The 288,358-nt window shown below is 40.7% G+C and overlaps 8 protein-coding genes across 14 annotated transcripts; 6 read left to right on the top strand and 2 right to left on the bottom strand.

Moving 5' to 3' along the window:
• The first annotated feature begins 61,858 nt into the window (after positions 1-61,858).
• On the top strand, positions 61,859-82,477 carry ZNF507 (zinc finger protein 507). 3 transcript variants are annotated; one of them, XM_066557600.1, is made up of 7 exons: positions 61,859-61,874; positions 64,512-66,643; positions 68,285-68,384; positions 72,816-72,930; positions 75,098-75,202; positions 78,189-78,323; positions 78,452-82,477. In XM_066557600.1, exons 2-7 carry the CDS (start codon positions 64,517-64,519, stop codon positions 78,813-78,815), a joined length of 2,946 nt encoding a protein of 981 aa, XP_066413697.1. In that variant the 5' UTR covers positions 61,859-61,874; positions 64,512-64,516; the 3' UTR covers positions 78,816-82,477. The 3 variants fall into 3 exon arrangements, with proteins under 3 accessions (XP_066413697.1, XP_066413699.1, XP_066413698.1); XM_066557602.1 differs by lacking the exon at positions 75,098-75,202; XM_066557601.1 differs by lacking the exon at positions 75,098-75,202 and having other exon boundaries at positions 72,813-72,930.
• Positions 82,478-85,692: 3,215 nt separating this feature from the next.
• On the top strand, positions 85,693-120,446 carry DPY19L3 (dpy-19 like C-mannosyltransferase 3). Of its 3 annotated transcripts, XM_066557204.1 has the most exons (19): positions 85,693-85,789; positions 86,912-87,054; positions 88,509-88,642; positions 94,958-95,048; positions 95,912-96,033; positions 96,235-96,380; positions 98,088-98,211; positions 98,672-98,806; positions 100,459-100,590; positions 101,577-101,678; positions 102,134-102,207; positions 102,450-102,608; positions 104,109-104,231; positions 104,581-104,692; positions 105,206-105,262; positions 109,467-109,549; positions 116,045-116,177; positions 116,820-116,978; positions 117,570-120,446. In XM_066557204.1, exons 2-19 carry the CDS (start codon positions 86,952-86,954, stop codon positions 117,729-117,731), a joined length of 2,151 nt encoding a protein of 716 aa, XP_066413301.1. In that variant the 5' UTR covers positions 85,693-85,789; positions 86,912-86,951; the 3' UTR covers positions 117,732-120,446. The 3 variants fall into 3 exon arrangements, 1 of the variants encoding a protein (XP_066413301.1); XR_010784296.1 differs by lacking the exons at positions 116,820-116,978; positions 117,570-120,446 and adding an exon at positions 111,653-111,746 and having other exon boundaries at positions 116,045-116,141; XR_010784297.1 differs by lacking the exons at positions 116,045-116,177; positions 116,820-116,978; positions 117,570-120,446 and adding exons at positions 111,653-111,746; positions 112,416-114,253.
• A 1,893-nt stretch (positions 120,447-122,339) lies between these two features.
• Positions 122,340-184,662, bottom strand: LOC136561154 (neural-cadherin-like). The gene is made up of 33 exons (XM_066557319.1): positions 183,654-184,662; positions 169,499-169,696; positions 168,194-168,419; positions 165,586-165,790; positions 163,784-163,895; positions 162,343-162,592; positions 159,430-159,572; positions 156,916-157,088; positions 155,756-155,924; positions 154,807-154,977; positions 154,104-154,276; positions 152,929-153,096; positions 152,485-152,734; positions 152,260-152,387; positions 151,192-151,378; positions 150,319-150,462; positions 148,929-149,212; positions 146,808-148,422; positions 145,666-145,759; positions 144,309-144,493; positions 143,870-144,099; positions 140,719-140,990; positions 139,719-139,933; positions 138,584-138,711; positions 137,116-137,243; positions 135,710-135,833; positions 134,968-135,148; positions 133,925-134,091; positions 132,951-133,215; positions 130,493-130,673; positions 129,308-129,552; positions 127,654-127,808; positions 122,340-124,745 (listed from the first exon to the last, which is right to left on the bottom strand). Exons 1-33 carry the CDS (start codon positions 184,660-184,662, stop codon positions 124,368-124,370), a joined length of 8,553 nt encoding a protein of 2,850 aa, XP_066413416.1. The 3' UTR covers positions 122,340-124,367.
• An 11,500-nt stretch (positions 184,663-196,162) lies between these two features.
• Positions 196,163-201,171, top strand: PDCD5 (programmed cell death 5). Its single transcript, XM_066557146.1, has 6 exons — positions 196,163-196,259; positions 197,847-197,887; positions 199,009-199,070; positions 199,506-199,597; positions 199,831-199,902; positions 200,212-201,171. The coding sequence occupies exons 1-6, from the start codon at positions 196,194-196,196 to the stop codon at positions 200,257-200,259; spliced, it is 381 nt and encodes a 126-aa protein (XP_066413243.1). The 5' UTR covers positions 196,163-196,193; the 3' UTR covers positions 200,260-201,171.
• A 702-nt stretch (positions 201,172-201,873) lies between these two features.
• On the bottom strand, positions 201,874-257,027 carry ANKRD27 (ankyrin repeat domain 27). 3 transcript variants are annotated; one of them, XM_066557144.1, is made up of 29 exons: positions 256,945-257,027; positions 235,368-235,498; positions 234,306-234,416; positions 233,497-233,653; positions 231,824-231,978; positions 231,456-231,515; positions 231,309-231,362; positions 231,156-231,221; positions 231,001-231,077; positions 230,524-230,645; positions 229,247-229,325; positions 228,297-228,429; positions 223,631-223,723; positions 222,686-222,813; positions 222,158-222,240; positions 221,298-221,413; positions 220,470-220,562; positions 219,899-220,096; positions 219,529-219,588; positions 219,287-219,406; positions 215,619-215,663; positions 212,556-212,678; positions 210,569-210,766; positions 209,399-209,518; positions 208,724-208,885; positions 207,754-207,859; positions 206,242-206,323; positions 205,648-205,720; positions 201,874-203,921 (listed from the first exon to the last, which is right to left on the bottom strand). In XM_066557144.1, exons 2-29 carry the CDS (start codon positions 235,467-235,469, stop codon positions 203,289-203,291), a joined length of 3,549 nt encoding a protein of 1,182 aa, XP_066413241.1. In that variant the 5' UTR covers positions 235,470-235,498; positions 256,945-257,027; the 3' UTR covers positions 201,874-203,288. The 3 variants fall into 3 exon arrangements, with proteins under 3 accessions (XP_066413241.1, XP_066413239.1, XP_066413242.1); XM_066557142.1 differs by lacking the exon at positions 256,945-257,027 and having other exon boundaries at positions 235,368-235,591; XM_066557145.1 differs by lacking the exons at positions 208,724-208,885; positions 256,945-257,027 and having other exon boundaries at positions 235,368-235,592.
• On the top strand, positions 245,083-249,425 carry RGS9BP (regulator of G protein signaling 9 binding protein). Its single transcript, XM_066557669.1, has one exon. It carries the CDS (start codon positions 245,496-245,498, stop codon positions 246,207-246,209), a length of 714 nt encoding a protein of 237 aa, XP_066413766.1. The 5' UTR covers positions 245,083-245,495; the 3' UTR covers positions 246,210-249,425.
• Positions 257,028-257,117: 90 nt separating the features above from the next.
• NUDT19 (nudix hydrolase 19) lies at positions 257,118-261,990 on the top strand. Its single transcript, XM_066557452.1, has 3 exons — positions 257,118-257,801; positions 259,560-259,767; positions 260,842-261,990. The coding sequence occupies exons 1-3, from the start codon at positions 257,118-257,120 to the stop codon at positions 261,066-261,068; spliced, it is 1,119 nt and encodes a 372-aa protein (XP_066413549.1). The 3' UTR covers positions 261,069-261,990.
• A 3,694-nt stretch (positions 261,991-265,684) lies between these two features.
• On the top strand, positions 265,685-285,925 carry TDRD12 (tudor domain containing 12). The gene is made up of 31 exons (XM_066557453.1): positions 265,685-265,705; positions 266,584-266,742; positions 267,040-267,176; positions 268,301-268,420; positions 269,058-269,113; positions 269,896-269,981; positions 270,867-271,068; positions 271,233-271,309; positions 271,583-271,641; positions 272,352-272,412; positions 273,062-273,166; positions 273,554-273,736; positions 274,174-274,327; positions 275,255-275,382; positions 275,911-276,099; positions 276,827-276,955; positions 277,784-277,901; positions 278,658-278,791; positions 278,878-279,098; positions 279,298-279,397; positions 280,547-280,734; positions 281,048-281,255; positions 281,778-281,870; positions 282,739-282,908; positions 283,409-283,471; positions 283,561-283,670; positions 284,655-284,709; positions 284,880-284,993; positions 285,074-285,227; positions 285,321-285,387; positions 285,723-285,925. The coding sequence occupies exons 1-31, from the start codon at positions 265,685-265,687 to the stop codon at positions 285,806-285,808; spliced, it is 3,747 nt and encodes a 1,248-aa protein (XP_066413550.1). The 3' UTR covers positions 285,809-285,925.
• Positions 285,926-288,358: the final 2,433 nt, after the last annotated feature.

Here is a 288,358-nt window from a genome sequence, read left to right as displayed (position 1 = left end):
ATTGCTGATTGGCTACTTTGAGTGCACATTCTGATGGGTCAGTCCTGACCTCCACAAACTTTTCCTCCAGAGCAGATAAAGAGCATGCAGGGAGTTTAGGCAGACTCTGAACTGCTTTGCCATATTGAAAATTTAACTGTTCCACAACCACCACAGTTTGTGCCACAGATTCCAACTCCCACTGCTGCACTGAGAGCAGCCACACCAAGCTTGTGACTGCAGCTTTGGACAGCACAGGTGGTTCAGAATGCCCTGCTGTGCTCAGCCTGCTCCTAAAGCAGCTCCCTGAAGCACACACCAGCACAGCAGAGGCCCAGGGGATCAGCTCAGAAAGCACAGAGAGAACAAATTCATTCCTGGACTAGGAGATGCCTTTGGAATGGCAGCACTAAACCCAAGATCCTTCCAGGGCACGCTGAGCTTAACCTTGCTGCCTCTCAGCTCCCACTGGCCTGGAACTTCCCTAAGTGTAATTAACTCCCAGTATCTGCTCCTTAATCACCAAAACCCTTTCTGATGCCAGCCTTGCTCCTCTCACACTTGTTTGTTACTTCCAGCTGTGATGACTGAGCCATTATGTGGGTGCTGTGCCATGGAATTGTCAACCACTCCCATCCTTCACTTGGCTGCTCTCGTGCAGTACCTGCTCCTTTACAGCCAGACAGGATTTGCTCTGCATAGCAAAGCTTTTCATGTTTAGAATGATCAGGACCTGACCTATGACAGAAGGCATAATTCCACATGCTGCAGTTAGTGATTTGTTCCTGTAGAATAGTCTGTACCTTAAAAGTGCTACAGAATTTAAGCTGGAAGCTGCATCCACCTCCTATTCCACCAGGAATCTCAAATCACTTCACAGCCTAACTAATCCAGGTTGCCACTGAAAGCAGATTATTGCTTTTGAAATTCACTTTGCCATTTGATAAAGCCTCATTTTGCAAGCTTTAGGAGAATATCACAAAACTCTTTCATATCTGATGGATAATCAAAAAGTGTATTTGACCAAACAGGCCAATTTTGCCTTCCATAAACTCAGCGAGACCCTGTTACCCCAAGGGAAAGAAAACAATTCCTCTATGCTTCTGTTCTCTATTTTGGAGTCAATATAACTTTGAAAATGTCTTCATTTTTTTAAATGCATTAACAAATTACTTAAATAAAAAACTGACTGAAAATATCACTGATCTAAATTCTAACCAGAAAGATTTCTCAAAATTAGCAAAATATATATCAGTATTCTTTCCCAGTACTCATAGGTCTTGTAAAAATGTATATTTCCACATTTAGGGTCAAGTCTGTTACATAAAATCAGTTTTAAAAGATGGGATATTTCCCTATGTAGCATAGATTCCAAAGGAAAGAATGAATCCATTAACAAGAATTGCACACCATTTGTTTCTCCAGAAACTACACAGGAACTTAGTGACAGTTTTTGCATGTAAGAACACATCTCAGGTATGAAGACAATTACCTGGGGATGTGGAAAGCAGGGAAGGGAGGGGAAATCAGCATTTGTTTCTCAACCAATGAGGAGCCAGCTCTGTGTACCTTAATTATTTGTTCCAAAACTGTATTTTAAAAAGGTTTTCCTGGTAGCAGTGGCAATAGCAAAGGATGGGATGACCTGCAGGGAACCTGTTGATTTTATTGGGTTCAGCAGAGGAGCTGGAGCAGAGCCATGCAGAAGTGAGCCCTAGCACAACCAGGCTGCTTGGCAGGGCAGTGCTGGCCTTTGAGACAAGAGCTGGATGCAGGAGCATTGCCCACAGGCCTGGAACTGGCTCCAAAAGCCTTGGGGACAAATAGGTGTGTCATGGCAAACTCCTCAGCAGCCTCCAGAGCCCAGGCTCTCCACTGCAGGTTCCATTTGCAAATAAACTCACAGTACTCTCTGCCCAGGGTCACCCTCACTGCCCTCATTTGTGTGCACAGAAGTGAAGAGCCTGTCCTCTGGATTCAGCAGAAGTCATGCATTTTATGGGCAATAAAAGGAATCCTTGTAAGTAAAATAGCAGGTTAGAGGGAGACAAAGCTCTCAATCACAGAACACGAGGGTTCCTTGACCAGTTATTCTCAATTTGTGCAGATTTAGCTGGGCCTGCATCAGGTGATCAGCACAGGACTTGAATCCAAATCCCTGATCTGGGGAGGGATCAAGCGAGGGCTGGTTGCTGGGGCCAGCATTATGCTGTGCACTCTGTGGCATGGCTGTATCTTCCAGCTGTGCACCAGCCCCAAGTCCCTGCTCAAGGCCACTGTCCTGTCACAAATTGTCACCCTCTCTTGCTTGTGTCCCTGAGAGCTTTCACTTACAAGTTAGGTAGTGTCTGTCCTGTAGGACTTTGCAAAGTGGCAAACTTAAACAGGCAACTCACTGGATAAAAAGTTGACCACCAATATATGAAGCAACATAAGTTACTACCAAAATCCCCAAATATCAAAGTATTTCACCATTACTTGAGTCAGAATTATTTACAACTTAACTACATCAGGATTAAAATAATAGACACATGTACCTGTGAAGGGGGAAGAAGAGAGAAACCATGCCATGGTTTTTAGCTTTGCTTTAGAATTAGAAACCAAGATCTTTGGCTATAAAAACTAAATGGGTAAATACAAGCTGCTTGATTTCCATATATGCCAAATACAACTTTGGTTCCTCTCAAAACCAAAAATCAGATTTAAAACCTCTGAAGAGTAACAAGCTTGGCAAAATCTTTATATCAGAAGCAGAAATAACTAAATTCTCTTCCCTTAAAGCATACAAAAGTACAATACTGTGGGGTGAGGAGATAGCAAAAAAACTGTATTCTATTCTAGTCTGTATATAAAAACTGTATTCTATTATCAAAAGACTGTATTGGTAAAAAAAAAGAAATCAACCTAGTGAGGGTCTGGGTTTCTGACTTCCTGTCCTAAGACACTCTCTCATAATGAACACAAGATAATATGTTTTGTTCCCCACTTGCTTTGCAAAGAATCTGGAATCTGAAAGTAGGCTGGGCTCCTTTTCCTGTGCCCATTGTCCACTCCTAGAGGTTTTCCAGTCCAACTTCAGCCTCCACAGCACCTACACAATGCCAAAATCTCCAGAATGTGCCCTGGCCTGTCTGCAGTCCCAGATGTGCCACTGAACTGGCCCAATCCTGATTTGTTGGAGCTGCACTCAAGGTCCTGTACACTTCACCTGCCTGTGCATTAGGGGGTTTCCAGGACAAAAGGAGACACATTTTTGGTCTGGAACACATACCACTTCTTTGAATGAAGTTTTAGTTCACTCTTAAAAGTAAAAACTTGGTTTGCGATTTTCTCTACCTGCATTTTTAGAATTTTTCCCATCTCAAAAAAAAATTTGTTAGCTGTAGCAGATACTTATCAAGGACTGATCTAATAAGACATTTGTTCAATTAAGTATAATAAAATAATTCTTACAGTCCAAAAAACCCCGACAAACCTCAAGGTGTCTGTTGCTCACCTTGTCTCAGCCAGCTCCTACCCCCAGTAGAGAAATGACACTTCCTCCTCCATAAACAATGGAAATAAACCCTGAGGTTAACCTTGACAGCTTCCAGATCACAGAAGTCAGGAAGTTCAATGACTGTTGCTCTTAATTCTGCACTGTCTCACCCAGGAAGGTGCATTGCAATTGTTTCCCTCTATTCTAAAAGGATAAAAAAAGCTGACCTGCTGTAGTTTTAGTTTAAATATACAGAACAGAGTTCTGTCACAGAACTATGAGGAAAGATATCTGAGGACTTTGGAATTCTGAGACATCATCTGTCTCTCCAAATCACTCTTTGGGTTAGCCACATCCTACCAAATAGAGCTACCATTTTTATATCTATTGTACAGTTCCTTTCCTATCACATTTCATTCTTCCAAACTCTATTGTCAGCCACTTCATTATCTTCATTAGAATCACTGTCAAGAGTGAAAAGCATGAAAGGCTTCAACTAACATCTTCCTAAAGCAACCCCCTTTGTGCTGTGCAAGTCGTTGTGATCTCACACACCAGATCCAGGCTCAAGCAGTGAAATATCAAGAGCATAATTCTTGCAAATTTCTGAGTATCATAAAGTCTTACTGTGCATATCATCCAGGCTGTTATGATGTTACTTCTGCCTTTTGATATGGCAATCAACAAACATTTATATCCACATGTATAAGACACATGAATAAAAGATGAAAGACAAATACAACAACACAGATATAAAAGTAGATCTGATACATATAAGCATTTAGGGTATAAAGTATATTTTTTTTCTCTGTATCATTCTGCCTAGTCCATCCAATCAAAGACAAAACCCAGTTGAAGGAGTGACTTCATCAATTTTCCCCCAGAAAAGAGCTTATCATTGGAACTGAATTAAAGACGTATTTATAATCAGAACTGATTTAAAGTGGGTCCCTTTTTTAATCTCAAAGTGATTTATGACAATATTTCATGATCCTAACCAAAAAACCATCCCAACCTTTTGGGGAGACAAGACCTTTTCAGTGGGAAGGTACCAATGCTGTCACAAGCAAAGCTCTACAAGGACATCAGAGTCACAGCGAGGTTCTCCTGTGCCTCCAGCCCTACCCTTCCCCTTCAGCTCTGGGAAATACCAACCAGGGAAGCAGCAAAGAGCTGAGAGCAAGATCTGCACACACACACACAGACCCTGCTCTGCAACCCTGCCCAACAGACAGACCACAGCCCACTGCAAAGGCATCTCGGGGTTTCCTGAACGAGGAACAAAAGCCAAAGGACCACACCGTCCCACAAGTCTTACCTAACAAAGTTAAACATATAAACTAAATAAATTTTTAAGCTGTCTGCATAACTGAAATAAAAACACATTTTAGCAAGAGGATGTCATATGCAAAAACTCCAAAAAATTGACTTTAAGGGATGTTGTTTCTAATGAAGAACAACAGAGTAAACAACCAGAAAAGTGATGTTTATTCCTACCACTACCAAGTCTTTTTCTGAATAAACTAGTAAAATTTATGAATCTCAGCAGGACAGAAAAAAAATGTATTTCATTACTGAAAGAAGCCCCACTCTTTGGCTGGAAAAAAGAAACAACCAAACAAAAAACAGAATTATGAGATATCCATTTGTTACACTCTCATGCCAGGCAGATCTGTCTTCAGACAGTTCTTGCACAATCTGAGTTGCTGAACAAAGATAAAATGGCATGAAAACTCCTCCTACAGGCATCACAACTAAAGTTCACCTTCACACTGATGACACTTTTTGTTTTCTTTTTTCAAAACCATATAAAGATAATGTCATCTCTTCTGATACTGCCGATTCAAAATAGGACTTGCTGGAGAATTGCAGAGCAGAGACCTGCCAGATAACACTGATAGTGCTGATTTTTCTCTCAGAAATTCTTCACATGAATAAAGATTTTTTTTTTAATGGAGACTAGGTATAAATACTGGAAGAGTTCTGAGAGGGGAAAAAAACCCCAAAGAATAAGCTTATATTTGTCCCGTAAACAGAACCATTCTGTCAAGATCTTCCTTTTCACTCTTTGCCCATCATGAAAAACAAACAGAAATCCCCAGAAGTCCAGGAGATGGTGACCTCTGACAGTCATAGGTGGAAGCTGTGACTCCCAGCTTGAAAAAATATTTCAAGTTACTTTTGACTATTCACATTCAAAACATTGATAAAGAGCAATCCTGTCTAGGTGCATACTTTCAGACACTGTGCATTGCACAACTGAAATTCAAGATGAGTATCTCCAAACTTCCATGAGCTCCTTCATTCCCCTTTCACCTCCCTGTGAGCACCTGGCCCAGGCTGGCCCCAATTTCCACACTTTGAGGGAACGTGGCTCACACCAGGGTGGGGACAACCCCAGGGCACAGACAGCAGTGCCCAGAGCAGCTGCTGCCATCTCATGTGCCCTTCACAAGAATAAAAGGCTGAAAACAACACAGGTATAAGAGATACATTGCTCCAAATCCATTTGCCCCACTCTGACAATTAAAATGATCAAATAAAACTCACTTTCTCAAGCTCCTTAAGCAAGGATTTTTTGGTATTTGGATATCTGCCTAACACACTGGGTCTTGCCTCAGGCACTGTGGCACAAAATTATGTAAGTATTTATTACTTAAATAACACAGATAATAGAAATACACAATAGAATTACTTTGGCATACTTGGTAAAAAAATATGTATATTAATCAACAGCTTTAAACAGATTCTGCCATTCCCAGAATCAAGAGATCTTCAAGTAACCTGCAGACCAGCAGTGAAAAACATGAAACATTCTGCTTCAACAACAAGAACAAGGTGAATAAGACAATTAAAATGAGCTCTTGCTTCACTCTGACTGCTGGGAGAACCTTAGAAGCAATGAACAGATGTGGCACTTTTAAACCTACACATGGAAAAACAAATTCATGTGAAAGTCCCCCTGTAAGAGAAATAAACTTTTTGATATAATCATTTCCTACATTACTTAGCCCAATAGACAAAATCTCTTTAAAATGTCAGGTTTGCAAATCCTCCTGGATTGGTGCTGACAGGAGTAAGTTTTTAGTTTGCCTCTGAACTAAGGTGCAATGGCAGAATTTGTCCTTTTGTGACTGCATTCTCCAGGTTTCTCAAACTGGAAATCCTTAGAGCACCTAAATTCATTTCTGACAGGAGCATTCACTTCCTTCCTAACTCTCATCTGAGCAGGGCAGCTCAGCTTGGCACCAACACCACTCACCTTGACTGGGTTTGCATTCACCTGGGTCAGAGTTATGTAAAGTCCCTGTGCTTGGTGTAGGGCCCTGTTGTTACTGGGGGAAGGGAAGATGCTTTACACAGTCTAAAAGTGTCACAAAAACACCAACCAAACCAACCCACACAAGAGCATTTCCTTACTTGAAAATAATGACTCAGATTTTAAAAAGTTTTTTTTTACTGGGAAAAGCATGAATATTATTTTTCAATTATTTTTCCATATTTAGGCATCTCTTTCCTAATTTATTTCCCACACTTCATTCTGTCAAAGACACATCAAAATCTTGTTTTGAGGTGAAACATATTGCTGGTTATTTCCAATTAATGGTTTCATCTGGAATAAAATGAACTTTCAGGGCTCAAATGTGGCAACTACTTGACAAAAACACATTTTCCTTCAGCCCTGGGCAATTTTTTTCTCAAGAATCAGTCAAACATTTACTAAAAGCTGTATAAGGACAGAGTGAAAAGGGGGTGAGCCAATGCATGCTCAGGCTGAGATACAGAATTAAGGTTTGACTTCAGGACCTATAGAAAGAAAAGCAACCAGGAGGAAAAGGCCAGCCCAAGTCAGTGACATTTATCACTCCATGTTTCATCACTGACTCTGGCAGTTTTTCACTGGCCTCTTTAGGAATAGGCTAATTGTTGTTATTATTTCCAGCCCTTTTTACTATAGTTTCATTAAAGAAACCAGGTTTTCAGCAACTTTTTCCAGCTTTCTCTATCACTGCAATGATTATAACCACAGATAATCTGAGAGAACAGACTGAAAGAAATTTTAAGCAACCTCGTTTTTCCTAAGAACCCTTTGCCCACCTCAAAGGCACCTTCTAATTTGCAGTAAGAGTCTCTTTAGTTTCAGCTGACCCTTTAGACCTGGGGCTATGTAAAACTCAACCTCTGTTTGGTATTACACTGCCATGGTAACCTTCAAAAAGGGCTTTACACAAAGTACCACACTGTAGTAATAAACCACAGCTCATGTTTATGGCATGTTCAAACAGAAGAATTTCCTTAAAACCCTTTTGGAAAGGGCAAAGGGGAAACAGGTGTAGCCATGGGATTACATTAATAACTGCTATTGAAGCCCCTTGTACTGTAGAGAAGATTAATATATTATTATCCCACTGATATTAATCTATTAAAACAGTTTGAAGATTCAAAAATTCCTATTTTAAGTCCACTATTGATGTATGTGCAAGCTATCTCTGTTTTGCTATTTTACTTTTGTCTGCTGGTCTACACTCTCAACATTGCAGATTCTGGCTCAAATGATATAGATTTGACCAGAAGAGCAGAAATTTCCCAACACTCCTGCCTTTAGAAACTTATCTTAACAAAAACAATACATAAATTAAATTTTAAAAAAAGTTGAGTAGGAATACTTGCACAAACCTGGCTATTCTCAAATTAATAGCATGATCTTAAAACCATGGTGCATGTATTTCCTGCTTTGATCTGAATGTTTTTTCCAAGGATAGGACTCAACACTACAAATTCTAATCTAGAGGGGAAATAAGGCAAATTCATATGCCCTTAGAACCATGTAAAGCACTGTTTGTACTCTACATAACTCACAATTTAAACTGCACACGTGCACAGAGTCAAAATCCATCTTCCATTTAAATTGTCAATACTTGAAGCTGCTCACTTCAGGAATGTAAAACTTCTCAGTAATTTCACTGGGTAAAAGGGTCTGGCAGTGGCAGAGACCACCATGAGACTTTCAGTTCAAGTTTTGTTTGGTTGTGGGGTTTTTAATGTCTGTGCTGCCAGGACTACATCAGAAAAGATCCACCAGACAACCTTATTTCCATCCTGTTAAATATTTTTCCCATTGAGGTAAAGTTTTTCTGAATGGATTTCTTCTCAATCCACCAAGTCCAAGCTACATTTAAATAAATGCTCATGATGGAACTTCTCTCCCAAGTCACAGGAGTTGCAGATCTTTCTCACCAAGCTTTTTCCAGCCTCTCAGCAATGTTGTGTTCACTATTTGGCAGCCTCAAGCACTCTAAGCTGAGAAACACAACCTAGGAAGCAAATTGTGTCCCAGGCAGTGACAATGACAGCACAAGAAGGGTTTTCTGCATCGTGTATATGCACAAAGAGTTCTCAAATCTGTCTGCTATTGCTACAAGCTCACCAATGCAGCTGGAAATGCTGCATTTGAAAGCAGAGAAGCCTTTTCTCTGCTAAAAGATATCCAGAAGTAGTAACACAGTATTTTGTGCAGTATTTGCACATTCAGAATACAAGGGAGAAGTGCCAGCCTTGCTGCTCTACTCAAAATTTATTGGCATGCCCAGGACCCAACTGTGTTGATCCTATTTGCTTTTGGAGAGAAAGAGAAGGAATAATAATGGAAATAGCAGTAATAATAATTAAGATTCAAGCAATCAAATGAGGAATGCTACATTTAATGAAATTTCACCTCATCCAAATGGATGAGCTCATTGCACAAAAGAAGTTCTCTTTCAGGTCAGCATACATTTATTTACACAATCTTTTAATGTATATGTTTAAACCTGAAACCATTTTCAGGGCAAATATAATAGAAAATACAATTCTTTGGTTCAGTGATTCTGATGTTTATTCTCTTGCTTAAATAACCATGACTTACAGTCCACTTTTTTTTTTAGAGATGGATATATAGTATAAATATAGAAGAATAACTGTGGTACAGCAATCCAAAATTGTACCTACTGGCAAATGTAACAAAAGTTTAGGTGTGTTTGGTTTCATTTCCACCAAAAATAAGTATTAAAAGTCAGAAATATATATTCAAAGGCCATACAAAAGTATCAGATTCCTATTGATGAGTCAGAAATTAAACATTTCTCTATTTTTATGCAGGAAGATTTAAAATTTTTGGTGCTTATTTGGGTTTTTTTAGATCTTTTGGCATTATCTCCTTACCAGCTAGGTAGTGGAATACCTTACTGGTATCAGAGGACCTTTACTAGTATAAATTACTTCCCTTTGGCAACCAGAAGTAATACTAGAAATGAGTATTACTGTATACTTCTGTGCAAGTGTCCATGCTGAAAAATTTACTCTCTATTCCAGCTATAATTCCTAATATAAACTGCTCACATTTACTCAGACTCCTTAAACTGACGTAAAAAGAAAATGACCCTTTTTACCAAAAAGCATCAGAAAAATCAAAACTTACTAATATTTCTGCACATAGGTCCCTAGCACCTAACCATAATCTTTTAATGGACATGTAACACAGCTGTATTTCTTCCACAACAACTCAAATTACTACTAATAATGTCTTTTCAATTAGATAAATGGCTGTTATATTTTAAATATAAGATAGATCTCCTCCTATTTCTATTCATTTTCCCCAACAGCTTTAGTTCTTGTAAATTTTTTAACACTGTAACCTCTGTTAAATAAGAATAAAGTGATCCTTATCTCTGATGTAAATCAGTGTAAATCATTGTCTGTTAATAACAAAATTCAGCTCTTACATGTAAATGCATAAAAGGAGCCCTATTTAGCACCACTGCTGTGGTTTCAGCTGCAGGTTTCACATTTCTTTCTGACTGTCACCAGAAGAAACAGAATGCAAACATCTCAGAGCTTGAGCTCTGGTTCAAAGTGTTCGAGCAGATGATCACACACACAAATAATCCCCCACTATTCATTACCTTTAGGTATGCAAGTTTCCCCAAAAGCACATTTAGGTAATTTACTCAATCATGGCCTATAAGTTTATTTGCAAGAGGATTTCAAGAAAGTTCAGGAAAATTTTACTGGCATTACTAAGGCATACATTTTTAGACTCATGTGCCTAAAATTAGTTTCTAACTCCATAATTAGACATCAAAATAGAGCTGTAAAACCTTCATATGTTTAAGATACACTCAAATTATACATCACAGCTTCAGAAGAACTTAAGCTTCTCTTTAAATTGTTGCAAGCTTGTATTTAAATTATTGCAGTGTCCAGCTGGGCACTTGCTGGCTGCCCTCTCTCTCTAAGCCCATTGTGCCAGGAAAGCTGAAGGCAGCAGCTCACCACAGCAATTCCATGGGAAATCCTGGTGAAGGACCTCACCACCCACTCCACTCCCAGGTTTCCAGCTCCTGAATCTCACACCACATGCATTTGTGCCTGAGCAACAGAATTCTTTTTCTAATCTCACCATTACTTGTCTCTTCACAACTTGTCAAATGGAAAAAGCACAAAGCACTCAAGCAATAAAAACAACCCCACAAATTCTCTGAAGAGTTTTATGTTAAATGTGAAGAGCAGCTAAAATTCAGCAGTAATGCAACTACCCATGGCTATTCAAACCACAAAGCAGCTGAACTCCCCTGATGGCAGTGACAGGCCAGCAGCAGCAAAAAGGGAGTTTTCAGTCATCATTAAAAAGCCACATCATGCAATGCTAAAACCACCCTCCTCCCCTCCTGCTGACCATGTCAACAGGGCCCTTAGGCATCCAGTGGGGCTCTGTTAACAGAGCAATGAGCTGGAGCTGCCAGGTATGGCAAACAACCAGTCCTTTGTGATGCCATGAGGATGGCATTAATCACCAGCAGGAACCACCACAGCTCGCTCTGACTTCCCTGATCTAGACACAAGACCCAAAAATAATACTTCAGATATGAAGGACAGGATTAATCTAATTGAAATTTCAGTTGTTTTAGGGAGCCACATCCAAGCTTCAGCTGACAGAACTCCACACAGGTCCATGGGGAGCAGTGGGTGTCAGGAAAAGTCACCTGTTCAGACATTTGGTACAGGCAGGGCTCGTGGCCTCCTAGTTCTCCAACAAATTAATGTTTCCTGGAAGCCAAAACCCAGTAGAAAAGGCAATATGTAAGTATCTATACCCTGCTCTGGGTCTGAGCTGTAAACCAAGCTATACTTTAATGTTAAAATATTACACTTTTACTTATACTATTTTATTAATGCTCACCCAAATAGGTTCTGAACTCAACTCCACTGTGATAAATTCTCATTATTCCATGTTTACACCATTTATGGCCCACTGTGCCTACAGAATGGAGTAACTCAGAGCCCTTTCAGGTACTCCTCCTAAGACACCTCTTTTTTATATAGTTCAGGTGGAATATCTGCTTAGTTTGCATTATATGCAGTGTATTTTACCCAAAGACATACTGTACAGAGTCATTAAGTGAAATGCCACAAATGCTAATACCTAGACTACAATATATAGGGAGACAAAAACATGCTAAACTAAAGGAAAAATATTCCAGGCTGTGAAGTGTAACAAAAAAGGCCCATGATGACAGTTTCATCTGAAAATAGCAGACTGAGACATATTGAAATTGGTTTATTGTCTCCCTAATGAGGCAATGTATGTAAAGCCCCAAATACTCTATTACCAAAGTTACCAGCTAGTGTAAGCTTTGAAAAATGAGAAGCAAATCTATAGCTGATAATTAACAACTTCCTTCATTGTTGACTACACAGGAAGGAGAAGGGTGTTTTTACTGCTGCTCTTCTCTGCTTTAGTGCACGATGCTGCTGCTGTGGTCCAGCTCAGAACACAGGAACTGCTTTATTTTTTTCCCCAAAACTCTTGAGAGCTGCAGTCAGGAATGCCTACTTTTTGTGCCCTAAAATGCTAATGTCATTTCTTTAGTTAGAGAGAATTAGAATGATCTGCATAATTAGAACAGATCATAAGGTTCCAAGGTTATCTGTGGTGTTGTGAAGACATCAAGTTTTTTCTTATCAGAGTCTGTTTTCCTAGGGCAAGTATAACTCATCCTCATGCAAACACAAATCCTTAAATACACATCAAAGTCCTCAAATACATGCAAAAAGCCCCACACCACCAAACACCTGTAATCTACCAAGATAATCTATTCAACCATGAGAGAGTGAATCTGAGCTAAACACCTCCACTACCTTATTCTAATTCTTCCAAAACCCAACAGAAATTTATAGCCACATTTTTCTGGCCACACTGGAAAAATTAGTAAGTTGACTTTTCCAACAAAAGCTGTGGAAGCTACAATACTCAGGTGTATGGTAAGACCACCTAGAGGACAGAATTTGCAGAGATTTTATCTGAACCCAGCTGCTTCCTACTGAAGGACACCACAATACAATCATTTGGATTCCAATCTCCTACCAGGCTGCTACATCGAAAGCACCTCTTCCTTCAAATCAACTACTAATACTTCAAGGTTTATCAATGTTCTTTGAATGTTTCACAGCCTCAAAATCATACATGAACCTACCAAATTAGCTAAAACACAGGGAACAGGATGGGAGCCACTGATTAAATTAACTATGTGGAAATTTTTCCCCCTAAGATACAAGGGTTTTCAAAAATCCAGAATTATCTCTGGCTGCATATTCCTAGCTGGATAGATTCACTGCTGTGAGGGGGTTTATATTTTGCCTTAAAACACCTCACATTTAGACTAGGTTTACGAAAGTGCCTACATGCAAATCAAAATACTACTTACTCATTTGCCCAGGGCAATAATTATATTTTATAAACTTGTCTAATATCCTTTGTTTCTTAATCTTCAGGGCCTGTGGCAGACAAGCAGGTTTTGTGACTTCTAAAAGTAAAATTTCAGGACTATTTTTAAACATTTATATTAAACAATGTGCATGGTTGCACCCACTGAGTATTTCAAGGCTCCAATGAAAACTCTAAAACACTAAAAGATAGCACAGAAAACTTAAATACAAATCCACCAAATCAAACCTGAAAATCATTGGGTAAACCCCAAAATATTTCAATATCTACTGATATTGAAATATTTACTTGATATATTTCAATATCTACTTGAATCCCTTTTATTGCTGATGAGAAATAATAAATTAAATTCCAATACAAAAGTCTATCCTTGAGACCTAGTGCTCACTGAAGAAATAATAGCACTCCCATGCTTTGACACTGAAACTTGCATGATTTTGAGCTTTGGAAAGCACTAAAAAGAAGCCACATAATCAAAAAGAACCTGCACATCTCTGTTAAAATACATATATACACATATTTTTTTTTTTTCATTCAGTGCTTGATCTGGCCATTATTAACATTAGAGAAAAAAATGCCTCTCAGACTGTAAAACTGCAGAAGATCAGTGGCTATTAATCCAGAGTTATGACAAAGGATACCACACCTAAAACTGTCATCATGTCAGGTATCTTCATATTCTGGACACCATCTAAATGGAAATTTTCCTTCATGGGTCTCATCACCTGCACTTTCACAGACCAAGCTCCCTCTTGTTCATAATCCTGACTCATATCCATCACCATTTGGGAGCAAGTGTGTATCTTTGCAGGGCTTCAGAATTCCATCTGTCCTGCCTGAGATTTCCTGAAGTACAGATAAATTCCACTGAATAACACTGCAATATGGGGAATATATACATTTAGAGCAGCATATGGAAAAGCAATATTTAAAAGTACTTCTCATATATTAAAAATATACATGTGATTTAGAAATGAAAAAAAATAAACTAAGGAGGAGGAAAACATCATCATTAGACTACAAAAATCTATGGCAAAAGTTTAAGATTCAGATATAGGCTCAGTTGGGTAGAATATTCTGCAACAGTTTATTCCTTCAAGAGTATGTCCAAAGAACAAGAGACCATCTGTACAAGAAAATATGTATGGAACACCCTCAGAAAACAAACAGAGCACCCCATCCCCTCCAGCTGCCCACTCTGGTTTCGTGTCCACAAGGGGTGAAGTGCTGGCTGGCAGCACAGAGTTCTCAGGGTGGTATTGGGCAGTGATGCACAAACAATCAGCAGAATGAGCAGAACCTTTTCTTTACTGCTCCCTGCACTACACCCAAATCCAGCACTGAAGTCCTGATGTGACAAACAGCTTCACTGCACAGTCCATTCTTGGCTGCTCTGGGATGTTTGCAGAGCCACCATCACAACCCAAGTTCATGCCATCCTTGGTTAATATTTGTCCTCTGTAAAAGAACTTGGTTTTGCACACCCATCCTTTTGAAAGAGTCACAGAGTAACTGAGGCTGGAAAAGACCACAAAGATCCGAGTCCCACCTTGTGCCCAGCCCTGAGTGCCACCTCCAGCCCTTCCTGGGACACCTGCAGGGATGGGCACTGCAAAGCTCCCTGGGCAGCCCCTGCCAAGGCCTGAGCAGCCTTTCCATGGGGAAATTCCTGCTGGTGCCCACCCTGAGCCCAGCCTGAGGCCGTTCCCTCTGCTCCTGTCCCTGTCCCTGGGAGCACAGCCCGACCCCCCGGCTGTCCCCTCCTGGCAGGGAGTTGTGCAGAGCCACAAGGGCCCCCCTGAGCCTCCTTTGCTCCAGGCTCAGCCCCTGCCCAGCTCCCTCAGCCCCTGCTGGGGCTCCAGCCCCTTCCTGGACACTTTCCAGCCCTTCAATGTGTCTCAAGCCATGAAAGGCCCAGAACTGGACAAAGTCTCACGAGTGTCAAGTATTTTTTGACAGAAGATACGGATACATCCTTTACCCTGCTCAAATAAAGCATCTTTTCTAAATTTTTTCCATCAACACACAATTTCCCAGTTTTCCAGTCCCACATCTATGGAATACTGAAGAGGACTCTCTCCCAAAGAGTTTTAAATCAAGTGCAATTTGTTTGGAGATTTCTTTTAAAACAATTTCTGGTTTTAAAGAAGCCAAACACTTCTGAGCCATACTTTTTGCCTGGATTTTCTAAACAATACAATGAGAAATCCTGATCAATAAACATTATCTCACGAGAACTTGTAAACATTTTCCAAATTCATCCCCTGTTGTCATAAACTCAGCTCTGAAAGAACATTGTACTTAGCAGGGAAAAGAGATGCTGAGAAAAAAAAAAATGAAAATCAAAAACACACAAACAAATTAAAAGCACACAACCAAAACCATACCCATTTTTATGTTAGAAATAAATCCCTGGGGACTATTGCAATAAACATTCAAACATCTGAAAATAAAACTGCATCTTCCAGGAAAACACCCTCAAATTCTATTTTGTCTGTTCTGATGTCACAAAAAATTCAAGCTTTATATGAACTGCAAGTTTCATTCATTGAACTTAATACTATTTTAAGCAGCCAGGTTTTTTCTGCTGTTGTGTTTTTGGGGTGATCCAGTCACAGTTAACATTGCAGGTAGCACTGTCTCCAAAGCTGTAAAAACCTTTACTAGCACAAAGAAATTGCAAAGCAGGAAAAAGTTTAAATTATTGCAGAAATAAACCTAGAATATAAATGGTGCTATAAAACCCTACTTGTTTCAGCACTTTTTTTTTGTACTGCACTGTCACTATCATGTGGCAATCACAGGAAATCTATTCTTCAAGAACGAGCTCTTAGCCACTCTTGAAGAGCTAAAAATGCCTTTTTTCCAGATGGCCTAATGATAATGGCTTTTCACAGATCAGCTGCAAAAGTTGGTTGTTTTGTTCTCACTTCAGTTAAGTAAAATTCCAGAAATGCCACAGTCAAGTTAATCTCAAAGAAAACAGATATAATGAATACAGAATCAGGGGACTTGTGGAAACTGTGACTTCAGTGGAAATGCTTTATTCAGCTCTGCAACCACCAAACCTCACGCTGTGAGATTTTGTGGAGCTCTTAGGACCAGGACCAAGCCTGGACACACACCCAGAGACCCCCACTGGGAGCATCTTTCTTGTTAACTGACCATAAGCTCAGCACCTCTACCAAACCCAAGCTCTGACAAGGGGAACACAAGGAAAGGGGCATCGTGGTTTAATTTAGCTCAGTAATTGTGGCCCCAGCCTCTGAGCAGCCAGGGTGCTTCCCCACAGAACACCAGGCAGAGGGCAGCTGTGACATTTCCACCAGGACAGACCTGAGCTCTGTGATGCTCTCGAGCCTTTTGCCCTCCCTGAGCAGAGATTCCCAACACCGGCGCCTTTAGACCCGACTGCATTTCTCCAAGGAGAGGAGCAGAACTAAAAAGGGCACTGGAGACAAGAAACCAGGATCATCAGAAGCATAAAAGCACAGGTCATAAATTGCCAGCTTCCAGAAACAGGGAGCACAAATTTGGGAAAATATAACCCTACTTGTGCTCTGCAGCTTCTGCTTCTTCCCTGTAAATCCTTCAGTGGCCAATGTCACAAAAAGGACAGTGTCCTGGAAGGCTTTCACTCCGCTGTGCAATAGTTGGTCTAATGATCATAAATCTGAAGGTGTGAGGGAGCACTGCAGAACTGGTTCCCACTTCAGGAAATTTCAGCTGGCCACACACCAAAATTAGCAAACTGAGGTCACTGGGTTTGATCTGAAGCACCAGACTAAGCACATAAACCTCTAAAATACCCTCAGAGTACCTTACACGTCTTGATAGGCATTTCCAGACTCACCTTTGTCTATTACAAATAAGGAATTTTTTAAAATTCTCAGAGAGCCTTTGACTTCAACAGAATCAGTTCATCCTACTAGCAGTTGGTTGGAAAGTCTTATAGATTCTATAATAAGTTGCATTTAGATAAAAACTGACTGAATTCCTTTAAGCAGAGTAACACCCACAGCAATAAGGAGAACTCAGTACATTGGTGGTTTAATGCATTTAAAACAAAGCTCAAAATCTGTTTTGTAAGCAACAAGTAACATTTTTTTTATGTTGCAGAAAGCTTAACAAATCCCCCCTACACCTTATTTTCAGTTCAAAGTTTCCACTACTCGCAACAAAAATAATTTTACTTGATGCTCATTCCATCAAATCAGTAGTTATCATAACGAAACTTAAATACATTTTCACCTGACTTAAAACTTATTTTTTTAACTCACAGAGCTCAAAATTTCAACATAGACACTCTAAAGTTGTATAAACCCAGTATAGAAAGCTACAACAAACACTCAGAATAAGTGCTTAGAATTCCTAAAAAAAGAAAAATTCAAAAACACAGCTTGCCGTTCCTATTAATCCTTCTCTTTATATTGTGATGTTTTTGGAAGGCTTTTTAACCAAAAAAATCTAATACAGATTGTGTTCAAGATATTTTAAAATACTCTGTCTACAGTCTTTAATGAGAATCAATCCTAGTCATGCAAAATTTTAAAAACATGTAATGTGTTTTTTTTCCATCCAATTTGTTCACATACATATTTGCTTGTTTAAGTATAAAATCCTGATAAAATCACATGACTTGTTTCTGATAATTCCATCATTAAGCACACTTTAAATGCCTGATACTAAGCATAGTCACACGCAGGAAAATGCAGAAGTAGAAATAAATTTCAGCTGGAAGATTCCTTCCCCAAAAAACAATTTCTTTCCCAAAAAATAACCACTATATAAATGAAACTCATATCTGAATGTATTTGTAATACATCAGTATTTTCAACAACAAAATGCAAAGGCAATATATTACACCAGACCCTGATCTAGGACAGGCTGAAGCAGTAAAAAATCCCTGGCAAAACAAAGAAAGCATAAAAGATGCTGAAAAATATCAGAATTCTACAAAGGGAAAAGTCAGTTTGGGAGGACTTGGAGCAAGGCAGCCTCGTGAGGAGGAGAGAGCTGGAGCCCACCAGTGCAGCCCGGAGCAGCAGCAGCAGCTCCTCTCCCTGCACAGAGCAGAGCCTCTGCCTGGAACTCAGCTTTTCCTCGCAGCACTGCACACGTTGGCTCTGCCTCTGCTCGCCCTCTCCTCTCTGGAATGGTGCTTTAACTCCTCGTCATAAAAAGATATGATTCCAATGTTTATACTATGAGCTACATTTATCTTTAAGAGCAAGATGTTGAGTTTAGCTCTAATGATGAAAAAAGCCTTTAAAAAGGAAAACTCATCGCAACTCATTATGGACGATAAAGGCCACAATTTAAGGATTCTGTAACTCCAATGATGATCATTTTAAAGTAGATTTATAGCAGAAAATAGTTAGATACTTTTACTTCAGTTATAATTTTCCATTTTGTAATTTAACACTCCTTTAGTTCATATTTGCACGTTAAAAATATAGCTTGAGAAGTCCATCATTAAATACTTTTAATAAGTGCAATAAATAAATTTTACAGTGTGCATAAATCTAAGAACAAAACACAGCTTAAATTGTTAATCTTACACTTTTTCTCATTAATTGCAATACATAAACATATGTTTTATACAAAGATATTTGCTACAAAATAAGTATAATAAATACAGTTTACCACATGTATTAATCTTAATAGTTACAAGCTGTTAATCTTATATATTAGGTAATAATTTGCAATAAATAATTGTTTATTATCTTGATGTCTGCTTGTCTTGGGTTTTAGCAATATGCAATAAAGAAATGCAATTTTGAATAATTTGATTGTAAGACTGCTGGGAAAATACTGTAAGTTATAATTAGCTGAGGGAGGATTCTGTTCACTAGATGAACCATAGAGATATAGTTCAATAACAGAAACATGCATTATTGCTAACATAAATAATTTAAAAAGTTAACTTCAGTTTCAAGCAATAAGATTTTTTAAAAGTTAAATGCAAATAAAATTAGCAAAATATTTCACGTTCTTTACTTTTATCATTTTGTGTTCACTGAAAACAGCAACAAAAAAACAGAGAAGCATTTCAGCCTCCAATGATTTTTGGCACAACCCACAAATATCTATCTCCCACTATCAATACTCACCTGCTCAAAAGCAAATCAGATTTCAGTATCAAACCATCTTATGTCCACTTCTAGTAGAGGACATTCTCTCATATTTACTAATCTTAATATGTTTCTCTTATACAGAACTGGTAATAATTTGTCACAAATATTTGTTCATTATCTTAGTATTTTCTCACTTTGGAATTTGGTAACTTGCAATAAAGAAATGCAATTTTGAAGAATTCAATTGCAAGACTGCTGGGAAAAAGGGTAAATTCTAATTAGCTGAGCAAGAACCCAGTGGCTTTAAAAGGAGACTGGTGTTTCTTTTCGGTAACTTTAAAAGTTTGCTTTTCATCAAGTAAATGTCCTCTCAAATTAGGCAAAGAACTACAGTAAAGGCATTTCAAACACATCCCTTCTACAGAAACAAAAGGACAGGCACAGAAACAAATTCAATATATATAGCCCCTCAAACCCCAAGGTGCTTGTGTTGGGCATTAACAACAGGATATGTTTTCTATGTTTTGCATTTTTATGCAACAGGATTTTGCACACTTTTTTTCCCCTTACCTATCCTAATACAGATAAATAGAGAAATCAAATCCACCTGTAAAATATAGACAAAAATATAAAGGTGAAGCTTCTTGTGAACTCTAATCTGGCTCTGTTTCCAATCTGTAAAGCATTACAAATGCAATCAGTACAGAACAAAATAAAATCCGTCAGAGATCACAGTACTTCAGAATGTTTATTATCAAAGTTACTATGCACATACTTATACTATCTCTGAAAATTATCTACTAATAAATATTGCTTCAAACACCAGTATTTGTAAAGAAATGCCATTTACTATTACGAGGAGTCATGCATCTCTGAATTTTATGACACACAAATTCCAAACACTCTAATACTGTAATACTTGTCCCACCTCTTCACCTCGGTCAGTTATGTAAACAAGCTGCTTGTATTTTGTTTAAACATCATCTAAAAATTATCAGCAAGCCACCAAACTGGCTGAGATAAGGACAGAAACTTCTCATTGAATTATCAGAATCTGGTGTGTGAATATATCCCCACTGTAAACTGCAAAGATGAAGCAAATAATTTACCTTTCTAGAAATTTTAACTGAAATAAATGGTAAGGCAATTTATAATGCAGTTATAGAAACCTTGGAATGCAGTTTTATCAAACTGCCAATGCTAAGATCCTGCAAAACAGCGGTGAAAGAAGAATTTATTTGTAGGTAGATTTGCACAAGTGTACTGATATGTAAAGATTTTTAAGCTAAAAAAACTCAGAAACACGTTGTTAAAATCAGAAAATATTACAGTGTTAATCATTACAGAAGTTGAAACATGACAAAATACAAAATCACAGTGAGAAAAACAAAAATCGCTTGAATTAAAACCTTACTCCCACTTGCCTTGCACAAATAATCCCATTGATTTTAATGAGACTATATGAATAAATACAGCATGGAAGAGAACAGGATGAACAGTGTCAGACCTATGACAGAATAAATTCAGAAACCCTTTGCATAACATGCAGAGAACATTTCCATCTAGAACTCAACTGGATACCACTACTTCAGGTACTTAAATGAATTTGTACCCAGCACATAACAGGAGAAAAGCAATCGGAATCCTCTGTTCACCAAGGATAAAAGGAAAATATCCTCAAAACAAAAGTGGGGTTTTTACATCAGATGAAAGGCATTTGTTAAACAAAGAGCTGAAGAAGTCTGCTATTCAAATGAAACACTGTACTAAAAAAAACCACAGCGAGACAGGCATTATTAGAGGCTTCACAGCAGATGGAAAAGCTACTTCGTTGTAGCCTAAAGATGTAAAACGCAATCCCAGTCCCTAAGTGGCACTGGTACAACTGTGGAAATCATAGAGCCAGATGAAGCACATAAATTTCCCCCATGAACAATTGTTTTCATTTCCCTCCCGCGCCACCGGGCACCGCGGCCGCTGCGCGCTCCCGCGGCCGGGCACGCGCGCGGGGCTGCGCGGGGCTCTGCTGCCACCGCCCGGCCGCGCCTGGTACTGCACCCCGCGGGCCCCGCGCCGGCGCCGGGCGGGACAATTCCCAATTTCCCGGCGTTAACCACGGGAATCGGAGCTAAAAACCGGCTCGTGGGCACCTCAGCAGCCTGAAAGGTCCTTTACCCCAGGTACTGGCACCGCCACCTGCTCTCCTGAAGTTGCCTTCACCAACAGCTACAGGTGCTGCTCGCCAGAAACCCGTACAGCAACTCTCTAAAATAACATTCTTAAAACTAGTAAAGGTATTAAATAACTCTATACAATTCTCACCCAGTATTGCCATATCAACAGAAAAGTCTTTGGTGACTGCAAACCCGTACAGCAACTCTCTAAAGTAATGTTCTTAAAATAAATGCATTGAATAACTCTACACAATCCTCATCCAGTATTGCCATTTAAACAGAAAAGGTTTTGGTAAAGGCTTATCTCAGCAAGGTTTTGGTAAAGGCTTATCTCAGCAAGGTTTTGGTAAAGGCTTATCTCAGCAAGGTTTTGGTAAAGGCTTATCTCAGCAAGGTTTTGGACACCTGCCCAAAATTCCTACTCCTATAACCAATTGCTCAATAGTATTGTTAACTATATTAGCAAAAGTGGTATTTGAACAAAAAAAAAACCCACGTGTTTTTACATCAGATATAAGAGATTTCATAAAAACAAAGAGTAAAATTCTAATTGTCCGAAAGATGACATTGCCCTTCACTGGAATAGCAATTTCATGTTATAAATCTAATATTTTCATTTTACAGTAATGTAGTTATTAGTGCGAAACTCCATGAACACAAATTTTTTTAATATAAAAAGTTACACATTATAATTGTGGTTTTTAAGAGGAAAATGCTGTAATAAATTAAAAACCATGTTGGATGAAAACCAAAATATGAGCAGAATTTCAGAAATCTGAATATGTCTCCTGGAATGGTTTCATCCTTCCATTTTCTTGTTTAATAAAATACCTTACAATTCTCAGTCATATCCAAACAAGACGTACACCCTGGAAGTGGTCAAGGGCAGAAATGGTGGTGAGGTCCCCCCAGGTAATTGAACAGGTCGCAGATGTCTACTTCTCATTTATGCTCTTCACAAGAGCCCATTTGCAGCTCTTTGTGACTAACAGGGCAATGCACTCATTTTTAGTTCATACAGATGACACAAACTCCTCAGCTTTGAATAACTCTTCTTGAGGCAGCAACAGCAATTGCCCTCTATCTCCAAAATTGCACAGGAAGATCATCCTAGATAGGTACAGGAACATAATGGAGCACAAACCCATAGTGCCATTGATGTAGTATTGGACATTTTTATCTCTTCAGGCAGCTCATGGCACCATCTCTAGGACCTCCTCAAAATTTGAGAACTATGTCCCAAAAACACAAAAAAAGCAGATCATGTGTATTTCAAAAGTTCCCAGACCTGCTTCTATGCCACTTTTTTAAACCTCAAGCTCACAGGATACATTGGATATTTCTGGCAAGGTAGCCAACAAAAGATGGGAGCAGTCTTATGCACTCAAATTTCAAACAGAAACGAGTAGAAGAGCAAGAGTACACAGATCCTTCAAAAGTGAAAGAGATCTTCAATTAAGGTCACATTGCCTGGAGAGCGAATGCCAGCACCTAAACTAAGTTGTACCACAAAAACCTCACTGCCCATAACAGGACTGACTGCCTGTGTCCAAATTACTGCTCCTCCTGGGTTTGATGGACAAAAACCAGAGAAGCTGTCAGAGCTCTGCTCCCCTCCTCAGGAAGGGCCAAAGCAGAGGCAGGAGTGACCCTGCCCTGGCTCTGGGAGCTCTGTTCAAGCCAGACAGTCCCTGCAGGCCAAGGCTCTGCTCTGGCCTTGCTCCCACCTTCCTTCCACAGAGGCTGGAGCAGGGCTGGGAATGGACTGCAGAGAAGGAGGGCAGTCACCAGCAGTCCTTGCAGGACTGGGTAGAACTGGGACATTTTGGAGCATCCTCCCAGCCTGCTCAGGTGCTGACTTGCAGTGCACACACTACAGGGGATTCCTCTGGGCTCCTTCACTTCTGTCCTGTTTCCAGTTAAAGCAGAGACAAATTCTAGATGTAAACTCCCATGAGTTTAATTTTAGACAATTTACCTAAAAATTACCTAGTTTAGCTAAGAAGTAATTCATGTCAGGTCTCATGTTGCATGTTATATTGAGTGAAGCTGCTCCTTGGTCACAAGTTTTCATTTTGGAATGTGCTTCATCACCTGCACCTCCTTCTCCTCCTCATGACCCAACCTCCTTCCTGTTCATCCCAGTCTCCTCATCCCCCATCCTTCACTCCTCCTGGCCCCACTGCCCAAGCTGGCAGTGCCAGCACAGAGCCCAGCCTAAAAATCCCAAAGCATTTTATTAATTTAGGCTTCAGGCTATGCCTCTACACCCCTGGTGTAGCTGGCAACCAGCACCTACAGTCAAACTCCAAACTACAGTATCAAACTCAAACAATTCAGAATTAGACAATGGATTGACAATTTCAAAGATATTTGTTCTGGAGGCAGGCAAAATTTGAGTGCCAATCTCTGTCCACATTGCTCTAAGACATCTGAAGTTACAGAAGCTCCTATTCCCCCAGATCAGAGTAACCAAAATGCTTTATTATCCTGCCCATGTTCAGGATGTTTCATCTTCCCACTGTGTGGGTTTCACACAGTTTAGTTCACCTACTCCCCAGCTATTTCAGGTCTACCTACAAAAGGATCTCTATACATGTGAAAAGCATCACAATTTCACTGCACAGAACAGCTCCCAGGGAAGCCTTGCTATTACATAAAGAAAGGAAATTTTTTTGAAAGATTTTTTCTTTTAGTGCTGTATGGACACAAATTTTTTTTTCTAGACCATATGATAAAAATGGACACCCTGAATAACCAGATATTAAGCAGCATATTATAGATCAGTTTGTACTGGCAAACTTGATACTTATTTTTCCAACATCATTTGCTGTTCATTAACACGTCTTTATTAATTCTTAATATCATTTTGATATCATAAAAAAATCATCCCTACTGACTCTGCCTAAAAGAAATACTAAATACAATGCAAATATGATACAATGGAAAATTGCTAAACAATAACATGGATCTCTAAGAAAATTTGATATAGATTTCCTGTAGTTTCCCTGCACTATTTTCAACCCTTTTCACAAGGGATACAGCAAAATGGCAATGAAAAGTGAATTTCCTGCTGTTACAGCTACTTTGGATGCTCATGCTTGTGTTCCTGTGGAGCCAGCTTGGATCAATTTCAAGAAAATAGCCTTTATCTACACTTTTGCACAGAAAACACATTTCTGTTTTCAGGAGATGCAATATTTGTCTATGGCCAGTATTTCAATCTGCAGCATAACATTGTTGTAACTTGCATATAATTAAAGCATCCCATACTATCAGAGAAAGATTTACAAAGCAATTGAGGAAAATTATTTTTGCATCATATAAAACAGGTAGAGAATGATCTAGTTCAGAAAATTTAATAAGATTTATGCACTGTACATAGACCTGTACATACACATAGTATAGTTTTATCTGCTGAAGGAGAAACTGAAATTTATCTGGAAATTAGTATTGTCACTATATTGGGCCTGAAGATGCTTGCACTGATTTTTAGATCAGCCAAATCTTCTGAGCTGGTTTAAGGATTTTGGAGTTCTTGCAGTTATTCCTAACCCAGCTACCAGGTGTGACAATAGGAGGTTACAGCCCACCCTTGTCAGCAAGAAGACAATCAAAGAAATAACTTCATTTGTTTTGGGACACAGACACTCAAGCAAATTAATGCACAAAGCAACAGCACACAAATCTGCTTACTCCTCCTTCACTGGAGAGTTGGTAATAACTGAGGGGCTGAAATCCCACAGCAAGAGTGTAAAGGCACATGTACAATGTACATTCACAACAGAGTAAGTCTCATCACAGCTAGCATTTAAATATCTATAAATATCTATCTTTATTTTTATCTATAAAAAAATAAATAAAATCCCATAGGCTTCAAGGGTGCAAGAGCAGAACAATTACAGTCTGAAAAAACACCAGACAAGAGACCAATGGAATTTGAATCAGCCACCTTTCATCCTGTTCACAGGCAGTCAAATCAAGCACCTTTTACTATTTCAGCTTTGTTGGATAAATATGGACAGGCATTATATGAACTGCACACGCTAAATAGACATATCTGTTCTCTAGCTAAACAAATCACTGCATCTCTGCAAGAAGAAATGCTGTACAAGAATCATTAAATCAGAATTTGAGCTCAGACTCTCACATGGCTGCAGCAGACCTGAGAGTTGATGACAATAGCCTGGCCAGGTCCTTGCTCAGTGCAAACAGAAATCTGAGGTGCACCAGCACAGACAGAAAAATCCCTAAATTTGAAGCCAGCATTTCCTATCTCTTGTACTAGGATTCACTCTACCAGAAGCCTTGTTCCCATTTTGGATGCCAACTCTCTGGAGCAGCAAAAGTGACTGCACATCGTGAGCACCACGCTCAGCTCTAGAGCTCAGAGTTGTAACACAGATACAGCAAAAAAACAACTGCTGCAGCTCATTTTGTACAATTTCACACCAATCTCCAGATATTTAAAAGGAAAAATGGTAGAAAATATTTGCTTTTATCATTTTTAGAAGGTAGATGTGCCTCTTAATAAGGACTTCAAGTATCAGGTATAGCAGGTACAGCTTCCTCTCTATACACTCCATAAATCTGCTTCTTCAATATACAATTCAAAAAAGCCCCAAATTGCTATTGCTATCATGATAAACATTGGAAAGTTCTGCTTGACCTTTTATTAACATTTTTCTATACCAATATGGTTCTTGTGCTACAAGCACCCTAAGGAATTATGAAAAATACTTTTTTCTCTAGTTTAGCCCATGTGCACTTAATAGGCTCACAAATATAATACCATTATAAAAAAGAAAAACTGCCAACACTGCTAAAAAAATTGTCATAACACTAAATTATTATATAAATATAAAAGGAGTATGTCTGTAAAATATTCACTCAATGAACATCCCAAGGTGATGATTTTGCTATGTTGTTTTTATTCCTGGGAGATCCATAACACATTTGGATATGCCACATGTCACCACATGAATCAGGCAGTTAATGCATGTGCTTTTTAGAAGCAGAGATGTCTTCCCAATAGAATGTGCTATAAAAAAATGTTGAGATTCTGCTGCTTTGTCTGATAGGCATAATTTAATGTCTTGCTTATAATGCTGCATCTTAAGGAAAAATGTGCACTGTCCCATGTAGTTATTTACAATATATTACTAAATCTATGCAAATATATTTCCCTGAGCTTGGTATTATATAAGAAAGGTCAACAATGTTTGAAATATTTTTAAACACATTCCCAATATATTTTGTATATAGCACTAACATCCAATATAAAAATATATATCTTTATATATTTTCAGATATTTCTATTCATTTTATCTTGCTGTAGATTATTACAATAAATATGTGGGGGGTTTTGCCTTAAGACTATAGAAATTGGCCTATCAAGCTATGGCTTTTCATTAACAGTGATAATTTATACATTTGTTAAAAATGCAGCATTTAAATTGTCATATGACAGCATTATTTCACAAAATAAATTTTAATAGTCGCTATTCAATAATAAACAGATACTCATTTAAGAAAAATTAAGGGGAAAAGGTTTAGGGTCTGTTTCCCATGCAATTTTTTTCACTGTTTCTTCCATTTACCTGTTTTTCCACTCACATTTAAACCCAAGATCCTCAAATACTGTTTATCTGTCCCATTTGGGGATAAATATTTGTCCCAGGGGACAGGTGTCTTTTGTGAAAACTCTGGGCATTTGATCCCATTTACATATCCTCTTGTCATTTCTACCTTTACATCCAGATTAACATATACAGTTTCACTTGTAGGAAAAAACCTGTTAAAGTGATGAGCAGGTTATAAAAACTTTTGCATCTCAGAAAGCAGGAGTAGGAAGTCAAAGGGAATATGAAGATTTTCTTGTTTTTTCTACCCAGCGCACATTAGGGACAGCATGCATTCTATCTGCAGAAGAATGGGGGGTTTTAAAATTCAGGACTTAAAAGTTGAAATATGAAGTATTGCTAATGTTCATGCAATATCACTGAAATACTGCACTATTCCCATTTGCCCTAGCAAGTAACTGACATATTTCCAAATTTTACACACCTGTGATTTCAAAATAAACGTTCTGAAAATTAAGCATAGTCAAGTTGTATATAGTAATGAATTTTTTTACATCTTTAAGTGAATTCTGTATCATGTCATTTTAACAGAGAGCCAAATGAGTTCTGACATTCATTAGTGGTCTTGCAGACCACATACCTAAAGAAGATCCATAGGTTTTCAAGGCCAAAAGGAATCTCCCCTTCTACTTATTTCAAATTACAAGTGCCACAACACTTGACCAAGCCATTCCCAGGTCACATCCAGCTGGCTGAATCACTTCAAGCAGTGAAAAAAACAGTTAAAATCAGCCATGAAATGCCAAACCCAGCACTTGGCTCCAGAAGTGCCAAACAAATGCAGCCACAGTCAGGAAAAGCCAAGGAGGGACCCAGAAGGACCCTCCAGCTGCTTGTACACTCATATCCCATGGGCACATCCCAATTCCAGCCCTGAAAGATGGGCCAGGACAAGGGTCAGACCTATTGGTGATTTAACTTTGTGTCCTGGGGCCAACCCTGGGGGTAACCCACAGGTAAGGACAGGGCCAGGATGAGATCTTTGCCTCCCATCTTCTCCCAGGTCAGAATTTCCTGTACACCTACATTTCTACTGAAGCCCTCTACTGCCACTCTGTATCTTTTCCAAGAATTGCTAGGCATCTTATGAAATATTTAAGGCATGTAATGTCATTACTCTGTTGATGTTTTCATTCTCTGTGTGCAGTGTTGGTTATTATTAGAATTAATATTTTAATTTCTAACATTTTTGTCATCTCTCATGGGTTTTTACTCAACTGGTTCACATCAGTTTTTACCTACTTCATTTATTTTAATATTAACCACATTAATATTTCTCCTTTTTGTATTTCAACTAGTGATAAATTAATTTCAAAAATTCATTATATACTTGATTTTTAATTCTAATTCCACCAAAGTGTTAGAAATCTTATTCTGAAAGTCTATTCAGGGCCATATTTTCTACAGAAATGTCCCAGACTTTTGTGATTGTGATACAGTTTACATTTGCAAATCAAATATTACAGTGTGCACGCAATTACTTAATCAAAACTACATACACAGCCACTGGGCCTGGTAATATAATGGAGCTTAATCCTGTTTTCAGCACAGGTATTTCTCACATTGCCTTCCTGTTTTCCCCTTAACATGCTCATGAGTACTTTGTTTTTCCTTTTCCATCCTTAGCATGGGCTACACTGCCTGTGGATCTCCTACACTTTCATTCATCTGAATTAGACACTAACACAATCCTTTGAATTGATAATACACACATGAGGCCGTGCTTAGATCTAGGATAGTTCTGGTCAGAAACTGCGATTAAGTCCCTGAATGTTTAAGCAGACCAAAACTGTACAGAACACTGATAGACAAAGTTGATATTTAATACCACGACAAGCACTATAAATTCAGCAGACTGACAAAAGAAGGCTCTCAAAAGTTAAAACATAATCAAAAAAACAACCAAACACTTCAGCAGGAACAAACTATGAATAATGCCTACAACTGGCAGATTTTTTTAAGAAATCATTTCTAGGAAAATATTTTGAATTGTTCCCATAATGTTTGCAAGTAAGAACAAGATCTTAATTCAAGACTGGAGTTACTTTCTCAGCATTATCCTTCTCTTACATGTGCAGCTACAGCACCTCAGAGCTCAATAAGGCTCACTGTCTGCATTTATCAAAGGCTGGAATTCTCTCTCGATGTCAGGGAGATCCTCTACCAACGCTGGATCTCTCCACACTGCTCACCCAGTTCCAACCAACGCTCCTCTGGAACTCACCATCCATCCCCTGTGAATGCACGCACAACACACAGGAGGGATGTTTGGTGCATGGAGATCACCTTCAGGAAACACCTGGACCTCAGCTCCTGTACCCCCAATAAAGCTCTTTTTTCTTGCTTCTCTCTGATATATCCTATTTCAGAAGGGGTGCAAAGGCACCCTGTTCCTGCCTCCTTCAGTACCAAACCTACCCCACCTATTCTGGCACTTGCACTTTGCTTTCTGTCTGCAAAGGATGCACAATATCTGCAAAGGTTCCAGGAGTCCCTTCAAAGATATTCACCAAACCTAAATTTAGGAATTTCTGCAGAGGGCTTTAACCAACACCATCAAAAGCAACACATTGCCCTCACATAGGAAAGTATGATTTTCATAATCTCAGAGTACACCTGCCAAATATGAACTTTATGTTGCACCATTTCTTGGTGAAGGTATGGTGACCAGAATCTATTGGTGTATTTAAATAGCAAGTTCAAAAGTAAACTAATTTAGTCAACTAATCTTGTTTATTTCCTAAATATTGTTAGTTTCTATCAGTCCGATGATTTTTCCAGACACTTACATAACAAGCATTAAAAAGATACATTTAGCAGCTACAGCTGTTAACATAACAAAGGCTACAGAATCCAGAGGTTATTGCATTCTCCCAAAAGTACTTAAATAATAGCCTAAAATCTGAAGAATTACTTTAATACTTCAATAAAAATAACCCAATTCAAAACATTTTCAAGGAAACATAGCTCCTTGCTCTAGGCTACCGAATAATGGCTGAAAGAAAGTATATAGCTTGTCACTTCTGATTAGAGAACTGTGCCTCTGTGCTTTGAATGAGAGGCATGTCTGGTAATAGGAAGTGCAGATATTAAATTTAATAAAATAACGTGGAATACGATATATATGAAACTTGACCAAGTATAGCACAAAATGTAACATACATTACCCTGCTCAGTCAACTACTGTGGCCTAGCATCTAATGACAGACTTAATTTCTATTTTCCAAGGAGAGTACTACAAAAATATAATTTTCAGATTATACAAATATTTTATCAGACTACACAAAAAATGTAACAAAAAATTGCCTTACACAGCTACATGAATACAGAACAGCAGCAGAAATTTGTTAGACTATGAAACATTCAGCCTTAAAATTCCACAGAAAGGAATTCCATATTAGGTCTTGTAAATAATTAGTTACAAAGACCCTGATGATAATACATTACAGCATCATATGGCCCACAGCATATTTCTTTCTTTCCAGGTTTAAGGATTCACTCGGTTTTGGGGTTATTTTTGGGTCATCTTTGGTTGCTTTTTTAACACACAATCAGGATACAGCATTAACATACTGCTTAGGGAAAAGGAAATGCCTTATCTCTGGTTTTGTCTTAATTCTGGCATTCCAATGCAAATCCTAACAGCTTTGTCTTTCAATACATTAACCCTCACCTTGTTTTTTCACAATTAAATAAGCTCTACACAGTATTTTCCATTTCCTTTCTAAAGCAGAACTATGCTACCTGTAATATGACACATAAGGGATTTTAAAACAATTCCAAGAGCTAATCCCAGTAAACCTAGAATTAAAGTTCTTGTTTTCATATTTCACTTTCAAAATATTTAGAACTTTGACAGATATGACATTATGTTTTCATTAAAACAGTTGATTTCAAAATGCTGCACTGTGCAAAAACACCATAAACAGTTTATGATGAACTGCCACACTCTTAATTAAAACAATAAATCCAGTGCACAATATTTGTGCAGCCTCTGGTTTGACCTTTGCCTCTTGCTATCCACTACCAAAGCTGCTGCCTCATTCTGTGCACCAGATGTAGAAGGTTTTAAACCATGATCTGAAAGGCAGTAAAGATAAAATAAGAGAAAATGTGCCATTACTCTTTGCAGTTATGATTAATTCAGTTCATATTTTACAATCTGGTTATGGAGTAAAACTGCAGACTTTACATCAAGCATTTGCCATTCAATATACCAAATGTATAAAAATGTCTGATACTTTAGAAAATGGCACAAAGCTAATTCACAACCACCACATGAAGGACAGAAATAGGAATAATAAAAAAAGGACAGTAATTAGCTATCCATCTAAAATAATGAAGCTATTTCAGCCACTTGGTCAGTCTTGGCAAGAAACACATCTGTTACAACAAAACAAACTAATGCTCCCTTATCTCTCTACTGCTTGATTTTAGATTAAAATATCCTTTAAAACAATCAGGTCTGCTCCACAAAGAGAAACCAAAGGTTATTAATTACTATGACATGCTGTAATGATCACAGATTTGTTGTGTTTTCCTGGAAACAAAGTCAAATACAGAAACAACTCCAAAACCCAAGGACAGGAAATGAGCTGGGATCCTAGAGTACAAGCTGGTGTAGGCAGAAACCTTGCAGACAAGAAGATAAATTGAAAAGTCCTCATTCTGAAAACACTTAGAGATTTATCAGTTTGTTACTTTAATCCTCTAGCTTTGTGTACAGTAAAGCCTCCAGGAGCAAACATCTGGTTGGCAGAGTCAAACATGACTATTCATTGCATCCTTAATATTTCCCTTTTATGTCAAAAGAAATCAATTGACCAACTGAAGCCAATATAGCTCATTCTTCCATTAATGGGAAATTGGCACAAAACATATTTCTGCCTTAGGATGAAAGGGAAAAACACTGCATGCTGCCAAATTAAGAAATTCAGGATTCAAATGCAAGCCCATTCACAGCCTAAATAATGAAGATTTCCTGTCATAGAATAATTGCCCAGATATCATTCCAGAGAAGGAGAACCTTTTCTTTGCTAGTTCTTTGGTTTGCCCACAGTCAGAAAGAAATCTCTCTGCCCATGGTTCTCTCCCAGAGACAGTCATGCTGCAGTTAACAAGGCACCAGGTGTTTGAGGGGTTAGGGCACTGCGCAGGAGTGGATTTTGAGTATTTCTTTTACTCCCCAATGTCATTTACAAATCAAGGGGAAAAAATAGGAACAGACACAGAACTTTCTCCAGCTTTGTTTTCTTTCACAACAGCCATTATGCATTCAAAATCCAAGTGCCTTGCTGTAGAAAGCCACATAACACTTTTCTGCATCATTCAAAAACAACACAAAAGCTCACATTCGATGCAGGAGTTCTGCCAGGACACAAGAGGAAGCACATGTATCTACTTTCCTGCCCACTGAGAAATTAGAAAATAAAATTTAAAAGGCCAGACATTATTAAAAAAATCCACTGCCTTAAAATCTCCAGTATCTTCGTTAGTATTGGTAACTCTTGCTTGGATTAATTTTTTTTAATGAGACACACAAAACAATTGCATTATAATCACTCTGAACAAAAAAAACAAACAAGCCCAACCTATAAACAATTTTAACTCCACAAAAATAGCTTCTAAGCACTTTAGGAAAAAAACAACAACAAAAAAAACCCAAGCAATTAACACAGATTTCAAAGTTTATGAAGAAGTATTTTAGTGTGAGAGATTCACTTGTTTTATTTGTATTATCAAAAGTCAATCTAAAACATTTGTAGAACCTTAATAACGTGAAGAAAAGAGTTTAAACATTTAAAAGATTCTATCTTAAACAAATTTTTCTTCCAGCAGCTCTTGAACAATATTTTCCTATTTTCTCTATTTCTAAAAGGGATGTTGGGGGAGAGGATGATGCTTCTGTAACATTTGAAATTGTTAGCTAATTTCTGCAAAACATAAAACATTCTTACAGGCTAAGTATACAACAGAAAAAGTTTTAAAGACATCCCTGAAACACACACTGATATACTTAAAAATAGCAACCAGAAGGGAAGTGTTTGCACACTTTTACATTTACCTGAATTCTCCTGCTTAAAGTACGCAATCTATTTTAAAGGGCTACAAATTTCTCTCCATTTTCTTTTGGTTTCTTCATCCAAATATATAACATGTTCTAACAAGGCCTTTCTAGCTAAAGGGCAGAAATTTTTGCCAGCCTTTTGCTTTAAAAGTACTGCATTCTGAAAACAGCAGCTCCCCCTGCCATGGCTTTCATAGAAGTTTTCAAAGACAAGCAAAACAAATAAACATCACCAAAAAACCAGCATTGTATCAAACACTCCTCTGTAAATCTGTCGCACAAAGAGAATAATTTTTATATTACCACACATATTCATAAACTCCATGCACATACCTGTTCTGTCAGGCAGAACTGGCTGTTCTCCACAGGCAGGCAGAAGGACAGGAGCACAAAGAGCTGCCCACACCCTTATATAGCCCATCCCACCCAGGTGGGCTGGGGATGGGCACCAGGTGCACCCACTTATCCTAACAAGGCTCTGCAGCAGCTGTGGGAGAAATGGACAGGGGAGAGGAGTTGGGAAGGGGGATTTGAAGATTGGGACTTTTGTCTTAGTGTTAAGGTTGTGTGAGGTTGCACCTGGGTTAATTGAGTTCACCTGAAACCTTTTTGCTGTGCCTCTGACCCAGCTGGGTCCCATCAGCCAGATTGGCCCTGCAGGTGAAACCCATGGCAGAGCCCCAGAGCTCCTGCAGCCCCTCAGCCAAAAAGGGCCCTGGAGACAAATACTGCACACATGCTGGGACAACTTCCAAATCACTAATGAGTCCTTAATGCTTTCACAATACTGAACTTGTTCCTATCAGCTACAATGCTTCATGAACAAATATTAAAGTTGCAGGAGAGCACTGTCAAGATGTAATTTCAATTTAATGTAGCATTTTCCAAAGCAGAAATCTTGACCCTGACAAACTCACCCCTTGATTTAGAACTTTCTAATGAACACCTGTAAACATATCCAAGGGATGATTGGGGTGTTTTAATGTGGTCACCAAAATGCAAAACAAACAAATGTACCCCCCTGCTATAGAGCTATAGCAAAGAAAGTCAAAGCTTCCAAAAAACAGCTGCAAGAATATTGAACATTAGCCAATAGCACATTTCCTGTAATCTAGTTCTCAAAAACACTTCAGCTAAAAACTCAAACATGTTAGTTGAAACAGTAATTTCATGAACTTGCAAGTTTTTGCCTATAAAAATAGGTGATATTTGACAAATTTTCAAGACACTGAAAACAATTTTTTTTAATTGGAAAGGTTGGGCAAACTTAAATTAAGGGTGATGCATATGTTGCTCTAATAATAGTTGCATGCCTACAGCTCAAGAGTCCATCCTTCTAGAAGAAAACATTGCTCCACAGAGTACACTGCACAGGGCATACAATTTAAATCAGCTTTAAATAGTAATTTTGCCTCAAGATCTACTCCACTCCAGCTTCTGGTAGATGTTTTTTCTGAAGAATATATTTTCTATTTTGTGCAACAATTAACTTGCCTTCCTTTTCCCTCCTGGAAGAAGGAATTGGTCAATTGTGGTAAGATTTCTGGTGTGGGCACCTTCACATGAAATGTCTTTACCTTGCCAAGTAAAGTTGTGGAGCTCTGATTTGGAGAGAGCACTGAATACACAACAGAAATTAACACTGGCACATCCATATAAAGCATCCCCATGGACACAGGGAAGTAAAAAACAGCAGCAAAACCCTCTCCATCCTTTTCAACCATGAAATATCTGCATTAGTTATCTCCTGCTGGATCCCATTAACATCTGCAAAGAGAAGTAATGCCCAGAAGGAGAAAAGAGCCAAGCCCAGGCATGAGCAGCCTGGTTTCATGGCAAATACAGAACCAACCATGATTAGTCCAAACTTCCAGCCCAACCACCTGAGGAGCTGAATGAAGTCAGACAAAGGGAATGAAGTCACTACAGGGAATTTCCATCAGGTCAGCTGCCAGTCAACCAGCTGGAAAGGATAATTCTACATTCAGCATGAGGCAAGGCCACATTCTTGCAACTCTTTCAATGATCCTATAAAAAGAATGATGAGAGAATGGAATGAAAAATACAAATTTGCCTTCTTGTTCAAAATACTCACTTTTCTCCTCAGTATTATCCTTCCTATAGCACATCACTAACACTTCAATTAAGAGAAATTAAATTTCATTCTTAAAAAAATTGTAAGGAATTCACATCCAGCAAAGGAATCAGTGAACTGCCCAAAATATTTAAAGCTTCAAGTTTTCATAACTGCCCATCTCTTTGGGATTTTACTTCAGTGGAGCCTACAGATGCTCAGAACCTTAAAACAAACAGGCTCCTTTCTCCATGTTATATTGGAATTAGAGATGGAGTCTGGATTACACAGTGCCTGACTTAGCTGCTAAATCAAGAGACCTAAAAAGTAATCACACACAGATTTCTAAATTTAGAATAGTGATGATCCCAACTGGCTGAATAAAAGAGTTCACAAATGTTACTTCAGTCCATAGAGTCTGAAAGATGGCATCTGCTGGTCTTCAGCAGAGAAACATTCTGTGCTTTAAAAGGCCAATATATAGAGTGCACTAATAACACTGACAGAAACTAATCTGTAACAGTAGGTGTAGGTTTTCAATTTCTCATGGAACTAAAAAGATTAGGAATTTTTCTTTAAAATAAAAATTAATTTTTGGGGTTGAGGAACAGACATATTACCATTCATGTAAAATTAATATACAAATATTAAATGTGCTCACTAGCACAACATTTCTTTGTTATGTATTTCCAAAGTTCTTCTATGAGCTGAACTTTCCTATTATCTTCTTTATCCTGACTTGAATAGCAAAGATTTAAAGAACTGGAGAGAAGTAGATTAAGAAAAATAAAATACATGCTTGAGTCACAATATTCTTTAACCTTCAATCAGACACCTTGCAAGAAAACTGGGCATGTGAAGATCAGCATGTGAAAGATAGCATCCATTAAGGTTTATGCTGCAATGGCTTTAGGGTTCATGAATAACAAAAAATGAGCTCAGTCAGGAAAACTGGTTGAATAAAACTGAGACTAAATACAGTATCCACACAAGGCCTATGAAATCCACCTTCCTGTGAACTCAGTTAATGCTGTTTTCCTATTACAAAAGTAAGGAATTACTATTTGTTCAATTTTAGAGCAGATAAGTGAGGAAAATCTACATTTTCCAGACTATTATAGTCAGGTAACAAGTCTGTCCTTACTGGGAAATGTATTTCAGGCATGGAATGGGAAGAAATAGCAATTAAGCAGTACCTTTAGTGAATTCTAGCTCAGTACACACACAAGGATCTGTAGAGCCAAGAAATTCATATTGCAACAAAGGGGTAGGAGGGAAAAACCTGGAAATTTTTACAGCTTATGTAACCAAGTATTTCTTTTACATTCAGCAGGTGAACCCCAACATTCAATGAATGTAAACAGGATAAATATTCTCCAAAGGCTTGGTAATCCAAAATAGCAGGTAGTAAATGAGCAGCAGAACCCTCCCTGCCTCCCTGCTCAATTGTCAGCTCTAGGAATACTCTGGCATCAACTAAAGGTGCTTGCTGAGCACATCTGCATGGCCAGGAAATGTCTTCAGTGGTCCCAAACATCAACTCATGGCACTTTGTCCATGATTACTTGGTAGATGTAGGTGACTGATTTAAAAACACAGCTCTGTGGAAAGTATCTGAATGAAAAATAACCTTGAATTACATCAGGTAACAGCCAAGAGTCTTTGTAAAAGAAAAAGATATGCTTTTCTGATAATGTCAGAATATAATCTCCCTTTTTAAGACTGCAGGAAAGGAGTCCTGTTTGCTAAGATGACTAAACAAATAATGAATGATTTTCCAGTGCTTTCATAACTTTTGTTTGAAAATACACATCAGACATTGAAGCTCCAGCAGTTATAAATATGAAGACAAGAATCTTGCAACAGCCTTGTGACTAAAACTCTCCCTGAATAACAATCTATATCTTTACAATGCTGACCCAGGAAATCCCAAATACAACACCTGGAACTACAGAAACCCTTCAATAATATATTATCTTTGTAGGTAAAAGGAAACATTTTATATAGCTCACATGAAAAGGGTGGATCCCACTCAAAATTTATATGAGAAACAAATAAGTCATCATAGAGAATCACAATTCAGTAAATAAACTTCGCTCTGAATCTTTGTGTTTTCTTTTTTAACAGCTCAATTTTTTCATTCTGATTTGATTTTTTTGTGCCAATGTGGAAATGCAGAGCTGCCACCCAAAAGAGCTGTAGAGAAACTGTTTAAAACAAATGGGCCTAAGCACTGAATCTCTGAGACACTGAATTGTTTGGATTGTGAACCTTAATTTGTACAGCACCACACATAAACAGTGCCAAATGTGAACAATTCAATACAAGTCACACTCAGTTTCTGAAAATCTTGAATTCTAGTTTGAATTCTGCAAGCATTATTTAAGAAAACATATCCATATTTAATGAGGAATTCTTCTTGATTTATCCCTGAAAAAAAATCTCATCTTGAAAAACCTAACAGAGGCTTTAAGACACTTATCCTAAAGTAAGTTACCTGAAAAATCCGTGCTACTACACATGAATAAACATTGTTTTTAAAAATCATACACAATTCTCTGTATTTCATCTTTATAAGTGTGTCTTACTAAGTTCTACCACTGGGACAGTAGAAAAAAATAATAGTGATACGTCTCCATCTAATTTTTTATGTCTTTCTCAGTGTTGTTATAGGGCTAACATATTCTCCCTCTCAACTTTTTTTTTTAATTGTGGTAGCACCACTGGGAGCAGGTGCCTTGAAGTGGGGGCACATACCAAGCCTGACCTCCCTATGAACAGCTCTAAATTCCCTGATCTTGTTATGAATATTTTTTCTTCAAATGCAAAGCTGCAAAATGCATGAAGGCTAAAGTAATTCAATTAAGTATCTATTCTGAGCTGGAAAGGACCATTTTGTTAGAAGCAGTGGAGCACTAGTTTAACCCTTGTGCTCAGAATTCCCAAGCAAGTCAGCACATTAAGCCAGCTCTTCAACTTAAGAACAATTACTGTCATTTATCAGCCTGAATAGCAATAATGCACAAATCGACAGCTTTCAAGAGGCAAAGACCCAGCTAGGTGTAATGATATGCAAAGCCACAGCACTCTGCATTTTGAACTGTCTTCAGCCCATCAATACATCTCCAAGTACCTACAATTTATCAATACAAATGTGGTACCCAATGAAGGCAGGACCAAAAAGATAAATATGAACAGGGTGGAATAAAAGGTTCAAGAATGTTTGAATTTTATAATGATGAAGTGCAGATCACATTCTTACAGCATTTTACATGCAGTGTCCTGATCACATCACATTTCCTTCAGTAAGAGGAAACTTGGATAAGAGATAATCTTTCCTTCAGGTAGTTGTAAGCAGCTGCTTTGCTATTTTGCCTTTTTATGTTGTTTTTGTTGTTGTTGATGTCGCCTTTCTTTTCTGTTCTTTCTTTTTTTTTCCCCTGCCATTTCTATTTCAAATGTGCATCTATGCAGTAGTTACACAAGCATGGTTACTTCTACTGAAATATATAATTAACATATCATTATTTTATCTCAACAAAGCATAGCTCATGCAGAAAGCATCATTTGTGTCTCATTACCTTATAAACTGATTTTAGTAGCAATTGAAGGACTAAAGGAATGGTTGAAATTATTTAATAGCATAGATAGCAAATAGCATTCAGCTCATGAAAGTCTCAAGCCTATAAAACTGATTTCCTCTGTACCTGATCTAATTGTATGGGGGGTTTGTTGTTGACTTTTTTGGCTTTTTTAGCATTACAGCTTTTTTGTGAACAGACCTTTCAGCAACCAAAGTTATTGCAGTGCTCAGGTATTCAGATTCCCTTTCTCATACAGGCAGGTATGGGCATTTGGATTACCACGTGTACAGGGAATAAAAGGATTTCTATGTTTTACCATGACAAAGAAAAAAAATCAAGATTATAATTATTTCACATGCAAGTCTGCAATTCCACCTGAAACATTTTGTTTTATAATATCTTTTTATTTTCTAGTCCTTACTTTCTATTACTATACCATGTAAACTGTTACACGTAGTCCTACCTCTATTCAAGATTTCAAGGTGTTTCCTTGAATTAAACATCTACTTTGAAATGTATTTTGCACAGGGGATATCACCATGCAAGCTATTTTTTCTACATCATTTTCCTCTTCCAAAACTTAATAATTTTATAGAAAGTACTAAGATGTCCAGATGGATAAAGTGAGGGATGAGCAGAACCAAAAGAGCTTTTGCCAAAGAGAAAAGAGTCTTTTAGGTAAAGAACAGAGAGCAGGAGCTCTGAGCTTATTCTGAGCTCTGCTACAAACTTCTCATAGATGAACACATCACAAAAACCTGTTCTTCCCCAGTTTCCCTACAGACAGCTCCTTTCTAACCACAGGGTAAAGCCTCTTCAGGGGACAGTTATAGATCCATGGAAAATACAACACCCTGACCTATGGACATCTGTGTGCTATCCCTGAGCAGAGGACTGCAACAGCATTGTCTTCATCAGACAGAATTCACTATATCATAGGGGGATATATAGCTCAAACTTGAGAGGACTTAACAGGAGTCTTCACATTATTTAAACTACTATTTTAAAAATAGATATCATTTCCTTATTATTTCATCTTCTTCTGACATTTGGGAGGAAGGTGTATGTTCAAATGCTTTGACTTTATTTTTCAAAACCTGTTTGTGCTCCTGGCAGCTTTTTTCACAAACTTTTACCTTCTTACCAAGGGAGCTCATTCCATGTTCCTGAGCATATTTGTCTTTCAGGCAGCAGCTGCTGGAAGTGTGCAGAGGTGCAGAGATCCAACACACAAAGTGTGAGATGAACTGAGCTTAAGAGATCTTTCCACTGCGACCTTCATTCTACTGCTGATTACAACTGTTCTCCAGTTTGGCAGACTTACCAGTAAATTATATCAGTATTCCTTCAGAAGTAATTCACTGTCAAGAAGAAATAATATGTAGGACCTTCCCATTTCAAGGCAAAACAAAGAGAAACCTGCCACTGATACAGACAGCACAGTTCAGAGAACTTCAGAACTGCTGTGTTTGCTCCAGCATTCTGCTTTCAGCTCACTTAGCAATGCATATGGAAGAATCCACCATAATGGAAACATAATAGCATTATTTTCCAAGAAGGTGAATGGGAAACTAAGCAGAACACAATGAATGCTTATTTTGATTTATATCTCTCTTACTTGTTACTGCTTTGGCAACACTTATGATTTTTCACAAGTCTCCTGTTACTTGGTATTTCTTCTCATCTAACCACTCCTGCAGCTCTATTATTATATTTTAAAAATCTCATTTTCTCTTTTTAAATTATGTTTCTAACATTCAGTAATTATGAGAACACACTGGAAGTTTCAAGCCAAAAGTTTCAGAATACAAAGGGAAACAAAAAAGAACATAAAATGCATTGTTTTAAAAAATTGCTTTAAACCAATATAATTAGGTTTTTTATCAGAAATGCAGTGGTCATTGTTCTGGAATATTCCTGTAAGTAATGGCTGTAAAGCTACAGCCCCAACAGAACTTTCATCCCTTCTCTTTCTGACATGTTTGTGCCCAAACTCTCTGCTGTTATCAAGCTCTATTACTCCTGTCTAATAGCAGCATCAGAAATGCAAATTTGCTATAAAAATCCAAGGCAAAAACAATTACATTGATAAAAAATAAATAAATTATTCAGAAGAAGAGGAGAATACACTCAAATAAAAATGTAAGCTGAACAACCTAAATGACATGTTATTGTGTCAAGTCCCTTTGTTCATTTCTTATGTCTAAACTGACTGAGAGTTTGATCTTGCTGCCTCTAAATTCAAAACAAACTTCCATTTTTTCTTTGAGAAAGCACAGAAATATCTTCTGGAGCACAATGATATCTTCTGCTGAAAAAAAAATCAGATTTATCTCTTCCTTGGCCCCTGTAATAAGCAGAGACAAAATGGTAAGAAAAAAATAAAATAGAGTTTCAACGACCAATTAACTTATAAACTGTGGTGTACAAACTATAAAATGTGAGTCAAACCCTCTCAAACTGAAGAAAAACTTCTTGATTCTTGTTACTCTTCAAAGTATCCATGCAGTAATTTAGAAGACAGTGCAAACTCACAGACTGAAAAGAATAGAGGGCAAATCAGGGCTAATTCAGGGATTCAGATCCAATGTTGATATATTTGCACATGCTACAACCCAAATAGGAGGGTTTTCTTCAATGTCATCTTATTACTCTGCAAGGGAGGAAAACAGACAGTTCAATCACAAAATCATAATGCTTAAGCAGCATGAAATCATAAAGCTAGCAACAAAACAGGTGAAGCATGCTACATTTATGATTCATATGCTTCCTTTCACCCCAGCACAGCATTGGTTTGCTCACAGCCCTAAATGGCCAGTCCCTGCTGCTCTCCCCAGCACAAGAGGAGTGAGCAGTATTGTCCTTTTGGGTGTACTTACTGCACTGCACTCCATCAGGCAAAAATAATGCACATGAATACTTGAACTGTTTAGCCAATTGTACACATAGGTTACAAGACACTCGAAATAGGATTGTTGTTTAGACATGTACATAAAGCTGAATGCATACAAATAATCTTTACTGTCACATTTTAGATCCATTGAAATTGGTATACAGTTACAAGGTAGTTGGGTGGGTTCAATTTGCTACAGACATCCAAATCCCCTTAAAAATTGATGTGAACCAATATAAAAAATTAATTGCAAAATCATATCTGTAAAAGAAAGTCTAAAAGAAAGTCTAAAGAAAGTTTTTCTTGCTCATTTACTTTTCTCATAGTTTCCTCAACTATTTTGTGATTTTGAGATGATCAGTGTTGATATTCTTAAGCACATGAAGGGAAAGTACAGCTTGAAAGATGTGTCTCCTCCTCAAGACGTGTAAAAATCCACAGTAGAAACAATTCTGAGAAAACTCTTTATCTCATGCCTCCACATGATGAAATAGGCATTTCCAGCTAAGATATTAAAATTAGAACATCACAAAATAAGATGGGGCATTTCCTCTCTGTGATAAGGCTGGACTGAACACAGAGATGAGGAGGAAATGAAAGGACAGCTCAGAGCACCTCAGGTGGGCTGGAGACTTCTTCCCTCCCTGCAGCAGCTCATCTGTGTGAGTAAGGAACTGACCTGCAGAATTCAATCCGCCTTTATTATCCCACATCTTCCTGACACAAGTCAATTCCTAACAAAGGAATAGTATTTCCTGGAGTGACTTAATAATCTAAAAGAAGTGAACTCGGCTCCCAACTGCCTTTTTATAAATTTCAGCCATGTCTCATACACTGGCATTTGTTCATTACAAGGTAAATACACCTGCTATACTGCCATCTGTTGTCAATCAATAATCCACAGCATCAACAAAATTTCTGCGTTGTTTTCAAGATAACATCGTTGCTCTCAAAAGTTATTTGAACCAGCTTGTCGTGTGTAACGTGAATGTAATAAAGATGTCTTTTTTAAGATGTACTTACAATATTCTTTAGCATATGAAACTTGTTGCAGTCAAAAAGAAAAAGTTAATGATACAGGAACTAATGGAGTATTTATTTGCTACTGGCACCTGCATATCATTTTCTGAATGTTAATTCCAAGATATCTTTTAGTATTTTCTGCCTCAATCAAAAATTCTTCCATTCTCATTTCAGCCAGAAGACAGAGTCACTGTTTCCTTATGAAGATCCTTCCCACACACACTATCCTGCCTAGTTCCCAGAGCTATGGTAGTTCCAACCAGCTAAATGTTAATAACTACAATAGAAATTGCAAGCTACTCAAAATTTTGAGGCCCTGATTCTGCACAGGACCTCACCATTATCTTAGGTGAAACTCCACTTCAGCAGCTTATGATAAATATCCCTAGAATACATCAGGGTGGAGTGTTCATGAATTACTTCTGTCATCTTAGTCAGTGTCTTTCCAGTCACAGCCTTCACCTCAGTGAAATTTCCACAAAAGTAGAGGCAGTCTTCACAAACAGAGTTTAATGATCACTTGTCCTGAGAGGAGATTTCCCCTCTGTTCATCAGGGAACTGGCAACTCTGGAATTAGAGCTTGCTTACTAATGCTAGATCTATTGCCAATTAATATCCAAGAGTACAGCACAAGGAAGCAGTGCTAAGAAAAGCAGGTAACTCATGGTCACAGGTTCTTCACAGACAGTCACCTGGAAATGAACAGGTTCCTGTCACACAGGTTCAAAACACAACTCGAGATCAACAGGAGCTGGAATTAACTCATCAATTAACAACATACCACTGTACTTACTGAAATGGCTGCACAGGAGTAAAATCTTGGCTCACAAACTACAGCAAGCACAAAAAGACAAGCAGAAGGCAAATGAAATACAGATTACATGAGAATGAAATACAGATTACAAGTAGCTGACACTCTTGGAGTTCTGTGTGTACTCACCACAGTGAGCAAAACCTTCTCTTTTAAAATGCTTCACATGAAAAGCAATTTATCAACCATCCCACTAAATCTGAGTTCCACCACACTGTGAGGAGATTACAGGTTCTTCTAAAATTAGTTTTAGTTACATATTTAACTTGCAGTCACAGGCAAGTGTTTCAGCAGTCACACATTATGTGATTACACCTGTAGTGACATAACAGAATTCCCTGGCTATCCACTGCTGATTTGGGCCCCTGCCTGGCTCTGACAAAATAGAGAAATCTAAAATATCAGGGTTATCCTAAACTTCTGGATTAGCTGCAAAGTGGTATTCCAGGGGTTTTTTCTTGCTTTAAAGCAAAGAAAGCAAACCACCACCCAGAATTCAAACAAACGTGTCAGTGAGCACTCAGGAATTCATCAACACAGACACCCAAGCTGTCTGTAAAAGGAAAACTTTTTGCAGGTATTCTGTGAATTAGCCTGATCACTGGCAAATTCCAAAAGGTAAATGCAAGAGGAAAATTATTATATTTCATTTCCACAAAATTTTAATTTAGACAGGTTTGCAGAGCATTTTTGCATAAGACACAAATTCCTATAACTGAATACATTCTGCTCTTTCCATTTTTTCTTAAAAAACAATACAATCTTATTTGTGTAAATACATACAAAACAAAATGTATTTTCTCAGTGATCAGATATTTCTTTATAAAGTTTTCACTGCTACTAACAGGTACAAGTTTCATGCACAAAACATCAATAGTTTAGCTTCTGAAACTTTGTGTTTCTTCCCATGAAAGACATCCCCCCACATCTAGGGTTCAAAAGGTTTAAAATGTTTCTGCAGCATTACCAAGGGTCATGATGGTAACAGCAGACAAGGTAGGGAGACTGCACTGCAATTAATTATTACTTACAGTACATAGTATTAAATTAATTGAGCAATAAAAGGTATTGCTATGATTTATCAGAGTATTAAAATCTCATTCACTGGATTTTTTTTTCCTACTGAACTACTGAATTCAGTATTATAAAGCAAGGATTTTACCTGTTCAGTTTAATTAGGTGATCCAGTTTTGGAGCAAATTAAATGGAATTCTTCTGTATATTAGTAAGAAGAAAATAGAAGTCGTGTTATCATTAGGAAAACAAAAATCTAGGGTATTTTTAAAATACATCCTTCATCTTAAATTTATACAACTGCAGAAGTGCAAAAAAAAAGAACAAAAAGATTGTTTAGGAAGTCCAGCATTTGGGAAACTCAAAAAACCCCTGGACAAATGACAAAAAAATGTGAAGTCCAACTTTAACAAAAGGAAAACAACTGGTAACCAGATAGGGTTTTGTCATCATTATTTTTTATAGTTTATGAAGAAGTATTAACTGACAATGATATTGCATTTCTGTGTCAAAAACCAAGTTTATTTCTGCTCCATCACCACTCTTTTAGAGATTTTTCTCTGAAATAAGCCATCTCTATTAAAAAGGGAAAATGTAACTAATATCTGGCAAACATTTAGATAGCAATATTCTCAATACTTTTCCAGAAAAAGAAAATTCCTGAACTATTTTCAATTTCCTATCATTAATACTGGTTTTGGGATTACTACTTTTGTGCTAAAACTGCAGAAGCAGCCAGTATGGTACTGAGATGTAAAGACCTGAATTACTGAGCTCAGCACTTTTGCCTGCATGTAGAATGCTCACAAATACATTATGTGTAAGAAAAGCAATGTATTATTGCATAACATTCTTAATTGCATCTCTCCCTGCAGGACTCCATCCAAACACGGCGTGTTGCGTCTCTATAAAAAATATTTTGTAGAGGGACTTTGGAAAAGCAGAGAGCTGGTAAACAGATAACCATTGCACCTATAGTTACAATGCATTATGTATTTAATAACCTAAATTTTTCAGTTGACAGTGCAGATTTTTAGTGAACCTGAATGGACAGAAACTCCACATGTTTATATGTAGTGCTATCTTTACCTGCTCTTAAAAAGATAAGCTATTAGCCCAAATGGCAGATACTATTTCCATGCTCACAAATACTGCCTAAGTATTTCTTCACTTAAAAACATATTTAGAGTTCATTGCTTTCCAGATTTGAACTTATATAAACGTTGGAGAAGAGGAAAGTTTTCTGAACTACATTTCCAGGGGAAGTGGGTGAGTTTGCTCTCCAAAAGCACATTATCAGCCTGGAGGAGAGAGACAAAGGAACATGGTAGGTGAATGGCTTCCCAAGACTGCTGTGGGACATCACCTCTCATTCTGATAATTTGCTGACAGTCTTTGCTATCCAGGTCTATTTATGCATGTGAAGAAAGAGAAAAAAAATCTGATTTTTACAGGTAAAGTAGATTCTTAGGACTTGTGTGCAAAATCAGAGAGACAGATTTTTCTATGCCCTAATGTCTACCAGAAAAACTGTGAAGTTTTTCTTTAATTTCCATGACAGCAACTGGGAAATAGGCCTTGTTCAACACTACAGGGGGATCCCCTCTGTTTTCCAGTCATTGCTTTCTTCATCACTACAACAAGGCAAGGACAAGCCCAGCAGCACATCTGCTGTGAGTCTCTGACTGGTGTGAACACTTCCTTCAAATGCCACATTATCAAATCCTCTTTAAGTTGGTTTTCCTTTGAAAACTCCAGCTTGGGCAGAAGGGAAAGCAAAAGAGGTGGTGAAGAGGAGGCCAGGGAGATGCTGGTGGCTGGATTTGTATTGGTCCTCCCAACCTTCCTACTCAGTGGAAGCCTTTCCATGGTACTGTCTAATTATTCATCTGCTGTCTTAAATACAAGATATTATTGCAGCATTGCAGCTGGAAAGAGAGGCTGGAAAAGCATCTGATGTTATGTCAGTCACTGCAGGAAAATTCCTCACTCTCACAGTGCTGATCTAGAAAAAGGAATGTCAGTCTTGTTAAGAACCTTATAGAATCCTAAAAAAAAGCCACTGCATCCTTGTAGACAAAGCCCAAGCTCATTCATGTCAGCAGCAGTCCTACAGGAATAAAGAAATTAAGAGCTGATTAGTGTAAAGCTGATCAGTGCTCTGTGCCCAGGGGCTGGCACTGTCACCTCCACAGCTGCCCCAGCACAGGGCACAGCTGAGCCCTCAGCACCCCTGGGGAACACATCTGGGAAAGGAAAAACTGCCTGGCACTGAGGGGAGGGGTGAGGAAAAGCAGGATGGAAAGCAGGAGTGAAAACACAAGAGCAGCCCTGAGAGCATTGAGCCTGGAGGAGCCCCTGGCTGGGGCTGGGGTGGGCAGAGGAGTTTGAGAGGAGTGAAGCTGAGCACAGGAAGGAGAGGAGGGGAGCAGAGGCAGGGGTTGGTTTTATTTTGTCTCTGTTTCTCACCATTCAAATCTGTTTCATTTGGCAATATATTAAATTAATTTTCCCCAAGTCAGGTCTGATATGTCCAGGACAGTTACTGGTAAGAGACCCCCCAGTCCTTGCTGTGACCCCCAAGGCTGGCTGCAGGACAAGGTCAGCCCCAGGTGAGGAACACCACCCCTGACTGCCAGCTGAGGGGGGAATACAACAAAAAAAGTGGGAAACATAAAGAAGAGGGAATACTAGATTTATTTGAAACCTTATCCCTACCTGGGCTATTCTTGACTCTAAGTTCTGCAGTCACTCTCTGATATATTTGGATATTTTGATCACACATCCATTCTGCCAATATTTTTTCAGTGACACTTTTGGGCCTCTGTACTCACTTAGTTCTATTCTCAGCACACGACCAGATCCCTAAATATAATCCCAGTCTGTCTGTGGGTATCATGCTGTGCAGCTACAACAAGCATGCTGTAGTGCAGTAACCCTTTCTTCTACCCTTGAATTGAGTAAGCACCTGGAAGGATCTGGATCTAAAAATGCTCAATTTCTTTTATTGTGCCAAATCCTCTGTATATCTATTTGTAGGGAAAGATGTGAAACTGTATGGCTATAAATAAGGAAACATGCTTTCTAATAAACATTGTATTAATCTGACAGGGTTTATACAAAAACAACTAAAAAAAGAAACTAATAAAATACTTCAAAACCATATTTTCAGGAGCTATATGCTAAATAACCTTATGACACCTCTTGTCTGCTACACAATTAGCCTCCATTTCCACTAAATTTTTTCCAGAATCACACAGCTGGATACAAACTCTGTAAAGGCTACCTGTAATGCCAGGCCCACCATCCTGCCCAACATATGGAAAAGTGATGGGGTTTTTTCTAGTTTTCCCCCTTCCCCATTTAGTTCACACTTTCACATCTTCTTTCCTTAGGTAACCATAAAATTCTACCAAGAATGTACAGTAGATTTTTGTCCATTAGTAAAGACACTGGAGGCTCCTGAGGAGCACCAGTGTGATTCTTACACCCTCAGTTTGGGTAGCAGTTGTGATATTGATCTAACAGTCCACAAAACACAGCTCTCAATGGTTACCATAATTGAGCAAAACACGTCCATTCTGAAATTATTAGTACTATCACAGGGAGATTAATTTCCTTTTGATGTTCTTCTATCAGGAACTCTACTTTGATTCATTGATGTCACAGAACAAATTAGTGCAGTACATAGCCAAGAGTCTGATATTAAAATCGGACATTATTCCGTTGCTGATATCAAACAATAAAGTAGCAGATGGCTGGGGTTTTTTCAGAAATGGCTTTCATGTCAGAGTAAAGGGCTGCACAAACCAAAATTATTTCTTTTTCTGAAAGTTGTTTCTGTTGGTTGCATACCTGGATCAAAATCTTCAATGTCTGAAAGGACTACATTGTATTATCAAAGGTCAAACATTAAATGGTACAGAGCAGACAAGAGGTTTCATAAACTTCTCTGGTTTTGCTCTTTAGCTTCAAAGTGGCAACAAACCATAATATCTGCTGAAGAAACAAACACTGACCAAACTGTGTTTCCTTTTGGCCAAAATATTTGCCAAACATTTTAATAACATTGTCTTTTATTTACAAAATTTACTTATGTCACATGCTAAACTTGCCTGGAATAAATTATTCCTTCATAATTAATTGAAAGCAAAGGTGTTTACTCTGGCATCAAAACTGGATTTGTAAGTGCAAGCACAACTATTCCAATGCTCTTCCTGTCTACACTCAACCTGAACTTGCTTCTCCAGTGGATTAAAGACAAATGTTAGGACTCACCATTTGTTTCAAAGGTGGTAAATATGATTCAGGGTCCTTCCTCGAGCACATCTTTCCACGATGCTCCCAGTGTTGGAAGGACATCTGGACCTCTTTATTCAGCACAGCTGCTCTTCAGAACTGAAGGATTTGCACACCAGGCCTGGGGACAATCCCTGTGCTGAGGCACAGCCCAGCTGTGGCTGACACATCTCCTCCTGCTGACTGCCAGAACACATAGGCAGTGCAAGGTACTAACTGTCTGTTAGTTCCCTCAAATGAATGAACGAAACAAAACACAAAGCACAAAAGTTTGTTTCACCTTGTGTTCAACCCTGAAAATGACAGGTAACAATGCAGGGTTTGTGCATCTGTTCCTGCTCACTAGCACAAGGAAAGAACATCAGATAGAGCAGATTCCTGGAGTTTGAACTGCACAGACAGGGTCAGAATATGTACCACATTCACTGTGTGTCAAGTGGTTACTTCAATAGCTTTGTACAGTACAGTTTCCAGGAGCTTAGGAGAATGAACAAAATAGAGCCACTTACTTTGAGCTCAGCCCATGGGTCTGGCAAAGAAAGAGCAGGGAAACATACTTACATATTTAGTAAAAACAGAAGAGCCAAAATACAGACTCTAAATAAATCTATAGAATGTCTAAAATAGGAATAATACTTCAAAACTTTCATTTAAAAACACCTCAACAGAGGAACATGTGTGCTGCTAAGTGGATTAGCAGTAATACAAGTCCTATGGAACAAAACAGGCCTTCTAACAACTTGCAATTTGCATTTCCCCGTGGAAGACTGGTGATTAGTTTTACACTAATTGCAGCATCCTCTTAATACTATCCCAGCCAGGTTTCACTGGCAACCAGAACCACTTTTTTCATTACCAATTCTTATTAGCTGTTATATGTATCTAATGCAAACATATGAGTTCAGTTGCGTTTTTCCATTATCCTCATTCATATGGGATCTTTTGGAAGTTTGGACTACTCATGAAAGAGATTGGGGGTGGGGGCTGGAGAGGATTAGCCATGGTTTATATTATCTGTCCCGGAGAAAGTATCTGTGCTTGGCTTTTTAAAGTCATGTAAACTCTGGGCCATGATGTCAGCCTTTAATACTCCCACTTGTTAAGAGGTAGACACTTAAATTCATTTAGAAGACCAAATAAATTTCAAGTAAGTTAATAACACTAATCCAGGTAATTTTAGAAAGTTCCATACAGCCAAGGATTTTCTTTCCTAAGCAAAATATTTAACAAGTTCATAGCACTTTTCATATATCCATCTCCAATTTTAATGAAATCCTTTGAAAAAATAAGTATCCAAACAGGTACAAACACAGGATAAGTGTTCAACTTATTTTTTCTGAGTTATTGTGTCTCTTTCTCTTCCATAGCACAAAATACCTCAAAAGCTGTAATCACCATCATTCACCATGTTTAGAAAATATCATGTTCTAAATGTTCAATATAGTGAAAGCTTCTAATAAAGCTAAATTAACAAATTCTCCAGCTTTCAGGGTTATCAAATTAAATCAAGGACAGTAAGATGGTGGGCAGTGAAAATGCATTTTGTACTCACTGCAACAAACACCTGGCTCTGCAGCAGCAGACCAAGTTCTGTGTTTTATGCAGAACACAATGTGGTTTGCTCAGCTTGGAAACTGTGAGAAAGAGCAGAAGCTTTCAAAACACAGAGAAGTAGAACTTAGTGCTCTTTCCCCATAAAGCTGCAGAATGCAGGTCCCTCTCAGCTGTTAAGATTGAAGAATGACTTGGAGTAGAACAATAATGTCAGAAGAACAGTGAAGTGCACACTAGACAGCCATAAGAACTTCATTTGACTTGTATTGGCAATTGATTTAAATGGAATTGCAACCACCCATCAAGGTCAAGAGTGCTTTCTTGACATTAGGGACCTCTGTGTCAACTGTAAATGTCCAGTGGTCATCTATTTTTTACAAACATGTTCAAATCATTATAGATCATGTTTTAGAATGATTGTTTTAATGTTCTAGGTAATGGGATTTTGCTGAATGGTAGTATTGCTTGCTGAACAGTTTGCAATTTATTCTTTGCTATACAAATTACTCCACAAAATAATAAAATACCCTTTATCAGATATTGCACAGCTTAACCAAAGAGATGGATCACACCAGGTACATTCCATTTTAGTTTAACAGTGGTACCATTAAGATAATGGTAAAATCACAACAATGTTGTGATTTCAGGACAACAAGATCTTGCTTAACATTAGTGGAGAGCATTAGGCAAATGTTACACTAACATTTGAATAAAACCTAAAATATTGGTTCCAGGTCAAAATCTCTGGAATATCCCACCACATCTAGAGTAGATTGTTCTCCAACTGAATTTGAGGGCAATCTGTTTATTTGGACTTTGTATACTTACAAAGAGACCCCACTGTCACAACTATTTTTATATTTCTCCAAGAAAATATGTTTATGTTGCTCTAAAGAAAAAGTACATCTGCCTTTTGGGATACTGATAATCAAGGCCCCTGCCAAACAGAGATAAGGGTTACCCTCTAAGCATCCTTTCTATATGGTTCTGTGAAATTACTCATTTAGTTTATGGTTAACTATGTTAACTATGTTCAGCTCATACATATTTTCTGCCTTACTTTTATTTCTGAGGTAAATATATTTTGATGATAAAGAGCCATAAGGTTAAAATCAGGAAGAAAGAAGAAATAGGCTCACAGTGAATTACATTCCTCCCAGGAGTACTGCTGTTATCTCAGTTATTTTGCTTTTTTGGCACTCACTGCAGTCACGTCTTTGGAAATTTTGAAAAACCACAATCCCAGAATGGTTTGTGCTGGAAGGGACCTTAAAGCTCATCTCATTCCACCCCAGCCATGGCAGGGACACCTTCCACTGTCCCAGGCTGCTCCAGCCCCAGTGTCCAACCTGGCCTTGGGCACTGCCAGGGATGCAGGGGCAGCCCCAGCTGCTCTGGGCACCTGTGCCAGGGCCTGCCCACCCTGCCAGGGAACAATTCCTCATTGCCAAGATCCCACCCAGCCCTGCCCTCTGGCAGCTTAAATCCACTCCCCCTTGTCCCATCACTATGTGGCCTTGTAAAAAGTCTCTCTGCATCTTCTTCAGGCACTGGAATTGCAGAAGTTTGTTCAAGGAATGGTGAAGTGTGACAAAGAGAAGTTGACAGCACAGACCAGATCTGTGTCTTAGAGAAGTAACAGTATTTGTCTTGGCTCCAGCAACCCTGGCACAGCCCAAACAGCATTTGTGTGTTGAAATCTCTGTTGCCTTGTGGTTTGTGATTCTCTGTTTGTTAAACTTAGTAAAATCTTATTGTGGAACTATAATTCAACTTACATTTTTGTTTACATACTTCTATACTAGTTTATATTTAATACTTTTATTTGCTTAGTTGAAGAAGTTGTCAGCAAACAAAACAAATGGAAAAAAATGAACATAAGTTTAAATAGGTCTAAATAGGTCATATCTTAAAACTTCAAAATAAAGACTGAATAAATTTAAAACTTAAATGAACAAGCTAATCTTCTTTTTCATTGAATTACATGGCATTATTTTATGTATTACATAAGCTATCTTTAAGCAATTATTGGGACTCCTTTAGCATCTGCTACATAAAGGATTCCTTCACACCAGATTTTAATTGATATAAATACACCACTATCGTTATTTTTCTGCATTTGTTAGGGAAAAGACTTTTGAGTGTTGCTGCATCCCCATCATTCCACAGGATAACAGAAATCTAATTTGGGTTCTAGTCCAGGCTTGGGCTGGTCCTGCAGAGCAGCAGCTCCTGAGCAGAAACACCCCCACAGCATCCCAACACCCAATATGGCAACATCCCAGCATCCCAACACCCCAACACCCCAGCATCCCAACATGCCAACACCCCAGCATCCCAACATGCCAACACCCCAGCATCCCAACACCCCAGCATCCCAACACCCAATATGGCAACATCCCAACACCCCAGCATCCCAACATCCCAACACCCCAGCATCCCAACACCCAATATGGCAACATCCCAGCATCCCAACATGCCAACACCCCAGCATCCCAACATGCCAACACCCCAGCATCCCAACATCCCAACACCCCAGCATCCCAACACCCCAGCATCCCAACACCCAATATGGCAACATCCCAACATGCCAACACCCCAGCATCCCAACATGCCAACATGCCAACACCCCAGTATCCCAACACCCCAGCATCCCAACACCCCAGCATCCCAACATCCCAACACCCCAGCATCCCAACACCCAATATGGCAACATCCCAGCATCCCAACACCCCAGCATCCCAACACCCCAGCTGCCTTCCCAGCCCAAAGCTGGCTTACAAGTTTGTCAATTCCTTTTCTTCCAGTGCCTCTATTTGACTAATTACCTAATCATAATTTGGTAACCTAGCAGTAATTGACAGCACAGAAATGCAAAATAACCATGGCCTGAAAGCTGCCATGAGCAGAGTTATATCACCCAGCATCCTGGCTTTCACACAACTATTTCATTACCTGTAAGCTTCTCAGTAATGAATATGCTATTAAAAGGGTTTTTTAATTTTCATGTTTCTCATGTTGTAATTCTCCAATAAATTTCCCTGACTTCCAACATAAATAAGTTTCATTATTCCTCATTATTAAAAGAAACAAACACATTCTCCTTCACTGAAAGGGTGTCATATAATTAGATGACCTTCCTACATAAACTCATGAATGAAAAAAGACCTGACAAGTTGCATAAAAATATTAAATCAGACATTAGGACATTAAATATAGTTAGTCAAAACACAAGACATTATTGTACTAACAAATGCTTTCAGAAACAGTCTTTTACAATACAAGAGATCAAAACAGACTTTAGTTTTACTACATCATTAGACAAGTCCCAGATTTTCAACAATTTATCACCAATTTCTTCATTTGGTTGCTTTAAACATGCTTTTAAAATATACTTGATAACTAGTAAAAATTGTATACAATGCAAATGACATTTCAGATAAGTTTTATTGACTTAATGCTCTGGTAATAAAATTATAACAATCAGTATTATTTTGATTTATTGCAAATTTTACTTTCACCTTTAATGGACTTGGTGCATGGCAGAATTGAATGTAATGCTGCTGCCACCTCAAGGTCACTACAGAAAACTGTGATGGTTCATTTTGGTCTCCTCCTATCTAATAAACAGTGGGAAGATTGAATAACTAAGAATGAACAGGCTCCTTTGTTTTCATAAAGTTATTTGATGCTCACTATGTGCAGATCCCACGTGCATATTTGCAATGAAAAACTGATTTTCTGCCTCTGTGTACATGGAAGTACAGACACAGACACACAGACAGGACCTGCAGACCTGCAGGCAGGCACAGTGCTGAGGCTTAGAGAAAAATACAAACTTTGGATGCCAAGGATTGTTCAAAAAGTGACCCAAACCATACAGTCCTAATTTTACACCTGAATGAGAAATTAAACTTAGTAAAATTTCAAAGGAATTTCAGTCCATTGCCTTTTCAGGGTTAATCTTTCTTTCTTTCTTTCTTTCTAAGCTTTCAGATAAAAATAAAAATAAAAACAACTCCAGTTTGCCACATTTATGTCAATATCTTGACAGAGATTTTGAAGGGACAAGTGCATAGTAAGTTCTGTAGCCCAAATAGGAAAATTGTGCAAATTTTCCTATTTAAGATTCTGTAAAGCAAATGAATATTTCAATGAAGAACCATGTCTTTACTATAAAATATCTGCAGTACTCTGTGTTTCTATGGATGCTCAGAAATAATACAAGTTTGTACTCCTAAAAGTTCTATGGAAGCATAGCAAAAGCCTCACACCATCATCCACATGACAAATATGTGGTCAGTTATAGAAATTTTGTAAAATTTATCGTGGTTAGGTTAATGTGACTGCTACCCTGAAGTTATCTGAAAAATGTCACACTCCAAAATTACAATCTACTGCTTAAAACCCACCTCAAGCAGCTCTGTGCTTGATTCAAAAACTCTATCTAATCCCATTTGGCAAAACACAGACTGCAATTCAAGTTAAAAAGTCTGCAGGAGATCAACTTATGGAATTTAGGAAAGCTGCCAGGACCACTCACTGATGGACAGAGGACTGGTCCATGATTCCCTTTGATGATATGAGAAGTACCCAAAGGCACTTCTTATTTCTTGATTTAAACTATCTGGTTTCCATACTGAACAGGAAGTTTTAATATTTTTATTCTGTCCAACATTGATAATTAATACTGAAATTAAGTCATGGATATACCAGAGTTTTACACTTGACTGGATTTCCAAAGTTTTGGTGCTATTTTGTCTTTTGGAAGCTAGCATGCAGTACATACTCTAGAGGTTCTTGCTTGCACCAGAAATTAGGGTATTGTAGTCCACACTGAGCAATTTAACAAGGAGGGAAAAGTAATGCCTTTTAACTACAACTGTAAAAAAATCACCAATTGAATCAATTATGGGACTATAAGCTATATCAGAACTCCAGGGAGTCCAATTCTTTTTAGGGGATCTCCTTTTACAGGTGAAATATTAATTTATGCAATGCATGATCTGATTCCAGGCTTACTGCAGCTTATCACTCACAAATGAATCTCCTGGATGTGTAAATACACACTGAGGACAGCCACTGGGGCATTTCTGAATGGCAAATGTAACAACTGGGATCACTCTGTACCTGCTCTAATGCAACACTTCACATTCTGAGAATTTCTCTTAAGAATGCAAAAGGCACTTCTGTATTTTCTCTGACTGTAACAAGACAAAAAGAGTGGTTCTTTGCTGTCACTGCTCTTGGAGTCTTTAGTGCATATGACTCCCCCTGCTCCAAGTGACAGTAATAAATCCCATTCTGCACTCCCTGAGCTGGATTACAGATGTAAAGCACTGTTTGGAGTAAGAGCTGGCAAAAATATCAGTATCTATGCAAAGTGATAAAAAGGGGAAAAAAAAATAATGGACATTACAATATAGTACATCATGTGGCAAGTCTCTGTGGACTGCCTTGATATTTTCTCTATAGATAAATAATATTTGTCCCTATTCCAAGTGGAGTTTCCCCATGGCCAATTCAGCATTAAAATCCCACACAAAATCTATTATTTTACTAATTTCAAACAGATCTCAGTACACAGGTACACAGACCACACTTGATATGAACCCAGGTGTAAGGGAGCTGCCTGTTCTGAGGGCTGTGAGAAGCCCTGAGAGGTGCAGACACCTCTTTGGAATCTGCAAGTTTATCATTTCCCCCTCCATGAAGAAGGCAAAGGCGGCAGTCAGGTCCTTGCTCCCTCACACTCAGCTGCAGCCCTGGTTTATCCTGCTCTCCACTCACTGCACACCTTCCAACCAGAGACAGATGTGCTGCAGCAGTACTGTGACCAAGTCCACCACAACCATCTCCCAGCAAACTCAGAGCAGTTAGGGGTATGATTTTGGGTGACGTTTTTATGTAAGATTGAACCTAGAATGCAGTTCTAATTATGTTTTGCCAGCATCACTGGCAGAAATAAGTTTTCACTTCCTTCGTGGATGAAACCAACAGATAGAGCAACTGTGAAAAGCATTGCTGTGCTAGTGTAACTTCTATATAAATGATAAGTTATATAAGTTGCTTTTGGCATAGCTGTATTTAAAAAAACTCCTTATTTACTGCAGAGAACATTTTAGCACCTTGCCTTGAGCAATGTGAAGCTTTCCACAATGCCTCACTCTTTTCAGCTCATCTGGTTGCCTCTTCTGCTCAAGACCAATGAGAAGGGAGTATGTTGAAGATAATAATATTCCACAGAATAGCATGAGGAGAATTTTGGGAAAAAAATTTACATTTTCTTATTCCTGAGAAAAAGTTGTAAATATAAGTAAAGAAGCAGATGAGAAAGAAATATAGAAAATTTTTTCTGTAAAAAGCAATTCCAAATAAGTGACTTATGGTCAAATAACTAAGATTCAAGGGAATGAGAGTAAGTTTGCAAATAACAGGACAGATGCTGTTAAATCATCTCTAAATTGCAATTACGTATTTTACATATACACTTACTTGCACACATAAAATTAGATTTACATAGAGCTTAGAGGTGGCCCTGAATCACAGGGTTTAAATCTGGACTCAATCCTATGTCTACACTCCCATAAAACTGGGGGAAGGAGGGGATTGAATACAGGGAGTTTTAGTCTCATTTCCTGTACAAAATCAAGTAGATGTGATTCTAGGAGACAGAATAAGTCATATAGGAAAGCAGAGGCAAAGTGTTTTCCCTTTAATTCACAGAAAAGTATACCTAAAGTACAGAGTGAAAAAAATCTCATCATTTGATAACATGTCATGGAAAAATACAAGGTCTAAAGTAATGAGAGATTCACTGATTTGCAGTGGTAACAGTACTAAAATAATTAAAAGACAGATCAAGGGGAAACAAAAGACAAAAAGATAAGAAGTTAAAAATGTCATGGTTATTCTCTGAATATATGACATATATATCAGATTCACAGCTTTTTAGCAAATACTAATAATTTAGATTTAGTAAACATATTAGTAACCATCTTCTCAAAACTAGGAGATACGAATCTAAATTAAATTAATATAAATCAGCCCCTAGATGTCATTGTTGCAGCTGAAATATCACTTAATACAGAACTTTCCTAATTCACAGCAGAAAAGGCTGTGTAAAACAAAAGAAACCAACTAAGTAATATAAATTCTGCTCAGCTTTAATGCCTCACTGCCAAAGCACAAAGAGCTCTGAGGCTGTAACAAAAAGATAACTAAGGCTAACTACACAAAAGGGTTGTGTGAGAGGGTTGGGGTCTGGCAGCAGAGAAGCCCAAAGGAAATTGCACTCTAAACCTTGGAGCACAAAACATCACACACCTGTGCCAAGGGAAGATCCTTCCTAACTCCCATCAATGCTGGCCTCAATGCTAAAAACGTTATTTCACATAACAATCTAAATATATTGAATAATATTGAAATGTTATTTCAATATTTACATCTCTGATTCTATCTGGAACAGTTGTACATGTTCTCTCATTATATACAAAAACTTGGGTTTAAAATACTCATTTTAATTCTTGCAAAGTTTTGTTTTCTACCATCTATTGTAGCAATGAGTTCCAGAGGTTGATTACAGTTATATAAAAAAAAAAGAAATCTATCTAAAACTAATCTAAAAGAAATCTAAAACTCCCTGTACCTGTTTTAAAAGTACAACCATTATTTAGCTTCCCTGAATAACTAATTAATCTAATGATAGAAGAAGTGTATTTCAAGTGCAATTTATTTCCTTTATACCATTTATTATCCATATATGTCTATCATGTTCTATGGTATTGTCTAAATGCAGAGATACAGTGTTCATTCTTCCCTCCATAATTTCTCAGTATGCTAACAATTCTCAATCCACCTGCAGGATTTTCTCTCAGAATACAATGTAGTCCCATTTCATAAACAAATAACACAATATCATTTTTCCTAATTCATGTTCTTACCACTCTTCTCTCATTCTCTGCATTTCCTAGATTATGCATCACCTTTACAAACTTCTGTATTTAGAGGGTCAAAATGTCCCTAAGGCTCCATTTCACAATTAGGGTTGCCACAATGCTGGTCTGATAAATCAAAGTATCTGTACAATACTTGTACTCCTATGTGAAAATGTGCAAATTCTTCCAAATTTTCTGAGGAACCAAACATTTCATTTTTCATGTGATACTGAGCTCTATTTAATGCACTCTAAACTCTTTTCTTACCCAGAAACAAGACAGCTATGAGCAGATACAGACTATATGAAACACATTCTGTCTGCCAAAAAGAATTTTAAGAACTAAATCCAGGCTTCTGTGATGTAGTTAGTCTATAAAGATAGCAGAACATTCCCTACTTGCCAATCATATTGTAATGCAATAGCAAATTCCATGTTTTTATGGTGGATCTACCTCACAATAAAGGCCAACTCCAGGCTACCAAGAACTGAAACTTAGGTGAAATATAAATTAGAATTCTCCTTCTCCTCATGCCACTCCAAGTGCTCCCACAGCACTCCTGGCAATGTTCACCCAGGAAGGGATGCACCAGCCAAAGCCTCCCTTCCCACCAGGGCTCCATGCAAGGTTCACTTCTCTTCTACACAGAGCTACAAATCAGTTTATTTAATGCCCACTCAATGCAGTCAGGGACTCCAGTTATATAATACATTATAATAATGTGAAAATTATAAAGCTTTTGGAATGGTTTGGGAACTGCCAGGCATGAAAATGTAGAAAACTCATGGGCTAAATTGGATTTTTCATTGACAATTGTATAACTCATTGCTGGTACAAATCATTAATGAAAACAAGCCTAATTGTTCATTTGATGACTGAAAAGAGTTTCAAGACTGAGGCCACAAAGAATAAACAAGCACATTATAGGAAAGCTCCAACCTGTAGATTTCTGTTCTTTCAAAAGTGTACACAAAAACCTGTGCACATTTTGCATGTTTTCACTTCACGATTGCATCTTTGCTGATGTAGCTTGAAATTCACCTGGTGTTTGTAGACTATGTGTTACTCTTTTAAATTAAGCTTATAATGTTTACCATAAAACTCATGCCACCGACATTCTGTACATATTTACAGTACTTAGGAAGCAATTTGGTATAAACTTTTACAAAAACATCAACATTCTGAACATATTATCCTCAAAGCAAGAGCTTCATCTCTACTGCTCAGGGAGAGGCGCCTCATCCAGATTTCATTTGGTTTCATGTCTCCTTCAACTTGAAAGCAATGAAAATGAAAAATAGGAAAATAGCTTTGTGAGTTAAGAAGCCTTTCAAATTAATGTAAAAGTGTAAAATCTAAATCTGTCTTTCTGTACAATCATATCTGCACAGAGAAGGAAATCTTTAACTTAGTCCAGGTTTAATTACAACAAAGAAGAATAACAGAGTCTATGGAGATGATTACTCATTATCAACCCAGTATTTTTAATTCAGATCTATCAGATCCTAGCATATTTTGATTAGAAAAAGGAGGGTGAGAGTCCTGTATGTACAAGAGTGATTCAATTCAGTGACTGATTAATTAACCTATGACATATACACAAGTGGAAACAAAGCTTTTAAAGGAACAGGGTACATGAAAAATAATCATTTTCTATAAAAAGGCTCTACTTAATATGGCAGAAAAAGCTGAACCAAGTTGTCATGATTATTATTACTATCTTTGACACTGTGAATTCTATACAGCTTAAAGTTTTACTTTAATTTTTTCAATTAAATGCATTTAATAGGTGTTAAGAAGATAGGTTGTACCCTTGCATTTTCCTGACAGCAATTTATCTTTTATAAAAAGTCTTATCAAAGGCTTACCATTTTTTTTTACCAAGTAAGAGATTGTAGGATATTACTTGAATTGTCTTAAACTTTATATAATTAAACAGAGCTTCATAATTCAAGGAGTCAAAGAGAAAAAGTAAAATTAGAGATGCCTATTGAAAGGATGGTCAAATCCACCTCTTGAATAATACCTGATTTGACAACATTTTAGAAAGAGCATATACTTCAATAAGATCATATGTCCATGAAACAATATACAATCATTAACAAAAAGTTCAATCATTGCAAAAAGTTCCTACAATTTTACCAGATCCCTCCAAATCCAATCTCCACATCAATACGCTTCACTCTCCATTCTGGAAATGAAGATTGGATTTTACTTTCCATCACCCAGCCACTTCTGAAATCACTTTTGAAGCTCACCATTCCCCTGACTTTTCAGTCTACACGAAATATCTCACAAATTCACCACATGTACCACTCCTGCTACCTAGCTGCCAAGGTAGCCCCTGACACGCAGTGTAAATGTAAAACTCTTTAAATTTCTGCCCACTTCAAACTGCTAAACCTTCTTGACAGCTTTACACCCAAAACGTGGAGGTTGGGGAGTTTTTAACCACAGGTGTTTACCGTCGAAAATCGTGCTGGGAAAAAAAAAAAAAAACCTTTTGGGAGACTCTGCGCGTTTTGCAGCGCGTGGCGCTGCCAGCGTGGCCCTGGCTGTGGCGATGTGGAGGGCGCTGGGCTGGAGCGGCCGGAGCCGTCCCCAGAGAGCTGCGGGGAGCGCCCGGAGCCCTCAGGAGCCCTCAGGAGCCCTCGGGGAGCGCCCGGAGCCCGAGCGAGTCTCAGGGAGCGCCCGGAGCCCCACTGAGCCCTCGGGGAGCTCCCGGAGCCCGAGCGAGCCTCAGGGAGCGCCCGGAGCCCCGCTGAGCCCTCGGGGAGAGCCCGGAGCCCCGCTGAGCCCTCGGGGAGCGCCCGGAGCCCCGCTGAGCCCTCGGGGAGCGCCCGGAGCCCCGCTGAGCCCTCGGGGAGCGCCCGGAGCCCGAGCGAGCCTTGGCGGCACCGGCCAGCCCGGGCTCGGGGACAGCAGGGCTGCGACACTGCCCCGCCGGGACGGGGCACACCGACCTGGCTCACACTGCTGCCCGTGCCACCGGGCACGGTGATACTGTCTCACACACACACACACACACACCCTCCTGTCCCCTGTCCCGTGTCCCCCGGCAATGTGTCACACACACATTCCCGCCGTGTCAGCCGGCACGGTGACACTCACACACTTTCCTGTCCCGCGTCCCCCAGCCCTGTGTTACACACACACATAAACACACACACTCTCACTCACTCACACGCCTGTGTCCTGTTCCGTGTCCCCCCGGCCCTGTGTCACTGTCACACACAAACACACACACACCCTCCTGTGCCGTGTCCCCCGGCTCTGTGTCACTGTCACACACAGACACTCACACACACCCTCCTGTCCCCCGGCCCTGTGTCACACACACGCACCCTCCTGGCCCCTGTCCCGCGTCCCCTGTCCCTCCCCGTCTCCATGGTAACGGGAGGCGGTGCTGACGCGGCGGCAGCGCCCCCCGCCGGTCACCTGACACGGGCCCGCGGGTCACGTGACAGGGGCTCCATCGTCGCCATCTTGAAGCGGCGGCCGGAGGTGAGGCTCCCCGGGCTTTCTCCGTTAGTGCCGGCGAGCGGCGGCGCGGCCCGGCCCGGGGCCCGCGGGCGGCAGCGGCAGCGGCGGGCGGGCAGCAGCGGGCGACCGGGCGCAAGGCAGGGCGCCAGGCGCGGTGGCGGCGGCGGGCCGGCCGCGGGGCGCCGCGCCGCAGCCCATGTGCGGAGCCGCGGGCGGCAGCGGCTCCCGGCGGAGCCTTCCCGGGCCCGGGGCTTCCTCCGTTCGCTCTTCTCCCCTCCCCTCCTTTCCTCAGCCCTCCTGGCCGCCCCGGCGGGCCGGCTCCTCGCTGCTCTCGGCCGCAGCGGCGCCGCTGCCCCGCGCCCGGAGCGCTGCCGGAGCCGCGCCTGCGGGCACGGAGCGGGGCGGGCAGCGCGGCTCGGCCGTCCCGGTGAGGGTGGCCGGCCGGCCGGCCGGGGAATTTCCCTGCCCTCGGGGGCCGCGATACCATCGCACCGCGCTCTGCGAGACAGGTTGGGCAAAGCGTGCTCGGCTCTTCCTGCCCTGGAGGCGCTCGGCCCGCGGGGTTGGGCTGCGCTGGAAGCGGCAGCTCCGAGGCGTTTTGCTCGGGGCTGCATCTTCCTTTCGCGTCCTTCTGGCACCTCAGACATTGCTCTTTAATTACTGTGTGGGTGGTTTGGACAGCGCCCTCAGGCACGTGTGGCTCTTGGGGCTGCTCCTGCGCAGGGACAGGAGCTGGACTCGATGGTCCTTTGTGGGTCCCTTCCAACTTACTCTGTGATAATTTGTGTACAGTTCTTACCATCCCTCTAAAAACCTAAGTCTGCAACAGTAAGAATTAAACTCTAAGCAAAGAGTGACATAACACATATGTATCTGGTAACAGGGATCAACTCCAAGCATCCCAAATAATCCAGGTGAAGGTCCTCTCTCTGTTTGCCTTTTTGATATAGCAATAGTACATGGCAGCATATTTCCTTTATGATCTTCTGTCAAGGATTTTTTATCTTAGTTGTTATGCTGCTTCCAGGTAGAGAAAATATTTGCCTATTTAGCATTACTTAAAAGTTTTTAAAGTATCATGGGTAATTTAAGGTAGCATCAATTTTCCTTAACTCATTTTCAAATTGAAAATATTTCAAGTAGACATTACTGCTTTGAGCATTCATTAAATCTGAGTTCAGGGGGAAAAGCAGGTTCAATCACTTTTCACAATGGTTTTGAAATATGTTACAGACAGTTTGAAACAAACACCGAAGTGTTTTTATATAACTGAATTAGGGTTTTCAAATAATAGTTTTCAACTTGAAGTACTTAACATGAGGTGCAGATGATACTAAAAGATTAACATTGCTTATATTGATAGCTCTGATGATAACCTGAATTGTAAGTTGAATGGCAGATGAAGTTAATATATGAAGTTCTACCCAGAATTTTTCTGTAGTGGGAAAGGGGCATCACAGACCCTGCTCTCAATGTGTCTGTGCATTATAATGCTCTACACTAAATCCACAAGTAGAAATTAGTGGATTCCATGGGTTTTTAGGACCAGTTCTGGAAATTCTTTTTTTGGTCTCTGTATCTTTCTTGCAAGAAAAAAAAAAAACACATGAATTTACTTGGCATAATTTTTCAAGGATGACTGATAAATATCCCTTATCTCTTTATGTTTTCAGTTTTATATGTAGTATATAAAAACTTTGTATAAAATATATGTGTGTGTATATGCAGTGGCACTTGAATAGGTTATTTCTAGACATTTTTAGAGAAGGAAATTCGAATGTAAAACCTTTTGTCCAGCTCCTTCACCCCCCACCCCACAGCTCTGCCCACATCACAAAGTATGTTTTCATGTACATTTTTGTTTATTGGCTTCTAATTTGACCTCAAACACTGTACATTATTGCCTGTAGTTTATGGTTTGATATTTTTAAAGGAGGGGTAATTGGAAATAGTAACTGCCTGTAGCTTTCCCTCAAAACAGAAAAGAATTGCTCTTTATAACTTTAGTACCGTTTGATTTGCCCTACAATTAAAAAATTGTAGCTGCAATTAGTAAGTTTTCTAGAAAATGACATTTATAATGAGAAGTATGATTTGACATTTGAATGGTCTTTAAAATAGTCATAGTGAAATGACTAATGCAAGTAAATGACAGAATTACTTTCTTTTAACATTTCAAGGAAAAAACTGCTTATTTTTGTAAATTATATTGCTGCAAATTGTCATTTGCTTTAGGAGCATTGATGCATCCAAGTACATTAGGAATATATTTTCATATTCTACTGTGCTTTTAAACATCTATATACCAGTTGCTGTCAATTGATATTTTAATGTTTCGCATTCAAATGTGTAGTGCTTGTAAGGAAAAAGAGAATAGCTGTAACCCTGTTCTTCAGCTTATATTTGAAAATACTTGTCTTACCCTTGTACAACTTGGAGGCAGCCTGTTGGAGGCTCTCTTGGAATTATTCTGTGCAGCTGTATTGAAAAGCATCACTAAATGTCCCCAATTTCTTTGGTTATTTCTGTAGCCATTCTGAAAATTTTTATTAGTTTAGTGGATTTGTAGCGTCCCTGTTTGGTAGAGAGAGCAATGTAAATAGTACTGGGCTGTGTTTTCATTATTGTGCTTTCTTTTTGTAACCCCCATTCTCCTAGGTATTATGGAAGAAGGAAGCAGCATTGCAGTATTGATGCCAAATATTGGGGAGCAAGAGGCTGTGCTGATTTCTGAAACAGTCATTGGCCCAACACTGCAGAGCAGTGAAGACCAGAGAAAATGTAAAACTGACCCCCTGATCCACGTTATCCAGAAGCTGAGCAAAATAGTTGAAAGTGAGAAGTCACAAAGGTGCCTTTTAATAGGGAAGAAACGTTCCCATGCTGACGCTTCTGTGCAGTCCTTGGACGCAGCTGAGCTCTCTGAAATCCCAGCTAAAGCCATCGAGCTCTCTGTGATTGCTACTAAAAAGACTGAAGAGTTACAAGCAGATTATATTGTGACTGAATGTCTTCCACCAAGCAAAAAAAAGGTGACGTGCTATCAGTGTGGTCTCTGTAATTTTCTATCACCTTCGCTTTTAACTCTGCAAGAACATATAAAACAACATGGGCAGAAAAATGAAGTGATATTAATGTGCTCAGAATGTCATTTTGCCTCCAAAAGCCAAGAAGAACTTGAATCCCACTTCCAAAATCACCACGAGAACAGTGGTAAAAACAGCATCCAGACAAAAGTGCAGCAGTGTGTCAATGTCACCAGTTCATTTCTGCAAGGGCCAGTGGAAGGAAAAGTCAAATCAGGGACTGATCAGACAGGAAATGTGGAATGTAAAGATCCAGCTCAGTCTGCTCCTGTGCCTGAAATGGGTAGGAGGAAGTGGTACACCTACGAGCAGTATGGCATGTACAGGTGTTTAATTTGCAGGTACACCTGCGGGCAGCAGAGGATGTTGAAAACACACGCTTGGAAACATGCGGGGGAGGTTGATTGCTCCTACCCCATCTTTGAGGAAGAAAATGAAAACACCAGCTTGTCAGAGACAGTTGTAACTCACACACCTCAGAGTGTGGATACAGTTGTCCTCTCTCTGGAAAACAGTGAACTTGATATCCATAGTGAGCCTTCTCTTCAGCTTCAGATTTGCAATTCTGAGCAGCTGTCGTGTAAATCGCCCGTAGGAACAAATGTAAGAGAGGAAGAGATATTAAGTGAGTCCGTGGTGCATTCTCCTACTACAGAGGTTGTAGAGGGGACTGTATCAGATACAGAACCAGACAATATGATAACTGACAGCCTGCTTTCATCAGCACAGAAAATCATCAGTTGTAGTCCAAATAAAAAGGGTCACGTTAATGTCATAGTAGAGCGTTTGCCAGGTGCTGAAGAAAGTGTTTTACAAAAGCCATTCTTAATGAACACTGACATTGAAACAGAAAAAAAATTGATCTCAGAGGAGTCGTCTGTTACCTGTGAAGAACCTGCTGAAGTTTATCATTCAGATGCAATTCAAGAAGTAATAATAGAATGGAATAACACTGAGAAGAAAGATAACGAATTAACCGCTAATAAAAATGTAACAGCTGATGAAAATGTGCCTCCTGCACGAAGGAGGACAAATTCAGAGTCATTAAGACTGCACTCCTTAGCAGCAGAAGCTCTTGTTACAATGCCAATCAGAGCTGCAGAACTGACACGGTCCAGCCTCAGGGCTCTGACTGGAGAAGATGCTGTGGATGCAGGTGCAGGACAGGGAGGAGCTGATGGCCCGTGCATGGCTCATTCCAAAGTGGTGTCCTCACTTAAGGATCCTTCAGAGGAGTTCGGTGGCTTAAACCAAAGTGAATGTGCAATAGTTGAGATAAAGAAAGACAGACCGGAGTTATCAGAAGCACCAATTAAAATGGGCATCAGTATGTCACTGCTCACTGTCATTGAAAAACTGAAGGAGAGGACAGACCAGAACGCCTCTGACGATGACATCCTGAAGGAGCTCCAGGACAACGCGCAGTGCCAGGGCGGGGGGGACGCGGCGGTGGCGGGGAGCAGCCTGGTGGAGTTCATCCCCAGCGCCGAGCGGCCGTACCGCTGCCGCCTGTGCCACTACAGCAGCGGCAACAAGGGCTACATCAAGCAGCACCTGCGCGTGCACCGCCAGCGCCAGCCCTACCAGTGCCCCATCTGCGAGCACATCGCCGGCGACAGCAAGGGCCTGGAGAGCCACATGATCAACCACTGCAAAGCTCGCATGTACCAGTGCAAGCAGTGCGAGGAGTCCTTCCACTACAAGGTAAAGCTCTTCCCCATGCCTCTCTGGAATCCCTAAATAACCTCTTTCACTGCTTTCTTAATTACTGGTGATCCCTTATTGCAACCTTTCTGGGGTTCGGGGTGTCCCCAGCAGGCTGCACGGGATCTGGATAGCGCCATCCTGTTCAGGACAGACCAAGCTCCCAAGCAGTTCTTAGCTGCAGGCAACCTTAGCAAGCTTAAGTGATATCAGCTCTTTAGTGATTATCAGCTCATTGTGATTTCAGCTCTTCAGCTTGCTTGGTGCCCAGGCAGGCAGACACAGGGAGAGAGAGAAGTCTGTGTGGGGTTCCACAGGAGAGTCTTTGTTGATTCTTCTGTGAAGGTTCCCAGTGACAGCTATTCTGCCTCAGCTGGGCAAAAGCAGCTCTTTATCTAGGGTACAGAAATTGTCCAATAGCAAGGGTTAAAGGAAAGTGACCTATAGTCTTACAGAGAGATAAGCAGGGGTCCAAAGGCAGAAGAGGGGCTTCTAGCCCATTCACCATGACTTGGCATTTCCCATCTTAGGCTTCTGACCGCCAGGGAGCCCTTGCAGGCTCAGGGCCTGCTACAGTCCCTCTTTTTCTAACTTATTTCAGTCTGACATCCTGGCTTCCTTGTAATTACCATTAGGGATTATTGCCAGCAGCACCTGCTGAATATACAGTTCAACTGTAATTATTCTGCTTTACCCACTGAAATAACCTTGCTTCCTCACATAACTTTTTTCCTGAGAATTGTCTTACAGACATAATAATACTGTGTTGTTTTTCTGCCCACACATAGCAACTGCAGAAAGAAATGGAAACATCAAAGAACTTAATAGCTGAAATTTTAAAAGAATGCTCAAACATGCCTTCCTCTTGTGAGTGTGGCACTTGGGGGTAACATTGAAGCAGAATTTTTTTTATTTTTTCTGTGGTTTTGTTGCTCTAGATGTTCTGTAGAACTTAGATTTGAAAGATTACATACCAGAGCAGAATAATACATTTCTGTCATTTTCCTAATTGCTATTTTAAGCATTCGTGAGTGAGTTCCTATGCCCTCAGCTCACTAGTCAGGAATACAGAACAGATTGCATCTGTACCCAGCTGTACAGCTGAACCTCTTGGAAGCACTGGTCATGCAAATTTTCCCATATTTATTGTCATTTAATCCTACTTTGAAAAAATACACAGGTAGGGTAGCAAAATCTCTCTCTTTTCTTTCTCCTCCCAAAGCAAGTGGAAACAGGACTGGTGTATTCTTAAGTCAGTAGGTAATATGAAAATTGAGGTAATTTTCACACAAGCCTCTAGTCTCATACTGCTTTTGGAGTACAGTAATTTTGGAGGAAGAACTGTGGCCACTTGTCTGTGGCAATGTGGACAGAAGGAAATCTATTTTCTAAATAAACACAAATCATAGAATCCTCTCAGTCACTCTCACCAGTCCTTTATGTTACTAATCCATGTTATTTACTTTTCTTTGTAGTAAAATTACCTAAAGGATAATCTATAGATACGTTAACATACATTTCACATCAGTTGTCATTAAAGCTTGAGTAACAATGTCACAGATGATTGCAATATCCCAAGTCTGTGTGTTTGTCGCTGTATGTTTGTAATGTATTTTTTAACATTAGGAACTGTTTTTTCAGAGCCAGCTGCGAAATCATGAAAGAGAACAACACAGTCTTCATGAGCTCTTCTCCACAGCCAACAAACTAATAGTTTCCAACGAAGCAGATGATAGAGAAGGTACTGTTTATATTTACACTTGAAATTACAAAAACTCACTCATAACATTACTGGTTTGCTGTATTTGTGTAACTGGTTTTAAGATCTCTTGTGCTGAAATGCTTTCATGCCTGTTCATTACCTTAAATGTATGTTCTTTCCAGAGGGCAGAATTTACCATAGTCAGTCTTGAGGTGGCATTTATTGTTAGCTGATATATTTTTAGGCCCAGTAATTAAACCCTTCTTGTGACAAACAACTTATATGCAATATTATTCTGGATTTTTAAGAAGAAAATCTTTTTTCCTTCCTTTCCTCAGCACCTATAGCGTTTTCTAAATGACCTAAACAAAAGAAAGGCTTTTTTTTTTAAACTCACCATGGTAATGTAGTTTACTGTCAGCATATGCATACAATGCCATCCCTTCTGAGTTTAGAAATTTCTGTTTAAATATGGTAATGTCCAAAATGAGTCATTTATTTTAGCCCTAGCAAGGCAAATGAAAAACATTCTAAATATGCAACCTGTATCTGTAAGAGTTGCCTGGGTAACAGTAGGTATGCATTTTCATAGAGACATAGAATGGTTTGGGCTGGAAGGGACTTAAAAGCTCCTCTCTTTCCAAGCCCTGCCATGGGCAGGGACAGCTCCCACTAGACCTGGTTGCTTAGAGCCTCATGTTTGTTTAATTGTGTATCTGCTTCTAATTTAATAGGATTTATTTGCAAAACATAAACAAGTAACAAAAGAACAAAACAAAAACAAGCCAAAAAACCCTTGATGCATTAAGGTAATCAAATAGGGGGAAAATAACCAAATCGTGAAGTTTAGGAGAAAATGTGGCCTTAAAATCCCATGTGTGTCCTGGAAAGCCACTATGTATCATTGCAGTGTGAATGCATCCTCTTCTCTGGTGAGTTACAGCTACTGAAAATATTTACAGCATTTTTATTTTGAAGGCAAGACTGTAATTATTAGCATTTTGCAATTTTAGAGCATTATGGATAAATACTACTAATTAGATAGTCTCTGAACAACTGTGAGCTGAAGTATTCCCATTTTGTGCACAAAGCTCTTTTCTGTCCTATCTGTGCTCTCTCAGTTGTTTAGACAGCAAAATGTGCACTCTAATAGTACTTAGGTTGCTGGGGTAATTTCTGGGTTCTACTCTTTCCTCTACAGCTGCTCAGTGAGTGCAAAAGTTGTTGAAATGGATGCAATTTCTTGTGAAAAAAGGCACTGACCAGCAGGAGCCAGGGTGGATGGGCAATGGTTTGCCCAAAACAACTTGGTACATGTCAGACCAGAATGAGTTCCCAGCTTTGCCTTCTCAGCTCACATTGCCTCCTTTTCTGGCCTTCAGTATATGAGTTTAAAGTTAATTACCTCATCAACCTCAGGTAGAATGACCCTTCCCAGCTCCTTTTTTGCTCTTATCAATGCAGAAGGCATTTAAATTTAGGAAATTGATCTGTAGTGCTCAGCCCATCCCAGGAGCTAAGCCTGAGAGAGCCGTTCAAAGCCAGGGGGAGACAGGGAAATGGCCAGGGAGGCTCTGCTGGGAGTGGGAACATTTCCTGTTACATACTGGGGGCTTTCTGCAGGAGCAGCAGCAGAAATGTTTAATGGCAGTGATAGGAAATAAAACATTGTTACTTTAGTGAGTTACAAATATCTAGGAGCACAGCTTGGACTGTTACTTCTGGCAGTGTTTTGTGTGCTGTAAACCAGTGTTCCTAAAGATATCCTGATACAGGAATAACTGCCTTGCCTGAAACGTGTCAGGTTTGGAGAAATGCTGTACTTTTTGAGCTCAACTCCTGGTAATGTGAAAATCAATAGTCCTATCTGCTTTTGAAATTAGTATGTTTAATGAGGTTGTTTTACAGTTTATATCCTGATTTTGTACTTTAGCTTCCATGAAAGGGAAGCCCCTGTTCAAGAAATTTGCCTGCTTTCAATTAATTTAGAAATGTTTTATAAATATTCTTTTCTTATTATTACCTTATAGAAGTGTTCCAGCCATGTACTTTAATTGTTTACCCCACATGAAATTTAGTAATGTGGCTTGAATGAAAACAGTTCTCCTTTTAAACTTTTATTAACTCATACTGTGGAATGCTTAAATTATTTCAGAACCAATTTATAATCAAATTGCAGCACCACTGCAGTACAGCAATCTCTTGTCAAACAGATGTCATCCCTATAAAGCGACACAAAACAAAGAAGTTTATGGCACAGCATCTGTTTATGTGAAAGATGCCTGAGCTGGAACAGTTTCATTTCTTGTTTATGAAATGGTTAGTCCTAAAAGTCTCTTTATTCATCATGGTTGTACAATAAATTAAAAGGAGCATTATGACACTGGGTATGATCAGACTGTAAATGTCTAATAATGAAGGAATAGGGTAATAAGCAGCATTAGAGGAGCACCTGTTACTGCTGCTGCAGCAAAGATCTGTCATTTCCATATTCACTTGTAGGAGACCTGATATTCTCCATCCAGAAAGCAAAACAGGCCCCAAACCCACAAGAAATAAGCTAGTTGAGGGGATGAGGGACACAAATGCTATTTTGTAACAGCAAGAGAGTATGTGATGTATTATAATTTATGTGCATTTTCTGGAAGGAATAAATATAAAGTAGTGATTGGTATAAATAATTGCTCCTAAGTGTGTGCTGCTGGGTGTGAGCATCTTAGAACTATGCTGTAGCAAATATGTTTGCATAATGCCTTAAAAATCTCATTAGATACTGTTGGTTTTAAACTGCCTGCCCACTGAAATACCAAATTTGTAACGGAAAATACATTTGGAAGCAGTTCATTCTAAAGCTGCAGAATTTAAGATGGAAAACCCCTTCAAGCAGAGCACAGCCCCTGCTCTCTCATGGATCTGCAGCCCAGTGAGTGTCCTTGATCCATTTGAGGTCTCCTACATGAATGTGTTTTCAAAAAGAATAATGCAGAAATATAAATTCCAAAGTCTTCAAGTAAATAATTAGGATTGTTCTGATAATTTTTACATTAAATGAAAAACAAATTAATAAATTTTGAGCATTTTGTAGGAAAAATTCCAATATATTTGCTTTAAGGTTGACTTGCAAAGAGTGCCTGCTGTGTATTACTTCCATATTTTTTCTTATAAGAGCGCTAAAGAGTGAGAACTGTGTCATGCTTTAAAATGAAATATAGGAAATATATTTGTGGTTATCTTGGTACACACAGAAATATTCCAATTTTATTTCCCTATCTTTGCATTCAGACTGCTATTTTATTTTATATGATATACTATATATTCTTCACAATAACCCTCTAGGGTTATCAGCCTTACCTAATTACTTTGCATCTTGAACCAAAAGTGCTAAATTTTGAAGTGAAAGTTTAATTAGTTGTAATTTTTCCTTATATTGAAGCTGTGTGACTGTATTCATCAGAATAATATGTCTAGAACCCTTTTTGGCATAATTCAGTGCCTGCCTGTGGGAAAAGAAATGTCTCTCTTAAAGAGTTTTACCATCATGACTCTTAATTGTTTTGATAATGAGAAAATTCAGCCTAAAAAAAAAAAGTACGTGAGGTACAGCATGATAGGCTGGAATGGGAAAATTACCTGCATAAAAAATGCTATCCTTCTTCCCAAATGTTAATATCTTAACCCAAATCAGTCCCATTATTCAGTGAGGGAACAGGGCTGTTAAAGTGTACACACTTATGTCTCAAAAATATTCCAGCTGTGCACTGGTGGGCACACATTTCCCTGTGTAAGGAGTCATTAGCCTTTGTGTCTGAAACCATTAATTTTTCAAGAGTCTTTTTCATTCTGGAAGGAAAAAAATTACTTTTGTTACAATTGCTTTTTAGTAATTTGGATAAGTTCCAAATTATTTATTAAGACATCTGGTCAATATCTATTTTTTTATCATCTCATATCTTTCAGAAACTGTGAGTGTATGTTGGATGATAAAAAGGATTTAGAAGCTTCGGGAGGTCTTTTGCTTTTCTTTTCTGTGTTTGCCAGTTTGAAACTCATCCATTCTCAGTCCCAGTCTTTTCCTTTGATTTGATGCATCCTGCAAAGCACTGAAACTGCTGGGTTCAGCAGTCCCACATATTATCACCTTTTGCTGTAACACAGGACTTCACCCAGCTGCAGGGAGAAGGAAAATGTCCACATGGAGAAAAAGAATGTGTTTTCTTAAAATTTCAATAACTCCTGTAAATGGCAGGGGCAAATGCAGAACAGTATGGTCAAATAAACCATACCTTCATTACCTCTGTGTCTGTTGCCTGATCAAATACTTGAAAAGTATTAAATATTTATCAACATTCAGAACTATTACTTTAAAATGTAAATTCGCGTTTCATAATTCAGTTGTGATGAAATAATAATCTGAGAATTCCTTACAACGCTGAGTGCAGCTCTCTAAAGTATTGGCTTTTGTTCCAGTAGGCAGCAAGTGCTCATCCCAGAAGCTGTTCAGGTGTGATGTGTGTGACTACACGAGCACAACGTACGTGGGGGTGCGCAACCACCGCCGCATCCACAGCTCGGACAAGCCATACAGGTGAGTGCCTGCCTCAGCCTGCCAGAGCCACTGGCTGTCATGGCCTGGGCAGAGGGGCTGGAAGAGAGCTGCACCTACACCACTGTACTGCAAATGACTGAAGGAGGCACACTTGCTGCCTGACTCAAACCATGTCATTAAGATTTACTAATGCATCTTTTGCTGTGGCAGTCTTCTGCCTGTTTTCAGTTTGAAGCATTCACATGTGGAGAGGGAGATAATTCTGTTATAATGCTGGACTTTGGCCAACAGTAATAATATATTTCTCAAAGCCCTTGCACACCTAACTTCATTTTGGATTTGCTTTATTGCAAAATTCTGCCCTTGTCACCAAGTGCCTCTTCTTTTTCAGTGATTCCTAACAATAGTAACATACTCAGGATCATATTTTATAGGTTTTCTACAAGGGTATTATATGGATTTATATAGGAACTTGGGTACCTAAAATCACGTGTAATACTACTGCTGAGGTGCCCAGCAAAAAAATAAATCCTGCATTTTCCTATTGGTTGCTGCATAAATTCCCCCAAATTCAATCTGTGCTTTTACAGTGTGGATCTCTGTCCCTCTCTAGTGGCTACAAAATAGATCTGAGTCAATAGATTTTTGAACTGATCTTTAATGTAAATTCCTGTCTTTAGTGTAAATTCTGGGAACTCAACACCTTGAAGGGCTGAGCCAAGCCAGGGACTTTCTCTTTTGGATAAACAAACCCTGAAGATGTGTTGTATTTTGATTTGTGCATTATAATGATATCCCATAACACCAGCAAAAATTCACAAGATGTTTACTCAGAGAGCAAGTGTGGAATACAAATAGATTGTTTTCTCCTCAGAACCTTCACTATTACCATTATTTATTACTTAGTAAGGTTGGAGCAGCAGATACTGTAGAGTGTCTTGTATGTGGTAGTTTTCAAATTGGTGTTAGCAGCCTGTTTTGATTTAGGAACCCTTGGAAATTTTCCATTGGTGACACAGACTGCTGCATACTAAATACAAATCAACCCATCTGCCTTGCTTCTCTTATTATTTTTTCATAAACTCCTTAGACAAATCTGAAAACCTGGCAGGATACTTGAGCCACATCTGAACACCATAAGGATCCAGTATTTATGGTATTTCTCCTTCTGAAACATGAATTCCTCAAGCCTTCCATAGTGTCAAACAGCAGCCTACTACATTGCTGCCTTTTTGAGAGCTGTAAACATACTTTATATTTGTTTGACAAAACTTGCTGGAAACAAAACCTTAAAGGATATGTTTTTGTAGATTTGATATGTTCTGGATTTTAATACTGCACAATTAAATCTTTTCAAAAACATAGTGAGTATTCTCAGGCTAAGTATGCTGCAGTCTCAAACTGTTTCACACTATAGAACAGACTTTCTAACTGGACTTTTACCATTTGATAAAAAAAGGGAACACCTAAAGTTCAAACAAATACATAAGAATTTTAGCTGAGCTTGATGATTTCTGTTTTAATGTGGTAGATACAGGAAGGTTGTGTTGTAGTATATTGATATTTATGAATAATAAGGAATTTGTGTAATACTTTGGGATCTAAATCAATGGATCTGAGTTTAGATCCAGACTGTTCTATGTATTGGTTTTATACAAAGATATTGTGACAGAAATGAAAAAAAGAAAAATTTGAATGGCATGATGTGACATGCTTAGGGCACTTAAATCTGAATATGTTGATCTTATCACTCACTTTTTTTTTCAGCAATAAAGCCCTGAAACTTGGTGGTTTATTACTGGTTTGGCTTTTACAATGTCATGACAACATTGCTGGTGCATTAAGTAGAGCACACACTCTCCTCTGCAGCTCTGAGGGTCACATTGTGCCTTTGGAAGGGCTGCATCCTCACTCCCTTGCACTTAGTGATGCTTACCCACATCAGGAGAGGGGCACAAGAGAGATTTCAGGAAGAAGCAGAATCTGTAAGCCCAGTGATGCCTGCTGAAAGGTGGAGGCTTTTTTGGGCTGCAAAAGATTCTCACTGCCCAACAGCAGGTTCATGTCACAACTTGGAGTTCTGCAAATATGATTAGTCCTCAGCTGCAGCCTTCCTGAGGCACCTTTGCAGCCTGGGAGCTGGCTGGGGCTTGGAGCAGGGCCAGCAGTGAATGCTCAGATCAGTCACTTGTTGTTGTCTCTTCAGATGTCGCGTGTGTGACTTCGCCACCACAAATATGAATAGCTTGAAGTGCCACATGAGGCAGCACCCCCAGGAGCATCAGGCAGTGCAGCTCTTGGAACAGTTCAAGTATGTAATGGGGCTCTTAAAGCAGTGTTCAGATCCTGTTCCCTTCCCTCCTAGAGTCATTCTTTGGTCCACAGAGTTGTTTGGGGTTTTTTGATGGATTTGCCATGGCATTCCCAGGCTGATTAAGCGTGTCCATGACTTCCCTCTGTGACCTGTTGAGCTTTTGCTTTCCTGAATGTGGTGGTTGCACACACACTGCCTATTGCAAGTAGTTTCTGGGCTGTGTTAATTACCTAAGCATGCCTGGAGTTGCTTAGGAGATTGTATGAGCCAAAACCATGCCATGGCACTTCTAACATTTAGCATTATAGACAGGTAAATTCCAGTATCCAGAAGTGTTCCCTAACTTTCCCTGGCTTTCTTTAGTATCTCAGTCTAGGCACAGCCTTTGCATGTTCATGTCAGTTGGAATCCAGGTTGGCATCACCTAGTTAAGATTTAGTATGAACAGCCATGAAGGGATGAGTGTCCCTTATAATCTGTCCATAGATATGGGTGGTTTATAGATATATGAGAAAGTTGGTACAGATGTGTGTAATTGCCTACTACTAATTTGTAACAAAAAATAGAAGTTGGGAAGGGAAAGGAAAGAAAATTGGGAATATTCTGAATACTTCTTAGTGGAAGATTTTAAAGGCAATATGAAAAGTCTAAATAAAGCACGCTCATATAGAGATTCCTTCTCAAGAAAAGCTGCTTCTACAATTATAAAGTACTTCCACTGCATTTTCCCCAAATGTTCCTAGAAGCATTAAGTTGTATTTGCTCAGCTGTCATGCTTCCCATGGTATTGCTCCTGGTATTACCACGGATTACTGGAAACCTCCACACTTTGGTCCCTGATCCCCAAGGAATTAAATTAGTCTATCCAAAACTGCAAGAGAATTGTTTCCTCAGTGTATCAATGTAGAATGCACCTGAACAGTGAAGTTTAATAATTCAGCACAAATCAAGCAGTAGGGCAGGTCATGCCATGGAATTGAAAGGCTTCTACTACTAAACTCAGTGGTAAATAATTTTGTTTCTCTGAGAAAGTTGCATATACTGTAAGTATATGATCATTAACTGTAGTGCAGCATACTAAAAGCTGTTGGAGTTTCTGTGTCTGATTTGAACTATATGTTTAAATAGTCAACAGTATTTGGCTCAAAAGATGCTGTTCTCAGCAATGTAAATTTTATTAGTAAATCACCTGAGTAAATTAATGAACTTCAAAAAATTAGAGTACTTAAAAGGGACTAAAAATGGACGTTGGGCTGTGGCTTCATTGATTGTGTTCCCAAATCACTGACCAAGCAGTGTTAGTGACACAGAAAATCATATGTATGGTGAGACTAGTAGGCACATTAAATGAAATTATTTGTTGATCTTTGTGTTTTACAAAAAAAATATTTTGACTTAATTTTTTCTATAAATTAAATATAAGGTCTGCCTTTTATCTAATGACGTATTTTGTAACAGCCTCATTAGAGATATTAGGATTCCCAGTCTGAGAATAGACTCACCTATCTTTGAAAGCATCCATTTTCTTTGTAAGGCTCCAGATTAGAAGGAAAAGAGACAAATAGGATCCTAGAGAAGAGTGAGCTAGAAGGACACACCCGTTGTTCCCCAGCAGGACAGAATAACCTTGCTCCATAAGCAAGGTAATGTGCTGTGCTTTCACCTCATTTGGGAGAATTTTGCTGTTCTCTGCAATCTTCTGCTGAGCAGAGTTTGTTTTCTGTGTATGATTATTTGCAGGGCATTTAAGGACTATACCCTACTGTCATTAAGAAAAGTCATAAAGCCTTACTGAATTGTAGTGTATAATGTGGTTTTATGTTGGCCTTCTTGTGTTTCCAGGTTACATTTCTGAAAGGTCTTAAAAACTTACAAAAACTGACTTGCATTGTGGTAATTTTAACAGACTCATCATAATAACACACTGGGATCACATTGCTTGAGCAAAGCTGCATTCCTGGTTATAATTTATTTGCACAAGGTCACCTTCAATGGATTCTGATCTTGTCCATGGGATTTGGGGAACTGAAGCCTTCCCAAGTAGCAGGCAGCTGAGCAAAAGGGCTTTTTTATCCAAAAGACAAAAAGACAGATCCTGCTCTGAAGTGATGTCATGCAGTATCACTCATCTCCTTCATGCTGAGGTGACTAATTTATCATCTCAAAAACACATAAAGAACCTCCTCTGATGTATATTCGTGCATGAAAAGGGTTATACAGGATTTGATCAGTCTTGGGTTATTTCTGTCCATAAATATACACTGCATCTCCCTGTCAATAGGATTTATTCTTCAGGGTTTTGTTTTTTACTGCATAAGATGATGTTTTACAGGGAAATAGAAAATTTAGTCTTGTGGTACCAGAGCTGATGGAAAACTCTATGGAGAAACTGATCACCTGTGTGAATCCTGATCTGTGAATCTCTTCAGAATCTGACACTACCCTCACAGCCTGCTGATCCTGCTTGAGGGGCTGGACTGGAATGTGCAACCTCAAGAGGTCCCTTCCAGCTTCAGTAACTGTGATCCATAATAAACTAATACCTGCTATATCAGGAAAGACTTCTTTAGTTCAATTAACGTAATTAGTGCTAATTACACAGTTCCTGCTTGGTTCAGAGCAGGGGCAGAGAGAGCTCACCACCTCTCTGCCAGATGCCCTGTTTCTACACTCAGCAGAAGTACTGTATTTCTGCAGTCTTAACACAGTTTTATCAGGCCAAACAGATAAAATTTCAATTCAATTGTTTAGGAAATTTAAAAAAAAAAAATAGAACGTTCTCAGATCCTAAAAATAGTCTTATATTTTAGGATGAAACTTTGCAAACTAATGTGACCCAGTTATGAAACTGAAAATGGAACCAAGAAGAAGGTTCACTTGGATCTCTCTGCTTACTCATCCTTTTGGAAGAACTAAACCATTACTAAACAAATAAAATTTGACTTTGAAATATTTCTATTTTTCCTTCTCCATTTTCCCCCAGATGTTCTCTCTGTGGATATGTATGTAGCCATCCTCCATCCCTGAAGTCCCACATGTGGAAACATGCAAGTGACCAAAATTATAACTATGAACAAGTGAACAAGGCTATTAATGATGCAATTTCACAAAGCAGTAGGTATGTCTGATTTACTGTCACACCCTATTATCTTTCAAAAGACCCAACCCTTACCCAAAATAAAGTTCCTATGTAAAAGGAACAGCTGTATATTTTAATATTTGTTTTGGTTTTTATTATTATTTCAGGTTTCAAGGACAACTCACTGATAAAACCCTATTAGAAGGCACAGATGAAAGTACAGTACCTATACTAGGAAGTTCAGACAACCTGGTGTCTTTTACAGAGTCCATTAACCAGACTACAAATGAAATTTCAGGTTCTGATGAAAATGAAAAACCTACCTTGATGAATACCTCATGCAGTTTAGAAAAGAACTCCACTCTACCCCATCTTGGCACAGAATACTGTGTTCTTCTCTTCTGCTGCTGCATTTGTGGTTTTGAGTCTACCAACAAAGAAAATCTGCTGGATCATATGAAAGAACACGAGGGTGAAATCATAAACATCATTCTAAACAAGGACCACAGCATGACTCAGAATACAAACTAGCTGAAGCAGTAAGTTAAGAGAGGATTTCCTAGAGTGAATATTTTCTTTTTTTGCTATTTTTTGCCTGAGAAACTTGCTAAAGAGAAGAATTGCGAGCAAAACTTGATTTCCCATCCTGAGTTCTTGTTTCAGTAGGAATACAGTGTTTGAACCAGGGACTGATGAATCATTTAAGAGATAAATACAAGGTGTGGAGAATAGAAGGATCCATTTTAACCTGTTACTTCTTTATATGGTGCCAAGAATGTAGGATTGTTGGTTTTTTTCATTTCCTGTCGGGTACTAGTCAGTAATAGTGCATTAGCACAGTACTTTAAAACCCAACGGTGTGAAAGCTTTGAATCACTTGAAAAGCTTTTTTCTTCCTCCCTCTGTTGTTTTCCAAGTAATTCAGCAAAGAAGGTTTTTACCCTCTTTTTTGAGAGATGATCTGGCAGCAGATCAGGTAGAACTGTTACAGTGTGATCTGGCAAACCCCCCCTGCCTGGAAGGTGGGGAGAGGGGAGGTGGCCAGGGCATGTGTGTGCTGTATTCACACACAGGAGTTCCATTGTTCCCAGTCTATTTTTAAGGCTTTACAAACTCCCAAGTCATTTTCCAGCAAAGACTGCCATCCTTTCCATTGATTTACAGCAGCAGGAGGTGAAGGGCCTAGAAGCATTCTGTTAATAACTATTTGTTTGATTGGATCCTAACTACACAACTGCTATCTTTTCAACTCATAGTGTGTAACAGATTATTTTTATACAATAACCTGTTGTTTCTTCATGGTTTTCTTGACACCGTGAAGTGTATAAAAAAAGAAAAGCTTATAATGTCACTTTCCATTTTTGGTGATTATTTTGCAGTATGGATGAGCAATGTTTTTAATGAGAACAAGATGTTAACAATAATTGCCACAAAGTAATGTAGATGAAATCTATGTAGATTCCAAAAGATGTAGGTGAGCACAAATTGGGATTTTCAGAAACGCCTGCCTGCTTTGGCATTCTTAGAAATGCCACTGGCTGGCCAGATTTCCCACTTGTCTGTCAGAGCTGTAACTGTAGAAATAATGAGCTGAAAGATAATCTTCCTGTAGAAAATCAATCATATTTAAAAAAAGAAATGGCAAACAATGTCTTAAGCCAAAACTGTATCCAGTTACTTACTGAATAAATTTTACTAGTGCCTCTAGTATGGATTGATAAAGGGAATTAGAGATTACTTTGTTGTCTAAGAAACACATAGAAATCTCACCCTTTTAAAACCTTCAGCTTCTAAAATTACAGTGTGGGTTTTTTTGCTTTGTTGTTTTTATAGTTACAGCAGTTGGCAGTAGAAGATACTCATCTGTATATCAATGTGGAATATTATTACACTGGCTAGTTTCCTGGAAACTTTGTTGAGGTTATTTATTAAGCTGGCTACTTAATTTCTTTGAAAGATTCATTAAGTGTAGTATCACTTCTAAAGAAGCCCTTTGGCAGCCAGATTTACACTTCCTAGTTCAGGCATGTATTCCTGCTTCTAATGAATGGCAGATGCACAGCAGCTTGCCTAGTGCTGACACGGGCATGCAGTGACCTGATCTTTAGTAGCTCAGTATTTATAAAGTTCCTTACTCTTAGGAAAACAGTGGTTTCTGGTTCCTTTATTTCCACCCTTCTGGCAGCAGAAATCAGCTGCAGCTGTAAATGTGAGAGGCTGGCACATGGAGTGTCTGTATTGTGCTAGCACTGCCTGGAAGTGGCAACCAGGAAAAGAAAACAGTACCAGAAGTCACAGCTTCATGAAGCAGCACAAAAGGCAGAGGCCAGGGTAAAAGCACTAAGACTTCAAGTGTATTTGATACTTGTTTTCAAGAAATTTCCTCAATTTGACTTCTTCTTTTGGGTTAAATAGGTATTATTTTGTTTATAAATTAGATAGCAGAAAGTACACATTTGACTTGAAGAATTAGTCAGGATATAAGGTCAAAGCATTTTTGTGTTGAATTTTTGAGATACTTTAAATATGTATTTGAAGTTAATTATACATTATTTTCAGTTGATACTTATTTTTCATATTCCTACAGTTGGATTTTACATTTGAAAAACACATTATTTATTTACATGATCCCAAATTCCAGAGGAGATAATGAAGTTTAAATGGGATATTCATATTGTCTTACTGACACTGCTATTATACCTTCAGTATAGAATAAATGTTAAAATACTACATCATCTGGAATATATCTCAACTTTCTCACTCAGAAGTCCCATTTGTTTGAAAAATTAAAGGACAGTGAGATCCCTCGTAATGCTAAACTACCAGTCAGTATTCACAGAAACAATATTTACCACACTGTTATTTTTGTGTAATTCTGTTAAAGTTGCTCAGCTAGTGAAAGATAAAAAAGGAAAAACTTGCATTCATAAGCTAAAAAGGAGATGGCAGTGAACCAAAATTTCAGAAGCCAACAACCCTGAATGCAGAAGAGCAGCTCTGGTGTGTGTGGAGGGCACACGAGCAGCGTTCTGTGCAGTGCCCCAGGAATCAGTGTCACAGATTCCTCAGCAGGATGTGGCTGTTCACTGTTGTTCTTTGCCATCTTGTTGCTCTGTTCTTTTTGACCACGTGTTCCTGTAAAACAGAAAGCTACTTGCCTCTAAAAACCATTATCAGTCCTGACAAATGCCAACAAAGAATTCTTTCCCATATGCACAGAGATTTACTTTTTTAGCTGTCTCCATGCTGCTTGCAATTAGTTACCCACTCACGATTCCCAGGGACTTTGTCAGCAGTCCTGCATGTGAAATAATTATAGGCTTGGTTTTTCTGAAAGCAAATTGTTTCTCAGGTTATCTGCTTTTGAAAGTGTATGGCTGGCCTGGTTGCATGTTTTGTAAGGGGTTTTAAGCACATTTCAGAGTCACTGACACTGCAAATTTCCATTTCTTTAAGCTTTTAAACTATTTTTGTCTCTTCGGTCCCAGCACTAGCAGGTGATCAGCTATTCACGTGCTGTTTGTTCAAATTAGATTTTATTCTGTGATACAAACTGTACCTTGCAGCTTTGTTTGCAATGCCTGTACTTCCACTGAAGAGCAAACTTCATTCATACTTGGCTGTACTGAAAAATGGGTGCATATTTCATCTTCCTGATTTATGCTTGACCTGGAAAAATAGAGTGGGATTCAGTCAGAGTTATTGTATTTTCCTCTTTCATAAGCACTTATTTAATCATTTGAAGAAATGTACAGTTGGTGCTCAAAGTAACATTTGTTAAGATATATTTAATAGAAATTTACATTTGCATTTGATATTCATGGACATGGGTACATGTATTTTTTTAAGAAAAGGTATTGTAACACTATGGCACTGCTTTTATAGCCAAAGTATAAAAAAATTTAGAAAACTGACATGTAAAGACTGCAGTTAATTCTGATACTGTATCTTATGAAATAGGATGAGTTTTGTTTTATAAAGTTATCCAGCACATTAAGCTGCATGCCTTAAGCTCTCTCTAGGATTGTGTTCCTGATAGGCAACTCTTTGGAAGGATGAAGCAAAGTCTGTAGTACTACTTTAACTACCTTCTGGAATACTGTACAATGGTAGAATAATTTATTTTGCTTTACAGGAGTTTGTCACGTATTGACTTTAATATTGTATTTTGGTAATAAACTTTTTTTGTTAAACTCTTTAGTCACTTTTATTTGGCCTCTATGAAATATGAATATAGAAAATTCAAACACTGAACCAGTGTTTAAAGAGAGGGAAATCTGTTAAGTCAAAAAGTATTTGAAATACTTTACTGCCATTTCTTACTGTCATATGAAATTATTAGTATTAGTTGTTATTACTAGTTTAAATACTGCTAATACAAGTTTTATCAAAGTAACTGTGATGAAGAAATATGAAACTATTAAGTCAAAATATTTGTAAGCCTGCATGCAGTTATGGTGGCACCATGCTGAAGAACTGCAAATTTGAAATTCGTAATGAAACTAGTAGGAATTTTTTCCCTAATTTAAATAAGAGTGAAAGCCTTAATCAGCTTTTTTCAGGTGACTGGCTTTTGCTTTTCCATCACATAAGCTAAAACATATCTTGAAACCTATTTTTAAATATACAGCATATTTCTTGGCCTTGCTGGAGCTTTTCTTCCCATCTTTCTCAGGAAAAAATAAAGTCAGTTGGTGTTGCTGGGGAGAAAAGAGAGAGTATGGCCAGGATACCCACTGCTGGTATCAGCATGGTTTACAGTTACATAAACAAGTAATCTTTTGCCATTTTCTTGTTGTTATTATTGGGGCCCTGGGCCAAATATGTTGAAATAAAGGCTGGAACTACAAATGGGTTTAGATGCAACACTACAGAATGCTGTGTCATGCACTTTTTTCACATTTTCTCTAATGCAAAACCTGGGGAAAAAAGCTCTTTGTAGCAGGATGTGGCATCCAGGTATTATCCTGTTCACTGGGCTAAAACACCTTCCCTACCTCAGCTGAACAGAGCCCAGGAGCCTCCTCAGAAGTTTCTCCCCCATAAATAACGTGGCCATGTGTGACCACAGCTGGGCACCGAGGGTCCTGTGAGGGTTGGAACAGCCCTGGGAACTGGAAGGAAAGGATGCAGAGCCCTGGCACACAGCAAGGGGATTCAATCCCTCTGCCCCAGATCTCTGGCAAGTGCTTAGGGCTGGAATTGCTGCAGAAAGCTGATGCACCACAGGGAGCCTGTGTTCTGCATCCCTTCCAGGCAGGTTTGGAGAAGAGCTGTCACACAAAGGAAGGGACACACCGTTAGAACTGACCTAAGATTAGCTAGCTAATGAAATCCACAATTGGTCCAGCTAAGATTTTTTTTGCCCAAAAGTTTTAAAAGTTGAGAAAAGTGATAACCCAGAAATGGGGCATGTTTGCCACAAACCACAAGGCAGCTGAACAGCAGCTCAAAACACTGCAGGTTTAGACTTAAAATTTACTGGGGCAGAACTTGAGTCCTCCTGCTTTTCTAGTTCATGGTAGCTCTTTCTACAGTACAATCCAAGAGAAAACACAAATAAACAGAATTTAAAGTTTCTTCCAACCATTTCCTGTCTGTAGATGTTTGGCATTTGTTGGAATTATGGCTAATTTGGTGCCAACACAAACACTCCACTACTTTGATCTAGTTGGGAGAGAAGGAGCAAACAGAATATTGTTAAATATCTTTTTGCTATTTTGGGAAGTAAGAAGCCAGCATTGCAACAGTATTATAACAATACAGTTATGATATAATCATCAGTATTACTGATTGCAAGCTACAGTTTGGTGACTTTTAATTTACATTTTATAACACAACTTTTAGATATTAATATCCATCTGGAAGCTCTTTAGTTCTGTATACTCGAAACATTACAAATCCATTACATCCATGCATGGGGTCATAAAACACGGGAGAATTAAGACAACTCCCCCTTCTCTGGGATTTCTAAAACTCTTCACTGATTATGTTTTCTAAACCATTTCTGTAACTGCTTGTTCTTGTAGAATTTACTTTTCATTTGCTTCTTTACAAGTAGTGGAGAAGTAGAACTGTTATTCCAGGAAATGTCTTCCACAGCATGCCCTTCTTAGAAATGTAAGTACATTATCTGCTTTACACAAAAACCTGCAGGCACTCAAGGTGTTTATCTACACTGTAAAATTTCTTGTATGTATACAATGTGTTCATTTCAACAAACACATGACATCTAGGATGTGGCAGTGACAAAAGGAAGGTAAATCTATTGCCCATGGTAAGGCACATATTTATTTAGTTTTCATTCTTATTTTAAGCATTCCCACAAATGTATGACATGCCTTATTGCTCAAAAAAACCAAACCCAAAAGAAGTATGGCTGTAAATTGAGTTACAGTAGAAATGCTTAAATATTTGGAGGACTTGATCAGAGGAAGATAATTCTGTGGGTTCTTAAAAATACTTACAAAACAAAATAAGCACGCAGAGTAGATACTGAAAAATTTCCTGATTTCTAGTGTCAATGGCTTCAAAGTTCAGAATGACCAGGATGATTACTACATCATTTTCTTGCTGCCTCTGAGCATGCTTTCTGTGAATTTCATGGCTCTTCCTGCTCGAAATACTAAATTTTTCAATGAACAAAGGTTGTGGAATGAGAGAGAAAAAAAAAAAAGTAGAAGTACTGCTGTACTATAAAATTGTGATGGAAAATCAGCTAAATACTGTCCTGAAGAAGTGAGCTCTCCCTGACAATTCCACAGAATTTGTATGGATTATTGGGAAATCAGCCTCCTGTGATAGGACCTGGAGTTGGTTTGCGGGTTATGGCTTCATGGGGCATGGTTTTTTCTACAATTACTAAAGACAGTGCAAATAAAACTTACAATCAAGACTTACTGCAGGGGTAGGTTGTGCCCATTAAGTAGAACAAAGTCTGGCATTGCCGTTATCTTCCAGCTACAAAAGGTCTTTTCCCCCTCTAAACGTTTATGGTGCAGTTAAGCAAGAAATACAGTGGAGCTTACAACGTGTTGAACAGAACACGCAGCTGTAACTTCAATTGTAAAATCACACATAAATGGAACTAGATCGGGGGGCAGAGGGGCGGTGGGAAATACATTTTAAAAACACTACAAATAAATTCTAGGGCACTATTAGAGCAGAGCACCCCCCGACAGCCGGACCCTCGGGGAGCGGCCCCGCAGCCGCTTTCCCATGGGGATGCGAGGCTCGGAGCGCTGGCCGTGCCTGCCTGTGCCGGATTTCCGCCGCAGCCCGCCCTGGCCCGTTCGAACGGCGATGGAGCGGCAGCCGGGCCGGGGGCCGGGCCTGTGACGGGCGCCTGTGCCCGCCCCGGCTCTCGGTCTCCGCCCGGCAGGGCCGAGCGCCCGGCGCCGCGCCCGCCCCTTCCCCTTTCCCTTCCCCTTTCCCTTCGCTTTCCCGTCCGTGCCCGCGGCGGGCCCGGGCGGCTCCCGGAGCAGCGCCGGCAGCAGCGGCCGCAGGTACCGGGGCCGGGGAGCGGGCGGGGGGAGCCGCGCGGGGCCGCGCAGGCCGCGGGAGCCCCGGGCCCGGCCCTGCCCCGGCCCTGCCCCGGGCCCGGCTCTCCGCGGCGGCGGGGCCGGGTGCGAGCTGCCCGCCCCGGCCGAGCCGAGCCCTGCGGCAGCGGCGTGCGAGGAGCACTGGCACCGCGGGCGGGGTGGGGATGAGCATCTTGCCTTTGTTAATTAATTAATTAATGAATTAATTGTCAGGTGTGCCACAGACCCGCTCTCCCAGAGCATGAGCTCGTGCAGCTCCCCGCGTGTTTCGCCAGGTGTGTGAGGGGCAGGCGGAGCTCATCCGCTGCCAAAGCTTCGCACAAAGTTGCGCGGCTGAGGCGCGGGTTCCCCGCGGCGCTGCCCGCAGCAGCCGGGCCGGATCCGGCACCGGGGGCAGCTGTTGCTGCCGGGATGGAGCGGGCGGTGCCTCCGGCAGGGACCCGAGGAGCGATGGCACTGCCCCGGTGCCCGCTGCCAGCAGCTCTGTGCCGGCACCGAGAGCACCCGGCCACTCACGGGGCAGGGGCTGCACGAGCTTTGGGGCTTGTGGCGGTCTCAGTTCCACGGCGTGGAAAACATCGAGTGTTCTTTGAATGCTGTTTCTAGTTTTTTATAACACAGGTGTTCTCTGGCATCATTTTTGCATCTTTTACCCCTTTTTTGGGTGTTTCCTGAAAGTCAGGATTTAAATACTGGCTTGATATTTTAGGCTGAAAAAACTAATTTTTCTTTGAAGGGCTTAGACTTTTTAAAAAAGGAGAGCCTGGAGTGTGTTTTGAGTCAAGGGCTAAAAAACTGAGGGCAGTTAAAATAACAAATGATTCTGAAAACCTGTTCAGGAGTATGTGAAATGGTGAACATTAGTCTTTATAATTCTAAGGTAACGTTTTCTGTACTTTAATTTGCTGAGTGCTACAGATTTAAAGAAAAACCTTGCATTTTGATAAGACAGCCTTTATGTACAGTAGAGTTCTAGAAGTCAAAGTGTGTGATGTCAGTGAGATGTGGTTTTATTTTCACATATTTCATACAGTATCAAGTGAATGCTTGGGTAGGAAGATGCATTGCTTGTGTGTGTCCATTCAGGAGTCAGGCTGAAGAATAATGAATTAAAGTGACTGACACCATGACAACCATAAGACAGAGAAGGGTTGGAAAAGGCACAGAAGCAGCTGAAGATCAGCCTTCAGAGGAGACAAATGTGAAGCCTGATGGGAAAATTCTGCCTGGTGGGTAATGAAAAACAAAGTGACATTATGGCTTTTCAGTAGTGTTTTGGTTTTGATCTGTCCTAAGCACAGCTCAGAGCTAGGCATGTGCCAAATGCATTTCCATACTTGAATATCACAAAAATTAATTGGATGAGACAGAGAGTCTCATGCAGATTGCTGCCTGTCAATCTTACCTATCTCTGTTTTAAAATCCTAATTTAAATTGGCGAGAGCAATTGTTTCAATTTATTATTGATGACACACTATCAGCTTGTGTGTAGCCATCCAAAGTTCTTCAAAGAATCCCAGTCCAAATCATTGGTAACATAAAAGGATTTGAAGACAACTGATAAAATGTACTTAAAATAGGAAGGTTGCATATAAAATCTGAATTTAACTGCAAACATTTGCTTTTTAATTTATAGGACACTGGCTAGGTAAATTTAAAAGAGCCTCATTAAGTGTCCAAATTCCAGGATCTGTTTAAGTAAGGAAATTCTGACAGCATTTTTGTATGGAATTATAACTTTAGAGCTGACAAAGTTCCTTGTTTCTTGGGGGGATTTTTAGATTAACTTATTTTAAGGGATATTTTGTTCTAAATTCTAAATGTTTCCCTGCATTTGGGCAGATGAAAGGAAAGTTCTGTGGTTGTTTCTGCACAAACTCATGTAGGCTATGTACAAAAAGAGTAAGAGGTCATAGCTCTCCTGCAGCCCAGCCCTCTGCTCCATGGAATTGCAGTTGGAGCCCTTTAGCAGATGTCACACACAGTATGAAACAGCCATTTCAAAGATACAATTCCAGATCACAAATCCATATTAAACCTTACCTTAACATTGAAAATACAAAAGCCCCAGGATTGTAAGTGCACAGTGAAGGCCTGGAGGCCAGAACACATCCTTTCTTTGCCATCACCCCATCCCTGCCCTTGCTCCTGTGGCAGCAGGAGCCCAGCTGCAATTCAGAGCATGGCACCATCATCAAAGGCTGCTTTGGCTGCTCTTCAGTCTCTTTGTGGGTATTTAGTGAGGCTTCTGAACCTTCACTGTTGTTTTTTACAAAAACTGGCCAACCCCCCCAAAAAGGCAGCTGTTTTTAGACCTTTCTTGTGAATTTCTTGCTTTGTCATCAGTCATGCTGTATTGCTTGAATTTAAAAAGTTCTGGAAGATATTTCAATTCAGATTTACAAATTAGTTATGGCATTGAGCTAAACTTGTATAAGATCATGGTGTTCTTAAATTTAAAGTAGGCCAATTAAGGCACACTTTATTTCACTTTGTATGTAAATAAAATACTCTGATTTTCCTATATGAGAAAATAAAAACAAAAGATGTGTTAAAGCCAGGTGTCTGTTACCTGCAGAATGTAAAGTGTACTAGCATAGGCAATGGATCAATGGCTTTCCAAAATCTCCATAGGTTCAGTAATATGTTTCACAGTTACAGACTGAAATATTTTTCTTCCAAGGTCCTCCAGGTGGAAAGCTGTGGAGCATACTCTCAGTAACTGTTGGTGGAATTGTTGCCATTTCTCTTGGACTTCTTACTTCTGTTTATGTAGCTACACTGCATGAAAATGACCTGTGGTTTTCCAATATCAAGGTAACAATAATTTTCCTTGTTTCTTCAGTAGTTTTGTGCAGCATTAATATGAGCATTATGAAATTTCATTTTTTTGGGTACTTGTATTGCAACATGCTCAAGACCAGAATATTTAATATTCTAAAATTCCATTTAAAAAAAGCTGTGCTTCCCTTCCCACCATACTTCATCAGTTCTATAAATACCTGTCCCCAATTTTTTCTCTAAAAATATTGCTAGAGAGTTCCTGTTTGAGTTGTAGCTATGGTTCTTCTAAAATTTGATCTTTATCTGCAATAGAACTTCAACATTTTGCTATATCTTTTTCTATAATCATCTTACTTTTTTCCAAAGCAATCTAAAATTAAAATAAAAACCAGCTGTTAAAAGTATGCAAAATCCTGGCACACAGTTCCCGAATTGTATTTCCACCATTGTAATATTATTTAATATTATTTTGTAATACAGTTTAGGGACAGTCTCTTGCTATTCAAAACTAATTTTATGTAATGTCATCCTAAATGTGCAACCCTCAAAACATATTTCTGCCATTCAGTAATGTCAACCCAACCATTCCCAAGACCCAGGACTGACTAGTTTTTTCATAGAATCACTGCAGAGAAAATAATGCAGCTGTACCCACAGCTAAATTTAACCAGAGAAAAGAACAGGTGAGTCATTTCCCTTTCAAATGCCTAAAATCCATTCTGCTAGGTCTGTGTAGTGTATTGTTCAAAGAGTACATTTATTTAACTGGAATACTTGCCTTGCAATATGTCTTTTCTATGCTACCCTTTTTGTGGCCCAGAAACATTTATATTCCCCCTAATACAAATAATTTGCATTTCCTGCAACAATTGCTGTTGTATTATACCTATAATTGTGTTGTGCCCACCCTTATCTTCCCTTGATTATATAGAGAGGTTGTACTCAATATATGGAAGGTACACCTTGGGTTTGCCTTTTCCTTCCACAAGCAAATAGTGAATAATTTCAAGGTGTTGAATATTTCCAAGTACAAGCAGCATGGGCTTGTGGCAATGTATGAACATCATGGATGCATCTTTTTTATTCTGTCAGACTGACCCAGAGAAGCACAGAGTTCACTGAAATAAGCTGCTCTGTAGTTATAATTAAGTTGTCCCCTCAATGTGTGAAACAGTTGTTTTATTTGATAATTATTGTTTTCATTTTAAGTACACTGGAATGCCCCTAGATATCCAAAACTGAAATAAACCCCTCTAGTTTTTTGTAGTCTGGATTCTGTTGTCTTTGTAGCTGTTATTTCATCCCATGGAAGTGATGGATAGCTGGTAACACTGCAACAAGAGCAATTTCAGCCAATTTGAGGGAAAGATTCTAAAAGCATTAAGTTCATCTGGCAGCAGGGTAGAGGAGAAAGAGCTGCAGACACTCCCTGGTCTCACAGTGTCCCTTCTTCAGAGGGATGTGATCTCCACCAGAGCATGCATGTGGAGATTGCACAGTGCTCACTTGAAACAAAGTACTGCTTTAGGAGGGGCAGGGGAAGAGAAGAGTGCATATGAAGAGTCTGAACTTTCCTGCAAAGCTGAGGCAGGGAGGCTCATCCCAATATCTGTAAAACAAACCACAGCTGTCTCTGTGCCTGTGTGTAGGAGTGTGGTCTCTCCAGGGATATGTGCATGTTTTCCAGCACTTCTCAACTGGCTAATCTTTTCATTACAGCACATACTTTATACTAAGAAAGATAAGACCCTCAAAAATCACATGGAAAATAAGTGGAAAAGGTGCTTTCTTCTCTAACATTTTATAGTTTGGCCAAAGCATCTATTTTTGCAGATATTAACTGAACTTTCCAAAAGTTTGAAAAGTGTAAATTTTATTTTAGTCCTTACCTCTGCCCAGATTCTCAGAAGGGAGAGCTGCAGTCTAATCCTTGCCCCACAATTATTGCCTGCCTTGGTTAGTGAAATACAGAGGTGATCTCATTTCATTATATTTTCATTAAACATAACATGGAATAAATGGATGCATTACAAATGCACATCCAGTGTTTTATTAATCCCCATGATTGTGAAATACAGTAGAGCAACATCACTGCTCTTCAACATAGGAAAAAAATTCTAAATCACTTCTATTTCCATCTATTTTAAACTACTACCTTCAGTTGTAAATGGAGCAAATTTGATGATTTATGTTGTTGAAATCTGATACAAAAAATATGTAACAGTTACTATTCCCCTGAACTTTGTTTCTTTCATCCAATAAGCTACAATTAGTCAGATGCTAAGAATTCATGCCCAAAAAGATCTGTGTAGCAACTTAATTTACAGAGATGTAATGGAGACCTGTTTTGTCATCTTTCCTTCTGTATGAAAGTACTTTTCTATTTGAAGATCTGCAGTGTTTTCCTGACACTTCTGCACCAGGCAGATATTTGTACCTGCACCTTTTAGGTGCAAAAGGTGGAATTTTGGTTCTGAAGACCCCACTGATACATGAACACCACAACTGCATGTTTAAAAAGTAGGCAGTTGTATTCAACCCTCAAAATGGGAAGTAAAAAGAGTTGATTATGCAAAGTCATGATTCCTAACTCCTAAATAATTGGAGTCAGGACTTGCACACACACTTGCAGTGATTGCCTTTCTGTAATTTCAGTTGCAATTCATCGAAAGCCAGTTCAGATTTGGGTGTCTTCCAGCAATGGTTCACCCAAGTAGAAAAACTGTCTGGTCGTTGTTCAACTGTTGTGCTGTATTTTGAATATTGCTTTCAACAGTGCATTGATATCAGCTGCTGCTCTGTGTGTGAGCCTTGTTCTTGTTTGCTGGTGATTGTGCCTGCTATTATCCATTAGCCATGGTCACAGGAGAAAGATGTACCATTGTTTTCTTACCAGAAAAACTGAAAAAGCACATCTTGAAGCGTGGTTTATGCAATGGAGGAATATGCAATGAAGGAAGTACACAGTTGTTCCTTGATTTTTTTTATTTCAAGACTTCCTGAAAGAGTGACCAAAAAAAAAAAAAAGAAACAGAAAAGATTCAGCATATCATGATACCTAGTCAGGAGCTGTGTTTGTGTCCCCTTCCAGCAGGGATCACAGGTTACAATCACTTAAATTGATCAACTAATTATTTTTTAAAAATTTTGAATCTCTTCTCATATACATTAAACCAACAAACATTTCTGTTTGTGATGGTGGAAGTCAAAACAGATTTCTTGTCCAAAAATTCTTTTCTCAGTTTTCTGTAAATGTTCTGGCATAACACATCTGAAATGGCTTGTCTATTTTCAGTGATTTGCAGTAGCAGTTTAGTGGCTGCCCCTCCAGTGTAGCATCTTTTGGGAACAGAATCTGCTATGCAAATAGCAAAATGAGGGGCCATTTCTCCTGTCAGCCACTGCTTCTTCAACTGCAAATTCTGAAGACACTTTGAACAGGAATAAGCTAAGGCCATGTAGCAAATTCATACTGTAAGAAAAACAGATAAACTTCAGAGCATTCATTTCTTCTTCATCCCTTCTAAGAGTTTAGATACTGATATTGATTTTTCCTTTAATAAAATTGCTGCTTGCAGGAAGTCAGGAATGAAAATATAAGATTGCAAGTCTTTCAGCATAGGAATGCCAGGATTTAGTCTGTGAAGTGCTCCTATTTTCCCTTTCAACATTGTGAATGCAAACCAAAGATCATTGCCCAGAGAATCTGTGGCTGCCCCTGGATCCCTGGAAATGTCCAAGGCCAGGCTGGACATTGGGGCTTGGAGCAGCCTGGGATGGTGCAGGGGGTGGCACTGGATGGGCTTTTAGGTCCCTTCCAGCCCCAGACAAAATGACTGTAGAAAGAAAAGCAGGGAAACAGTTGATGAGAACTGCACAAAGGGAATGCTCAGGTATGAAGGGAAGGAGGGCATGCAGGACTTGGGCAGCTCTTCTGCACAGAAGTGCCTGTCGAGGTGCTGGGGGTGCTTTACTCTGGATCAGATCTGATCTGGAGCACACCAGAGAAGAGATGGACTTTAGGTTACCATCCTTTCAAAGGATTAAATACATTTGCTGAAGGCTTGTTCTCAACTAGGAACATTGACAGCAGCTGTGTGTTGAGAAAATGTTCAAATCTTCCTGGTCTTAACTTGAAAAACTAATAAATAGTTTCAATTACACAAATTTTGTTTTAGCAATCTCAAAAAAAGAAAAGTAATCTGAGCTTTATTTATGCTCATTATTTATAGAAAAACTCAACTCAGACTTTGGCTGCTTGCTCAGCATTCTGAAGGCCTTGCTTAAGGAGTTTGAGGAATCATAAGCTCTAAAATTTTGCACTGCCCTTGAGAGAAAGTCCTTTGTATTTGGTTATGAATGCTTAATATTATGAGGATGCAATTGCATAAATTGAAATAATAAGCAGCTCTCTGTGTGTCCCAGAGGAATGTGTTCTTTATTTTTCCCTTGGAACAGTGATAACTTCTTTGTTACCACCTCACAAAGTGAAGATACAGACAGATAAGCATGTGCTCTCACAATGTTTACCCATAAGTCTTCATGTTTTTATTGACATGGAAGGCTAGGAAAAGTATAAATTGCTGTAGAACTGGAAAAGTATTTTCAGTGAATATAACAGATGTTATCTTAGCATGAAACAGATGTAAAACTCACTAGTGTTTGTCTCATAAAGTATAGCATTTGGTTGAATACAGCTGGTGCCAGGATTACAAATTAATCATGTTTGAATGCATTTTTGCTAATTAGATCCCCCTCTGTGACTCCTCTCTCCCCCTTAATAAATTCCAAATGTTAGCATTCCCTTTTTTTTTTTCCTTTATGAGCATTTAAGAGTCAGCCACTTTTTGGTATTAGAAAACTTTCCAGTAGTGATGAATTTGAAAGTAGAGCTTGTTTAAAATCCAGCACTCTCAATTTGCTAAGTATGTGGCTTTTGGTATGATGATGATTTATATGTCACAGGGCACCTGGAGGGTTTAATTGTGAACTTAGATTAAATCACCTGTGGTTTTATCTATTGACTTTTCTCTGACCAGAACTAATATTGGTTTGTCAACAAGTGACTTCAATAAAATGTATGCTTTGAGATAAGAACCTGCACTGGGCAGCAGAGGAGAGAAGAACATGTGGGTTTTTTTCAAGCTTTATGTTAGCTCTGAAATAGAATTGATTCTTCTCCAGCATAAGAGTTGGGATTTTGTGAGAAAGTTGAAAGTCTTGGGGTTCTGTGCAAGGTTGCATTAACAAGATTGACATTCATAAAGTTATTTTTATAAATCACACAAGTTTTTTAGTGACTTGCATATACCACATACAGGGATTTCACTGGAGTTTCAAACCTCAGTATGAAATTTTTCTAACTAGCTAGAGACCTTTTCTAACTTACTGCTTAGGAGATGCATTTGCTGGGATGTTATTATACAAACTACTAAAAAGATCACTCATAATAGAACAATTCTGTATAAGACAATTGTTAGTTCTCATCAGATTGGTTGTTCATGCCATCTTTGTTTTAATGTGGTTGCCCAAAGCTGTGGATTTGTTAAATTTCATTAGGTCTTCACAACTAATGAGGAAACAAAAGGGAATGCATTTCAAAGCAAAGAGCTTTCAGATCTTACTAGACCTCATCTGCTGCAATATCAGCTAAGAAAAAGGCATAGTTTGAAATGTACCTGCATTGGAGTGTACCTAATAATAATTTAAATGATTTGAACATTTTTAATTAGAAATAAGAAGTTCACCTAGCCCTAAAGCCAAGTAGAGAGTCCCTTTTCCTTTCAGCTGTAGGTTAAGAATGAGAGTGGTGCCAGCTGGCTTCCTGCAAGAAGCAGTGTTGAACAAGTGGGCAGCAGCATCCCCTGCCAGCTGAAATATCCCTGACATCATGGTGCAGCCCCCTCATAGCACACTGAATTAATGGAGCCTTGAGCTGGCAAAGCCATGGAGCACAGTGGGATAACCACATCTGGGAGAAAAGGTTAAATGCACAAAGCAGGGATATGCAGCTTTACAGCCCAGCTGTGGGCCACTGTGCCAATCTTAGTTTGTCATATTACCAAAAAATAGTGAAATGCCCAAAGTATTTCCAAGCAGCATATCAGAATCACAAAGAGCTTGTACAATTCAAAGAGTCATTGACACCCCAGCTGTTTGCCTCTCACCCTAATTTGTCCATGTATCTTCACCTTTGGTTGAACTAAGTTGCTTAGGATGTGAAACCCGAGGACTGAAGCCTCTCTGGAGGCCAGTTTCTCTGGTGCTGCAGGAATTGGAGTTGAAGCAGCTTTGGATGATGGTGAAAAGCAAATGGAAAGTGAATTTCCTGTTGAACTTCACTTGCAGGAGGTCGAAAGAGAAATTTCATTCAGAACCGAGTGTGGACTTTATTATTCCTACTACAAACAGATGATTCAGGCTGCTTCCATTCAGCAAGGTATTGTAAACTGTAAAGTAAGTTTTGCAGCTGACTATTTGTAGGTTTGGTTGGGGTTTTTTTCCAAATATAATTGAGAACAAGGCACACCATAACTATGAAAGATAGTGTAACAATTGTACTGGAGACAGATTTATTCTGTTCCTATGCCAGGGAGCCACTAAGTTATGGACATAATAAATTTCCCAATGATGCATTGATTTCTGTGCCACACCTTCACATGCTGATGAAGGCAATCACTTTGAGGGACAGCTTTCATATCTGTTCAGGTTTCAGCTTGCTGGTTTATTCGGTTTATACAGTTTCTTACTTTCATTTTTATTCTTCTCTTGTTTAATTTGAGGTATGAACTATTTCTGGGAAGGGGCAATGTTTTTTGCTGTACTCCTGGACAGTAAATGACACAAGGAGCAGCTTCCAAGGAAATCATACACAGTGATGGGGCTTTCTCAGACAGTCTCATGTTTTCTAGATATTTAGCTGTTTCTCCTTAGCAATTTTGCTTATACTACACATTTTTCAATAATAACTTCACCTGTGGTTAAAGTAGTGCCAAGAACAATTCTCAGGATCCAGAATGTACCACAGATTCTATGCTGGGGATGGAAGTATAAAAAGAAATGTTTTATACACTACTAAATATAGTACTTGAATTAGGACTGTGAGTCACATTTGAAGCAGGGAAGCTGAAGACCTCAGAAGGTCATGTTGATTCAGAGGTAATATGTTCTGAATCGTTGACTCAAAGTTTGCAGTGTCTGATGAGAGATCCTAAAATACCTTTGAAAAAGTTATTCACTGTTCAAATGAAGATGGAGGGGGAAAATGACAATCTCCTATTTCAATTTCTCTTTATCATTAAGGTTTACATGGTTTAGTATATGACAATAAAACTGAATCTGTGAGGACAATTAACATACTTGAAAGAATGAATGTTTACCAGGAGGTGTTTCTCAGCATTCTGTATAGGATTCTTCCAATTCAGGTAGGCATTTATTTTGGCTTTAGATTGTAAGTGCATTATGAAGATTGCGCAGTGAATCATAGCTCCCCTTTGTAGATATTTTCTAATTAGAAATATTCCTGATACCTTTTTAATTTGTAAAAGCAAAACCTAATTCATACTAAGTATAATCCCCCCCTGTGAGTGTTTTAATGTCAACATCAGTATTCTTGTGTTTTACAGCAATACCTAGAGCCTGTTTATTTTTATATCTACACTTTGTTTGGACTTCAGGCAGTTTATGTCATTGCTCTGTATGTAACAAGCTGGCTTCTTAGTGGAACATGGCTTTCAGGGTTGTTGGCAGCTTGCTGGTATATTACAAACAGGTAAGTGAGATGAAACATTTAATCTTTCTAAAATTTTACCTAGTTTCAAAGGTAAGGCATTAAAGCTTTAACTGCATGATTCATTGGACAAAACATGAAACTATAAAACCTCTCTCCAGTTAGCCAGAAAATGGAAAGAATATTTAAAAAACAAAAAATAATTAGAAAATAATCAGAAATGAGCTGATGTATCAGACTGGGTTTTTAAAGGTTCTGGAAGTTTGAGTAGAAAATTTTGTCTTAAAGTGATCTCTGAAAGTGGACTACATCTTTCAGATGTGTCTGGAGCTCCAGGTGATGTACCCTGTCTTCTCCAGCCTAGGATCTGTCAGGTGTTAAAGACATCTGCATGAAAGCCCTTCAGGTGTCTCCTCACTGCCCCACACCTGCCTCCAGGCGTTCCTTTCACACCCTCAGCTCATCTGAAGTTCAGCTTCTCTCTCCCCTTATTCCCATAGCCACCTCCTGCACTAAGCCTCAGAGAAAAAACATGGTAATTGAGCTGTTCTAGTGCTTTATCACTTGAAGAGTTACCAGTTTGGAGATAAAAACCTAAGAACTGGCTTTATGCCAGAATTAAACTGCTGGCATGAAGCTAAGACTGGTGACATTGGCTGTTACCTGTAAATTACTCAAGAAATTAAAAGTACAGTCTTGGTTCTATCAGAAATGTTTGATATGTTAATGAGCAGCTCGAAAGGAATTCATCTGCAAGCACATTCACTACAGAATAATTACAGGTGTATGGAGGCAGGGTGTTTCTTTCTCCAAATATAAAAGGAATTAAAAGCCACATGCAATGTACAGTATTTCACACATTTCTTTCATAAGGTCATCTCTTCCATTTACAGAATATCTGGAGCAAATTTGTCCATCTTTCTAATAATTGGTGAGCAGTGAGAGCTTGTTTACTTTATGCAATATAATAAGTGCATAGAATGGATTTGGATAAAGACTTTCTGTCCAGATTAATTACATCTGAGGCTACTGAGTAATTCCATTCAGACACATTCTTCCTCCAGCTAAGCATGTTTCAGATTTGTTGCTTACTTGCTGCTTTAGCAAATATTTTCTCTACACTGGGAGAAAGAGAATTATTGTTTTAGCAAATATTTTCTCTACACCGGGAGAAAGAGAATTATTCTTTGTTTTTAACTTTTAAATCAGGTTTTGCAAATGACCGTTCTTTGGGGAATTCTTCCATCACATACTTCTTATGTTCAAAAGCTTCAAAAAATGACCCAAAGCTCATAAGCAATTAAACTGCCTTCATGCTAAAGTCATTGGGATCACAGTGAAAATTCTGTTTATATTTTTGTATGTGCATTTCCAAACCAAAAAATGAAGTAACATGACCTGTGGTGTGGAAATCCACAAGCTGGATTTTGTGAGTGCTTTTAGTTTGGGGTGTATTTGTCATTTCTGAATTACCCAAGCTGGGCTTCATAAGTAAGATGTAATCCATAGTATATGTTTTTAGTTAGTGAAGCTGAAGTACATCATTTGAGATGCAGAAACAATGGATAACTTGCAGAACCTTCGTAGTGATTTATTTTCAGAGCCAGGTGTGTTGAAGGAACTGGAGTGTAGAGCCTCCATTTTTATAAATAAGGAGTTAAAATAGCACAAAGATGCCTGTCATTGCAAGCTGTCTGTCACCAAGTGTTGGCTTGATTTTAAATTTGTGAAACTCTCTGTTTTGTACAGAGTAGATACTACAAGGGTAGAATTCACCATTCCTTTAAGGGAGAACTGGGCACTGCCATTCTTTGCTGTTCAGATAGCAGCCATCACATACCTACTCAGAGCTCATTTACAGCCTGCTCAAGAAGTGAGTATTTCTGACAAGTGTGACAAGTAAACTCACTAACAGAGAGCTGTCCTCATCTGCAAGAATTAAAGCAAAGGGGTGATACAGTTTCTTTGACCAACAGTTCTTAAGTTACCACTCCTCATTTTGATCAAGAAACTGCTCTTTATACCACAGTAAAACAGGTATTGCATTTTAATCTGGGGGCTGAAAATATCCAAGATCTTCCTGTTTTCTTGCAGATGGTATTACAGTGATAAAACACAGGCATAAGTCAAGAATTTGTAACTCTAATAAAATGTTTGTTATCCTCTAAGCTGTTATTGCAGTTAGAAAATTCAGTGTTTTAAAAGTGATTTAAAATAAAACCAGATTAAGGTGGGCTTTGGTTTGATTTGTTGGTTGTTGGGTTTTTTTTTCTTGATTTTTTTGTGTTTTAACCAAGAAAACTATAAAATAAAACTTTGTTCCCTCCTTGCAGAGGCTCACACTCATGGCTGTGTTCATAGCAACATTTCTCTTTAGCCTGACTTGGCAATTTAACCAGTTTATGATGCTGATACAAGCACTGGCATTGTTCATACTGGACTGCTTGGACATGCTTCCCACAGCAAAGGTAACTTTCTCTTTGGAAAGAACCTACTTTTGTAGCCAACAGTTTTAAAGGTGTTTTCCTCACCAGTGGCCTGGATGGCCAGGGTAATACAGATTGTGCTGTGTGCCTTGTGCTTTGAAGTAATCACAGTGCATAAACTCTGCAAGTCTAAAAGTGAATGAAGGAAACAACACCATTTCTGGTTTTTGTTCTCTTGAACCTAGTTCATGCCTATTTAATTTTTGCCTGCTTTTGTTTAGACACTATTTGACACTTCCAAACACCATCCTAACAGTTGATCTGATACCACAGCTTTAGCATGGCCTCTCAAAGTTGCCAGAAGAAAAAAGTACCACAGGGAATCTTTGTGCAAGCTGAATTCAAAGCAGTGTATGAATTTTGCCTCAAGCATTGTGCATCCTCCTTTGGGGCCAAGCTCTGTTCACAGGAGGAGGATGCAGAGCACCAGGTTGCTGGGGAGAAGCAGTTGTCTTCCTGCATTGACATTCACCACAGAATAACAGCATTGCCCCTGCTGTGTTGCTGAGATGGATAAGCCAGAAAATAAAACAAGTCTTCCTAAGAAGGTCAGGGATCATTGACAGTCAATCTTACAAAACAGAAATGTACTGTAGAAGATGAAAACACTTGTCTTTGACATTAACATAGCTGTGAAATTCTACTAAGATTATTTTAGGCATGGTGAAAGCTTGCACTGGTTGAAAAAGGTTCTATCTAACTTTAGGAAAGGAGGATGAAGAGTAATTCATGTAAATTCATTTTAAATTTGAAGCAGACTTGAACTTTACTGATTGTATTAATTTAACTGAAAATGAGTATGGGGCCTGCATATCAAGATAAATGTGGCTTACTTAAGTTTCTTAACTCTTTATTATATCAGCAGCTGCAAGCTAAAGTCAACATTGAATGTGACTGGTCAGCTACCTTAAAAGTCAACAAATTACCAGCTTCATGCTGAGTTATTCCAAAACACACTCACCACACCACTGTGTCTGTACTCATTTTCAAAAAAGCACTGCTTAGAACTGTTGGACTTTGTTGGGCTCTCTGATACTGATTTACACCACTGCTGTAACACAAGACTGAACTTGGGATCTTAGTGTGAGGTAAAATGTCTATTTTGGTGCCACTGTAGAAAATCAGCTGGGGTTTAGTGCTTACATTGAGCTGAACACTGATAATAGTTTAGCATAACCCAAAAGGGATTATTTGAACTATTACTGCAAAGTTTGAGAAGGTAGGTGATGTTTGTTTGCTGAACTGCACTGAGCCATAACTCTTCAGGCATAAAGACATCACAGAGGCTACAGAAACACTTCTTGGACTAAAGAAAATAAAACCATCTTCCAAATATTAAGTAATTAATATTTCCCTCACACTGCAGTTATAATAATCTATAATCAGCAGTTAATCTGCTTGATTATAGGATCAGGCTTCCTTAAGTATAAAATGGGCATAAAATATTAACCTAAGTAGTTCAGGACATAAATATAAAAAGGATACAGTAATGGCTTTAAATGTAATGATTCACTACAAGATGATACATTATTTGCAAAAATAATTGATGTTGAAATAAATTATAAAACATATTGAGAGAAAAGCACCTATGACTGTAAAGTTTTGTAGGCATAAAAATCTCATTATTGTTACAGGTTACATGGCTCTATATCATTCAGATTTCTGGGTTACTGCTGGTCTGTGTCCTACAGTTCTTCAATTCTATGATTCTTGGATCATTACTTATAAGTTTTAATGTTTCTGTCTTAATAGCGAGAACAATCCAGGTAGGTACCAAAATATTTCTGTAGTACTAAATAAAGATTATTTTAATATATGTGTGTGTGTGTGTGTGTGAATGAGTAATTTAGATGCATTAGAATTTTCATTTAGTAATATTAATTATAGGAATTACTATAGCATACAGCAACCCAAACATTGCCTGATCAAATAATGAATTCCATTACACTAACTGCAGCTTAACCAAGCACATCAGACATCATAATTTCATGATTGCTATTAACATTAATGATTGTGCGAGCTGCAGTTTGGATCCTGAAAAAAAAAATTGCATAAATGGACTTTATACCTGTTTCAGCAGGACTTGGCTTGAATTTATGGATCTGCCTCCAACAAAATAATCTGTAACAACTAGGACAGCTAGGCTCATGTCGAGTTCAGCTTCCTGAAATCCATTGTTTCTTTCAAAGATTAGGGTTTTTTAATGTAGTTACAGTCCTTTTTTTCCCTGATTCTGGCATTGGTGACAGCCTCTGACCCCATTAAGGCATTTACAGGGCCATTCCTATTGTCTGCACCTATTCCCAGTTACCTGTGAGCAGCTTACCTGGATCTGCAGCTTGTAACTGGAAAATTGCTCAAAATCCTATCAGCTGACAGAGCCAGAAGATCCCTTTGCCATGTTTAGTGAAGGTGTAATGAGTAGGTATTTCAAAAGGCACACAAGATTGTGGAAATTAGGGAATAAACTCTGTAAGTACAGTAGGGCTGCTGCCAAAGAAGGGCTGTTTGGTTGCTTCCAAAACTCTGCCACATCAAAGCTTTGATGACATTGTCCCTTCAGTTTTGTGCAAGAAGTACATCTTCATTCTGGGTACTTGGTTCTGTGTCTATTTTTGCTTAAATGACCCTAATGCAAAGTTGGTGCTGCTCAGGACTAGCAGATGAGCTGTTGCAAATAGCCTGTGATGCTTTGTTCCAAATACATTAAAATAAAAAAAGAACTGAAATACTAATATTTTCTTCTTTGTAGAAAAACCTAAAAAAGGGTGGCTTGCTTAATAGGCTTGGGAAACTTATCCTCCATGTTCTACTAGTCTTGTGCTTGACTCTCCTAATCAATAAATTCATTAAGGTAGGCAAATAATTTTTAATATCAAACATTACACATTGTATTATGTTAAAAAGCTATTTGTTAACCATCTACAGGAATACCATTAAACAAAAACTGCAGTGAGATTTTTCTGCATCTCAGAAACTGCATTTTAGAAATTAAAGATAGTTTTGCTCATCTTTGGTATATGGATTTGAAAAGTTCGTAAATTAACACCAAATAATTGGTGTTAACTTGGAGCTCACCTGTAATTTTATATCAGTTGTAGATCTATACTGTTGAGCATTTGCAACGTGTTTCACTGAATTTTCTTTTCAATGAATGCAGTTAAAACTGAATGCTTCTTTGATTGCAAAGCACCCATCTTAGTAAGCCTGTGTTGCTTTACAGTTTCATTTAAATGAAGAAAATGCTGTTTACTGTGCAACATTTTTGATATTTAAAATATAATTTCCTTTCTCTTCCCCCCTTTGCAGAAAATTCTTAATCTTGAGTCAGATGAGCATATATTCAAATTCCTGAAAGCAAAATTTGGATTTGGAGCAACAAGGTATGATTTAGCTGCAGTTTTGCTTTTTTGTTTGACTTCTTTAATTGAAGCCTTCAGGTTGTTCCTGTTTCAAATGTGTGCAATAAATCACAGTTTTACCTCATATTTATATTATACTTGCCCTAAGAATAATCTGCACAACTGTGACTTTATAATTTCTCCAGAAGAAAGGAAACTTTGATCCTTTTTGACATCAAGTTATGAAAAGCATGATGGACAAATATGATTTCTTTTTTTTCTAGAGATTTTGATGCTAACCTGTATCTTTGTGAAGAAGCCTTTGGTTTATTACCTTTAAATACTTTCTCAAGACTCTCCAGTACATTACTTTTTTACGTCTATGGATTTGTTCTCTTCCTTCTGACAGTAGCAGCTGTAATTGTTGCCTTTCGGAACCTCAGGTAAATACAGTTTTAAGAAAATTCACATTTTTATCAATTTTATTTTCTTCAGCTGGCTGAGGAATTGACAGGTGAACACAGCAGCAAATACAGGATTGCTTTGCACAGCTACTGAGGAGTGGGGTGTATGAGAGCCATCAGGCAGAATAAGTAACTTCCTGTTGAATCTAAAAATGTAACCAAAGGAACATCCTTCCCTACATTCACTCAAGCTCTTTGCTGCTGAAGTTTTGCAGTATGTACAGCATTGGTTGGGTTTTTTGGGATGTGGGAAAGCAGGGGAAGGATGTTTTTATATAAAACATTGTTAGTTTCTTTAGTTCTTCCCATGTTCCCTGTGCAAAGCACTCCAAATCACAGATTTGCCAGGTGTTACCCTCAAACTGCCCAGAAATGAGCTGGAATAGTCTGTGCTGAACTTTTGTGTGAAGGGGCAGGAGCTGTAACTGTGCATCACTGCACAACTGTGCATCCCAGAGCTTATCTTTGGGATTCTGAGGTATCTACAGAACACAGAAGAAAATCAGACAGAAATGTTAATCAAAAAAAAAACCAAAAGGTTCATTATGGAGCTCTCAGTTTTACTTGTACAACCTGGGCAAAAGGTAGAAGGAATCATATGAAACTTGATTGAGCAAAAATTCAAGGAGTGTCACCTGACTAGTGTCACTATCAGAGATTTTAGGGAAGACTGGATAAAAAGGAGAGAGAGCAAGAGAAAGGGAGAGTATCCAAGACAATTACATTACATTACAATAGTAATTGTCAAATGTCAGTCATCAGTAAATAATTTTGGTAGTATTCAACTAGCCTCTTTAAAAACTTACTGGATCAGTCAATTTTAAAAATAAAGATTCTGCAGCTCTTATTTTCTGCAACCCTAGATGTAATCCCAAACATGTCCCTAATTTTTAATGCATTCATCTCACTTATCCCCTGCTCTGAAGAAAATAGGAAAACCTCACAAACTGAAGCAGCTTTTTCTTTTCTTTTCTTTTTTTTTCTTTTTTTTTTTTTTTCTTTGAAGGGCCCTCCACAAGGCTAGACACCTCAAGCAATAACCACTCCCTTCAGGGCTCATTTTCCCTAACTCTGCTTCCAGTCTGTGGCTTTGGTAACATCAAGACAGACCAGCACAACCCCACAAATCACAGTTAAATTCTAAATTCTTCACTCATCAAAAGCTCTCTGAACATGGGAGTAGCTGCTTCCAACAAGAAACCAAGTTTGCCATGCTGTAAAGAATTTTATCTCATTCTAATCCAGCTCATTTAAACCCATTGCATTTCCAGAAATCTGCACATGGAAAGAAATACCTGATGCTGCATCAATTTGGTGGCCAGGCTAAATTGGATCATAGATACAATAGAAGTTTGTGGGCTCATAGATAGCAGTGGTTGTTGTTTCTGGCCCCAGAAAGATTCTGTGCTTTTTGAAATGCAGATGATTATGTGAAATATGTTACAGAACTTAATATAACACCTTTTTTTCTTCAATTAGTGGTTCAAATCAAGTCCATTTGAAGGACAAAATGGAAGAATACACAGTGACACTGAAGCCTGATGCTGCCTACAGCTTAGTTCACACAGTTCTTTTTGGATGTCTGGCATTAAGCACAATGAGGTATATTTTTTTTTATTCTAAGGGCTTGTTCAGATAATTGAGTATATTTTTATAAGAGTGTAAAATATGTTGACCACAAACTGATAGGATCATGAACATTCTTTCTCTCCCTGGTGTATTTCTACTTGTAGACTGAGGCATTTCCCAAAATTCTGCCAGAAAGAATGAAAGTTTGGGAACAGAGATGTTCTCAAGAGAGCATAGCACAGTGCAGTGTCAGTCCTGTACTCAGTTATTTCAGAGGCATGAAAGGCCAAGAAAACTGTGTTCAGATTTCTCTAGACATTAACTGCTCTCACAAGCAGCTTTGCAGAGCTCCCATGATCATGGAAAGCTTGTGTTCTTCCAGGATGAAGTACCTCTGGACATCCCACATGTGTGTGTTTGCATCCTTTGGCCTGTGCAGTACAGAGGTTTGGAAACTCATCCTGAAGTGTCTCCATCTCTACACATCCCAGAGGGTGAGCACTGTACTCAGCCTTTCATCCACTGCATCTGGACCAAGTGAAGGCTCAGGGCTGAGTATTGCTTGTAGTTCTCTCAAACCAGGTATCTCTGCTGGATGTTTGTATAAATTTAGGAAGTCAAATGGATTTTCTGGTGGTTTCTATATTAAACAATTCCATTGGAACACACTAGATGGCAATATAGATGTGGCTGTGAAAAACAGCCATAGTTTTTCTAAAAAAATCTCCATATTAAGAAATCATCAGCAGTCTGAGAAGACCTTTGCAGTCAATTATATTGAGTGACAGTGTTTTCCACCTTGTAAAATATAGATTTAAAGATATAAATCCATCTTTTGTGATGGGTCTTTAATAAGGGTTTTACTTGAAAATAAAATCAGAATATGGGCTTAAAATTTAATCTCTTAAATTCCACTACATGTTAAATATTTCAGATATCAATACATTAAAAATTATGTCTATTAAATGTATCATTGAAATAACCAATTTTTTTTTAATTTCTCATAGACACAGGTGATTAAGTATTCTATACCAATAATTACATTACTGTACATTTCATTTAAGGTAAGAAGTTTTTTTCTCAATGTTTTGGCATATTTTAGTTGCATGAAATTTTTCCCTTCTCCTAGAAGGGTTGTCTTATTAGTAACTACATACAAGAATTGTAACTGAATTTTAAAAATTAGGATAGCTGTGCCTATGAAATTGTCTGTGAAGGATCAGCTGAGCTAATTTGATCCAAAGTAGTTGTTCATAGATACAAATGTTTATCTGATTGCATGTGTAAGTAGCAGGTGTTATTTAAAGACATAATTTTATGGAGAATTGTCTCTTTTGGTTTTAACTAAGTTGTGGATAAAATGCAGATTGTCACATTGTGTCATGATTTATTGTAGGAGCAGAAATAATAGTAATCTCTACTGCTGTGCATCATCTCATCTGTTTTAAAGTACAGAATTATTAAATGGTCAAGTACCTGGTTTGTCTTCTATCTGTTCCAGAAACAGAATATTATTATTGTCAAACACTTAAATTTAAATGCATAAAACATACCTAAATCAATAACATGTGCAAGGTTATCAGTCTGTCATAGCAGTGAGATTTAGAACACTGATTTAATAGGCAAACCATTCTTTTAATCTGTAGTCACAAAGACAAAAAATTCAGAGTCTGCTTTGGTGGAGAAATTGTTTCTGCAATAACTAGTCTGAGATGAAAATACATCTGTTAAATAATTCCCTTCAGAAAAAGGCAAGATTAATTTCATTGTTACAGTTCAAAAGGCAGTAGTGAAGTAGTTAAGAAAGCTGCTAATAGAGTTCACTCCAGTACTGTGTTTCCCCCTCTAAAACTGAAACAAAAAGTAAAAAAATACTGGTTTCCACTTAAATTGTCCTATTGTTCTGTTAGAGGACTCTTTTTGTCCACTCATGTGATGGTTAGGAAGTCATTTGCTATTTTCATCATCTCTGAATATGACAGAAAAAATGTCATTTCTTCTGACATGGGGGATACCAGGAGCATGACATTCTGATAGTCTAATGTGACAGATCACTAGGAATAGTTTTCCTCCCACTCTTCATGAGCAGATGTAAAGTTCCTAAATTCTGTCAGATTCAATTCTGAAGTCAACAGAAAACACTGATTTCATGGGCTTTAGAGCAGTCATTAGTTGTGCTCAGTCTGCCTGAAAAGCATCATTTTCGTGTTTGTTCTAAATAGAGGAAATAATTTTTATTGACATTTAAAATACTATTTTTCAAATTTCTCAGTAGGAAGGAGAAATTTGTCACCTCTCAGTTGTTTTTTGCCCTGAGTCAGTTCTTGCAGTTGAGCTACCAGAGGAGTGGATCTCTCTGTGGGTCTTTTCTGCAAAGCTGAAAGAGTTGATGAGAAGCCTGAGGGAATCACAGAATATTCTGAGCTGGAAGGGACCCACAAGGCTCCTGTCCCAGGTGCCCTGGCAGTGGTCAGACAAGAATTCTTACAGAAATCCAGAAAGGACCCATTGCTTCTGTGAGAATGTGGTTTTATATTCTCTCTCTAACACCTTATAAACAGACAGTGGAAGGAGGGTTTTGGAACAGAGATTTACTTATCTTTCTCTTTTCCAGACAGGAATTTCTCTGTGGAGTTACTGACTGCTCAGACTGCAGGGGCAGTTTCTCTGTACCCCACAAAGTTAACTGGCCAGCAGGGCTGGTTCTCTTCAATTTGTAGGGGGCAGTTTGGTGTTTCATTATCTGTTACATTTGTCAGAAGAACTGTTCTTCAGTGCAGTTCCTCAAAATAGGACTGTTATGGGATTATTAACCTAATCCTGAATAAGCCAATGAAAGCCTCTTTTGAGGCATGTGGTTACTACAGCCCCAAATACATCACTTGAACAATAATTTATTGAGATGCAGATGCAGCTACAATGCTGGATTTCTTACAGATTTCAGGCACAGGCTGTTTTGAGACCTGTAAGACATCTGTATTCCTGTTTACATGTGATCTTCATTATTAAAGTGCAAACATCTCTCAGATAAAGTGAAAATGCTGAAGTATTTCCATGCCTACTTTAGCTGTGCTGCAGATAACACAACACATGCATAAAGCAGTACCAAGTAGTATTTATGTTTCACTTCTCTTACACTTTTTAGGTAGGTTTCACCTTTATCTGTATTTTGTAATTTAACTTCACAATAATGCTCATCAATTTGTGTTTGCATGTCAGTAATTTTGAATAAATTGTTGGTATTTAAGGTGAGTTCCTGAGCTCGAGCATTCTAATTCCAAGAATTGCCAAATAATCTTGATTTCTCTCTAAGAGTAAACACTCCATTCCTGTTACTTCTGCAGCTGCACTTTTATCTTCATCATGGCCAAGTCCTTTTGCTCCAAACATGGACATTTATCACAGCACATACTGCAACATATACCCATGATCTGAGCAGCCTTTGGCTGTACTGAACAGCTTCATTCAGGGCTAATTTAAGCCACTTGACAACTGCTTTCTTTTCCTGAAGACTTTGACCCCAGAGACAAGCACTGTTACAAGTTGGAAACCTCTTTCACATTTCCCTCTCTCTTCTGAGCAGTTTGTTACATCCCTTATGTGCCCCACCTGTTCTTTTTATCCTCTCCTGGTGTCAACAGACTTTTTCTCAATCTGACATACACTTGATTTATGAGACAAAGTTCTGTCAGTGTTATTGGTCCATATTTTCATATGCTTTACTTTTTATTTGTCATTCTCTTGTATTTGGGACTCCTGAAGTACCTTAGTTTTCTCTTGGCTCTACTAATCAAATGTAGTGCTACCTGGAAACTTTTCAATTCAGTAATAGCAAGCCCCATGACCAAAATTTTCTTCCAGTGGAAACTGCTTGTACTCACTCAAAACATGCAGAACTATGACTTAAAAAAACTTTACAGAGGGAATGCTATGGAATAGCCCCAGCAGTGAGCAGGGAGCTGTGCCACTGCTTCCCCAGGAGGTTACAGGGCGGGGTGCACTGACTGAAAAGCAAAGCAGAGCCCATTCCTTCTGTCTCCACCCTGAAGGACTCCAAGCTCTCAGAATGTGTAGCTATCCTGGGCACTTTAGTAATGAAGAGAGGCAGTTTTGATTCATGATGAGACTCCACAATCTCCTTTCACAACAGCTGAATTTACTAATCTCTGGGGGAGCTTCTGAAGAGCAGAAATACATCTGTTGTGCTGTTGTACTTCCCAAAGCTTCCCCACAGTTGTGATGGTGCCAGGAGTACTTGAACAAGTGTTTTAAGTAAGCAGGTACACTGGTGAGAATCTTAATTGGCCCAGTTTTACCTCCTGCCCCCAGGCCTGCCATGTAATTACAGTTTTGGTGATGGAATGTCTGTGTTTGCTAAGGGGCTCAGCAGCACCACATTCAAATTGCTTCTGAACTCTTGGATGAGCATTAAAATGGGATGATTAATGGCTTTTTAGATAATCAGGTGGGTTTTCTTAGACTTTCTCCTGTAGCATTTCAATTTTCAAACCAGCAGTCCTTCTTATCTAAAGAAAGCAGGTTTAGAGTAGGTTTTACCATAGCATCCTCTGTAGTAAAGACTGAGGCACAGCAATCTGTCATTAGCATTGTCATTATCTTCTTAATTGCTCCCTTCTGCCCTGAAATATTCACTGGCTTCAACAATAAACCCTTCAATAAATCATTGTTCCCTTAGCTTTTTGAGCAGGAGGGTTAAGCTTTTCAGAATCAGTTTCCATCCTTTTTTCTCGCCTCTGGATTTGATTTATGTATTCTTTGTCTATAGTAAATTTTTAAATGCTTTCCCCTGATGGCCTATTTGTTGTTGTCATTCAGTCACAGTTTTATTTTTGCCTTCAGTAGTTCTCTTTTAATTTAAACTTCTGAAATACCATTAATAGCATCTGCAGCACATCTAATAATCTTTACTTCTGACACAGATTTCCTATTAGCTTTACATTCCTTCCCAAACTTAGTGTTAATTCCTGGGACCATTCCTTGTCTTGTCATCATTGACAATGGGCAGTTCTGGTCCTGTTGGTCATCTGGCAGGAGCTGCAGATCTCCAACTCTGAAACTGTCTGTTCATCCTGCAATGACAGCCACCTCTCCTTCCTAGGAAGGGTAGATAGTTACTCTTGTGTCTTGGAATTTGCCCATGAGCTGGACAAGATTATTTGCCAGCTAAGAGATAGTAATACATTTCAGCATCCAAAACTTGTTTGGTTCGTTCTGTCTTCAGGTTGTTCTATTTTGTTTCCATTTTAGTTCTGGCCAGGAATAATGGATGAACTATCAGAGCTGAGAGAATTCTATGACCCAGACACTGTGGAGCTGATGAACTGGATTAAGTAAGAGGATTTTTTCTCTATTTCAGTTAAATGCTATTTGTGTAGATCTAATGTTCTTAGTTATAGTGTTCTCCTCATTTGTCCCAGCTCAGCAGTGAACTCTGGTGACCCATGAGGATAGTGAGGATGAGTGGGTTATCAGGAGGTTGCTGTGAGCAGCTGTGGAGAGCAGCTCCATGCTGGGGCTCAGTGTCACTGCTGTGTTCCATGTGCAACAGGGAACCTGCTGATCCCTTTGCTCCCACAAGGACACAGTTTTCCCAGCCAGAAGAGGTAAATTTGGAGGTGTCAAGCTTTTTTCATCATATTATAGCAACTTTACATTAATAGACCTCTGCAGTGCAATCATTTTATTCTCTAGCCCCCACCCAACCTACTGTCCTTCTCAAATCTGTAAATGTTAAAAAGCTTGGAAAATTTGTACTCTGCACTGTTTGTTTGACTTGAAAACAATCTAAGTTGTTTCTGCTTGTTAGAATTAATCCCAATATGTGTTCCAAACTGCAAACAAAATATTTTTAATTGAACTTGAACTTGTTACAGCTAAGCATAGGAGCAGTCTTTCAGGAGTGTGAGTTAATCATTCCAACCCCACCTCATCACTTTTGCTTTCTCACAGAGCATAGGAAAGTATTTTTTAGGTGGAAACAGTTTGGAATACTTCATGTAAGAGATGCTGAGAAAAAAGGCCAGGTAGGATGTTCTCTGGAGGGCTGTGAACTGAAGGGATATGTTGTCTATTAACATAGAGCAGCCACTAAAAACTTTCAGGTTTGGTTTCTGAACAGGGAGATTCCTGGGACTTGTATTTATTTGCAACTCCAGCAATGGTTTTTAAAAAAGAAAATTGGTTTCATGTTATAGAGGAAAACATTCTGAAAGTAAATCTGTAAAGATTGAACTGTTTGAAGTATTTCCTTGGAGTATTTCCTTCATATGCAGTGAACTTCAGTGAAACCAGTCACCCAGCCTCTTCCCCCATAGCAACATATTTACACTCCATAATGTTGTATTTCTTTAATCCATAAACTAGAAGGAGTAATTTAGAAATAAAATATATTACAAGCCTTCACCGACTTATTTTGAAAGCAGGCCATGATTTTTTCCATCATTTAGAATCTTTGCAGCCTTATTGACATGTTTTTGTGACTAATGTTTACCAGCCAGTTCCATTTAGCACTACTGTTTTATTAAAAGATGGTAAATGTCTGATAGTTCAGGTCTCCTGTGTGCAATATGTAGAGTTATATATAGATTTATACATAAAATATGCATGTGGAGTTATTCCCAGCCATGAACTGGATTTGACTGGCTCCAATGAGAATAATTTTTCATGTGTTCTTAATGCTGAGAATGCTAAACTGGTCCTTGTCATCTCTTCATTCCAAGTCATGACAGACAATTACAGAGGGGCATTTTTTTTACTTAGAATTTATTGTATTTAGAAATATTATTCCTGTGAAGAAGAGTTAATTATCTATGCTTTAAATACCAGTCAACAAAATTTATGGTAAGTTTCTCAAAGTGGGACAGATTTTGTTAAGTTTGATGTGTAAGAGAACACTTTTACTTTACTAACACTTGATGGTTGTGCTGTAGTTAATGACCTGTCAAGGCTGGTGTCAGGAACTAATCATTCATTATTAATACTCAGTATGAAAAGCTCTAATTTGTCATGTATAGCAGTGAATTAGGAATAACTCATCTGTCTTGCAATCTCTCCACAACAAGAAAACCCTTCTGTCCGCTTAGCTCTAAATGCATATTAACTTGTCCAAATACACAATCTGAATAATGGCCAACTATTAGTCTGTCCCCTGTGAAGTGTCTGCAGATGCATTTCTTACTCTTCCCCTCACTAAAATTGCCATAGCATTTTCAGGAAGATCTACTGCTTTGTATCTGTACAATTGCAGAGCACAATTTTTTACATAATGATCTTGCATATCCCAGTCTTCTGCTTTTTTTTCCTACCCACCATCTCATTTTCTTAGCTTTTTTTCAACAAAAAAGTCAAGAATCCAATGCTCCAGGGATAGTTCACAGTTCTGTTCCCAGCTGGGAGGTACATTAAAATTCTTAGTTTTGGTCTCTCTCCCTAAGACAACAGGAACAACATGCTCATTTGTGAGATGGGGAAGAATATCAGTAGAATGAGCAAATCAATAGCGTGAACTTCCCTCTCTGTTTACTCCTGGTAAGTGCTAAAGAAGCAATGTCTTCTGCCTTTAAAGGGGAAATCTGTCTACAGTTGTGGAATATATCAGTAGCAGTTGCCAAAACTCACAGAAGTTCTTAAAAATCTTGGGCAACAGCCAAAACAATGGAAAAGTTAACTGAGACTGAGATTCAGCAGAGCATGGTTGGATGTCAGCTGTACCTGAACCAGGTGTGGGGACAAGCAGGCAAATTTTTATATGAGTGGAAACCCCACAAATTTCCAAAAAGTTCCTAAGGTTATGCAAGTGAAACACCCATGTTTCAATGGTGGTTCTTTCTTTTAGTAATTTATACTAATTTATATTAATGGCTATATTTTAATTTCAAGCCAGCTTTGAAGTTTAACTCTATTACTTACATTCCTGATTTTCAAGGGTAATCACACTAAAATCAATTTGTGTTCCAGACTTTAAAGGCAATATTACACTTCTTTTTTTTAATTATTGTTCTTAAATTCTTGGGCTTTTGTTGGACAGACATGAATAAATTTCAGGCACGAACCTGAGAGTGCCTGAGAAGTAGGTTTATACCTGTGTAGGTGCACTCCTTTATGTGAGCATAATCTGCATGCATAAAATTGAAGCTGGGATTCACATCTTGTTGCTCTTGCTTTGTGACTGTCGTTTTCCATTTTTGCAATTTTCAGTCTTTCCAAACCAGAGGGAAAAAAAAGAACCATGACGGTGTGCCTGAATATGCTTTACTGCCTATCATCTGCAGCTAAATCTGTGATGTTTCAATATTGCATTCTGCAAATAAAAAGATTTTCTTTTAAAGAAAAAGAAAAATCTATCATGGCATATTCTTCAGAATCTCCTTTTCTCAAATCCTTTCACTTTGTGGATTCATACCATACTCAGGCACTAGTAAAGGAATAATCTGTGACTTGTTAGATTTTATGGCTTTGAAAGTCAACTATAGGGTTTAAGTCTGGAGGACTTCTACTAGAAACAGCCATTTTATTTCTGATGATGTAACCTGTAACTACAATGTTAGCCATTTCTTCCTTAGTGCTTCCTAAAACCAGCTCACAATAATTCTTTAGTATTTTAAGAGAAAGAATTACTACCACTTTCAGAGTCTGTGCAAGTACTTCCTGTAAAACCCTTTTATTTTTAATGAGTTATTCTTTTGTATTTATATAATTCTCTAAATTCTTAAGTGTAAGGTAAAGAAAAGGTTCCTACACTATAATATAGTGCTTAGTTTACCCATTAGCTCAGCTGTAATTAACTTGTTGAAAGCTTAGAGCTTCAAAAATAAATGAGATTATTTGTTCAAAATGCCATCAGGTCTGCTTGGAATGGCATTTAAATTATATAATGTAAATCAGTTTGACCTGTAAGTCCTTGTCATTATTTAGTGACATTTCCTAGAGAATAAATTGTTTGCAGGTTGGGGCAGTGTGGTATGGAGCTTGGCAGAAAGCTATAAAAACAAATTATCCTTTCATTTTATACATCATTTGCTCAGACAGTTGTAAAAATGGTTTGGTTTTAGAGTAATAGAGAAGTGTCATTCAGGGGTTTGCAGCACAGGAGGTGCCCTGGCTGCAGAGCCCTGCAGCAGCACCGGGCTCAGGCAGGAGCATCCCTGGCATGCAGGAGCCACGCTGGCCCTGGGAATGCTCCTCAGGGCTCCCGTGGCCCCAGAACTCAGCAGTGGCACCCACAAGAGCTCATGGGGAGGGAATTGGACAGGGCAGAGCCTGGGGCTCTGTGTCACCTCCCAGCTCTCTGCCCAGGGCACTGAAATCCAGCACTTGTGCTCCTGGCACTGCCACTGCAGCACAGGCAAAGAGGGGTTCCAGTAGCTCCTGCTGGTCTGGGAACACCTGAGCTGGCCAGTAACACATGGACAGTGATGTGCCTGAAGGAGCATCATTTCCTAGGACTTCAAATCTGTAAATCTCAGGGAAACATCTGCCTTTACCTGGAACACCAGATTTCAAACTCCACCCCGGACCAAAGCACTTCAGGCAGTTGTTTGAAAAGCAAGCAAGGGTCACTTGATTGTCTTCAAGGGATAGGGAGAGCAGGAAGTGCTGGCAAAACTCTTTCTGACTAATAAAAAATGCAACTCAGCTGTATTTCACCCCTTCTGGGCAGGAGTGAATGCTTTTGGAAAGGGGAGGAATGGAGCCCTGGATCTTCTGCATGATCCATTTTCTGAGGGGAGATTCACTGGGGGCTGCAGCTCCAATCTCTGCTCCCTGTGACCAGAGCAGGGTTGGGCTGCAGATCAGGAAAGGTTCTGCTTCCCCCAGAGGTGCTGGCACTGCCCAGGCTCCAGGGAATGGGCATGGCCCCAAGGCTGCCAGAGCTCCAGGAGGGTTTGAACACCAGGGATGCACAGGGGGGATTGCTGGGGGTCTGCAGGGACAGGGGCAGGACTGGATGAGCCCTGTGGGTCCCTTCCAACTCAGTGTGTTCTGTGATTCTACATTTCTGACAAGCATTTTTACCAGTAGGTTATTAATAAAGGGCACTATCACCCTTTAGCTTTTGTTTTAAAGAAAAGAGCCTGCAGGCTGGTTTGGCTTTTTTGTTTGTTTGCTTTTTATCCTGTGGTTTTGCCTCTGGTCCTTGTTGGGAGGGGCTGTGTGAGTGGGTTTAAGAAAGTTTGAATCTGCTGCAGAGCCCATTATAATGCAAATCTGCAATCAGAAGAGCAGGGCTGCCTTGGTAAGGCCAGTCAGGTTTTAAAATTTGAACTAATCTTGAACAACCACAGAAACCTGCTTGTCACATTAGAAGTTGCCTGGCCCAGGCATAAACACAGAAACATGTTGAAGATGCTTTAAGAATCATCATTTTTGTTTGGGTGTCTGAGCTCTCCCAGTCCCTCTGTGAGTCCAGCCCATGTCCTTTGCAGCTTAGTCCTACAGACTTGTGCTTTCCCACAGCTCCAGGGATCAGTCCTGCCTGACAGCCTGTCAGGGCCATCCCATTTGCATAGTACTAAATTCTAACAGGAATTAATTTATTTGAATGGAACATGTACTTCAGGACACTTGTGGCTTTGAATATTTTAAGTAATAAATAATTTCTTAAGAGATTAAATATTTTCAGACTTTAAAATGAAATTGGTTTTATAAAGTGCTGAAGGACTGGTCTATCAAGAAAGTTAAACTGACCTATTAAAATACTATCTCTGGCCTTCTTAGATGAGATTAATGTACCAGTGCAAGATTTTTTAGGAAGGGTTTGTAATTATTAATTCATTTGCTAAGCATAATCTCTTGAAAGGCGATAATAAAATTTAATACTCGTCTCAACATTTTCAAGCAGATCATGGAGCTTAAAGATGACTGAGTGTGTAGTGCAGTTTCCAAGGCTCCCTGAAGTGCACCCAAAGTGTCACAGTTACTGGAGTACTTTAGAGTGTGCATGGGGATGTTAGGCATCTGTTCACATTCTAATTTCATTTTAGTTGATTAACTGTGTGCTGCTCTCTGTTGGTTTAGTGTTCACAGACCCTTCCATGGTTATGTGCCTACTAAGCACTAGAAGACACTTCAGCAGTTCCAATTAGCCTGATTACAGGAGTGTCCATTGCCTGGCATTTTTACACTTTCTTTTTGCTCTGCCCTTCTGTTGTGCCTTTGCAAATATTTTAGATAGTAAACTTGTTGGGAAGAAGGTGAGCAAAAATAATTTTTTTCATTATTGGTACTTGAGTGATCTTGAGATACCAGGACATCTTCTGCATCCACCTGCCCCAGCTTTTTTACAACTGGAATGTCTTTTTTCATAGTTTCTCTCCCAGAGTTGTCAGAATAGGAAGAGTAATGTCTCATGGAACAAAGTTTTTGTTCCAAGTGAATGGTGAATGCCAGGACAAGAACAGAAAGTTTTACCGTTCAGATTAAATAATTCATTTTATATAAAGTACCTTATATCTATATCAGACTCAACCTTAAGTCACAATAAGTTTCTTGAAATATTAAAATAATTAGAATATAGAAACCTATAAATATTCAGAGGCTTTATGAACCTGAGAAATATATGAAATACAGAAATAGTTTGAAATTGTCAGGATCATGTTTTCCTTAGATTTCCTCATAGTGCTTAGTAAATTTTTTATTTGCAGTTGAGTATTATAATAATTTATCTGCTTGGCATTTGAAGAAAACAGTTGCTTGAACAGTTTGCTCCCTGAATAGAGGAGAAGCAGAAAAACACTTTTACAGTCTTTTTTTTCCTTCTGATCTGTCACAAGCATTGCAAAAATGCCCCTGCAGAGACTTCCTCAGACTTATCAACATTTGTTTAGGTCAAACACTCCAAACACAGCAGTGTTTGCTGGGAGCATGCAGCTGTTGGCAGGAGTCAAACTGTGCACTGGACGGACCTTAACCAACCATCCCCACTATGAGGATAAGAATCTGAGAGAGAGAACAAAGCAGGTAAGAGATTTCTGATTTTTTATAGTAATCCTTGCCCGTGTCACTGACTCCACTCCAGAAAACAGCAATGTCCTCGTGGGACACTGCAAAAGGCTTTACTGATGGATAACTTACTGTCAGGCACAGGCCCAGGGTTTAACTGCTTTGGGATCTCCTGACTCACTTCTGGCAGCTGGTGAGTGTCTGAGCAGCTCTGTGCCTGGGTACCCAGCTAGCCCCAAGGGCACTGGTTTGGCTGCTGTGGCATCAGTAGATCCTCGTGCCCACTTGGGCTGTTAAACCCACATGGAGCATTCCCTGATGCTCCCTTCAGTTCCCAGAGCAGCACACAGCATTTGATAGAGAAACCACCCTGAGAAACTGCACACGGAGCTGGGAGACCGTTTTCACCTACCCTTCTCTGGGCTTGAGACATTCTCAAAGCCTGACAGCTCCATCCAGTGATGTGTAGCCAGCAGCACCCTTGCCATAACACACATCTCCACGGGGAGATGTTACTGACTAAAGCATTTATAGGTTGTTTCTATAAGATTCAATTCACATGGTTTCTCAGTCCCAGCTCTTTGTTGGGCTCAAGACACAGCAATCAAAGCAGCAGTGAGGGTGCTGTGTGTGTTGGAGCTGAGTTCCCTTGTTGTGCAGATCTACCAGATCTATGCCAAGCGGGCTCCGGGCGAGGTGTTCGGCATCCTGCGCTCCTTTGGCACGGACTACGTGATCCTGGAGGACAGCATCTGCTACGAGAGGAGGCACAGCCGGGGCTGCCGCCTGCGCGACCTGCTCGACGTCGCCAACGGCCACGTGAGTGCGACACTCGGAGCGCAGAGTGACCTGGCTCTGAAACCCTGCTGCTGACAGCTGAGGGGGCTCTGTGGATTTGCACTGGGGGAAGGAAAACCTGCTGGGGCCTTTAGGCATTCTCAAAATGGCCAGATTAACACTGCTTGCTCTTAAGGGTATTTGGGAATAAAAAAGGGGGAATTTCAGCCTGGGCAGGGTAAGTAATCACTTCCTGATGAGCTGCAGGTCAGGAGCACACAAGCAGAGTAGCTTCCCAGGTGTAAATCACTTCAGAGCTTCAGTTCCCTGAGGTGTGGTTCTGTTACCACCCAGTGTCAGGGGAGTTCTCAGGCATCTCTGGGGCTGAGCTGGAGCCAGAGCAGGCTGCACAAGCCCAAGCAGACCTGGGCCTCTGACAAAGCAGCTTTATCCCTTTAGAGACAATAAGTCTTACTTTAAAGCTGGTTTCTCCCTCCCACTTGTTTCATACTGTGAACAAACCTGGCCAGCCTGACCCAGTGAATGTATTGTGAAGGTTTTTATGAACTTGTTATTGCCTGGAACTGTGAATTGGCTGAAGAAATTTCACCCATCTGTTCCATTTCATTGCAGATCATGGATGGCTTGGGAGAGAATGAACCTGATTTGAAACCTTCGTTGTATCCTCGCTTCTGTGAGGAAATTAAAAAAAACCTTCCTTCTTACACCACACACTTCACCAGAGTGTTTCAGAACAAAACATTCCACGTTTACAAACTTGCCAAGCATAAATAACATTTCCAACCATGACTTCAAGCTCAGTATTTCACTGCTAGGACCACATTAGGAAATGCAGATGAAGTTTACAAACAGGTTTCATTTGTAAGACATTTTACACTGATGGTTTTGTTTAATTACTGTGATTCTTTTTTTAGACAGTTTAATTTTGATAACATTATTGATATTGCCAAAATTTTCATAAATTCATAAATAAATGCTAGCAGGGACAATTTTGATTTAAATTCTGCCCCTCAGAATATTTAGGTTGTAATTGTTTCTCAGTTTAACTGATTGGAAGACAAGGGCAGCAGCCTGTGGGAGCCAGGCTGTGAATCTGCTCAGCAGTTCAGATTTTCCTCTCAAATGGTAGAAATTCAGTGAAAGCAGCCCATGCTACTCCTGCCCTGAGTAAGCATTGCATTTGTGAATCCTAAACATAGTCACAAAATGAAGTTTTGTCCTACAGTCTGATCCTTTTTGACAGATCCCTGTGCTCTTTCAGTGCCTCTTTTTTGAATTCTTTGGGAATGTATGTGGATATGAGTTTCCAATTTTGTGAGTGTGACTGCAGAATCAGTGAGTGCGGATTAAGCAAACAATTTTGAAGAAAAAAAATCTTTGGTCCAGCATTTTTAGTGATCAGTAACAAACTGGTTTATAACATTAAGTGTTTCATGATGGGAGTGTTATGTATTTTTAGTGAGAAAAAAGGCTGGAGCATGCTTGATACATGTTGCATGTTTGTATCCTTGTAAAATACTCAGAACAAACAAAAATCCAAATTTCTCAGTTTGGACTCTCAGAACACTTTCCTGTATATACTTTCTGAGCTACAGGGGATCCTTTTTCTCCTTATATGAATCCCACTAGGATAGCAAAATTGGACAAAAGAAAAACTCATCTCTAAAGCAGCAGGAAACCAGTATTTCAAATACATTCAGATAGTAGAGCTTTGTTTTGTATTATTTCAGACACAAAGCTCTATATTTTAGCACAAAATCACTGTGTCCTTTTTCTTTAGCCTAAAACAGAGACTACCAGTATTTTAAAATGATATGGAAGATTAGGTGAAGCCAAACCTCAATGCTGAGAATTTTGTGGTTTGTTTGTACTCTGTCTTTTTACCAGCCTGAACTTTGTGCTTTGTATCGGATTTCTAAATGTTCTGAAGGTACCATATAACTTTTGCTGTGTTTTTAGCACTGCTTTGGTTTTAGATTTAAATCAAAAATCAAATTTGGAAGCCTCACAGTACTCTCCATCTTGAATTAGACATCCATTAGGCTCATTTGTTTCTTAAGAAAAACAGAATTGTAATAATCAAGTGCCTCTAGGCCCAGGTTGAATTAACATTTGAACACCTATAAGACTGTTTGTGGCCTGTGCAAATAACTCAGTTATAGTAATTACCACTGCAATTAATTTCTAGTGATGGGAAACTTAAAGTGCTACAGATAGCAAACTCCACATTTAATTTAATCAAGATGTGTAATGAGATTAGCTGTCACAACTGAGCTGGGCTCCAATTCCAAATGATTTAAGTGTTTTCCCTTTCAGTTGTACCAAGGTAAATTACTAAAGAGATGGAGATGGTTATGTCACATGCTCAAACAATTTTATATTCAGTAAATACTCATTAAACAATGTTCAACATCCTCCTGCCTTTCTCTGTGGCACAGAAGGCTGTGCTGCAGCCAGGCTGTGCTAAATCACATGCTGACAGGAGCTGGGTTGTTACACTGAGCAGCTGAAACTCCTGAGTAATTCCTAGCCTGTATCCTTTAATGAGGTTGGAGACCACTGCAGTTTAACATGATACAATAATAAAACATTTTAATCAGTATTAAAACTTTAATTAGGCCTGTAATGATGCATGGCTCTTGCTGCAAGCCTGGGTCAGTGAATCCCTCAGTGAGTGCCTTCAGTAAGTGAAAACAAGCACACAAAAGGTAAAAGATGTCTGGGCTGTGTGGCTTGTTCTGGAGTGCAACTGGATCTCTCTGGAGAGGTGCAGTGACTTCCCTTTGGTGGAGGGGAGGGATTCCCAGGCCCAGGGATCGCCTGTTGTCCTCAGAATTTACTTCTAGGTAACAGCTGAGACTAAGAAATCCTGACTGGAAGAGTAATTATTTTTAAACAAACTTCTTTCAAAAATGCAGTTTCTTATATTGCCAAAGGAGAAATTTAACCTTTCATGGAAACTACCAAGTGCAATCTGATTTGTTTGGGGTTTTTATACAGAAAGATGCATTATGAGAGATGATCAGAAAGGTTTAGCACTAAGGGACTGCAGTGCAGCATTCAGACACCAACCTGCTTCAAACAGGGAGTCCAGGAGGGCAGTTCCAGCTCCGAGAGAGCAGCTCCTCCCTGCCCCTGTTTGAGACAAGGCCTGGGAGGGGCTGCACCTCCCATTCCTGAGGTACCCCCAGCAGGGGCAGTGGCAGGGACAGGCTCCTCCTGTGCTCCTCGGTGGCCACAAGGACTTTGTGCTGCATGTGATCAGGGGCACTGTGGTACAAATGACTGGTTTTAGATTGCAGAGACAAAATGCTACCAAGGAGCCAGGACTTTTTCAGGAGAGAAAAGCCTTTGAGATCCATAAGTGTATTTTCATTTCCTGTTTCAGTGTTCTGCTGGTGGGATCTAACATAGTTATTTTATAATATGTCCTTGTAAAGAGATGTAATGATTATTGTACACTAAATAAATTGTGTAATTTGAAAGTCACTTTTTTTGCTTTTTTTTATGTTGGGATGGGCTGAGAAAGACCTGGTTTGGGAATCAGCTTTGTTTCTGTCCATATGGAGGAAAGCAAAATATTTTTCACAAGCAAGTTTTGGCTTCAGCTCATTATATTGTGTATAGCACTGACTTTTGGAACCACCTTTGTGTTTTAACAGCTTGCTGGGCTTCCTTTGTTAGAAGCTAAAGGTACCAGCCATGATTTTTATCAGTCATCACCCCATGCATGTCAACCCCAGCAAGGTCAGTAGACTGAGGCAGTATATCCATGTAAATAAATATTATTTCTTCCTTTATTATTTGTATTCTATCACTATAAAATCATATATTAAATGCTTTGACCACCAGGGACCTGCTTGTTTCCTGACTGTAGCTCAAGTTTAGTATTTTTAATGAACAGAAAGGTGCATTCTTTGGGAGTGCAGAAGCACCTTTCAAGGGCTGTATGTGCAGGAGGATGTCCTGATGTGACTCTTGTGGCAGGAGCTGCAGGATGTGCAGGGCTGGAGATAAAACTGCCCATGTACAGGACTGGTCTAAAGGGGGCTGGGGGGAGTTTGTCACCAGCATTAATTAGAGATTAATGTAATTGATGGGATGTGAGTCACACAAGAGGGGATTCTGTGCTCCAGGGAACCTCCTCCTTTAAATCCCCAGGAGATGGCCATGGGTTTTTGCATTCTTTTAATTAAGAAAATGCTCAACTTTCTTCTGCCCACCTAATCCTGCTTCTTTGCAGCCCTGTTTTCCCTCCTAAACCTGCTGGTCAGTAGGTCAGACCTAAGGGTAATCAGCTTTCCTATGGCTTGGCTCCATGTTATGTACTTGGAATGTTATTTTAACAGGGGAAGAACACCAAGATTAATGTAGTTGACAGGCAGCCAGATTAAATACTAATATCCACATGATTATTTAAATTTCAGACCTTTACAAACATTTTATGCTAAATAAAATGTTCTTACTATATGTTTAAAGTCTGTAAAGAACATGGAAGAAGATTAATAAAAGTACTGGATTACTGCAAATCCCACTACCTAGGGACCCAATGGGTTTTTTATTCAATATTTTTCCTTCCCCCTGACCCAAAGCTTTCTGTGGAAAGCCAGCTGTTCTCCCTGGGAGCCATGGCAGTGCTGGGATAAGCCTTTCTGCAGAGGCACTGAAATATTTGTGTGTGCCTGTGCAAATGCAGAACAAGTGAGGATATGATTTCAGCAATTGCACAGTAATTAAAAGAGCAGCATGCAAATTAAAACAGATAAATTAAGTGAACTAATTAGTTATCTCTGGAAAGAGGAAGAGTAGGCTTTAATAGGGCATGAGAGCTGCAAATGAGTGTGTCCTATTACTGAGATTGTATGGACACAAGCTCCCAGAGGAGTTCGGAAATGTTTCCTGCCCTTTGTTTTAGTCTCTTATGTTCTGTACAAGGTGGGGCTCACTGTCAGTGCAGAGGCAGCTCCGAGGCTCTGGGGCTGTTTCCATGTTTGGTTACACAGTAGGGCCACAGCTGTAACAGGAAGCAGCAGGGCAGCAACATTTGGAACAGCACTGAGCCATCTGAACATCTCTGTGCTCTGTGTGCCCCATGTTTGTCACCTTTAGGGTTCCTGGGCACCACTTGTGCTTGTTGTCGCTCTCACCCAGGGAACAGTTCCTCAGGGCTGGAGGAAGAGCTTTGATGAGGTCTCATTCCCCTGGGGAAACCCAAAGTGGTTTTTGGGTGGGTAACTGGATCCTGACCCCACCAACAGAAGCTTTTCGGGAAGTTCAGCACCCATGACTCACATCTGTGGAAGCATCTGATCACAACTGAGAGAGAAATAATTCAACAGAGTCCACCCTCAGTCATCCTTAAACACAAGCAAGGCACAGACACCCGGGACAGAAGGCTGGTTTATTATTTATATGGTGCCTGAGACAGGCAGGACACTTCACAGGCAAATAAAGACAGTGCTGGCCCCAAGGAGCTTACAGGCTAATTAAATTAAAACCAGCCAAAGCACCAGCATGTCCATAGGTATGGGAAGAACACAAGGTATGTAGACAAACTTACTGCTGTTTCAGGAAGGAACAGATTTTTGTGCATAATATATACATTTAGTTCATTTCCATACCCTGCTTGTGACTGCTGAGATGATGGAATACAGGAGCTGGCAGACTGGACTGGTGAACACTGCAAGATGTTTCAGCCAAGGTTTCCTCCCAGGCAAATAAATGGGTCAGTAAAATTACAAAATCACAGAGACTGTGCTGTCTGTGAACCAAAACCATTGGGTGTGAGTAAAAACTGGATTTAGGTTTTCCAGAGGACAATGCCCAGCACCTGCAGTGTGTAACAGTGCTTAATGGTGCACTCAGCATTTTCCAGAGAGTGGCACAAGTGCACGTGAGAACAAGGTACTGTGTGAACATTTCTCATTTGGGAAACATGCAAACTGAGCTGGCCTGCAGACAGCATTCACCTACTTATGGGTTTTCATAGATGTATAAAAATAACAGCCAGACCTCTCAAAACAAGCTACTGAGCAAAGCAGTTTCAGTGTCTGTTACAATACATTGTTTCATGCTTTGTTTTAATGAAACATTATTAGAAACTAGGATATATTCCTATTATTAGCTCATAATATATAATGTACATATTTCATATAGTTTACATATTATAATAGATATAATACACATATAATACACAGAAGAAACAGCACAGCTTAAGATTTAGGTTTTGCTGCATTGTACTCCATTTATCTGTACAAGTGGTCTCAATTAAAAAAATAATAATCAAAATTAATTTAGTGGCACCTTTTCTCTTCCAAATATTGTCAAGTTTAAGAAAAATCAGGGATAGTAGGTGGACATTAAATGGTTTCCAAAAGGGACTGATTAATTTAGAGCATAAAATTCCACCCCCTGCTACTGCTGTTAGTTTTGCCCTATGTTTCTCTGTCCCCAGATATGTCCTGCAATGATTCTATCAAAAGAAATTTAAGGAAACATGAGGGACACAGTTGTAGATGCAAATGGCACAGTTCAGGCTGGTTTAGGCTCAGTTTAGCAGCTCATTAGGAATGAGAGATTGTGATGTACTGTGGTGTTTGCGACTGAAATTCCTGACCAGCCCCCTTTGAGGCATGTAGCCAGCACACCTGGCCTTTTCCTTAGGAAAATTACGTAGTTGTAAGCAGCTGGGTTCATGTGTTATGCCTAAATCCAGTTTCTGCCTTTGTATGGCAGCATAAAGGGATTTCAGCACAGTATAAGTGATGTTCCAGTTATCCTTCTGCTTCTTTCCTTTTCCTCTACCCCTGGACTGGCACCTGCACTGTGATCAGTGAGCAGGGCTGTCCCTGGGCACTGTGGGAAACTAGAGGGATATAATACACCACGGACTTCATTATGTGAGAAAAAGACAAGGTGTTTTTTTCTTCAAATAACTGTCAAAGCACCAGAAGCAGCACATCCAGCATGCTTCCCTCAGCTCCAGCTCACCTCAGGCCAGGTGCACTGGATCCCTCAAGAGTCCTGTATTACTTTAGTGATAAAAAAGACCTGTACTTCTTAACCACGGTATGTGAATACCTGCATACCCTAGATTCTCTCTTTATTCCTCCCAGTAGGTTTATACACCAAAATGCAGATGTCCAGCATGTCCCAAGGTGAGCTCCTACCCAACCCTGCTGGCCAATGTGCCTCCTTAGTGAGAATCTGAATCCCTGTTGTAACAAGGAAAAAAGGCCGGGTGTGGGAAATACAGAGCAGGAGTATAAAAAACCAATGTGCCTCCTTAGTGGGAATCTGAATCCCTGTTGTAGCAAGGAAAAAAGGCCAGGTAGGAGTAATACAGAGCAGGAGTATAAAAAACCGTGCCTCACCTCTGCCTCCAGAACTGCAAAGAGCAACCTTGGGGAGCTACAGGTCTCCTGCCTCTCTGTGCGAGTACAGCTCCCTCAGTTTCTCGAACTTGGGTCCCCACTCGTGGATGTCCTCGCCGGCGCTGCCGCCGCCCAGCCCCGCGGAGCTGAGGGAGCTGAGGGAGCTGAGGGAGCTGAGGCTGCCGGCGCTGGAGCCGGCGCCCTCGGTGCAGAAGACGCGCAGGGAATCCTGCGGCGGGCCCGGGGCGCGGCTCTCGGCCTCCCTCAGCAGCGCGGGCAGCGCCCGGCCCAGCGCCGCGCCCGCCGCGGGCCCGGGCCGCGCCCTCACGGCGGCCGGCAGCTCCTTCCTCCTGTGCGCGGGGTACGCCGGGCTGCCTTGGATGGACACCTGCAGCTCTGCCATGTTGTAGGCGTCCTGCAGGGAGAGACGGGGCACAGCGAGTTAATACTCTCTGTAGGTCCCACAGGTTCGTGTTCCGGTGGGAATGAGAAGGAATGAGGGTGGGTCAGTCTGTCCGCTGTGAGCACCTGAAGGGTTGGGGGTTCTGCCAGCTCTGCCACCTGCAATGCACCTGAGGAAGCCTGAGGAACACCTGTGCACTCTGCACTGCTGCGGTCAGGCTCAGAATCGAGTCAGATTTTATCCAAAAGCAAATAAATGTGACAGAAACACCCCAGCTTTTGTTCTGAAATTCAGATCCAAAGTGTCTTATCATGACTGGACACTGATCCTACAAGTGTGGCAGAAGATGTAAGAAAAGGTATTCACAAACAGCATGTTAAAGAAATCTTTCTGCAGTAGTAGTTCAAAAATGTACTGTGATTTCTGATAAAATTTTACCAGTCTCTGGAATAATGCCTAATTATCTTACATGGCAGTGGCACAATTGTAAGAGCCAAAAACTACTAACTCCCAAAAAAGTCACTAATTCCCTCCCAGCTCAGCTGAAGTAAATGCTGTCTGGGAATTGTGCCACAGCCTCTGGCACAAAGCTGCCAATGCCAACAGTTAATGGCATTCAGTGATCAGAATATTTGTGCCACCTGCAATGAACTAGTCCTGTCCCCAGCATCCTTTGCCTCCCTACAACCCAAAGATTGTGTCCCTGGACTGATTTACAGGCCAAAGTAGAATGCAGACAGGTGGAGGGAGACAGAATTCATTAGAGCAAACAAATAATTATTTGTATTGCTAATACTGTTCATGGTAACAGGAGCCATCAGTGACAGAGGTGTGGAATCAGCACTTCCTCAAAGATTTCTTTAGCTGTCCAGCATGGGGCATTGTGCATAACCACGTTGTAAGAGAGTAACTGAGGTAATCTCAGTGAGTTTACTGAATTTCCCCTAGAGGCTGAGAACAACTTAAATTCTCCCCATCTGCAATCAAAAAGCTGCCTAAGTGGCAGGATGGGGTTTGGGACAGGAGCTGCTTATTCCCATTCCTCCAGAGACTTAGGAGTGCTGGTGATGAACACCAAGACCTGCAGCCCAGGTCCCTGCCTTAGGCACGTCCTAAGTTAGTGCAAGCCCCATCCAGCCCCACTCTGAGCAGGGATACCAGGAGAATCCATGACATGGAGCAACTTTGCATCATGCACAAGTTAAATGGAGTTGTTCCAATACAGACTTGAGGATGCTCCCTTCACTGAACTGGGTGATAATAAAAGCATCCTTCACTGCTACTAATTGTTCATTAAAATGACACATTTCTTCTGATAATAAACCCTTTTTGGCTGGCCATCCACAAACCCAACTCAAGCCCTGCCTCTGGGTCCAGAGCTGGCTTTTAACATCTGGTGGTCAGCTGAGTTCAGTGTATAATCAACAATGCACTGACCTCCTCCAATTTTTATGAGTTCCTAATTTCTCTGGGAGAAAATTTTATTTATTTCAGATGCAGAAACTCCTTCATATGACAAGCCCTTGTCCTCATAGCCCTACCATCCACAAACATTACAAAAATGAAACTCTCTTATCCAAGCATGATCGTTTTGTGGAGATAACATTAGAACATAACTAAGGTGGTGTAATTCTAGGTATTTTGGGGGCTGGTTTGTTTGTTTGGGTTTTTTAAATCTAGACAAACAACTAGGTTTTAGCTTAAAAAGTTTCAGCTACAATCCCAGCCACTGTTAAATCTGAATAATTTAGGAAGAGTACAGAACCCAGAGAGGCTTCACTCCAAGCAGTGTTTCTTCAGGCAGAGTAATAACCTCAGATGGAGATCATCAAGTCACTAATTTGGTTCCAATGCTTAAAATAAGGAGTGCATTTTAAGAACTCTCCAAAAGTAATTAAACATGTCATACAGTAACTGTAGATTTCCTCAAAGAGACCTTCTGGGTGTAAAATTGCAAAATATTGCAGAGGAAGTTAATCTGATTAAGGAAAACAGGCTTTATAGCTGTCTATGTTACCACATGGGAAATGTCTGTGTTTATTATGGTCCCACTAATTCACCAAGAAAATAAGGATACTCTGCAAGTGAGAATATTTTTAAATCACTGGCTTTTTTGGCCTTCACACTGGTACCATGACTATTATTACCTCTGCAGAGTCACACCACCCCCTGAATCCATGAAATGAACAGTTGGCAATGACGTTTCCTACCTTTTATAAATATAGAACTCATCTAAAGGGCAATAAATAATCTATTAAGAGTACTTGTTTATAATATTCACTGTTTTCCTTCCAAGCTCTGCCTTTCACTGACACATGAAAACTTTAGAACAGCCTGCAGGAATGTTAATAATACCTGCTTTGGGTAAAATCTGCTCTACTCTAAGTATAAACAGCTTGTGTTCAGTGGTGTATTTATCTCCAAAACACAAAAATGCAGAAAGGTTCTTCCATAACCACCACATGCTCCAGGGCCTCAGAAGAGCCAATTCAGCACCTCCCCTCCCCAACAAGGGAGGTGTGAACACCTGCTGTTGGGAGCAGGGTCTGGAAAAGCCTGGCCATGAGCAACAGTCACACCAGGCTCTTCCAAGCCCTTGGAGCTCCAGCAGAAATGAGCCTTGAGAACCTCAGTGTCTCCTGAGCCCCCAAAACCAAACCCAGCAGCTGTTCCCTACTGCTAAACTCACCCTACAGGCTGCTCTCAACATGCACTCAGGATCACTGGCTCTAAGAGAAATTAAAAATGGATAGGCACTTATCTCTGCTTAGGAAACATGCACCCTCATCCAAATAATTCATTTGCCAATTGCAGGGCTGAATCAGCAGAACGAAGACTGAGGACAAAGCACAAAATGCATTTTCCTTAGCACGGTGAGGCACCAGGCCCCTCTGAATTGTAACATAACAGTGATCCTTACTTCATCTTGCTCCCCACCCCCTTCTTCGTTGTAGTTGAGGATGTTTTCCCTGATGTCCTCCAGATCCTCGGGATGAGCAGATCCATGGTAAACGCCTCCGTGCAGACCCTTGCGCGTCCTCCAGTGAGCCCAGAGGAAGGCGGCGCTGAGCAGAGCTGTGGGGACACAGGAGCAGAGCACAGGTGATGCGGGCACCAGCATCCCCAGTGCACAGCAGGGGCTTCCCAGCAAGTGCCTGGGGTTTGCACTGTCCAGTGTGGTGAACATCAAACACAGAAGAAGAAAAGCCTTTAAAGAGCATTTTGCAACACCCTTTAAAGCCCAACTCGAAGTTGGTGACTGAGTGGTGTCTCTGACCTGTCTCTGTCCTGTGTGCAGTTGAACTTTGTCACAGAAAATGCATTACAGAGGGGGACAAAGAAGAAATAACATGTTGACAGTAACAAACAGAATTACACACAAATGAAACACAAGAAGACACAAGACAGAAGAGGAAATTACTTTTAGATGTTTTTACTAGAAAACAAGAATCAGGCACATTTTGCCTTAGCATTCATTAATTTAAACATTTTTCTTAGATCCTGAAGTGCATTTACACAACTGACAAGCTTCAACATCAGATACTGAACATTCTGTTAATAGAAATTTGTGTATCACTGTGCTACCAACTCTATAAAAATCAATAAAAGCTCAGAGTAAGACCTCAAAGCATTGAGTACCATAAATTAGCAGTGCAGTGAACTAAAGAAACTAGAATCTCTTACAGAATATCTACATGGCAGCAGTTCTGTGGAGCAGCATCTAAAAGACCTTGGGACTGAAACTGGGTTACACAGAGATCATGCCCTGCACTCCTCTAACATAGAGATCTATTATCAGCCTCAGCTATCAGGGATTCCAAGAGCTGCAATACCACTTAGCTTCCCACAAATTTGCTGCTCATATTTGCATGGCAAACATAGTATCTAGCAGAGTTGGGGAAAACTATGGTATTTCCATACTCTTACTACAACTTCTGAACAAAACTGCCTCAATGCTAACAGCCAGGAGAAAAATCCTCTGTCTTTACTCAGGCAACCTTCCATAACATTTGAATAAACAAGAAAGACTCCAAGATGTGATCCTTTCTCACTAGTAACATCCTTCTGGTTTTCCTCTTTAGATCCCATACCTAAGCCTGAAAATGGCTGAGGATGACAAAATCAGCTGTTTAGGAGCTGGGACACAACTGGCAAGATGCAAAATCTGCTCCTTCCTGACCAGTATATTTCTATCAGACAAAGAGTTTCTCCTAGACTGAAAACTCTGTTTCATACTCAGCAGTATTTTAAACAATGCTTATTTGGTAGCAATTTCCACTCTTGCTGTTCAATTGCATTTGCTTCCAGTTAGGCATGTGAGCAGTTCCTCAGCAATGATGTGAAAATGTGAAGAAAACAAAACTGCAGAGACCTTCCATAGCTCACAAATGTTGATTCACTTAGCGATGGATGCACAGAGGGATGAGAAATCAGCGATGGGACTAGGGCAAAGGAACGAAGGCAGAGTTGGGTCTCCCTGGGGAGTTTCCGGCAGGAGATGAGGCAATGGCTGCTCAGGACAGGTGGACGCGTGCCTCACCACAGGTAATACAAGACGTAGTTGCCGTAGCTACCTAGGAGCGCCAGGAAGCAGACGCAGATGGCGAAGAGGGAGGTGAAGCTGAGGCCGGTGTCCTTGTGGAAGATGGCCAGGGTGATCTCGCAGTGGCGCCCGCTGTAGCCGTCGGGGCAGTGGCACTGGAAGGTGCTGGGGGACAGGGACACGCAGGTGCCGTCGTTGCAGGGCCGCTCGGCGCACGCCGTGTACACGCACTGCCGGCCTGAGGCGTTCTCCAGGATCATGTGTCCTGCAGGGCAGCTGCACACACCAGGGCAGAAGGGCAGAAGGGTTATTCTGGGAGGAAACAGCCGTGACAGGCAGCACTGAGGATTTAAAACACGCTCTGGTGACATTTTTTGCACAGTTTCCAAAGCGCTGCTGGGAGTAAGTAGTGTGACAGGTCGTAGCCTGTCCTGAGGCAGCTGTAGCATGAGCTCCACAACTTCAGCCCTTTATATCTGGGGCTTTCAGAAATCGGGTATTTCCACTGCTTTCTGCAAGATTACCCTTGTGACAACCAGCTGGCTTGGCCTCTGCAGTTCTGGCTAGGCAGGACAAGCTGTGCTATGTTCTTTGAGTTTCCAGAGTTAGAGAACTCCACTTGTGTGGACAGTGGCAGTCAGGAGAGTGTGCAAACATTAAGGTGTGTATAAGTAAAGTTTGCACACCACAACCAACAGGAATTAGTATTGTCCTGACTCCAGCCACAAGCACAGGAGTCTGAGCTCAATAGTGTGCTGTTCCCAAAGCAGCTGGAGGAGCCTGGGAGGGAACAGAGGCAACAGCCTGGGGCAGTGCAAGAAATCAGACCCTCACAAGAGAAAGCATTGACACTGCACAGCACAAGCTTCACAGCACAGCCAGGGAACTGTGCCACTCCAGCTCACACACCCTCCTGCTGTCCTGGCTCCAGGGTTTACAAGCATTCTGGATTTGCTGCTGCTCTTTAAATGTTTTCCATTAGACAGGCAGCTGAACTTGCTCCACAGTCCCTGGAGCCAGGCTGATTACATCAGCTGTGGTGGTGTCTCTAAAGACACAGTAACCTGCTTGCTGTGCAGGTGTCCAGCCCTGTGTGACACTGTGGTTCCAGGGATTTGATGAGATTGCCAGTGCCAGCCTTCAAGCTGCACACTTCAACATCCACCCTTTCCCACCTCATTCTGAAGGGTTTTGTGCTTCTATTTCCACCAATTACCTGCATTCATGCATCATCCACAAATCAATACAAATAAATTCTTGGTTGCAAGGGTTATTCCTGCAGGCCTCCGAAGAACAGCCTTCTTTGATGCCTTGGGCACTCAGTACTGACACCAGCTCCTTCCCATGAGTGTCCAGAGGGATTCTGTAATTGTTAAATCTGACATCCTTCATACATCCTACAGCAAGGCACAAAGAGACAGTTTTAAAAACCATTCAGCAGGCTGTAAGAACCATTTGAAGCAGCTGTAAGATTTGGCAGTTTCTGCTTAACAAAGGACACAGAATTCACTTAAACTCTCATAGCATTGTCCTTCATTTTTGGACTGAATTTGCTGAAGTTTTAGATCAAGATTCCCAGTGTTTTTCCACGAGAATCAAGTGCTGCTGCAGGTCTGTGTTGGTTTTGGCTGGGACACACTTAATTCTCTTTGCAGGTGCTGGTGTGGGACTGTGTTGGGTCTGTGCTGAGCCCAGGGTTGATAACATGGAGCTGTTTCTGTCATTGCTGAGCAGGGCTCACACAGAGCCAGGGCCTTTCCTGCTTTTTGTAGGGCCATGCTGGGGAGGGGGCTGGGGCTGCCTGGGAGGCTTGGAAGGGACAAAGCCAGGACAGGGGAGCCCAAGTGACCCAAGGGATGCTCCAGACCATGTGGGATCATGCTCAGGATTTGCAGTGAGGGGAAGGAGGAGGAAGGGGAGATGTTTGGAGAGAAGGAGTTTGTCATCCCAGGTAACCATTCCATGGGCTGTGGCCCTGCTCTCCTGAGGTGCTGAACATCTGCCTGCCTGTGGGAAGCAAGGAATTAATTCCATGCTTTGCTGTGCTTGTGTGCATGGCTTTTGCTTTGCTATTAAACTGTCTTTATCTGAACCCAGGGGTTTTCCAGCTTTTACCCTCATGACTCCCTCCCTGATCCCACTGGCAGGGAGTCAGTGAGAGGCTTTGAGGGGCTGGAGGGGGTTAAACCATGACAGGGCCTTTATTCCCCCTAAGGTAGCCAGTGGAATATGTACCCCCTCCACTGTGATTTCCATAGAAAAGTCCAAATATTGTGGAGAATCTGTTACATGTGGATAACCTGTTCTATTCTTTGATGTACCAGTAAAAATTATGTTAGGCTGTTTTTAAATTGTAGCTTATGATTTACCTTTATAGTATGAAGAACAAACCACAAATAATGGTGAGAGAGTCTTCAATCAGGGATAGAAAATTTGTACTGAAGATGTGTGACATTAACTTTGTATGCACGAGATGCCTCAGCATGAAAACATACACTTTGATTAATTAAGTACATTTTATGACTTTGAAGTCCTTAAAGTTTCAGCTACTTAACAGCAACATTAATAATCCTAATTAAAATGATCTTCCTGCAACCATTTGGCTTCTTTATTTACTTAAAAACAAACACTATTACTCCCATAAATAAAAAATTCAAAATATGCTCCCTAATTCATATCATAAACTTTATTTATTGGAATACTTCTACTAAAGCAATAGAAAACAATCTTTTTCTAAATAATTTGTGATACATTTAAGTTGTAAATTATTACTCTATTTAATTTCTCTCCAGGCACTTTTGTATTACTCATTGAAGTACTTTTGTGTGGTGAAAAGATGACCAGCTTGCTTTGAATGGATTTACTAGGACCTGGTTAAAGAGGTGAACGGCATGGGAGAGAGGTGACCTATAGACACCAGGCAGGTTTAACCAGCAGTGATGTGTGTTCCTTGGTAATAAAAGCTGATTTGCTTTACTTACACTGTGGGTTTAAGCAAAGGCCAAACTTCCACCTGAGCTCAGAGTAAAGAGCCGTGGATATCCCAAACTTCCAGTTCTTTATATTTCTCCTTCATGGAACTACTCAATTTCCAGGCTGGAAACTGATTTGCATTTAACACACACTGTGACCTTATCCACTCAGTTGCTAAAACTTCAGATTTTTAGCTTTAATTCAATAAACCATTTCTAATTTTAGTTAATGCTTTGACGGAGTGTAAAATCCAGTAATACCGAGGTAATAAACCAGGGTTTGGTGTGTGTTATGCAGTGCACATATAAGATGGAAAAATTCCTTTTAGCATAGGAACAGATGTGTTTGGGAGGGAAGGAGAGCTGGCAAATGGACTGGACAGAACCATGCACTGAACCAGCTCTGCCTATCCAAGGCAGGGAGCCATGCACAGTCTGCCTGGGAGAAGCTTCTGGATCTCCAGGTACCAGCTCTGCAGCCAAGGCAGGAGGTGATCATCATTGTTCCAGGTCCAGTAGCCAGGTGTATTTGCAGGCAATTCCCTGCTGTACCTTCTGGTCAGAACAGCTTATCCATCCTGTTGCAAAGTGTCATGCAGGAAATCTGTGTACTTTGGCCTCTACATAACAAGAAGGTTTCCTGCACTATTTTTTTTATTTTTACAGGTCCATATTATGAACAGTAAGATCGAGAATTCCTACCTTGAAAACTCCTGTTTTGATTGAATGGGTAGGTGTTTCCAAGGACCAAGCTGCTGGGGTCAATGACAATCTCTTTGTATATTCCTGCTGCTTTAGTAATCTCTCTCTTGCCACCTCCTTCATAAAGGCGAAGAGTAAATTCATTTTCATTTCTCTCCAGTGTGATGTGATGCCATTCACCATTATCAATGTGGTAGGAGGGAAGGCTTACAGAATAGTTTCCATCACCCAGATTGTATGAGACCACTAAGAGTCCCTGAACAACCTTGTGGATAATTAACAAATAGCAAGAAAGAAAAGAAAAGTCATTGCCTGGCATTTTGTATTGACCTGTAACTTCAATCTTAAAGCATTTGTTTAAATTTAGGGTATGTTTACACTGCCCATTTAGGTGTAATATAAAAATTCTGGAGGTGTTACTGAATTAGGCAACCTAAATGTGGTAGCAATACACTCAGTAGTATCTAAGTCACCTTAGGAGTAATTTTACCCTGATCTCTCTTGCACAAATTTATGGGGTTCTTCTAATAATTGAGAGTCTGGTGTATCACAGCTACAGTGACAGCTCAAACCAACATGGCTGAAGAGGTGACTTGTTCAGTGGTGTGTATAAAATGAGAAGGTTGTCACTCTAAGAGCCTCATTAGACATCATTAGAACTGCCACAGGCACCTTGCTTGGCAGAGTCTGAACTACACAGAATTGGCCACATGGTTCCAAAGGACACCAGGTACACGGCCCATTCATCCTATTCTGTATATAACTGTATCAATGTGGGCATGGAAACCCAATGGGATACCACAGCTGAGTGGTCAACATCTCGAGTACAGGATCAGATGTGTCTATCCATAAAACAAATCCCAGACTCCTCGTGCTCAGCATAAGGCTTTTGTCCTGTTTCCATCTGTTGAGCGAGTGTTTCTCTGAGCTGCGTGTGGCTCTGGTGCCACTGTCACTGTGACAGGAGCCCTCACCTGCAGGGTGATGTGCTCGTCCCTGGCCCGGGACAGCACGGTGGCGATGACGCCGTCGGGCTGCCGCGTGCGCACCAGGGCCTGCAGCAGCGTCCTGCGCGCAGACACACTGACAGGCAGCTGGTAGCGGATGTGGCTGCCTGCCTCAAACCTGTACTCCGGGGCCACTGCAAGAGAGAGAAACCTTTAAACCATCTCCTGAGGAGAGGGGAACACTGCTATTGCCCTTAATGTCATAATAAGAGTCAAAAGAAAAAGGAAACAATTGCAATGCACAGTGTGGATCTGTGAGACAATTTGTCCTTTGGGACATACTCCTGTATTTATTTCCACTGCTTCTCCAGTCACTCCCACACTTCATTTTCCTCTGTAAAGAAGAGTTCTCCCACCCAACTAGATCCTGCTAATGGCTCCTCCTTACAATGCTCACATGGGGTGACAGCAGGGAAGCAGCAGCACCTCTGACCAAGAGAAGAGACTGCAGACCAAGTATCACAATGAAATTTCACAACCTGATATTTTATAGTTGTCTTTCTGCTGCAAACTTTGGCTCCATGAGAGCTAAAGATCCTACTATTCCCAAAGCATAGATCCTTAAGCCAGCAGAGTCTCTTCCTGACACCAAAAGAGCAGTGATTTCTAATTCCAGTTGCATGGTTCTTATTCTTCACAGAAAGTGGTACTGGCACACTCATATTTTTTGGGTTATTAGATATTTCTGAAAGTGTAAACAAATGCAAATCAAACAACTGTAGCAAAATAAAATACTTTTTCCACAACTTTTTTGTCATGCAGCCATGTCATTATACAGTCATTACACAAACACCCTCAGGTTTAAAGAAATGTGATCCTGTACTGAGAAAGCAATTTCTCAAAGTGAATTAGAAAAGAAATTGTTAACAAGCACAGGCAACTACACTGCAACGTGGCTTTACATCATGTCATGTAAAACTACCCCAACAATTATTACCTGCAAATATTTGAAGTTTCCTGTACTGTAAAATTTAGCAGCCTACACTAATGAAACAGAAAAGCAGGTTCACCTTTATCACATCGATAGCCATGGTAGCCTGGCAAGCAGTGACACGCAAACGAGCCCCAGTCCCCAAGGCACCTCCCGTGGGCACCACAGGAGGAAGATCCCATAGTCTCACAGCTCCCATCTGTCAGGGTGCAGCCAGGGAAGCTGTTCAGGGACTCTGCAGGAGACTGAAGGTCATATACCTTCAAGAGACAATTCATGACACAAAAATAGTATTTGAGAAACATATTTCATTTTTAAACAGAAATAGCTGCACCACTTCACTGTCTGTTCCTCATTTGCATTGCTTAAGTTACTAAGTTTGCTTTTTGACATTCAGATGTTAGCTGATTTTATCAAGAGCATATTTTGCCTTTGAATAAACTCAACTGACTACAAAAACAAAAAAACCCTAATACTTCCTAACAAAGCAGACAGCTGGCATAAATATACCGTTATACAATTGCCATTCAGAAGTTCCCTGAATGCACAAAGAAGTTTGGAAAACAGCTGCATGAAACAGGGGATAAACAAACACACAGTTCCTGCCTCATTAATACATCTCTTTCTATTGAGAAATAACTTTTCAAGGTACTGATTCTAATTATCACAGGAAAACCCAGAATTTTCTTGTATTTTACACTCATGCATGTGGGCATTGAATATATGGATGGAAGCAGAAGTTTCATGTGCAATATGAATCTCCCAAAAGTTGAATAAAGCAGTTTTCTTCTCTGTTAAAGCAAACATTACTCTGCTCTTACCTGAGTATCCAAGATGAAATTGCGCAAGCAACCAGAAAAATGTTTGTGTAGCAGTTGTGGGTAGGAATATGGTATGGACTCTTTCACACCACCCAGCTGAAGAACATGGTTCACATTCAAATACCTTTAAAAATCATATCAATAATGAAAATAGATGTGCATCTACCTTCAAACATAGGCAGATAAATAAATAAATACATGGCTTTTTCAAATTAGGCTTTTTAACAGTAGAATGCAAATACTTTATCTTCTCTCTCTGAAATAAAGCCCTTTAAAATAAAGGGTATTTTTTTAAATATGACAGTGAAACCTGCTGGAAGTTTAACTGTGGGACACTATTACATTTTGGGTTTGCATTCAAGTCGGAAACAGCTGTGATATTCTAGACACCATATTCTCCTTCAAGTGCTCTGTGTGTACACAGGCAGCCTATGCTGTAGGAACACTACAGCAAAGGCTGTTCTGTGTATGAGAAAACTCAGAAATCTCAAAGTTGGGTCCATGTGGTCTAAAATGCATGGTAAACAGTTCAAGCTTTGCACTGTCTCGTAATCATCTCTCCAAGCCAAAGAACTCCATGCATTTTAGTCCACATACTTTCTTTTTCCCAGAGTTATCAAGTCATTTCTTTTGTTTTCATTTATCCTTATACTTTTCCTTTTCTTTGTGCTCCTTTCATGACCAGGAGAGCTCCATGCAGCTGTGGACAAGGCTTAATCCCAATGCTCTTCAGAATGCTTGCTTGGACTAACTATTCCACAACTGAAGTGTCTTTGTTAGTACAAAGGTTTCCCTAAAAGATAACCTGAATATTCCTCACTGTAACTTTAGGGCCTGTACAGAAGAGATTGTCTAAATCCTCTTTGTACCATTCTTTTATACACGCTGAGACTTATCATATCTCTTAGTTTTCCCTTCTTTCTGTTAACTGACCTCAATTCCTTCATTCTTGATTCTTACTCTCAGGGTGAGCTGATCAGTCATTGCTCTTTTCTGGACTGTACCCAGGTGTTCCTTGTTCAACCTGCACTGTGGGGCACCAACTGCACCCAGGACTCTGATGTCAATTGGCCTAAATTTATGAGGTTTTAAAGAGCAGGCTCAGAGTGACTTGACAAACAGACAGAAATCCTATGGGTGGAGGGTGGTACACAGGGCCCACAAAAGCTCCAGTAACAGCCACAGAGTTTTGGGGTTGTCAATTAGTACTGCAACACTACTCAGTGGAAGACTGGGTCCTTAAAATTTGTTTAGTTCTTTGAGGTCCAGGCTTGGTCTAGAAGGCCTGAGAAAAGAGGAAATGCTTTTTATGCTCCTAGCCATCAATAACTTGGCTCCAGTCTAACAGGTCAAACGTTCACAGGCCTTAGAATCAAGTGCCTGTCAGGGAACCTCCAGGAATGTACCTTGCTCTCCGTGGAACAGAGCCCAGGACTTCACAGTCCGTGCGATCTTCGGTGGAGAGCCAGCGGCCGACGCCTTCGATCTCGGAGAGCACAGCGGCACTGCACCGGTCCAGGGTGAAGCTGACAGCCTGCACAACACACACTGAGCTGACCCTCCTGAACAACACACACTGAGCTGACCCTCCTGCACAACACACACTGAGCTGACCCTCCTGAACAGCACATACTGAGCTGACCCTCCTGAACAACACACACTGAGCTGATCCTCCTGCACAACACACACTGAGCTGACCCTCCTGAACAACACACACTGAGCTGACCCTCCTGAACAGCACACACTGAGCTGACCCTCCTGAACAGCACACACTGAGCTGAGCTGACCCTCCTGAACAGCACACACTGAGCTGACCCTCCTGCACAACACACACTGAGCTGACCCTCCTGCACAACACACACTGAGCTGACCCTCCTGCACAACACACACTGAGCTGACCCTCCTGCACAACACACACTGAGCTGACCCTCCTGCACAGCACACACTGAGCTGACCCTCCTGAACAGCACACACTGAGCTGAGCTGACCCTCCTGAACAGCACACACTGAGCTGACCCTCCTGCACAGCACACACTGAGCTGACCCTCCTGAACAGCACACACTGAGCTGACCCTCCTGCACAACACACACTGAGCTGACCCTCCTGCACAACACACACTGAGCTGACCCTCCTGCACAACACACACTGAGCTGACCCTCCTGCACAGCACACACTGAGCTGACCCTCCTGAACAGCACACACTGAGCTGACCCTCCTGAACAACACACACTGAGCTGACCCTCCTGAACAGCACACACTGAGCTGACCCTCCTGCACAACACACACTGAGCTGACCCTCCTGCACAGCACACACTGAGCTGACCCTCCTGCACAACACACACTGAGCTGACCCTCCTGCACAGCCACACCTGCTGCACCCAGCCTCAGCTTCTACTTCCTGCCACTATCATCCAAAAAGGGCTGGGGTGTTCCCTGTTCTGTTCATCTTGCAATAACCAGTAGAGCCAAAATGGAACCATTTAGCAAAGTAGGAACTTCTCAACTTTATTTGTGCTTCTGAGTATTTTAACCACTTACACAAGACCTGTAACTGCATTTGCAAGTAAATAAATATCTGCTTTTTGTTCATAAGTAATGGATTCCAGTGGCCACATTCTACATGTGCTCCAGCAGAGCTTAGAAAAGGTAAAGATAACAGAATATGGATTACAACTTCAGTGGATGTGAAATTCACAATGAGACTGTCCCAAAATTTCTATTACTCATCAAACCTACATGAGCAGTTAGGATAATACCTATTGTCTGTTCTTTATTGAAAGGCTGTTCTTTCTACCCTCCTGTATCTGCACAGGGAAATATTTTTAGAAATATTAATATCATGATGTGAAAAAAAAAAAATTCCAATAACTGACCTGACCATTGGTTCTGACTTCCAGTCGATGCCACTTCTTGTCTGCTACATTCAGGTGACTTGGAAACTGCAGCACCACAGAACCTGAGCCATGGCTCATCTTCAGCACAGGAACACCACTAGAGAGTTCTAATACAACATGAACAAGAAATTAAATTTCAGCTACAAAATGTCACTTTTGGTATCTCAGCAGTTAGTGACTGTACTGATTTAATGGTTATTGCTAGTCATATACAGGGGGGGTCACTACAGAAATAACTAGAATTATACCCTATATCTTCTATTAAGCAGAAGTACTCATTCAGTATATTATTTACTTATACACTTTAGATTATTCCACTTCTCTGTCAAAACACCAAAACTAATTCCTGAGAAGCAATCTGCAATTTTATGATGCTCTAAAACAATTAATATATGCGGGTTTCTTCTTTCCCATCTTCTACTCAAATTTACAAGTAACTGCAAAGCAAGGCAAAAAAAGAAGAGGTAAATTATTAACTATTCAACCACATTACCTTCCAATTAATCAGGAGACTATAAAATGCCAACCACACTGTTCATCTTTTATGTTAATTCACAAAAAATGAGCAGCAGTAACCTTTTAAATATGTGTCAACATAAAGCACTGAGTTCTACTTGTAGATGAATCTTCCCACAAAGGCAGGTGGGGCTGGATTCACCCATCACATCATTGCCAGTTTAAAAAAAATCTGCAAAATTGTCCCAAGACCAAAGGGAGTTTAAGTGGATTTCTTTTCTCACCAAACTAGATAAGAATGACATGCAACTAAGACTGCACTACTCATGTAATACCTATCTTCAAAGCACCTAAATTCCTTTATAGCACTACAGTTTTTCTAGGCAGGTTTTTTTTTTTTAATATATATATCAATCTGTTTTGCTTTCCCCTTCATTTCTACAACTCTGTGATGAGCCCCAAGCCAGAGGTGCAGGCTACAAAAATAGACATCAAAGGAGAAAGACTTGTTAGGAAATGCTTCAAAATATTTTTACACCACAAAATAAATTACCTCATTAAGTGGAAAGACAGAATCCATAGTCTAATTGTTACACTGGTCACAAACAATCCATTCCCAAAAGACATTTAATTTTCCCACATCCTTTTGCAGAAGTACCTATTGCAATGAAGTTTTCTGTGCTCCCAGGTTCTGTATTTGATAAAGGGCCACTATATAGTAAAAGTCCATCTGGAACCACAGTAATAAACTCTAGAGAGAGTGAGCTTTCAAAACAAGGTCTGATGGGACGAAACCATGCATAACCATTTCCATGGAAACTGTGCTTTGTCTGCTGGCAGTCTGGTCCATGAAAGGAAGCAGGACAAAGACATCTGAAAGACCGTAAACAAAAGAAATAGTCAAAAATCCCCCATGTTCAGCTTTTTTTGGTTCAGCAAATGCAGAACTTAAATCACGGTTTAAAAATCAGCAAAACAAAGATTTTAGCAGAATCTTAGGTGTGTTTGCAATTATTAAAATGCTCTAAGAGTACAAAGTATTTTTGTTCCTCATACTAACTCCCTCAAAAAAAAAAGTATTTTTGAGGCCAAGTTCTTGAGAACAATGAACTTTTTTTTCCTAAATAACACAGAACATCAAACATCAATTTATTACAGAGTAAACTTGGGGAGGTTAATTCCTAGCTGGAATTCATTTCACTAAGGGAATACTGCTGCATGCCAGGTGATGCTATAATAAAGCAAGTTTACAATCTAATGCTTTTTAGGCTCCTTATTACCCATTGTTTGAACTATATTTCACTACTACATCCCTGCTGCTACCATTGATACTCACTTTTATTATTACTCTGCTGGAAAAGAGAAAAAAAAACAGGCACACATGCCTTCGTCCTGAATTAGGTGCTCTTAACAAATGACAAGTGTTAATTCTGTGTTCCCCAGGGTTTTCTTTGTTCCTCACACACTTTTTGGGACCACAGCCCCACCGGGGCCATCAGGAAGCCCCTGCTGCTGTTAGGTTTACGCCCCAACGCACACATGTGGGGTTTTTCTGTTTCTTCTCCAGTCAGACGTACATTTATGGTTATTTCAGGCAGGTACCACTCCACACCTTAAAAACAGAGGGCAGAAGTAATGTGCAGAGCAGGTTTGCTCACCTGTAGCCGTTCAGAGTGTCGACACAAAGGCCCCCGTTGAGGCAGGGGCTGCGGGGGTAGGAGGAGCAGGGCTGGTGCAGGCGCTCGCGGGCGGAGCAGGCGCACAGCCCGCGGCTGGAGGTGCTCAGGGACACGAAGGACACGCTCCCCGTGTCCATCAGGGTGGGGATGTCACTCACACTCAGGTGGTTTGTACAGCCCTCACTGCAGTTGGCACTCCTGCACTCATCAACGTCTATCTGAGAAATGTTCAGTTGCAGAGCTGACTGCATCTGAGAGAAAAGACAGCACTGCTGTTATCGTAATGAAGGTTTTTACCTCAATTCTGAAAAATCAGAGCCATCAGAAACTTAATTCAGTGTTTAGTTTCTTGAGCATTACTTAGTAACAGCCCTGATTATGTAGGCAAGAAAAATAATTTGAAAAATTCAGGAAACGTTTCATTAAAAAATTACAGCAGCAGCATATCCTAAAAACTTGATCACTGACATGATTGAGTGTGAACATGTACTGCTCTAATAACATTATTTTCAAGACCATTATTAGACCATCTGTACTGGTCTAATAACCTTATTTCCAAGGACCAAAGCTCTGAGAGCAGTGACACTCCACCTTCTGAGCTGCAGCATCTGCATCACACCTCTCTGCACTCCAACAGCAGCAACAGGAGTGTTTCAGCTCAAGCCAGCATAAATCCTTCCTCAGCAGTAACACCCAGATATTATTCCTTACATTCTCTCACACAAAAGGATACAGACACAGCAAAATGCAGAGCTGAGCTGCTTTCAATAATCATGTCCACAGACAGTGACCTGACAAGACAACTTTGTAGCAACTTGGATTTAGTCTAATGATTTGTGACCCATAAATTTACATTTCATGTCAAGCTGTCTGCAACAAAACACAGTTCAACATACTGGATGCTGTATTCTATGCTACATTCATCTTTGCTAGTTCACTCTTTTTATTGCTAATTGGGCTTGCACCTGAAAGCCCAAGTACCAAGTAAAAAGAGTCTCAGTGTAACCACAGCTCTGGTAATGTAGGAATAGTAACTCTGAGACCACAGTTTCCATTCCAAATGGAGCAAGGAAGCACTGGCAGAGAGGGAGGGAAGGGAGCTCACAGTGTGAGGGCCAGAACAGAGCTACCATTAGTCCTGGCTTTTTGTCCTTCAGCCTGCACCCCTAAATTATCACAGTTTGTTCCTTCCACTAATTTGGGAATTTTGCACAGGTGTTTGTTATAAAGCTTCAGAATTTCATCTGTATTTGATTATTCAAATACACTGAAATGTGTACCCAAAACCTGAGTCTGGATTAGTGAGGCAAAAGACCTCACTACTCTCACAGTGGTACACAGATGAACAAGGTATAAAAAAGTAAAACTAACAACACTGGAGCTTTAATGTGGAGGTTTTTTTCCCAAATGGTAAAACATATGACAAATATCTTAAAAATAAGCTTTGAAAAGATCAAAACAAATACATAAATACTCAAGTGCTCCTATTTTTTCTCATTTGTGTAGAGATCTCAGTTCACCACTCTAAGAACTTTGATCTTTATAATGCTTTGTCTTTATATTCTCAAATACCATAAGATGTATTGATGCCATGCCCCCAAAGGCACAGAGTATACTTTGTAATGACATGATGCATCCTGTCAGTGCAGGCCTGTGTCTGCTGCCCACGTTTATCACCATCACTGGAGAGTCTGTAATGCACATTTAGACATCCATGTAATACTGTTATTGAAAAACTGTATAAAAACAACCTTGGCTCCTTTAAAGTATTAGGATGGATTATTTTTTTGCTAAATAAAAATTGCTGTTGTAAAATTATATCCCCAGGAGGTAATGCAAACATATTATTTATGTAGAAATTCAATGAATAATTCCAGTGCTAATTACTTATTTTCTATATTTATAGTTATACACATAGAAAAACTACTGGAGGAATTCTCCAGCTATGATTGGTTTTCTGTAAACTATTGGTGATTACTCACTAGAACTATTCATTAAATATTGAAAGGTGGTATATAATTAACAAAAACATATTTTTTCTGTAAATTCGTGAAGCAATCCCCTTGTTACCACTTTGATGAATTCAGGTGTCATGTATTATGGCAGAGAATATTTGAAATCTATAGGATTTTCTATCTTATTGTAGCAGTAATTCAATAAATATGCAAAAGAAGCAGTCATTACCTTTCATGAATACTCTCTGTCTCTGGCATTCCCTATTTGGTCACTCTGAAGGCTCTCATAATCCACAGAGCCATTCAAGATACACCAAGAAGGAGGCAGGTAGTAAGTTAAGACAGCCCTGTTTGGTTCCCAGACTCAGGCAGACTCCACCATACTCACACAAATGGAAAGTGCTGATTTCTTTTTGGAAAAATCATCCATATGATGTATCGTGAATTAAATCCAAAATGGCCAGGGCAAGTGAAAAGCTCAACAATGTCACTTTGCCTTTGTGCAGGGCTACAGAAAAATCCAGCTGTGGCCAAGACAGACTGTGTCTGTAACTGAGTCAGAGAGCAGGACAGTTAGGGAGCACCAAGAAGGGGAGGAAAACATCTTCCATCCCAAAGTTTTTTCCTTGACAACTGTCAAAGAAGCTGGGGAATGGTGTCACTTTGTATTTGAAGCTGTCCTTTGGTGAGATAAATGCAACCACAGGATTGGTTGTCTCCATCTCCACTTACCTGTTGCAACTGTTCCCTAAGCCACACATTCCTTCCAGCAGGACTTTTCCTCTGAAGTGTCACCTCTTTGTACTGCAGAATTTCTGTTAGGGTGACATCAAGCCTCCACTCTAAGTGTCTAAACACAAGCTGATGTGGGGATTTGGGGATAACACAATGAAACACTGACTGGATAAAACACAGTATCTACCCCATGGCAGCATTGCAGACCCATTATTCTGCAGCTCTCCAGTGACTGTTCATTGAACCAGGAGTTAGTACAACCACACCATCCCAGTATGTATGGCACTAAAAAGGGAGAAAGCCTGAATTAAACACTTGTTTTTGTCCTGAGTGCAGCAACAAAACCTTTATCTGTAGATGCAGAGTAGTTTTCCACTGAGGTTTGGGATGTACACCCTGCAAACCCAGCGTTTGGCCGAGTTGCAGAGCTGAGAACCAACCTCAGTTTTGAACGCTGCCATCTCCGCGTGCACTTTCTCAGGTCTGTAATAGGCCGAGCCAGCACGGACTGCAAACCTCACATCTGTCTGTTTTCCATCCCTGCCCATCACACTGAAGACAATCACATCGCTCAGCTTTGCAGGTAACAGCTTTGCAAGGAACTCCTTGAACTCGCCATGTCTTGTTTTGCCATGTTCATCTCTCCTTATGAACTCCTCTGCTGTGATACCTGGTCAGGGGATTCAAAAATAGACAAACCTGAACACGTGGGAGCTCACGGGTTAAGATCTCAATTTATTTCTTATTTAACAATATGGAAACATACCAGAAAGTAGCCTGCAGTGATAAGCAAATCAATGATGTAATAATACCTACACCCTGTAAACATTGAGTTAGAGAAGCAGCTGATCTAAACCCTCACCAGCAAATAAAACCAACCTGAGAAACGCACAGTGGCTGAGTTTTGTATGGCTTCATTTTCCAGGTCTCTGACATGGATTTGTACTGTAGATATAACATCAGGACAAACTCCATCAGAAACTCTAACTCTTAAGTTGTATATTCCCTGAGGAGTGTTATCCACCATCAGCAAAGACCCAGTCCTCTGATTTAATCTGAAAGATCTAGACAGAAACCTTCAATTAGGAAATCTTAACAAATCAAAGTTGAGGTTTCACATTATTCATTAACACCATTCAGAAGACCTTAAATGTTACTGTGAAGGTTATAGGGCCAAAACTCATGGGAATTAGCCAACAACCTCAGAAAGGCACCTCAGCCACCTTAACTGAGAAATGACAATCTGCAGATGTTATAAAGAGATGTTCCTGCCACTCATATATTTGTTTCCCAGATTTGAACAACTGCAATGTGCAGTTGAACCAGGTGGTTGAGCACAGTCATCATGGGCAAGCCTCTGAGGTCAGTAAAAGGGGTAAAAACAAACCCACACTGATCATTCCATGTTCTCACATCTCTATCTGGAACAGGGTAAGTCTGTATAAAATCTCTCACAGCATCTTCATTGGACACCTCAAAGGGCCAGTAATCAGCAATTATGGAAATATTCCATGACCATTATTATGGAACAGTGACCTCTCAGCATGGAAACAGGCCCAGGGGCTGCTGATGGACAGAAAGTCTTTAATTCTGGGCTACATAAAGCTTTAAACTTTTAGTCATAGCACAGACTAAAATTCACTTTCACATCCATTTTTTCCCTTTCAGACAGCATACAGTTATGCCATAAACCATCTCACTTTATTATATGAACAAATAATATCTAAGTAGGAAGGGTCCTAGTCAACATTTCAATTAACAGAAAAAAAACTTCCACTAATCTGAGTCATGGTTTTCACATGCAATTGTAAATTTATCCATCAAAGGAGAACACCAAATTCCCTTCCACTTTTGATGAAATTACTCCATTATTTGCTTTTAAATTCAGGATTTGTATTCCAACAACCCTAGCATCTGAAAGCAAGCGTTAGGACTCTGTCTATTTTTAAATTGGAGCTTACAGAATGTGCATTTTAAAGTAAATTAATTATGACATCTGATTAAAAATCAACATCATGATGTGATCCTGCATTGTCTTGGAAAAAATATTTAGTGCAAAAATTTCTTAATACCTAGGAACTCAAGTGAAAAAGAAAAAGAGCATTTGAAAGGTACATCCCTTAATACACTCAATAAACCTGGCTTTATGCACATCCTGAACACAGAGAAATACATGGTGAGAAAATAATTACAGAAAGATAAATATTACTCATTTTGACAGAAATACAATCCTCACTTGAGCAGTTTTCCTTCAGAGAGAAATGTTTTATTGTCCCAGTCATCCTGATCTGGTGCAAACACTTCCCCAAGCACTATTGCTGACCATTTTCCTGTTGAGATAAATTATAATAAATCTGCATTTAATTTTTGCTTTTCAGTGCACTTTATATTCTGTGACATTCATTACTGCATTTATTATTTTCAGACTCCTGCTCGATTTAGTGATGGTTATGATCCAAGATTCTTAAAACAATGCATAGCCTGTCATATGATTTCTGCCAGTTCTGGCAATGTGAGCACACTGGAGATGCCACATGAAAGAAGAAAAGCTGGAAACAGCACAAAACAGCACTAGAATCATACATAAATACAACTCTAAAAAACTCTCAGACAAAATAAAAATTTAAAATCACCACATCAGAAGTTAATTCCAAATGTTTCGTTGCTACTCTGTTATTTTGAAGAGCACACAAGTGGAACCCAGCAAAAGAGGGAGAGCATCTTATGGGGTGCAGCTGGGAGAGAAGGACAGGATAGGGAAAAGGAAAAGGGCAGGAAGACACCAAGCTGGGCCAGGTCTTGGTGATTTTTCCAGGCCCTTGGAGGCTGGAACAGAAGTGGAACATCCAATCAATTTTTCTAAAACAGCAAGAGGAACAAATCCAGGGAAAGAGACTTTTAAAGTCCACAATCCAGGTTCAGCAACATGGGAGATTTTTAAGGTTCAAATCTGGAGCCAAGCCAACCTGGTTGCTTCATTCTCTCATTTCTACAGTATGATCTGGTCACATCTTTTTTATAATTTAGGCATACTAAACTCAGAAAATGTAACTGCAAAATACCTTCTGTAGGTGAACACTCATTAATGGAAAATAGATTTTATGGATTTATAAAAATACTGCTTTTACTGCAAGTTCAATATATACCTGTTTGCAGCTAGATAATCTTTTACACACTAAGGTCTGAGTTTAACAAATATATTTCACTTATTCAACTTTACTTAGTCGTTAACAGAACAGGAGCTGCAGTTTTGAAGTATGTAAACCATTAAAGAAACAGATTAACAGACTGCAAGAAAGAAATTAAGTGTAAAATTCTGCTCTTTCATGAATCTGATCTAGTATCCAGAATCTGATCTCACATCCAGCTAGCACTTACCTTTGTAGCTGTACACATAGACCTCCTTGTGGCCAGACTCATGGCAGTTGTCATTCTCATCACCAATTGTTATAGTCAGGGTGTTTGTGGAGCTCATAGCTGGAATCCCATTATCTGTTATAATTATTGGCATGTGAAACGCCTTCTGCTTTTCTCTGTCAAAGGACCTCAAAGCTGTTATAGTTGCTGTGTTATTTCTGTTGTCAGTAAGAGAAAAGTCCAAGGAATTCTGATATTCTGGTGGCAATGAGAAGGTAAAGGGTGGCCCATTTTCCTCAGTGTCCGGATCAAACGCGTGAAGCAGCTTTGAGGTATGGTTCATATGCACTATCTCAGGTTTCAATGTATTTTCCCAAACTACAGGCATGTATGGTGCTTCAAACCTTGGTCCATTGTCATTAATATCAAGCAAGTTAATTAAAACTGTTACGCTTCCAGTGCGGGCAGGTGTCCCCTGATCTGCAGCTTGTACAACTAAAGCGTATTTCTGAATGGCTTCACGATCAAGTGCACCTGCCACAACCACGTGGCCAAACTGGTCAACCACAAACTGTCTCAAAGGGTCTGAGTCTGACTTTATAGAATAAATAATCTCCCCATTCAAATCAGAGTCCTTGTCTGTAGCCCTCACTGTGGTTACTGTAGTACCTACAGGCACATCTTCAAATACAGGGTTTGTCTGAATAAACTGAGAAGGGAAAGCTGGGCTGTGGTCATTTGAGTCTTCAACTTCAATCAGGCACACTGCAACACTAGAAAAATCCAGATCTTCCACAGTAATAGTAAGATTAAACTGTCTTTCACGGGCATTCTCAAAATCCAACTTTTTTTTCAGTCGAACAGTGCCACATTGCCATTCTTTGTCATTCTCAATATAGAACTTCTCATCTGGGTCTCCCCCAATGATACTGAACATTAAGTCTGCATTTTCCCCAACGTCTGCATCTGTAGCACACACCTGCAGGACTTCTGAATCAATGGCACTGTTCTCAGGAATTGCTGCCTGCCACAGCTTCTTTGTGAATTTGGGAACATTATCATTGACATCTGCAACCCAGACAGTGGCAGTGCCAGTTCCTGTTAGCCCTCCCCCATCTCTTGCTTCAACGGTGAGGAAGTAACTTTCAGTCCTCTCCCTGTCTAGCAGTCCTCCTGCCACGTGGATGGTCCCAGTACTGGGGTTGATATTAAACATGTCAGTACCAAACTCGTTCTTCACATTTTCAGTTATCCTGTAGGTCAGGACAGCATTCACACCAACGTTTGGGTCATCACGGTCCACTGCAGCCATTTCCATGACCAAGGTGTCTGCAGGAGAGTTTTCAAAGACATTCCCATTGCAGTCATCAGGCATGCACGAGAACGTGGGTGCATTGTCATTTATATCCCACACGTTGATGATCACATCAGCAAAGCCTGTGAGTCCTCCTCCACCTTCATCAGTGGCCAACACAATGAACCTCCACAGGGCTCTCTCTTCCCGGTCCAGCCTCTTGTGGGAGTAAATGCTGCCTGTTTTCTCATCTATTGTGAAAATGTCACCTGCACCATACCCATGCAAGGAATATCTCAAATCTCCTCCATCAACACCACTATCAGGATCACTGGCCATAACCTACAATAGTTTTGAAAAAGACCAAACATGGAAAGCATGAAATATGCAGTGACTGCATCACATCCTATATGCTGCTCCAGTCTAAAGGAGTTCAAGCAAAAGCATATGGCATGGTATTAACATGTGCATGCAAGGGAATAGCAAATCCAGGGACAATTCAGGGCAGGCAAATAGGCATTTTTAACAATGTTAACAATTTTAGTATTAAAATAATATTATATTCTTCATATTCATATAGGTAATTTAAATATTACATTCAGATAGCTACTTTAAATTGTCCATTATTTGCTTTTCAGGATTAACAAATGATCCATCCTGTTTATCCCACTTACTATCCCTGTATTTTTTTCCACAAAAGTCCATTTCTTCTCTTCAGTGATAAAAAAAACTTAGTCAAAATAAACTTCATTAATAATTATGTGCTGAGTTATTTTTAACATAATTGTACCACAGTAATCTGTGCTTTTTCATTGAAATATTATAATCTGTGGAACTGCATACACTACCTGAAGTACAAAGACTGGCAGCGAATCCAGTTCCTCAATTATACTTCCATAGTATTCATTGATAGAAAAAACTGGAGCCTCATCATTTTTATTCATGATGTTGATGATGATAACTGCATAATCTTCCCATTTCCCATCAGAGGCCAACAAGTGGATCTCATACATTTTTGTTTCTTCATAGTCCAGTGGCTGGGCAATGACAATGGCTCCTGTTTCTGGATCCACATCCAGCACCCCTCCTGTGTTTCCAGCTGTGATCTGATACCGTAGTTTAGCATTTGTTCCTGTCAATTACCAACAGTGTCAGAAAACACACATTTCTTGAAGTAAACTGATGGTGAGATGAAGTACAAATCACACAATAAGCGATAAAAATAATAGTGGTATTATTTTTATTTTATCATTGTTGTGGTCTTTTAAAACATGCAGCTATGTCAGATTACTTAGCAGCATTTTCAGTTCTGGTGTGTCCAACTGTAGTTTGTCTCTACAAAAGTGTCTATGCAATGAAGTAATAATTCTGTTTTGACTTTATTTAGAGGGTAGAAATGAAGTGCCATATATGCATCACATCAGGTCCCCTGTCCAACACTACAGAGCAGATTTACAGGCAGCCTAAGTCCCAAAATAAAAGTTCCTTGAGTCGTAAATCCTTCTGCAGTACACCTTCACCACATTTGCCTCAGCCTCCTACAGAGTGGGAGGAATCCAGTGCCGTCAGGATTTCCTTGCATTTCACAAACACACAGAGAACTGTCCTTGGGACTTGTGCAACAAAAAAAAAGCAGTGTTTCACCATACAGTGAAGCTGAATTAGCAGTGCTCCAGGGTCAAAAGATGGAAGCATTTACTGATCTGTCTCTCTTTTATAAGCATTGGTTATGTACTTTTACATGATTAGTGAATGAATTTCTGGCTGATTTGTGGATAAACCAGTGTAGCTAAAATTCATCATATGCATTTAGGAAGTCTAGATTCAAATAAAACAAACAAACAAACCAAACACAAACTATACTGTCCATCATAGAGAAAGCAAATGAATCTCACTAAAATGAAGTCTGACTTATTCTAGTTAACCAGGACATTTTTATTGGCACTCATATTTGTAAGAAAATGATCGGGTCTATAAAAAGTTTGTATCTGCAGGCACAGAAATTATCTCCTATCATCCCACATTAGTGCATGTCTCCTGAAATAAGAGATTGTACTTCACAGCTCACAGTTATGAACTAATGCTCATGCCTGAGCAGTGCACACTTAAAGAAGTTTTAAAATCTAGGGACAGAAAGACATTTCCTTTTCTCACACCACCAACTATGCCTTGGAGTGCTGAGATGAATGAAACTGATTCATATTTTGGAGAGAGCTGCGGGGCATTGCAGTGCTTTACCTTCATCCTCATCGTTGGCACTGACTGTGAGGATGGTGGATCCCACATCCTGGTCCTCGCCCACGCTCACCTCGTAGACGCTCTGCGCGAAGACGGGCTGGTTGTCGTTGACGTCGCTGACGGACACGCGCACGTACGCCGTGTCTGCAGAGACAAGGAGCCACACACTCAACCCCCAGCTGTGCCACTTCTGTCTGCTGCCATCCCTTCACCTGTCTGCCTGCACCTTCAGTGGGGACAAATGTGCAGGCAATACAGAAACAAACCCTTAGGGTTGTGGGCTGCCTCTATACCAACATTACTCAAAAGCACAGGGTATCAAAGAAATGTCACATCCAATTTGTTTAAACGTATACTACATGAATAATTGAGTCATTGATGCCTAATGTGACAGTTGTACAGTGTTTAGTCATAATTTTTTGTCCTGAAGCCACAAAATTTTAACTTTTTATTTAAGCAGGGCGATCAGTTGAAAAAAGCATTTTCTATCTTGCATATTCCTGCTCCATAATTACTTCTAACTGAATATCATACATATGCAGTGCTTTGAGAAACACTTGCCCTGCCCAAAGATTTGCATCCTACAGATAACAGGCACATCTTTACCAGCTGATCAATACTCTCTAAACACTTAATATGAAGGCCTATAGTTTTTATTTCATGCTTGATCATCACGTAAAGCTTATCTTCCAGGTCTGATACGACTGTTGCACAGCTAAACAGTAAAAAAGCCACCACAAAATCAGAACAACAGGCACTCTTCCACAAGACATGAAAAAAAAGGAAATTACCATTTAATCTTGCATTTCAGAGCTTCTGTTTTCAGACACAATCCAAGTAATATCACACTTACCACAGCCGTCTGTCCCTTACCAGAGTTTGGCTTCCCATGCTTTCCAGGTCGAGCTGATTCAGAGCCATCCACTGACTTGACTTCCAGAAGGTAGGAGCCCTTCTCCTCTCTGTCAAACACTGAGGTGGTGTAAATGGAGCCAGTCTGGGGGTCCAAGCGAAAACAGGTGTAGTCTCTGCCACTGTCATGTAACAGGGAGTAAGTTATCTACAGGATTGAAAAGAAGTTGTTAATAGATACTTTCCTTTTGTTGAATAGTTCACAACTAGAATAGCACTTAAGGAGAGGAAGAACTGTCCCATGCCTGAGTACTTGATCAGGCCAAGGAAGCTGGGTAAAACTGCAGCTCCAGCAATCTGGTCTAAAGCCAAAAATTAACTTCCTTGACTGCTGATCTGTAAAGGAAAATAATTTGTCTAATCAGCTCCTGATTTCACTAGCATGTGTTTGTACAGTGCTTGTGCTGCAGCACTAAAACTCAGCTAAAGCTCCCAAGTAGTTCTACAACATCCATAGGTGAGCTGCATTTGAACCTGCTCAGGATCACAGACCATGTTCTACCCTCTATTATCTGCATGGTTTTGTGACTTGACTTCAGTTTGCACTCTTCTTCTAAAGATGTATCTATTTTTGTATCCATTCCTTGCTGATTTGTTTAATCAGCAAGGAATACTTCCTCTTTGGGTGTTCACTTGCCATATTTTGTAAGGACTCAGTTTGCAGTATTGCCAATGATTTCCAACTCACAGAAGCTTTTAACAGAGCTTTTCTTCCATCCATTTATCCAATCTCATTGTAGGTCTATGTAGAACTTTCCACACAAAGGAATTCTACAGCAAGCATTTCAACTAAGCTCCAGGCTGTGTAAATATTTCCTCTTTGTTTTCTGCCTCACACCTACTAGTTTTAGTTGCATTTTTCACCTGGCAACACAGAGAAGCATGTAATTATCTACTTTATTTCATTCTACATTTCTCTATTAGTCATTCCTTTTCTAGGTTGAAGATTTCTAGACTATTTAGCCATTGCTCCTGCAGAAGTCATTCCACAGATTTCATCAAGGGAGATGAAGGTGCCCACTTTCTTACCTTCCCATGCTGACCAAGGTCGAGGTCAGTGGCAGACACCTGAGTGACAAATGTCCCCACCTCAGCTCCCTCTGTTACTGAGGCTTCATAAATGGACGAAGTGAAGAATGGGACATTGTCATTGACATCTAGAACATCAAAAAGAGCACACAGAGAGAAAACTATAAAACTTTAGAGGGAAACAGTGCAGGATTATCCTGTGCCATCACTGAGCAGCTCACACACCTGTGACATTAACATGGACCGTGGTGAATGCTGCCAGAGGAACTGCAGCCACGTTCTGTGCTCGCACCCGCAGCTGAAAGCTCTTTGTTGTTTCATAGTCCAGGGGCTCAGCTACCAGGATTGAAGCAGAGCCATCATGTCTGTTTGGAGTCAGGTAGAAACGCACCGGCATGTTGGTCTCTGGGACAAGCCCCTCTTCCAGGTTGTAAGTGACACGGGGATCTCCAAGGGGAGAAGTTGCTTTGATTGTCTGCACAGTTCAAAAAGTGTGTGTAATCAACCCTTCTGCAAGTACAGCAACATTTCTAAAAACTTTTGTGCTTTCATTCTCCCAGATATTCAGCTACAAAACACAAAACTCTTATAAAAGCTCACTATTTAAGCAAATAAACAATGTTCAGTTACTCTGCAGCCTGAGAGCTACAGACAGACAAACAACCTTACCAAAATTGAGGCATCCCGTGTCGTATTCTCTGGAATAACAACTTCATAGCTGTCTCTTTCCCACTGTGGAGGCTGGTTTTTTGCACTGGTTACAGTTACAGCAAGTTCAACTTTACTGCTCCTGTTGCCTCCATCTGTAGCAGTAATCTCTCGAATTATAGATGACTTCTGAACAGTAAATTACAGAAGGCTTTGAGCAGGCCTCCAAAATAAATTAATACATACATTTAAAGGTACACTTAAAAATAGCCTTCACAAAAGAAAAAGATCTGAAGATGCACTCAAAATATGAACTAGGTGTAAATTTGATGAAAATTCTATTGACTTTACTTAGGAGAGTTGGAAGATTTTGCTATATGTCTCAATAAACGTAAGCAAATGTCACACAAAATTTAAAACCAAACAGAACCAAAAAACCCACTTTATGGAGGCCCTGAGTTCTTAAGCTTACCTATTAACAGTTCTTGTTGTTAGGTCTGTAGGGTTCTTAGATTCATTAAAGAAAATATATTAAAAGGATACTCCTTCACCAAACTTTTGTGTGTCAGTTATTTAGAAGTTCAATTTCAGTATTAAAAGTATCTATTTAAAGACTGACATCTACACCAATAGTTCAATTTCAAAACAAATTACTTTAAAATCTGAAAGTATCAAAATGCTTGTGTAGGTATTTAGAAACAGCTGAAACTGATCAATTTTAGATAACTACGTGAATTATGCTTTCACCTTCCTGAGGGACAGCTATGCTTAATGTACCACAACTGACATATAAAAACTTGGGAATCTGTATCAGGACCAAAATGTCACACTTGTTCCCATTCAGGTTTGTGTGTTGACTCATTGCCTGTAAACACAACAAAGTGCTACACCTGGGTTCTTGCTCCTCTGCTTCTGACCTCAGTCCTCCAGCCCTTGGAATCAGCATGCCAGAGCCTGAGAAATGGGAAGAGCAAGTCTCAGAGGCAGTGCTGTGGCTGCTGCTTCCCAGCTGAAAGCAGGGCTTGGTCATATCCAATTCACAGCCCATGAACCCAGCAGCTAAAAGCCTTAGGCTCATGTTTAATTTAAATAGAAGTATTGATCCTTAAACCTGAGGAGTAACCCAAACTCATGACCTCAGTCCCTCCCATGATATATTGAAATAGTCAGCTTAAAAAGGAAAGCAAGCACCATACCTGAGATATGGGCTGGTTCACAAACACCCAGCCTGTGGTAGGATTAATCTGTAAATAATTTGGTTCATCGCTTGCTATGGAATATGTGATGGCAGCATTTGAGCTGTAGTCATCATCACGGGCTGCAACACGCAGGAAGCTGGTCCCAACTCTTGTGTCCTCTCTAAGGAAATCTAATGGAAGGAAAGGATATTTCCAATTGATCATTAATTTCCTAAACTACCATGGACATTTTAGTAAGTCATAAAGAAATAACTGCCATACATTATTACTCTAGTATAATTTGCTCTTCCTTGTAACAATAGCCACACACACTGAGTATTTTAAAGGGTTGCTATTACTCCAGAGCTACAGATTATATCTGAACTTCATATTACCCCATTCATAACCTGGAATTCTTATTTCTTATAAGATACTTCTTTTAAATGTATTTTAACCCACAGAATAATTGCTCTGTATGAATGACATGGCTATTGTTTCAAGGAACTTTCCCATAATGCAGGCCTATGAGCCAAGGCTGTACATGTTACATAACAAAATTACAGTGAGCAACAGCTCTGCAATAAATAAGCAAAGTGCATCTCTTGATGCATCAAATTTGTCACATGTTCTACTGCCAGGATAGGCAAAAACCCAAAAATCTGAGACATGGGGTACGCTCACACTCAGGGCACTGAAACTCTATCCAATGACTCTCAATTACATTCATAGTGGGTGTTTTCAAATCTGGGGTCATTGTCATTTTGGTCCAGGATGACAATATTGATCTGACATATCCCAATGAGTGGCTCCGCTGCCTGATCTGTTGCTGTCACAGTGATGGGATATTCCCTCTGCTTTTCTCGATCAAATACCTGAACAGTTGTCAGAACTCCTGAAAACAAATTAAATATCAAAGAGTTAAAATTCTGTGCATCTGGCAACATTCTTCATGCAGATGTTTCTTTTTCTGTCAATACATTGGGATACAATGCAGTAGGTTAAGTACACCTATAACATCAGATTCAAGGATCCAACCCTGAGATTTAACAATTGCAACAGCTGACATTTTACTGCTCAGGCAGACTCAAACTTTAGTTACACTTACATCTACACACCAGAGGAATTTGAATTAGAATGGAAGTGTAATTTAAGTTTAGAAAATGGAGGTAAGTACAAACTAAGAAAATGAGTTTCTCAAAAAATTATTTCTTTTGAAGAGCAGTAAGTACAGGGTAAAGGAATGTTTCATATCTTTTATCCTTCAGAAATTCAGCCCGAACCTAGTTTTGGCCTTCTAAGATTTAGTTCCTTTGCTATTTGTAAGACTGCTGTAATTTGGATAAATTATATGCCATTAGCAATGTTGCAAGGTAATGTACACTTAAAATAGGTTTGTTTGGGTTTTTAATCTAGTTACAAAAGCACACAAGTTACTTCACAAAGCAGAACTTCCACATTTCAAGGAAAACACCAGCTTTAGTTCAGTACTGGACATGTATGAAACTTAGTTTCATGGAAGACTTGTTCATGCAGTTAATACAGTTTATATTTGGTCTGCAGTCAAAACACCAAATGAAAAAGCATGAAGTCTGATTTTATCTAAGCCTTTTCCCCAACAGTGTCACCAGGTGGTTTCTCTATGCCATTATCAGCACTGACATTTGCTTTACCTGTGTCAGGGTGAATGCTAAATGCTGGTAGGACACCATCTCTGTGCATCAAGCCATATTTCACTATTCCATTGGCCCCTTCATCAGCATCAGTGGCTTCAACCTGCAGAACAACAGTCCCTGAAGGCTGATTTTCCAGGACAGAAGCATGTTCCCGATAATACTGGCACTAAGAGAGGGGAGGAAAAGAAAGAAAGAACAATTTAAAAAAGAGAAAAATCAAGGACTTCCCTTGCCATTTGATTTAAAAGTATACTAGCAGAAGAAAAAATAATTATTTAGCTACACGTCCATTGCCATGCTCAGCTGTTAAAGCTTTATCTTAGCATGATTAATTTAAATTTCCTTTGCTATTTTGTGGTTATACAAACAACACAAAACATGAGGCCACTGAGCATCTCCAGCTAATGAAAATATTTGGAGAAAATGTTAAAGTTGCTTCCAAATGCAAATATTTTTCTATATTAGCAAAGGTCTAATAAAAAAAGGGGGCACACATTTGCCCAAACCACAGAATCGTTTTTGATCAAAAAGGGATTTCTACACAAAGTAATTTTGTCAAGGAGAGGCTACTGAGAATTTCTAAGACTGACATGAATAATTGCTGACTTTTCAAAATATGCAACATTGCTCATCAACATCTGAGCCATCAGTACCACACCTGAATATAGAAAACAGATCTTTAATATGAATTAACATTCTGAAACCAAATTCAAGCATTGATTTTTCACAATTAAGCTAATTGATTTTTCACTGTTTAAGCTAAAACACTCATTCTTCTCTCTTTCTTTAGTTGCAGACACACAATCATCAAAGGAAACCTGTGTAATTTAGAGAGGTGTTCTGGAACAAGCCCACTGCACAGACAGCTATCCCTGTGGATTCCTGCTCACATGGGATCTCCAGAAGTGTTTCACTTGGTCTCACCCTCTGAAATGCCAGAGATGAGGTGTGGCTCAGGGAACAGACAGGAGCTCACAGGAGCTGTTCTGCCACAAGAGCAGAACAAAGCCTGAAAGCCTTAGGGAGGGATGGAAAAGAAGAAGACAGGGCCCAGAGGGAAGGAGAGCACCTCCTGACCAGCTCATCAGCTGCAGTGCCAACAGTGCTAAAACATTTTTACACAGTCCAGTACAAATGCCAGAGGCTCATATATTTACCTTCTGAAAGACAGGTTTGTTGTTGTTGACATCATCAATTTTCACAACAACCTGGGCAGTACTTGTGAGAGGATGGGGCCCTCCAGAGGCATTATCATCAGTAGCAGTGACATTCAGAACATATTCTGTCCCCTGCAGCTCAGGAAACGGGCTTGCACGAAGCCTAACTAGTCCTGTAAAAGCAACAGGTTGTGGGGTTTTGCTGCATTAACCCATTCTCATTATCCTTCTCACTAGTGAACATAACAAAGCATTCTGGCTTTCCTATTCACCAATAAAGCGTAAGGCTGTGCTGTTTAATTTAACTACAGTGTTTTTACTGCAGTCCCACATTAAAGCAAAATAAAGACATCACAATAGGTTTGTCTGCAGGTTTGTCCACAGAGCAAACTGAGCCTACAGCCACAACTCAGCTGCCCTGCACATAATGACTTCCATCAGTCTGCAGCTGCCATGGACAGCTCTGCTGAGACTCCTTCAAGTTTACCTTCCTGCAGCTCAGATACAGCAGCACTGAGCACCAGAGGCACAGGCTGAGAAAGCTCTGTTCTGGCTCTTAGAATCCCCCCCAGGACACAGCCTGCTGGCTGGGACACACAGGCACTGGCAGAAAGAGGTGCTACAAATGCAGAGGGCACCAAAGCTGCCTGAGATCCTGCAGACAGGGGCTGCCATTCTTTTGCTCCACCATCCATCACATCTGTTATTCATCAGGAATAATCACAATTGTCATCACAACAGAGTATTTTCACAGCATCAATGTCACTAAATTTGCTTGAAAATGTATTGTTTTAGTTGCAGCACTTATCTTTGACACTTCTCCACAGTGCCTCCACATTTCTACAAGAGGGTACAGACTATTCCCCTGACATCATTCCTGAAAAGAAACTGCTGTAAGCCACTCTATAAACCTTTACTGGTTTATTCAGCAACAACAGCCTAAAAGTGTTTTAGAAAAAATGCTAATGTTCCTAAAGTTAAGTTTCAAATACTATAGAATTAATTGGCAAAAAAGTATAAATGTACCTATATTTGATTTTCTATATTAAAACTGTGGAGCTAATCCCAAGAGATGCTATCAATCAAATGTTGAAATGCTCTGACCAAAAAAATCTGTTTCTCACAAAAAAGGTCTTCAGAAGTGTCATGTCTATTAATGCTGTAGCTTTTAGACACTTTCAAAACCTTTGTTCCTCTTCAGATGCCCAAGCATCTGTAGAAATTTAACTCTTGGAACCTGCAACTCTATTTTTAAGTCAGAAAGGAAGGGAAGGAGCTCATAGTAAACTCAGGGTCATGATTCAATGCTTGCAAGTTACCCGCAGACTGTATTTTTGGGAATGTTTCAGATTCTTACATTAATATTGCAAAAACCATGATTGCATTGAAATTAAAATTTCATGTTAAGTGAACTCTATGAAATAATGTGAAGGAGTATCTAAGGGCAGATTGCTCCTTCCTATGTATTCAATGCTTCTGCTTTGGAAAATCTAAGTTCAGATTTTGATTGCAGTTCAAAATACAAAGCAGTTTAACTGAAGTTAATTAAGTTACTTCAATCCTTCAATGGGATTTCAATTTGTTTGCCTGTTTCAATCTCAAAACATCCTCTTCTGTTTTTTCAAGCAATCAACAGCAAATAAATCCTATTAATTTAAAGGGATATGCCAACCTACTCAGATGTTGGTGTTTGTGCACTTATTTTATTTACTTTTTTTTTCCTAATGAGGACACCAATGTGGTGGGAACCTTTTTTCTTCTCATGTTTTGAAAATATGTGACTATTGAAAATAACTAAAAAGATGTGAGCATTGGCATTTCAGAACAAGTGCCTTAAACTGCAAAGTATTTCTCCACACATCTTTTTTTCTCATGCATGCAGTATTCTTGGCTAAACAACACCAGTCATGTGAATGACTAATCTTAAATGAAAAATATACTTGGTTAGTTCAGATTTTATACACTTTTATCTTCACTGAAATAAAACAGTGGTGGTCTCATTCCACCTACAAACACTTCATTTTGTGTCAGCACAACATTGATAAGTCCAGCCAGGAAATGTTTGCTCTCACCAGCATAATCAGGACATTGACACAAGTATGGGGTGGGAAAAGCCTCATTTAAAATCCCAGATGTCCAGTTTCTTATATTAAATTCTATTCAGATACTTGTCTGACATTTTGGAATGTCACCCTGTTATCAATAATAACATTCTCTATTAATTCACTGTCTCTTAAGCTACCTGTTATCTATAATAATGCCCTCTATTAAGTTACTGACTGAAAGCAAACACTGAACAGGTAAGAGAGGTCAATTATACACAGATTTGAGGAAATTATACAATTTTTTATCTTTATAAGAGAGTATAGGCATTCTTCCCTTGCACTTGTTAAAATGAAGCTTCAAAGATAGCATATGCTATTCAGTTTATTCAGATAATAAGACCAAATTCAAAGTGCATCACAACAGAACCAACATTATGACCACAGCAGTAAAGAGCTAATACACAATTACCTTTCTTAGGGTCAATAACAAAGTTCCCTCTCTCATTCCCAGACAGAATATCATATGTCACACCATCTCCATCAGGATCAACAGCATTAACTGTGGCAATCAGTGTGTTTGGGCCTGCATCTTCAGAAACAAAGCTCCTGTAGCTGTTAAAAAACCCAGACAACAGCACAGTTAAATTAAATTCATTAATTTAACCAGGGTATAATATGTACAGAACTAAGCTTTACAACACCTACTAACTAGCTGTTCAAAGGGCACTGCAGGAATTGGTAACTTTCTAATACAATTATACTGATATGATGCTTTTTTGTTAAGCAGTGAAATTATAACATTGATGATCTATCCAACCATCCACATCCTTCTGTTGTTACCCCCATATTTCCCTCCAAACTTTCAACAGCCTTGAGGATGAGCTGTGCAACAAGACTTGTGCTAAATGCAGAATTCACGTGGGTTTTTTTAGTTTAAAAAAATGAGCTTCCTGATGCACAGACTCCAGGCTAACATTTGCTAAATTAAAGCAGTTCCCATCACAGCACTTTCTGACAGAAGCCCTCAAAAGACTTTCAGTGCAGTCCTTGCCCCAGCAGGACTAAGATGAGAGTGAGATGTGGAGGATATGTGCATAATGTCAGTTTTACAAAAATCTCTGCTCAAGTCCAGACACATCACTGACATTGTAAGCTCTTAAGAGGCATTATCAGCCTAAGCTTAATGCTCTCTGGAGTAGAAAAGCCCCCTGCTTTAGCAAAGTCCCAAACATTTATTATTTTATCTGACTGCACTGAGCAGTGGCAGACTAAGCACCCACCAGGCCTGTCCACAGGAGATACCCCAAAGCTCAGCTGTAAGAGGAGCTGCAGCTGGCTGGATCCACCAGAATACAGATGCACCACTAGGTTAGACTGCTTATGGACACACTGGCCAGATGCTGAGAATAGCAAAAAATTGAAAGGAAAAGAAAATGGATGCACAGGAAACCTTTTCCTTCACTTTTGTTGTAGAGATTTGTGCGTTTTCCATGAAACCTCCATAGAAACAGCTTCTTTTCTTCCCCCAGTTTTATATGCAATGGAGTAAGAGAAGTAAATCATTCTGGTTTAGCTCAGTCACAAACCTCAAGATACTGTCTTAACTGTGCATCTCAATAGCAAATGAACAGTAATACTGATAATTTTTTACATGAAATACAGGGAGAGCTGAGATCAGAAGAGATCTCTTAAAAAAGAAAAAGTAAAAACTGACAACATGAAAGAGAGTGGTAGCCTTAAGCATTTCCTAACTGAGATAAAGAATAACTGTGATGAAAGAGAGCTCATGGCAAGGAATCATGAGTTTATACTGGGCTGTAAATCTGTTTGAACAAAGGGCTAGAAGGACAACATCATCACCTAGATTTGTATTAGTCTGCCACAGAGCACAACATTAACTGCAAACAGTCCCTCAACAGGCCCCAATTTACATATGTTCACAATGATTCCATTTCATGGAAAATTTCAACTAAGTTCTGTCTGAAATTTACCTCTGGGTTGAGGATTTTTTCATAACAGGAAAGATAAAGCAAAATCAAAGCCTAGTTAACAAAAACCTTGAGATAACATGTATTCCAGGAGATGAATTCAATTCCAATGCCTATCTACACATACACACAAGAGTAGTTTCCCTGCTATTGCACAGAGAACAGAAAAGCTTCTTGTGAAGTTTTGGTAATTTCAAATAATATTAATTTTAATCATATTCTTCAGTAAACTTTAAGTACAAGAGCTGACAGGGATTTTTTTTACGTTTTGTTTTCTGTTTCAAATTTGTTAGAGATGTTTACAGCATCTTAAATAGTATCACTCACTTCTGATTCAAATATTAGGAACAGATGCAGATAAATATTCAATATCTCTGAATAGTAAAAGAAATTAAATTAAAAATAGGAAGAGTGAGAAACATAACCTGGTTTATCTGAAAATATAGATAAATCCAATAATAAATTCCAAAAGATCAAAATTTCCAAGTCATATCTTTTCAGCAATGTTTAGAAAAGAAAGAAAGGCACAAGATTTTGAAGTCAGAGGTTATCTGCACATAAAACAAGGACTGTCAGAAAGCTTTGATGTTTTGTTCAGCTAAACCCCAAGCTTAACATCACTGAAATCTTTGCTTTGGTTTTGTTCTGGGCAACTTCTACTTTTAAGAGTAGAAGTTGGTGCAGAAACTGACTGGAAATTCCATTACTAAGCCTCTAACATCACTGCAAGTTTTTAGCACTTCTGGAATTGCTTTGGATGCTGCCGAGTCCCAGATACGGAAGAAAAGTGCTTACATGTATTTAGAAGAAAAAAATATATACATACAATTTGTAGCAGATGGAAAGTGAAATTAAGTGAACTCCACTTAATGGCACTTATCTTGTGGGTTTTGTAATTCAGTTGCCATTTAGGATTGTGTCATCTAAGCATTTTTCTTTGACAGCTATAAACCAAGGATGCAGACTGCTGACTCTAAGTTTAAACTGCCTAATTAAAAGGCAAAATTCCCCCATGTCTCTAGATGAGGGCTGATGGCAACAACTCTGGTGCCTGTTTTTTCTGCCTGATTTCCTTTGGTGGTGGAAGGATGCTCCTGAACTGCATAATCTGAAATTATTGCACCATATCTTTTGGCAGACACTGGAAAAAATAAAAGTGCATAAAAGAGATATAATAAATAATAATAAATTTAAAATGTAATAAGATATATTGTTTATATACTACCTTTTTTTAACCTTTGAGAGTTACAGAGTCATAATATCACCTCACATTTGTCAGACTAGCTCTCAGCATGGATTGAATCAAAGCCAATTGCCATTCTGTGATCAGCCATGCAACCAAAATACAAAAAGCAACAGTAAAAGATAACAGAGTCTGAAGAATATATATTTACATAGTCTGAGAAAACTCAGGTGCTTCATCATTCACATTGGAGACATGGATCCTAACAGTTGCTGTGCCAGTCCTGGGCTCTTCCCCCTGATCCACAGCCATAATGATGAACTCATAGAGGTGGTTTGGGCGCTCATAGTCCAACCGTGTGGCAGGGAAAACAGTGCCATGAGCAGTAATGCTGAAGTCTTGGCTCAGAGTGTAATACAGCAGCTGGGCATTCTCCTTGGAATCACAGTCAGTGGCTGTCACTGGGAGAAGAGAAGAGAAAGGCATTGTGTAGATCCAAGTTAGTGAATTGGAATGTTAAGTGCATTTACTGCTTCTGAGGAGGGATTTGCCTTGGTATGTGGTGTTTGAAATCAGTCAAGAACTCTGCTGTCCCTTGTGCTTTTTAATGAACTAACCCTTACTCAAAAATAAGGAATTTTTAAAATCAAAAGTTAAGTCCCTGGGAGAATTTAGATGCTAGATCTTGACTTTGTTAGAGTCCTGTACCATCAAGGATATATTCCCACAGAGAGAAGTATATTCTCATGTCCACCTGACCTACACTGCTGACTCAAAATCACTCAGATCATACACTGGGAAATTAAAGATGAGACATTTACATATATTATTCAATTGATGCCCATTATGTGTTTGTCAGATCCTATTCATAACTACATAAATCTATGCTAAAAGCACAGCTACCAGACCAGTGACTAATAAACTACCATTAGTACAGGATAAATCACTAAGCAGAACAATTAGGAGGTTATAAAAGCCTATTTACTAGGGAAAAGCAATTTTCCAGCAGATGAATTTCCTTTTCCCCCCTCAAGTTTAGAGAAAGTTTATGTAAGGGTTAAAGACTAATACAAGGCCCTTGTACATCTGTTTAATAGACACAGATTTGTTTTCTTGCTACATTTTACAGAGCACCACCACTTGAAGCTCAAGTTCCTGGTCTACCTGGGAAGAAGCAAAGTCTTCTTGTCAAGCATCCAAACAGAACCTCACACAGAACAGTTAAAGTGTACAAGAAGCTATTAATGCAAGAGAGCAGAACTGCTACAGCAAGCTCACACAGGGCTCTCAGAGACAGGCAGAGAAGGAGAGCTGCGGTGTCCATAACTTCTGATCCAGGATCACTCTCTTCTTCAAAAAATGTAGCAAGACTGCTACCATGAGCCTGCTGCTGTAATACCAGCCACAACAAAGTTCTGATACTTCAAAATTCCACAAAGAAAATCTGTTTCCTTTGCATTCCTGTCCTCCAAAATTGGTTGGGCTGTGGCACCAGTAGATAACTCTGACATGAATCTACAAGGTGTCATTTGCCTTCAGAGAGCTGCAACAACCCACACTGGGACAAGTAATTTTGCTTTCTGAACTGAATTCTAAGTGGTGCACGGGAGAAAAATACAGTGAACATAATAAATGGCTTCAGGAGCACTAACCTTGGAGAAGTGCAGTTGTCATAGGAACTGTTTCAGGAACACCGACTTTGCTGTAAATCGACTGATGAAATTCAGGGGCACAATCATTCACATCTGTGATTACAACCAAAACCTTAATGGAGAAGAGGGGAATGTTAAACAGCAAAGTGAATCAAGGGAACGACCTCAGTACTCTGGAAATACCCCATGGAAGAATTTCCCAAAAACATCCTTGAAGTCTTCAGCAGCTATAGGATGAGACATTTTTCTTAGATTGCTCTTTTTCTGCTGAGTGCCACTGAATTATTACATTCCAAGATACTAGCAATTGCCAAGCCCCTGACCCTGCAGCAATGTTTTCCACTCACCCTTCATCTCCATTGATTATTCCTTATTACTAGTTTAAAGGGAAATGCACCATCTGCTTGCCAAGCACCCTTTTTCCATTATCTTATCTTGCAACACTTCTGTGATTTGTAACACTAAAAACTCTTCTGCCAAGCATATTACATTTTAGCATTATAAATCTCTAAGACCAAGTTCTGAATTTAATTACAGCAGCACAAATCAGATGTAAGTGGAACTGATCTCCAGGGAAGTGATCACAGCCCCAAGCCTGACAGGACTCAAGGAGTGCTTGGACAATGCCCTGAGGCACAGGGGGGGATTGTTGGGGTGTCTGTGTAGGGCCTGGAGCTGGACTCAATCCTTGTGGGTTCCTTCCAACTCTGGATATTCTATGGTTCTGGAAAACCAAGTAAGAGATACAATTTTGCCTCTAACATCTTTACAAATGCTTTCTTATTCCTGTGTCAAATACGAGTCCACAGTTTACACTCCCAGCAGTAAGGAGTGTGTAAAGGAGCCTTTCTGGGGCTCGTGCTGCACCTCATGCAGTCAGTGGAGGCATTCTGCATTACAGAGCACCAAGCAGAGCTGCATTCCACGAGCCCTGCAGAGCAGCTGTGCACAAACTAGAGCTGCTCTCTCAACTATTGAGGTTGTATCAGTGTAAAGCAGGTACAAGTTAAACTACCTCAAGGCTAAACATATTGTAAAATCATCTCATAATCCTCTTTTGAGTCATATTTTACCATTCTTCATCTTGTAGTACACAAGGGTCAGCTGAAACTATCGGGCTCTGGTGTGCTACAGCCAGTGTTTGTTACACTGGCATACTGCTTCCTGTCTCTCTGTGTCCTCACACTTGATCCTAATAATTCTGTCTCCAGCTCCCTATCTTATTTCCTGCAGCAGGAACAAACTCATATAGTATGCTTTTCCTAGCTCAGTGAATCTCTGAATTCAAATAACTCTAATAACTATATTAGGAAATATTTCTGCTGTCAAACAGCTTTCTAAAATACCACAAACCATCAGCTTTTAATATCAGTGAATTTTTATTACTTTCTTCTTTTATGAGTTCACTTTGTGTTCTTGATACAAAACAAGTAATTATTTGCTTTGTCTTTGTTTCAGAGTGGAATAATCTCAAATGTACCTCATACTTGATGAAAGTAGAGTAAGACAAAACCTCATGTCTGGCTTGGCCACACCCATTTCCATGTGTTACCAGATAAGGCTTGGGATCTATGACAGGGTGGCATACTGATCCCTCAGGAACAGCCTTTAGAGCATCTGCAAGAGTGAAATCCAAGAGTACCCAAACCACTCCTCAACATCTCCCCAGAGAGAGAAAGACTTTTGAAATGGACAGCAAAACAGTCAGCATGGGGAAACGGGAGCTCCTGGTGAATGTGTCCAGATTCCAAAGGATGAAGGAAAATGGAAATGCAGCCAGGCTGCTGGAGGGGAACACCTACCTCAGCAGCAGTGCTGAACTGCTCCTCACTCTCCTCTGCCCTGACCAGAAGGAGGAACTGGTGGGGGTCTCCTTCATAATCCACACTCCGAGTCAGACTGAGCTCTCCTGTTGCCCCATCGATGCTGAACAGACCCCCAGGATTAGTAAGCAAACTGTAGCTCAGGGATTTCTTTTGATATGACACAGCAGTGACTGTAAGAAAGCTGCATTAAAAGAAATAAAAAGAGAGGACTCAAGGACATAACACGACATTCTGAAAAATATGACAAAAGCAATGCATATCAGGAATGATGGTGCAACCCTGCAGGTCTGCTCAGAGGTATCCTCAGTGAAGTCAGTGACAGCTGTATCTAAACACCAAATTCAAGCATTTTGTTACACAGTGCTTCTATCACCTTGGGGTTAAACAGATAAAGATTCTTGGAAGCAGAACACAGTAAGGATTAAAAATGCAGGAACAGAGGATTTAAATTTTGCTGCAACTGAATTGCCTACTTCAACTTCCTTCTGTGGTAGTGATGGTTTTCAGGCAGGAAACTAAAAGATAAAGCAAGATGAAAAAGATTTGTTTTAATAACAGCACAGTAAGTTTGCTGCAGTCATAGCATCCTAAAGTTCCAATAGATAACAGCAAAAGGATAAAAGCCAGGCCCTATCAGCAGTGTGTGTTACAGCTTACACTGGACACACATTTTTAGCTCATCTGACACGATCTTTTTTCCACTGAAGTGCAACGTGTTTAAAGCCTTCAAGTGGAAACACCCACAACAAGAAGTAAAAGAAGAAAATTAAAACTAAATATTTTTAAAGGATTTAAGCCAGAAAACTAATTCCTCAAGTTCTTTTGCTTTAACATGAACGTTTCTTAGGAAAAAGAACTGCATCTCCCAGGAGAACACACCAACATGATCCTGTGGAAATTACAGTCAAAAAACACAAACTCATTTTGTGCAAACTCCTTTTCCCCCCCTTGCATTGCCACGCTGCTGTACCTCACTTCCCTCTGGTGCACTACTGAACCAATGGACAGCACTGCTGTGGGTCATTATCTCTCTTCACTTTTCTCCCCTATTCTCCTGTGCTGAGGTCTCACAGGCAGTTTCAGCTGGTGCATGACTGCATTCCTGCCAACAGGAATTATTTTGCTCTCCTTCCAGCTCCCTGCCCTATGTTCAAGCCACCTCTCCTCTCCTGCCAGTACTGAAAATCTCAAGGCCATGCTGGGAGCACATTTAACAACCCAACTGAAAACTTTTATTGTCTTTTTTATCCTTGTACCTCCTCAGCTCAGGCTGCCTGTGCAGCTGTAGCTCATTGGTGTGACAGGCAGACCAAAGGAAGGGAAAGGTTTGGTAATGATCCTCTGCTCAGCAGCAGCCTTGAATCAGGCTCTAATTAGGAAATCCCAAACCCAGAAATTCAGTGCATGACAGCAACTGTGTTCTGGTTTGGCAAACCAAACCACTACACCTGCATTCTTGGGTAATTGGTCCAATTTCTGGACAACACATTACAGAAACAACTGTCACACTTTCATTGTGTATATTCAAACCTTTGTAGGTGTAATAACCACACAAAATACTTCATTCCTTTTGGATATTACCAAGTCATTTGATCAACTGACTAATCTACTATCATCTAAGGTGTGTAAACCTATTTCTAATAGTGATAAAAAAGTTATGAATAATTTTATTTTTAATTCTAAACATTATTGAACCCAAGACAACAGGTACCTGTTAGACATTGTAGTATTTTGCAGTTATTCCATTTCTTTTATGCCTGTGCAATTTAATTTTATTGCAGTTTAAAAAAAAAACAACAACTTGTTCTCTACTAAGATTTTGTTTTAAATCTTAACAGTCCTTAGTTATTTGGACACTATAAAACTGAATGTTCCAGACTCAACATTAGCACCACAGATAATATAATATTAATAATATTTGAACTGCCACAGAAGGAACACATTGACTGGAGAAAAGTATTCTCGATTCAAGTGGAAGAGAAAACATTTGTTGTAAGAAAAAAACAGTTTGGAAAAGAAAGGACTGAGTATTCAGATGGACTTATGTTACTAACATTTTCTGTGATATTTCAATTGACATGGTTCCACAAAGGATGGAGAATACAAAGGATGGAAAATAAGTTCTGTGGCATCTTCATTTTAGCTCAGTTTGTCATTGTGTTGAAGACAGGAAAAAGAATCTTTGTTTTTCCAATTTTCTCTTGGTGGTGAAGGCACTTCTCCAAATTTGACATGTAAAATTAATATATTCTTTCACTCAGGATATCTTTCTTCACGAAGTAATGCTAATTTGTATTCTGCATTTTGTTTGAAAGCTAAGAAACAATCAACTTCTAATCCTTACCTTTCTAATATAATTTCAAAAAGTAAGAAAGCACAACTATTCAATAGCACCTCTCCCTGTAAAAGGGTGACTAAAACACTACAACATCAAACTGTGTCAGGATCATTTCTATTAAGAGACCTAACTTGCTTCTCCCAGTATTTATTTATGATTCACAAACAATACCAAGGCTCTGGGGAGATCCAAGAGAAGTCAAAAGCAGGACACAAGCTCCCTGCCCTGCTGTGAGCTGTTACTTACGGTTCTCCTTGCGGGGTGCTCTCCGGAACGTACACCAAGTATGAGATGTTGGTGAACTGTGGTGGCCGAAATCCAGCAATTACAGAAACAGAGGCTGGGGATCCCCTGTTTCCAAGCTGATCTGCTGCTAGTACAGTCAGCAAATACTCCTTGTCCCTCACCAGTGGCAAACCTGTTGTTTTAATCCAGCCAGTGTCCTTCTCAACTTCAAATCTGTCTTCACCACCTGAAAGGAACATGTCCGCAAATTGCCATCAGTGAGAACATTTTTATTTGATTAAAATTAGGAGGAGAATACAGTGTCAATTCCCAAGTTGTCTTTGGCTTAAGATCAACATGCACACTAAGGTTGAAAAGTTTGTTTAGAACTTACATATCAGTCATTACATTTATCATTCATGATTGCATTTCAAAATTCCATTTCATTCTCTGGACAATTATCACTCTTCTTTATCACTGAATAATAAAATAGTTTGGATTGGGAGGGACCTTAAAGTCCATCTCATTCTACCTTCTGCCACAGGCAGGGGCACCTCCTACGAGACCAGCCTGCTCCAAGCCCTGCCCAGCCTGACCCAGGACACTTCCAGGGATCCAGGGGCAGCCACAGCTTCTGTGGGCACCCTGTGCCAGGGCATCCCCACCCTCACAGGGAGGAATTTCTTCCCTACATCCCACCTAAACCTACTCTCTGTCAGTTTAAGCCATTCCCCCTTGTCCTGTCACTCCAGGCTCTTCTGAATAGTCTCTTTCCATCTTTCTTTTATCCTCCAAAACTTTGCTGTTTCTTGACCCCAAGTATCCCTTATCAGAAAATTCTCCACTGGAGAGGTATTGCTGCTCCTCATCTGCTCAGACACTTTTGAACTATTACTAAAGTTTCTTAAAAGGAGACACACAAAATATTCTCACTGAGTTTGTACAAGCTTTGCACAACCCAGACCTTTAAAAATTTGTTACAAATGAACCAGAAGCGTGACTCCCACAAGGGATAGGAACATTAACCCTCCTCTCCACCCAACACACTACTCCTCCACAGCCTGTCTCAAAAATACAGTCCTCATTCCCACCCCTTGCCAAAGCCTTGGGATTATTGACTGCTCCATTCCCCATCATACCCAGGGATATAAATGGGCAAGAACTCAACTTTGCAAAGAAATCTATCCATACATCAATAAAAGTTTCTTTTTCTCACACACAGAGGTGAAGGTTTATGAACTTTTTGCAGGAGGAAGGGAAAGCTGAGGCTAAAAAAGTCACAATAGTGAGGCATAATACTCAGGGAGTGGGAGGGTTAAAATTTACCTTCCAAGAGAAAATATTCTACAGTTCCATGGATCCCTTCATCTGCATCCACAGCAAGCAGCTTGTACACTTCAGTCCCTCCTGCAGCCTCAGGGGAAACCACAGCCAGGAAGGGGAAGGGCTCCATGGCCCACTCAGGGACGTTGTCATTCACGTCTGTCACAGTAAGTGACACGTGCACCAGGTACCAGTCCTTCCCTAAAGGTCACAGCAAAAGGAAGAAATCATTAGACAGCTTCTTCATGGCACTGAGAGTAACAGAAACCTGTCAGGGCCTGAGTGTGCACTTCCTGCAATACTGCTGGCACATAGTCCAGAAACACCTGGAGTCTGAAGTTCCTCTGCAATGAACAGCATCCAGGAACTATGTGGGGAAGAAATAACCAGCACAAGCACTGCTGACCTGCAGGACTGGGGCCACCCATATCACATTCTTCTGAGATCTCTTCTTAGGAAAAATCATACATTCTTAAATTTTCAAAATTTAAATAACGTTTTTCTAAAAAGTGTATTCTTTTTCTGAAGAAGGAAAAAAAAGCATCAAATGTTTTGTTCATGCAAAGTTACAGCAACTCTGAATTTTGCAAGTTAAATACTTGTTGCCAAAAATTCTCATTTACTCTAACCAATGATTTGCCCTTCTGTAAAATTCACTGAAATCCTAATATAGTTTTCACTCCTATTTAAGTTGAAATATTATTAAATACATACAATCAAAATCCAGAAGAACAAACCACCACAAAATGGAACTTAAAAATTTTCCAAAAATGAACAGCATAAGATCCTTAAAAATTGAGGAAAAAATATTTATTATACTTTTACCATTATTAAATTAACCAACTAAATAGCAGAGCTCCTAACAAGTAATAAGTATCAGCCAGGTATTGCTGAAAAGGTGGCAGAAAGGACACTTGAGACACCGATGGAGCAAAGGGGTTTTTTTAACTGATAATGATCAGTAGTATCAGGGAGCACAGTATGAATAAGACTTGTGCCTGTGGGCCAGCCTGGCTTCCAGCAGACTGGCACTGACCTTGTAAATAGTTCTGGCCAGAAGCCAGGCTGATGGTCCTGCAGGCCATACTTGATGCCTCTGGCTCCAGCAGGGTGAGCCCTGTGTGCCCCCAAAGGCAGCACAACTGCACTGGACCTGCACTGTGCTCCACCCTGGAATGTGGCCCAGGCCAAAACTGCCATCTACACTGACAGCATGGCTTAGCCACAAGCTTAATAATGGATGTGAAGAATTTCTAAAGTTGATGGTGTTAATACTTGATTTCAGTGTTGATTTATTATTTATACATACATGAAAACATACAGACAAGCATTTATTTTCAAAACAGCTCTACAGGGAGTGAAACAACATGCTAAAAGGAACATCTAAAACTACCAGTTTTAATTTAAATCTATTAATAATACAAAAACCTTAGTATTTAAGTATATATTGAAGTAGAAAGTGCTGCCAAAATATCTAATCTTGTAGACAATGCTAAGGAAGCCTGTTCTCCCAGGAAGTTCACTTAGGCTGAACTGGTGTACTCATTCTCCCTTTCTACAGCAGTGTGACATCCTTCTACAAAAAACATCCCTATTCCAGCTAAATTCTGTCCCTTTGTGTGAGGTGTGCATGTACAGACATTCTTGCTTCACTCCCACAGAAGCACCACCTCCTGCAGCTTCAGCTTTCCATACTCAGGAGTTCCTGTCTGCTGGCACGCGGCAAGTTTAGCACAGCACATCAGGGTCTGCCATCTGTGAGCAACCAGCTCGTGGGCTGTTGTAAAGAAAACTCCTTGGTGTTGTGACTGGCAAAGTCAGATAGAAGTTTCTTAGTTTAGATTCCTAAGACTTAATCCATCATGACCTTTGAGTACATCTATTTTTACCCAGAAAATTCTCTTAACAGAAAAAATCAGCAGTCACCCAGGATAATCACTGAGGCTCTGTTGAGTTCACCTTGTAAAATTGTATTAATTCCTCTGTATTTTAAACCTGTGAGTACATGGCCTTTTTTGTTTCTCTAAAGAGCAACAAAAAGTATATTGACAGTAACTTGTTAAAGTCAAATTAATTTCTTTGTAATTATACCCTGTACTCAGAATCGAATGTTCTAGGGAATATAATATCAGTTTTACAGTAGCACATATTAAAAAAACAGTGCCTACAGCAAAAGCCAATATCTAATTTATCAAACAGTAAATTCCAGAAGTGATCAGTTTCCTGAAAAAGAAGCTGTACTGGGTTTGCCCATTAAACGTGCCTTGCACCGCTGTAGAACATGGATACATGCAACATGTGTTCTGACATTTTCATGGCAAAATTCCCAGTTTCCATGTACATGCAAGTCTCTTGAAGCCTTCCTGACTGTGTGTTAGGTAGACCCCCTGTGTGTTGGGTATCACTGCACCTCTGCAGACAGAAGTGTTGGGAGGCCCAGTGTAAGGATGCTCAATTCAGCTTCTGTGGACAGATCTTCTTTAAAACAGTGCCTGTGAAGCCAAAGTTTCCAAAGACAAACTGCCTCACCACAAAACACAGCTGGCACTGAGGTGAGAGCACAGTTGTCCACTCTGCTGTTGCACTTCCCTTGCAGTCACCCAGGTGTAGCACAAAAAAAAAGCCAGAAGAAGCTGAGAAACTGTTAAAAAACCTCAAATATGTCAAAAGCAGCAGCATGTATATTACTTCTCACTACCATACTGAATAGTACCAGATGTGCTTTAAATATTTGTGTTCTCATGTCAGAATGTGTGTCCCAAAAGTCCCAGGTCAGCCAGTCCAAGACATCTGAAGAAAATGTAGAGGAGGAAACGTGCTGGACATTGATCCAAAGCTAAAATACACCAGAGCAGCACACAGCAGGGTGAGCTCTACATGAGAAGTGCCAAATGCAATCAGTGACTGTTTGAACACTCCTTAGATTTTAATTAAAAGGTGTCCAAACAGAGTAGCTGCAAAAGGCAGAAGTTAATGTCAAAGTTGCCTGTCTCTTCTCAAAAGAACAGCTCTGGTGGAAGCTGCCCCAGGTTTGTAAATACCCACTATTAGCCTCGTTTGCCTGGGCATACTGTGGGCTTAAAGTAGCAGCACTAAATTAGAAGCTGGGTTAAGAACCTCTGAAAATCTGCCCCTATAATAGCAAGATCTACTGAGGATTTGAATGCTACCTTGGTAACCCTGCTAGGAGTAGAAAGGTTACTGATGTTTGTCTCTCTGGTGTCTGGAAATCATTCTCCTAATCAGCCCCTGAACTCACTGGGATTCAAGTCCTGCTAGAGTTCCTAACATGCATGTATTCCTCTGTCCAAAAGTAAGTCCCAATTTAAGAATAATTCATTTTTATTGAAGAAGCAGTAATTAATCTGGTTACAAATCCCACTTTCATCACTTAACCAATGCCAATTCACTGAAAATTAATATGCTGATACTCAGAACATATTTGTAACTGAGAAACAGTTGTAAGAAAACTGTGCAAAAGTGCATAAGGACCAAGCTTAATCCTCACATGCAAACTTTATTGCTCAAAAACTCAAAGGACTTGGGCACATTCCTCCAGCTATTTGTATTTTAGCCATTTAAGAGACCTTAGTGTCATTTTGACATCTTGGCAAGACCAAAGCTTTCAGCAGTATGTTGGTTACTTCTGAAACACGTGAATAACCTAAAGAATTTTGTTAGGACAGTCAGCAGGGACTGCAGTGCAGGTAATGGAAGAGACAGCATTTAAGTGCCTCTCTTGACCAGCATCCATTTCCACTGCATATGACTCCACAGTTCTTATTGATATATTATCTTCCTCCATCAACCCCAGACAATCTGATTCATAAGAAAAAATGCTGAATAAATCATCATGATTTCCCAGATAAAGGCAGTCTGGAGGAAAATGACTGCCAGTAAGTTTTCCCTTGACTGCATACCATACATCAAAGGAAAAACTGCAGCAGAAACACCGACCAGGACTGGACCTCTCTGCAGGACCTACAAATGTGACCTGACAACTTGTGGAAACAACATCAGGGTGTCCAGTGAAGCATGATGGGACAAGGGCTTGCCAGAGGACAGCCAATGTGATGAAGAGACTGACAGCAACAATAATGTCTGGGTAATATGTGGATGTCTAGCAGGACAATGCATTCAGGATTTCAAAGTACATGATATTTTTTTAAGCATAACTCCAAATTCTAATTAGCACAGCAAGTATTTCCAGGTTTTTGCTTGACTGTAATTACCATGACACACACAAAAGGCAGTCTCTTGTGTTTTGTAACTGACACAGCTGCTTGCCTGCAGAACAGACCTTAAACCAGATTTGCAACTCGTTTTGAATAAGGTACATAAAATTAATTTTCTCCCTTACTTATGGAAATCTTTTGTGCTTTAAGACAGTGGATGGATAGAAATTTTAGTACTATACACCTCCCTATAGTTCAGGTGTCTCAATGCCTCTGTCCATCAAAACATCCCCCTTATGTACCTTACAGGTATATTCATTATATATTTACATCAGTACATAAAAGTAACAGTACATGAACATCAATCTGCATTCATATATTATGGTTAATAGTGCTTTATTAGTACTATATGTGCAGTAATATTGCTACATTATAGAAGCAAATAATATGGTACAATTCCATTCAAATCTTAGCAGAAACAGCTTAAAACTGATAATCCTCTGTGGATTTGGGTTAAGTCCTACAAACACACAGAGAGGTTCTACTGAAATGATCTGTTCCCAATACCAGGCCCTGACAAGCAGTGGAGATATCTGCCACTACATCCAGCAGTGTAAAGTCAGTCACTACTGAGATCCTAAGTCAGAAATCTGACCCAGGCTTCATTTTCCCAAAAAGAATTTTCAAACTCTTGTGTAACACAATAGCAATTACAACTGTCTCAATATTAAATGCTAGATGTTTGACTTTCAAGCCAGGAACACCATAGATAGCTTACACAATGTCATCCATTCAAAAGAAATCCTACTCAAAGAATGGTTCTGCTAATTAGGCTGTTGGCATACACACAGATTTTGCATTTGACAGATTTTCTTCCCTAGCTTCAGACAACAGAAAAATTTAAATTGCTTTCTCACAGATACTGAGCAAGAGGAGATAAAACACAAAATGGCCCTTGGTGATCATGAACATGACAGTAACATAACACTGGAATATCTTATTTCAAAAATGAGTATTTTTAAAAGTCATAGAGAAAATAATACTTCCTATTCAAAAGGGTAAAATCACCTTTTTATTTAATCAGAAAGTATATTTCCTCTTATTTTTCTTCAATGTGGAAAATAGCAAAAACAGGTTCTATAAGCAGATTGCTTTTCCCATATATTTGCAAACACCATTTATTTGCCCTTTGCAGTATCAAATCTAAGCCCCCTCCACAGCTCTCTTTTCAATTTATACAGGAAACTAAAACTAAAATTATAAACTCAAGTCCAGAGGTTTTTCCTACTTTAGCTGCTTAATTCCCTATTAGAGTCAATTCGTGTATCATCAAAAATCCTTCTTAGGGCAGCTCATCCTGAAGTCTGCTTTTTTCCTCTCTGATATTCCCTCCAGTTGGAATTACTTCCTTTTAACTTAATATTACTGACAAAAGCTGTAGCACTGAAATTCATTCCCTATCACCAAAATCAATCTTCATAATCCACTGCTGAAACTTCATCATAGGTATCTATCTGTAATTGCTTATTTTTCATGCCTATCTGTGGCTGAAAACTGATAAACAGAAGGATTTATTATACTGCCTTGCTCTGAAATCCAACCACATTAGGTAAGGTAATACACTAGCTGGCCACCTTTCTGCTCACAGGAAATATATTATACATCATCAGTCATCATTTTCATCCCTCAGAAAAAAAGCAAACAAAAAAATTAAATAACTTGCTGGGAAGTTTAATCATAGTAAAAATGGAAATAAATGGTGATGAGTCAGTAAAAAAATAGGGAATGTCTCTAAAACATTTAAACAGCAATAACAACAACCAAACAAACCAGGAAAAAGCCTTAATACTCATACACTATGAAGACTGGGTTACACTTCCCACATCAAATTTAGGATACACAGAGGAACTTAGGAAGGGAAAGCCCTCTCAAAATCATGAACTTCTTGGGACAGTTCAAGTTAAAGACTTGTCAAGATGGAAGAACATACTGAAAATTACAAAAACCAATCAGGTATCTTGATGGGATAATGGTTCTCTTCTGCTTTAGCTTTTTACAGCTTTACTGAATCCAGGCTTATTTGAAAAATCTCTTCTGTGATGTTCACCATTAATTTTCTGGGAAGGGATTTTAACATAGAGTAACAAACCAGTTGCTCCAACCTGCTGTTGCAGCTGGTTATAAAGGTTCATTGGATTGCAGAGAGATATTGCAAATTGATACATCCTGTCATTTCAGAGAGCAACTAGCAAAAATATTCTCCCACCTACCAATAAAGTTACACCAAAGGTGGCAGGAAGAAGGCAAAGGATTTCATACTTAATCATTGAGTTAACAGCAGCTTCTGAAGGCTCTTCTGGTTAAACCAAGCCCTGAAAATCAAGCCTGCTGAAGCTGACTGCAGTTTCAAACACTGTAGGTCAGAGTTGCCTCTAAAGCCATCTCTTTTCACCATGTCATTTTAAAAGATGCTGTCAATCTGTGAAATCCAACGGATTCTCAGACTTCTGATTGCATTAGGATTATATAACTGTCTTTGCTCTCAAAAATCCAATGGATAATTCTATAAGACGAGACTTGGAAATAAAATCCTTATATTCATGCAAAATGTAGGCTTCTCTGCATCAGTGTAATTGATAAAACTGACAATGCCAGACATTCTGATTTTTAAAAATCTGACAATAGAGAATATGTAGTTGACTGAACATGTCTCTGCAATTGTGGACAAACATTGTACATTCCATGAATATTCTGAGGGAAGAGGTATTATATTATCATGATTAAACCACAATGGGTGAGAAGCTAGGCTGCTCCTGGCGTTTTCAGGTCATTACAATTTATTTTTAAAAGAAGATTATGAGAGTGTTAAAAGTCTTGCAAGCCTTGAGGTTACTATTGCTATTACATACTGCCCTAAATCCATCAGCAAATTAAGTATTCAAGCTGGTATTTTTCTTTATGGCTTGTGGGTTTTTTTAGGTTGCTCCCACTTTTTACCCTAAATAGACAAATGTTTTTTGAAAACTTGGGGTTTTTATTTGGGTTACTCCAAGTTAAATGCTTGGAGTTGGTTGAGAGGATATTGAAGTTTTGAAGACCCTCTGCAAATATCATACTGTGTTATTTTAAAACCTCACTCTATAATATGCCTTCATGTAAAATACCTACTGAGTATAGAGTTTGGGAAGACACATCTTCAGAAAAAAATCTTAATGCCCTAAGCCTCTAGCTGCAATCAGGAGAAATCTCTTTTCCCATTTTCATACCATAACATGAGATAAAAGCTACTGGTTATTGTACCCAGTCCTACTGTATATCCTTCAAAAAATAGGACAATTATGCACAAACATTTCTCTACTGTCGTTTCTGAAAATTCCTGAGGTATATGATGGGCTACTTTTAAGTACAGTAGTTTGCTCATTCATAAAACATAAACCTTCTAAAGAGATAACTTTGATGGGCTCAAGCTGGGGACAGCCCATGTTCTCTCCTAATATGCCTCATCTTTTTTGCAGACAGAATAATGACAGCCTGGCATGTCTCTGCTCCTTACCATCATACAGCTTTTAAAATAGAAGTTAAAGCAAACCAGAAAACAAAAGTAAAGAAAGCACCAGAGGATCTCAATGATCATGGCAGAAAGGATATTAGCATAAATAATCAATTAAAAGGCATTAAGGTGATGACCATGTTATCAGGGACTTCCAGTGTGGCATCAATCTTCTGAGGGTGGCAGTCAGGGAAACCAAGCGTGCCCAGATGTGAAATAATGACTGCAAATTAATAATCACAACAGACTCCTTAAATAACAAAACATGTCTTAATGAATTACTATTGATTGCCAAAAAGCATTATCATAAATAGAGGACTTGGCTAAAGCAGGAGCAGCCACTGTGCCACTGTAAGATGGGAAGTTCTCATGAAATCTTTCTTAAAGTTTCTTGGGGAAAATCCAGCTTGTTTTTCCATAGTCTTTCATGGGCAAGGAGGAAAAAATTTTTAAAAAGGAAAAAAAAGGTAAAAATGCCACCACAATCAGTAGCTTCACTAACAGAGCCTGCTGTACATCCTTGGATCATCGTGGAATCCTAGAATGATTTGGGTAGGAAAGGACCTTAGAGGTCATCTCATTCCAACCTCCCCGCCATGGGCAGGGACACCTCCCACTAAACTAAGCTGCTCCAGGCCCCATCCAGCCTGGCCTGGATGTTCTATAATTTATTTGCTCTATCAAACTGTCAAATTTGTGCTGGAATTTAGTTGGATTTTGAGAAAAAAGGAAGTTCATTTCTTTTGTAGAAACTGAATGTTTGAGATGATAAACAGCCAGAAGATCTAAACAGCTTTGGTGTTCAAGTCACAGCAGTCTCAGAAAGATATTTTTAATCTGACTGCTTGGAATAAAAAGCAGGAAATTTCAAAATATTCAGACTGATCAAACACCAAGATGGTGCTCCACAGCTTCCTCAGACATTCCTTTCTGCCACAGATCAGTAACATTCCCAACCTGTAAACACCTATAGCTGTCCTGAATGCACACAGAACACACTTTTTTTTACTTAAGTGCATGAAACCCACTGCTGTTTAATGAAATCCATCTGCTGGATAATAGATGATGATTTCAACTTAAGCTGAGTTTGAAGTGTAACTGTTGACAGATGTAATTCATGAAAGAGGCAATAAGAAATGTAAAAGGCAAAACATTACCCAGAAGCTACTTAATTCTTAGGGATGATCCCCCCAGAATCAATACAGCTAGTAAGGGACTAAGGCCCCAGATAAAATTAAAACAGATGATCCTTGACTTCCAAGCACAAAATCCTTCAAGGTGAAAATATTACCAAAATTGGGATCTCCACTCTCTATGTTGATTTAAACAGGATAAATATATTTAACATACAAGAGATGCTGTTAACTGTTGGAAGGCATGTCAAACATCACCCTCAGTGAATCCCCTGATGAGAAAAAATGAATGGCAGGAGATTACAAAGCTAAAGCTCATGGATCAAGTAAGGTCAAGGGAGCTTGAGACAGCAGGATTAGAGAGGTGGGATCTTTAATGCACTTCCCCCAAGCACTAATGGAATAATAATGGCTCCTTCTCAAATTAAATGCTACCCCATGTTGAAATATTAATGTGTATGACAGTCTAAGAAATGTTACCTTCTGCTCACTGGGTAAAAATTTAAAATAGCATTATGCTTTTGCAAAGAGTAAATTGTATCCCAATTAATTGAATGGTATAAAATCCTAAAATGCCACCAAAAAATGTGAGCATAACCATCAGTCCTTCCAGGCAAGGTTAACTGAAGAATTTAACCCAGGGCTGAGTGATCATTGGGTCACCAGAGGAAACTCCTCCTCAAGGACCATGTGCCAAAAAACAAGTTAAGCCCTGACATTCTGGCATTCTCTTTATTTATATGGCACAAACTAATGCATAGGGTTTTCCTGGTGTTTCCCTTTGGTTTGAGGTTGTCAAGTTTGTGTTTTGGTTTATTTTATTTTGGATTAAATGTTTGCTAGTTATGAAAAACATAAAGATTGCCAGGCCATTCTTCAATTTCAAGTGTTGTCAGCTCTCAAGACTGATTTTTCTGTCCGGTGCCAAGGCAGAACCTCACAGCACCTTCCAGTATCTGAAGGAGCTTGCAGGGAAGCCAGAGGGACATCCTTTGTCAGGAAGTGCAGTGACAAGAAAAGGAGTCATGGGTACAGATTGGAAGAGGGGAAATTTAGGTTAGGATGTTAGGAAGAAATCTTTTACTGTGAGGCTGGTGAGAGACTTGAAGAGGTGTCTCAGGGAGGTTGTGCATGATCCCAGCCTGGCACTGTTCAAGTTTAGGTTGGGTAGGAGCTCACCTGAAGCTGAAATACCAACCAAGAGACTATGTCCTCTCTTGTCCAGGCCCTGAAACTCCCCCACAGGCACAGGAGAGCCCATTCCATTAAAAAAACCCAAACCAAAAAAAAAAAAAAAACCAACAAAAAAAAAAAAACAACAACAAAAAACCAACAAAAAACAAACCACCAAAAAACCACAAACAAACAAAAAAAACCAAAAAACAAAAAAACCCCAAAAACCCCCCAAAACCAAACAAAACCCATTCATTAAAAAAGTCCAGATTTTTCTGTTGCTACTTTCTAGTGACTAATTACTGACTCCAGAAAACAAAAGTATGATAAAACTAAGTCTACAATGTAACAAAAATCCAGAGAGATACACAATGAATAAACAGAACTAGTAACACAGTATTTCCTCTACATATTGCAGTTAATTTTACTGTAGCAATAAAATAGACCAAATTGTTATTTCAAAGGATAAAAAAGATTTTTTTGGGCATCTACATTAAAATAAAACCATGACATTGATAACCAAAATATGCCTGGTCACAAAGCAACCACAGCATGTAATGCACTGGTAATGATAATAATTATGGTAGTGATTTGTGCACATCACTAACAAAAGTCTTAGAGCTCAACTGCAGCTTTGCCAAAAAACCTCTACCCTGGATGCTGAAAAGTTCTTCAGACTGCAAAAGCCCTTCAAATCTACCCCTGACATGGGTGAACATACACCAGCACAAAGCCTGTGGTCTACCAAGTACTCAGGCAGTACTGAGTGAGCGTGTTACACTGATAGGTATTTGCCAGGCCCAAGTGGAGTGGGCTCCCTTGACTCATACCTTCCACAAAATGCAGCTCAGAGAGAGAAAACCCTTCCCAGTCAGCAACAGGTGGGAGATAGCTGGATATTGAGATACCAAAGGTCTGGCTGCATCTGGAAGCCCAGCCCTGCACACACTGCTGTTCTGATTATCCAGGACAGAGCTGAGAGGAAGCAAACAAAAAATATTCCAACTTCTCTTTTAGCTAAAGGGGGGAAATAAACAAACATACAGCCTGTTACATGCCACTTGAAGAAAATTCAATTCAGGCAAAGGACATCTACACAGTCCCATTTATGAGCTAAAGAGTGGGGGCTGTCACAAACTAGGAATAAACTGCTCAGTGTTGCTTTATTACCATATACCCATCTTCTTGCTACTAATTTGAGAAAGGTCCATCAGACAAAAAAAAAACCAAACTAAAACTACAGTTATGGTGCCCAGAGATACATTAGGATCACTTGTGGCACAATGCTTTTAAGCACTTGTTACTGCTGTAAGTCATGAAGTGCACATTACAAATGAATCTCAATAAACTACACTGAAAAGATAAAGGAAAAGAGGGTAGACTTTATATGCTAAAGTATTTAAACATCTTGTCTTATCCTCAACATCATTGCCTGGGTTGAAGAAGAGAGTAATGACAGAATTAATTATTGGTTCATTTCAGTTCACAGTTACCAGGCAGCAAGAAGAATGGAAAGAGAAAAATATATTGAAGAAATTAATACAATATTATACCACTTGACAATAGACACCTGATATCATAAGCTCTAATACTAGAAACCACAGCTACTGAAATGTTTATGGTTATGTGTAATGTAAAATAAGTGACCACAAACACTAAAAGCAAAGTAAATAAACTGGAGGAAGAACCTGAACTTGCACTTTTATTCACAACAAAACTCAGTGTAGCCATCTCCACACTTTAATTCATCCTGAAAGTTCACTTCTGTAAATACTGTGTTTTCTCCTGGAGCTTTTGCAATATTTTGCACCTATTTCAGCCTAAGAAAAACACATCATTATGCTAGGCATCTTTCTCCTATCCCTTCCTTTTGGTTTTCATTTTACAGATGACTGCAGTTTGGACTGTAAGTAAGCAGAGAAAACTTTCTAAATCTGTTTCAAAGTATTATGTCAAATGTATTTTAACTCCTATAAAATGAGTATGAAAGCATTCTGCAACTTGAAAGAGTTGAAAGTACCAAGTCTTTACTAACCTTTAACTAATGTAAACAATAGTATTAAGATGCATTTTGAATTTGGTCTCCCTTAAACCAAGAAACTTAGATCATCACTACCTAAAGTATGGCATTTGGACTGTCCACAATTAATTGCTGTCTAACTAATCTCTGAGTCAGAACTTAGTCCTACATATTTCTTAGAGATTTATTCACTTACTACTACATACTACCAGCACTAATACATTAGGCTACTGGAAAATGCTCCAAACTACTTAGTGAAAATATATGATGGTTTAAAAAAAAAAAATCCCTAAAATTAAGTAAAAACTTGTTTCAGATTTTTGTAAACTCCATTAGCAAGCATTGCCCTGGAAGTGAAATCTCAGGCATGACAGAATGACAAGCTTTGTTCCAGGCAATCTCAGACTTCTATATCCAAACTAGGTAAGGGAAAAAACGATCACAAAGGTGAGACCAGCAGTAACCCGGGGCAAGGTTAGCTACCACTGCTCTAACAACATCTTCTTGATCCTGACAGAGGGGCTGCCACCAGCAAAGGGCTGGAACTTGAGCTACATGACAGAGTGGTGAACATCCCAGCAGCACGCTCGGATTGACCCGCTGGGCTCTGTCACTGCCTCGGAGCAATGACATTCCCCTCGGCAGGCAGCCTTGCTCCAGACTGACTAGCAGGGGTCGGACACACAAAGTGCTGTGGTTTGGAAATTGGTCTGTCAAGCTCTTGGTCTGCAGCCAAAGCTCAGGCTGGAACACAGCTCAAAGCCAGTGCAAGTGACTGACACCGACACGCGACAGCGACAGGCACGACAAAACCCCAGAGAGAAGGCGAGGAGGATCTGAGAGCTGCTCCTCAGGACCCGAGCGAAAGGAGCTGCTGGGGTAGCCTTGCTTCACAGGGGGAAGCATCCGTGCCACCGAAACTGCCAGCGCTAATTAGAGCCCTGCAGGCATCCTCAGGGATTGCCAGACACCGAGGAATAGACTGCCTCTCGCTCCTATGGGCTGCCCCTCAGTCAAAAGCCGGCGAGATAAGGAGAGGAATCGCGTGGGAAGCTTTTCATCTCTCCCGCCTGCGCTGCTCTGTGGCTGAGGGAAATCACCCTGAGCAGCTGGAGTGCTGAGCAGTTAATCGTTTTCACAACCACTAAAAGTCTCATCATGCCAAACCCTTCCTGAACCTTTCCAAGATGAAATCAGGCCAACCAACTCATGTCTTCTGATAAGATTTTCTCCAGAATACTCGTTCTGGGCAATCTCTGCAACCTTGTTACAATCGCAATACTCAATCTGGGTAATCTCTGCAATCTTGTTACAATCCAAGTAACATAAAAATTAAAAAAGCGACATGGTTAATGGGCAGAGATATCCACCATTCATAAATTAAAAATGTGCTTAAACTAATCTGTATTTTTATAGGTGAAAAATATTAACCAACATCACAATTAAAAGGAAAAGAGAATTTTAAAAAGCAGTATGTGTAATCAGCAAATGAAATTAGCTATTGTATTTAATTTGAGTAAGAGCTTGTGAAAAATGACAGTTTAAGTCACAGACATGCCATTTTAATGGTGTACATTGAACTCCTGAGATATTTTTTTAAAAAGAACAGCTACCTAAACACAAGGGCTCCAGTCCTGCCAAACCCCACGTCAGGCTTGTGAGTCAAACACACTCAACTTTAATAATGACTCAAAACTCAATGGCTTCAGCTGCATGCTGCAAATTAGGCACTTACAGGACGAGCACTATAGAGAATACTCTAATAACAAACACCTGTACTGTGCCTCGACCACTCAGTAACAAATAAAAATTCTAACCAGTGAAACACTTAAATTCTGCTAAACACCTTACTGCTCCAAGCATTTTCACGCAGCTGTACAGTCCACTTTTCCTAAACTACATAGCGCCTCTGGTCACTTCCAGTGTTTTTAATGCTAATAGTTTACAGATTTAAAAGACCAAAAGTACATTCCACAGCACTGCATATGACACCTGATGCTAAGTCATCGTTAGGTGCTTTGTCTGCAGTCACCCGGGGCCAAACTGTCCTCGGACTCCCCGATGGGACCAGACCACTGCTTCGTCTAAGACTTTGCCTAACACGCACCTCGGCGCTCCTGGACGCGGACGACGAGCTCCCAGGCGGCCACCGCCTCCCTGTCCAGGGCGGCGCGCAGCGTCACCTCGCCGCTCTCTCGCTCCACGCTCACCGGCGACTCCTCGACGGGCGGCGACAGCAGCTCGAACCACGCGGAGGCGAAGCGCGCTGGGGCCAGGGTGGCCAGGCGGGTGCCCGGCCGGGCGTCCTCGGGCAGGGCGAGCGCCAGGGGCGCGGCGGGCGGCAGCGCGGCCCGGCGGCGGCGGGGCGGCGGCGGCGGGAGGCGCTTGGGCTGCGGCAGCACCTCCAGCTCCAGGGGCTCGCTGAGCAGCGCGGGCCGGCCGCGATCCCGCGCGTAGACGCGCAGCGGGATGGGAGCGCGCAGGTGGAGCAGGGAGCTCACCAGCACCACGCGTCCGCTGCGCGGCACCACGAAGAAGTGCGCGCTGCGCGGGAGGGCGAAGTAGCGCAGCTCCGCGTTGGCGCCCGCGTCCGCGTCCTCGGCCCGCGCCTGCCACACCTGGGACTTGAGCGCCAGCGTCTCCTCCACGCGGAGCTGCGCGGAGCCCGGCCCCACGAACCGCGGCGCGTTGTCGTTGTCGTCCAGGACGCGCACGGTGAGCGCGGCCAGCTCGGCGGGCGCGGCGCCCTGGGGCTCGCAGCGCTTGCAGCACAGCCCCAGGCGGAGCGAGTACAGCGCCCGCGCCTCGCGGTCCAGCGGGCGGCGGGTGCGCAGCCACACGCGGGCCGTGCGCGCGTCCAGCGACACCTGGAAGTGCGAGTGTCCCTCGCCCAGCAGCTGCAGGTGCCAGCGACGCCCCTGCACCTTGGCGCACCAGGGCTCGGGCCCCAGCCGCGTCAGGGGGATGCTGAGCCCGCGCACCCGCGTGCCCGCCGGCCGGTTCTCCGCGACGTGCCCGTCGAACGAGGGTGTCCTGCGCGGCGCGGCGCGGGCGGCGGCCAGAGCCCAGCAGAGCAGCAGGCAGCCGGCGGCGCGCCGCGCTCCGCGGGGGGCCATGCCGGCTGCGAGCGGCGGCTGCGGGCGGGCGGGTGCGCGGCGCTCCCCGCGCTGCCCGGCCCTGCCCGCCGCTCCCCGCAGTGGGCGGGCGGGGAGGGGCCGGGGCACACGGGGCCGCTCCCGCCCCCGCCCTGCCTTCCCCCGCTCCGAGAGCACGCGGAGCGAACCGTCCCGTGCGCCGGCTGTAGGATGTCCCCGCCAGGCGAGCTGCCCAAACGATCCCGCTGGCGGAACAAGTGCCGCTCGCTTTTCCTCCTCCGGCAGCCGAGTTCTTCCTCCGCGCGCCGCGGGCATCGCTGCACAGGTGATGTCCTGCAGTCTGTTACATGTCAAGCAAGCTCTCCTAGCACTCCGGTGCCCCCTGAAAACATTTAATTGTTGATTTCTAGACAGCTACCTATTCTGAAATGCCAGTTTTGCTCTCAGCTTGTACTTGAGGGCTGTCACTGACCTGAAGTCACATCTTTGGTCACAATTAATTAGCTCCCTTATATCTCCGGATTTGTGAAGGTAAAAAAATTCTTGACGAAATGTAGCTTGACTAAAGAATGATTCTGGTGATAACCAGAGAGAAATATAACCCAGCATTTATTTGCCTGTTTGGATTTTCAGAGTAAAACTAAAAACCCAATAAAAGTAAATTTCGCCATGTTATGACTACATAAATCAGGGATGTTGTAGAAAAAGTTACTGGATTATGCAATTCCTCTTCAAAACAGATCAGTGCTTTCAAGAATAAAGTCCAAAACAATACAAAATGGATATTGGCTGTGTTTATGTAGTACATGAATCATTTAACATTAAGAATCATTCTGAGATTAAAGAACAGCAAAATAACAAAAGATACTCTGTATTGGTCACGTTACTTGAATTTCATGAGACTGAATAATGTTTACATTTCTCATAAAACAGTGCATTTCCCTTATGTATACCACCCAAAACTGTGAAAAACTTCATGGACACAAAATTGTGCTTTCCTGTAAACCTTTTGGACAAACTGGTTGTCTCTTTGGGGAATTGGCAGTCCAGGATCAAGTAGGAAGCCTATGGGAGGCTCAGAATGAAAAACCCAAGTGCTCAACAGGGAGTGACTTTCTCCATTTCATCCTGCAAGCAATTAGGGAGAAACAAATCATCAGCTTCACACAATCTCTCCATTTATGCCTCACATTGAAATGTCTCTATAAAAGCACCCTCCTATACGGGATGTTATCTTCAGTGCTTTTTTAGCCTTAAAATAGAATTTTACACTTGTGTGTACAGAGCAAAGGGCAATAAAGAATGGAATGGGATAGGAAGAACCCATAATTTGGTCACAAAGATTTATGTGGCTTCAAGGTAAAAGGATTTTCCCAAGAGTTTCCTAGCTACTAGGATACTACAAGGAATCTACAATTACAATTTCATCAAATTTTGATCAAAACATTTAGTGAGAGCATTTTAGTGAGTTCTGTTTTCTACATCCACCAGGATTTACCTCTGTAAATACCAGGAACAGTGCTATATTTTGCAAGGTCTTTCACTTCTGCATCAGATGTTCAACAGATAAGTAATTTAAACACATATGTGGTTTCAACAGACTAAAGATGAGCCTCATTCATGATTTCAAATGCAGAACTCAAACTATGTTATCCTAATCAGCATGTAGACAGGAAACTGGGAGATTGCACAAGGGTTTTTTTAGAAAGAAATAGAGACCTTATACCATTGTTTATTAAAAAAATAAAAGTATGTTGTTTTATAGTTCACTGCCCTATGGTAATCATAGAGAAATACTTGAGACTCCCTAATCCTATTACCAACTCTGCAAATCAGTGGGAATCTGAATTGGTGCCCTGGATATTGGATAGTCAGAGTCCTTCTGCCTTCAGCCCACCTCCAGAAATCCTGACCACAGTCACTTTACAGTACAAGCTCCTCAGGTCTTCTACTTCACAAATCTATTGAGATCTAGAATATATCATTTACATATCATTTGCATCCTTTCCCTGACTGTTGAACAGCACTCTCTGCGGTCCCATCAGGGTTCTCTGAATGTTCCAGACCATCCTCCCATTTACAAAATCTTTTATTTCTGTTACCTCTACATTTGGATTTCTCAAGATGTACCAGTTCTTGCATTAAAGCAAGATTTTTTTTGATCCTGCCTTGAATTACATGTGTGCATCTTTTATTGCAGTAACTTGAAGTTTCCCTCCTTTCTCTCTGTAAAATTCAGGATTTACAACCCTCAGGGTACACCTACATACCTGAGAGTAAATCTCTTGCCCAGGCTCAGAGGCTGCAGATTCTTGCAAGCCTGGAGTGCAGGTGAGCATCGTTTCCAGAGATTTCACATGGCCACAGATCTCTCCTGGTCACACACAGCATCAGCTAAACCAACCTGCTGGTTACTGAGGTCCATCTATGTGACCAAGTGATGGCAAAGCCAAGACAAATGCATAATCTCTGTCAATGTTATGAATTCGTGTTTGGAAATTACTGAATTGTAACAGTCTGTAACTTAGTGATTTATATATAAACATAATTTTTTTTTACAGAAACATCAGGACAAGCATTTGATGGAGAATTTGCAGTTTACAAATCAGAATTCCTCTGAAATATGAGCAGGAAACATTCTGAGGAAAATCTTGCCTTAACCTTATGGGACTGCAGTGTCAATATTGAGGCAGGAGAGAAGAACAAGACATTCTTCCTGGTTTACATATACCTTGTAGCTGAAGAGCAGGATAGCTTTGGGAAAAGTGGGACAATCAACTTTGCTTTTGATCAAAAGGAAAATATGCCTGAAGCAGTGAGTGCTCTTGACTGCCACATACTCAATAGCTGGCTTTCCCAGAGAAGAAAGGGGCTGGAAATCCCCTAAGATCTTTTACTATAAATAACTGTAAATATATAATCATAACAGAATTAATTGACCCCTCCAGAGCAAGATGCTGTGTGTGCCACCAGGTGCACCTGCCAGACATTCCTGTCAAGCACAAGTTTAAACCCTCAGGAAGGGCTCTGCTCAGCTGCATATTCAGCCAAAGGAAGTTCTTCCTACACTATTTACTCCCCAGCCAGGATTCTACAAGAGTCTTGGCAAGCAGGTCTGCAGGACCCAGCCCAGAGTGACACAACAGCCCCAGTGCAATTTGGGATGGTTTGTACATTGCCACTTTTCATAGCAACACTTGTAGCACCATTTTCTCAAATGCAAGTCCTAATCCTTTCCTGTATAATTTTGCAAATTAAACCTAAATTATTCAGAAGTACAGCTGTTGTTGTGTAATCCTTGCTAGTTCTTTATGCAGCTTTCTCTCTATAAGTCACAAATTTTTCTTGGAGTCTAGTGCTGAAATAAGTGCAAGAAACACCTTCTGTCAGGCTAAAAGCAGAATTCTTCCTCCAAAAGGGAAAAGCTAGTGACTTTTTCGGTATCTTTCATTATTTTATAACAATTACTTTCCAGTTTATTTCAACCAGCTGGAAGACCCTTTCTGCAGTTAAGCATAGCGTGCTATATACAAGTCCAAGGTTAGAGCAAATGTTTTAATTACAATCATGTACCTAAATGGACATACATATACAGCTGGAAACACCTCCTACATGACTTATAATCAAACTAAATCAGCTATACCACCACATCCAAAAGGTGTTGTTGTAATATAAGACTCTATTATTTCTAGAGTCTTATATTGTTGTTATCAGATTTCTAAAGTCCATACCTCTTTGGTGTATTCTCATGGCTGCAGATCTTCACTGACTCCTTCTGCTGCATGCTGTTCCCTCTCAGGTCAGGGCTCCTCCAAGGCTCTCCCTGCCTGGCTAACCCACCCCCTTTTATCCCAGTTATCTCCATTGGTCACAGCTGCAGCCCATCAAGGACAACCAGGACCGCCGGGGCAAAGCCTCTATACAGATATTTAAATACATTTCCTCTACTATAAAAAGGGGAACCTGAGGTGTTTTAAAATGTGACAAGACAGCCACAATCAATTGTCACTCTAATCACACTCTAAAGGTATACTCTGTCTTCCCTGGCTGGTGCCTTACTGCTTACCAGTAGAAACACATCATTAATAATGGCCCTAAACAGTTTGAAAACCTTTACAGAAAAGCTTTTCTTAAGCCCTTAAGTCTTCACATGATAAAGTTTTTTTGACTTGTGACTAAGACAGAAAAAATGTTTTAAAAAAATTTAAAAAATAATGATTTTTGCATGACTTTATCCTATTCTCTAAATGCTCATTTTTCTCAAGACTGTGTTCCATCCCCATACTGCCTTAATAAAATGTCTGTGAGAAGTAGACTGCTCTTTTCACATTCAATACATAAAATACAACAAATACATATGCCAAACACTAAATCTTAGTAAAATCTTGTTCCAATTTTTTTCAGTTATTTGTAATCTTGCAATAAACATAAAGAACCCATTAATTCTTGCTTGTCTTTCCTATTCACAAGTGTAATTCTCTAAAACTTCAGTATCTTTTGTTTTGGTCATCATGTTTCTCTATGTGTGAAACCCAAATTATTTTTGACTCAGCAGAACATATCAGAAGAACAAATTACACGGTCAGAATGTGCAGTTTGGCAAAGAAAATGTATCTGATTCCATTCTGCCCAGCTTTCAGCCGAAGCCAGGCAGGCTTCTTGTGAGCTGCTCAGCATCTGGCTTAAAGGGCTGCTGAGAATCTGGCCTTCCAGATTCCCCAGCTCTGGAAAGGACATCACTGGACTGCAGCCCTATGGCTTGGGATGTGAAGGCCTCCAGGGTCTGGAGCAGACAACTGCTGCAAAATCAGGGAGCCCACATCTGCCAAGGGCAGTAGCTCTGAAAGCCACAGATGGACTGACCTAGATCCAGTGTCCAGTGCAACCCTCCTCCGTAGAGGCTGCCTGGGTTTGAGAGGGGTTTGCCCCCAGGGAGGAGGAAGCAAACTTTAAAGCATTACACATCAGCACATTGAACAGAAAGGTACAGACAAGAGGTTTCTAGAAACAATCCTTTGGAAATAACATTTGTTTACATAACTCCAAACACTATGACAGTACAATGACCTGGTGTCTGGTTCATTTGAGGTATCTTATACAGTACATCACAAATAGCAAGGGTGTCAATCAGAACAGTTATTGTAAGAAATATTCTGGTTTACTCAGTGATAAAGACAAATGTATTACCAACAAGGGGAGAAACCACCTTTAAAGTAATTATCTCACCTTCATCTTTGAAAATTAAAGAAGCCCAACAGTGACACAAACCTAAACAAATGTTTGGATTTATCTAATGTATATTTTGTGCACTTACATGTTAAAAATACTCAAACATATTAATGCTGGAAATTTAGGAACCAAAGTTTACAGCTGCTGTAAAGGGAAATTTAGGAACCAAAGCTTACAGGCTGCTGTATCAAAGAAAATATTGTTTGTACAGCCAAGGAACCAGTGAGGCACAATGCCTCTGTGAAAGCTTCCTCACTCTTATGGTCTCAGGCTATTAAAACAAGAAAGCTATGGAGGAAGAGCTTTTGGCTGTTCTGTGTTCCCCTTGGGATGCCTTTTGCAGCTGCAGTGTGCCTGGAGCTCTGGGCTTTGTGGTTTTCAAAACCCTAACCCTAGGTGTAACCCTAACCCTAGGCAGTAAATGCTGCCTTAGGCTAAGGCTAAGCCAAAAATGTCCTAAGAAACCTTCAAGAATCCCCTATATATCCTTAGCAGTTGTGGAAAAATCCTGAAAAAACCTGCCACCTGTTGCTCTTTAACCCTCAGATGTCTTCCCTACCTTTTTACAGTGGATCTTGTCCTCTGAGAGCTCTGTCACTGTCCTGGTGTGAGGGTGGTGTCCTGTCCCGCCGGGAGGGCTCTGCTCTGGTCTCTCTGTTAGGGTTGCTGTGTTGTGCTGCTGTTGGGGGAAAAGGCTGTTTTTAGTGGGGCTGCTTAGGCTGAGGTTAGGGCTGGGCTAAGGGGCGCTGCACCTGTACCCTAACTTGCCTCCTAAGCTGTACCCTGTAGCCCTGATCTCCACTGCACTGTCCAGCCCTCAAGCCCCCCTCTCAGCTGCCCCTCAGCTCCTGTGTGTCACCCTTAATCCCCTTCCTTTGCCCCTCAGCCCCCAGCTTCTCAGTGTCACCCTCCAGCTGCCCCTGCCACCCTCAGCATCTCGGTGTGTCACCCACTGTCCCCTCTCCCTGCTCCTCCCTCAGCTCCCAGCCTCTGCCACCCTCAAACCCCCACAGTGCCCCTCAAGCTGCCCCACAGCCTCTGTCATGCCCTGAAAGGACCCTAAAAATACCCTATCAATTCCCTAAAAAAGCCCTAGTTTTCAAAGTGTCCTAAACACCCCACAAAAACCTAAAAATAGCCTCAGAATTCACTAAAAACACCCTACTTTTAAAAAGCCCCTAAAACACCCTTAAAAATCCCCAAATAACCTTTAAAAAAATCTCTAAATAGTCCTAAAAGAGCTCTGAGAATACCCCTAAAATCTTTCAAATGCCCTGATAAGACCCTAAAAAAGCCTAGAAATTCCCTCAAAAACCCTAGAAATACCTTAGTCCAAAAAAAGTTCTCCACATACCCTCAATAGTCCTAAAAAAAGCCCTAAATATTTTTAAATAGCCTTACAAAAGCTCCAAGCACACACAAAAAAAGCACTAAAAATTCAAATTAGTAGTAAGAAAGCCCTTAAAACACCCTAAAAAATCATTTAAATACCCTGAAAAAGCCCTAAAGCTATCCTAAACATTCCCAGAAAACTCCTAAAAAACTCTAGCAAAAACCCCAAAAATAATACTCTTAAAGCCCTGAAAAAAAAAAAACCCATAAAAACCTTCTCAGCCACAAACCCTACCTGCAACTCTGCAGCCTCCAAACATCATCTCTACCTTTTAACTGGGGTAACTGCCTGCACCTGCTGGGAGGGTCCCAGGGCTGTCCCACCATCAGGGCTGCTGCCTTGTGCTGCAGTAGGGAAAACCTGGTGCTGTTCAGGGTGAGCTTAGGGCTGGGGTGAGGGCTGCTACACCTGTGCCCTAACCCTACCCAGTGTCCTGTGCACCCCTAACCCTCAGTGTCAGCTCTCCACCTGTCAAGCCCCCCCCTCTTTGCCCCTCAGCCTGCAATGTCTGTGGGTCACCCCAAAGCTCCTGTTCGGGTACCCACATGCTGCTGCAGGGAGTCACCGGTGGGGATTGAGGGAAGAGAGGGGTGGGGCAGAGGAGACCTGGATTTCAGAACCCCTGCAGACAGACAGACAGCCACTTAGCACCACAGGCAACTGAACACTACCTCCAGCCTTTATCCCTGGCAAACAAAACTCACCAGCCCAGGTTCCTGATGGCAGATTGCTGGAGCCACTTGGCACTGTCAAACCAGCCTGAGTTGGCACTGGTGCCAGCTCGGGTCTGGGAGGCACCTGTGCAATATGGAATTTCAGGAGCAAACCAGGGTCACTCTGGGCCAGAGGCCCCTGAACACCAACATTGACCCTTTTCCCTGGGAAACAAAACTCACCATGCTGGGTTCCTGATGGCAGATTGCAGGAGCCACTTGGCACTGTCAAACCAGCCCAAGTTGGCACTGGGGCCAGCTTGGGTTTTTGAGGCATCCTGCCCAATGCGGAATTTCAGGAGCCAGCCGGCGACTCGTTTCAGTGGACTGAAAATTACACATGAACTCAGGTAGTGTGCAGGTGGAACTTAAACCCCAATTCAGTTCCTGCTGAAATCTGTAAGATACAATCACAGCTTCTGTATCCCACTTTAAATATATAAATATATATAGCATAAGGAAACACCTGAATGAGCTCCTCACATCTGATGGCACTATATGGATTATGTTCCTACAAAACATTTGCTATTTAGTCTTTGAAAATAAATGTAATTTAAAAGTCTGTCAATAAAACTGTAAAGAGTAATATTTTTCCTTTTCTCACTCCTGTCTTTTACAATCTGACATCTCTTCACACATGGACATCATTCCACTTCCAAATCCATTCTACTGTATTTTGCTATTATTGCATACAACTCTTTGTAAAGCCATGGTCCAGCCTGGGCACAGTGATTCTCATGCCACATTTATTCATTTATTTGAGCCCACTGCTGAGGCACCATTCAGAGTGTTGCATTGCAAATAATCCTTCTCTGCATTGCTTTGTTTGTTTATGGGACAATGGAAATTAAAGGGGACATCTTCTATGGCTTCAGTAAGATTTGGAACAGGCACAATGTTATTGTATAATTACTAATTAGATGCTTTAAAGCCACTGTTAATCATTGAAGATTGTAGTTTCTACTCCTGCTGTAAATTTTTCTTAATTTCTTTCTCATCAAATAGAATTCAATTTTCTTTTTTTTAATATTACTTTTCTTATAGTATCTTACTTCAGCTTCTGTAAGGTGGAAAAATCTTGCAATGTTTATTTTGAAGACATTGCAATGTCTGCCGATTTTTATAGCAATGTTTCTGTGATTTATTTTTTTTAAAATTTTAATTTAAGCCAGAGATGACTTAGCAAGGATTTCATCAAGTGAGGATTTCCAGTGTATCTTCCAAGCAGAAGTGCTAAACACAGAGTTGCAGAGTGTTGTCACAACCATCAATATTTTGCTTTATTTACAGTTGCTTGAGGGATGAGACATTTTGTTCATGAGTTTTTTCATGCATTCTGTTACGACTCTAATTTGGTGTCATTCCAAGGGTGATTATGAGGTCAATGTGAGCATTACTTAAATAAAGACACCATTTATAGTGATTAAAACCTTGGGGAAAAAATCAGCAAGCTTTTCTTGATCCCCCTAGTGTTTGAAATTGAGTCTCAAAGGACTTGTGAAGGATCCTGCTTATTGAAAGTGATCTCCTGGAGATTTTTACATATCTCAAGTAGTCCTGAGAACTCTGCTGAATTACTAATCTATACATAGGGCATTATAACTTGCAAACCAATACATACTGAGCATTTTTACAGCTGACATTCCTAAATAATACACAGTATAAGTTTAACAAATAGGAAAACCAGTCTTTTTAAAGCATCTCTGTTTATCATCCTTCATCAATATAAATGACACACAGAATTCTGTGGATATATCAAAAATGTTGAGAATTTCCAGGAATCCACTATTTCTGCATTACAATTAAAGGTTCTGAACAGAATAAACTGTTCAACGGATTCTGAAAAACCTTGGTCCATCCTTTCATGCTTTTGCAGTAAGAGCTGCCCTGTTTGCAGAGGAAATGATCTGTACCTGGGAGCAGCTGAAAAACAAACCAGGCCAAAACAATACACAACTGATGAGCTGATGAGCCAAAAACAATACACAACTTAAAGCATTGCTACCTCCAGATTTCTTTAATGAACCACAAACTCTTTTGCTTCCTGAGCCTCATATCGTAATTGGCAATAACTACGACACCTTCTCACAAAACACAAAAACTCATCAACTGCCAGCTCCCTGCTAATAAACTCATCCAGAACAACTTATTAAGACATAACCTTTAAGTGTGGGAGCAAACAATATGCAGTGAAATCCACAACACAAATATCTCTAAAGCGAGATGAAGTATTAGGATTACTGCAGCTTTCTCTGAGCGAAGCCAAGCATATGGTGGTATAATGGAGCATGAATTTACAGCAGCAGAGATGTACGATATAGATTAAAGCTTCATCTGGGAGAACATACTGCGCGGCAAAAAAAAAAAAAAAAACAAAACCAAAACGAAAACAAAACGAAAAAACCCAAAAAACCCAAAAAACCAACCCAAACAATTTTTTGTTTTGTTGTCTGTTTAACGATGAGCACAGAATACTGTTGTGTAGAACAAGGGCTCCCTCTGCTGCCCATGGGGAGGGACAAACCAAATCATACCTTGTGAACCGCTAAATACCTGATCCCGAAATAGCCCTGACTTTCAATCGGTCGGAACATGCTGCTCAGAACACGAGGATGGACGGGAGGTTTTCAGGCAGGATGGATGGGCTCCTGTGGTCCATCTGGAAGGTGCGACATGGAAAAATCCAAAATAAATTAACTCCACTCCGCTATTTTTGTCTGCATTCGCTGCCAGAGTTGTTAAAGAAATAAGCACTTGACACATTTTGTTACTGTTTAAAACTAGACCAGAAATATTTGGTAAAAAATTATTTATTTTCCCTGTGGTAAGGGAGCTGTGGCTTATTCATCCTGGCAGAGCAGCTTTTGGGGTTTTTCTTCAGTTAAATTAAATCTTAGAGTACGAATGGAAAACCTACAGCCTGTAATAAGAGTGTGACAAATCAACAATAAAGGCTGAAATTTGAGGTGTGAAAGTTACTTTTCAAACGTGATTGAAGCTATTAAATGAGAGTGCCAGTAATAGTTGCATTGCTATTTTGACGCTATTAGTGTCTTTGTACCCAGTCTGATGAAGGTCAGTACCTTTGTCAGCTTTTTGGGGAAGTGCGGGTTTTTTTTTTCTATTTGATTCCAGAGACAGGCTAGTGGCTGCAGGTCAGGATGTCTTTTGGTCCCCATTGCGGACTGTGGACCGAACTGAGGAGCGGGGGGGTCAGCACAAGGAGGCACTTTTGGGGAGCCCCAAACAGCAGAGCAGAGCTGGGGGCAACGCCATTCCCTGCAGCTCCCGTGGGATGATCCACCAAATCGCGTCCCCACGGCTGCTTTTTAGGGGAAATCGGAGGGCCCGTGGCAGACTCAGAGCCCAGGTCACCAGTCCATGATGACATTTGTAGCAGTCACTGGCACAAAGGGACACGGCAGAGCCTCGGTGTTCCAGCAGCCCAGCGGGACCGTGCCCGTCCCGCTGTGCCCTCACACACTCCGGACCGGTCCCGCTGTGCCCTCACACTCAGCGCACTCCGGGCTGGTCCCGTCCTGCTGCTCCCTCACACACAGCGCACTCCGGTCCCGCTGTGCCCTCACACACAGCGCACTCCGGGCCGGTCCCGCTGTGCCCTCACACACAGCGCACTCCGGTCCCGCTGTGCCCTCACACACAGCGCACTCCGGGCCGGTCCCGCTGTGCCCTCACACACAGCGCACTCCGGGCTGGTCCCTCACGCCGGCAGCTCCCAAAAGAGGGGCAGCTCAGGAAAGGCAAGGAGCTGCTGGAGAGGGTCTAGCAGAGACCACAAAGATGAGGAAGGGTCTGGAGCATCTTTGTGATGAGAAGGGACTGTGACACGTGAGCCTGGGGAAGAGTGAGAGGGATCTCATCAGTCCATACGACATGGTGCCAGGCTCTGTTCAGTGGAGCCCAGCGACAGGGCGAGAAGCAATACCGGTGATCTAAAACGCAGATCCCACACCAATATAAGGAAGAGCTTCTTTACACTACGGGTGGCAGAGCTGCCAGACAGGTGTGGAGTCCCCCTCTCTGGATACATCCCAAACACACCCGGACGCGTCCCTGCGTCCCCTGTTCCAGGGACCCTGCCCTGCTCCGGGGGCTCGGGCATAGGCGGTGGATTGGCCTCGCCTGGCGATGGCTCGGCAGGGCGGGGGCACCGTTCGGCGGTGGATTGGCAGCGCCTGGCGCGGGCGGCCTCAGCCATGGCGGACGAGGAGCTGGAGGCGCTGCGGCAGCGGCGGCTGGGCGAGATCAGGGCCGAGCACGGGGTGAGGGCACGGGCGAGATCAGGGCCGAGCACGGGGTGAGGGCACGGGCGAGATCAGGGCCGAGCACGGGGTGAGGGCACGGGCGAGATCAGGGCCGAGCACGGGGTGAGGGCACGGGCGAGATCAGGGCCCAGCACGGGGTGAGGGGACGGGCGAGATCAGGGCCCAGCACGGGGTGAGGGGACGGGCGAGATCAGGGCCCAGCACGGGGTGAGGGGAGGGGGGAAACAGGGCCGGGGACGGGGTGAGGCAGCGCCTGACCCTCCGCCCGAAGCGCTTTCGGCGCCTCTCGGGGGCCGGAGGGGAAGAGGAGCGGCGTGTGCGTGACCGGGGCCGGGGGGAAGCGGGAAGAGGCCCGGCCGTGCCGGAGCTTTGGCTGGAAACGGCACCGAGCGCAGCCCCGGCCCCGCCGCCGCCTCCCTCCACTCCTGCCCTGGGAGGTTCGGCCTACGAACGTTCCCGCCCCCGACCACTCACTATTACATGGATTGCCTTCCTAGCCTTTCCAGCCATCTCAGTTTTCAGAGCTGAATCACAGAATCACAGAATTGTAAGGGCTGTAAGGAACTTCTGGAAACCATCCAGTCCAGCCTCTCACCAGGGCAGAGTCACCTGGAGCAGCTGACACAGGAGCATATCCAGGTGGGTTTGGAATGTCTCCAGAGACAGAGATTCCACTCCCTCCCTGGGCAGCTGCTCCAGTGCTCTGCCACCCTCCATGGAAAGAAGTTCTTCCTTGTATTAAAGTGAAACTTGTGTTTTAGTTTATGGCCACTGCTCCTTGTCCTCTGCTGGGCACCACTGAAAGGAGTTGGACACCATCCTCTGATACAATCCATGTATGGATTTATATGAAGTGTCAATTTTGTTGTTCCTGTGAAGGAATTCTATCTCCAGCCAGCCCCATTTCCTGTCTGTGTGGTTTTCCATCCTGCTTTCACACCTTTAATAGTTACCTGTAAAATCTGAGGTGTTGATTCCATATAAAGTCCAGGGGTTTTGTTGGTTTTTGTTACTTGTTTCTGAATAGTCACCAGTAATAGTGACTTGGAAGTTTGCCCCCTTTTTGTTTTTATATGTATTAGTGTTTAATGCAGGAACCAACTCCTGTAGAACCCCCCTCATTAACTTTTCAGTGGTTTCAGGAGTTAGACTTGACGATCCTTGTGGGTTCTTCCAGCTTAGAGTGTTCCATTATTCTGTGATTCTGGGATTTCAGCTGCCATGCTGAGAATGTGTTATGTTTCATTTTACATATCCTTATCTTACTCTAATGCATCTCTAATGCTTCTGTCACTTTTCTGGCCTTTGGGGAAGCCTGTGATCCCAGAGCTCAGGGGAAGCCTCTTCCTGCCCCCAGCCCAGGAGCAGCTCACCCCACTGCTGGCACGACTGCGCTGTCAGGAGAGCAGAGGGTGGCACGTTTATGTGCTAGGGCAGCAGATTCCCATTTCCAGGGTCTCATCCATGGGCAGGCAGGTTTAGCAGGCAGGTTTATCTTCCATCAACGCTGCTGGAGTATTTTAACTTTCTGTCCTGTGTGGAATGATTCTGTATTGTGATATTTGCTCTGATCTCCTCCTTCAGGATCCTTCTGCTGACCCGTCGCAACAGGAAGCAAAGCAGAGGTATAAATGAGAGTATTGAATTTTGGTCTGGCATCTAATCATCTTTAACCATTTGTTTTGTTGCTGGGAGAACCACCCACAAAGGAGTTGAAATGGATCAAAGATTGGATGCAGGTGTGGCTCCCATGCCATGGCCACACTGCCTGAGCCCTGCTGGGGTGGGAGGGCATGATGAGAAAGCAGCAGCAGCTCATTTTCCCTTGGCACTTGTGTGAGTCAGTAACCTCCTGAGCTGCAGTGATGCAGCAGGGTGCTCTGGGGAGCAGCATCCCTCCCACTGTCACCTGCTTCTGGAAGGCAGAGCCCTTGGCTCCTCAGGGTTGGTAGGAGTTGATGATCCAAGTCTTGCAGGCTGGCAGAACTCCTCCCAAACTGCTGCTTTTTGTCAGTGGTGAGTTTGGGTTGGGTTTGGCTGGTATTGCAGTGGGAAGAGCCTTTCCCAGTTGATTTGATTTTTCTGGGATACTACTCCACTTAAAAAGCTGAAACAAGATTATTTTTCTGGAAGCTCAGTGGGGGAACAGTGTTCAGTATTTGTGCTAAGGGGAAAATTATAAACAAGTGTTTGAAGAGCTGACTTTGCACAGTCCAAGCCTGTATTAACTAAAGTTTCATAAACTAAAGCTCCAGTTTTGCAGATACTTATATCAAACGTTTTAAATACATGGAGACTTAGGGAAGTCTCCATGTGAAAGTTCTGAATACATAAATGAGCTTTGCTTTGGTTTTGGAATTGCATGGACAATTCCTTGTGCCTATTCTGCCATGTACTGCCTTGGGGTCAATTCCACATGGATAAATGCAGGATCTAAAGGGTAGCACAGCTTTTGCCTCTTAAAATGTAATCATGAGCAGTGAGAAGGTGTAAGTATGAAACTCCACCTTGATTTCTTGGAAGATGTTGCCAGCTGTGTAACTTCAGTAATGGGAAATGTCCATAAGAAAAGGACATTACCAGGACAGGAGATGCTGTAAAAGATATCATATAAATGGAAGGTTTGAAGTGACCTCAAGAAGCCACTTCCCACAAATCAAAAATCTTCTGTAGTTTGCTGTTCTGTTTGTGTTACTGTAGGTGTTTGAAATCCCACTTCTAATGTGTGCTTCACTTTTCCTTACAGAGAAGCAGAGATAAGGAATACAATTTTAGCTCAAGTTCTTGATCAAGCAGCTCGTGCAAGATGTGAGTATCCAAGTAACTTCCTACTAAAAAAGACTCATCTAAGTGACTTCTCAGAGGTGTGTTGTACAGAGACCAGACTAGAAAAATACTGGCTTTGCTGAGAAGATAAAACTTGCAGCTTTTCAGTTGGCAATATCAGTGATTAGAAGGGAGAGGCTGATGAGTATCTGAATTATGTTAATGTTTTGGGTTTTATTTAAATTAGTAGAAGGAATTTTATGGAGAGTCAAAGTTGTTTAATGAGGAGCAAATATTTAAAAGTAAGAAATGTAACTGTCTTGTACCTGGCATAAATGAAGATGGCTTTTTCAATTTATTTCATGACCCTGGCATGAAGAAGATTGTTTCCTAGGGACATTTGTCACTTTTTTGTTACTAGTGAAGGTATTGAAGAATGTTCTAACCCCAAATAAACAGAGCCTGTTTCTGTTGCAGTAAGCAATTTAGCACTTGTGAAACCAGACAAAGCAAAAGCAGTAGAGAATTATCTTATACAGATGGCAAGATTTGGACAGCTAGCTGGAAAGGTCAGTATGTTTCCTAATTCTTTCTCAAATATATTTATTTATAAACCAAATTGACTCTACAGAAATATGTTTATAATAGATGTGAGTTAAATTAATTGTAAATACCTCCTAAAGACTATTATAATTTCATCAAAGACTATATAATTCCATCAAAGACCTTTTGTAAGAAAGGAAATGGCAGTTCAGTTTGATACTCTGAGTGTGTTTATCCACATTTTGTTTGACTTTCCTAGGTATCAGAACAAGGTTTGATAGAAATTCTTGAAAAAGTGAGTCAGCAAACAGAAAAGAAAACAACAGTGAAGGTGAGTGTTCTTTCCTAACTGTAGTGTTGGATAAAGTAGAGCAGCAGAATTGCACGTGTGGGACCAGCTCAGGGTGGAAGTTTGTGTTTGTACCTCCTGCCCTGCCCTGGTGGGTGCTGGGGTTCCATCAGAGCCAGTCCTACACATCTGCAGCTCCTGGGGCCAGCGTGGGGTGGGCCAGCCTGGCCCAGCTCTGTCTGTGCCCCTGGGCCAGGCAGGGCCATTGCCACGTGCATGGACTGGGAAAGGCTTGTGCCAGCCTGCATCTACCATGACCCTTCAATTTTCACTTTATCTATTTCATTCTAGTTCAACAGAAGGAAAGTCTTGGATTCTGATGAAGAGGATGATTATTAATACTACTGTAAGGCTGCCAAACAATAGCCTGGAGAAATGCTGTTAGCAGGCAGAATGCAAGATCTGAAAATGTTTACGCTTCTTGACTTTTTTTTTATTATTATAAAAGGCCAACAAATAACTTGTAAAATAAATCTGAGAAGGGGGATTTTATAACTTAAAGTTTTGTAGTATAAGAGGCCTGAGCAGTGTGGGGTTCCCCATGGCTTCATTAGCATGAATGTTTTGTTGCCCCTTCCTCACCGTAAGCTCTGCTTTCAGCCACTGCACACACTTAACTTGCTGTTACTGGAGATTGCAAGCACAGGAGCCAAGTGAAACAGGGAACAGCCACTCAGAGTTCAAGTCTGTCCAGACTCTGTCACAGAAGTGTTAGAAAGGAGATTCCCTGAGCCCCTGGAGGATGCCTGTCCAGCCAGCCACCGGCTCTCAAGTCCTTACTGGAAATTTGAAAATAAAGGTATCCAAATAGTGTTTGGATCAGGGGATTCCTATCAGGCAGTCTGTGTAAAGAAACCTTACCAGCAAACAGCTGAACAGTTCCCCTGTCAGTTCCTGGCTTTCAAACAAAGCAAGTTAACTGTGTCATACACAGCACTGTTCAGACACCTGGTATTGTGTATTCTTACAACTACCTCCACTTTTATCAAATGGCTGGAGAGTTTCTTACCTGGAAAAAAAAGACAGACCATTTCCTAAACTCTGCAACTCCTGCATGCTTAAAGTAAAATTGAACTTGTGCTGTACCTTTATTCAAGAATATGAATATGGTTATGGAAATCAGTAGGATGAATACTGTAATGTGCTGATAAACTCTCCCACCACAACCCCCTTATCTGACATAATTTAACAGGATCGTGTATGATTCCAACTGCACTGTTTTTTGGAACAGAATAAACTTGTTTCAAGTGAGCACTAGTGGGTGTGTTTTTCATCTTGGCTGAATGTGGTTAAAAATAGGCAACATTTGTTATTTTTGTTTCATTTGGTTTAGACTGTGCATTTTGCTTCTCTGTGTTTGTAATTAGGATGCCTTAGCTTTAGTGATACTCTGAGTGTGCCAAATTTCTTCAGACTTACCACCCTTACTGAGTCTGAAGCCAAAGTTTGGTGAACTGATTTTTCTTATCTATATGGTTGAGAAATCTGAAGAATAATTTAGTTAAATGCATGCTACAATAAAACACAAGCAAAATTCTCACTCTGTCATTTGGAAATCACATTTATAATAGTCTACTAGATCTTAAATATCTGGATTATTCTTGCTACAGGTAAGGACCAATGACTTACTCTGGGTAATCTTTATAGTGTCACAAGAAGGAAAAACCTGTTTTACCTCTTTCCTTTTGTGTCTTTTGACTTGTAATACCTGAACATTCTTTTTTTTTTTTAATTTGAACGTAGAGAAAATGCTGAGTTTCACTAACAGTTCTATTTTGTACACCTCTATGCATAAATCTAAAACCACACAACCTAATAAAATTATCTGTAAATGTAGGAGGAAGGAAAGTCCAGGAGTAAACACAAGGTAAAGTCTTCAACTGTCTACAGAACCAAGCAAGAAAATCTGTAATAGCGTCAATGCTTGGACAAAAGCACTCAAAGGAAACAGCATTTTCAAGAGTTCTTTTACTAGTTTTTTCTTTCCATCATTTGGCACAAATCCAAGGCACATCAGAAAATCAGATGAACTCATAAATTATTAGAAAAATAAACACATTACCCTCAAATCCAAATGTCATTTGACATTTTACCTCTTAGATTAAAAAGTTATCTGAAAAACCCAGCACTCTATCTTCCAGCTTTGTATTTTGCCAGGTAATTTACTAATACCACAGTTAAAAGAAAGAGAATTATGTATACAAATAGTTCATGAAATAAAATGCAAGCTGGATGTGATGAGCCAAGAATAAAAAAATACTGCACTGCAAAACCTGGCTTGTGCTATTTACAGATTTGCCTCCCATAACCGAACAGTAGAAAATGAACTCCAAATCCAAGCAGCACTGGGTAGTTCCCTCAGCTTTCAGTTCTTCAGTGATCACCCCTGGGAATGGGGCAGGATTTGGCCTATTCCAGCCAGTGCTCACTGGTGTGAGAAGTACTTTTCATAATGGCAATTTCGCCTTTTTAATAGCAGTCCAGAGCAGGCTCTGGAGCAGTTTTGTCTGTGGATGTTGCCCAGGATCAGAATCATGAGTAATTGTGCATTTTTGCATTACTTCCTTTAGAGGAAGGGAAAAGCAACTTAAATGCATGCCACAATAAAACACAAGCAGCACCTTGTGCTTGCTTCTCCTTTTTTATTAGGCTGTGAACAGCAAGCCCAAATTTAGCTTTGTCAAGGGCTGTCCACTTTTCCCCAGTATCTTGGCTCCTCTGTAAGAACTTGATCTTGCAGCTCCAGTACAGGGGAGCACTGCTGAGATATTAGCAAGGATTACATCCCTTTACATTGGTAATGCAGATGTTATGGACTATTGTTTGGCCAGCTACTGAAATATAAAGAAATATATACTATAATGGTTTGTAACATTACAATAAAAATAGAGACATTTCAATTACCTCTGGCAATAAATACCTTGTTATCCAATATATCTTTTTATATATATAAATATATTTATATTTAATTCTGAATGTAGTGATAAAAACTGAAAATGCAAAAATTATTCAAAGACTTTTAAAACAAAGTGGGTGGCTGAAAAATACAATACAGGGTTTCATTTGGTTTACTGTTACATAGAACTTTTTAACAAGTGCTTAACAGAATAGGAAAGTAATTTTGCTGTCTTTACCTCGTTACATCCCTGTTAGTGAGATCAGTAATGATCTGGCTGTGTGGTCACCTCCAACATGAACAGAGCAGTCAGGCCCCAGCGTGCCAGAACATTCCAGCTGTGCTGCAGAGCCTGTGCCTGCTCTGAACTGGGGGGTGTGAGTGTCACCGACAGTAACACCCAGTGAAGGGCTACCGAAATTCACACCACCACCAACTTCCTCAGCTCCGGCCTTCAGAACCGTGCTTCCCTTCAGTGATGTGCACCCGAGCCCCGCCAGTCCGGGGACTCTGGCACCCCCGGGGCTGCCGGGCTGCAGGAGCCGCTGTCGCAGGAGCCGCTGTGGCTGCCCTCTGCCGGCAGTGGCACATTGACCCCGCTGTGGCTGCCCTCTGCCGGCAGTGGCACATTGACCCCGCTGTCGCTGCCCTCTGCCGGCAGTGGCACATTGACCCCGCTGTGGCTGCCCTCTGCCGGCAGTGGCACACGGACCCCGCTGTGGCTGCCCTCTGCCGGCAGTGGCACACGGACCCCGCTGTCGCTGCCCTCTGCCGGCAGTGGCACACGGACCCCGCTGTCGCTGCCCTCTGCCGGCAGTGGCACACGGACCCCGCTGTCGCTGCCCTCTGCCGGCAGTGGCACATTGACCCTGCTGTCGCTGCCCTCTGCCAGCAGTGGCACATTGACCCCGCTGTCGCTGCCCTCTGCCGGCAGTGGCACATTGACCGTGTGTCTGCGCTGCAGTAATTTACTCCGGGGAGGAGCTGCCGGGTCCTCATCTTCCACAAACTCACCGCTGCACCCCGAGTCAGTCACCTGACCTGTGCTCTGCTCCAGCATTCCAACAGATTTTAATTTGCTTTTATCAAAGCTTTTAATTGCCATCTGTGAGGAGAGAGAAACGGTAGGTTAAAAGCATCTGCTTTCTTAAGAAGGAAAACTAATATATTGTTTCTTGAACATAATTATCACATGAATTTCATGACACTGAGAACACAGCCAAGATTGTGTACTTTATAAGAGAGTAATTCTATTTGGGCTACATATGAGAAAACAAGAGGCCAGCCTGCTCCAGGCTAAAGACACATCAGTAGCAGACCTGAAAACATAACAGACATTCCAAAACTTATTTTCACCTCGCTATCCCAGCAGCATCCCATCTCTTCTAAACACCTTTTGTAATGCAAATCCCAATGCACTTGAAATTAACAGCCATTTATTTTACTATTAAGAAAAGTGGAAGTAGTATGAGACAGGGTGACCCAGGTACTGCTGAAGGCAAAGGCAGTTTTCCCTGCTTCCAGAGGTCACCTGTCAGGGAAGAGACACCCACCCTCCCCACCCCCTTAGTGCCTCTTTCAGGCCATTCCAACTATTCTCATCTTCCATGTGCACACCTGCTCCTGTTTCTGCTGTACACTGTGGATGGCTGGTCTGCATTACTGGCCACTCTGCAAATGTTAAAATAACCAGAAGAAAGAAAGAGAATGCAAGCATGCTAATGAAAGATCCTCTAAGACAAGAACAAAAGGAGAAAGTAGCTTTTTACTGAAATAATGCCAACAGTCTTGAAAAAGCTGCAGACAGAGGTTATTTAAATCCACATTTAAATCCACTAACAATTCAGAGCTGTAGGGACTCATGAATTAGTTCAGCCACAGTGGTATGAACTCACAACCACAGAACAGAGCTTGAGTGCTCTGTATCAGGGTCACATATTAGTTTTAGACACCTGTGTACTGAAATGACATACTGCCTTCAGTGATCTACAGTTATAAAATGTAAATCACAGGTTAAGTAGTGGAATATTACCATTTAGACAGAATTAATAAAATATTACAGCTTTATAGAATTAATTTAGTATTCTCAAGGCTTTTGGCAAATACTCAGCCTTCTAAGGGCTGTAGGAAGAGAATCCCATTTTCCAGAAGGACATGTGCTGCAGAGTCTGCATTTCCAAGGCTGTGTCAGTCTAGAGCTGCTGGACTAACCTGGTAAAAACTGTTTTGTTTTGGACAGCTCATTTTTCTCTTGATTTAGTGTTGTGAAATGGCCTAGCAGAAGATGCAATGAGAGTCAAAGCCAGTGCAAAGGAGGCAGAAGGAGCACAAGCTCTGGGGAAGGCAGCATCCAGCAGCTGGTGTGGGTGTCACTGCACCCCAAGCAGAGGTGAATTTATCACATATTTTGTGTCACAGCTGCCAATGCAACGTGCAGTTTGCTGTCACCCTTGCAAATAGTCTCCTCTTACAAAGCAAACCCCAATTTCAATCTACTGAGAAATGTCTCCCTTGCCAAAGCAAGATACAGCTCCAAGATGCTGCAGAGCTTTTCAGTTCTAGGTTTTGCTGGACAGGACACAGAAAAGAAGACAGAGTTGAAACCTGCAGTGAGAGGTTTAAGAGATTCAAAAGAATGAAGTGTTCAAGAGGTGTCATAGAAGCAGTACTGAAGTTTGAACAATGATGAAATTTGTCAAACAGGTCAGAACTTCTGTGATTCAACGACCTCCACTAGTAAACTTTCTCTTACAGGTACCCAGAGTAATAGCAGAGCAAACAAATATACTTGCTGTAATATAAGAATAATCTGAGCAAGTTTTTCCACTTACCTGGTGCAGTAAGTGATAGTCAAAATTAGGGACACTTTTATCTCTTGTTATTGTTCTCCGTAAGTGTTTTTCTCTAAAGAAAATTTTAAAGAAATCAAAGAAATTAAATGTCTTCACATAAGCCTTTCATAAAAGCCTCTCTCTCAGAAGCTCCACAAGGTGGAACTGTCTCACCAGAGACAGGCAGCTCCCTGACAATGCTTTCCCAGAACTGCAGCTACTTGTATTCCCTGTATTTTACTATGGAATATTAGGCCTTAAAAAGATACTGAGCAAAACCCAACCAAGGAGTGAACACCACTACAGTAGTTTTAAGCAGTCTGGCTCTGAAATGCTTAACTGATGGTACACCAAGTATTAGTGCAATTTTAGATACATTTTCAAGCCCTCCCTCTCCACCCCAGTGAGCTTCTCATGCCCAGAGCATCTGCCTGGGGATGTGACCATGCCAGCCCTGCAGGATTGACATCCACTGGCACACCACCATGCCATGTGTAACCAGCCCTGACCCACTTTGGGCCTTTGCTAGCAGCAGCACTTCTCCTTTGCTTATGGGAAACAACAAACCCACTCCGAGCAAGCTGCTCTGCTTACTTGTTAAATCTGTTAATTGATTGGACCAGTTGAAGTTGTCTGCTTATGGGATCATCGGCTTTCTCACAGGGCTTAGGATGCACTGGGGGTTTAAAGGAATAGCTAAAATTACAACTGAGTCTCAGGAATTAAAAAACACAATTCTGATTCTAAATTGAACATAAAACTATAACAGTGCTAACTTGAATTAAAGTGGTGATTTATCTTTGGAAATTTTAAAAACTTTTAAGTTGCAGATATAACCATTGCTCAGGTAAAACTGGCCAAGCTTCTGAAGAGACTGTAATTCTGGACTTTGAGGCCCTAAATTCCAGTTTTTACCAACCTGAATTAACACACAGATGCTAAACCACTCTTCATTAGTATTACTCATATCTTCTATTGCTCTTTTAGAACTATTCAAAATATTTGAAAGAACTATTCTCAATTTTAGGTGTCAGCACACTGTGATTAATTGTGATTTTCTATTAAGCAGACATTCACAATCTTTCTGAGGGAAGGAAGCAGGAGTTACTTTGAAAACTCATGGGTGCTGAAATGGGCAATCATGCTGCCCATCTACCCTGATTCCTGCTTTGCAGCCTCCCTGTTTTCTTTCTACAGTCCTGGTGGCATCAGGTCCTTTGCTGAGCAGTCCAGCTCAGGGGGCACAGCTTTTCTTACATCCCCAGGGCAGTGAACTTGAAAATTCACCTGGAAAACTTCTGAGGCAGCATAATGGGAGCAGTGGATAAGGCAGATCAAAAGCTGGGGGTGAGAGGTGAGGAGGGAGAATCTGTGGTCCTTAAGCTCCATCTCAGAGGCTGCTTAGGCACATTAAGATAGGGCCATGTGCCAAATCCTTTAAGGAATGAAATAACTTTGCATCATTGAATACAACTTATAATGTTATTGCTATTAAAAAAGGGGAAGGTCAGAGTTTACACTGCAAGATAAAAGGTATCAAAGGGATGGTAACTCATCCTTCCCAAGGCACCAGGGCCCTGCTGCAGCCCAGCTGTGCTGTCACTGCACCTCATGGCCACACTGTGCCACCTCCTGCCACTCTGCAAACTGTGCTGGAAGGCTCACAGTCACCTCTGTAGCTCTCATTTCTGTCCCAAAACATGAGAGACAGTAACTAATGAAGAGTCACTCCCTGACCTGTTTTAGGGCAATATAAATGACACACAACAGTCATTTAAATCTGTTCTGCTTTGCACTGAAATGCACAGTTCCTACATGGCTAATTATATAATCTCAAATGTGGTGTGTTTTTACCTTTAAAAGTTTTTGTAGGTAAAATGCACACATGTACCCCAAAGTAGGTGAAAACTACATTTAAAGCAATGTCATGAGTAGAATACAAAGTCTGCTGCATTTAGTTGTAGTATTTTAGGTGTTACCTATCATAAATATGAAAAATAATTGTTCTATTATTGTACGTATAGCAATTACATCAAATATTTGATATAGTCACCTGTGAGTTCCTAAATCCCTTTTTATTCATACCAGTGGAAATATCACAGGTACCTTTTTTCCTTATCTTGCCAGTAATGTGCTGCTCACTCTCCTCTCCCTCTGCTGATGTGTGGGGACAGCTTGGTGCTGCTTCTAGCAACTTCATGATGTTTGAATTCTTCATTTCAAGAGTTTCCATTTTCACCATTATTAAAGAAAAAGAAAAACAACAGTACATTTTAGTATCTCAGTCTGTGCAGAGTGTGTTAATTAATGCTTCTATGAATCAATACAACACACATAAAAGAACTCATTATAAAAACATATCATTCTGAGTAGGGACAAAAACAGTGTTCCACAAGTTACACTGTAATGCAGTGATGATGTTAGAGTCCTGACCTCTTATTTTAAGCTGTATTACTTATGGTTAAGCCAATTTCAGTTTAAATGGTAACATACATACCAAAATTGATTCAGTACAGAATTTTGTGGTCATTAAGCTACATCTCAGAGACCATTTAAGCACATTAAGGAGGAGTCCTTTAAGGAGTGAAATAATTCTGTATCATTTAATATTACATATAATTTTATTGCTATTAATAAAGGGGAAGGTCAGAGTGATCTATTGCAAGATAAAAGAAATCAAAAGCCTTGAAGGGCAGAAGATAATGGGTGGGACAAGGAACATTGCTGCCTGTGCAACTGATCGGTGCAAGGCGTTCATTTGCCTACATCCAACTTCTGCTCTCTCTGCCATTACAGAGATTTTTATGTTCATTTTATTTAGGTCTGTGCTGCCACTCCTTCTAGACCCATCCCTTTAGTCCAGGATAACTCCTTCTAGAAACACAACCGGTTTCCCAGGCCACCGGCACCATGGCTAGGCTGCACAAGGAGTGGCGTGTCAGTGTTTATACCCCCTAGGAGCTGGGTGCAGCTCCGTGTGTGCAGCTCAGTGTGTGCAGCTCAGTGTGTGCAGCCCTGCCGTGCCAGCACAGGCTCTTTCCCCGTGCCCTGCCCTGGCAGGCCGTGCAGCACTCACGGGCTCGGCGCAGTCTGCCGCGGTGCAGCCGCGCTCGTCGCGCAGGTGCCGCAGGGCCCCGTGCTGCAGCAGCAGCGCCACCAGCGCCTCGCTCCTGCCCGCCACGGCCTCGTGCAGAGCTGTGCTGCCCTTGCTGTTGGAGAGGTTCGCCGAGGCTCCGTGCTGCACGGCAAAGGGAGAGCACAGTTAGAAAGGAGCAGCAGCCCCAGAGCTGCACAGGGCCTGGGGCAGCTGCACCAGCACAGCCACAAGAACCCATCTGGCCACGTTACTGCCCCATCCCCTGGCCACAGTTTCATGGATCAGCTCATTTTGGTTTTGCATATCTCTATTACATATTCCAAGCTTTAGAGATACTTTAGATACCCCCAACCCTATGTGACAGAATTCCAGGAGAGAAAACCTGACACCTGCCACATAAAAGTTCCATAAAAACAGCTACCTGTACAATAGCAAAGTAATATTTATCTAATAGCAAGGTAATATTTATCTAAAATTTATCTAACATCTCTGAAGGGAAGAGATTGAAAGGAATAAGTTAACAAAAACTCTTATTTCTTTCCCCAAGTATTTTTGACAGAGAAATGCATAACTAAAAATACTGATCCTGAGTACTGGGTAAGTACAGATATCACATGAGAAATATCAGCAGAACACTGTCTTCAGTGATCTTACCTGCAGCAACAGGGCAGTAGTCTCATAGTGACCATTCAAGCATGCATAAATTAAGGGAGTATTTCCATATATATCCTTTTTATTTTGTTTAGCATTGTAATCCATCAGACACTTTACCACCTATTGAAAGAAATAACAATTTCAGTCTTACTGACTAGGAGTACTGAGTTACTGAGAATAAAACTAATTTTCATATTTTAACACCCACTTTTAAAAAAGAAAAATTTAAGCAACTACAAGAAAGGCCAGAAAATAAAATTCAAGGTGTGTGAAAAACAAATATAACCAGTAACTTAACAAAACATCAAAACCAAAGCACCACAGCAGCAGCACCCTTTTCCAAACTGATCACAACACTTGGAGGGAGTTCTTTATTCTGTAATTACCCCATAGAACTAATCTACAACAATCCCACCAATTAGCCTACAATTCTGAGTTGTATTCTTGGTTTTTCTTGCTTCCCTAGTACTTTGTCTTCCTATCACTTCCAAAAGCCTCTACTTTTCCCTCCTGCAGTTTTCAGTTCCTTATTTTTAAATAATTTTCTGCTTTTCTAATTTTCCTCATTTTCTGCTTTTCTTCATCTTTCCACTTGCCTTTTTGCCCCTGTTTTTTCATGTTTGTTGTTTCCCTGCCTCATTTACTCTCTCTCCTGTATTGACACCCTGCCCCCATGGGCTCACGCTTCTCCTTCACTGCTTTTGCTCCCCTGACTTGAAGTGAGGGATGAGTTATCTGCTGCCTCAAAGCTGCACTCGCCTCATGATCTAAGTAAGGAGTTGAATCTACAGTAACTATTTAGTCCTGTGGCTACTGAAGACACAAACATGACACAGAGAAGAAGGTACAGAGGAATGTACACACAAGATTCAGCTGCACAAGGGATGCTAAAAGCGTTTGAAATACAACAGAAGGTTTTTGCACCCCTTGCATTAAACCAGTATTTGAAGTCATGCATGCTTATCTAAGTCATATATGCCTTCATAAAGAAAAGGTGTCTTCTGAAACAATTTCAGCTCAAAGTTCCCCTTTCCATCTGGAGATTTTAGACGCTGAAAACAAAAACCAGAACCGCCAAACTCATTTTCTCTGCTCCTGGCTTAGTGTGGTTGCTCATTTCCCCAGGCAGCTCTCCATGGGTGCCAGGGAGCTTTGTGCCAGGCAGGTTACCTGAGAGTGTCCCCTCTGGCAGGCCAGGTGCAGGGGAGCTGCCAGCTGTGTGTTCTTGGCGCTGGCACTGGCGCCGTGGCGCAGCAGCAGCGATGCCAGCTCGCTGTGCCCGTGCAGAGCAGCCATGTGCAGGGGGGTGAAACCATCCTGGTTGGAAACATTCACCCCCAGCCCGTTGGCACAGATCTTGGAAAACTTCTGTTGAGGAAAACACACAATAAAAGTATAATCATGCTTTGTTTTAATCAATGAAGTAGCCAAATACCTGCTAAGTTTATTTAAAACAGACAGATGGGCATTACAAGAAATTCTGCTGGAGCCTAATTAGAGGCCTTCAGAAAAAGTCAGTGAAGAAGAGCAGCTTGGTAGTGTTTTTCAATAGAAAATTACTTTTATTGCTATCTCTTTTCTTCCAACATGATAACTTCATGGAGAGCAATTCCAGGCAAAGTACTCACAGTATTAAAAAGAGGCTAAAGCAACACAGTTTGAGACAGAAGTAAAACTGAAAGTTTTTATACAGCTGTTAGGATGCTCATACTGGATATGAGGCAGTGTTAATGAGTTATTTTGATTTATACAGCTATTTATGCTCTTTGAAACAGACAATAAACACCTCAATGCTACATGAAGCTTGGGGTAATAAGGATACAAACTAAAATTAATTTAATTCACTTGGAAGCAAGAGAGGCCCAGAGAACAGACTCCCCTGAGGAGAAAGGATAAGGAAAGCACCTGGAGGACAGTTTACCCAGCTGTACAGAACATCCTCTTTCACTCCTCTTGCAAACTGTGCCTGCCTGACATTTACAGTGGTGCACAGCCTTCCATCCTATGCTTTCATTGTGTGCCTGCCTAGCACAGGGGTTAGGATTAATTAACAAGTTCCTTCTTCTTCTCACTCTGCAGACAAGTAAATTCCACAGCAGATGCCATTCCCCTCCCTGTCAGCAATAAAATGAGCTTTATGGACTCCAGCTCTGGCATCTTTAGCACTTGGTCCCTTGTCTGAGGGCACAGGGACAGCCCTTACCTTATAGAACAAGGCACTGTGTGAATGTGAATCCTTCACGTACAACAGCACACTCTAAGCCTGCACAAAATAAATGTGTGGTGGCAGTGGGGAATTCAGAAGTTAAGCCATCTCACAGTGCTGTTGACCCCTAAGTAGCCAATCAACTGAAAATTTGTACTTGGGTTTATTTTGCAATGACTTATCCAGTCATGTACCCCTTCAGACACCTCCTGGAAGGCAAGTTATGGAATTTCTATTTCCAAAAAGCTGTTCATTATGCAAAACAACAACAAAAAAAAAACCCCAAACCAGAACCACATACACACACAAACACACACACAAACTCCCAAAAACCCCAACAAAAAAACCAAAGAAAGAGTGTACTGTAAAGCCTCATTCTATTCTACAGAGTGTGGTAATTTAGGGGGAAGAAATCTTTGGAACTGAAAAGAAAGTCTTTGTAATTATTTCAGATCTCTGAAGAGACTTTAGATATGGCTTGGAGAAAAGATGCCAAGCAATTTAAAAAAGACTTTATCAGCATTACATGGATTCTGGGATTAGCAGGTATTCCTTGCTGAACTGATTACTAACAGGTAAGTAGATATGCTGTGCCAGTAGCAGTGTCAACTGAGGAGAACCAGAGGCTTAGAAAAGAATGAATGTTTATTCAGAGTGGCCCAAGCCTTCCTGACTGCACTCCACATATCCTAAAAACAAACTGTAAAGCTTTCTCAATCCATTAGACATTGTGCAAGTCCATAAACACTGTTCCTGTATCCAAAATTTTCAACAATTCCATTAAAAAAGAACAATTTCATACCATCAGATGAAGTGTGAAAATCTGTATATAGTTAATTTTTTTTTAGAAGAGAGACAGAGGTGCTGGGCAATATGAATGTTATTTCCCTGCAGCTAAAACTTACATTACAAGAATATAAATTATTCTTTTTACAGAATAAATATTCCAACCTTTTGTGCTGGCCCACATTTTGAGCACTGGCATAATGGATGGCAGAATTCTGGTTTTGATGTACTGGCTGTGTCATCCTCATCTTCCAAGTCTTCTTCCACCCATTCCAAGAGATAACGGACCTGGCATAAAAAGCAAATCTTTCTTTAGAGTCCCAAAGTTCCATGTCCTACCAGATCTGCACATGTGGACAAGTCAGATTTGACAAACACACACTTGTGACTCTCTCAGGGAGAGCACACAGCTACCTCCTGCCATCAGCTGCCCACAGGCCAAATGAAACAATCAAGTGTTATTGTTGACAAAGCAGCTAGGGAGTTCTCCAAGAACAGTGAAGTGAATTATAAATGACTTCCTGCTGCCTAATCACAACTGCAGTGCTCACCCACTCTCAAACACTCCACATCCTTTCAGCTCAGATGATTTGTGCCAGCTCATATCAATGTGAATTTTGCCTCATCTTTTGCCTTAAAGAACATAAGGAATGACAAGGATGACAACATTTAACAGATACCCAAAACTTTGCAGGGGCACTGACTTTCCTTAGGTCTGTCACCTGGGAGTTGGACAGTTTCTCTTTTTCCTCAATGTGCAGTGCCTCATTTTTGAGAGAGGCCCTTCAGTGAAGTCTTAGGGCTCAGGGCATTCATGTGCAACCTGCAAACAGTGATGCTTAGGGCATTGAAATTTTACATTACATCTAATTCAATTAAAAAAAACCAACTGTTTAAGCAGTACATTTTTACCTTGAAATTCATTAATCTAATTTCACTAAAGACATTTTAGAATTAGCAGTGACTGTATTAAGTCTCCATTACTACTGGGCCAAACCAAGAGCTCTAGTCCAAGGGAATGGGGACAGTGGGATTTCGGAGACCTTCCTCCCTCTCTGTTTACTCTCACACTTGTCACAGGTTCTGCTCCTCACCACTGAGCTCTGGGACAACAACACATCCATGTCTCAGCCACTTAAACACATGCAGCTACAACAAATCCTGGGAAGCCAGGAAGGGCCCTATAACTGATTCTGAATGATAACACATTTGAGCCTGAAAAGGGATATTGTGTTTTTTACAGAATATTTTGTTTGCTTTCTCTGCAAACTCCATGTTGTTCTCTGGAACAAAGGGAATATTCTCTCAAGCCCGCCTGTTTATGGAAGGCCAGCTCAGCAAAGCTTAACTACTTGCTACATTTGTACATGTCTAAAATAAGCAGAACTGTCCCTTCACTCCCCCTTTCCCTGCACCCTCACCAAGACTCTCACAATTGATTTCCTCCTCCTCCTGGGACAGCCAAATACTGCTGCTCTCATTATCCAGTGCACAGCTCCAAACATATTGATACCAGTGCCTCCCAAAAACCTGAACACACTACTCCTGTGCCCACCTCTTTATAACTACAGTGCAGTAGCCATTCTTCATGGTTTAAAGGTATTTTTTGTCAGAATATTAACTGTGCCTGAGTGAACCACCTCAGGAGATTGCCCAGTCTCATTTACCAGGTAACTTGTCACCTGAAAGGTTCTTTACACTGCTGGGTTACTTTGGAATACTCAGCTGAGCACTCTGGGTCTCTGTACCCTCACTCCAACCTTTCAGCTGCTCCACAGCACTTATTTCAGACAAGAGATTTGGTTTTATTCTGTGGTAGATTTGCACATATACTTCCCACTGGACAGACTGGGTAGGAGAGCATCAAATGCAGTAGCTATGCTGAGACAACACCAATCACATAATAATGTTTATTTTTTTTTAATCTTCCAGTTTCACAGCACTTTTTTAATGCCTCCTCTTGCAAAGACTTGCTCAGTTGGCTGTCACAGCAAACATCTACAGCAGCCCTAATGACCTGGCTGCTGTGGCTGTTCCTATACAGACAGACCTCAGGCTGTCAGAACAAGGTCAGAGTTTTTAAATACTCCTGGTTTTTTAACAGATATGCAATCTATAACCTTTGTCATCCAGCTGGATGAATCTCCTTTTCTGAACAGCTTCACATGAACTTCAGTAATGAGGGAAGTAAAGCCACAAAAGAGAAGTGATTCTGTCATCTGAATGCACAGACTGGATTTCTATGTGCTTTTTTTCTATATAGTTTTTTTCTATATGCTTTTCATTGCTGGTATCTATTGAGCAGTGCTAGATACTGATTTCCCAGCAAGTTACAGCACTGCATTTAATTTTCTTGATGAAGTTTAGATTTTCACAAAGTGGGTGAAAAGTGAACTGTAATACATGCACATTTACCACTGGCCAGGAAAATGGCAAATATCACCATTGTACATGTTACTGCTTCTTGAAATGACTTAAGGGCTGGCTTGGAAATAATTACTCATAATAAGTCACATTGGGACTTACCCTATCACACTAGGATAATGATATGTACTCAACAACTGAACACTTCTTTGTTCTATTTCCATCATCTCAGTGGAATAAAACATAAGAGAAACAGTATTAACATGGCACATATTTTGTGACATGAGTTTTCAATTTCTGATGACTCTGTGAGGCTTCATTGGCATTTGTAACTCCTGGTACAAACCAAACCCAAACAGGTTTTTCAGAACATGCACCAGCAGAGTAAACTTGCATTCTCACACAGCTTTATGGTTTTGTTCTGTGAACTACAAGAAAATCAAGAAATCTACAGCCTTATACACATTTCCAAAAGCAAAACTCCTAAAGATTCCTGTGTCGTCTTCTATTTTTCAGTAGAATGACATTGGAAGTATCTCATTTTTTAAGGAAGAAAGGTAATAATAAATAAAAGAATAATCAAGAGACAGGTGGTACCACAAATTACAGAACATCACATCTGAAACTGGTATTATTATATCATCAGCTGTCCATTTGAAGTGAAATCCAAACTCCACGTTGTTGTGTGCTCCACAAATAGCATCTCTGTGCTGACTAGTGTCACCTGAATTTCCTCTTTACATGAGATTATTACCCTGGAAAAGTGGAAAGCATTCTCCACTTGATGCTATTTACAAGTAACTTCCTCAATTTGAATGAGATAAATGGAATTCAGTAATACTCAACAGCCACATTAACACTCACCATTTCCAGATCTCCATCAGCAACTGCTCTCAGGAGTTTTTCCACCTATGTATGAAGAAAATTATTTATTTGCTTTGTTGGTATGGGTATTAAGCAGAACACAGAAAATCCTGTGTCCTTTGCTAACCTCCTAAGCTCATGCAGTAGGATTACTGCTGGCCCATTTCATATTTATTTAGAAAGTTTTAAAGGAAAAACCTTCCTCCTTTATGAACTAGAGAATCTGTACAAGGCCTGTGGCCATTTGATGATCTCTGACTTGCTCAGTTAAACAGTACTTACTCAAATTGAGGATAGGTGGCCCACCCATAAACAAAGCCATGTAAGCTGATATATATTATTATGCTGCTCCAGCAGCAGCTGCCCTGTGCATTTCTGTGTGAATCTAATGTTAAAAATCCCAGCCCAAGGCAAATTCCTACCCTAATATACACTAACACTGGCTGGACTCTTGCTGAGCTGCTTTGTGCTGCTCTCACTATCCAGCACACAGCTCCCAGCATATTGTACCAGTGCCTCCCAAAAACCTGAACACTCTACTCCTGGGTCCATCTCTTTATAATTACAGGGTACAGTGTAATTACAGGAACACAAAGCTATTTGAGAAACAACAGTTTAAGATGAAAAAGATGCTTTCCCATTGTTACCTTTACATCTGCAGATAACTGGTTTAATCCTGCACTAAAACCAAACATTTACAAAGCCAACTTGACTGTAAATATGAAATTTGTTTTCTTACTTAAAATCTGGAAAAGTATAAATACTAAAAGGTACACACTGGGACCAGAACTACCCCACTTCAGTGTAAGGTGAGGCCAGGTCCCAGTGCTGGGGGAAGGAAGGTGCTTGCCTGCTCACAGCTCTGCAGGGGGAACAGACACGTGAGGGAAGAGGAGGTGGAAGGAGCTCTGCAGAGCACTGGTGCCATTCCCCTGAGCCCTGAGGCTGCTGGGAAAGCAGGAGAAGGAGATTAACTTGTCTCTTCTCTAAGTCTCTACTCTCACATGAAGGAGTTGAGATCCAACCTGATAGAATGGGAGAAGTGCCAGCAAAAGGGCAGGGAGAGTCCATCAGTCCTCTCACAATTCACCTGGCTCTGCAGTGTCAGGAATCATTTAATCAGCTTTGTGAAAGTCTGTTTTAGCATTATAGCAAACTATTCCAGCACTGTGCTAGAATCACTGAAGAAGGCAATGGGTAAAGACACTTGTTTCTACAGTGAGGAACACCTTGCAAGCTGTCATGGAGTGACAGCTTCAGTCACATTTCAATCTTCATATGGAAATTACCACCTTGCTGAGTGTGACAGTGATGTTTGGCAAGGCAAACAAGGAAGAATGAGACTGAAGTTTGTGTTCTACTGCTCTGATCTCTTTCTTCAGGGTTTTGCATGAAGAACAGGACACAAACAGCTGAAAGACCAGAGGCCAGATTAAATCTCTCCATTTTTATCTCTTCTTAGGAACACTGCTAAGTTTGGGTTTATTACCACCTTTCTAATACAGGATGAAGGTCCTTGGAGTCATAAACTGGTCACTCCATGCAGAATCTATGATTCTTTGATTGTTATTTCCTAATTTTGAATGTCTAAAAGTCAGCTGTCTAAATCACAGCCAGGCATTTTATTTTTAAACTCCCTCTCTGATAACTACAGAACAGAATACAGTCAACAAATAACACCTGAGTGCAACTCATGTCAAACTAAGCATATCTGAGATTAACTCCTCTCTGAAGTGAATTTCCCTCCACTGACTGAGGAGGGGCAATAGATGTGTGAAGTGAAGACAACTGTCTTCCAGAACTTGGCTGAATCCCAACCTCTCCACATATACAGCTAAAATGGACTATATCAACTAGGGAGATCTGTGCCTGCCCTAAACTTCCCCTGATCATCCAGGATAATGTCACTGGAGAATGTAGAGGTCTTTAGGATTTTCCAGGAGTCACCTTATGCCACACAAGATGTCTAACAGTAATAGCAGTGACCCACCAGCTCTGATAATTTCTTTCCAAAAATAACAACTTTCTTAAAGTACTAAAAGCTGTCTCAGGCCCCAGCAGTGCTACATTTGTTATGCAGCTTATAGATAATTTATTAAGAGTACTTAGGGCAAAATGTCTGCCCTAAGTACGCATTTCCTCATCTTTCCAGTTTGTTTTCTCACTCTTCCATGGAACAGAACTTTCCTTTAAATGTAAAAATAGAAGAAAGAAATCTATTTTCTATCTATTCAGCTGCATGGCCAGTTTTTCAGCTGCTGAACAGAAACTGTGCATGGAGATTTTAGTTCCAACAGAGCAGGTCCCAAATTTACAATCCTGGCTCTTTCACTCTCTCTTTTCTAAGTCATAATACACAAGCCACTATGACTGACTCATTTAAGAGTTTAATTCAGTATTGCTTAATCAAGATCTGACTGGATCCCCTTAATCCAAGGTGTGAACCTTGAAATCTGGAAAACTGACTGTACCAGTTTCCCATATTCCAGTGGTGTTTCCTTCATGGAGCTCTCTCAGCGTCAGGCTCTTGCCTCTTTGAGCAGGGAGCCCAGGTGAAACTTGGCAAACAGAAATCAACTAAATCTGGCTTACAGAGAAGGTCATTAACCCCCAGGATCTCAGGTGTAAGCAGCTTGTAATCTTTTCCCCTGGCTTGAACTACAGTCTTAGCACTTGGGTGTGATAAATTTGTTCCTTCAAAGAAAAATAAATCCTCCATCTAGAAGGAGAACTTGTTTGGAGTGCTTGACTCTGTACAAACAGGGAGGTCCAGCCCTACATGAGCCTCTCACAGAGCAACTCAAATGTGAAATCATATTGACAGTCAAAATTTGCATCTTTGTGTTTCTTCAATATTTTTAGAGAACTGAAACTTCTGGCAAGAAAAGAAGCTTTTAATACCAGGAAAAGGAAGAATTTGAATGTAGTGGTGATATTGAGAGAAACAAACACACTTAGGAGGTCAATTTGGAAAAAAATAATGAATAGGTAGACTAGGAAAAATAAAAAGAAGCATCAGAATGAGTGGTAATATGACAGTCTTGGGAAGGGGTAACAAGTGTGGATCTGAGATCCCACAGGAAAAATTCAGAGGATACCATCTGGTGTGGACAGAGCAAAATCACAAACATATACATGCAAGATATTTGATATATAGTCTGTACTTCTTCACTTGTTACAAAATTGATTCCCATGCCTATTTGAAAGCATGTCTTATGTCTTAACATTCCAGTTTGTTGTTGGCCAGCATGGCTGTACAAGTGTCTTTTCACTTTACAAGTGAAAGTAAAGTCACTTTACAAGTGACAGATTTTCTAAGCTAACAGTGGCACTTAATTCCTGGATGGGACAGCCAGGGCCTTGGGGCACTGACTGCCACTGTACCTTGGTAAACCTTAACAAATTCTCATATTACATAGTTAACTTCAATAAATGTGAACAACTACTTCAGAGATGGTATAAATTTTTCCCCAGAAATAACCAACAGAGCAGTTGAAGCCAACAAAAATAAGCACTAAGATGACAAAGCCCCTGAGGACAGCAGTTACCATTTTCCAAACCAGACAGAAGGCTATTCCTGAAGAAGCAGTTTAAAACACTGTAGCAAATTATCACTTTTCTAGCTTCCTTCACTTTGCTTACTGTCAAAACCTATACCTCAATCTTACCTCTTTATAACTGTTTTTTGCTTCTTCTTGCCTAATATCAGTTGATGCTGATGACAGGCTTGAGACAGATGATCCTCTGCTGAAAGTTTCTGTTGAGTGCTGAGGAGACCTAAGTGGTGACTTACAGTTGGAAAAAAACCAATAAAAATCAATAAATCAAACAACCAACCAGAAAAGGTGAAATATCAAATAAAGGAGGTTAAGCATAGGCAAGAAACAATTTGGCTTGCATGGGCTGTTACCTCAGAAGCACTCTGTCCTCTTTCAAATGTTAGGTAGTTTGCTTCCATCAATGACAAAATCTGCACAAAAATATTAAAGAGAACCAATGTAACTCCACTCATAGAGGAATCTACTGACTGAAACACAAATGAGCAGACAACCTCATAATTAGTAACAGAATATGACTGAGCAGATTAGAAGTACCCATTTACAAGTTCATGTTCTATCCCACAGAGTGTATTCCCACTGCTGGAGTTAAAATGGGACCTTTCTTCCTCAGAGTGAAATACACATTTTCTCTTTAATAGTGAAAACCTCTTAGCAGTGAACATCTCCACCTCTGTGGTGTTGGATCAGAAAGAAATCAGGCTGGAAGATGAAGAGGAATACCTTGGAATTCAACGCACACTGCAGGGAAGTCTCTTTCATCCTGTTCTGAATTTCTGGATTTGCCCCATTTTGCAAGAGCACTTCAATGATGCCCTGATAGCCCCAGCGAGCAGCAATGTGCAGAGGAGTGTCTCCCTTCTCATTGCCAATATCCAGTCTGCAGGAGTGCACATCATAGTACACTAAAGCCTTGACACACTGGGAAGAAAAGGAAAGCTATCAATAAATTATAGTGCTGTGTCTCAGCTCAGACAACAGGCACAACCCTGAAAGGTTTGCTTTTATTGCTGCTTATGTAACCCATTACCTAAAGAGAAGGCTTTAGTGGTTCAGTGTCATTAAATAAAGAGTTAAACAACTAGATTTGCAAAGCACTGCTACCTTTAATGTGAAGTCACATTAAAAATTGCTATGAACTACCAAATAAAGTCCTCATTTAGAGCAGTAAACAATTTAGCCTTCAAACATTTTTATTTACTATTTAAAATATATAAGTTTAGTGCTAATTTGCATCAGCTTAATTCCATTGCATTAGAATGCCCATTTGGTTTGATACAAAACAATTACTTACATCCTCATGACCGTAAGTGCAGGCTAAATGAAGTGGAGTATTTCCATTATTGTCCTGAACATCAGTACTTGCCTTGTAGTGCAATAAGAGCAGCTTAAAAGAAAAGCAAAAGTAGACATTTAAGTAGCTAAAAAATTAATGTACAAACAATTATTGCTCTGCAGATTCCTTTAGGGCTCTGGCATGATGAAGCACTCCATGAGACACTAGCTCTGCCTCCTGTTTCAGACACCACCCTCCTGGCACTGCAGCACTGTTTGTGCCCTACCCTGAGAATCACAAAGTCTCTTCTTACATATTCAGAATTTTAATTGAAAAAAATGAAATCTCTACTGCAGCAAATACTGCAATATATTCACTACATCATCTACCTCACATTTCAAAAGCCTAAGCAAGTGAAGACAACTTTATTTCAACAATGCTAATTGAGGACTATTACAGACACTAAATTCAAGTGGACAATAATTACTGTAGTTACACAGTCTATCCTAAACAGAATGTGAAGCATTTTATTCAGCCCAATGGCTGCAATGGTTGTTCTGTCCCAAGCAAGAGCAGAGATGCTCTCCATCTGTATTATGTATTGGACATTTGTGTTAATAAAGTGGATGAATTGTGCAGAGCTGCCAGCTGGTTATTACCAATGGCTGAAAACCTTGCAGTAGGAGAAAAAATAAAATATCTTGCAAATTACAGTGATGAAAGATCCGCCATTCTGACAGCTTACACAGCTCTGCTAAAAGCTCCCCAGAAGATCTAAATGGCAGTACCAGTAGCAGACTTAGTAAGAGTCATGTATTTATTATTTAGGTTAGGTGTTGTGCTTACTGTAACATTCTGATATCCCTTCTGACAGGCGAGGTGAAGGGGACTTGAACCGTGGTAATCTGTGGCATTGACAATGGCTCCTTTGGCCACCAGTAAATCCACTAAGGAAGTCTGACCTTGGAAAATAGGCATTCAAAGAAAGGTGTAAACTTTGTACAAGAACACTGCTACTTTTCAAATTCAAACAGTGACTATAAACCAAGAGACCCTGCATTTCTGCATACTATGTTTCCATATACTGCATAGTCACTGCCCTGGTATTTGGGTTTTTTTGTGGCAGATATTTCAATATTAAAGCCCCATAAAAGAACCTCCAGCTAAAGCAAGCTATATTTGTATCCTACAAGTAACAAAAGAAAATATTTGGATTCAGTATAATAAGAAAAGAAATTATAGATAAGAAACCACCCACTAAGAAAATAATACAGCTTCTAATAAAAGGAAAATCAATTACATAACGAATATTATAATACAGGTGTTACAGCTCTATAATGCATAGCCAGCTGTAGGAAAGAGAAAACTTGTTTCACAATGTGCCAGTCCTTTAAAACAAGACTGATTTCTGAGGACAATCTTTACTTTTTTCAAAGCTGAAGAAAGCACCACTGTGGAAACCACTATGGCAAAAATAGAGTCAAACCCCAAAGATTAACTCAGCCATAAGAAACTGAGCTTAAATAAATATACAACAACTTCAGTCTGTGCTCAGATAGAAACAGCAAAGTTTCATTAGCAAAGAAGCAAAAAAACAACTTAATGCAGAATTCCAACTTTAATATAAAGGTGGGAAACAGGCTGGCATAAAGACAGAAAAGCAAAAGGAGGAGGAAACACTGGTGAAGAACAGCAAGCCCACTCACCACAAATAGCAGCTATATGAAGTGGAGTGTACCCCCGGTCATCTCGGGAAAAGGGAGTGATAATGGAAGGGTCATTCAGTTTCCTTTAAAACACAATGGTTTGAAAGCAGCTTAATTACCCCCGTGGTGGAAGGAAGGAGAGAAAGGGAAAAGCTGCCAAGGATGGCAAAAAACTGATTTTGGAACTTTTTATCCTTTTACATTGACAAATTATTCCAAAGAGAACTTTACATTTTGTTAAGAGAAGTGGGCTAGTCCCAGATCTGTAAGTTTGATTCAAAAGAAGAAACACCATGTTTACCAAAGCCCACATGGGCTCCATCAGAGAATGGGTGGGTTCCAAAGGATTCTGTATGTTCCCAATGTTTCTTCTGTTTTTTCAAACCACACACACCCACATGCTCTCCACTACATCCTGAAGTGCTCCCAAATTCCTCTATAACCAAAAGCAGCATATTTCCTGAAGGAAATCTTAGCTAAAGGCTTCTACACAGCTTTCTATGCATTTGTGGGGTGAAGGGTGCTCACCCAGAAACCAGCTTCTCGCATTTGTCACAGTAACACAGCGGGTGACACATTTTCTGTACAGTGTCCTTATCACTGTCACCTTGACTTAGCAGCCGCTCCACTTCCTCCTGATCACCTGAAGCAATATGCTACAAAAAAAACAAGAGAAGAGAGAATGAGAAAGCAATATAAAAAGCCTCCTTTTAAGGCAAAAAAGCCAAGAGTAATTTACTGAAGCACAAAATGAAAGGATTCGATTATGAAAGACGTATTCAAGCATTAGAAAGCAGAAATGAACAATGTCACAGCACAAAACCCCCTAATGGCATTCAGTATTAAAAAGAAACTGTTCTTGGCTTACTTCACTTTCTATAAAAAAATTAAAACAATTCCTATTGTCCCCTTTAGACTCAATCATGAAATTGAGCTCCCTCTGTGCAAAAACATGTCTATAAAATTACTAAGTCTCCAGCCATAAGCTGTGAACATATAATTAGAAGCTCTGCTTTGTGTCCTTGTATAAGCAAAATTCTTTTAGAATGACAGTATGAGATTAACAGATAATATGAAGTAGCTGTCAGGTGACTACATCTAAATTATTTCAGAAAGCTCTTCCAATTTCAAGTACTAAAAGCTGTGAGCCACAAGCAGTATCACATCTGTGATTTAAATAGGCCACACAATACCAACAGCAGTAGCATTTAATCCTCATTTGCTTCTATATTTCATATAACACGTACTGAAATCCATAAGATTATATTATGTTAGCAAGGCTTTGGCACAGGAATGTACTCGGTTCAAAAGACACTTTTAGCACTTACTAAAAGACATTTCACAGTACTAATGTAATTAACCCTTCATACATTCCAGAGAATTCCAGTTGTAATTCCATACAACTGCAGAAAGGGAGGGATATAAACATGAAATGTGCAAATACATCCATATTCTGCCATAAAAGTTATTAACCTTAAACAAGCAGTCTATTGGTGTAGCAGACATCTGGGACAACAAGTTCATCCTTTGTCTTAAGAGCAGCTTGTCACACAGACTCTCAGATTCCTGAAAATAAAACAGATAGATAGATTATTTATACAGTCATCTAGAGACAAAAGTGAAGAACCTTAACAAGGAATTAACTTTTAAAAATATTAAACACTTATTTGCTATGTATGAATTATCAGACACATGTGAAATCCAAATCAGTTTCACTTTTAAGATTTTGAGATATAAGACTGGGCACCCATAGAAATAATAAATAGATGTTCACCAGAATATTTCTTTACTGAAATTCACTGTGAATTAACATTAATGAAATTATGGCAGTACCATCTAAAAAAGAACACAGCAAAACACATCAAAGAAAGCATGAACTGTAAGAGGTGCAACACAGCTTTCTCAAGAGGAGGAATTAAGGCAAATTCACATAGGACATGTCTACTGATGGCTACTAAAAAAGATGACCCAGATACAACTCCAACTCAAAGAATTCTGAACTCTCTGCTGCTGGCTGAAAAATACAAGATTGCACCAGGCAAAGCATTGCTCTGCAGCAGATCCATCTGTGCAATTTCCTACTTGGTTTGAACTAAGCAGACACAGCTGCTACCCTTGCATCAGTCCTTAGAGACAGCTGAAGATACACTTCAGGATGCACTAAAGAATATAAATGCCTCCAAAGCCAGGTGAAAATTATTAAGTGGAGTTAGATTTTGAGGTGGCAGCACTGACCCTCCCACGAAATAAAACAACAACCTAAGGAAAACACTTCCTAAGAATGCAGATGGAAACTTTTGCATGTGGTTGGTTCTGATCCCCAGCTGCTTCTGGTTGGCAGTGGTGCTCTTGCAAGATAATGGCTCTCCAGAAATGGAAAGACTTCAGCCTCCATAAAACAGAAAACCACTGCATTTAAAACACACACCCATGTATCAGGCAAACTTCAATGGTTTAGGATCTGGACTATGGCTTTTGAAATAAAGTCCATCAAGACCAGATGTAAATGAGTAAAACCAGTCTGACTCCACTCTTACATTAGCAAGTCAGCATGAAATTTGAGCCTCATAAACTGCAAATAAACAACATCAGTTGATTCAGGCTTTCTAGAAATTAGGACTATTCATGTTTCAAAATCAACACAGATGCCTCTCATAAAGCTGTCCAAAAAACCCTTAAGAGTTCAGCAAATAATATCATTAAAAACATGTTTGTGAGGTCTGGAGATGAAAGGTTTTCTCTGTACTTCACAGAAGTTGTTTGTATTTAGATACATGAAGATGACAAATATTCACCAATCGTTTCAAATCTCTGTACTTCAGCTAAGGATACCCAAGCATATCTTCTCAGAATTGCAAGGCATACAACACTAGTCTCCTAAGATTCTTCACTAGGAAGAGGAATAACTTCCCTAAGAAATATTTGATCTAAAGTTTAACTGCTGGTACAAGTTCCTAATGTCTAATCAGAATTTCTGGCATGGATGCTCACAAGCTTTATACTTTCACTGTGGAGAATCTAAGAAACCATTAGCAAGAACTACTGCAGTTTTAGAACTGCTCCTTCCACAGTGTGTGTCTTCAAGGGAAGTGTTCCCCAAGTGGAATCATTGTTTTAAAAGAGACAAATGAGACAGAAATCCTAATGTAGCAGTATTATATATTTATTATATAAATCAGAACAAAAAGAGCCCAGGTGAAACCACATATCTTCAATAGTGAAATATGGAATGACAAGAATCAAATATTCACTGAAGGATTAAGCAAGTTTGGGCTTTCAAAGTCAGAATCCACTTGTACCAGCTTTACTTACAGCCCAGGAATTTGTATTTCTTTTAGAAAGAGATTGCTTGGAGTGGGACTTTCAGGTATTTTAAGGGTTTCTTGTCTAGAAAATACACACCCAAACATTAATGACCTTTTAAATCTAATACTACAACGTGTAGAAAAAGAAAGTATTTGTACCTATGAGAGTGTACCCTTGTAATCATCTATCCCAAGTCATTCTCACAGATTGCAACTGATAACTTGGAGGAAATACAGGTGGCAGAAGCCCAAAGAGGAACTCTTGGACACAAACTAAGGGTAATGAAGTGTTTGGTGGGGAGGGGGAGAAGGGATCATTTCCCCATCTGAAGCTCTTCCCACACATGAAACAAAATGCTGCCTATTCCCTCATGGCTGGCTCTGACTCCCTATTTTTTTATATCTCACTTTAACCCTCTCAACTTGAGAGTCTTACTACACATTAGCCATGCAAAGGAATGAGCTGGTATCCAACACTTATTAACAGGAATGCTAATTGAATAATGTTGACAATTCAGAAAATAAAATTGACTCTGCCATGCTTTACAGGCTCCTCTCTTCCCCACAAAGTGTCTCACAAGGACTTGCATGACCTTGGGTGGAGGGGATTTGGCAAGAACGTCCTGAGTGCAATTCACTTACTGACAGGAGGGTGAGAATGTGCCCATTATCCCTCAGGGTACATTAGTCCCCTGCTGAGTTTCTTTCTGGAGTAATCTTCATTAGGGATTGGACAGCAGCATTACTCAGCTGCCAGCAGCTCCATCTGAAGCCAGCTATAAAATGAAGCATAACCACATAAGGGGCTGTAATGAAGCCCCAGGGCACAGCAATGCTCCTGCTCACTTCAATCCCACACCCCCTTCCAGCACAATCTGGAGCAGGAAATCATGACAGCTGCTGTTGATGCTTCAAAGTTCATCTCCTTTACCAGAGATTAAAGGACATATCGCAAATGGTCACTTCCTGAAGAGACAGCATGCTCCTCCACCTCCTCACTATCCTTTTGCCATTTCCACCTCAGTCTCTTTTCACTGTGTGCCACCTTCTCCTGCCCACAAGCAAAGGGTGCTCTGGCTGTTTCCTTCCAGCTGTGTTAAGGGCAAGCTATCCCTCATTTCATCCTCAGGGTTGAAATAGGGCAAGCTGTCCCTCATTTCATCCTCTGCTGCCTTCCAGCCAGGCTGACTCCAAGGAAAGGCAATGCAAGAGGACTTGGTGTTGCACATTCATCCTGAAGTGATAAAGTTCTCTGGGCCTGGAGCTGATCCAGCTGAAGTATGGGCAGAAACACTAATGGCTTGCTCTTCCCATGGTGCAGACACTGAATTCCTCATTTAGATTCTCAAATATACAGTTTATCTTTCAAGACAGGTGCCTCCCAAACTCTAGTACCTTAATGGAAGTGGCACTTAAATTACAACATTTGAGTGCAATCCCAGTATAAAAGCTGCTATCCTCAACTACACCAAAAGGGATAGGATCAGGCATTGAACAGGAAACAGTCTCTATTCTAGAAATTTAAGAGCAGTATATTCTGTCTTAGTTTGCTGGCATTGTTGTGGAAGACAATTCTACTTTGGTTTCAGTTTCCTTTCAGAGCACCAGCTTTGCTCTTTGTGTATTGATTGTGAATGACAGCCAAGTGACTGCAGGAAGCAAAATCATATAGCAGGTTGTTTCTTTTAAACTACCATTTTTATTTTTTTAATATAATTCAATTACAGACAAGAAATACCACTCTCTTTGCACAATATTAAAGTGTTGGTTTGTTTTTGGGGGGCTTTTTTTGAGTGTACAAAACTAACTTGCACAAATTCATGGAAAAATCCCAGAAAATGACAAAACCAAAAATAGCAAGAGGCCAAAATGTTACATTAAGTGCTTCTTAAGACTGTCCCCCAGGTTGTTCCATCCCAAGCCCTGCACACTGAACCATTGCTCTGGCCCCTGCAGTTAGACTCCAGTGCTTTGCAGTAAGGCAGATTGAGACACATTGAATTCACTCTGGTCCCACGTTCACTCCTTTTGATGTCCACATCAGCTCAGGAAAACCTAGTTTTACAACAGTAGAAAATTTTACAGGAGTGGTAAGACTGGATTCCTGGAATAAATAATCCAAAAAGTTCTTAAATTATAGAAGTCTCTAAAGTCACATCAGCATCACCCTTGACTGGCCTGCAGGGATGTGACCAGATTGACAGCAGGTCTAGTTGCCCAGTAGGAAATCTCTCATGCATCTACAGATGTCCTGTCCCTGCTAGGTCAGAGATCCCAAGAGCCAAATTTGACCTTCAAACAGCACCTTATCACAGCCCTGCATCCCCTAAGAGCAGCACTGTAACCCACTCTGCAAACACATGGAATTCTTCCACTAGGAAGATTTACTGAATAATTCTAAATTACACTGCTATCTCCATTCTGCTAGCACAGCTAAGCTTTTTTAAATTACACAAAATTTAAGCTGTGCCTGCTCCCAAGTACTGCACTGCTTTCACAATCCTGGTAGAATACAAACAGGAGATAAACATATACTGGAGACTCATCTGTAGAAAACAGTGCTGCCATTTTTCCTCTAACCACGTAAAGAGGCAGACTTCACATTTAAGTACTTCATCAAGAGTATGCAATGAATAAAAATATTGGTATATAGGACTTCATTATAATAATTTAGGTAAATTTAGCATTTGCTTCAGGTAGTCAGCTCTAGTCATTTTTTAAGCAAAAGAAGGAAATTCTTGAGTTAGTTCTTTGCATCCTCTGGCTGGACTTACACCCACAATGGTGCTACAGTGTATGAAGCAGGCCTTAGGCAGACTTTAGGAGCAGCTTACCGTGGGTCTGTCCGAGAGGTTGCCCTGGCGGATGTACTCGATGGCAGCCTCAATGGAGGTCAGGCAGTACCCCAGCTCATCCTTCACTGAGCTGCACAGCCTGAAGTTCTTTATGTAACTCAGGTTGGCCATCCTGAAAGGAAAATGTTAGAGTTGTGAACTAAGACACTAGCATGGCATATTGCAGCTCATCTTAGGCAACCCAGGCAGACAATAGGGTGAGTTGGGAAAAAGCTTCTAAAAAGCTTGTTAGGCCAGCAATATGGCTGTTCTGAGCTTGAAGAGTGACCAGATCTCTACTTATCTCATATATTCAATGAAGAGTTATCAACTGGATGGAAGGAATGGAAGGATAAGGGCAATAATGGGAGATTAACATCTTTGAAGTGAGTGAAGCAATGTTTCCAGCACCATAAGCACCACACTGATAGCTACAAGTTAAAGGCCAAATGCTGATCTCAGAGATCCAGGATAGAACAGCACAGAGAATCAGTTCAGGTAGAGCTGGAAGGTTTAGATAGACTTTTACTGAAAATGAGGAGACACAATGGCACAAGCTAGCAGGAAGTAATTAAACATTCACACCTAGTTTCTCTCTAAGAAATGCACCAAATCTTGACATGCATAAAGGTGTCACAGCTCCCAACACAGATGAAAGAACCACTCTGTGAAGGCTGTATTGACACACAGATTTGGTTGAGAGATGGCCTCTCACTACAACTTTTTTCTAGGCTGAGAACCAAAACAAAGGCACATTCCTGACAGCTCCTTCATTTAGTTACACATATAACACATCTTTGCTATTTGTCCTATAAAACATTTTCTGCATTTCAACAGGACCTCATACACTTTCAGTAAGTTATTACTGTGAGTTCAGAAACATTTGTCCCTACAGCAGCACTGCACAAAATGGTAGGAAGGAGTTCTATATAGCTAAAACAGTTACATACCAGTTTGGAATTTCTGTTTTTACAAGCAAATACAGCAAAACAGAGAGAAGATCATCTGCACACATGGTTTCCATGTTAACTAAAAAAAAGAATTCACATTTGGTATTAGTTATGTCATAGTTCAAATCAAGAGCAATAACTCTAAAGTTCTGCTTCTTAAGACTAAAGGCCAGCTCTACTAGTAGAGAATGCATGGAGAGCCCAGGGCAGGCCTCCAAATGTTCTCAATCTCTCACTGGAACAGTCTGCCAGGAGCCAACACACAGATACAGTTTGTGCAGTACACACTGCAATATCTGACTAGCATCCCTCCCTTGCCACACAGCAAGGGCCAGAGCATTAGCTCAAGATTTCTGAAATTCTTGAGGGCAAAGACTATGCTCAAAAGTTGATACATTTTTCCATTACCCAGCAGTCTTCCTAGAGAAAAAAAGATATGAAGTAGGGAAAGCATGAGTTCACTGTGCTACTCTATTTGCTTTATCTAGCTTGAAAAGAGAAGTATCTGCTCTTTTCAAGCTAGATAAAGTGCCAGGTTGAGAGGACTGTGCTTTTGTATCATAGAATCATGTCTGCAATCCACAGCAGCACATTTGTTTGGCCCCACCCATCTCTTGCATTTTTGCATCTCAAGAGTTGTTCCTTTGATTGTTTAAGACTTTCTAAGTCTTCTGATGTTTACATTTTGGTAGCAAACTGTCTCACACACTTTCTGTAAATAACTTATTGTTTGCATTCTTTTATAGAAGAGAAATTTGATGAACTGTTAGTTTGTCCAGTGTCATTGGAGAGGTGGCACTTTGACCCTCCAATCCACTGTTTCTTTTAGAAAACTATAAATGTTAGAGTCAGAAAATAAGCTTCTTTCTTCTTCACCTTGAGAGCAGCAGTATGTGCACTTGTGTTGTTTTGTGTCCTATAGCGACAAAGAGTCTCAATTTCACCATGTCAAGGGGAGCATGGACAAATACACAAGAACGATCCAGCAACAATCTCCAGTGTTTCAAATGATCACCCTCAGTGTCCTGGCAGATATGAGCTTCCTCCATGTCCAAGCTAAAATATACACAAGCTAACCCAGGACCCCACCCCAGCCCACAGGAACCAGTGCTGACACACCTACCTCACTTCCTTTCCCTTCTGCTCTGTTCAGAGACCTTAGAGACTCCAGCTCAGCTATGTTTGATCCCCAAGAGTTACCCAAACACTTGTTTATACACTGAAGTGCTTTGTGTGTGCTGGTTAAGTTTAAAATTATGAATTGACTAATTACTGACCTCTTTGGCTTGGAGACTGCATAATAATTTGTACAACTTTACGCAGACAAAGCAGCTTCTGTTGAGGGGAAGTGCATTTGTTCAACTGACCCAGCTCTCGCTTCGCACGTGGTATATTAAAACTATAAAATAATTAGAAAGGAATGATTAGCATACAGAGATCCTCTGCAGGATGTCCAAAGCCCAAGTTTTAACTTATTCAGAGCTGAATTGAAGAATGGTTCCAAATTATTCCTACTTGTACTCTAAGTGCACCTGCATTTCTGTGTCCTGTAGATGGCTTAAAAACATAAAAGGAGTCAACCATCAATGCATAGACTGTCCTCATACAACACTTGCAAAGCTTGGATTTTACATCTCAAATGAAAGTATAAAAAAACTTGCTAGTGTCTGAAGAAAAACACTTTTTGGCTGGCATGATTCTATTTAAGACAGGATCTCAGTGACTCTTCAAGAATCCAGAGTCATCTCTCTCACCTGAACTCAGGCTTCACTCCAATGTCTTTTTGCTGCAGGTCTTGAAGGCTCCTTGTGATTTTATTAAAATCAGCATCCTAATTAATAGAAAGGCAACAGGTTTTTAAAATGCCTTAGATGAGTATCAGTAGTATGGAGCAATCAAAGTAACTTACCTCATTTGCCTCAATCGTCCCCACATATTTGAAGATTAGGTCATAAATAGCATGATGGATATACATCTGTAGGAAAAAAAAACAGTATTTTAGGCATGAAAGGGAGAATTAAAAACAGCTTGCTAATTATTTTCCTTCATTTCAGATGCTTACTTCAACAGCTTGTTTGATCAGATTCATCTGCTCTTCTTGCTTTGCAAGCATCTTCTAGAAAAGCAAAGCCATAAACAGCAAGAGAAAGTCAGATAATTTATTGCCTAAGTAACACTGGACTATGTATTTAGGGGAGTAAGTCTTTACCAAGTGCGAATCTCTCAAAAGATGCTGCAGACATTTGGTATAAAGTGCATTGACAGAATCCTGAGAGAGAAAAGATAAAAGCCATCAGGTTCAGGTTAATGGGACTTGAAGGAGCAAAGCCTAAATAAGTAATGTAAGTCTTCCCTGTCTCAGAAGTGTACAGTATGGTAAGAGTTTCAGCAATAATAATTGCATTTACCAAACAGTCCAGATAGTGAAATTCTTAAATGTGAATTGCCACTTCTCCCTCCTCCCCTTTCACAACTCTAGGCTGCTCTGACACAGAAAAGCTCAATAAGGCAAAGATAACAGCACCAGTGCAGCTAATTATATTTAGCAAATTAGACATTAGGAAGGAAGATACTGACTATGTAGTGGCGGAGGCTTTTCCTTTCGTGTTCTTTAAATGTCCTATAGAAAGATGCTATGTATTTATCAAATCTCTCACAGTGCTTTCCCAAGAACTCTCTAACATCTTCAATGTTTTTAAGAGAATAGGAGTTTGATGAAGCTGTAGATTCACCTAAAACAAAAGCCAAGAATTAACACATAGGCTTAATATATGCATGCATTTTGTCCCTACATATACAGCCAGCTTGTGTACACTGAAACATGAACTCAGCTCACTCCACCTTTAACTAGAGGTATTGCCTTTAATTAAAGAATTTAAGGAGTTACATTTGAACAGGCTCCCCTGTTTTTTATGTCAAATGTTTATTTGGAATAGCTAACACAGATTTCCCTTATTTTTTTTTTTTACACTGGGATCATTTATTACCACATGCACTCAGCTTATGAGTTGTGTAAGTCAAGCTTGAAAGAAGAAGAAAAGCACATTACAGTGTTGACAGAGTGACCATGCAGGAAGTCAGGGTGCTTTAAGTGAGCTGCAAAAATCCCATCGTGGACTTTTACATAAGCTATTCTTTATTTAGGCATGCTTTCTCTGAATGGGAGAGCAAAGTTGCAGGAAGTAACATTAAAGCAAATCCACTTTTTTTTCTGACTAAAACAACTGAATCCCTCACTTAGAAATTATGCCGTTTTTCCAAAAATTATTTCTAGGCAAATCTTTCATCTTCAGTCAAAGGCAGCCAGTTAATAAGAGGCTTAAATCATTATTTTCAAATTACTTTTGAAATTAGAAACTCATTCACTTCTGAAAGACTGTGATTTGACTATATGAAGTAACGGCCATAAAGAATATCACATGAATAATTTTTGAGATATACATTAACACTTACAGAATTTAAGGCTATAAGAATGGCAGTGGGGTTGTTTTGTTTTTTTTAAAGCCTTCCATTCTTCCCTCACAGTACTACTTTCACATTACCCTAGTACTACTTCTCTTTGCATTCACTTGTTTCAAATATTTTTATTTATTTAGGAAGACTTATGTTTTTACTTCAGAAAAAGCTGAAGCTTCTAAGCTTCTTAAGGAGCTTCTGTTCTTAATTAGTAAACATGGAATGCTATACAAGTTCACAAGGACATGCTGTTAACATTCACAGTATTGACTGTAGTCTTGAAAAGAGTGTCACAGCCTTCAGAAGCACTTTCAGTGCAGGACAAAAATTGAGACATTCAACTTCATAAGCTGGGCCACCATCAGGAGGTTGCTACCCAACTCTGCCAGACAACCTCTGTCCCCCTGCAAAGTCATCATGAAAGAATTTACCTCTCCAGTTTTTTGTGCATCCACCTTGCATCTCAACACACATATGATCACATTTAGGATTAAATCTCTTTTTTAAGCAGTCAGCAATAAATTGAGCGCAGCTAAGAAAAAATCATGCTGGATTAAGTATTCCACAGATAATTCTTAATTCTACAGGATTTATGTCCCAGTCTCAGCACCAGTTTTGCTGGGAGCAACTTGGTATTTCTCTGCAGCAGCACACCAATATCTGGCCCAGCAAGCTCATAAATGCCAAGGGCTTTTAACCCAGCCAACACTTTCCAGAATGAACACATTTATTAAGCACAAACACTAATTTGCTCAGTGTGCAAAGGCACCCACCAAACTGACACCAATACATACTTGAGCTTTCTGTTTTTTCCAATGGATGAGCTATGCACAATATACTAAAGCTTTCTTCTTTTTCATTGTAAAAGGTTTCCTCAAAGAGGACAGGTACTGAGAGAGTGTAATTAAAACCAGCTCCTAGAATGATGAGGTTGCCTTGTATGAAGATCTCCTGAAACAAGACAAAGCAGAACAAGTGTGAAACTGCCAGGAAAAAAAGGTGCTCTTTGGCTTCTGTCTTGCATAGTCACATTTCAAAGGGGGAGAAGAGAAATTTGCAAGGTGAGAAAGCTCCAGGTTGGAGAAAATTCACATTTTCATGCTGTGTTGACACTGAAACAAAGGCTCCTTCATTAGGCAGTGGCTGGCTGAACCTTGATTACAGCTGCTTCTTTTACAAGTCTACTGCTGGAGAAGGTTTCAGACAATCACCAAGGTCTTGTCTGCAGATTTTAGAGCACTTTTAGTAGAAAGGAAATAAAAAAAACCCAGCAGCTTCAGAACAGGACTTAATCCCAGCCTCAGAAAAATACCTCACATCTTGTGTACATTTCTCACACCTGGCTTTCTTTTCCCAGCAGCTCCAGTGAGGGCATCTGGAACAGGAAAATCCTGATGGCAGCCTGCAAACTATCTCTAGTGCAAGCTGTATGCCCAAGTTCTCAGACTGTACTGCAAAATGACAAATGAAAACCCTGGGATCCTATGCAGTGTCAGCCCTGCTTGCCTTGTCTGTAACCATTAGTTCACACAATCAGTCACAGCAGCAGTGAATCACTCACTGGAGTGTCCCCAAGCTACATTCAGATATCAAACAGAAATACCTTTCCATTTAAGGTTTGAAAATTTTCTTCCAGAGGCTTCAGAACATAAGACTCAAACTGGCAGGTAGAAAGACTGTTGCTTGAAAGGCTTCCTTTGCATGGAACTAGCACCTAAAAGAGGTTAAATCATGTTTTAGAGAGAAAGGCTGTGTATTGCCAGCTATTTAGCAATACCTTTTGTTCTTACGAGGCAAGCAATTAAATCAGGCTTTTAAATATTTACAGTAAACATATAGGAACTATAGGTGCTTTTATTAAAAAAAAAAAAGGAGGGCCTATCACTAGACACACAGCCTGATAATTAACCCAGAAATCACAATTAGTAACTTATCTGGAAAAGGCTGACAGATGCAACTGAAGCAAACAACACTAAGGGAAGTCAATGAAATCTTTAGTTACTTAGCACCAGTCACAAATAACTTCAAATGACAACAGATGACTTAAAATTAAGCAGCTAATAAAAAAGTGTAGCAGAGATTCAAACTCAAACAAAAATCCATCAGAAAGAAAAATATCTAAGATAAATATCTTGGGTTTAGGCCAACAGATTGGCAATTTGGGGCAAATTCTTAGTTAGAAAGAAACAAATTTTATCAACAGGTAACAATAACCTCCATGTTTAATGGAGTCTCTACACACTTAATAGCAAAATACCCAGGTTAGTAAATATTAAGGAGACTGAAGTTTTTATTCCAGGTCAGTTTAATAGCTTTATTTTGCTATGTAAAATGCTGTCAAATGAGTAACTGTTTGTCCACAAGGCATCTCAAAAGGTCAATCCCATTTAAGTTATAAACTTGTGAGAGAATATGTAACTTCAGTTCATAGAAAAGAAAATGAGTTTCCTGTAGAGTTTAGAAACAACACCAGCCTTAGCATTTTACTACCTTGCAATATATCAAGAGGTCCATATTAGTAAATAACGTTCAACTTAAACTAAAAATTGTTCTATTTCCAAGTTTTATAGACTTAAAATAATCTTTACATGTTTCATAGCAGACATATAAATTCAAATAGCTACTATTCACCAAGCAGCTTTTCAATGTACTTTTTCATACTTACAATACCATGGAGTTCTGCAACTTTGCTGCATAGATCAGGACGTCGCTTCTGAATGGCCAAATAAAAGGGATTTTTCAAGATATCTTCATCATACATAGCCATATGGACTTCAGATATTCCAAGGAGATGTTCTAAAATACATATGGAGAATGGCTGATGTATCATACATGGTATCTGTTAAAACATAATATTTGGGAATACCTAGGGGCAGTTTGATTCTCCTTGTAAAAAAGGGAAAAGCAGTTTCAGGTCTTGATGTAAGCAGCCAATGGCATTGTTAAACTACTATAAGAAGTTATTCAGACAGAATATTTTTCATTATTATTCATTTCAAATCACACAGTTATCCTCAATGTGTCCTTAGGCCTTCCAGGTATTGAAGTCTAGCAGTGAATATCAGAGAGAAGTTAAGATCAAAATTTTTATCACTTTGATATACAAACTAACTTCTCCTGCTGAGATCTAAAGCCAAGAGACAAATGAACAGCCTTTTCACAGCAGATTCTACTGCACCATAGGACACTGATGCTTTTGCACTGTGCTCATGTAAGTCTTAAAACTCCCCTGTATAAGGATTGCTGACACACACCAATGAGACACCCAGAGAGTGTAACAGAAACCCTCATGTAAGGCAATCCTCAACTTTCCAGGCAAAGTTAGAGAGGCACACCAAGGAGATATGAATATCCATGCCATAATTAAAAAGCCACCGTGAAATTTATCATAATTTGTGGTCATGTCTACTCCCATGAAAAGAGTCTCAGTGATTTGAGGTCAGGCTGCTAAGGAACATTTGGCTAAACAGAGCAAAAGAGCAACTGGAGAGTGAAAATCCAACCTGTAAACATTGGAAATGCTGTCACTGGGTGTCACAGTGCCCTGGAGAAGATGATCCCTAAGGAATCAGACCTTCACCTGCTCGCCTCCTCAATTCCAATTCTCTTACACATCATACACAAGGGCAGGAAAAACCCTAACAGGTACCTTATTCTAGAATAACTTCAGAATTTATTTTTTTTAACAAGAATTGAGATTAACAGGCATACAAATGCTTAAATAACAAGCTTATTCTATCTTTCTCCTCATGCAGGTTTCCTTAGTAATCAACAGAAGTTGCATGATTTCCTGATGCAATTTCAGCTGTATATAACAAGAAAGGGTGAGCACAGCTAGAGACTTGAATTTGAGCACACCACCCTTACACAATCAGTACCTCCAATGCAGAATTATTCCTAGCACATCATTTGCTCAGTGTGAGCTCACTGTATGGCAGTTCAAGGGGGTGGGAAAACACACACCCAATTCCCATGGATTCCAGATAGCCTCTGAGTTTCAGCCATGCTATCAGCTGATCTACAGCCTGCTAACTGAGCTGGGCTCTGCTCCCTCCCCTGACCAGGCACAAGCAGAGCTCCCTTAAAGAGTTAAACACAAACACCACCAGGTAAAGTAGAAGTCATTTCCACTATAAAGTTATCACCAGTTACCTACAGCTTGGACAAGCCCAGCCTGAACACTGAAGTCTGGCAGTGGCAAGTAAGTGCCTCAAGCAGCTTTCCTGCACGATTCCAGACAAAATAGTCCCTCTGCTTTCAAAGCATACAGTAACACAAAGAGCTTCCATGAAAGACTTCTCATCCAGGGCTCCCATATCAGCACAGCCATGCAGTTTGCTAATATAGCTAGGAAGGAATTGTTTGCTCATTGACATCTTCAGAACACCAACCAAGTTGAGTAATTAAAGACTGTGAACCTAGAAAAAGTCCAGCTTAATATGGGCTCAACATGAGCCAGCAATCTGCATTTGAAGCCCCAAAACCAACCATGTCCTGGGCTCATCCCCCTGCATGGGCAGCAGGTCAAGGGAGGGGAATCTGTCCCTCTGCCCTGCTCAGGTGAGACCCCTGCTGCAGAGCTGCCTCCAGGCCTGGGCTCTCAGCACAAGGACATGGAGCTGCTACAGCAAGTCCAGAGGAAGGGCACAAAGATGCTCCAAGGGCTGGAGCCCCTCTGCTCTGGAGACAGGCTGAGAGAGGTGGGGGGTTCAGCCTGGAGAAGAAAAGGCTCCAGGGTGACGTTACTGCACACTCCAGTACCTACATGGGCTGCAGAGACACTTCAGACAAGGGCCTGAAGTGACAGGACAAGGGCAAGAGCTTCCCACTAAAAGAGGGTGATTTTTATTAAATGTACAGAAGAAATTCTTCCCTGTGAAGGTGCTGAGGCCCTGGCACAGAAGCTGTGGCTGCCCCATCCCTGGAGTGTCCAAGGCCAGGATGGACAGCTCTGGTAGAAGGCATCACTGCCCACAGCCAGGGGTGGAACAAGATGGGCTTTAAGGTCCCTTCCAACCCAGACCAACCAATTCTATAATCCCTGATCTGTCCTACCACAGTGTCTGGGTAAACAGGATGATCATCAGTAATTCCACCACATGATTACAATAAAGGTTTCTTGGCAGGTAGCTGGAGTCCAAGTCCAAGCTGTGGCTCCTTCCTCAGCCAGTGCAGAAGGAAGAAGAGAAGAGGCAGCACAAGCCCTGTGCCAGGTCTGCTGCAGGAACACAGATTGCTGATCCACGTAACAGCAGGGCTGAGACTTCATGGGCAGGACTAGTTAGAAAACCCTGCCTGCTGAACATCTGGCTAGGCCACAATTCCAACTAAGTCTTAATGACTGCAGCTTGCAGTCCAAACATGACTCAGTGACAAATTAGTATATATAACTGAAAACAATTCAGTGGAAGTCAAGCACCAAGCAGGGCTGTATGTACACACATGTGCAACCTGCAAAATAGTTTGCAACAGCAAGACTTGAAAGTCCTACATGCTTTTTTTGGATGGTTTTGGATGTTCCTGTCCTCATCACAGCAGATAAACTGGCCTGAAGTAAGAAAGGCAAAGGAGCCCTGTAGGGAGAATCCCATCCATGGAAGGCAGTGATGCTTATAACTAAAAGTGCATGAAGCAGGTAAGGATGTTTTTCCCCACAGGTGGATCAAGCTTTCAGTGAAGGGCATTTTTTTCCCACATCTAAGCAGTAGGCCTTAACTGAAGAAAACAGGCTCAGGTTACAGATCAGGAACACCTTCCAAAAGGGAAGGTAAGCACATGGTTTAGATTGCTTGGCAAAGCTATCAAGTCTCTCATGTTGTAAATCTCCAAGAATGTGTCAGACAAACCTCTACTAGAGGTGATAGTGGACATAAAGCTGGGAGGGTGGATGATATGGCCTTTTGAGACACTTTCCAAACCAAGCTTTCATTAATGCAGCTGTCCCACTGAGGCAGTTTCATCTGCCTTTAGTTTGGTGAATTTGTGCATCTGTCCAAGCAGCAGAAGATGAGACTGCTGAGATCCTCCCCAAGACAGCAATGGAGAAGCTGTTAACACACCACAGGCTGCCAGGGGAAAAAGCATATTGACACAAGGAGGCAACCAAGCATCAGACTGCAGTGCTAAAACTGCAGAGCACAAATGTCTCCAACAGCTTTATTGCCAGTCTTTCAGCCTAACAAATCTTCAAATCCAAAGACTTCTTCCCATAACAGGAGGGGAAAAGAACACATACCATAAATCCTCATCATCATCAAAAAAACCCCAACCAAAATTTAAAGTAACACTTCATTCCCTGGCATAAAAGGTATAAGAAATTAATGTGAGGAGGAGAAGCTCCCACAGAAAGCCTCATTAAGCTTGCTGTCTGACCTCTTAAAACACTATCCCTACCTGAAAAAAAAATAAAACATGAGCAAGAATCATTAAAGACAGACCATCATAGGAAGAGCTTGAAGATTATAATCTTAAATTTCCAGTTGATGAGTTATACACCACAAGTAACTTAGTGGCATTTCAGTTACTGTATTGCCCCTAAGGTGCCACAGACATGCTCCACCCCAGGAAGGAAGGTAAATTTCTTGTTCACAGGGGCGTTTGTCACCCTCCTTGAGCAGAGCAGATGGGAGCTCTGCACTGCTCCTCACATGCATGTTCCTGCACAGCAGGAAACAACCCCCACTGGCCACATTGGTACTGTTTTGAGAATCACAACTCTCAATTTCCTTCCCTTTTCCTCGCCCTTACCCCTGCAGCTGTTCAGCGTCTCGTTAGGGGTTAGGTATCGCATCTGATTAAAATGTGGCTATGAACAACAACAGGTGGAATACTTATTACCTAAAACAGTTTAGTTACTGTATTCACTTAGCCCTCCATCACCTTCCCACAGCATTCTCCAGAGAGACAGAAGTGTGGATGTAGAAGCAATTTAAGTCATCAAGAAAAACCAAACCAAAGGAATTTAGTCTACCAATTCAAGAGAGTACATTAAAGCTTCTCCAAAGCTCAGGCATTTTTTTTGAGATTAAGCCAATTTCTTTCCACCCCAAAAGTTAAATGCATCTGAAAATACTGGCTAATGCATTGCTATAATTCTAGGAACACATTAGAATTCTCCATTAAGAGTTTGTTGGCAGAACACAACACCCAGCTTCAACCTAATTTAACTTGGGGGTGATACAGATTTACTATTGTAGCTGCACCTTGGACAGCTTTAGCTTTACAGTAAAACCAGAAAATGCACAAAGCCTTATATACATTACCAGAACTGATTAATGCTTAACAGAATGCTCATTAAAAACTATCAGTTTTTTGCACTATGAAGTTTACCAAATTCTATCATGCTGAGCAGTAAAGCAATACTCAAGCACTAATGTTATATAAAAGGTTTAAACAGAATCACTTCAGTGTATGGCTTCATGCCTGTAAACATAGAAATAGCTCAAATTGCTGGAAGAACAGAAGCTAGCTGGATCAGACAATCTAATAAGCATTATGTTACAGTTTAAAAAAGAACTATAATCATAATCTTACAACAGACTAATCCTTTCTAGATCAAAAGCAGAGTGATAATTCTAACAATATAACTGTGGTACAAAGGAGAGCTCAAATGAAAAACATGGAACCTAAGCATGCCTCTGTTTTCTCTAAAACATTGGAAATGAGGCCTAATTACCTTTGATAGTGAAAACAGTGAATAGCAATAAATTCTGACAGTTCATTTTCTCATTGATGGTGTTTTCCTTTAGAGATGGACAAGTGAAGAATCTTTTCCAGAGCTTGCAAGTTTCAGTTCCTTTTAAGAAGTACTTTGAAATTTAGACAAACAGCCATCAAAGTGGATTATGTCATTATATTTGCATTGCCACTTAGCAGTTACCTCCTGTCCACATTCAACCTGTACAACTACTTACTCAAACCTTAGCCTCATCATGCTCTGAACAGCCAGCTACATCCCTACTAAAGACTAATCAAAACATTCTGCAGAGAAAACATCTTTCATAACAGCATGAGGGATGGTGTATACAAACACTACATAGTCAAATGCTGAGCAGCATAGTGTTCTGTGTTTTCACCATGGCATTTTAATAATAATTTAGCAGAACAAAGTAAAAACAGCTACCAAAGTCAGTAAAAATTCTTAGCCAAGTTCAGTAGCCTCATCTGTCTCCCACACACTCCTTAAGAGCACCACTTGTTAGAAGGAACAGCCAAAGGTAAGCATATCTTACAGCTCTTTACAAGCAAACAGGAATCTAACAGTGGAATTTAAATAGACTCAGTCCAAAAACTCAAGTTACCACACCAGTTCCTGTTTTACAGCACTATTACTCCTTGGTTAATCTGCTTCTGGGCAAAAGTTACAATCTGAACTTTAGCCCTACATCAGCATTCACCTCAAAGTAAAAACAGAAGATAATTTCTTTTTCTGAGCATTTGAAAACTCTAAAGGATGAGCGTTGAGCATCCTGTGAAAAACACCTGACACATTCCAGTAGGTCTTGGTCACCACGAGGGAATAAATAAGTAAATCTATTCCTACACCTTCTAGATTCAGGTTCAGCTTGTACTGATTTCTGTGAAACAGAAGTATGCAATAGTAGCACCCTCACATTATCAGATTATAGAGTGGTAAATTCACATCAGTCAGCTCAAGGTTTACTAGCAACCAGTGAAAAACTAAGTTTTGTTATCCCAGAACATCAGCCTGACAGCAATGGAACAGAATCTGGAAAGGAGGGGTCATGAGCATTCCAAGAAGATGCTAATTTCTCTCAGCATCTCCCTCCCAGGCACACATTTCTTCCACTGAAGGGTTAAGAGCTGGCACAGGATCTCATGGCTTGGGTTTTGCCTCTACCCAAGATCTCCCAAGCCTCTTCTAAGCCTGGCAGCTCTGGCCCTGCTACCACTGCTCCACATCCTTGGGCAGGACTGAGTACACAGGGTTGTACCAGATCCTTGTGCAGCTTCTCATGAGACCCACCTCCAAGTCCAGAACTGAGTTCTCACACATGAGAAGTGGTGAGAAGGGTCACCCTTTATATTTTAGCAGTGCATTTGTACTATTGTTTGACATGGGCACATCCTTACTTGTCCCAGACTTGGGGGTTTGAGTCTCCCCTGTTACTTGTTCCCTTTCTCCAGAGGAAGCACATTTCAATGTGTGCAGTTCCTCCAACAGCCAAGCTTCCCAATTCTACCCAGTTACTCCAACACATTCAAACACACCTTGCTTGTCATTAGCCAAGCATCAGGAAGCAGCTGCATCCTCTTTTCACAAGAGGGTAGACCCTAGATTCCCAATTCTCACAGCTTTAGAAGTCCACCAGACTGGCTGCAAAGAAGTTTCACTCCTTGACTCCACTGCTGAAGCTACATTACATTCTCTGATGGGCAGCCCTGAGCTACTCCAAGCAAGCCCTAGAACAAAGTGCAAGTGCTGTTCAATGAACCACCAACAGGTACAAGGAACATTCAGAGGGAGAACATTAACAGCAAACACAAAGTTCCCACAACAGCTTCTCAAAGAAGGATGCTCTCTTCAAATACCAGTGAGCTGTATGTAAGGTCACCTCCTCCTCAGGCTCTCAGAGGTTTCAGTACTTTGGTACTTCCCTCCCCCTTCTTTGGTGGGGGCAGGGGTAAATCCTTATGGAGTTGAAATACACAGAGGTTTACTTAAGCCAAATGTTTTATTTATTTAGGCACCAGGGCAAGGGTTAGAAGGCTGGAAAATAATTCAGCAGGTAAGCTCTAACAAGCAAAATAAATTATTTTAACCGCTACTGGTGTTATAAATACTACACAATGCAACACGTCACAGCCTAAGCTAATTAAGAGCTTCCTGAAAGTAAACATCATGATACAGAAGTATCAGTCTAACATTCCCCCAAAATATAAATTAAGATTCTTCACATGGATCAAATCTTCTCACCTCTACAAGCAAAAAGCTTAGCAGAAAACAAACCACAGAATTCAAAGAATTCACAATTTATCAGTGCTCAGGGAGAGAGAAAGGGTTGATGTCACATTTTATTTTCACTCTACTTCATCCTTACTTGCCTTCTTCATCTCATAGTGGCTTCAAAGTTTGCCAAGCCATAGCAGTCTACAGACCCAACTTAGTATATGAGCTTACTCTAAAAGCAAGTCCCTCAGACAAGGCTTACCAACCATTAAGGCAAAATAAACCTGCATTTACCTAAAATTCTACTTAAAAGTATTAAAATGAGACTACAACATTTAATTAGTGATGTTCAAGATGCATCACAGAATACTTTGCAAACAGCTTTAAGAGTACTGCACAGGAAGAATATGATCATTAACATCTATTGCAAGAAAGCCTTGCCACAGAACCAGGAAATACATTTTTTCTACTACTCATTATGCTGCTTCCTAAGGCAGTTCTAAGGATTTTTACCTCCATCCTAATAGTTTTCCCAGGACAGTATTTTTGCTAGTCAGCATCTTGTTTGAAAGCAGTATCAAGATTTGGATTTTCAGAACATCGTGGCTGGCTGACAAACAGCTGAATTTTAAGAGTTCCCACAATCTAAGCAAGTTGTATAACTGCATGCAGCTGAACTTAAATTAGAAGTAATCTAAATAACAGGCTCTTCCCACATGACACACCGAAAGATGTACATAGGTATTACTTGATACAGATTATGACTGCTGCTACCTTCAGATTTAAATAGTCACATGTTTCTGAACCAATCTTCCCTCTCTCCCCCCTCCCCAGACACATTTGCAGAAGTAGCTTCCAAATTCTCACATAACTTTAGTACTCTGTAGCAGACTATAAAAATAGCTAAAACAGACACACAAATATGCATAATTTAGTCAGCAATAAGCTTAACACTTATGTCACACAGCTTCAAACCCAGACCTAATCCTTTTTCCACCTGACAATGATTAGGCAATTACAAGACTTCACTTACAATCAGATCAAAATCATCCTGTGTATCTTTATTCCTACAAAGAAACAGGCATGACTGATTTGCTTCTTCTAGGCTACCAACATGCAAATTGACAGAGCTACTCAGTTTAGTTGGTAGTAATTTGATAATCTACACAAAGTTAAGAGGCAATTTCTTCCACAGGTAGTAAGTAACCTGCAGCAGATGCTACATAGGTTTTGGAACGAGGGCCAAAATTAAAGCAAGATAAAACAAACCAAAAAAACCCCAGTCAGTGGAGTCCAAGCTACCAGAAAAAGGAACACAGGCTAGACAAGGCTCTTCAAGCTGGGCTCAGCAGCAGAAAGCCAGTCTGCCTGGACTCTGTTCCTCTTAGCAAATTATCTTGCTCACAACACACACTGCCCTGCAAAGGCAGTGATAAAAGATAAGGGATTGAGTCATGCTCCCTTCTTGTGGGACTCTTGTGGCTTCACAGCTTTTTCAGGCCACTGTAGCATCACAAAACCACCCAGCTCCCCACAAACGCTGGGGCATATGTGGTAGAGTATGTTGTGACAAGCAAGCTCTCCAGAAGCCCACTTGAGCAGACACACCAGGGGCTAGGGACAGCAGAGCTCAGGTCACCGAGCAGCATCACCTGCACCCCGCTGCTGCACAACGAGCACGGCCTAGCGCCCATCAGTGCTCGCCGCGCTGTACCCGGCACTGCTGAGGGCAGCCGCTGGAGCATCGCTTCTGACAGTGACAACTGCTGTGTTCCCTGCGCTCCCTGCTCTGCCATGGCCTGACTCGAGCTAACTGCAGGTGCCCCGGACCGCAAGCCAGCCCTTCCTGCGGATGACAACAGCAGCGAGCTCCTTCCCCAGCCGGGTCCCGGCGGGTCTGCGACACACGGGACACCCGGGGGGCCGGGAAGGCTGACCCGCCATGCACAGTGGGGCTCAACACGGCGAGGATCGACCCTGCCGCGGCAGTCACTGACCAGGCCATGTGTCCGCACGGCCCGACCCCGCCGCACTCCGGCCCGGGCAAAGGCCAAGCACAGCCCCACCACCGCCCAGGCCGCGGCCGAGCAGCCCCCAGGGCACGGCACGGCGGGCCGGGAGCGCTCCCCGCTCCCATCTCAGCGGGACGGTCCCGGCGGGAGCCGCAGGCTGCCCGGGGCGGGAGCGCTACTCACACCAACACCATCGCCTCCCTACTCCCCGGCCGCAGATCCGCTACCGCCCGCCTCCCCCGCCGCTCCGCGCCCCGGCCAAGCCCTACCGGGGTCCAGGGCGGGCCCGGCGCGGCCGCACGAAGCCAATGGCTGGGCAGAGGCGGGAGGGAGCGGGCAAAGAGCCGGGAGCACCGCGGAATCGCTGCCTGCGGAGGCGGAGCCTGCGAGGGCTTATAGGGCCGGGCCGGGCGCTCCCCCCATGTGACCGCGCGGGCGCCCAGCTGGGGCGAGTTAAGTGGCGGCGGCGGGGATCGCCGGCTGCCCGGCTGCCGCTCCCCAGAGCTTTAGCCTTGGCTTTTTTGATTTCTTATTTTTTTCTCCTCCATCCTCGGCGCTGGGCACTTTTCAAACAGCAGCGCCCCGCTGAGCGCGGCGCAGACCGAGCCGTCCCGGCGGCGCTGCAGGCGGCGGGGGCGCGGGGAGCGATGCTGCCTGCCCGCCCGGGCTCCCCGCCGCCCGCCCGGGCTCCCGGAGCCGCCGGCGCCGCCTGACCAGCGGGTAAGGGGGTGCTGGATGCAGGCGCGACCCGAAGGCAGCGCTTGCCATGTGTGCTGGTAGCGCCCGGCTGTGGCAGCGCCCGGGGCCCGGCACTGGGTAAGGCAGGGCGGCACCGGGCAGGGCGGCACCGGGCACGGCCCCCGCCGCCACCATGGTGAAGGAGGAGTGCAAGGCGCTGCTGGACGCGCTCAACAAGGTGACCGCCTGCTACCGGCACATGGTGCTGACCATCGGCGGCACCTCGGACTCCCAGAACCTGCGGGAGGAGCTCAAGAAAACCCGGCAGAAAGCTCAGGAGCTGGCGGTGGCCAACAGGAACAAGCTCACCACGGTCCTGAAGGACAAAAGCGTGAGTAAGGAAGATAAAGCCGAGTTCGAGAGGCTATGGGTGATTTTCTCCACGTGCCTAGAGATCTTGGAGATCGATATGAGGAGAGCCCTGGAGCTGGGCCACGAGTTCCCGCTGAACGTCCCCAAAAAACACCTGATCCAGACGGGCATGAGCGGTGGAACCTCCGGCGTGGCCGCCCGCGCCATGAGCGTCCAGAACATGAAATACGAGGCTGAGCACAACATAGACGTGGTGGATTTGAAAGACCTCGAGAACGAGATCAACCAGGTAGGAGAGATGATGTACGAGATGGAGATGAAGGTCAATGTCCCCCAGTGGACAGTAGAGGCTAAGCAAGACCCGGGGGCTGAACTGAAATCCACCATCAGTGTGGGCGCTTCCTCTATTGGCATGATCTCTGTGGAGGAAAATAAATCCTTCTGCGATATCAGCAAGGTTCTAGCTGGGATTATTTTCACTGCTGTGCTCATTATCGCTATTGTCCTGGCAGTGTGTGTGGTAAAACTGTCTTAGGGTGGTGCAAGCTCGTCTCTGGAGTGTTTCATGCCTCACCTTCACTTCCAAAGTGTGTTACTTGGATGAACTGAGAATTTTAAACGAGCACTTGAAAGAACAAAGCAAAACTTTTGCCTCTGGATAGCCTAAAATGCACTATTTGTTTCTTCATGCTTTTTAAAGAAAAGGGATGCAAATCAGCCTGCAGAAGAGAATGTCTTCGTTTACTGGACTTGTAACAGTTAAGTGAAGTATCAGGGTATTATCACTACTGGCTGTAACAGGGATTTGCCTGCTATTAATAGGTCACTATTCTCAGAAGCCTGTGGTTTTTGTTCTTCACTAGGCTCTGGTGTTTGCTGCTGGTCACTGTTTACAGTATTGGAGGGTAACATAAATTTGATGGCTAACATGGGTGTTTTGTCTGACCAACTGAATAGAATACTTCTTTTTTTCCATCAAATACAGAACGTATTTCTTGAGCAGAGGAAAGGGCTAAGGATAAAAACCCCAATAAAAGAATGTAACCAAGCTCTGTTTTAAATAAGTTAATGGTTGGGGAGGGGGGAGCAAACAGAACGATGTTTGATACCATTACTGTTTGTTGATTTAGACTGGAGTGTACGGAACCCAGTTGCATGAATTGGCACAGCACATATCAATGACTAATGGCTTTCCAAATCCAGAGAGAAAAAAGGGAGAGTTGCATATTCAGAAAAATACTAGCAAGCCTCATGGTTTTCATTCACATTTACCACAGTTTTATCTTTCCCTGCAGAAAGACTGATTCTTGCTACTGATTTTAATTTTTCTTTCTGAAGCAGCAATTTGTACTCCCTGATTAACTATGAAAACAGGAATGAATGAATCTACCTACAGCAGATGCAGTAACAGGGGAAAATAGGTTCTAGCAAAAAGAAATGATGTTAAGTTAAAGCAGACTTTCCCAATGGGATCCCCTCTCCTGTGGACAGGGAGGGACTGATGCTTGTATGTGTACAGCCACATTTCTGCAAGCTCCCAAATTGCAGAAATCCAGACAAAGCTAAAAATGTGTCTCAGTTTCATATCTCAGTCATTTCTGATTAATCATCTGGGAAACAGGAAGCCTGTAGGATTGGTCCCATTTGATAAAACTACAATTCTGGAAGGGAAATGCAACAGCATTAAACTCTCTAGTTCTTCCCTGTGGAATTGTCAACATTTAAACATAAAACTGTGGGAACATACACTTACTTAGCAGAGAAGCTTTACAATATTTTGTAAAAAGGATTTATGTGTTATGGTATTTATTATTTACTTCTGGAAGTACCTTCTAGTGCTGTGAACACACTGTATGTTCAGGAATGCTTGGTACATGTGCTACAGTGCCATAGGTGTATGGGGCACTCCACAGCCAAATACAAAGACTCCAAAATACTGGGGGTTCAAGAAGTCATTTTTCTTCATTGATTATTACAGGAACATTATCAAAAAGTAATAATCAGACATGTTTTGTGAACAGTCTTCATGCTTGTTAAATAAAATTGACAACATGCATAAACACCTAATATTTTTAATATTTTTGAGTTAAGAACTAAACATACTTCAAGAAACTGCAGCAAACAGTTTAATCTTTAAAACTTAACTGGATTTATGGGGGGGAAGTGTGTTTGAATCTGGTCACTTGTAGGTGAGGAAAAAAATAGTAAGCAGAGGCCTGAATTCAAAGCTACAGATTATCCTTATGTTGAAGGATAATGTGAGCTCTGCACATTGGTCCAGTCTAACTCCATTCTCTCAGGAATTCAGAATGTTCCAAGACAACTCCACATTCCTTTCTGTTGTGTCTCACTCTTTCCATAGACTATGTTTTATGTGTAGTTAATCTATGTCTGTAGAGATCCCTGAGAGCTTTCTAACAAAGCCAGGTCTGTATTTATCGGTGCTACAGCTCCAGCTTGCCTAGACAAGCTGTAATTGCTGAGTGTTCATTTAAATTGGATGATCTCCTTCACAATCACAATAAGTAAACATATTTAAGGAAAATACAGTAAAAGTTGCAGAAGAATGTAGCAATTTGGATTGCCACCTCTTGTCATTAAGGACCTGTGGATGTTTTTGCTTTTTGCACTCTCACTTTGTTCACAGGAAGGTAGAGAAGCCATTGGACTCTGTTCTGTGCTTCCTGAAAACTCCATAAACCTTGTGAAATCAGACCATTTAACCACATGTTCTCAAACCCCCAAGTCATGAATGCAAGTCTGTTTTCTGGTGTCTAAGTAGATGGTAACAAAGACAACATTCATTATCTTTTATCTTGGTATCTTCCACACACCTAACCATAGATAAACAGTTTATCCATGCTTAGTTGTGTAGAAGAATTTTTAAGACTAGGTCATCTTCAAAAGCAAGCCTCAGTGGGTTGGTAAACTGTTACGTTTTCAGCCACTGCAGTTTTGGTTTTTTACTTGGATTTTTAATACAGGACTCAAAGAATTCATATAAATAGCCTATAAGTATGAAGTCTTGCTTTATTATGAATATGCACACAATTACTACTTAAAGGATTGGCCTTGGAAAAAGAATTTTCAAATCTTAAGACAAAGCTATCTGCAAATTAATTCATCATTAGTATGTTCCTAAAAATCTGTATCATCTTATATTTGGCCTATCTGAAATTAATAATTAAACAGAGGATTGGCACTGTCTGCATGGATAAAGTGCTGCCACTCATCTCCTACATGTGTTTGTTCCACATGACAGAGTTTGGCACAACACTGCACAAAACCAAAAGTAAATGAAACCTCCATTGCCCAAAGTACAGAGGCTTCCTTTAAATTAAGAAATAGAGATACAGATTTGCAGTCTTCATTTTTTCCCCCTACTGGAATGCAACTGGAAGGAGACTGAAAATGCTACTTTGTGTATGAGGGAATTCATACTTCAAAATACTCTATATTGAAACAGCATGATGAAAAAGCACATACTCTCATGTTGATTGGTGAGAATGTAATTATAGTACAAGAGAAGATGGTCATTGCTTAATTAATATCAGTGTTGATCTACTTCAGCTCTTTTGTCTTTATTCACAGAATACACATATTAAATTTGCTGTATAGTAAAATCTTACTCCTGACTTGAATTACACTGGATTTGCCTGTGCATGGGTGGCATTTTCTACACTTTGAATAACGCAAACCTGTTACTGTCACTATTTATTTAACTTAAAATAAAGTACTTCCTTATAACTTACTGGTTTGCTTGCAGCAGTAATTCAAATAAAACAAAATTCGTCAGAGCAGGTCCAGAGGAGGCCACAAAGTTGATCAGAGGGATAAAGCACCTCTGCTGTGAGGAAAGGCTGGGAGAATTCAGCCTGCAGAAGACAAACTTTGGGGTGACCTAATTGTGCCCTTCCCATGCCTGAAGGGAGCCTGCAAGAAAGATGGAGAGAGCCTACTCAGAAGGGATGGAGTCACAAGGGGGAATGGCTTCACACTGACAGAGCTGGTTCAGATGAGATGCTTGCTGGGAAGAAATTGTTCCCTGTGAGGGCAGTGAGGCCCTGGCACAGGGTGCCCAGAGAAGCTGTGGCTGCCTCATCCCTGGAAACGTTCAAGGTCAGGCTGGACAGGGCTTGGCACAATCTGGTCTGGTGGAAGGTGTTCCTGCCCATGGCAGGGGTTGAAACCAGATGATCTTTAAGGTCTCTTCCAACTCAAACTCTATGACTCTTTGAAAAGCTGGAATATTAATATATCTTATCTGTAGTAGGTTCTTCTAAACTAAAGTTCCTGTTTCAACCACAGTAATAAAAGTAACATGCTAAGCCCTGTCATTAGTTTTGTAAACATCAACACAGCCTTCTCAAGCTCCCAAAGTTGAATAGTGATGTATCATACACTGCTAGGGAATTAACAGTCTGAAAAGCCAGGAACTCCCTGCCTTAGGAAACAGCTACAAAAACATTTAGGCTAACAGATGATTCTGCCTTCAGCGCTGGATGTCCAGAGTTAAGTACAGAACCACTGGCTTGGACAACCTGCAAACCAGACCAGGCTGGACTAACAATTGGAATCCCCTTGTGTTAGGATCCAAACTCTGTCTCTTTCAGCCAGCAAAGCTGGCATTTACTTTAGCAAAAGATTTACACAACCTAAGGAGTGTGAAACTTGGTCCTGTGCTGTTGGTAGCAACAATGATCAACAGTTGTATCAAACCATCAAAACTGAGTCTGTTAAATGCAGCAATTTGTATTTTCATTCCAGAATTTCCAGTCTATCACCATAAAAACCCATTACCCTTTTTTCTGGTTTAGGAATATAGGACCATAATTAAAGTTTCTCTTGATGTTGCAAACAATGTAACATCAAATTTCAGCACTATGAATATAACATAAAATTAGTTTCAAAATTCTTCATGTAAGTATGAAAATATTTTTTACAGTAATGCAATTATTTAAAACTGGACTAAATGACTGATGTAATTAGCTTTCAGATTAAAAATTAAACATGTGCTTATTGTTCGTAGAGAGGATTGGTTACAGGCTTGCTTTTCCTTCTCTGGAAGGTTTGTGTTGTTTATGTTTGCTTTCCAGAAATACCTTCTATTTAAGTGCTAATGGAACTCCTGGTCAACATATTTACCCTTCACAGATTTTCATTATGTAAAAAGTCATTCAGTAAGACCAGTGGATTACAGATCTCTAAGTGCTTTCTCTCAATACGATTATATAAGTCTTTTAATACAGGAAGAGATCTGGACAAAATAGTTCACACGTGAGCAGCATTTGCTACAGTAAGTGTACAATAAAAGTGGGATTAGAAAATAATGTTTTTCATATAAAATTATCCACATGTGTTTAGGGAACAACAAAAAAAGGAAAGGAGATGGATATATGTAGTAAATACCAAAGTTTGCTTTTTGTTATATACAACAGCATCCCAATGTTAAACTACAGCTTCTCTATAAAAAAAGGAATATCTTATGCCCAGTGGGACAGAGGATATAAAATATCCCTGAGTGGAACTGACTCCATTCTCTTATTATGTCTTACAGAGTAAGAGTAAAACTATTTTAATTTGCTACATGCTGTTATCCATTTTACAGAAGACAATCCTTATCACCCCCAGTTCCACGCTACAATGACTTTCTCCTGGAAGAAGGAGTCCCACATGGCTGGATTCCATCACCCATCCTCACAGCTCGCTGCTGTGGTACTGGGTGCAGCTGGGATGTGGCTTTAGCAGCTGCCACTGCAGAACCTGTGCAAAGGTGAAAAATCCCAGGGCATTTAGCCAGCACCAGGGCTCTGGTGGATCCTCTCAGGCAGCCAAGCACGAGTGTTCCATGCTGGAAGCAATGTGACTGCAAACACAAATCCAATCACAACCTCTCTGAAACCACCACCCACAGAGGCCACTTACCAAATGCAATTATGTTTATTTCCCTGTTCCATCCATTTGTGAGAGTATCTACTGTGATTTACCAGAGTGACAGAAACTGACTTCTCAGCCATGCACAGGGTCAGGTGGGTTTTTGTTTTGTTCTCTTTCCTTGAATTGTATGTTTTATTTACACTGCATTGCATGACATTATTTATCGTATACTTGAATCTCCACCAAATTAAACAAAGTCACAAATCCTCTCAGAGCCAGGTATAATTCAGCTGCACAGAAATGAAGTCACCGCTGTAGTATAAATGTGCTCTGTGTTATTTTGATCATTTCCACTGTGCATGAAATTATCACTGCAGTCTCTGATCAGTCAGGTCTGTCTCACACACAAATGTTCAAGTAACACACACAGTTGAACTCACTGATGTGCCACAGCACTAAGAAACCACAGCCAAACAACTGACTTTAAAAATCATGGGGCTTTTGAAAGAATAATAAACCTTGTATATTACAGCCATCTACAAATGTCTTGAGAAAAAAAAATTAAATGCAATTTCTTTGTGTGATCCAGAAAAATCTATACAAAAACAGCATAAACTTTGGGAAGGAAAAAAACACAAGAAAGGGGAAATAAAAAAAAAAAAAAGGCAAAAGAAAATACTTAACTATTTATACCATATAAAATGACTGAGGAATGCCAGAGACAGCAAACATGATACTCCCTTAGCAACTTAATCTAATATGCTAATTTCAGGTGTAACTTTAGATATCCACATTTGAATTCTGGGTCCTGGAAGGTGTTTCAAATGATTCATCAAACAAGCCAACAGTACTCAGTCTGGCAAGAAATTACATGTGTGAAAACTATTCACATAACTAAAAGCTGCAGAATTAGAACCATAATTTCCATTTCCATAAAATGTGTAATCCATTTGGTGCCTGTTGGAGATGATTAGATGATGGAAGTAGAACAGTTCCAGTTGTTAATATTATCTGTAACCTAGTTTTCTCATCTGCCTAATTTGTTGGAATATCATATTTTGTATGAGTTTAGCTGGGTTTTTTTTCTATTTTTCTTTTTACTCTATATAATGGTGTTATAATCATAAACCTGCATTTCCTACATAAGACATTTATTCACAATATGGAAACAATACTTGAAAACCTATACAGTGAATAATCTATTTACTTTTCATATTAATTATTAAGTCTGCCTATTCGTTGACATTATATGAGCTAAACAATCTAAAAGCTTTAGCATGTCATTTTGAAGTGACCTGGAGGTATTTGAAATACCATTTGAAGTAGCTGGAGGCAATTAAAAGATGTGTAGATGGGGCACTTGGGGACATGGTTTAGTGGTGGACTTGGCAGTGCTGGCTTAGTGGTTGGACTCAATGATCTTGGGGTTTTTTTCCAACCTAAATGACTCTGTGATTCTACAATACTGTAAAATAAGCCAGTTTTAGAAGCAGTAGACAAACCTAGGGAAATCTCTGCATTTTTTGATACTTGAAGTTGTCACAACTCGTTGTAGACACTGCATCTGCATGGGGACAAAGATGCATCTAAACTAAACCAAGAACTGACTCAGTATAATCATCTCCAACCACAGGACAGCATGTAAACTAAACTAAATGATGAAATGTTGATGGACCTTGTTTTTCATCTGAAATTAATTATTACAGTGGTGAAATCTGCACTGACCTGTCTGGGCAAAATAATTTATGCAATGATGTAACAGAAGGAATGAAGTAATTTGATTGCTAAGTAGTGTAATCACATAGGAAAAAAACCCCAGAAAATTAATTTGAGATTCATTTCTATATATCTAGTGACTTAGACTTTTTTTTAAACAAACTTAGGCTTTGTAAGCAGTAACTGAACTGTAGAGAAAAATGTTGAAGTAACCCCTGCATTGCTGAAATATGATGCCACAAAGAATTATTATCAGTGCAAAAATTTTATGGTATTTTATTTGATGTAATTTTTGCATCACTCAGAAGGGTTTCTTTTTCAATACAACACACCTGGTTTTGAAAACAACCTGAAATACAAAATTATTTGGGGCCCAGTAAGTGCACAGTTGTATGTTCTGGCATACAAGAAACTAGAAGGACAGCTGAATTCTTTACTTTTTAGCAAAACCACCTTTTTTTCCTTCTTTAATAATTTAATTTGGAGGGGACCTCTGACTCTTTCTCCACTCTCACACAGGTATCTAGCTAACTCTTGCTATGGGGAGAGCTCTCTTCACACTGAAATGCCCTGGATTCCCAGCATACAACTGGCCCTAGAAGCATCATGTCCTTGTGCTGGAATCCTTCCACACAGTAATGTCACAAACTGGTGTGCTTGGTTTAGGATTAGAGATAGATTTTCTCAGATTTTCTCTTTTTCTGAAATCACTCATAAAGCTATAGAATATTTAAGTACAAGTGAGATAAGCTCTGCATTCTAGCAGAATATATTGAAGAAAAAAATCATCTAAGCTTGAGATGAAGAAACATGCTCTGTAGATAACCTTCCATCTAATTTGCCTTTAAGAGTTATTCTATATTCATGTGAGCTACCTCCAGCAGGTCAGCTACAGCTTTGAGGGGGCAGATACACACTCCAAGAGCTGATCTTTTGCCTTTCTTAGTAAGAAACTGGAAGGGGGCAGAACTTCCCTTTGCATCCTTTATCTTTGCTCACAGAGTTTCTGAGTGCTCAGAATGCCCTGCAACCTCCAGTCCTGATAACTGGGTCAGGTAAAGACTCACATGCTCCTGGAATTTCACACAAGATGACTTCAGCTTTGCAGTGAATGGATACTGAAATAATCTTCCTAAGATAATTCTGAAAGAAGCCAAAAAAGCTGCCAGCAATAGGGTGAATCTGCTGACCCTCAGGTAAGGAATGGCACCTTCTTTACAGGTGATTTATACTGCAGAACTGTGTGGGAAAATGCAGCAAATGGAGCAGGGAAGAAAGTTTACCTTAGCTTGCACTTGGCTGTGTTTAGGCCCAAGGAACTGCTCAGGATGCTGAGCTCAGTCCTGAACAGAGCTGTACCCCCAGCCCTGGCATTCTCTGGGTGTCTGAGGCCACAGCACTGTGCCAGCCACACATCCCATTTGCACTGCCCTGCAGGAATGCCTTGGGAACCAGACCCATGATGTTTAGTACCAGTGGGTGCCAGTGAAACCAGGGGAGATCTGATCAGGGGGATAAAGCACCTCTGCTAGGAGGAAAGGCTGAGAGAATTGGGATTGTTCAGCCTCAAATGTGATAGCTTTGGGGTGACCTAATTGTGCCCTTCCTGTGCCTGAAGGAAGCCTGCAAGAAAGGTGAAGAGAAACAATTAACAAGGGCCTGGAGTGACAAGGGGGAATGGCTTCACACTGACTGAGAGTGGAATATTGGGAAGAAATCATTCCCTGTGAGGGCAGTGAGGCACTGGAACAGGTTGTCCAGAGAAGCTGTGCTTGCCCCTGGATGCCTGGAAGTGCCCAAGGCCAGGTCTGATGGGGCTTGGCACAACCTGGGATAGTGGAAGGTGTCCCTGCCCATGGCAGAGGAGGAACCAGGTGATCTTTAAGGTCTCTTCAAACCCAGACCATTTTATGATCCTATGCTTCATATGCCACGGTATCCTTCTTTACATGCATACTAGCACTTGAGAGCCTTTAGACTGTGCAAGATAAAAAACCCCAAACCAATATTCCAGTTAGAAACTTAAGATAACACTATAACCACTGCTATTCTCTGGTATCAGATTTTCCTAGATATGTTCTGAAATTATGTTCCAGATATCAGATATCACATTTCTGCCATACTAAGACAGTTCTGTATATGTGTGGGTATTATATCTGATTTGAAAGTGACACCATTCATTATTGGTACATGAGTACTTTCTACTTAAAATGTCTTTATGCTGAAATGATCTGACATAATGGACCCTAAATCTTTTTGATTTGCCATCAAGCTTATTGGATGTTAAATCTTAGAAAACCTCAGTAGTTTATTAATATTTCACCAGTAAAGCAGCTTTTAGGCAAAGCACATTCCTAACAAGATGTTTGCTTAACGCAGTGAAATAGTTAAATACACAAAGAGTGCAAAGGGCAAACAAATATCAAGATGAATGTCATGATTTTAGATTCAAAGTACTTTAGTAGAAAACAACAAATTAATGAGCTTTGTGCTTCAACTGCCTAACATGGTAATTACTGATGAGCAAAAAGGATAAATTAGTGAGGAAAGGGCTGCTCAGGTTAACAGATATCATTGGTTTTGCTTGTACATTCAGTGATAAGCAAGGGAAGGACAGGGAGGCAGGCTTGTCTGTTGTTTGGCCATTCCTTTCAGCAGCATCAGCTGGCTTGTCTGACCTGCCCTGCCCACTGCAGGCAGGCACCAGGGTGAGCTTATGGCCCAGCTGTGTCTGGGCACACCGCAAGGTCATTTTTGGATTTGTCAATTGACATGATCCAGCATCCCCCTGCTTCAGCTGCTTCTAAACTTCATTTCAGTTCCAGTGACACACATCTCATAAAGCACCAAGTACAAGCTCAAATACAAAATCAAATTGAGAGGTTGTCAGAAGCATGTATAGGTACGTGGATATTTGCCAAATGCAATCTGGCAAGAGAAGGATTATGGATGGGAGAAGGATTTTCCATGTTACATGTAAATACCATTCCTCTCAAAACTTCTCAACCTGTGTCATCACCTTTTTTCTGCTTAAATTTCTTACAAATTAAAGAAAATTGAGGAATCAAAATCAATTAACAAAATAAAATGTTTCCTAAAGGCTCAAAGAACCTTTCAAGGTTTTGCTACCTTGCTGAATATTTGTTTTTCAGCTAACAAGGTACTTAAAAACCTCAAAACAGGAGAGCTCTGTAATGACAAGCTGAAACTCTACATACTCCTCCCGTTTGGAATGTACTAGAACAAATTCAAACAACTTGGCAGACGTCACATTTAACTACAGACCTAAAATGACTTTTGCAGTCAGCGTGGCTTGCTGTGGCATCGAGATAAGGAGATTTCTGCGAGGCCAGCTGGCGGGTCAGCAGCAGCAGCAGCAGCATTACCACACAAAGCCGAGTCCTTGGCTGCTGACCCCGTGCTGACTCCCGGGGCTGGCACTACAGACCCTTCCCCGCGCTCAGGGCGGTTCTGGGCTGCCAGGCAGCTCCTGCACATTCACACCTTGCGGTGCTGGAAATACTCTCTGTGCTCTGAGCCCTCAGCAAGGGCGAGCCAGCCCAAGCCACAGCTTCCCGAGCCACTTAAAGCCATCGCCTCGTTTCTCCCGGCCATCGCTGCCTTAAACCCTCTGAATTTCCTTAAGCTCTCGTCCCCTGAGGACACCCGCTACTTACCGGCTTAGGGCTGAGGGGGGCTGAGGCATGCCGGCGCTGTCCCGCCTCCCGCGGGCCTCCCCCGGCGCAGGCCCGCCCCGCGGCTGCAGTGGCTCCTCCGGGGGCGCAGGCGGCGGTGCCGGCCCGCCCCGCCGCGGGAGCGCGGCTGCCCCGCCGCCCTCCGCCTCGCCAAGATGAACCCGCGGCTGCGGCACTGGCGGGAGGCGGCCACGCTGCTGCTGGCGGCGGGCACGCCGGGCCGGCCGCCGCGCTCGCCGCTCGGCCCCTTCGACTACGAGCTGCTGCTGCTGCGCCGGAGCTCCCGCAGCGGCTTCATGCCCGGCGCCCACGTGTTCCCGGGCGGACTGGCGGAACCGGCGGATTTCTCCGCCGAGTGGCTGGGGCTGCTGCCCGCCTCGCCGCACTGCGGGCTGGGCGCCGTGAAGCCGCCGCCGCCCGGCTGCAGCCGCGCTCCGCTCTTCGCCACCGACCGGGAGAGCCTGGGCTCGCAGCTGCCGGGGGAAGTCGCCTTCCGCATCTGCGCTCTCAGGGAGACCTTCGAGGAGGCGGGGATCCTGCTGCTGGTGCCGGGGCGCGGGCCGGCCCCGCCGCTGCCCGCCGAGCGCCTGCCGCCCGCCGCCGAGCTCGGGGAGTGGCGGCGCCGGGTGCGGGAGGACGCGTCCTGCTTCCTGCGGCTGTGCCGGCACCTGGGCTGCGCGCCCAACATCTGGGCGCTGTACGAGTGGAGCAACTGGCTGACGCCCGTGGGCAGGGCCGGCCCCGGCGGCCGCCGCTATGACACGGCTTTCTACCTGTGCTGCCTGCAGCAGCGGCCGCCACACGTCTCGCAGGACGACCAGGAGGTGACAGCCGTCCTGGTAAGGGGGGCCGGGGTGCCCGGCATGCAGCACAGCCCGGCCGGGCGGTGTTGCGATGGGAGCGGCCGCTCCTGCCCGAGCCCTTCTCCCACGGCCCCAGGCTCCGCCGAGACTGTGCCCTTACACTTCGAACAGGCATAGAATCGTAGAATGGTAGGAGTTGGAACGGACCTTAAAGCCGATCTAGTCCCACCCCTGCCATGGGCAGGACACCTTCCACCAGAACAGGTTGTTCCAAGCCCCGCTGTCCAGCCTGGCCTTGCACACTTCCAAGGGTCCAGGGGCAGCCCCAGCTTCTCTGGGTACCCTTTGCAGGGTCCCACCACCCTTACACTAAAAAAACTGCCTTCTAATATCTAATCTAAAAGTCCCCTCTTTCGATTTGTACCCACTGTACTCCTTGTCTTGTCACTACAGTTCCTGACAAGGGTCCTTTCCCAGCTTCCCTGCAGTCCCCTCAGATACTGGAAGGTGCTGTGAGGTCTCCATAGAACTGTCTCTTCTCCAGATCAATCCAAGCCCTTCTGACAAACCTCCTTGAGATGTGAGGAAAGGGAAGGGAGTTTTACCTGCACCCTCTCCCCTGGACTCCTGGAGCTGCCACCATCACCTGAGGTGCAGCTGCAGCAGCTGTGGGGAGAGGGTTTTTTGTGAGGTCGTTGACGTGATCCGTGTCACATCAGGTCCCTTTCACCGTGAATTACTGTCTCTTTCCAGGGCAGTTGACAAATACCATTTTTTTACATTCATTCCTGCAATATAGCAGGGTTGTCACACCTCCTCAGTATGCTGGGAGAGATCCATGTAGTATATCCAGGTATATTCCAGGACTGCATGAGATGCTAGTAATTTTTGTCTTTTGGAATTACTTGAAATATTTTAAGTAATATGCAAACTTGTTGAAATAGCCTACTAAAAATTTTGACCTTTTTTTTAACCTTTTCTTTTTTTAATTGAGTGTGTAAAAGTAACAAACTTCATGAAGAAGCTCTAAGAGAGCTCAAGGTTGGGTACATTAGGGTCCTTAAGTTTTTCTAGGATTCTGAAAAGTTTGATTGCAAGTTAGAAGTAGATGAGAAACCAGACAGTTCTGTAAAAGCCTACTTAAAATTTTGGTATTTCTGATGTTGCTGTATTTATTTGTTTAACAAATTCTGCTACAGAAATTTAAAAGTACCTGAAACCTTACTTTCAAGAGCTCATGTTGTAATTTTGTTAATAATAGCATAAATCTACTGCAAATGATTATGCATAAATTATTAAATTCACCATGTGAGATGAAATCAAGATTACCAATAGTGTAAACATGCAGAATTATGATGAATAGCTGGGTGTTGATGCTCTGGAAACAATGCTTCTAAGAAGCAGATGTTTAGAGGTACTTTTAAATCTCAAAGCATCAGTGGCAGCTTCTGGTAATAGTGAGTTTAATGTTTTCTGTTGGTTTCGGTAAACTTTCAGTCATGGCTCTAAAACAAATGTCAATTTTTAATCCTGGCATGTCTGTGTGTAAAATAAAAATTTATTTTTATTGGGAAAAAATGAGTAATTTTTATTGATTGTTTGTTTTTCAGTTTTAAGAATGTCTTTGTTGTTACTTTGGTGTAGCTTATGCATGGTTTTTACTATATCCAGAAGATATGGTCCATTGCAAGCTCCTTTGCTGAATGGACTTCCTTGCTAAATGACTTTTCAGTTTATTCAGACTTTCTATCTGCTACTGACACTATTATTTCAAGACTTGTTTTCATCTTCCAGTGGTCGTCACCTCCAGAAGCCATCGAACGCTTTAAGTCTCAGGAGATCTGGTTTCCTCCCCCTCAGTTTTATGAATTCTGCAGGCTGTGCAACTTCTCTTCCCTCAAGGAGCTGCAGCAGTTCAGCTCTGCACGGGCTCTGGAGGGCTGTGAGCGCTGGATGCCCGTGATGCTGAGTGCTGCAGATGGATCCATCCAGCTGCTGCCAGGTAAGGACACACTGGAGACTTCTCCTAAATGCACAGCATCTCCTGAATGCTGTGTGCTGAAGCCACATGACATAACCTTCCTTAACTGAAAGGAAAATACTCTTTAAGTCAAGTTACTGCATGCTGTTTCTGCCTTGTTTGCTATAGTTGTGACAGTGGCTGCAGTCAGAGACAAGCCAGGGCATCAGGCAGCACAGTTATTTCTTAGTTGCTCCTAATCTCATTGTCTCACCATTGTCATCACATGTGTATTTGTGAAGAAATTCCAGCATTTCAGCTTTGTGTAATCTGAAGGGTGTTTAAAAACTCCTTCCTTTAGTCCTTTTCAGTGGGAATTCTCCTTTCCTTCAGGTATCACTTTGTGAGGAGATAGGAATCAAGCACAGCTGCAGTATCACACCTCCCAGCTGCAGTGATAAGGCACTGGACTAAAACCATACCCTCAGCCATCTTCCTCCTGCCCTTTCTCCTGCTTAAGTCTCTCTCATTTCATAATCATGTGCATGCAGCATTAAGAAAAGCTGCATATACTATTTATTCTTTTCTGCTTTTTAAGTTTGTTTTTCATTATGCTTTCCTTTTTTTTTTTCTTTTGGTCACAATTTCTGTAGGATTTCTGTATTTGGGGCTTATTGTCAGTCTTGCACAAGAGTATAATGCCTTGATATGGCAAAACAATTACTTACTTTAACAAAATAGAACAAAATACATTTCTGTTCTTTATATCTTTATATAAAGATAGTCCTATCTTTATACCCATGAAGAAGTGCTTGTCCTGTGCTCAACCTATTGTATACACTCCTGTCTGCCCAGGCTGTCATTACAGCATATTAATAGCATATTACCAGGAACTCTGGAACATTCAACGTGCATTGCAGTGTCATACTTCTGACATACTTCAGAAATGTATGATTCTGTCTTTAAATCTGAAGATGTTTAGAGGCAATTTACTTTGCATTGCGAAATACATTTCCACTGATTTACCTATACTGATAAATCCTAAAAAAATTGCCTGTGAAAAGGCTGAAAAATAAGGTTGGCTATCTATAACTAAATCTTTTTTTCTACCCCCAGGAGATGAGTTATATCCAGAGGATCCAGATTATACTGGAGAAAAGAAAATTATAATGTCAACAGATAAGAAGGTTGAAGATCTCATGAAAGAGGGTGGGGTATTTCACAGGATAGTAATGAAAGACATCAACAATCTTGCTGTTTATGTTAATATTCAAGCAAAATATAAGCATATAAATCCACTGATGATAAAGTGTGATAATTCAGATTACAATAGTAGATTATAATATGTCTTGGGTTTAAATCTAGAATATTTTTAATTGCATATATGCTCACTGTGGTTTTGGTGCTTTTTAACTGTTGCCAAATAGTCATGAAAATATTTTTCTGTCCTGCCAAAGCATTATATCTGTATGTGTATCTAATTTCTTGAGTCTTTAAAAACAGAGCAGTTGTGCCACTGTTGAGTCACAAAGGTCTTCTTCTCATTGAAAGTTTATATATATATATATATATATATTATAGTTAGAACAAGCAGAGAAGAGTTGAGGGATTCTTTTAGTATGCTTCCCAAAGTTATCCACTAGATAACTGCAATGTTAGAAATGGATAAAATCTCCCATTCCATATTTGTTGACGTTTCCCATTCTATTATTTCTTTCATTTTGGGGACAAGCAATGTATGTATAGATATAGATATATACATAAATTAACTATAAAGCACTTTTTAAAGATATTATAAAGTTAATTTTTATATTTTATATACTTAAATTCTTTCTACTAATGGTAATAATTCAAAACTACAATTTTCAATGGTAGACCTAATTTAAAGGAAGTCATCTATAGAATTGAGTGCATTCTTTTTATCAATATATTTTTTTATCTTCAAGTTGTAAGCGATTTAAAAAAATAAAAAGTGTAATTTTTTAGCTCGAAAAAGATATCAACAACTTAAGGGAATAATATTCCTCCTTGATATACCCACTTTTCGTATTCCAACATCCCACATTTTGCTTCTTAACTACTTTACTAATATAACTGAGATTTAAGAACTTCAGAGGAATGATTGCTGCTTAATGTTTGGTTTGAATTTGTCTTTTCTTTTGTTCAATAAGTGGAGTCAATGGAGCAGTTTTGTAAATTATCTGGAAGGAGAATGAATGATGACTTCAGATTAGTCAGTAAAGTTGTTCAGAAAGCTTTGTTCCAGCTTTTGTTCTGTGTTTCAATTAAAACCTGTTCCTACAATTAGATTAAATTGGTTTGTAGCATTCATTTGGATTAAAAAAAATACTGAAAAAAAGGTGTGTCTTTCCCTTCTCCCTCAGAACATACCCAGGCTGGTGCAGGTTTTGCAGACCTTGTTGAGGTTTGTAAACCTGTGCTGAACAATGTCCACATAAGCAGAGCACTGTGTATTGTGCAGTAGAACACCTGAATATTCTGGCTGGGTGTGACATTCCCTTTTCTCCTGTCACTGGAGACTTCACCTGCCTGCCCTGACTTCTCAAATGCAATGGAGAGTGCCCCAGGACCCACCCTTGCTAGTTCCCCCAGGACCCTGGAATACATCTCATCAAGTCCCAAGGACTTGTCTATGTTCAGGCTTCTCAGATGGCCTTGAACTTGGTTTTCTCCTACAATGAAAAGTACTTTATTTCCTCACCTTTATTTCAGGGACGTGGGAAATGTGGGAAGCATGACTGCAGCAAAAACTGAGCCTCAAAAAAAGTAAAATGTCAAAGAAACCCTGTCAGCTCTCCATGTGGACTATCCCTGAAGTATTGGGGGTTGGGGTGTACATTTAAGTTCTCCTTTTCTAATAAATATACCTCTGGGATCTTTTTTTTTGTTTGTTTTTCAGATCCCTTGCCACAATCAGCTGCAGCTGTGCCTTAGCTCTCCTGATCTCATTCCTATACCCCCAAGCACCATCCCTATATTCTCCCCTATGGATATGTATCCCTGCTTCCAGTGCCAGTGCATTTCTTTCTTGCACTTCAGTCAGACCAGAAGGGTCCTTCTCAGTTGCATTGGTCTCCTGCCTTGTCTGATTTCTTACACATGAGAATCATGAGTTTTTGTGTTTCAAGGAAAAGATGCTTAAAGAGCTGCCAGCTCTCTTCTCTGCTGCTCCTTTATCCCCAAGGGCAGTCAGTTTCCACGAGTTCTCATCCAGTAATGCCTTCGACAAGTGACAGTGTGCTCTCCTAGAACCTTCACTTTATTCATCTGGACCATATCCCTCGAGAAAACAAAATACACAAAGGATTTCTTTTATTGTTCTGCCTCTTATGGTTATTCTACCAGTTTACTTTTAGGTAGAAAGTAAGTATTATGAGAAAATGTTTTTGATAAAGAAATCATTTAGCGCCTGGGCGCAGCAGGAGCGTGGATATGGGAATGTGGGCAGGGGAGGCATGCAGGGGTGATGCCAGGTGTGCAGAAAAATGCAGAGTTTTGGCACTTGTGGTAGGTGAGGCTCTCCCTTTGTCTGGCTGGGGTTATGTCTTCCTGCAGAGCTAAGGACTGACACGAAGTTATTTCACCACTTCCACAGGGGCAGATCCCTATGAACTCTTTCCACTTGTCCATTTACTTTCTTGGTGCTACAGCTGTTTTGTGTTTTCCTTTTTTCCTGTGGTTGTTGTCCCTGCATTGGTTAAGAACTACCAGCGTTTCCAAAGAACTATGTCACCATTGCCTCTACTACAGAGACTTTAAGCCTGAAATAAGTTCCAAATCCCAAAGGTTCATTGTGATAATTTCCCTCAAATCCAGTAGAATATTCTTGATTTCAAGTTGCTTGCAGTAACAAAGGCTTTTATTCTTTCACTATGAGTTTGGTTTCCATTTTATACAAAAAGCAAAACAACGGACTTCCCTGCGCTTCGTGAGATTTCCCGCAGCGTTTCAGGGTGTTTTTTACGGCCAGGAATAGTTGGCTGTACCATTGGCCACAACCCGGGCCTAAGGAGTCGGGGATGGGCTGTTCTGGGCTCTGAGCCTGCCCCGGGGCGGCTCTGGGGGCGGGAGCGCTGCGGGTTCTGGAAGGTTCCGTGGGCAGCAGTGTGGCCGGGCGGCTTGAGGAGTCGGGGATGGGCTGTTCTGGGCTCTGACCCGCCCCGGGGCGGCTCTGGGGGCGGGAGCGCTGCGGGTTCTGGAAGGTTCGGTAGGCAACAATGCTGTCTGTGGAGCCGGGGATGGGCTGTTCTGGGCTCTGACCCGCCCCGGGGCGGCTCTGGGGGCGGGAGCGCTGCGGGTTCTGGAAGGTTCCGTGGGCAACAGTGCTGTCTGTGGAGCCGGGGATGGGCTGTTCTGGGCTCTGAGCCTGCCCCGGGGCGGCTCTGGGGGCGGGACTGCTGCGGGTTCTCGAAGGTTTCCCGGGGAGAGCGGGCGGCAGTGCGGTGTGTGGAGCTGGACAGCGCTGGAGGGCGAGGTCGGTGGGCTCGTTCCTACGGGAAACAGCGTGGAGCTATGGTAGGACAGGAGGAAATGGGGACTGGGAATTGGGAGCAAAGCGAAGAAGGGGTTTCTAAAGGCGCTGTCCCCTGCCGCTGTTCCTCTCTCCGCGCCTCCCGGGTGAACGGGGCTTAGGTGGAGCGCGGCTGGCAGAGGAATAACGGGCTGTGTGTTCGGGAGTGGCTGCACACCCCGGGATGGCTGCAGAGACTCCTTCTGCCTTTCCTAGGTCTGTGTTAGTGCAGCACGTGGGGAGAGGGTTTTAGTACTGTACAGCATTTTTACAGGTTAAATACTGTCGAGTGGTAGGTGTGGGATTTGAGAATTGAAAAACGTTTGTTTCCCTACTCCGTTCTTAACAAAGCGGGAAAGTTACTTGGAGTGGGTTGGGAGAGGTGGTCCTGTGTGTCAATGTGTTTCATCCCTGCCGCGTTGATGGGACATTTAGTGGGTTTGCGCTAATAAACCTGACACTTCAGCTGAACTTACTTATGGCCTTGGCGTGTTATTGCTGAAAGAAAAGTCTGCGTCACGTATCGAGGGCAGCGCTGATGATCTCTTGGTGCAGTATAACGGTGCAGGGTGAGAAAGGAGTGTGTAACTCAGGAGCTTTGCTTGTGTTAAGCGATCTTGGGAGAAGCTTCTGCAATCATTTCAGCTGTTCCATTGTCATGTTAAACTGGGAATGGTCCCTGCTGTCGCTTACAGCTTGTCGCCCTTTGTCACCTCAGGGTAGCTCTGTTGCTGCTGAATTCTGGCTTGTTCAGCAGTAGTTTTGGAAATGGAAAGACAATGTATTCACTTTGTTTTTCTGAAATATTTAATTAGGCATCTACTGTGATTGTTAATTCTTTTAAGTTGTAAGCTAGACCCTGCGGTGATCATACCACGATGTGATTCCACGATGAATTGCCAATTACTTGCTGGAAGTTTTATTATTCTCTTGTAACTCCTGGGTCTGGTATGTACCACTGCAGACAGATGTAGTGTGAAATACTAATAAAAATTTGTGACATTAAACTTGTTTGCTGAGTTTGGGATTCCTCTTTTGTATTAGGCTGAGGGATTTTTTTTTAAGTTGTAAATATTCTCCTTTGGTGTTTCTATTCATTTGATCATGTAGGTAGGTTGTAATAGCCCTTGTCTGTGATCAGCCTATTTCTGCTGGCCTTTGAATGGAAGAGATGCAGCATGGATGGTAAATCCTAATTAGGCTTTAACATAGTCCCTCATTAAGAAAGCTGGTTTGAACGCTTTGAAACGTGTAAGTCATAACAATAAATTGCTTAAACTAGTACTCCTGACATGAGTAGAAAAATTTTATAGGCTTGCTTTAGGTGTATGCTCTTCAAATAGGCTTCGAAAAAAATGGTGGCAATCAAAATGGTTCATCAAATGTTTTTCTTTTACAGTAGTGATAAGGGAGACACAGGAGATAAACATGGAAGTCGCAGTATTAAAGGTATGCTTTTTTTTTTTTTTAAATCTGAAGAATTGGTGTCTATTTCCATGTGACTTTCTGGAGGTCACATTTACAAAAAAGATGTTGCCTCTGTATTTCCATTTGCCATCATTTCTTTGCACTTGTGGAGTCAGTTTGGGTTATATATGTTTTGTTGTTTGTTTTAGGATTTACTGTAAAATAGGTAAGTGTGTGAATTAACATGGGCAGGCAGCCAGAAAAACCACAAAACCACAGCTGAAATAAAGAGAGTAAATTTATTTAGTTGCCTGGCTAACTAGAGGATCTGGGGCACACCCAGGTGGACACCGGCAGGCTCAGCCCATCCCATCCCAGCAGTCTTCATTAGTAACCCTGTGAGCTCCCCTGTGCTTTTTATGATCTCTGAGCTTTGAGAGCTAATGATCTCTTTGTCCTAACATGGAGCTCAGCATGTCCATGAGAGTGCCTCCAGGCCTCTCCAAACACCTGTATTACCTCCACACCGAAATTATTCTTCTCAAAACAGAGAATCAACAGCAGTAGGCATAACAGATGGGATTTCCCACTCTGATACTCTCCAGGCCTGAGGACTGCACATGGAAGTAAAACCCTTTGTCTTCACACTTCTTACACTGTTTGGTTTAACCAAGTTTTTAGATAATGGTGCTCCCTTGTAGACCCCACATGGTGTTTGTTGCAGTGCTAAAGGAACTTGGAGGCCATTTCATGAACTAATGCTGTGAAGGTGAAAGATGTTTCATGTATTAACATTCTGTATCTCAGTGTCAGTCACCATAATTTTGAAGGTGCCCTGTTAAAATCAAGTTTTATTTTTACATCTGCTGCTCAGATACTCTTAAAAGTCAGTAGTATTTATTCTCTGCTCCTTGGCCCAGGCTGAGGATCCAAGTTGCTTTTGGATTGCTGTGAAAGAATCTGTGCCCGGTGTAGTTGGTGAAACTGTGTATGAAAACCTGAATGCTGAAATGGAACAGTTTTATAACTGCTATAAAGATGCAGATGAAGTAAAACAAGAGGAGATAAAAAAAGGCCAGGTAAGATCATTGCTCTACATAGAAATAATCTATTACTTGAATCTGTTTGGTGGTGAAGTATTAAAAACATGTTGTTTTCTTTTTTTTTTAATTTCACACAGAAAAACAGATAATAGCATCTCTGTGAGTTGTGTTTTCTCATCTGTAAGCCTTCTAACTGGAAGCTATAAGGCTTGCATTTTGCAAAGAAAATGGAAGGCTGTGTAATAAATACTGTGTCCTTGCCTTTGAAAAGCCTTTGAGTGTAATTGGGGCCATGTGACAGAAGCTGCTGTCTTGTTCTTTTTCTCTGCTCAGGTTTATGTGGTTTTCAGTGAGGAGCTGAAGTGCTGGTGCAGGGCTCTGGTGGAGTCAGTGAGGTGCCAGGCAGATGGTTACCAGCTCAGCTGTTTCCTCGTGGATCATGCCAAGTACTGCTTTGTTCCATCAGAGAGGTATGTCTTTTTGTTACTGTCATGTATTTGTAAATAATCACATATAATAAATTTGCTAGTAGATACAGATGCTGTTATTATTTATTTAGTTAATGAATTGGTTTAATTGAGGTGTAGATTGTGTCCACAAGAAGGTGCTAACCAAATAATACACTTGAAAGGACCTAAGTGCAAACCAGTCCTTATTTTGTGCTAAAGATGCTTTCTATTTTAGGTTTTGCTTTTTTAAAGATTTAGAATAGAAATAATGTCAGTCTGTTGTGATTGAGATGTGTGATTGCAAGTTAAAACCTACCTTTATATTCTTTTCTTCTTTAATAATTTGGTATATACTAAAAAAAATTACAGCCACTGAAGTTCAGGCACAAAAACCGTCTATAGAAGAAGGGTTTCACTTGCTGCAACAGCTTTTGAGGTCTAAACATAAAGATCTGGGGGTTTTCCCAGTGCAGTTGACCAACTTATTTATTAAGAGCTGCCAGTTTGTCTTGTCATGGTGCCAAAAAAGGTGAGTTTTCACAGGTTCTGAGTTCTTGATGAAATGAGTGGAAAACCTTGTGGTTTTAAAATCTTGAAAAATATGTTCATGTGTTTCAGAGCAAGCTAGTCGAGCTCTTAAAGTTTGTTTGTCTATTAAAATATGCAACTTGGAGCACAAGAAACTTCACCCAATTGGTTTTGGTAGTATTCCATAAAATTAAAGTATTTTAAAATAAATAATGTTTTGACTGTTGCTTTGTTGGAAAACGACTGTTGCTTTGTTGGAAAACGACTGTTGCTTTGTTGGAAAATGACTTGATAATGGGTTAAATACCATGAAGATATTTAGAAGATGAGTAGCAAGAAGACTTGAAACTGCAGTGGCAAAGGATCAGAAAGATTTCCGGTAACTAGGGTGTGTATTGATACTAAATGAATAGAACAGCAATCCTGTTCATCAGTTGGTCCTGATGGCGCCTCTTAGAGTGAGACAGTGGTTTCAAGGTGGGAGCCAGTGGCATCCAAACTCCTGGAAGAACAGTGTTGTCAAATTCAGGATAACAAGAGGTGCTTCATGAGACCAGTGACTTCTGGAGAGGAAATTCTGCCCTGTAAAATCAGATAATTTCCACTTTGTTTTGCAGCATTCGAGTTTTACCAGGAGCATTCGCAAAGATCCCACACAGAGCAAAGAAGTGTCGGCTGCACTGCACAAAGCCACTGACACTGCATATTGACTACTGTGAAAACACTGCCAAAATAGGGTAAGGAGAGCCAGTAAATACATTCTGTTGGTGCATTTCTGAAGTGTGAGGGTTCAGTGTAGAATTTTTTAGACGGGATTACATTTCAAGGAGAAACCTGCAGTATTCTCATAGTAAACACAGAACTGTACCATCTACTAAGAGGAAAATCAGCTCTATTCCAGCTGAGAGGACAAAGCTCCCCAGAGAACTAGTGGAGTCACCAACCCTGGAGGGATTTAAAAGATGTATAGATGTGGCACTAAGGGACATTGTTGAGTGGTGGCCTTGGCAGTGCTGAGTTAGTGGGTGGACTCAGTGATCCTGGGTTTTTTTCCAACCTTAATGATTCTATTATTTCTTCATATGTTATATTTGGTGCAAGCTGTGATATTGTGACAAAAGATCTTTTAATTTTGATCTTCATGATATTGTGAAAAGTTAAAGATAAAAGATAAAGTTCATGATATTGGTGAACTGGAACAATATTGCCAAACTAAAGTGATGTGCTGAGTAAACAGATTCTGCTGATTTATCTAGCTGGGCACTTTGTAAGAATTTTCATGATTTAGAGCTTTGTGCTTGTATAGAATTTTTTTTTAAATTACCATTTTCATGTTTGTTAATCTGGAAAGACTGGTTGTGTTTATTTTCCTAGACCAGCCAAAAGATGGGATACTGCTGCCATTCAGCATTTTCGAAAGCTTCTTGAAGGTAAACAGCACTTCAGTTTTGAGAAAAATTAATTGTTAGGCAAATGTAGTACTTGTGTACAAGTTCATTATACTTGAGTATACTTGATTTTATTTATAAATGCTGTTAGTTAAAAACAATGAGAAAGGAACTACCTAAGTATGGAGTGACTAAGGCACAAGTACTTGTGGAGCTGTATTTGGAGTACTCTGGGCTTCCATGCTGCATAAGTTTTGGTAGTTCAATAGGTTGTATTTAGGCTGGATTAGGCTAACTGAGGGAGCATTCATGTCACATTTGTTTTGAACATTGGAACCATTGTGTATATTCAACATGAGACTGTGAATCAGCATCACTGCTGTCCTGCATTAGCATGTGCAGAGGTGCTTCAGGACTTGGATTAGCTGTGTTTCCCAAATGAAAAATGTAACAAAGCTGTACAGATGTGCAAATACAACTTCTTTCAAGAAAAGGAAATGTCACACTTGGAAAGCACGTGCTGGTGCCCAGACTGTCAGAGCCCAAGAGAAAACCAAGACTTTCAGTGTAGAACTAAGAGTGGTTTGTCTCGAGGGGTTGTTAATCTGTTTCAGCTCTCAAACCTCCTCCAAAGAATAAGGACAAGTTCCTTTTTTGAGCTTTTAAGTTTTTATTATTAAATTCCTCATTTCACTTAGGTGAAATAACAAGTGTTACACATTTTTAATTGTGATGCCTGATTTTGTCTGTCTTAGTACAAGTGAAGAATGCCAATAGTGTGATAGGAGTCTAATCTTCTTTCTCGTGTTTGTTACTGCATTTAGAGGCTACTGAGGTTAAAGTCACAATACAGACAGTAGAAGATCAAGTGTTAGAGGTGTTTCTTTTTGTGACTATAAAAGATGAAAAGGTAAGATACTTTTATATTGCCAACACTATTAGTGTAGTTTGGTATTAGTTTAAGACTGGAAAGCATGGCTTGCATGTTTTATTCAGATACAGTAGAAGCTAAATCATTAATTTATAAGAGGTTTTTATTACAGTGCTGTTCATTGTAAACCTTTGGAGAAATTGCAAGAGGCAGAACTTGTATTTTTCTCTGCATTAACTTTTTTTTTTTTTCATAAGCAAGTGAAGTCCATCCACTATTTAAGTGGATTAACTATGTGCATTATTTGGTGTACATCTTGTGGTATCATGTCTGAAGATGTTTCAGTAAGGCAGCTGCATAATACTGTAAAAACAACTAAAATTTCACACTCTTGCATACAGATGAGTCCTCAAGGAGCTGGAAAAAACATCCAATCTAGTTCCACTTGCCAAAATGTGTAACTTGTGTCAAATATCTGGGGTAGCTACTGCCGAACTGAAGCAGCTGTATAGTAGTTTTAGGCCTAATACTGCCCTTTTGTTCTGCCAGATTTTGATGTGTGCTGAATCCAAAAGAAATAGAGGCTTCACTGAATCAGAGGGCTCTTTGAGGGCTCATAGAAACAGTTAATTCAGTACAGAATTTTGGCCAGAAACCTGGAACTCAGTAATTAACACCTGTGGAAAGAACATACATGAAGAGAGGACTTTGCTTTTTTTAGAACTAATAATGGACAGAAAGCATTCACTGGCATTTCTTATGTATGGGTTTCTGTTTGGTTGGATTTTGTTTGGGGTTTTTATCATATATAAAAGCACTGCTTTTGTTTAAATCTTCACATAAATTTTAAACAAATATGTGCTTGTATAGCTTATTGCTTGTTGACCCTGATCAAAAAAAGATCTTGTTTGGGTTTTTTTATAGATCTGTGTTAATGATGATCTGGTTGCAAAGCACTTTGCTCGTTACAAGGAAGATGAAGGGACTGCAGGGAGTTCCTCAGATGTTTCTGACGATGAAGTGTCCTTAAATGCTGAGTGTGTTCCAGTGGAGTTTGTTGGTCCTACGTTTCTTGCCAGGCCAAAACTGCCCTTTGGTGAGGAGGTGTCACCTCATCTTGGGCCAGGTGGGACCCACAGTTGGGGAGACAGTCCTTTAGTTGGATGTGTGGAATGGGAATGTCCTGTCTTGGGTTGGATCCCAGTGACTGGGACACATGGTGTCCATCTCTGGCTTTTTATGTGTTCAGATAATCAGAAATGGCTATCTCCATTTTATTTACCTTTTTAGGTCTTGCTGGTTGTAATTCTGTTCTTAAAAAGCCATCCCAAAGGTCACACACAGATCTAAATGACAATACTGTGCCTGTAAGTATTACATTCTGTAATGAATTGTGAAATGCAAGCTACCATAAACATACATAGGCCAGATTAGGAGTGCTGTAGTCACCCAGCTTGTTATTTTTTGGCAGTTTCCTGAAGCTTGTTACATCAAAATTGTTGCCCTAGTCAAAACAACTTTGAATTTGGAAAAGAATGCTGCAAAATATTTGGAGAATCCCACATGAGAAAAACACTTTCAACTTTGGGTTTTAAGTATTACTTTTGTATTTTAGTGCTTAAAATGTGTGTCCTTTCTAGGTGGTCAGCATGGTGCCAGATTTGCCTTCCAAGGAAGATAAAGCAGTTCAAACAGAGAGGTGTGCAGTATGTTAAATATTCAGAATGATTCTGTCATCAGACAGCTGGGAGCTGTAGTGTGTTTGCAGTTACTGTTCATAGGCCTCTAAAGGGCAGAGGGAAAGGAAAGCTACTTACACATGCTTTTGGGGAAGGAGAGTCTTCAAAGCTGCTGATGGTTACTCTGGAAAAATACCAGTTATTTCTAAACAGTAGCTCGACAACAAGGGTGGGGTGAGGAGGTATTTTTCTGCACACTAAGTGTGTTAATTTGTTTTATTTTATGTTTAGTGATCTATAAAGTTTTCAGATTTAATAAAATAGGAGTGGATCAATTTGTGCATGCTTTCACTTTGCTGCAGGTCAGTTGATGCATATGAAGTCAACCTCAGGAGTATTTCTTCTGTCAGTTTCTAATTGTTGCAAAGATGAGTTCTTTTTTGTTTTGGAACTTTAAGAAGCCTTTTTTTCTGCAGTCCAATCTATTTTTCTTCTTATGTCAGGGACCTTAATTTTGAAAAATACTCTGAAAGATTGTTTTCACTAAATTTTGCTTTCCAGGGGGTGTGGTTTGATTTCTGCTTTTGTATTGAGGATTTTTCTCATTGGCATAGATATGTCAAAAATACTTGAAGTGAATTGCTTCATGACACTTGGGAAGTACTGGTGGTATTTATAAATTATGTTTTTCTTTTGAATTTATGTTGTTTTTAATATCTCTGTTTCTCAGGATTCCACAGTTCTTAAATTCCAGTTTCCTTCAGACACACACAGTTGAAGATGACCAACAGGTATTTCAAACATTAACTTTTATTTAACTTAGTTTGTGCTGCAGACAGGTTGGTTTTGGTAGCATTGGGTCTTTGTGGTAGGAGGTCAGGGGCTGACTGCTCCTGCATCGGCCTCTGCAGGCCAGAGCTGAGCCAGCCAAGTTGGGGATGCCTCTCTGAATTTAAGAAAGGGCAAAAACACAGGGGAGGGAACAAAAAAAAGTGAGAAACAGTCAATGCCAAGGTCAGAGGAGTAGAAGGAGCTCCATGCAGATGTTTCTGAAGGGATTGCAGTCTGTGGAGGACCTGCATTGGAGCAGAGAACAGAGGTTGCCATCTGCATTGTGACTGCTGTCCCTGCCTCGTGCTGCTCCTTGTGGGACCGAGTGCCAGCTGTGCACAGAATGTCCACTGCATCTCTTGAAGGGTTTCAGACAGTGAAAAACCATCTTTGAAAGTCTTTCTTCAAGAATAGCAATAACAAGTTTTTCTCACCCTTGGTCTGTGTAACCTGTCATTATGTATGAATCATATTTAAAATGAATTCAGAATTTGATTCATTTACATCAAAATGCCATTTTTTAAATACAGTGAGTGCTTCTGAGTTTGTGTAGGCTAAGCCCCTTTTGTTAAGTATTGCCATTATAATCTATTTGTCTCATGGTTTCAGAGTTTACAAGACGTTGGGAAAGAAAAAAACTTTGTGTTCCTGAGCAAGAAAATTGAGCCATCATCAGTTTTGGAAGCAGCACCACTTTTTGATGGTCTGAAAAAGGTAGAGGTGATGATACCACATTGATTATCTTTTTAAGACAAGTTTCATACCTCAAATTACCATAGTAAATATTACAGTAATACCTCAGTTGGATTGAGTAATGTACAAGGTTGTTCATATGGTTGAATAAATGAAGCTTTGGGGAAATGCTGTAAAAATTTTTCACATTTTTTATGGTATATTAGCCACTGCTACAAGTGGATTTGAATTTTAAAACAATAATGTAACAGCTGAGCCCAGAAGATGGTTTTTCATATTACCTCTTAAGGACATTTGTTATGTAATGGGTCAAAAGCTTTTAAATCACTTGTTGTTACACTTTGTCTTGTTTTGTTGGTGTTTAAGTACACTGATTTAGTGGGAAATTCTTAATTTCTATTTCTGTAGGAACTTTCTTGGAACAAGTTTTCAGGCCCTACCTTCACCCAGTCCTACTGTTGGCCACCAGTAGCTGGGGGATGTGATGTTGTCACCATCTCCCATCAGGGAAATGATCCCTTATTATATATTCCACCAGTTCTTACACTTTTGCAGGAAAGTGACTACCAAGTCTTGCCAAACATGAATGGGGTATGTATATATTGGACCAGAGAACCTGTTACTAGTCTGAATGTTTGGAATGTGTGCATTAATGTCATCTCAGTGTATCTTCATGATGTCTGCCAGTTTCTGTAAGGCCTCTGCTTAAAGGATTTGGATGGACTCTGTGAATGAGGCAAGTCCCAAACTTACTTTTAAAGCAATCCCTAACAAGTGGTTCGTGCCCTGGCACTTACATACACAATGGAGCTTTGTTTCTGCATGACTAGTATGTACTTATTAAACTAAAATGGGTATAAGCTGTTTTAAATACTGCAATGCATTTTCTAGCTTCTATTAGATCATAGAATTACTGAGGTTGTAAGGGACCTCTGAAAATGGCCCAGTACAACCCTAGTAAGACAAGATTCTTAAGGTTCTGTATTCTGTCTGACAAATGTTGTCGATTTTTGTACCTGTGTATGTAGCCACTAGCACTGATTTTATGTCCTGGATGGAAGAAGGCACAGCTTGTTTTTGACCTGCTGAAAACATACAGGAAGGGCTGCAGACACCTTCATCCAATGCTGATAACCCTTGGGCAGAACAAGGAAGCAGCCAGCCAAATGGAAATCCGAGGCTGTAAGAACACTTTGTCATCTTAGTTGTGCCTGAAGGCAGTGTGGGCTGCCTTAATTGCAGGAGCATGTGAAAGAACAATTTCTGCTTCTCAGGTTCTTGGTTTATTTGTTGAAATGCTGGTTTACAATTTGCTGTTACAATAAATGGTCAGTACTTTGTGTATCTAACTCAGTAGCATGCAGAGGGTGCTCCACAGAGAAGCAGCATAGAAGGAATAAAAAAGCTGTTGGGAGACTTGCCCTGCTTAGATATATGTACTTAAAATATTGAGGTGTGTTCTGGTGTGGTGCCTTTGTTTGATACCTGCATTTTCAAAAGTGGCTTTTGTTGTGCCAAGGGAATAAGAACTATGGATAGAACTATGAAGAACTGTGTAAAACTCCATTTCAGCAGTTGGTATTTTTTCTTCCATCGTTCAACTTTGAGCCTGGTGGGTGAATTCAGACCTTTAACAACAGAGCTGTTGGTGTAATTGCACCAGTGAAGATTTGTGTGGTTTTATTTCTATGTGTAGATAGATACTCGTGCACACACATCTGTGTAAGTTCCTAAGCTACAATGTGTGCTTTATTCCACTGTTGAAACTGAACTTAATTGCTCTTGCATATATTTATTAAATATTTCCCTTCTGGCTCTTTGGTTCTGAAGTTATTACCTCTATTTCCAGTACCATACTGGAAATGAGATGACATCCCGCTTTGTAAACTTGCTAACCTTCAGGCATTCCACTGGATTTCAAAAAGTCAGAGCTTCACCCAATCATGTCTTGGAAAACTTGGAGGAGTAGAAAAATACAAACTCCCCAGTTTTGAGATGATGAATCTGAAATACAAATGTGACCATTTTTAAGAAAGCTACCATGTCTTTTGTTGTCACAGTAAAATTATTCCAAGTAGTAATTTAATAGTAACAATCTTTACCTTGTAGGTGAAATAGGTGTGACTACACCCTACAACCTCCTGAGACTGCTGGAACATAACACTGGGTTCTTGTGTCAGCTTGGCCATCTTGTTCTTGATGAGATCGAGGTGGTGTTCTCTGACACTTCTGAACAGGTAAATGCCTTCCACAGTCACTTGGCAAAATGCTGTTCCAGTTGTGCATGAGTCTGGAACAGTGGCACACACTGAGGAAAAAAAACCTGGAAGTGGGTTTATTGTGAACCCCTTTTTTTTATTTTACTTTTTATTTTTGTATTTGCAAATTACTGTGTTGGCAGGTTGGGCTTGTCTTCTAGTTACCACCTAGTTTTTGCTGAATTTCTCTGCCCTCTCAAATCTTTTCTAGGCTTTTTATATTAGAGATTTCAACAGATCTTTTTCCTGAGATTTCCATCTTCTCTGGACAGAATCCTGCATGCACATGTATATGCTGTCCTGTTGCTTTCTTATGCTTCAGAAGTCATGCAAAGAATAGGACAAAAGTGTATATATTAGTACACTTTTGGGGGGTGAAGCTTGCCGTTTGCTGTGGTAGTGGCTTTGTGACTGGAAAAAACAGTGTTCTCAAACTGTGTATTTTTCTGGGCTGTTATGTGCTTGCTGGAATGTGATGAGAGGAGAGAAAAATCACTTTTCTTCTAGGTGTTTACTATACTGGATTGTTACAAGAAAGCCACTGCTCAGGCACGGGGGAATCGACCACATCAGATCATTGCTGTGGGAACTCAGTGGAATAAACATATCACACCCTTGATAAAGGAGTTTATGAATGATCCTCACATTGTGATAACTGTTATTGAAGAAGCTGCCATCTTTGGAAATGTGCAACAGGTAAAACTTAGGAAAAACTGTGTCACTGCTTGGATATGTGGCTGCTGCTGGTTTATTGGAAGCAGCTGGTGCTGCAGTGCTGCCTCCCAGTGTCAGCTGAACTTAGAAATCGTGTGCAGGTGGGTCACTGAACAAGCTGGAGGTGTCCTACTTTCTTTTATAGGACTGAGATGAAAACAGTCCCTTGACTATTTTGTGGTTAGTGCAAATGACTCTAAATTTGAGGTGTATTTGCAAACAATACAGTTCTTGACCAGGATGTTTTTGCAGTTGTTAGCTGTGGCTGGCAGAACTACAAGGTAAGGAGTGCCAGGGCAAATCAAGTAAAGCATTTGGTTTGGTACTGTGTGAAAGCAGCAAACTTTTCACCTCAAATTTCTAGAACACCTATTACATATTCTTAGGTGTCTTTTCACTTATTTTCCAGTCAATGTGGTATAGCCATGAGGAATAACAAGAAATGGTTTAAGTTTGATTTGAACTACACCGTGTCTCAGCATGGCATCATTTGTGGATTTTGAAGGTTGGGAAATCTCCAAAAGTAGATACTCTGGGCATGTAAAGAAACTGAGAACACACGAGTTTTTGTGAGAAGCCTTAATGATTGAGCAGAACTGAAAGTGTCAGTGTGTGTGGATGCATCAAGGTTAGGATTAGGAAGAATTATATAGTAAGATATGTGTGGGTTATATGAATTACCAGCTCTCTGTTTTGTATTTGCTTTTAGGTGCTGCAACCCTGCATGAACAGCAACAGAACTGCTGAGTTACTCAAAATTCTGGATTTTACCCAGAGGAATCCTCAGAAAGTGCTGGTTTTCACTGACTCAGTAACTGAAGTAGAGTTGATTCATAAGGTAAGAAAGTGTTTAAACTTATATAAGCAGTTTTTTTTTTTAATTCTAAAGTTATAACAAACTAAAATATCTTGGCTTCTGAGAATAAAGGAGGAATGTGAATTTGGAATTTAATCATTCCTGCTAAAAGTAACCCCAGACTATGACTGTCAGCAAATGGCTGACATAGATCATGTGATACTTCTAGGATTCATTTCTGATGTAAATATTGTGCATGTGGATTGTTTATTCTTTGATGACTGTTAATGGAAGCAAATCTGGTTTGGGGTTGTAACTATCTAACACATTTCCCTTGAATATTTTGAGGGTTCAAGCATATCAAAACCAACCTTGCCACCACTTTAAAAAGTGCTTGTTGATGTTAAAGTAGGATTGAATCTGTTGAGAGTAATTCTTGTTGGACAAGAATTCTTTGAACACCAACTTCAAATATTTTACATGGCCTCTCAAAATATTTCAGGGGTTCATGTGATGAAGAGTGCTTGTTCTGAGACTGAAACATGAATCTGCATGTTGTTAGATCATGAAATCAGAGAGAACACATTAATGAGGGGAAAAGCTTGACATTTTTATTTTCTTAGATGTCTAGCTAATGTATTAAAACATGAGAACACGAGCTTGTAGTTCTCTTTTTATACAGGAAATTAATGAACCTTATCTCCATTAATACATTCTTTTTTCATATAAGAAACCTAAATTTCATTAGTTCTTTGGTTGTATCTCTACAGTAAGATGTAAATTCTAGTAAGAGATGGCTGCCTTTTAGATTTGATTGGAACAAGTACTGCAGCATTGCAGGAATGTGGAACTTTTTACTTTGCCATGCAGGCACTGAAGAGCAACTCGATAGTTTCCTTGAAAAAGCATAAAGAGAGCAAGTGTAATGCTGAGTGTGTCTTGGAGAGGTGGAGAAAAATGCACAGTTCTGGCACTCCTGCTGTGTTAGGTGAGGATTCTCTGTCTGGTTGGGATTGTATCTTAATGTAGAGCTAAAATCTGCACCAAGCACTTACACTGGGTTATCTCACCACTTCCACAGGGGCAAATCCCTATGAACGCTTTCCAGTTCTCTATTTACTTCTTAATGCTACAGCCCTTTGCTTTGTTTTTTTTTTCTTTCTTTTCTCCTGTTACTATTTTCTCTGTTTAGTTTAAAGAACCATGAATGTATTCAAAGATTTTCTATCATTTTACAATTTCCTCTGCTACAGAGGAGATACAAAGTCTGAAATAATTTCCAGACCACAAAGATTTATTGTAATAATTTTCTGTAAGTTCCATTAGGGTTATTTTTCAAATTTTTTGCACTAACAGAGACCTTTATCCATTTTCAAACTCAATTTGTTCTTTATGTTACATAAAAGCAAGAAAGTGGACTTAGCTCTGCACAGAGCTATGAGAACTCCTGCAGTATTTCAGCTGTCTCCTGTCTTACTCCTGTGAATTACTGAGTGGTGCTCAATTCTCTGTATTCTGTGGTGCTGACAGGAAATGGAGAATTCTGTGAGCTTGGCATGAAATGCTGTGTCTGCCATATGCTGATGAGATTTATTGACTGGGGAAATAAAAAGCTTTATAGGAATGTATTGGGGAAAAATCCATCTTCCAATTGGGAGAAGGAAATCAGCTGTGGTGTGTGTGATGTGATACTTCCCATGTTTGAATTACTACAGTTACATATCTGTGTAAAACATGTGCTTAGTTTTAACAGATGACTGCCTGCACTCCTTGGGAATCACAGATGCAACTTGGGTGATCCATTTCAGTTTCCCATCTCCAGCAGTCTTTGGGCAGCGCCTGCAAAGCATGAGTGACAACTTCTGCCCTGCCATAAAGGTTTGGGTGAACCTTGACTGGGTGGTGCTGAGTTATTACTGGTGGATTCCATAAATATTTCCCAAAATATTTCTCATTATTGCTAGGATTCTGCTGTAGATCAGGAAGATACGAAGGCAAAGTCAGTCATTCTGCTGACAGAGAGCAGTTCCTGTCATGCACCTGAGATTTTCTACTATTTAAAGCGTGCAGAAGCTGAAATTCCAGAAGAACTCTATGATTTGACTGCCAGGGTGCAGGAATCTGAGGAAGACGAGAAATTTTCAAGACCCCTGTGTGCTTCTCTTAAAGCATTTGGGATTTGCAGGTAAGGAAGTGTCAGTGTTTTGTGCCCTCAGTGATGGTTGCTGCTGATTCCTTGATGAATTTTCCTGTTGGATGCTTTTATCTAAAACAGGTTTTGCTCGTGATTTTTTTCCTGTTGCAAGTCATTTAACAGTATTTTAAAAGTGAAAGCAAAGAGCTTTTTTCTAAACTTGTTGTGTTTTTTTTTTTTTTTAATGTAGGAACAGAACAGAGTGTCCAGATCGTCATCAAATTAATTTATCAATAGACATGGCCCAGAATATTGCAGCTGAAATGATAGAAACACCTGAACGTGTGACAGTAAGTTAGAGTTTTCCTTGGGTTTGGGTACCAAGAGGACAGGTCTTAAACAGCTACTTAGCATGTTACTTTTTTTTTTTAATTCCATTAATCCTACTGCAGTAGGATTAATGTACTCTCCCTTGCCTAAATCAGTGTGCCAGATGTTTTGTGTGTTGTGTTTTGTTAGTAATTCTGTTTACCTCAGGTTTTTTTCCTGTTTTGAAGATTGACATTTTGTGGGAAGAGGACTTGTGTTCTGTGTATTCATTCCTTTTATAATTTGAGACTGTATATCAAAATTAACAAAGATGGGGGTTTATAGAAACTTAAATTTCTTGTAGAAGAAACACAGAGTAATCTGTGGGAGTGAGGAGAAGTTGAAGTGGAAGAATTTTTTTCTTAGCTGACTTGTTTGTGCAGACTTGTTGAAAACTGAACATTTTCTGGCCTTGGGATTAGAGAATGTATTTTTATTTATGGTATGCCCAAGAAATGGGGAGCTCCTGTCTTGTAGGTAGAACATTTGAGTTATTTCCTTCAAAAATATCAGTGCTTTGGAAGATTTTTACTATAGGGTGCTGTTTAGTTAAGACTTCTTTTTCAGTAGTTCCACATCCATGAAACCTTCGTGGCTCTAAGGTTGACTTTGCTACAGTGATTCTTCATATCCCAGTAACAGTTTGTGTCTCCAGCTCCCTTTGAGATTTGGGCTTTATCTGAGATGCTCTCAAAGCAGCATTTTACACATTGGTGTGCCCAGCTGTGTTTGTAGTCTTTTATTTAAGTCCTTTTGGTGCAAAAAAAGCAGTCAGTTCTCCCTGTAAGGCTGGGGAGCATTGAGAGTAGAGCTGGAGTGGTGCAGAATGTGTGAGTGGTTAATAGCCTGACAGATAATTGGCAGAGCTCACTGGTGTTCACTGAGGTGGAATATCATCACCTGACACCCAGCAGCTCCTGTTCCGTACATTGCTGTCCACTGCTGACTCAACTGTGGCCAGTTAGGATTGAGAATAATAACAACTCACTGTTCTCTGAACTATGTATGTATAATATCTGTCACCTTTTGGGGCTGGAAAGAGGTATATGAACTATATATAAAGACTTGAATTTCATTGGTTTGAGAAATCACACACCCCTCCTTTCTGCTGATGTATTTGATCCTTTCAGATCCTGCCTCTCTTCATTGAACATGCAACAAAGTACTTTGGTCGAATAGTCAGGAAGCAAAAGGACCAATATACAGCTCTTGCTAAAGAAATGAATGATTACTTCAAGGTACCAGGACATAGGATTTCTGTGAGCACTGTGGAGAAGTCAGTGTTCTATGGGTTACGTGAGGAAGCCATTTGCCACAGGTAAAATTTTGTTGGCTTTTCACTTGATTCGTGTGCATGTATTTATACAAAGACTTTTAAAAACTTGACTGTTGGGTAAAGAAAAAGTCCTCAAAAGCAGCAAAAAAACCACTGCTATGCCAATAATGCTTTAAAAAAGCTCTTGCCTACTCTGAGCTCATGAATGGCAAACAAGGTTGTTCCCCACACATGCACTTGGTTACAGAGTGGACTGGGGAAATACCGGTTTTAAAATGAGAGCAGTTTTAAAAAATATCCTGCACACCTGGTTACATGAGTAATAATTCTGTGTTTCTTTTCCTGCTGTATGAAGGGTTCAGGTGGTAGAGACTGCAGCAAAAGATGAAGAAAATGCCTATAAGGTCACAATTAAATACATAGATGAAGGCAGGACAAGTCAAGTGAATAGTGATCAGCTGCTTCACTTACCTGTGAAGTTTCAGAGTCTGCCACCTCAGGCTGTGGAAATTATAGTTTGTAGAGTAAAACCCATAGATAATGAAGTTGAATGGAATCCAAAGGTAATAAGCTGGTTTTGTATGGTATTTCTGTTACATTCTTTACCTTCTCTTTCTGTTTCCTACAGGAAAACAGTTACAAACTGTAAACTTGGGTACCAAACTGCATTGCTTCCTAATATTGACACTACCTGCAATTGGGGCAGGTTCTAAGAAGGCCAATTTTCTTTTTTTGTTTTTCTATGAAATAATACAGGGAAGCTAATGGGATTTTGTTTTTCTCTGGTTTCAATGTCTTTCTTTTAGAATAGTTCTCACTGCTTTGGATTCTGGGGGAGGAACAGGGGAAGTGTAGCCTCTCTGAATTAATTTGTGTTTGAGTGATCTTTCATTGTCTTTGAAGGCTAGTATTGTTCTAAGTTAGAGTTAAGTTAAAGTGTTCCACTGGTTTACTCAAAACTGTATTTGTTGAATACCCTTTTCATTGTTAAGCTCAGAACTTGTTGTTCCATTGTAGTTAAAGTGACTGTAAAGCTGTGTTGGTATCCATACATCTCAAGTGCAGTGATAACTTGTTTTTCCTAGGTGACTGATCACATCAATCACAAAATTAAAGGAAAAGTTCATCATGCAAAAGTGGTGCATACCTTGGGAAAGACAGTTTGGGTTGACCCAATGGTAGGTATAGAATTACAGCACAGGGAAGTCTTAGTATATCTGCACACAGTCCAAGACTATTCCACAAATTAATAAAACAAGTATATTTGGGAGGTACTGGTGTTCAGTAGTTTGTCTTGTCAAATAGTCCTGCAGTTTGTTACGTTCCAGCGGAAGAATGAAACTGGGACCATCCAGGATGGTTTGCTGATATCCAACAGCTCTTGAAGTAGACTTAATTTATTTTGTTTATAAATTCTTAATTCTACTCTTACAGCCCTTACACTAGTTTGCAGTCGGTTTTAGTCCAAATTTTTCTGCAAATTAAAAAAACGTTAAAACGTTACTCCTTCATTTTCTTGATCAGAACAGGAAAAATGACTGCTCTTGTTCTTGGAGTTTTCTTGTTTTACAGTTTCACATCCATTGGCATCTGCAGACTCCTTGATTTTGTGGAGCGAGTCAAGTGAAAAATGGATCAGAAAGAGAAAATTATCTGGAAGTCATTCTTTTCAGTTCCCATATAGTGTAGCTCAACCTTTCACCAGTTTTTGGCTTTGGCATTTTTTCTTGTGTCCCCCACCCCCTCAGCTGTTCTCAGGATGTCTGGGGCTCGCAGTTCTTGACTGTTATGGCTGTCAGTTGCCATCCTGGTTCTGTTAGTGCACACAGCCAGTTACTGGAGCCATTGTCACAATGCAAATTACAGTGATAGTTGGAAAACTGTTAAACATGGGGGATGTTCCTGTCTGAAAATCAGGAAAACCAAATTGCCTGCAGGCAATAGACAACAGGGCTGCATTGGAAGTCTGACTAAAAGAGCAGCTTTGAGTTGGAGGGAAGCCATTAAGGAGCTGTGCTTTCCCTTTATTATGTTGTTTAATTCAAGGTTGGGGTTACCCATCTTCCCACGATGAGGATGTGGATCAACGAGTACAACATTCGGTCTGAGATTTTGTCGACGGGTTTGGGAACTGACAATCCTGAACATGTAGGAGAAATTCAGAAGCTGTGCACACAGGTATCAGTTGTGGATCATGGACAGAGCTTGGAGCATTTGTAAGTATTAGCAATTTTTTTTTCAGCATATATTTTATTAAGAGAAAAACTGTATTTAACTGAATATGAATAATATCACTGACAGTGATGTTCATTTAAATGCAGGAGCAGTTGTGTTTGCAATGTGTCCACCTCCCATTAACTACTCTTTAGCCCTATAACACCAAGGAAAAGAAAATTCTAATTCTAGAAAACACTGACCTAGAATTTGATGCAGACAGGCAAGTTAGTAACTTTCCGAACTCTGTGACTCCTAACTTACTAACTGTAGTTAGTACTGAGTCTGAATTCAGTTTCTGTCAGAATTTATGATGCTCAGTTGGTCAATATCTGGTATCTCAGGCACAACCTGTTTGCATTTATTCCTTTCTCCTGGGAAAGGAAGTTTGGGATCCTCCATGTCATTGCCAAAGCACGTAATGCTAGGGACCAGATAATTTGACTGTGATGCTGTGTGCTGAAATGTGTGTAATGCAGCTGCTTGGATCATTTTTTTACAGATCTGCTAAGCCGGAGACTACTGTTGAAAAATTGGGAACTGCAATACAGGCTTGGTTAATAAGGTACAGATTAAAGTAGGGGGAGGCAAAGTAAGGTGAAGCTGACTGTCATTTGTGGATTTCCTTTTAAAACTGCTTTGTCCTGTGTTCAGAAACACAAAAGAGGACACAGCTGATCTAGAGGAAGTGTCCAGTCCACAGGATCCCTCGATACAGGAAAATTCTTCTGAAAGCTGTAACAGTCCTGTGACTCCTCCAAGCAGTAAGTCTTCAGTCCTTTCCACAAGTTTTCAAACATGAATTCAAGTTAGGTGCTTGATAGCAGCCTAACAGTCATCCTGCAGCTGCACACTGCTCTGGGTATAGAGCAGCACCATGTGGCTGCTGTTTGCAGTCAGCCAGAGCTGCCTTCCTGTGAGCAGTCAGGAGATGCTGGGAGAGTGACTCTTGCTCCTGTAACTGTGTGGCTGTCTGGGGAATGCTCTGTCCTTGAGACACTTGGAATTCTTTGGCTGTGAGTGGAACATGTGAGCAGGACATCTCTGCTGTAGAGGGCACGAGAGCTCTGCTGTCCAAGGCCACAGGATTGAAGGGAGAGTTGAAATCTGTTGAAATAAAATTGTTCTCAGGGTAATTTTTTTTCCCAAGACTGAGAATGGCAGAAAATGGTGCTCCCCCCATTTCTTTTTCATCTAATCTCAAGGATGTGTTTACTGTTCTGTCAGTAGAGGCTTAGAAATGCTTAGGCATAGCAGGGGACAGGATTACCTGCTAGCAGCTGACACATGAGTGGAAGGTAAGGAGGTTCTAGCAGATAAAAAGGCTGGAGTGCTTATTGTAGAAGGTTTTTTTCCCTGTTAATAGTCACACTAATGCCATATTTTGAGCTGTGCTGTTGACACCACTATTATTACTCCCCATTAATTCCCAAAATCATGTTTCAGGTGTCAAATAAATAATGTTTTGAAACTGGAGAAAACTTTTACCTGACCTGGAAAAGAACATGTTTGGTTAGATTTTTTTAAATCTTCTAACACCAACTAGAGTATTTTTGATAATAAAACTTTTTGTTGAATTATTAACTTTATGAAATCTTTCAGGATAGGAAGTACACAATATAAAGGACAAAGACAGTAATTTGGTTGCTAGCAAGTTATTTTTGTGATGGTACAGGGAAATTCTGGGAATACCTGTTGTTTGTAGTGTAGGGAAGTATAAAAGATGTTTCTGGGTGTCTTCTTTTTAGATGATGTAATTCAAACAAAAGAAGCAGAACACTCTACTGTGAATCAGCAGAAGAGGTAAGAAAACAGTGATTCATTCCCATCTTGTGCTGGTGTAGGTCTGCATGGCCCAGGCCATGGCTAAGTTGTGACTTCATGGGCAAATTCTGGCTCTGTGTGAGGCAGCTTGGCTAAACCTCAGTGGTTTTCTGCTTTGGAAAATACCTATTAAATGAACTGTCTTTCAGCTGTCATCCACCAATCAAGTGGTTTCAAGATGATGTGAGTGTGACACTGAAGGTGCAAATACTGAGGGCAACTGACAGTAGATGTGAGTTCTGTAGAGAAAAGGTAACTTTCAGGTACGTTTAAGAAACTTCAGTATAATCAGAAAAATGTCTTTGTTTGGGTTTAGTGTTTTTAAACTGACTGTATATTGCAGTGCTTATTCAGAAGGCAAACTTTATGTGGCTGACCTGGAGCTGTACCAGTCAGTAATTGCAGAGAAGTCCACATGTGTGATTAAGGATACAGAGGCTGTGATTTTACTGGTAAAAGAGAAGAAAGGAACATGGTGCAAATTACTGAAGAACAAGGTGAAGTGAAAACTAATTTGAGAGTTACTGAATGTTCTGAACATGTTTGCTGTGCATCAGAGCAGGTATTTCAAACTATCTTTTTGTCAACAGAATGTTCATGTGTCCTTAGATTTTGAATGCTGGGAAGAGTCTGAAGATGAAATCCCTTTTACAGTTGGTAAGGATTGTATGAATCTGTGTTTATAACACATAAAATGATCAACATTCTCTCTTTGCATTGCCTTTATCTGAAATATTTATTCCAGCAGGTGGCTCAAATTCTCTGAAAAGAGCTGAGGGGACCTCTAGAGCAAACTCGAGGCAGCAGGGCATTGTTCTGTCAGCTTAGCCCAGACTGAAGGCACACAGAAGTGGTTCTGAGTGTTTTGGTCTAGTTTGTCATAAAAAACGTTGGGGCTTGCTGGGTTGGGTCATTGAATAGCACCATGTATTTGTTCTGGAGTTCATTTTTTCCTGGTTTATAAATGTTTACACCTTGTTAATTGCTTGCAGGTTCTGGAAAACTGAACTACCCTCCTGCAGGATCTGAGGAGTGGTTTGAGTCCTCAGAAGACAGCGATACAGAAAGTGATGACTAACTTGGAGGAGAAATTCCTTTCCCCTCTGATAAGAATTGTATTATTGTTAATTAAACAGTTGATGTAATTGTTGATAGTTGATGTAATTGTTAATTAAAAATGTTAGTGCCTTTAGAACCTGACTGCAACTGTGCTTAATTACAACCTTCACCTGAGAAGAGGTACTGGCAAAGCAATGCCTGGTGTAAAAACACTTAAAGGCTGATGTAATCTATTTTTGGTCTTGCTCTGCATCCTGATGACAACAGAAATTACCTACTTGAAAAAACTAGTGGTGGAGCAGATGTTTTCCTTCTCTTGGTTCTGTTCTTCTTTGCCTTGTTTAATACCTAAATGTAAGGTGTTTGGGGTCTTTTTTTGATTTTTTTCTTTTGGGGGGGGCTGGTACATCAGTCTCTAGTGGGTCATTTAAGAGGTGTAAGTTACCTCTAGTTTTTGTTCAAAAAAACAAGGCCTCTTCTGTGAAGTAGAAGCAAAAAGTGGCTTTAGCCATACATACATGCATGCAAAGCACCAGTCTACAAAGAACAGTGTAAAAAATAGCACCACTCTGTCCAAGAATATTCAGCTGGCCTCAAGCAATTTTTGATTGCGGTTTTCATGAGGAAGAGCTTTCCTGGGGCCTTGCGTAAGTGCAGTTGCATTTTGGAACATATGCGAGCTTTTAACATTGTCCTGCACTAAGGAATTCGGTGAAATAATTTTCCCATGTTTTGAAGCCTTCCCTAATGAGGGCAGCCTGATGGCAGTGGGAGGGAGTGAGAGGGTGGAGGAGCAGCTGAGAGAAAGGGGGTGTCAGGCAGAGTCTGAAAAGGGAGGCTGTAGCCCCAAAATGCCTGGCAGTTCACAGGAGAGAGAGGTGAAAAACCATAAACCTGAAGTTTTTCATTTTTATCTATATATAAATTGATTTCAAAATAGCCTCGTATACATTATTAAATATATGGGTTTAAAATAGTCAACACTTTTTAGATTCATCGGGTTTGAAAGTACAAATACAAGTTTTGCGCATATACATTAACAAAAAAATCTGCTTGAAACTGCAAGAAGAAAAGATCCCTCTGTGGTAATTAAAGAACCTTGGCAGCTATTTTGCGAAGTTTTTTCTGAGTCCCCTACGGCCTAAGCGTCAGGCGCCTCAAAGCGGGTGCTGCCGCCCTGTGGTGCTGTCCGGTACTGCGGCGGCGCCCGCAGCGTTGCTGCTGCCGGCCCGGTTCGGGGGTGCCGGCCCTGGAGCACGGCCCGGTTCGGGGGTGCCGGCCTTGGGGCACGGCCCGGTTCGGGGGTGCCGGCCTTGGGGCACGGCCCGGTTCGGGGGTGCCGGCCCTGGAGAACGGCCCAATTCGGGGGTGCCGGCCCTGGGGTACGGCCCGGCTCGGGGGTGTCGGCCCTGGAGCACGGCCCGGTTCGGGGGTGCCGGCCTTGGGGTACGGCCCGGTTCGGGGGTGCCGGCCCTGGGGCACGGTCCGGTTCGGGGGTGCTGGGCCTAGGGCAGAGCTCGGCACGGCCTTCGCGGCTCCGGGCGCCACGCAGTCCTCGTGCGGGGGACCTCAGTCACCGCCGGGGCTGGCGCTAACCGCGTCCACGTGTCGCCGGCGCCCCCTGAGCCTCCCCTGATCCAGCCCCGTGTCCTGAGGCGCCCCAGCCTTGTCGCGACAGCGGCGTGTCGCCACTCGCACAGAGCTGCTGACCCCCAAGCTTACCAAGCACGGGGAATTTATTTGCCTGCATGGTCCCATCGCACACTTTCATGTCATCGATAGCACACACCTTTCCTAGTGTCTCCAAATAATTGGATGGGTATTATGAGTATTAATTTCTTTGAAATGGGTCGTAATGTCTCCACTGACTTTGGGCAGCAGGTTTGTTATCGGGCCCAGGCAGTTTGGCTCCTGAAGTAGATAAGGGGGTCTGTACAAGCCTGAACTTATGAACTTTGGGGCAGAACAGTAGGTTCGAGGGGGGATATGGGGTAGTCAGTTCAGGAAAGCTGTACCTTCCTAGTACCTCAGCCAATGGGGAAAGGAAGAGAGCAGCAGAGCAGCATGCGGCCGGGAGTTTGCGATAAAGGAAGGCACTGTCCTCCGAAACCCAGTCAGAGGAAACGTCTTCCTTTGTTTGAAAAAAGTTGACGAAAAAGGTCAGTTTCCTTTTTGGATGTAAACTTCTGGCGTTAGTGGATTTTCCTGACATCACCAATCCCCAACCTTTTCAAGGTTCCCAGTTCCCTGCTTGGTATATCCTGGTCCCCCCTCTAAGAGCTCTCTCATCCCCCACAGCTGTCCCTGTGCTCCCACTAAGCTGTGCCTGACATCTCCACAGCCCCTGCCAGCAAATGGAAGGCCTCCTGTCCTGAGACAGCCCGTTGGAGCCAGGCTGGCCCTTGAAACACCAGCACTATGCCAGGAGTGGGGAACTGCCTCGGGGTAGGCATTTACCAGAGGCAGAGCCCTCAGAGCCACTTGCTGTACAGCGCAAGAGACAAGCCACCACAGGGACCAGGCAGAGGAGAAAGGAGGAGGCTCTCTGTCTTGAAGTTCCACAAGGCAG

Source organism: Molothrus aeneus, chromosome 11 (assembly GCF_037042795.1).
Source record: "Molothrus aeneus isolate 106 chromosome 11, BPBGC_Maene_1.0, whole genome shotgun sequence".
Classification (NCBI taxonomy): Eukaryota; Metazoa; Chordata; class Aves; order Passeriformes; family Icteridae; genus Molothrus; species Molothrus aeneus.
The sequence above is the reverse complement of the archived record's forward strand: the minus strand, read 5'-3'. Positions and strand labels throughout refer to the sequence as shown.

Bases quoted from the DNA above. Each gene is read 5' to 3' on its own strand.
- ZNF507 (XM_066557600.1), top strand. From the start codon at position 64,517: ATGGAAGAAGGAAGCAGCATTGCAGTATTGATGCCAAATATTGGGGAG. The intron at 75,203-78,188 runs GTATGTAATGGG...ATTTTCCCCCAG, and splicing joins CAGCTCTTGGAACAGTTCAA to ATGTTCTCTCTGTGGATATG. The intron at 78,324-78,451 runs GTATGTCTGATT...TTATTATTTCAG, and splicing joins GCAATTTCACAAAGCAGTAG to GTTTCAAGGACAACTCACTG.
- DPY19L3 (XM_066557204.1), top strand. From the start codon at position 86,952: ATGACAACCATAAGACAGAGAAGGGTTGGAAAAGGCACAGAAGCAGCT. The intron at 102,609-104,108 runs GTAAATACAGTT...TTCTTCAATTAG, and splicing joins GTTGCCTTTCGGAACCTCAG to TGGTTCAAATCAAGTCCATT. The intron at 109,550-116,044 runs GTAAGAGGATTT...ACATTTGTTTAG, and splicing joins GAGCTGATGAACTGGATTAA to GTCAAACACTCCAAACACAG.
- LOC136561154 (XM_066557319.1), bottom strand. From the start codon at position 184,662: ATGGCCCCCCGCGGAGCGCGGCGCGCCGCCGGCTGCCTGCTGCTCTGC. The intron at 151,379-152,259 runs GTAAGAAAGTGG...TCAATCCTGTAG, and splicing joins ACCTTGGTCAGCATGGGAAG to ATAACTTACTCCCTGTTACA. The intron at 148,423-148,928 runs GTAGTGTATGCA...AAACTATTGTAG, and splicing joins TGCCAGTCTTTGTACTTCAG to GTTATGGCCAGTGATCCTGA.
- PDCD5 (XM_066557146.1), top strand. From the start codon at position 196,194: ATGGCGGACGAGGAGCTGGAGGCGCTGCGGCAGCGGCGGCTGGGCGAG. The intron at 199,071-199,505 runs GTGAGTATCCAA...TTTCTGTTGCAG, and splicing joins TCAAGCAGCTCGTGCAAGAT to TAAGCAATTTAGCACTTGTG. The intron at 199,598-199,830 runs GTCAGTATGTTT...TGACTTTCCTAG, and splicing joins TTGGACAGCTAGCTGGAAAG to GTATCAGAACAAGGTTTGAT.
- ANKRD27 (XM_066557142.1), bottom strand. From the start codon at position 235,532: ATGATACATCAGCCATTCTCCATATGTATTTTAGAACATCTCCTTGGA. The intron at 231,979-233,496 runs GTATGTATTGGT...CTTTTGTTTTAG, and splicing joins GGAAAAAACAGAAAGCTCAA to GTGAATCTACAGCTTCATCA. The intron at 229,326-230,523 runs GTCAGTAATTAG...TCTTTTTTTTAG, and splicing joins GCAGTCTCCAAGCCAAAGAG to TTAACATGGAAACCATGTGT.
- RGS9BP (XM_066557669.1), top strand. From the start codon at position 245,496: ATGGTGAAGGAGGAGTGCAAGGCGCTGCTGGACGCGCTCAACAAGGTG.
- NUDT19 (XM_066557452.1), top strand. From the start codon at position 257,118: ATGAACCCGCGGCTGCGGCACTGGCGGGAGGCGGCCACGCTGCTGCTG. The intron at 257,802-259,559 runs GTAAGGGGGGCC...TTCATCTTCCAG, and splicing joins AGGAGGTGACAGCCGTCCTG to TGGTCGTCACCTCCAGAAGC. The intron at 259,768-260,841 runs GTAAGGACACAC...TTCTACCCCCAG, and splicing joins ATCCATCCAGCTGCTGCCAG to GAGATGAGTTATATCCAGAG.
- TDRD12 (XM_066557453.1), top strand. From the start codon at position 265,685: ATGGAAGTCGCAGTATTAAAG. The intron at 271,642-272,351 runs GTGTGCAGTATG...TCTGTTTCTCAG, and splicing joins AAAGCAGTTCAAACAGAGAG to GATTCCACAGTTCTTAAATT. The intron at 277,902-278,657 runs GTGAGGATTCTC...ACATGTGCTTAG, and splicing joins TGGCACTCCTGCTGTGTTAG to TTTTAACAGATGACTGCCTG.